The sequence below is a fragment of the Notamacropus eugenii genome, chromosome 6 (assembly GCF_028372415.1).
Source record: "Notamacropus eugenii isolate mMacEug1 chromosome 6, mMacEug1.pri_v2, whole genome shotgun sequence".
Taxonomy (NCBI): Eukaryota; Metazoa; Chordata; class Mammalia; order Diprotodontia; family Macropodidae; genus Notamacropus; species Notamacropus eugenii.
In genome coordinates this window covers 330,910,479-331,186,100 of record NC_092877.1, presented here as the reverse complement: position 1 = coordinate 331,186,100, position 275,622 = coordinate 330,910,479, and the positions used below count along the sequence as shown (strand labels likewise).

At 38.6% G+C, this 275,622-nt stretch overlaps 3 protein-coding genes and 1 long non-coding RNA gene across 8 annotated transcripts; 2 read left to right on the top strand and 2 right to left on the bottom strand.

Moving 5' to 3' along the window:
- The first annotated feature begins 37,934 nt into the window (after positions 1 to 37,934).
- Positions 37,935 to 46,026, top strand: PAQR9 (progestin and adipoQ receptor family member 9). The gene has a single exon (XM_072618211.1). The coding sequence runs from the start codon at positions 37,935 to 37,937 to the stop codon at positions 39,093 to 39,095; it is 1,161 nt and encodes a 386-aa protein (XP_072474312.1). The 3' UTR covers positions 39,096 to 46,026.
- A 59,015-nt stretch (positions 46,027 to 105,041) lies between these two features.
- PCOLCE2 (procollagen C-endopeptidase enhancer 2) lies at positions 105,042 to 188,017 on the top strand. The gene is made up of 9 exons (XM_072618210.1): positions 105,042 to 105,416; positions 106,846 to 106,954; positions 152,204 to 152,459; positions 154,348 to 154,472; positions 169,321 to 169,457; positions 175,557 to 175,711; positions 183,047 to 183,130; positions 184,978 to 185,145; positions 187,456 to 188,017. The coding sequence occupies exons 1-9, from the start codon at positions 105,331 to 105,333 to the stop codon at positions 187,584 to 187,586; spliced, it is 1,251 nt and encodes a 416-aa protein (XP_072474311.1). The 5' UTR covers positions 105,042 to 105,330; the 3' UTR covers positions 187,587 to 188,017.
- Positions 157,067 to 177,165, bottom strand: LOC140509982 (uncharacterized). Its single transcript, XR_011969029.1, has 4 exons — positions 176,956 to 177,165; positions 172,894 to 173,050; positions 167,801 to 167,918; positions 157,067 to 157,427 (listed from the first exon to the last, which is right to left on the bottom strand). It is a non-coding gene; the product is annotated as an uncharacterized lncRNA (long non-coding RNA).
- A 9,324-nt stretch (positions 188,018 to 197,341) lies between the features above and the next one.
- Positions 197,342 to 275,195, bottom strand: TRPC1 (transient receptor potential cation channel subfamily C member 1). 5 transcript variants are annotated; one of them, XM_072618199.1, is made up of 13 exons: positions 273,789 to 275,195; positions 258,141 to 258,295; positions 253,060 to 253,161; positions 249,661 to 249,863; positions 241,983 to 242,114; positions 239,365 to 239,560; positions 230,992 to 231,328; positions 223,917 to 224,056; positions 221,610 to 221,753; positions 205,201 to 205,379; positions 199,828 to 200,029; positions 199,281 to 199,475; positions 197,342 to 198,786 (listed from the first exon to the last, which is right to left on the bottom strand). In XM_072618199.1, exons 1-13 carry the CDS (start codon positions 274,282 to 274,284, stop codon positions 198,559 to 198,561), a joined length of 2,709 nt encoding a protein of 902 aa, XP_072474300.1. In that variant the 5' UTR covers positions 274,285 to 275,195; the 3' UTR covers positions 197,342 to 198,558. The 5 variants fall into 5 exon arrangements, with proteins under 5 accessions (XP_072474300.1, XP_072474301.1, XP_072474302.1 ...); XM_072618200.1 differs by lacking the exon at positions 253,060 to 253,161 and having other exon boundaries at positions 273,789 to 275,194; XM_072618201.1 differs by lacking the exons at positions 253,060 to 253,161; positions 258,141 to 258,295; positions 273,789 to 275,195 and adding an exon at positions 251,135 to 253,041.
- Positions 275,196 to 275,622: the final 427 nt, after the last annotated feature.

The window sequence follows — 275,622 nt, the reverse complement described above, 5'->3', positions numbered from 1 at the left end:
GAAGAAACAGGCAGAATTAGATTGACTACTGGTAATAAAGGCTAACATGTCAATGGCAATTTATACGTAGAAAGCCACATCGTACATTCCATTGAGGTCGTTCCTCACAAAAACCACATGTAGAATGTAGTTCAAGTAATTTGATTCAATTCAGCCAACATTTAATTGACTATTACATTCAAGGACTTGGAATCATATTTAAAATCATAATCACATAGCTTGAGCTCCTGTAAAATGGAGATAATACCACCTACCTCAAAAGGCAACTAAGTGGTACAGTGGATTGGGCACCAGCCCTGGAGTCAGGAAGACCTGAGTTCAAATCCAGCCTTATACTTACTAGCTGTGTGACCCTGCCCAAGTCACTTACCCTGAATTGCCTGTTTTCCTCATCTATAAAGTGAACTGGAGAAGGAAATGGCAAAACGCTCCATTATCTTTACCAAGAAAAGCTGAAATGAGGTCACAGCCAGATACAACTGAAAAACAACTAAACAAAACCTCACAGGGTTGTGTGAGATTATATATGTAATATATCTATGCATAAAATATTGTCGAATGAGATGATAGTAATAGCAGCCAATATTTATATAGCACTTACTATGTGCCATGCACTGTTCTAAGCATGTTATAATTATTATCTTTCAAATCTTAAAGCTTTACATAAGTGCTACATTATATAATCACCTTCCTTGTTATTATTACTTTATAGTGTGATTTACTTAACTCATTCGATCCTCATGATGGCCCAGTGAGTTAGACAATTATTATTATCCCCATTTTTCAGATGAGGAAAATGAAGGTAAAACTGAGATGTGGAGAATCACCCAAGTTTACACAGCTAATTAGTGGCAAGGCCCTTTGATGCTGGTGCAGTACTCTTTTCAGCAGGTAATATTTGCTAAGAAGGAAGGGTCTCAGGTCCTACTCTTGCTGCTGAGTTTGCAATGTAGTCTTCTCTGCCCATAGAAGCTCTCCACTGAAGGCCACTTGTAGCCATAGCTAGCCCAGTCCTCACAGTAATTGTGTGCCTATCCAAACAATGCCCAGCCATCCAAAAAGACTAATCAGGTTCACCACCAAGGCTAGCCTGTCTCCAAGGTGTATAGTATGATATCCTAAGCAACATGAAACCCCACTCCAATGAATAAGGCATCTCCCCTACTTGCTTTGGGACACTGGAAGCTCATTTGACAAGAAAAATAGTTTCATACTATGATTAAAAGGCTTAAGTGTTTGTTTTTTTAACTAACAGACAAACTAAAACTTAATACCATTGAAGGATCATAGTGAATCATTCAGTGAGTTTAAATGGCTGATCCTTTATGGATTTTTAGAGGGAAGTAAGTTTGAAAGAGAGTAGGGCCTGGGCACTTGAAGAAAAGGATGACCCTGGAAGGGAAAAAGGAGGAAGTTGGGAATATAGAAAACCAGCCTCTACTATTGACAGTGTTTCTGAGGACCAAATTTGTTTACCTTCAACTATGTTCATCTAGAAGTCCTCTCAGGAAGTACTTTTTGTCTTTTTTTTTTTTAAAGTTCAGTGGTACACTGTTAGATAATAAGTACCTAAGCAGATATTTGGCTACAAGTCCTTTGATCCATAAATAGAACATGGCTTGAAAGGGTACACCTTATTAAAAAAAGAATAGCTACAGAATAGATTAAATAGATTGTGGGATGCAAAGTGGCATTGGAGATGAAGATAGACTCATGGGAGGAAATCTAGGAGTGGAAAACATTTGTTTGAACGCTAAGTTGTACAAAACAAGCAATATTGTCATAGATGTAAAAGATGAAAGATCTGGACAGAGGAAGAAAATAGACTAGTTTGGGAAAAATCACAAGGTTGACACAGAGACATAATACTGTACTAATGGAGAGCTTCAATTATCTAGACATCTGCTGGAATACTCTTGTCAAAAGCAAAGTAGCTGATAACGTCTTAGTTTGCCTGGATGATAATAGTACTCCTTCAAAGTTAGAGGAAGTCATGAGAAGTACTATTCTGGACCTAATCATGACTTACAAGGAGGAATTGAGTACTGAAAATAAAAAATGATGGGAACCTTGGGAGGAAGGCACCTTAGTATTTTTAATATAGGAGAGGGAATGGAAGAACACTCTGAGATACATCCTAGATATTTGGAGAGCAGATTTTAAGCAGTTCAGAGGAATGTTAGGTAGCATCCTATGGACTAGAATTTCCAAGAGGAAGCCAATCCCCAAAGTATGGAAATCTCTCAAGACAATCTGAAGACAAAAAGAGAAACAATTCTAGTGAAGGGAAAGGGGAATGGGTTATCAAGATACAGATGTGTACCCATAGGGATGTCCATCAACCAACTTATATTTTTGAAAGACATGTCTAGAAGATGGAAAGAAGGGGAGATAAAGGGGCCTCCAAGGACAGGGTCAGAAGCAGAATTGGTCTTGGAATGTTTGACAACAGCCATAACTTAGTTAATGACCCTGTGACAATGAATATCAGATGAGACATAAAATAAGATGCTATCTGCTCTCAAAAGGTATCACCAATGGGATGGAGGAAATCCAGGTCAGAGTTAGGACCAGGAGGGATTCCCTATGGATGATGAAGTCTTCAAAGATGTAATATCATGCTGATTACATCAAGCACCAGAACACTGTAGACTCCTGGAAGAGATTCATCATCGTTCAAAGATGTTTGTCCTGAATATCCACACAGGAAATATCAAGTGGATGAAGAAAGCCTGTGGCGCTTTCCAACAATATGTATTTCTAAGACAAACAGTACAGATTAACAACAAACTGGGCCCACAGTGAAATAAGAAAAGCAAAGCAGGCTGGAATGCTTTAGGAAAATTGAAAAGTTCTTTTACATGATAGCAAAGACTCACTTTTCAATATTAATGTTTTACCATGTTTATATGTGACAGCAAGGCATAAAACAAAACGCCTCCAAAGAATTAAAAAGAAGTATCACAAAGCAAGGCAGTTTATAATTAACAAGGAACACAGAATAAGAATGGGAATAAAGGACAGCAGTAGATCAAACTATAGCAGATAGAGAACCGGCCTCTGGCACATACTCGTGTGATCCTGGGCTTAACCATTTAACCACCCAGTATTCTAAGGCCATGATGACCTGAATAGTTAGAGGGACATTCCTCACCTGGAAGTTCCCTATACTAATTAAATCACAAAGCTTTTACCTATCCCTATATTACCTAGAACATTTTGGGTTTTGACCACAATTGTAATTTCACCGCTGCAGGGAATCTCCTCTACCATCTCAGCAATTGGCACTTTTAAAAGCACCTGGTCAAAGAGACATTTGGTAACTTCCTAGGGTGATATGTCTAGTATGTGTCTGAGGCTAGACTTGAACCCAGTGCTCCTACTGACCCCATCAGAGTCCAATGGCCACTTGTCAGTTCCACTCATCGCTCCTGGTTTTACCCAGAGGTCCACGAAAAATAATCTTTTCTCCATAAGACAGCATGTTAAGTACTTGAAGACAACTGTCATGTTCCCCTTAAATCTTCACTTTCTAGCTAAACATCCCTGGTTCCTTGAACCTTTCTTCATAGGACATGAACTCAAGGCCCTTCATAAATCCTGGTTCCCCTTCTCCAGATGAGCCTGCCTTGCCAATATCCTTAAACTGTGATGACCGTAACTGGATGCTATACTCCAAATGGAGTCTGATCTGTGCAGAAGACAGAAGGATATTCATTCCCTCCTTATTCCTGGAAGCCAAACCTCTCTTCACAAAGCCCAAGATCCCAACATTTTTGACTGCTGCATAATATTGCTCACTCATATTCTGGTTATGGCCAACTAAAACCCCCAAATCATTTTTCAGGTAAGCTACCATCTCCTCATGCTTTCCCCAACTCTGATTTGTAAGGTTGATTTTAAGGTAGATTTTTTTAACCAAAGTATTAAGTTTTTACATTTACCCCTGTTCACTTTTATCTTCATAGTTCAGTACAACATTTTAGCTTTTCAAGAATTTTTTCAATCCTGACTATATTCCAGTGTGTTAACTAAACCTTTCAGTTTTGCATCATCTGAAAATATGATGAGTATGTCACCTATGCCTTTATCCATGTCATTGATAAAAATGTTAAAGAGCACAAGACCAAACCTAGTTCCCTGGGGTGGGCCACTGGAGGTCTCTGACTGAGCTGATGTGACACCAGTAATGATGACTCTTTGAGTTTGGCCATTCTACCATTTCTGAAGCCATTTCACTATTTTATTATCTGATCCATTTCTCTTCCTCATCTGCTCCAAATAGTAGGAAATGCTTTGTCAAATGCCTTGCTAAAGTCCAGGTAAACTACATCTGTATTCCCTTGATTTACTATTTTAGTATATCTGACAAAAAGACAAATGAGAGTAATCTGGCATGACCTGTTCTGGATGAAGCTTACTCTTTGGAACTACCACTAGTTTTTCTAGATGCTCACAGAACATCTCTTTAACGAGGCATTCCAGAATATTCCCAGGAATCAAAGCCCAGCACCCTGACCTAGAGTCTGCAAACTTCTCTCTGTATCTTTTTAAAAAGTGATGACTGGCTCAGTCATCACATCCTCCAGATCTTTCAGGACCTAAGGCCAAGTGACTTAAATTCTTCACCTGGGTACTTACTCATTACCCCCTTATTTAATGTGGGTATCAATTCCCCATTAGCCATTTCTGTTCTTTCAGAAGTACCTATAACACTGAGAATTTTATAAAGTGCTCTCCCCACACAACCCTGAAAGAGAGTCAGTACCCCCATTTTATAAATGAGGAAAAGGAGTCTTTGAGAGGTTGAGTGAAAATGCCCAGATTCATACAGTCCATAGGTAAGCAAACATCAGAGTCAGTATTTGAAGTCTAGGTTCTTTCACTAACTGCATCATTACCCTTATTCTCCTTCACCATTAATGAATTCCCAACTGGTCCAGCTGCCTCACTCAGTGTCTTACATAAGTTTTTTGAATGAGGGGATAAAGGAAGGAATGAATGAATGAATAGGTAAATGCTTCACTGAGCTTTGGTAAAAGCTAGGCCATGCTGCCAGGTGAGCTCTGAAGATGGGATAAATTCTGAATGTTAGGACCTCCCTCCCTAGATTCTTGCCCCTTATGCATTACAGAATATAAAGATGAATCAATAACAAGGATTCCAGGCATCAGGGGGAAGGAAGGGTCATAGCTAAGTCATAAATACAGAAGTAAGTCAACTTAGGAACAGGTTGTCCTTTAGCCTGGGGACATTTTTAATTGAGAGTCCAGTTCAAGCTCCATTAGGAGAAGTAGATGGGAGATGAGTGGGTTAGCTATATTTATCTAGGTCTTTTTTTTCTCCAACTCATTCCTTCACATTTGCAGATGTTCTTCACAATTCTTATATCTGAGAAGTCTATAGCAAGAAATTCCTGGTTGACCTGGGGCAGAGGCTCCTCTTTTTGTGTTATGGACCCTTTACCAGTATGGTAAAGTCTCTGGACTCTAAGATGTTTTTAAATATGTGAAATAGAGTACACCAGAATGCAAAGGAAACCAATTAGTATACTGCAATGTAGTTTTTGAAATTTTTTTGAAAAACAACTTCATTGGCCCTAAGAACCCTTGTTAGATTGTTTCTCATTTTATTCCCATGATGCACTGAGCCACATTATGAAAATTAAGCAAACACACAAAACAGAATACCCAATAGGAACAAAAACTGCACAATGAGTATCCCAATCCCAACCCAGCACCAAGACTGAGTTTGGAGATTTCCTTCTCTCCCCATTGGAAACTGTTCTCCTTAAGTGCCCTGCTACTGTTGGGATTCTCACAGCACTATGGTGTACCCTCCATTGCCACGGGTTGTCCAAATAGGTGGAAGCCTTCTCTAATGCTAAAATCCTGCCCCAGCACTTCCTCCTCTTGCACCCCAATGACTCAGCCCCCTATAATCATTGGGCACCCCACAGCAGGTCTCTCCTTGCCAAGATCACACCTAGGACCCTAACTTCATATACCAAGACTCTTGCCTGGGACCTTACCCAGGAATAGGGCCTCAGGCATTGCATATGACCATGAGAAGAAGCCCCATGAACACGGTAGCCAGGTTCACTATCAGTTTGTATTATCTGCTCTTAAGTGAGTCCTCACTGCTGAGAAGATAGCCTTTTTTTTTTTTTTTAATTCCCTATGTTAGATTGTAAGCTCCCTCAGGGCAGGGACTGTCTTTTTCTTATTTGTATCCCAAGCACCTGGCACAGAGAAGGTGCTTAATAAAAGTTTATTGGCTATTTATTGTCCATCACACTTCTCACCTTCCCCCAGGACCTTATACCACCTCTGCCTTCCTTGTGTGCAGCCTTAGGACCTTACTGATTCCTTTACAGGGAAAAATAGAAGCCATGGTCCCAAGCTTCCTCCCCAACACTCCCAACCATGCTGTGTCAACCTTCACTCTCTTCTTGACACTAGTCTCTGCTTCAGTAGTCCTTCTCCCCAAATTGATGCTTTTGATCTCATTTGTGAGTTAGCCCCTTGGATTACCTCCTCCCCCATCTTCAGTCTCTCCTTCCCCATGTCTACAAACATGCCCAGATCCCTTGAATACTTAAACACACACATTCATCTAACCCATGCTATAGTTCTGTATCTAGCCTTCCTTTCTAGATCTTTGCCTCTACTGCCTTATCACTCCTCTAGTTTCTTAATCCCCTGCAATCAGGCTTTTGTTTTCCCTTCTGCAATTTCTGTCTCTAAGGTTACTAACAATCTCTAATCAAATCTGATGAATTTTTCTCTATCTTCATCCTTAACCCTGTAGAGCACTTCACTCTTTGGAATGTCTTCTCTCCCCCCTTCCCCTTCCTCCTCTACTTTCTCCCTCTTTGGATTTTCCTTCCCTGTTTCCTTTCCTTTCCTACCTGTTTTACCAAACCTCCTCCATCTGCTTCGTAGGTTCATCACCCATCTCCTGACTCCTAACTAGGGGTATCTCCCAAAGCTCTTTCCAGAGACATTTTCTCATTTCTCCTGATACTCTTGAAAATCTCATTAATTCCAAGGAGTTTAATGACCATTTGTATGCAGATAACTCCCAGATTAACTCCCCACCACCAATAGCATCACCAGGTGCCTGTGGGATATTTCAGTTGGGAATCTCAAAACCTAGGGCATCTCAAACTCCTAGCAAGTGCTCCTGACCATAAACTTTAGAGAAAGCATATCAAAAAGAGGGATAGAAGAGAAGAGTCTATTAGTATAAAGGTTTTGATCTAATTGGATGATTCACATGCCAAACCCTACCACCAGCCTACAAAAGCATGGTACCAAGGGGAAAGTAGCAGCTCCTTCTAGGAGATAGCTAGCAAGGCCAGCTGTCCTCTGGTGTTGGGGGAAGGGTACATGTGCTACTGGACGTTTGACTGACAGCACCTGTATTGATGCTCACTACTGAATTTAAGGCATTGGGGTCTCCTGGGGTGTCTCTTGTGAAGGTTGGAAGTTCAATTCCGTGTGGACGGTCTCGGGCGGGTAAAGGTGGGAGCTTCTAAATCTTAGAGTTCTTACGAGGCCCCCCAGGAAAACTGCAGGGAATCGAGAAGGTCAGACCGAGCTAGCTCGGCTAGCTCGGGTATTTCCGCCTCTTCCCGGGAGATACGTGATGGGTGGAGCCTCCCTGCTCTTGAGGCTGTCCCGGATTGGACACACCTGTTGTCTCCTAACAGGCTCGATATTGATATGTAAACTACGCGACAGAGGGCTTAAGTAGGTCCAGGAAAGCCCGAAAAAGCCTCTTGGGCAGAGGGCCACGTGTGAGCTTACTAGGCTCCCCATTTTCCTCTCTCTTCTCTCCCCTCCCCCTCTCTCCTCACTTATACTTCTACTTCCAATCTCTTATTGTAAGATCTTTGCCTCCTTGGGAGATCCCTCTCTCTCTCCCTCCTAAGGAAGAATCCCCTGCACTTGTAACCGAGACCCTGAAATAAAGCTCAACCCTTGTTCGACTCTGGAACGTCCTTTCTCTCATATGCGCACCTGGCGTGGCCAGCCGAAGACCTCAGGAGGTGAGGTAAGAAAGACTCGGGTAGCCCACAGGCCTCTAGGTCTGGCAGTCTCTCATCTAAGCAACTGCTGGACAGGAACTTCTGGAAGATTTGCCTTTGTATTCCCAGCCCCAGCACAATATCTTGCACACAGTAAACACTTAGGTGTTGAATCTTATTGACAGTAATAGAGTATAGGGGAAAGGGTGCTGGACTTGGAGCCAAGTCTGAAGGAGAGATCTGGATTTGAATGTCAGCTCTGACACTTAACTGGCTGGGTCATCTTCCATTTTTGCCTTTCTTTGACTTCACAGTACCTGGCATATTTAGAAAGTGCCCAACCAATGCTTATTGGATGACTGTTCATTGACTGCCTGGCGTTTTGCTCATGTAAAAAATGATTCTGAAAGGCAGTGTGGAGTTGTGTTAGAGTTAGAACCAACAAAGTCAGAGTGCAGGCTCACTTCTGATGTTTAGGAAAAATCACTATGAGCAGGTTGGTAAATTAACTTCTTAGTGCCTTAGGCAAGCCTTTAGAACACATATAATAAGCACTTAAATTACTTTTTTCATTCATTCATATTCAGTCAGAAATGCTTTTGGATCTGTACTAGGAATGGAATTTTCACACCATTAGTTTTGCACATTGAGGAAATCTCAGATCCTTCAAGAACATCAGTCAAACCTATCTCGTAGGATTCTGGTGGGGGGAAACACAGACCAGAACTTACATGATTAAACATGTTATCTCTGCATCCCCAGCCCCAACATGATATTTCGCATTTACCGACATAAATGTCTGTAAAGTGTATTGTTCAACTACTGTTGATGGAACTTGACATTTGCCAAAAGTTGGCTCCATATGTTCACCAGTTTCAGAGAGTACTTTTGTGGAAGTTTTTATAGATAGATCCTTTTTATCATGAGCAAATTCCTTCCTACTCCCAATGTAGAACATTTTAAAGACTGTCCTCCAGGCTGGGACACCCTCCCTCCTCATCTCAGCCTCCTGACTACCCTAGCTTCCTTCTCATATGTTAAAACTCCACCTTCTTCACGAAACCTTTCCAAGTCCTCCTTGACCTTAGTACCTTCCCTCAGAGACTGCCCCCCAGTTCATTCTGCGTATGTCTTGTTTATACATAGATGTTTGCATGTGGTCTGTCCCTGTGAGCTCTCTGAGAACCATCATTGTTTTTTGTTTTTCTTTGTATATTCAGCAGTTAGCATGTAGTAGGCACCTAAGAAGTTTTGATTGATTGAGATCAGTTTTCCATTTGGGCTTTCAGAGCTTTAGCTTGATCACCAAATACACAATTAAGAAAACCACACTTGATCTGTGCTGGCAGTGGGTCAGGAAGCCTCAGAGAGGGCAGCCCTTCTCTTACTGTCCATTTCTCATTTAATGAGCCCTCCGGGGATATCGCTTCTGTCGCCTCCTTCTATTTTAGTCAGCCTTACGGTCTTTCTTCCTGGCTTTGTTTTATGTTGATCAGGATTCCTTATTCTTCTTAAGGAATGCCATGGTAGTTAGTGAAATCACCATGGTGTGTCTATGCCAGCATGGCATTGGTCTTCTTTAATCACTAGAGGGCATACATGACACGTGTCTTGAGTTTCAAAAACTTCCATATTTTATGCTTATTGTATCAAGGTCATGTTCAAGCATTAAAACTTTTTAAGTCTTTTAAAAATAATTATTTTGATTTTATGATAAATGTTGGAACTCAGTTTATTGGTTTATAGGATTTAGAACTGGAAGAAACCTTAAAGAATACAACACCTGCATTTTACGGAAGAGAAAACTGAGGCCCAGGCTGAGCAAGTCAGCTGATCGGTCACATAGATAGTAAATGACTGAAGCTGATATGTTCAGGGTCCTAGGGATGGGGAATCTGTCCTAGGTGAAGGAAGATTTTAGTGCCCAGAGAGGGAGTGTGCAAGGTATTATGCATTTTATCATTGATCCTGGAAGTAATAGGGAGTCATGGGAGGGGGATGACATGGTCAGATCTGTGCTTTTATTAAGATTATTTTGGTAGCTAAGTGGAGGGTGAACTGGAGTGGAGAGAGGCTTGTGGCAAGCAAACCAACTAGCAGACTGTTGGAGTAATTCAGGTGTCAGTTGGTGAGTGCCTATATCAAGGTGGCAGCAATGTTAGGGGATAAAAGGAGTGTATAAGAAATGTTACTCTGAAGGGTAAAATCAATAGACTTTAGCATTAGCTTGGCTATGAAGTGTGAGAGTGAATAGACCGGTCTGACACCTACATTGTGCGGGGTGGGGAGGAGAGGGACTGAGAGGATCCTGGTGCCCTAGATAGACAGTAAAGGATTTGGGGAGAAAGCTTAGTTTTTGACACGTTTAGTTTAAGATGTCTACCTGTCAGCCTGCTAAAAATGTCTACTAGGCAGCTGGAGATGTGAGGGTGGAGGTTGGCTGAGATGTGAGGGCCACATACATAGGTCTGAGACTCAGCAACTTAGAGATAATTGAATTCATGGGAGCTTATGAGCTCACCAAGGGAAATAATATAGAGGGAGAAGAGAAGAAGACACATGACAAACCTTTGGGGGGACACCCCCTGTAAACAGGTATGACCTGGATAAAGATCCAGGAAAGAAGTTTGAGAAGTGGTCAGAGGGGGAGCAAGAGAACCAGGAGAGAGCAGAATTCTGAAAATTTAGAGAAGAGAATATCAAGGAGAAGGGGGTGAAGAGGGTCAGAGGCTGCAGAGAGGTGGAAGAGAATGAGGACTGAGAAAGGCCATTAGATTTGTCAGTTAAGAAACCACTGGTAATTTTGAAAACAGCCATTTCAGATGAATAAAGTCACAAGACAGACTGCAGGAGTTAAGAAGGAAGCAGAGGCACAGATTCCACATGCCTTCTCCACAAAAGAGAGGGGATATCAACTCTCAGGATGGACGGAGCAAGTAAGGAATTTTTGGAGAATGGAAAGACATGGGCAAATTTGTAGACAGTAAGGAAACAGCCACTAGACATGGAGAGACTGAAGATAAGTGAGAGAGTGGGGATGATACAGGGGAAAATCTGCTGGAAAAGACAATGAAATGGAATCACTTTTGCCAGTAGAGAGACTGCCTGAGCAAGAAGAAAGGCCAGCTCTTCATGTGAGTAGAGGGAAGGAGGAGAGAGTTGCAAAAGGCATCTGAGTGATATGAGATGAGAAGGGGAGAAGAGAGAGCTCACAGAGAATGGTCTCAGTGTTTTTAGTGAAGGGTGAGACAAGGGGCCTAGGTAAGAGTGTGGAAGAAGGGGGAAACCATGGGAGATTTGAGGACTGACGAAAAAGTTTAGAAAAGCTACTAGGGAGACTGGTATAGTGAGTTAAGTAGGGAGGTATGAAAGGATTACCTCACCTCAGTGAGGGCAGAATTGAAATTATGTAACATCAACTTATACTAGACCAAGTCAGCATGGTTTCATGATTTTCTTTAGATTTGTTCAGCACTGTACAATGGGAGTAATCCAAGGCTGAAGCCTGGCAGGGCAAGGTCATTAACAGCATAGGTTGGGAAGGGACTTGAGAGAAGAGGAGAGTGTAGAGTCAGACAGATGAGGATAATGTAGAGTTGAACGGTGCAGCATCAGACAGGTATGAGAAGAGTGGGAGAGTGTTACAAAAACCTAGAGAGAAGAGAGTATCAAGATGAAGACCATGACCAGGACAAAGATGCCCTAATATGAGAGCAGGGACTGGGATCCAGGCATTAAACACATTAAGAAAGGAGAGTATCCTAGGAGTTGGCAGATAACAGCTACTAACACCTGACTGGGTGACAGATTTGGACTGAATGAAACTCAGAGGACAGGTAACTGGGAGCGCAGGACTCAAGAGATCAGGCTGGAAAAGCCAGCTAGGGTCAGATAGTCACAGTCCTAGATGGGGTGACTGGGGCTGAGCTCCAGCACCTGCATTCCTTAGCAGATGCTACTTGTCTTTATCACCCACAGTGACACAATGCCTTGCACTTAGTAGGTACTCTGCATTTTCAAAAGCAAAGGGCCGGAGCCCCCAGGGCCCCTACTAAGCTAAGCATCTATTTAGCCGGAAAGATGAATTATAATTCACACCTCTGATTTGCTCATCTCTAGATCTGCCAAGGGTTCTGCACCTAGGGGCTTTGTATCTTGAGGTCTTCACTCACCATCAACTGAATTTGTCTTTAATTTTTTTATTTAGTGCACCTTGTTCCAGGTGCCAAAATTTGCTGCTTTTGGATCTGCTTAGGAGTATGGATCTATGTAGCAGGCAAGGAGAGCTATTTTAACAGGGGAATGACATGAACAGAGCAGACTGAAGATTGATACTGGTGTCCAGTTTGGATTGGAGAGGAGAGAGGCTGGGGGCAGAGAAACCAGGCTTACGATAACAAAGAGCTGCTCTAGATCACTACTGATTAGAGAGATGCAAATCAAAACAATTCTGAGGTACCACATCACACCTACCAGATTGACAAACATGACAGAACAGGAAGATGATAAATGTTGGAGAGGATATGGGAGAGTTGGAACACTAATTCGTTGTTGGTGGAGCTGTGAGCTGATCCAACCATTCTGGAGAGCAATTTGGAACTATGCGCAAAAGGCTACTAAAATTTGCATACCCTTTGACCCAGCAATAGGACTGTATCCCCAAGATATCATAAAAATTGGAAAAGATCCCACATGTACAAAAATATTTATAGCAGCTCTCTTTGTGGTGGTCAAAAATTAGAAATCAGTGGGATGCCCATCAATTGGGGAATGGCTGAATAAATTATGGTATATGAATGTAATGGAATACTATTGTACTATAAGAAATGATGAACAGCAAGACTTCAGAGAGGCCTGGAAAGACTTATATGATCTGATGCTGAGAGAAAGGAGCAGAACCAGGAGAACTTTGTGCACAGCAATGACTACAGTGTGCGAGATTTTCTTCTGGTAGACTTGGAACTTCATTGCAATGCAAGAACTTAAAAAATTCCCAATGGTCTTTTAAGACAAAATGCCTTCCACATCCAGAGAAAGAACTATGGAATTCAGCTGCAGAATGTAGCAGATCATTTTTATGTGTGTGTGTATTATGTTTTGGTTTGTTATATGATTTCTCCCATTCATTTTCATTCTTCTACACAGCATGACTACAGTGAAAATGTATTTAATAGAAATGTATGTTAGAACCTATATAAAATTGTATGCCGTCTCAGGGAGGGAGCAGGGAGGTAGGGGAGAGGGAGGGAAAAAAAATCTAAGTTATATGGTAGTGATTGTAGAACACTGAAAATAAATAAAATTACATTTAAAAAAAAGAACAAAAATTGGGTCAGAAAAAATCTAAAGGCAAACCACTATGTAAAACAGTGATCACAAATGAATCATTTCACAACTGTGTATTAAATGCCTTCTTTGAAGATGCTGTCATAAGTGTGAGACTCTATCCTAGGTAATGGGGCTACAAAGACAAAAATGAAACATGGTCTCTTTCTTCACAGAATTTGCCTTCTGCTTGGAGATATAACAGGCAAATAGATATATAAATGAAAGATGATTTGAGGAGGAAGAGAAAACTTACCCCTAGGGTATCAGAAAAGACTTTCTAGAAAGAGAAGGAAATCCAAAACACACAGAGTATAAAGTTGTTCAAGAGAACTATAGCACAGGACATGTGAGATTGAAACAATTTTGGTGTTGGAAAAAGTAATTTCTGAAAACCCTTTTAAACTAACTTACTGGACTTCTAGTAAGTTGCCACACAGGGAAAAAAAGAGTAGTTATTAAGAAAAGAGGAGGGGGGGAGAATAACCTTAATAGGTTAGTGGAAGGCGAAGAGGCCATGGGAAAGGTCAGTCCTTTAAAAAATAAAATGCAAACCGCAGTGGGATAACAAGGTACCACACAAAGATCAGGTGGAGATTAGAAATTTATCACCCAATAAACAATCAATAAGCATGTACTAAGTTCCTACTAGGAGCCCAGCCCTGTGCTAGGGACTAGAATTACATAGTTCCTACTCAGCATTCTTCCTCTTTAATCAACCAAAAACCAATTTGAGGAGCACATGGAAGCTCCTCCAGATATCCTCGAAAGGAAAAGGAGATGGTCAAGAAAGGAAATGCATCTTTGTTTTGTCTTCATTGAGAAAGACAGCGCAGAGACTTCCACTCCCTAACTGCCTTTGGAAGTCTATGGAATAATCTCTCTCTTAACCTTTATGTAGCAAAATCACAGAATCTAAGAGATGGGAGAGATTTCTAATGGCCACCTCTGCCAACCCATGTTTGAGGAAGAATCCCCTGTACAATGTTCCAGACAAGTAATCAAACAGCCTTTGCTTAAAGACCTCCTGGAAGAGGACAGATGGCCGCCTTCTGAACATCGTTTGTAGACTGGAAGAACTCTGCATTACAGTGGCTTTAGACGATGCTCCAGACCTTTCTAGCTCTGCCCCAGCTGTCTTCTCCCCCTGGAGATGTCCACACCCTGTGGCTCCCTCCTCCGATTGGTGACTTGCTGCTCAACACTTCCGTTTGAGGAAGTGTCCAGACTGGCCATGCTGACTTCTTACCCAACTTGGATACTGACTCTCTGGACTTCTCCGTCTTTTCAGCTCCCTCTTTACTTTCTCCCATTAGAATGTGGGATGGTGAGGGTAGAGATGGTCTTCATTTTTATCTCTTTCTTATTTTTCAGTATCAGAATCTTGCTTAAATTTGGAGTGGCTGTAACTGCGCCCATTTCTTCTCATCTTTATTATTCCTTTTAATGTTGTATATTTATTTGACCTTTGTTTCAACTCAACAATGACTTGACTTTGCACAAATGCCTGATCTTGAAATTACACCCACTTTGAGGAAGAGAAATGTATTAATGCACTATTGGTGGAACTGTGAATTGCTCCAGCCATTCGGGAAGACAGATTAAAATTATGCGAAGAGAGGCACTGAACTCTTCACACAGTTTGACTCAGTGACATCACTGCTAGGCATGTGCCCTAGAAGATCAGAGTACAAGTCAATTTTTACAAAAATGCTTATAGCAGCACTTTTTGTAGTAGCAACAGGAGCTGATGTTCAACAAAGGGTTCTCCTCAATAAGGATGAGTATGTGTGTGTGTGTGGGGGGGAACTGTGGTATGTGGAAAAGGGAATATTATTGTGCCATAAGAAATCAGGAATATGAAGAACTTAGAGAAACTTGGGATGGTGGAGAACTGATGGGCATAAGCAGGGAAATGATAAGCAGGAGGGAAAGATTTCAGAACTCTGACGAACGCACTGACTAACCACCACTTCAGAGGTCTGACTCATTTCCTGCAAGGCTGCACTCCTCTGGACTCTGGACAGGGTGTCCCCTCTCATCCTTTGTGTGTTATTTCCAAATCCTTATACCTAATGAGCTCCTTGAAGGCAAGGATTAGTTTTTCTTTTTTTTCATATTTGTATCCCCAGAGTTTTACATACAGTGCTTGACACACAGTAGGTGCTTAATGAATGCTTAGGCAGCCAAGTGGATAGAGCGCTGAGCCTTTGGTCAGGAAGACTCATCTCCCTGAGTCCAAAGCTGGCCTCAGATACTTAGTAGCTGTATGACCCTGTGCAAGTCACTTAACCCCATTTGCCTCCATTCCTGTGTCTGTAAACTTCAAGCCACTCCAGTATCTTTGCCAAGAAAATCTCAAGTGGTGTCACAAAGAGTTGGACATGACAGATATGATTGAACAGCAAAATGAATGCTTATTGACTGGCTGATGGTGAAACATGCCTCTGAATAGAAAGATGGTAGATTTTAGGGGTATAATGAGGCATATATTTTCAGATATACTCAATATGTTGATATGTTTTTCACGACTGTGCTAATATGTTACAAGGAAAAGGAGAGTCATCAGAAAGTGACAGTCATGTAAAATTTAAAAAAAAACCTTGTTGAACATCACTTCCCTCTAGTTCTTTGCTACTACAAAAAACGCTGCTATATATATTTTTGTATAAATGGATTTTTATCTATCTCTGAACAACTAGCAGTGGTATCACTGGGATATATATACATATGTATCTGTACGCATGTACACATGCACACATACCTATACGTATGTGTGTGTACATACATGTGCAGGCACACATTTTGGTAACTAATTGTTGAACTAAGCCAGTGAATATAATAGAGAGGAGATATATCAGTGCATGAGCTTAACAGCTGTGCACATACCATCAGGCATTCCCCCTCTGTGGGGGAGGAAACTGCCTGCAGACATTTCAGCAGGGAACCTGGCAGAAGGGGCTTACTGGAGATAACTCCCCACTCCCATCATTCTGGAGCAGCAGAGTAGGGATGTGAGTAGCTGTACCAGGAGAGAGACAGCTAGGTCTCCCTCATGAGGTGCCGGTGTATTCTGCAGCACCTTTGAAAGCCCAGGGGTCCCCATCTACGAGTGAGTGGTGTATGTGCCTCCCTGAGGGGTTCATCTAGTTAAATTGAGTATCCCTATGGAGAGAGGTAGCCAGGGATTGATGCTAGTTATGTCTGTTTGGGCTATAAAAATAGCACAAAGATTCACGGCCCTGGCATTCAACACAGAGAATCCACCTGAAAGATACTCCTTGCTCTTCCACTCAGGTGAATATATTTGATTAAGGCATTCCCCTCTTTCCCTAGGGCAGCCACAGAAGAAAGGCTCCTGGGCCTGTGACAGCTGGATTTCAGGAGGAATTATGGCAGTGAAAGGAAGGAGACAGAGAGAACAGAATGACACCAGGGGATAATAGTACGGAAGAAAGGAAAGACTTATCTTCCATGTAGAGCTAGAGAAAAGACTGAAAATGTTTTAGAGAGATAATGAAGGAAGAAAGGTCCCAAGAAATCAGGAAAAGATTGTGGCAAGAGCCTAGGTTCAATTTAGCCTCAAAAAGAAGAAAGGATGCCAGCTGCTTGATAAAGGAGGAGAAGAAATTAATAACATCTCCCATGGAGAGGTAAGAATGGTTTGGACTTACAGAGACTTCCAGAATTTGGAGGAGTTTTTACTCATCAACTAAGGCAAGGAAATATCACATGGTTTTGACGTAGAACAGGACAAAAAGGAGAGCAGGAGAAAAAGGAGAGGAGAGAACACACTAAGAAAAGGGGGACTCAGGGTTCCCCACCTTTACCCGCCCCCCCACCCCATCTCCCCAGAACAGGTACAAAACTGCAACTGGAACAGTGGCACCCTCCATGATGGCCCATTCCAAACCCTAGCCTTCAGGGGGATGGAGGAGACAAAAAGTAGGCCCTGGATTGGTACTTTCTATAAAACTGTCTTTAAAGAAAAGAGATCAAACATTCCTTTTCCTCTCAATTGGGAAAGAAAACATTTTTCAGCTTCTCTGTATTCAGAGGAAATAACAAATGAGGAAAATCATTTATCTAATTGGCATGTCCGCTACAATACTTTTAAGTTTAGACCACAGTCCTCAGGAGACGTTAATAAATTTGGCTGCTTTTTGTTAGAATCTTGTGGCTTTGAGCCTTTTTGTTCTATGGGACTTTTAATGAGCTTGCTCTCTGTGGTCAAGCTTAAAAGCAAGCACCTTATGATTTTGTCCATGAGCTCTCACATGTGAAGATGGCGCTGGGCCTGGGAGCTGCATTCCAAGATATCACAGAGGTGAAGTTGATTAAAAGGACTTCCTTCTCGATGAAGTCATTCTTTCAGAGAATTCCTCTGATAGTCCTCATCTGCTTGGGCTTCTCCAACATGAGGACTTGGGTCTTTACCTAGGTAGGATACTCCGCCACTCAAATGAAACTGTCATCTCATTCAATGACATCAACAAGCATTTATTAAATGCCTGCGATGTCCCTGGTGCTGTCTGAGGTTCCAGCACTTATCACAGTGCCTAGCACATATAATCATGCTTGTTGACTGACTAGCTGACTAACCAGGTGCTGGGGAAACAAAGATAAAATGAAAGTCCCCCAGGGAACTTACACTCCAATAGGAAAAGAAAGTACGCAAAAGAGAGCAAAAAAGGGGTAGTGGTGTGACTGAAGATGTCAAGAAGTTCTAAGGCAGCCTATAACCCAGCGAGATAAGGCCAGATCTGGCCTAATAAAGATGGGGGTGGTTTCAGGGAACTCAGTTTTCTGGTGGGGAAAGAGTGAGTGTGATGGCTCAAGCAGACCTTACAAATTATTTAGCCCAACCCCCTTGTTTTATAGATGAGGAAACTGAGGCTGGTAGAGATTAAGGACTTGCCAAGGTCCCACAAATATTAAATGCCAGCTGGTCTTTAAGCTCAGGTCATGGGATTCCAAGTTTAGCAATCTTTCTATTGCTTTGTAGATCTGTGAAAAGGGTTCATAAGAAGAAGAAAGTCCACATGAGTAGAGTATTGCCGGTGGTCAAATGATTAATTCTGGTCATGCCAGAATGATTTAGCAGCTTTGAGATAAATCCCCAAGTTCCAGGGGAATCATTCTGTGGTCTTATTTACACAGTGAACCTTTCTACCTCAATGTTTTCACAATACAACTGAGACAACAACACTGACCCATTTCAGAAGTTTCTTTTTAAGGGTGACTGAGAACTTAGTCCAGAAGAAAGATATCGAGACAGTTCTGTGTTTGGCTAAGCCTACATGGAGCCCTAAGGATGCTGACAGAGGTCACTGTTGCCTATTAAACATTTTTTCATTGTTAACAATTAAAAGAGGGCTACAAATAGTCTAGATGAAAAAAATGTTTTTAAACTCCTTGAAGGTGGGGACACACTCTTCTGTATTTCTTGGAACTCTCTGATATCTGAGACAGCACTTTCCACAGAACAAATGCCAAAGGAATAGACCATGGGATAAGTACAGGACATTTATCCTAGTATGCAGTGTGCTGTGGATTAGGTGTGGAAGCATCAGGGAATTTATCCATAAAAATGTATAGAGAAAAGCAGCATGGCCTGAGAGGTAGGTTTCAGAGTCAGTAAGAATTGAGCTAAGTCCTTCCTGGTGATCCTGGCAGTGTGACCTTAAGTCATTTAACCTCTCACTGTCCCAAGGCAAGTCACCAAGACAGTGAGTGCTTACAGAGTAAGTGCCCATCTGCATTAACAGAAGGAATTCATTTATTGGAACTCCTTAAACCAATAACATTGCAGATCTAGTAAAAAAAAAAAAGTTGACTATGCCTTCGGGAAATTGTGCAGTTCTCTTAATAACTCTAAGCTAAAAGCCAATCTTTTGCCACCAATATTTGTTTGTTAAATCGGTGTGGCTGAGAGGTGTAGAGTGCCACATTTTCAAAGCATGAAAGCTGTAGGTCCCCCAAAAGGCAGTGAGGAAGATCATGGAGACAAGAGCAGGCTGTAACACATTTCCCAACAAAGAGCTACACAAAAATAATCCAAGTAAAAGCATGTCATCAGAGAGACTCATGACTAATGATAATATTTAATATAAATTTTAGACTTTAATAAGGTTCAAAGTTTGAATTAAGAAGAGCCTGAACCTAATAGTCCCCTTTGTTTAACTTAGAGGATGCCTTTTGATGTCAAGCAAATGGGACTTCCTTACCAGACCCTTCTTCTAGTATCCTAGTGATAAGAGAAAAACACAGATACCTTGGGTTGTAACTTCAGCTTTGTCAACTCTGTTAAGATAAACAACTTCAAAGGCATACTAGGGAAAGAAGATGCCCAGAGCTTGGGATCATAAAACCCAACTGATGCTACTTTGTTTTCAGTGTGTTTATCTAAGAGAACTCCTTTCTCACGGCAAAATGTATATAAGCCAGAAGATTTCTGTACTGGGTAGCCAGAACATTTCTGGCTCCATAATGCATTATGTTACCGTTGTCTTTAATAGGGAATTGATTAATTAATTAATTAAATCATAAAATGTATGCATTTAGCTTGTTGCCTTTTCTTAACAAGTTTTCAGGTCAACACTAGAAAAGAAGGTGGCTTGCTCATGTGAAAGGCACAAGGAATAACTGGCTGTTTGGCATTCTGCTGGCATCTACATAAGGTCCAGAAACTCAGGGGAAAGTCTTTAGCCCTTTGGGAGGAGCCTTTAAGGACATGTGAGGTGAGGCCATGTATATGAGCTGCACAGAATGAGACAGCAAGGATGTCCCACTGAAATGAGCACCCACACTGAGGAGCTATCAATCAATCAACATTTATTAAGTACCTACTATGTTCCTGGAACAGGCTTGCACCACCAGTGGCATGTGGGCTGCATGTGGTGAGTCAAAGGATTTCCTCTGCCTGCAAAAGATCTTTTGTTGTGCTGCAAGTGGCCAAGGCGGCAGGCAGCAGCAGGCCTCAGGTTGTGCAGGCTGAGCCTGCATTGGGCAAAGTACTGGGAATACAAAAGGGGGCAGAAGAAAGTCTCTGCCCTCCAGGCGTTTACAATCTAGTGGGAGAGACAACATGCAAATGTAAACAAAATGAGTGAGGGAAAGGCAGTGATGAATTAAGAGGAATGAGGTAAAGTTTCCTGTAGAAGGTGGGATTTGGTTGGGACTGGAAACCAGGGAGGCAGAGTGTTCCACACAGAAGACAGTCAGAGAAAATGTCCAGAACTGTGAGATAGAATGTCTTCTTCAAGAAACAGCCAGGAAGCTAATGTCAGGGGATCAAAAAGTACGTGTAAGAAGACTGGAAAGGTAGAAGGGAACTAAGTTATGAAGGGCTTTGAATGCCAAACATTTTGTACTTGATCCCAGAGACAAATAGGAAGCCATATTAGTTTATTGAGAAGAGTAGGGGTAGAATGACATGATTAGACCTGGGCTTTTTGGAAAATCCCTTTGTGCTTGAATGGAGAATGGATTGGAGTGGGGAGAGACTTGAGGCAGACCCACCAGAAGACCAAGGTATGGGGGTCCAGATGTGAGATGGCAGTGTCAGAGGAGAGAAGGAGGTGTATTGGAGAGATGATGCAGAAGTAAAATCAGTAGACTTTGACAATAGCTTGGATAAGGGGTAGGAGAGACAGTGAGGAGTCTAGAGTGACTCCTAGGCTTTGAGCCTTAAGGGACTGAGAGGATAGTATTGCCCTTACAGAAATAGGGAAGGTAGGAAAAGGCAGAGTTCAGGAAGAAAGAGACTTAGTCCTATTTTGGACACTCTGAGTTGAAGGTGTCTACTGGACGTCCAGTTCAAGATGTCCGAAAGACAGTTGGACATGTGAGATTGGAGGGCAGCAGAGAGTTCAGGCAGCTGATGAAAGCAATGAGTTTCAGAGCTTGGTGCTGGTCTGCATTGATAGAGGAACGCCTTAAACCAATGAGATCACAGAGCCAAGAGGAATACTATGCTGCCCAGATATTTAAAGTGAAAACCTATGTGTACTGTGTCAACACATGAAAATGAAATAATGCCAAGTAAAAAAGGAAAATGAGTATATATACAAATTAAAACTATGTTAGGAAGGATAAACACTAATAAAGATCAAAAGAGAATTTGCAGTAATAATGTCAATAATTTAGAATACAGTGACTATCATGTACTTTTTTTCCCATAAATTTAATTTTTTTAAAAAGCCGCTCCTATGTTTAGGTCAGGGCAAATACTAACAGGGATGTCTATGTCCTGGTAGAGGTTCTGTCACAGTGAGATTTCTCTGTAGGAATGGGCTACTCCATATGGTGGGATGGGGAAAAGCATTCATTCAAGTCCTCTGTTCCCCAAAACTTACCTCAATCACTGGTTATTTCTTGAACTGATAAATGATCCCTTAGAGTCCTAGAGACCTTATATCTTCAAGTCTCCTATTACAATAAATTATTCCTGGGAAATATCTTACATTAAGCACCTTAGCTATGTTAATTGATAGTCTACTGAGATAGAGCAAAATGCTGGGAAAAACATAGCAGAAAGAAGAATCATCCAGAGGGAATGAAAGGGCCTGGCAGGAGGGTATAAGGGCCATATTATAGTTTTGTTCTCAGTTATTCACAGATGTGCCAAAACAGAGGAGGACCAGGAGATGGTACAGAATCCTAATGTCTTAGGACTAGAAAAGAGAGCAGAAGTCATCTAATTCTAATGTAACCTCTAGTCCAGTGTAGGAATTCCTCCACTGACATTTCTGCCAGATGGTCATCTAGCCTTAACTGGTATATGCTCCCTCTACTTTTCCACCTATTAGAAGCCTCAGCTTCCCTCAAGGCTCAGCTCAAATGCTGCTTTTGGCAGGAAGTCTTTCCTGTTACTCCTTCCCCTTCCTCTAGTGTTTGGTGTTCTCCCCCTCCTCAAACTATCTTGTATTCGCTCATTTATGTATATGTTGTACCCTCCTCTCCCACCCCCAAAGAACATAAGCTTCTTGAGATCAGGGACTGTTTCACTTTTGTCTTTGCGTCTCCAGTGCCTTTACTCATCATGTGCATGTAATAAAAATTTACTAAATTAAATTAGGTAAATGTTGTAGCAAAACTTAACTGGGTTAGAGCAAAGCATCTGATAAACTCATGCCACCATGGCAGATGAGATTAAACCATGCACACTAGATTATACAGTTAAATGCATTCAGAGCTGGTTGAGGCCTCCAGGTTGTACAGTGGATAGTGCTGGGCTTAAAGTCAGGAAAACCTGAGTTCAAATCTTGCCTCTGGCCTTTATATACCATGTGCCAGGCACTGTTAACGCACTAAAGAGACAAAAGGAAGGCAAAAGACCATCCCTCTCCTCAAGGAGCTCATAGTCTAATGGGAGACAATCAAGATACAGACAGGATAAATAGGAAATAATTAACAGAGTGAAGGTGCTAGAATGAAGAGGGGCTGGGGAAGGACTCCTGTAGAAGATGGAATTTCAGCGGGGAACTGAAAAAACTCAAGGAAGCCAGAAGGTAGAGATGAAGAAGCAGAGCATTCCAGACCTGGAGAACAGCCAGAGAAAATGTGCAGAGCCCAGAGATGGAGTGTGAGCAACAGCCAGGAGGCTGGTGTCACCAGATCAAAGAGTGTGGAGTAGGGGTGGGAGGGATACTGGAGGGGGCATAAGAAGACTGGAAAGCTGTAAGGGGCTTTACTGTAATAGGAGACTTTTGAACATTGAAGACCTCTAGGACTCAAAGGAATCAATCAATTCAAGAAACGACCAGCGATTGGGATGTTTGGGTGAACAGAGGGCTTGAACGAATGCTTTTCCCCATCCCACTATACAGAGCAGCCCATTCCTACAGAGAAAACTCACCGTGACAGAACCTTTACCAGGATATAGACATCCCAGTTAGTATTTTGTACTTGAGCCTGGAGGTGATGGGAAGCCACTAGAATTTATTGAGTGGGGGTGGGGTGACTTGGTTGAACTTGAGTGTTAAGGAAATTGCTTTGGTGGCTAAGAAAGCTGGAGTGGAATGGGGAGAAACTTGAGGCAGGCAGACCCACCAGCATCTATTGCAATAGTCCAAGTGTGAGAGGGGGAGGTCCTGCAATAGAAATAGCAGCAGGATCAGAGGAGAGAAGGGGGCATGCTTCAGAGATGCCGCAATGGTGAAATCCACAGTCCCTGGTGACAGCTTAGTTAAGGGGGATGAGAGGGTGGAGTCTGGGATGATGTCTGTCTAGTTGGAAGCCAGGGGTCTGTAAAGACTGGTCTTAATCTCAACATTAACTGGGAGGTTTAGAAGGGGGAAAGATGAGTTCAATTTAGGGCATGTTGAGCTCAAGATGTCTACTGGACCTTCAGTTTGAAGTGTATGGAAGGCAGTGGGAGACATGAGCCTGGAGGTCAGCAGAAAGGAGAAGGCTGGATAGGTAGATTTGAGAATCATCAGCACAGAAATGATAATGAAATCCAGATGAGATCACCAAGTGAAGTACTATAGAGGGAGAAAAGAGCCCAGAGCAAAGACCTGTGGGACACCCATGATTAGCGGCTATGACTTAGATAAGGCTTTAGCAAAGGAAACTGAGGATTGCTCAGACAGATGAGAGGACCAGGACAGACGGGAGGATGATCAACAGTGCCAAAGGCTGCAGAGAGGTCAAGACCAGTAAATGATACTTCCCCTAGAACCCTGCCTTGGAGTGAATACTCAAGTAAACACCCAGATGTGTGCACTGCCAACCTCACTCCAACTTAGGTCTGTGCTTTGGAGACAGATACAACCACCCACAAAGCAACCATGCCTGCAAGTACCAGGAAATGGGCTGGAGATGCTCACTGTCCAGCCTCTCTGGAAATCCAAAGCTTCCCTCAGGAATACATCCTCTTTGGAGCAAAACTCAGGGCTCTACATCCTTCAAAAGAAGAAAGGTACATGCCTGACATTCACAAAATTCAGAGGGGGCTTTGCTTTAGATGTTCAAAAGCAAATCTTTAGGGAGAATGACCTTGGCTAAATTTTCAAAATTCCAGCTATAGGCCAGCAAAAAAAAAAAAAAAGCTCAATTTTTTTTTAAAATTTCTTCAAGGAATTCTGCCTTTGCTGACACTTTCTTCTCCATATTTCAGAGAAGGTGAAAACCGTGGTGGAAGAGCATCTGAAGCAGAGTCCTTTGGGCTTCAGCATGGCTAAAGGATGCTATTAATAGAACAGAATTTAGGAATTCTCTTTGATACAAACTACTTTGTTAGAGATGACCTTTAAAATGACACTTATAGTGCCGTCACCCTTTCCTATCATCAGGTGCTAGGTTATTTGTTGAATCTCTCTTCAGACACCTGTAAATGAACATATATTAAATGTGTGTACATATGTAAACAAAGAAGCAAAAAATGAAAAACTTTCCCAAAAGTTAGGCTATCAAAACTGTAGAGTTGTTTTAGAGATTTGGATATACATATAAAGGTCCTTATTGACTTAGATTTACTGCCTTGACTGGAGCTGCTTATCAGGGATAAGCTCTGAGAGGTAATCGGAGAAAATTCTACATGAACTCTAAATATTGAGTTAATGCTGAATTCCTAAAATTAGTAAGTTTTGTGGGAAGGCATTGATCTATATAATTTGGGGTGCATCTCCAATAGTTTTGTGGTCTTGAGTGGGTTAGCTAGTTGATGCAGTGGATAGTGTTGGAGTTGAGTCCAGAAGCCCTGAGTTCTAATCCTGCCGCAGACATTTAGCTGTGTATTTGGGAAAGTCACATAATCTCTGTCTCTCTCAGCTCAGTTTCTTCATCTGAAATATGGAGATGATGACAGCACTTCTGTCACAGGGTGGATGTGAGGATCAGATGAGATAACATAAAAAGCTGTGCAAACCTAAATGCACTGTTATGGAACTTTTCTGTGCCTCAGTTTCCTCATCTTGTCCTTATGGTATGCCATAAAAAAGGTCTAAGTATACTTACACTACCTGCCTCGTAGGGTTGTTATGAGGATCAAATTAAATCATGTTTGTAGACCCTCTGCAAACTATGAAATGGTATTTCCACATGAGTTATTTATTACTCGTATTATGATTGTTCAGCAGTGATCCACATGAGAGAAAAGACTGGTAGGGCTAACAGGAAATTTTCCTGACTCTCACATGAAGGAGAACTGATATGGAAAGCAGCTTATCCAAGAGCAACCAGAGACATATGCTCACATGACAGCCTGGACCAGGTAAGGCATGTGACACCTAGCCTTAATATTAGTTCAATAACCAGTTCCCAGATAATCATAGACTTTTAATATTAAACACCCAAATATCACATCTTGGAGATAATAAATATTGTGACAGTATAGAATTCAGTGGCTCCAACAACAGGCTATTCTAATTAAAACGAAACCATTATCCACCCAATATGTTTGCTCTAGGTCAATAGTCTCACCACATAATTTAAATGGAGAGATAATAATCAGCTTTTTTCTTCCGTGTGTTAATTGATCATTGCATTCATCCAAATTGTGCTGAGTACACAGAAGATCCAAGTAAGACTGCTTACTTTTCGCCTACATAGTGATCTTGATGGTGCCTTGCTCTTGCAGTGATGGCAGGTTTAATTTTCTTGGAAAGAAGCTGTTATGCACAATTCTGTCTAGACCTAATCAATCACATTCCAGGGTCACCTGAGCCTTCGGATCTCATTTTTCTTGGAAGCCATCTCAGATGCAGTCCTCAGCTACTTCCTCTAGATCAAATTATATGATTTTGCCTATTAAATTTATTGTGCATGTTATTAATTCATAACACATGATTTATTACGTCTTTTGGTTTTCAGGTAAGGAGGGCTACAACAGTTATTTTTCCAGACCAATAGTGACTTCAATGTTCAACAATTTGTTCTTTACAAATAAAAAATAATTCTAATTTCCAAAGTATTTCACACACACATGAATCCACCTTCAGACTTTCCAATATCATGTTTATTGACTACCACATCAAAGTCACTGTGCTCAAAGCATTATGTACCCCCAAATATTATGACTGCTGTTTCTAAAGATAATCCAGATCTTCTAAAACTCCTCAGCTATGAGCAAATAATACCTTGTCAATTATTCCCCCTTCCCCCAAATCGTGGGATGGTTAAGATTCAACTAAGTGCATAGAATTAAGTATTTTAAGGTGTGTTAGAAAACAACAGAATTAGGAACTGCTGCCTTTGGTAACCTTTAAGGTGCTAAGGTACATAGCAATCCTGACATCCCCAAGTTGGGGAGGACCTCTAGCTGAGCTCATGATTCCAGGGGCCTGAGTTAGGAAGAACTAAGTGAAACTAGAGTTTTAGAGAAAGAGAAAGGCTTATGAAAATGCAGGATGAGTTGAAATAGCATGGATAAACTTGGGTTCCCAGTCTACATGAAGGTTCTTAGGAGAATGAACAAAACAGCGAAGGCAGAAAGCAAATGGGAAGACGAGAGCTGGGAATGAGAATGAGTCTCAGAAATGGAAGGTTTAGCTTAGGGAAAATGAGGGAAAAGTTAAAAACCATAACCTGGAGAACAGCTAATCAGGGATTTCCTGTGACCACAGCCCACAGGCTGGCTAGTTAAGGAAGTTAGGTCTTTAACAAGACAATAATTTGGGCCTCACATTCAAGTGAGATGATGCTGAGGTCTTTCCAGAAAAAGATACTTCTACCCTAAGGTATTAGAAAAGAGAGTTTCATATTAGGCTAAGGGCAAAAATGCTTTAGTCCAACAAGAATAGTTATACTCCCCCACACCTCAAAGAGAGGAGCCTGATGATCAATCACAATAACTTCTATTTCTTTGTATGAAGCCAGTATACCCCAGCCCACTCTCCTACAGCCAGCTACAGTTGCCCTTTGGCATTCTTGGAATCTTATCTTCTCTATTGCCACTGGCTAGAGCTTCCACCTCCGTGTGTTCCCTTCCTTATTAAGTGCAGTGACTGCTGTTCCATTTGACCACTTAACATCAATTAGCTTTACAAAGGGACATTTACTTCAAACGTATAGCAAGAACAGAAACATTTCCCTCAGTATCTGAGGGAAAACAGTCTCCTTTACAGCACCATAGTCTCTGGGGAAAAGGTTCAAACATGGCTCAGTCTCAACATTAGTCCAACCCAATTCATATTCAACAATTGCTGTTTGACAAGTCAGCGCAGCTACCACTGGGCTGGGGCACAAAGGTCACTACTGAAGGCCACTTCTTGCTCTTCTAGGTACCAGTGCTGTATGCTGCCAACACCAGACACAGGAAGCCTGGAAACTCACCGTCCATTGACAGAGTGGGAAAGAACAAATGCAGAGATCAAGGGCCAATGCTTATTTCTTAGCTTCGAATGGCCTCGGTGGGGAGAAGGGCCCAAGGCTTCTCCTCTTTTACACTGAGATGCTACAACCAGAGTAAAGCTAGGAGCACAGCTGAAAAGAAGTGACCGAAGAAGTCTAAGCTGAAGCTAAGATACTCTTAATTCTGTGATGCCCACTGAAAAAGGCTCCTGCCAACCACATGATTTGAAGACCATAAGCAGGTATTGAATGTCTGCACGTTTTCAAGTCTCACCAAGACACTTCCATTCCAGCTCATGACGACTCTTGAAAGTAGGCTCCTCTGTGTCTCCATATACAGAGATGCCTTTAGAGGAACTCTGTGCTTGTATATATTACATATATATATATATATATATATATGTGCATATATATATATATATATCACAATATGAAAGGCAGTCATGTGTAAGAAGTACAAGACTTATTCTCTCTGGCTTCGGAAAGCAATGGGTAGAAAATGCATCATCAGGATTGATGTCAAGAAAAACATTCTCAGTTAGCATGATCCCAAAATGGAATGGCCCAACTTAAGAGATAGTGAGTTCTCCCTCAATGGATACTGACTGGCTGACTGGGTTATGTTGTACTAAGAATGTTTTTTCCAGAACAGGCTGGACTAGAAGGTCCCAAACTCCTCTTTCAACTGCAGAACTATTGGATTCTATATGCAAATAATATTAGTACAAATAAGACATATCATCTTACTTGATCCCCAAAATATCCCAGTAAGGCAGTTAGTATAAAGGATATCAGTCACATTTTACAGATGGGAGAACAGAAGCTCAGAAAGATTAGATAATCAGCCTAAGGTCACACAGCTAGTGTCAGAAACAGGATATAACTCTGCATTGTACCACACTGTCTCAAGGGATACTGTCAAACTGAAAAGGACTGTCTGCTTTGATGCTTTAATGACAAGTCAACTTCTAGTGCCTTCTTCCCTTGGGTGGTGATTTCCTATTTATTTTGCCGATAGCACATTGGTACACAGTTGTTTGTATGCTGTTTCTCTCATTAGATTGTGAACTCCTCAAGGCCAGGGGCTGTCTTCTATTTCTCTTCGTATATCCAGTGCTTAGAATAGAGCCTGGCCCATGGCAGCTGCTGAATGTTCCCTGTACTTGCAATATATTTTGACTATAAGTAACTTGGAATTTCTGTACATTAGTGAAGTATTTGTAGTAGTCTACACATGCTGGAATACAATAGACAAGAGGAAAGAAAGTCTGCCAGAGAGGGAAAAAAGTGAGGAAAAATCAAGAACCCAAGAAATATACTTTTTAGGGGAACTATCCCTGGCAGAAAGTTAACCCATCACAAAACAGCTATAGGGACATGGTGGGGAGCTTTCAGTTTTGGGGGAAAGGGTACTGCCTTTGAAGATGCTTACAAAGGCACACGCAGCAAATTAGGATGAGCAAAACAGGACTACATCTCAAGGAGGCAGACAGGTAAGGATAAGAACAGTCTCAGATGAGAATTTCAACTCCCGTTGCTTTGCTGCCAATTCCCAGCCCTCTCTCCACCTGGTCTCAGAATCGAGCATCCCTCCTGGAGGCTTCCCTAGGGGTTGCCATGGTTACATCTGATGCTGCTACAAGCTTCTTCTCCTTGGGAACACTGACTGGGTTGTTGCTTTCCACTCTTATAAAACACAGACCTCTAATTTGGCATCTGGTGACTCCACTCTCTTGGTTAGAGAGTTGTAGCTGCTTCCCAATTACCAAAAGGAAGTACACTGTTATAAACTGCAAAACTCCAGAAGGGGAGGATCAGGATCTAATGTAGTTTTCTTAATACACTGGTCAGTATCCCAGTCTCTGCAACTTAAGATTTGGAATAAATACTTTTATAATAATTTACAAAAGCTTTGTAGACCAGAGTACACTAGGCTTCTTAGGATTTAGTTTTTTAAAAATGGCATGTTTTCTGAGGGTTTTATGAATAAATTCAGCATGCTTATCTAGGAAGCACTAACTTTTGGGGGATTTTTACAAATAATACCCTTCCACTTTACTACTGAAGAAGTAAACATGTATTACCTTACCAATGACTGTATTCATAAGAAAATGGCCCACACCAACCAGGTTATAAATTAAATTGGACCAATTTGTCACAGCTTCCAAATACAGCTGCACTTGGTGATAAGGACTCCAGGGACACAAATATTTAGGGACTCTCTAGGGAATCACAGTAATGTAAACACAACCCCATTTTAGATTTCTGTTTTGATCATACCTTGATTGTGAAGAACTAGCCAAAAAGGACTGCTACGCATCTGCACTAGCTTCCCAAAGTAACATAAGGTGATTTTCTCAGTGAAGGGCTGTGCAGTTAGGTCTTGGTTTACCTTAGGGACACCTTATCTACCAATGTACCATCCAGGGAATGGAAATCAGTCTATGGCTTCTATCTGTTTCATCAGGACCTGCCTAATTGATATGGGAAGGGAGAAAGACACAGTTCTAACTGGCAACTTTTGTAAAAACATAGAGGTTTGAGAAACACATTTTTGTAAGTCAATGGAGGATAAGAAAAGATAATACTGTACAAATGAGGCTCTGGAACAACTGCACAGGAGCTATTCTGTCATCCTTAGAACTACAAAAGACCCAACAGCGGATGTTTCTTCTTTGCTTGGTCTCTGTAAGGTAGAAGAACAACGGTAGTAGAGAGAGCTTATCACCAGAGGGCATCCATGACCATACTGCCACCGTCTATCATTTGTGTTTTCTCAGGGAATGAGTCAGAAGACATAAAAGAGAGAAAGAACTCAGAGACAAAGCTTACACCAAGCAATTTTCCAACTTACCAGAATGCTGTGCAAGAAGTTTCTTTCTATGGTAGTATGCAAAATTTAAAAAAAAAATTCATAAACGGCACACTTGGTTGCAATTGATCTTAGCTCCCAATAAGTGTTTTTCCTTTTTTCTGCAATAAAAGTAATTTTGTTTCATGTGCATTTTCCATCATTTTATTTTGTCCTCCTTGTCTTTAAGTGTTGTTTAAGTGATGTTGATAAATATAGGCTTTATCAAAGGGTGAACATATCCTGAGAGCCCTAACTATGTGGTTGGCCAAGGAGTATTCAAAACAAATGCCCAGCCTCATCTTCTCTTTATATTTGGCAGACTCTGGTTTACTATTGCAAGCCTTAGCAATGCCTGAGTCTTAAATCCCTTTTACAAATTAGCACAGATCTCTAGGTCCAGGGTTCAAAAGAAATTAAATATAGTTTGAAAAGAATAAGGCTGCAGACAATGGAAAACAGAACACAAGACACCAGTAAAACACCTTTCACTGCCTCCCCCCCACAAAGTAAAGCCTTATTAATTAGGAGCACACCAATTTGGCCATGAGGAGAATATCGGCTGAACCTTACCCTTGCACTACTAGGAAGAAAACCATTTGCTAAACCAATTAAGAGTCCAGATTTCAGGAGCATGTTTAAACTAATTAAGAGAATGACTATAATTCAGAACCATTTATCTACCCCAAAAGTGACTGTTAATTACAAATCATTTTGTATATATTCATTAAAGTATGTCCCTTAAGATCCTCTACTAAGCAACACATTGTTAGCCTAGTTCTTGTTACTTACTATATGTATCTGAATATAAAAAAGAGTGACCTACCTGTTAAAACTGTATCTTCTTAAGTGTGAACTTGGTGAAATTTGTCTACAATGTATCTTCAAGCTACTGGAACTTACTTATAAGGCATCTTAAGTCAGCATCATCTCAATCAGGATAGCAATGAACTCATCTCATTCAACAAGCATTTATTAAGTACCTATTATGTGCCAGGCACTGGAGATACAATTTCCTATGATTTTTATTTTTTTTAGGGAGGGGGAGAGTAGGGTCCAGTGCTTCCAGGAAGTCACCTGAAATTTGTAAGCCTTGAAGAGTTACCGCAGAGCAACTGATCCAGGATCACATACATCAGAGGCCAGCTTTGAGCCAAAGCCCAAGAATTCCTGACTCTAAAATATCACAATGCCAATATCGAGAGAAGATTTCATAGCATGACTGACTTTGTTGATGGCTAACATCTCTTGGGCCTTACAAGTTGCCTTGCAATTACTGTTATTTCTATTGATGGCATTACTGTGCTTCCAGTCCCCAAGGCTCAAAACCTGAGTCATCTTTGACTCATTCCTCTCCCCCATCAGTCCAATTAGCTGCCAAGTCCCTACCCATCCAGCCTCTGCAGTCCCTTTCTCCCTACTCTCCCAGCAGCCCCACTAGATTAGGCCCAGAGCACCCCACACCAAGGCTAGCCATGCTTCTGACTGGTCTCTCTGCATTCATTCTCTCTCTCATCCTTCTACAGCTAGCCAAGTAATCTTCAAAGGTTAATTAATTTGTCCTTTATCATCTATCATCTCCTCGCTATTTTCTTTTTACAAAATGTTCTTGCACTTTTTTTCTTGTTCAAATACACAGGTGGGTCAGATCGTGTTCTGGAGTGGTACTGCAGTAGGAGCTGAATAAGCCCAGCACACACTGCCTTCCACTTCTGCATCCAGCTCATCATTCCAATTTGATCACATACTATTTCCCTTCATACCTTCAATTTTCTAGCCAGAGTGATCTACTGGCTGTTCATGAGCATGCTGCATTTATACAAGGTTCCCTCAGAAACACTTACCCAGACCAAGAACTGATCCACAACCAGCTCAAACCAGGAGGGCCAAATGTTAAATTTCACAAGACTTTGGAAAATGGGCAGATGCTACTACAGATCAAGGCTTATTGCTTGGTGGATTGTCTAAACTAAAGAAATGGATAAAATGTTAATAACGCAGTTTAAACTAGAAAGTGCATTTTATGTACACCCCTACCCCCAAGCCAGTTGTTAAACATTGACCAGCACACCACAGCCTCGAGTACCACCACTATCTTCATCAGTAGTGATAATGTTTAATATAAAATTTTGGAATAATCTCTTTGTTCTCTCTGAAGCAAACTCAGAGAGTGCCTCTTCCTATGTCAGCAAAAGCCAGCCAAGGCTGACTCTACATACCTTAAGGAGACCTTTAACCTAAGACACTATATCTTGACATCTTAGGTCATAATTTCTATTGAACATTGTTTACTCTTTCCTGTGTCAGTTATCTGTTTAGGGCAGGAAGCCTGCCACTTACTAGTGGTGGGATTTCCTTCTTTATCACCGAGACATATGTTTACCCAGATGGAATCCCAAGGCCTGACCAACATTACTTTGTTAATTGTCTTGTCTTACTAAATTTATGATTTGTTCAACTAGGAGAGTTCCTTTCTCACGGCAAAATGTATATAAGCCAGAAGATTTCTGCACTGGGTAGCCAGAACATTTCCGGCTCCATAATGCATTATGTAACTGTTTTCTTTATGGGGAATTGATCAATTAATTAATTAAATCATAAAATGTATGCATTTAGCCATGTTGCCTTTTCTTCAACAAGTTTTCAGGTCAAGAGTAGAAATCCTTCTCCTTCAAAAGTCAGCCCAGGAACCCGCTTCATGAAGCCTTCAGTCATCACCTCCAAATCCCTCAGCTCATTCAGATCTTGTTGGTGCCTTAGTCATATTCTAACTTGTAATATCATTTTAATGTCTCTTTTCCTCTATTAGAGAATAAGCTGCTCGAGGGCAAACACCTTCCTTTGTTTTTTTCTGTCACAGTGCCTTACGTAGAGCAGATGCTCAGTAAATGCTCCTTGAATTCTCTTTACTCCCAACTGCCCTTCTTCCTCCTCCATCCCCTAGAGGGTCTAATTCACATTTTTAATCTCTATACTTCTTAAACAGGCCTATTCAATGAATGGGTGTTGCCTCACCCTAAGTGAGTGCCTGCAAAGACCTTGGCCTAAAGGGCTCAAGGTCTCCCAGTGCATCCTGGGTCATCTCCAGTCATCCTGAGGAATATCTGGCCACTGGATTCAGATGGCTCTGGAGGAGAGGTGGGACTGGTGACCTGCACAGCCTTCCCTCACGCAAAACAAAGGCAGGTGCAAGTCATGTCCTCATTTCTCTGATGGCAATGAATGATGAACACAGCTCCCTATAGCAGATGATACAAGACCTAACCAATGGATCACAGGAACTACACTTGAGCTAAGCAGGAGATCAATTTTGTGTAGGGTCTTCAAAGTACTGAACAGGAGTCAGAAAGACGAGTTCAAATCCAATCTCAAACACTTAATAACTGACCCCAGCAAGTCACTTAACCACTCTGTGCCTCAGTTTCCTCAACTATAAAATGGGTATGAAAACAGTACCTACCTTCCAGGACTGCTATGAGAATCAAATGAGGTATCTGTGACATCTCAGCACAGTGGCAGGCACATAGTAGGTGCTTATGTTTACTTCCTTCCTTCCTCCCTACAAAAGCACAGCCACCAAGTTTCATTTACCTCAGTATCTTCCCCATTATATAAACTGGGCGATTTCTATAAATAAGTACTTAATAAATGCTTGTTAAATGAATTAATTTGTTCTTTAGCCAACTTTAATTTGTCCTTTATTACCCATTACCACCTCCACATTTTTGGCTTGCTCTTGTATTTTTTTTGTGGGTCCTCTCATTTCTCCCAGATAGAATGATATGCCACTAATTCATGCCACTTTCTTTAAGACTCCATCTAGAATTCACTGACTTAAAATTTTAAACTTCCTTTAAAATTTTAAATCTTAAATTCCAGGGCAGCAAGGTGGTACAGTGGATGGAGCATTGGCCCTGGAGTCAGAAAGACTTGAGTTCAAATAGACATTTACTAGCTGTGACCCTGGGCAAGTCACTTAACCCTGACCACCTCCAAACCCCACTCCCCCAAACAACAAAATTTTAACTTCCTTTGGCTGAGATCCTGCTCTTTCTGACACCCTCAGCTCTGTCAATCCTAATACCATTCACCCAGACATCCATGATCATAAACCCAGAATTGTTTGTGGCTCCTCCTCCATATCTTCTGCCAAGTCCTGTCAAATTCTACCTCCTAATTATCAACCCCTCCTCACATTCCTAGCTGCCCTCCTTAATAATCTAGGCTTTCATTATTTTGATTGCCATATACTCCAATATAGATCTCTGCACTTCTAGGCTCTACCTAATGGTCTTATACAGTGCAGCCAGGTTGGCCCTAACCAGCCTTGTCTCATGTTACATCTAGTCTTGTTCTCCACATTCCAGCCAAACTGGATTGCTTGCTCTACCCTGAACATGCCCCAGGCTTTCTTACCTGTTACTTTGTTCTGTTACTTTCCTTACAGTTGGAATGCCATCCCCTTGTCCTCATTCCCACTTGCTGAGTTCTTATCTACCCAGCCTTCAAGGTCCAAAGTAAGTGGACTAAAGCTAAGTCCAAAAACAGCCTTCCCTGATTCCTCAAGGGGCAAGTAATTTCTCCCCTATCTGATCTCATAGGCACTCATGTTCTAATTTGCATTTTTCTGGGTTTATGGTTTATATCTTTTATCTCCCCCAAGTTCTCAGAACACTGAATTGCCCATGGTGGACAGTTAGTAAATGTTTATCATGGCAAAACTTCAGGTGACTGTAGTTAACAATAATAACACTGTCTGCAGTTTCATCACTGTGGAGTGTTAATCCCCTGCCAGGGATGGTGAACCCTTTCTAACAGGTCTTTAAGGGTAGGCTTATCTTTGGACAACAGATATCACCTTTCCACCTTTGTAGGACCTGGCACAGTTTAAATTCTGCAGACATAGCTTTTAGGAACCCAAGGTCACCTCCATGCCAAGTGGAAGTTACATCTTTATAAAATACCTTTTACTATATATACCCTCTCCCTGAATTACCATGCCCTCTAAGTCCCAAGGAAATAGAAGCCAAGAGGAGGGCTTTCCAAATTTTAAGGTGTGTGAATGATACTTTTAAGATCCTACTCAAAATTCTTCTCAAAATAGCCTTTTATGGTGTGAGATCAAAGCAAAGAGGGTGGGAAGGAAGGGGGATGGATGTTTATGAGTGCATTCTCTGTCACATTTATTTACACAAGGGGGTCAGAGGGTGCAGGCATTTAAAGTTCAAAAGACCTGGTTTCCCAGTTGTATGTCACTTTTAAGCCTCTATGACCTTTGGGAAGTGACAACCTACCTAGGCTTTAAGTTTTTTCATCTGTAAAATATGAGGGTTGTTTGAAATGACCTGAGGTTAAGCTGCAAACTCAACTTCATCTTTGTCATTTAATGGACCCAATAATCTTTTTCATTTCTAACATTCTGAGTCTATACTAAGAACAAGAGGGAACCAAGCTCCACTTCAATTTTGGTAATTTCAATGACACTGAACCAAAAATCCTTTCTATTTCTAATATTCTCTGAGTCTACATTTTCTAACAAGACTGAACAAAGCTTAATTTCACTTTTGTAATTTCAAGGACACTGGACCTAATAAAGTCCTTCCCCATGGGAGAAGAAGTGAGGCTGGTGACCTGCACAGCCCTCCCTCACTCAAAACAAAGTCAAGTGCCAGTAATGTCATCATTTCTCTGATGGCATGGTCTTCTTGGGCAATCAAGGACTGACACAATCCTGTGAGTAGGCACAGCTGACTGAATGTGGACCCAGCTAGCTGGGTAACTCAACTCCTCCTCTCTTATCTGCCTCTCCCTCCCCTTCCTTCTCCTCTCCAAAGGAAGATAAATTTGGACGGCCAAAAGATGATCAGTTGACTTGAGTTTTACTGGCTCCTCTCCTCTCCTCTGTCCTGTCCAGTCCTTTCCCAAAACCTCAAAGCTACTGCACTCTGAAGCTTGGGAGTCAATGGGATCCTGTCTAAGGACTCCTCTGGACCCCCCCAGCTTTACAGTGACTATCAACAGTAACTGTTGCTGTTTCCCTCCCAGCCTGATGTCTTTCTCTTGCTTGACCTCATTAAAGGGGCCAAGCCCTGGCTCCTTCTTAAACAGGCCTATTCAATGAATGGGCGTTGGGTCACCCTAAGTGAGTGCCTGCAAAGACCTTGGCCTAAAGGGGCCACGGTCTCCCAGTGTATTGTGGGTCATCTCCAGTCATCCTGATGAATATCTGGTCACTGGATTCAGATGGCTCTGGAGGAGAAGTGAGGCTGATGACCTGCACAGCCCTCCCTCACTCAAAACAAAGTCAAGTGCAAGTCATGTCATCATGTCTCTGATGGCATGGTCTTCTTTGGCAACAAAGGAAGAACACAATTCCCTATAGCAGACGATACAAGACCTAACCAAAGGATGACAGGAACGAGGGGAGGGTCTTCATAGTACTGAACGGGATTTAGTACACGACACGCCCTCCAGATGGGGTAAATGCTGCTCGTGCTACCCCAGGGCTCCACCCCACGTTATACCGGCTGAATGGCACAAAGGTGCCTGGATCAATGAGACAGAGGGGGCGAGGGCACCAATGCTTACACCCCCAGATTTATCCGTACTGTAACATGAGCCCGATGAGTGGTCCCTCCCCAAGTCCGTGGGGGTCGTTCCCTCCCCGCCATCTCTAGAATCCTGCCCGCTGCAGGTAACCCGGAGATTTCTGCGGGGCTTTCTCCGGAGCCTTCTCAGCCCCCCTCCCCCTCAGCGCCCCCATCCCCCGTGACCGATGACCCAAACTGTCTCCCTGGAACTCCAGCGTGGCTGTTGGCTTTAGAACCCCCGGCCTGACCCTCGCCACCTCCGGGGGGGCAGAAAGGCCACCGGGCCGCACCCTTTGCCCTCTGCCCATGAATCATTAACGAGCTCCGTCCGGCGAGCGCTTGGGGACCTGGGCTGGGGGGAATCTGAGAAAAGGGAACACTATCTCCAGGGGCGGTGAAACTTTAGCCGGGGAGGCTCCCTCCAGCACCGCCCCCCCCCCCCCCCCCCCGCCCCGCGGCCGCCGCCGCTGCGCTTGCAGTTACCGCTATGCTCAGTCGCAGCGCTGCAGCGGCGGCATCGGCAGCATCGGCGGCATCCCCTGCAGCAGCAGCGGCTGGAGCCGGCGCGGCGCGGCGCCGGGAGCGGGGGCGCCGGGAGCCGGGCCGCCGGGAAGGATGCTGCAGGCGGACCGCGGATAAGCCCCCCGCCCCCGCCCCCCCGGAGCCGCACGCCCGTAGCGGCTCGGGCTGAGCCGCGCCGCCCCGCCGCAGCCCCGACCGCCGGAGCGGGAGCGGGGGGAGGCTCGGCTATTGTCCACCTGCCTCGGCGGCCACGGCCGCGGTGGGCAGGCTCCCGGGCGGGGAGGCCGAGCGGAGGCGGCGCGCCCGCGGGGCAGGCGGCATGCCGCTGCGGCCGCAGCCCGGGGGCGCGGGGACAAAGAGCGCCGCCGCCGCGCTGCCCTCGGCGTCCTCCCCGGCGCTGGCGGGGGCGCCCTCGCCCCCCGCCGCCCGCGCCCGCGCCCCCGCCGCCCGCGCCCCCGCCGGGCCCAAGGCGCTGCTGCGCTGGGACGAGGTGCCCGACGACTTCGTGGAGTGCTTCATCCTGTCGGGCTACCGGCGGCTGCCGTGCACGGCGCAGGAGTGCGTGGCGTCGGTGCTGAGGCCCACCAACGAGACGCTCAACTTCTGGACGCACTTCATCCCGCTGCTGCTGTTCCTCAGCAGGTTCGGCCGCCTCTTCTTCCTCAGCGGCCGCCACGACCTGCCCTTCCACCACCCCTGGCTGCTGCCGCTCTGGTGCTACGCGTCGGGCGTGCTGCTGACCTTGGCCATGAGCTGCACGGCCCACGTGTTCAGCTGCCTGTCGCTGCGCCTGCGGGCCGCCTTCTTCTACCTGGACTACGCCTCTATCAGCTACTACGGCTTCGGCAGCACCGTGGCCTACTACTACTACCTGCTGCCCGGGCTGCGGCTGCTGGACGCCGGCGTCCTGACGCCCTACGTGCAGCAGCGGCTGGGCTGGCACGTGGACTGCGCGCGGCTGCTGGCGGCCTACCGCGCGCTCGTGCTGCCCGTGGCCTTCGTGCTGGCCGTGGCCTGCACCGTGGCGTGCTGCAAGAGCCGCGGTGACTGGTGCGCCTACCCGTTCGCGCTGCGCACCTTCGTGTTCGTCATGCCGCTCAGCATGGCCTGCCCCATCATGCTGGAGAGCTGGCTCTTTGACCTGCGGCGCCGCAACCCCACGCTCTTCGTGCACTTCTACCGCCGCTACCTGTGGCTCGTGGTGGCCGCCTTCTTCAACGTCAGCAAGCTGCCCGAGCGCATCCAGCCGGGCCTCTTCGACATCGTGGGCCACAGCCACCAGCTGTTCCACATCTTCACCTTCCTCAGCATCTACGAGCAGATGCACTACGTGGAGGAGGGCCTGCGCCAGTTCCTCGAGGCGCCGCCCTCCTCGCCCACCTTCCTGGGCACCGTGGGCTACATGATGCTGCTGGTGCTCTGCCTGGTCTTGGTCATCCGGAGGTTCCTCAGCGTGTCGGACCTCTGCAAGGAGGACTGAGGCGGATGGAGAAGGGCGTGCCAGCTGGGCTGGGGAGGCGGCTTGGGGGCTCCTTGGTGCACCTGGTTTGGCTTCCTTTCCTTTGCTGTCTTCCCGGGAGAGGAAGCCCCCAACCCGTGGAAGAGAGGAGAGGATCCCCAGCCCCTCGCCCAAGCCTCTGCATGGCCATCCTGACCCCTGGACTGGGAGGGCAGGAGGGCAGGAGGGAGCCATGTACGTTCATGGCATGGTTCAGGGGAAGAAAGCGCACACACGGAGATGACAGACAACCTGGTGGTCGTTGGGATTTTATCTTGTCTTTAAACGCACAACTTGCTCTTAGGAAAGGGCCAGGGGGCCCCATCCCTTGGACTAGGGTCACCTAAGGAAGGTCAAGGAGGGTCATGATTTAAAAACCCACTTCGGCTTGAACCCTCTTGGGCTCTACAAGAAGTGTCCTCTGTTGAAAAGGAGCCTGATAACTTAAATAACCTTGATGTTTTAACTCGCTAGAAAATGCATGGAAATGTGAACACAAGTTTAATTATTTCAATGTGCTGATGTATTGTTATTTAAATAGTAATATATATATTATATACGTATAATATATATATGCAATGATTATTTCATATGTTTTTTTAATCAACTCGTGTGGAAATATTTTCAGAATAAGCACTTGAAATTTTCTTTCTGGGGAAGTTGGGGGGTGTAATTGTTATTTTGAAATCTCAGTCCCTTTGCATTATATACACTGGAATTGGGTTGGAAGGCAAATTGGAGAGCTGTTGCCTTTTTGTACAGTGTTTTTCTCGAGGACCACATGTATGTGTAATATATATATATATGTATATATATATATATATATGTATATATATATATAGCTGTGAAAATGTGATCCAGGTATGGGAGAAAAGCTAGAGTGGTTAGTAGAAGTCGGAGGTTGGACATCGTCTCATTCATTAGGTTTTGGCTTGGGCCCTCTCTGACAGGGCTACACAATTCCCACCTTGACTACTTTCATCTTGATCCCCCTTAATTCAGTTGCCACTAGAGTAAATGTGCCTTTTGAAGCGATGCCCAAATGGCTGGTCCTCTGACCGTGTGGATCTGTTTGCCTCACTGTAGGAGGAGACCTTGCCTGGGTGGTTATTGCAGATCAAGGTGTAATATTTCATCCATGAAGGAAGGAAGATGGGGCTGGTGGTGATTTTTGAGGTATGAATTGCTTGCTTGGCCTCCTCTTCTGAAATACTCTGCATGGAGAGTTATGCATGCAAATCCAACCAAGATTGCTGGTGCCAACTACCGTTCCTGACTAGCAGCCTTGGGGAAGAACCGATGAGTGTTTCAGACTGATGCAACCCTTTGTTTTACAAATTCTGTAGGGGAAGACATAATTCAATCCCATCAGCTATCATTGAGAAATTTGAGTTCAATTAGGATTTAGCTTTCTGATGGGAAGTCAGTGGCATACTTGCTGGCATCAGAGATTCAGAGCTATAAGGGATAGGCTCTAAATGGGATCAGTCTTAGAAAATTAATAATGGTGCCCTCTTCGGTCATTTGGAAATGAGTTCCTCTACTTGACTTACTCTAACAGTCCAGATTAATCATTTTTGCACTTAAGCACAATCTAGTGGGGCTGTTCAGATGCTTCTCAAAGATCATCTAGGTGACTCGAAATGGGAAAGGTGGGGAGGATATTTGAATTGGAGCATTATTAGGGCATTACAGACATGCACCAAACAGGAAAAGTAGAGAGAGGAATGATTTCTTTGGAACTAGAGAGATGGTGCTTTTAAAAGGGGCTAAAAGTACTACTGTTTTTGAAACAGAGAGGTGTAGCGCAATTCCCTGGAGGAAATAGTATCCCAGTTGATTTTTGTGTGTTTGTTTGCTTATGCAAGTTAAATTTATATGTTTATACTTAATGTGGGATCTTTTACTGGAATTCATTGCGAGGGTATTGATTTGGCACCAGCTCATACTTTGGAAAACTCACGCAGCATGTAAAATAATCTGTACTTCCAAGCTCTGTAGGACAATACCTTTGTATCCAAGGAGCCTGTGGAAATAGCCACTCCTGTATGCAAACTTATTTGTTTATGAATGGTATCTGTCCTGGTATCCCAAAGAATGTAGCTTTGGGGTGCTGAAATTATCCAGTGACCCTGATTTTGAGGGGAGCTGTAGCACTGATTCTGAGCTGTTGGTATATAGATGTCTAAAGGTTGATCCTGCTTTTTTGGGGGCTGGGGGTTTGCACCTGCTAGAAATCATCTCCTTAATTCTCAGAGAACATTTAAACCCAGACACAATTCCCCACAACCCTCTTTCCCTTCCCTCTTTGTCTTTATGATAGAGAGGCCACTTAAGGATAAAATTATACCCATATCATTTTCAAGTGATTAATGTTGCGTGAGCCCTGTAAGATGACACACTTTTCCCTGTGAAAGGTTCAGCTCAAAGTATGTCACTGAGAAAATACTTCTCTCCTACCTTTTCTTCCTTTCCTCCTTCCTCATTTTCCTTCTTGGTTCAAACTCAGACTTTCTGTAATATGTGTAGGGGAAAAGAGATGGTAATCATTCGAAATAGAATGAATGTTTACTAAACTGACTTCATATTACATACACATTAGGTACATTTGAGTTAGAACACCAGTGATGATCCATCAAATTTTTTTTTTACATTATTTACTGAATTTTTTATGGTTTCTGCTAACATAAACTATGGTACACCAGAATCCATCAATATTTACTTACTACCTACATTTGTGGGGGAACTACTGGATAGGACAGAAATAATACCAAAATCAGAAGAGGTTATTTTTCTGAAACAGTTTCTTAGTTGCTCTTTTGCCTTGTCCATCCTTTAAAATAAGTTTATTTTGAAGATTAGTTGTGTCTCCATAGCATCCAACTTTAGTCGTAAAGTGAAGAATAAGAGACAGAACATTAGTCAGTTTTGTAGCTTGTCTGCGTAAATGATTGTAGCAATGGAATGAAGCACATTATATAATTCATTTTATTTTTACTTGTTAGTCCTGAACAGGATGCCATGTCATGGAGCAATGTCACCAAGTCATGACTGGCATGTAAAAATAAATGTGATGTTTTCCATTGGCCACATAACATTTTCTATATATATCCCAGCAAGAGTATATGGTGCTGGCCTGTCCAAAGCTGTGCCTAGAATGTTATTTCCATTCATAAATAGTGCCTGTAAACTGACGATTCATAATGTGTCCTCCATTAAAAAAAAAAAAACTTTAGGCCCCACCAAATCAATATGCTATTTCATGAAAATCTTCTCTAAGATTATAAAATGTTTAAGAAGGATGTTAAATGGAGATGATTTTTGAACTTTTTTCTTTTTAATGTCTTTTTTGCCAGAGGATGTAACATCAAGCAATAATTAATCGCACTTTTCATCTCTATGCTTCTTATGAAGTAGATGGATTAATTTGCACAAAATTTCCAGTAAAAGATAATCCATAGTTATTATCTCAATGTTAGGTTCATACAGCTTGTCTAAGCCCACAGGGCTACTTTCCCAAACTAGTATTTTGAATCTGACAGTTTATGAGTTTCCAATGTGGATTTTATACACCTGTCAAAATACTTAGCTATGATTACTTACTTATTCATCCAGATACCAAGTAGATTTTTTAAAATACTAATTTAGAAGTCAGGGACAGCAAGCGATACATGCATATAACCATGTTAAATAGTTGACTGAAATCCTCCATAAGTAATTGTAGACCGCCCCCTCCCACTTTTAGGATATGCTGCTTTTTTTTATTCATTCAAAAAACATTTAATGAGCATCTACTATGTGCAAGGTCTTGTTTTCATGTAAAATTTCTGGGATCCAACCGTCCTTACTCTTTCACCACCAGTCTCCCCTTTTCACACATTTTTGAGCAGGTTGGTTTGTGGTACTGATGGCCATGAAGAAAACTTTTACTTAACGTAGGGTTAAAACTACGCCCTTAACGGAGGCCCACTTTGGTCAGTTAAACCAGAACGTTTCGTGATGCTGACTAGTGTCAGGAGTGGGGCATCTACTACAGCCTTGTTAACAATTCTGCTTTACCTGAACACTGCAGTTCACTTGGGCCTGCAGACCTCACATTCCCAGGCCAGTGTACATTTTCATGATTAGAGATCTTGGATGATTTCGTTCAAAAATGCAGGGATAAGGCCAAGGCGACAAGCAGACTTTTGAAACTCTGGTCTGAAAAATCCAGAAACCACTCATTTTGGAGATGTGGACAGCACACCTAGCATCATGCAGTTTATACTGATTGTCTAAATTGTGTTAATGTTATTTCAGATATGATTTGTGTCCCCTTTTAACGTTCTTGCCATAGGCAGACTGCCACGGAAAGAAGTCTTGGAAAAAGTCAGTTTTCGTGGGGAATGTGGGGGTAAAAAAAAAGAAAAATAGACTTCCTGAAATTAGAAAGCTGCTTAATAAATAGAATGAGCCTTCGGGCTTCAGATGTGGCCAGTACAACAGAAGGAAGAGCCATGAGCATTTTTGCCTGGATTTTTAAATTTATACCCAGAAAGTCATGTTGCTGCACAGATGAACGCGCAGGACTTCTTGCTACAGCACTGTCCCACCGCAGTCCCCTTCCCCAACCTTCCCCAGTTTGTATTCTACTTGTTGTGACCAGATTTTGTGAGCAAAGTGGGAAATTCAGGGTGCTTCTTTTACCAGTGGACAGCCAAGAAAGCTCACTGAGCTACAAAGAGTGGCGCTATCTGAACTTGGGAGACCAGGATTCTGGGTGCTCTGATTTCCATCTGTTTGCAACAGATAACCAGTAGTTGAGCACATGCAGACTGTAATCACTCAAATCTACTCTCTGGTTTAAATGGAAGGGACAGTGGTTTATTTTGGTTTGTAGAAATGCTTTATCTGATGTGTTCTAATATATCTTCCTCTTTGCAATGCATGAGCCCCCACGGCTATATGTTTTTATAAAATTTCTCTAAGCCATTCCAGGCATGACATTTCTCAAGGATACTTAGATTTCTCGAATGTGTAAAAACACCAAGCCAATTTCTTCATGCCTTATAGCGCCACCCAGCACATGCAATAACCACCCAAGTAGGTGCATGTTGTGTCTTACGGATTACTTTAACTATGTTATTGAGAATGTCCTGCTCTTAGTGGCATATTATCTCATCAAAAGATGGATGACCAGTACTGTAAATAAACTTGTTTCTATAGAACATAGTAATATTCATTTCTCTTTGCAGTCCCCACGTCTACGTAGAAAGAATAATATGTTTTTAATCAGCTAAATGCAAAAAAAAAAATGGATGAAAATAGGGAATTTTTTTTTAAAAAGTATTTTCATTTTATAAAGAAAAATCAAGTTTATAATAGTAATTAGTTTGTGAATAATTCACCTTTGCACACTGGCGAGGCTTAGCTTTTTAAAATGCTCATCTTTGTCCTGGGCATTTAATCACTTTTAACTCATTTGAATGATAATGACCTATGTGGGTCAGTGCTTTTTCTTAAATACTATGTAAACAGTATGTCAGGGAAGGGTAAACTTAAAACAGGGAAAAAAAACGGGGCCAGATTTTGCTCTTTATATGTAGGAAGACCCAAAAGTTTTTTTTTTTTAATTCTGATGGAAAACATTAAGTTTATCCAACAGTCACCACCTCTAGCCAGCCCTCCTTTCTGCCACTCTCTTATTCTTTCTGGAGGTCATTAATAAAATTATTCCAGATAGATAACTGAGTATAAAGTAGAATATCAGTAGAGAGGCACACTCCCATTTTCATGGTGCCTATAGCCACGATTAATGATGTAACCAAGCAAAGCTGACTGGCCAGGTCATCCTACTGGTATTGCTGACTTCTACATTTCTGTAGCTTTCTGTGGTGAAGATGGGAAGTGAGGAGAAGGGGAGTTAGGAAACATCCAGTATGTGTTTTGACTTACCATATTTCAGAGATGGAAGTGATGCTGAAGTTTCATTGCTTGCCTTATTAAGCATGTAGAGGCTCCCTCTCCTGAAAACTGCCCTTCATGGAGGCATTCATTCACATCTGATGGGAAAGCACCAGAAATGCATACCTGTATTCAACTCTGAAGGTAAATCATGATGGGCAGCTCCATGGCTTGGATGATAAGGATTTGGGCCTGTAAAGACCATCTGCCTTATGAGGTTCATTCATTTCTAAACTAGGACTTTAATTAGGATTGCTGTTCTAGATTTTATAACTAAGAATGTACAACCAGCATGTACCCCTTTTTATGGTAAAGGGGATTAGTTGAAGGGCCACTGTTCATTTTTTCTCAGGTGACATACAGGATGGGGGGGGGGGGGTTGGGAGTTGGGAGGGGCCTTTGATAATGACCAAACAATACAGACCTCCATATTTCAGTATTTTTTTTTATAGCACATTTTGATAGTGATTACAAAGGAGGATGAGGGGGGTAAAAGGTTGAGGCAGGCATGAAGAGAAAAATTGATTTTTTTCCCCTGGCTGCTTGCTAGATGACCATAATTTTTCCTGGGGTAACCCCTGACTGTAGCCATCAGTGAATCTAGTAAATTTTGCCCCAAATGGCCATGTTTAACTAGCTGGGAAAGACCTCTCAGGATGTTTGAACTTGTATTCCAAGTGGTCTGTGATGCTGTTCCAAATCAGTGGTGTGGAAAGGCAGAAAGAGCATTAATCAGAACTTTTTTTTTAATGAATTACACGCACCCATCTATAAAGATTGATGCCACTTTGGTCAGTTTTGTGCATGCAAAAACGACAAAATTGTGAGTCATTTCTGGTCCTTTGGCTTGCTTTCATTTTGTGTTCTGAGAAATTTGTTCTTTGTGGTCTTGAATGCTGAAATCTGTTAAAAAAAAACTATGCATTTTTAGCTGAAAGACATGTATGAATAAAGTTGTTTCTAATTATAATATTTAAAGACTTCATGTGTATGCTGCAGTATTCATTCAGGAAAAAAATTATTCAGTTAGCCTGAGATTATCCAGGAATTAATGAGAATCTAACATGAGTAACCACATTCAGAAAGATTCTTCAGAAAATCATTGTTTCAGTTTATAGCGAAGAGGAAGAAATACATGTACTTGGATAATATTAATGACTGCATCATGGAACATAGGATCTTAAATATAGACCTGGAAGAAACCTCAGAGATCATCTAATCCACCACATTTGATAGGTAAGGAAACTGAAGCCCAGACAGGTTAAACAACTTACTAGGATTTGAAATCAGGGCCTTTGACTAATATCCAGGGTTCTTTCCATGTCCTACTCCATTTTAAAAGCTTATCTAGTGGGAAAAATCAGTCTGTGCTAACCCTTAAACTCAGTTAATAAAACATTGCCATGTACTAGGTTTTCCCTTATTTTAAAGGTCCCTAGGACACCAAAGGGTATGGTATCCCCTTTCCCCTTCTTCCAATTGACTTTAGAGCTTAACTACTATTAAATCACTTGGCATACTTCTCATTTCTAAATTTAATTCCAAAGCCTCTAGGTTTCTGTAGGTATGGCTTGTATTTATAGTTGTAAACAGTTGTAAATAATATTCTTTTGTTATGGTGGGAAATAGCAAGGAAAGTAGAAAGGTAAAATTTTAGCCCATGTTGCTTCTCCCCCCTTCCCCACCCCATGCCCCCCCGCCCTGCCAAATTCAAGGGTTTTTTTTTCCTGTGAAAGGGCCCAAGGCAGTCCTGCATGTCCAGTGGTCCTGAGGATAGTGAGAGGAGGCCACAGTGTAATCCATCATGAAGCATAGCTATATAATAATAGAGACTACTGCTTTTTGCATGTCAGAAACTATTTTTCCATGTTAAGGCCCCAGAACAAGCAGATTGGAAATTCAATAAGAACCATTGGTTAGAAAAGCAATTGACGCTCAGGGTGAGGAGTGAATCAATCTTCAATAAATTTCCCCAAGTTATATAACTAGATTAGAGATAGACATGAAACCTATGTGGTATTATGATTCCACCTAACCATCTGAATGGTTTAGGACACCTAGGGAAAAATAATTCTAGCCAAAACATTTCATATATCAACCTACATATACTTTAGAAATTTAATTCTGTTAAGTGTTTGGGCAGGTCCCCTGAGAAATGACCTTCATGATTATTATTGTGTTCTGAGAATTAAGCCTGTGGAATTTCTACCCCATATTGTTTATAGTATTTTCAGTCACCAAATGTTAATCCCTAAGGCAAAATTGGAGAGAGATGAAAATTTTATAATCCACAAATATAGGTTACATCAACATTTATTTTTGGAATCTGCAGATTCCTATCCCTTTAACGTCATGTAAATGGTATTGACTCTAGGAGCCTTTGCTCTACCCAGTCATTTCAGAAAATAAAATTCTCCCCTCTCCTTTCCTATAATAACAATAAACACAGCTAACAATATAGCACTTTCTATGAGAAAGGCACTGCACTAAATGCTTTACAAATATCTCCTTCGATCCTCCTAATAACCCTGGGAGGTAGGTACTTTTATCCCCATTTTACAGATGAGAAAACAGGTAAACAGAGGTTAAGTTTTTGGCTACCACCACATTTTTTTTTTCTATTTCAAAACAGCTACCCAAGTGTTTTTACAGAAGCATGTCTAACCAGAACATGTTTTATTTTCTCATGGAAAATAATGGGTTAAATTGAAGAAGTTGCCATCTACTTGTTTTGACTGGTAGCATAGTAGATAGACCCCTGGGCTTAGGTTCAGAAGATCTGAGTTCAAATCCAGTCTCAGATGCTAGCTGCATGATTGTTTAACCTCTGTCTCAGTTTCCTCATCTATAAAATGGGGATAATGATAATACCTACCCCCCTAGTGTTGTTGTGAAGACCAAATTAGATAATATTTGCAAAGTGCCTGGCACATAGCAAGAGCTATATTAATGTTATCACAAGAATTGCTATAAACTCACATATATTAATATTTGTTATAGCATTAATGTAGCACTAATAATTATAACAAATATTAATATAATATCAATAACACATATTATAATATTTACATAGACCTCACTGCATGCCAGGTGCTTTACAAATATTATCTGATTTATTATTATCGTTATCATTATTATAGGAAAAGGGAGCTAATCAGTACTCTTTCTCATTTTCTAGCTGCTTATCATTGCTCTCTGCTTATATGACTCTCCTTCCTACCTATCTTGAGTTAAGGTTATAGGTTCCCTAGTTCCTTTCTACCCAGCAACAAAAGGGATGAAGCCCTAAACTTATTTGTTGGGGAAAGGTGAAAATAAAACCCAACGTATACAAACATTAGAGTTCAAACATTTGCCAGTTATCTCCATTATCTTATAAGACAGACAGCTTCCTAAATCATGAGAACTCTTGAAGAAGTCAAGAAATTTCGGAAGGAAGGGGATTTTAGGAAGCTTAGATTACTGAATTTGGCATTGTCCTTTGGGAAATGGGACTGGAAAATCTAAAGATTAGTAAAAGCTGCTAAGAGTGGTACCAGGTTCCAGATATTCACATGATGCCCTTCCCCCAGTACCATTTGGAATGAAAACGTGAGGAAAAGAGGGAGCCTCCAGGGAGGAGGAAGACTGGAAAAGTGAATCTGCTACTAGAAATAAGTAAAGAATTAAAATCTTTGATGACCCCAACAGCCTCTTTTCGGGCCTCGGTTCCTTTCTTCAGACTATTATCTTATCCCTATTGATGTATGAATCTGTTCTGACAGCAACCTGTCACTGCCAAAAAGAACCAAAAATAAATGATTTAGGTCATGCACTTATGTTATTCAGTAATGAACCTGGATAGAAAACAAAAGGAAGCTTGTTCATTGGATTTAAAGGAAAAGCTACAGGGTTAGACAATCCTAACACAACTATGGACTGCTTACAACAAGATCATCTTGCTCTTATAAAAAAGAGGATTTGTTTTTTCTACCAACCCTTTGCTGTTTACCACTTCTGCTTTCAAAGTAAAAGAGACAAATTAAATAGCAGGTTCCAGATGTGGTACGCCAAAGCTTTTTAAGCTGGAGTCCATGAACTTGTAAAAAAATACATACATACATGTATATATATATATATATGTACATATATATATACACACACACACACACATATATACATACACATGTACATATGTACATATATAAAACTTTGGTTGCAATATATTTGATTTCCTTTTGTAATCCTGTATATTATATGTTTTTAATATTTCACTTCATGCATCTAAAAACCTTATTCTGAGAAGACACTTAGAGGCCTCACTAGATTTTCACACAAAGGTTAAGAACCCTGGTACTAGGTTGATGGGTATTATGTTAAATACTGGCTTTGCCTGTTTACTTGGTAGTTAAAATTACCACCATGTCTTGCACAAACCAGAGTGTCTCAGTTGATCTTATTCTATAAATTTTAAAAATTAATTTAATTAACATATACTTTTTATCCTGGGTTATCCATAATGCGGGCCAAGGAGGGGCAGGTCAGCTACCTTCACCACTACATTTTTATACTGCTGAAATTTAGTTAAAATCAATATCCCTAGAAGTGTTAAGAAGCCCATATGTATTCTGAGGACTATGCCCTGTTGTGAGGAGGCTCAATAGAGTCATATATGTGGGGGGGGGGGGTGAAAAAAACAAAACCCCCAAAACAAATATCAAGTTCAAATTTCAGTCATCTGCCAGTCCTTTCCATTCTCTAATAAAAACAGCCTCCTAAATCAAAGAACTCTTAAAGAAGTCAAGGAATTTTGAAAGGGAGGGGATTGTAAGAAAACCTAGGTTCTACTGGGCAGCTATGTGGCAAAGTGGATGGAGTGCTGAGCCTGGAGTCAGGAAGTCTCATCGTCCTGAATTCAAATCTGACCTCAGACACTTAGAAGGGTGACCCTGGGTAAGCCACTTAACCCTGTTTACCTCTGTCTCCTCATCTGTAAAATAAGTTGGAGAAAGAAATGGCAAACCTCTCCAGTATCTTTGCCAAGAATACTCCAAACAAGGTCATGAAGAGTCAGACACGTGAACAAAACAAGAAGAAAGATTCTCCTGAGTTTAGGATTGTTCTTAGAGGTTGACTAGACCAACTCTCTCCTTTTACAGATGAGGAAACTGAGACACAAAGAGACTAAATGACTTGCACATGTTGCAGGTAACAGAGCTGGGACTCTAATCCAGGTCCTCTCATTACAAATCTAGCATCCCTTTCAATAAACCATTCTATGTCTCCTTATTTCAGAGTGCTTCAGGTCTTTTTTAAAAAATTTATTTAAAGTTTTCAACATTCACTTCCACAAAATTTTGAGTTTCAAATTTTCTCCCCATCTCTCCCCTCCCTCCACCCCAAAATGCCTTGCATTCTGATTACCCCTTCCACCAATCTGCCCTCCCTTCTAACACCCCTCCCTTCCTTTATCCCTGTCTTCTCTCTTGTCCATAGGGCATGATAAATTTCTATACCCCATTACCTGTATTTCTTATTTCCCAGTTGTATGCAAAAACAATTCTCAACACTTGTTCCTAAAACTTTGAGTTCCAATTTCTCTTCCTTCCTCCCTCCCCACCCATCCCTACTGAGAAGGGAAACAATTCAATATAGTCTATATATATGTAGTTTTGCAAATGACTTCCATAATAGACATGTTGTGTAAGACTAACTATATTTCCCTCCACCCTATCCTGCCCCCCCATTTATTCTATTCTCTCTTTTGATCCTGTCCCTCCCCAAGAGTGTTGACTTCTAATTGCCCCTTTCTCCAATTTGCCCTCCCTTCCATCATCCCCTCCACCCTGCTCATCCCCTTTTCCCCTACTTTCCTGTAGTAGAAGATAGGTTTTCATACCAAATTGAATGTGCATATTATTCCTTCCTTGAGTCAAATGTGATGAGAGTAAGCTTCATTTTTTCCCTCTCACCTCCCACCTTTTATCCTCCATTGGAAAAGCTTTTTCTTGCCTCCTTTATGAGAGATAATTTGCCCTGTTCCATTTCTCCCTTTCAAGAGTTATAAATATTATCTTTCCATGTAGGAATGTAAACAGTTCAACTTCAGTAAGTCCCTTGTGATTTTTCTTTCCTGTTTACCTTTTCATGGTTCTCCTGATTCTCGTGTTTGAAAGTCATATTTTCTTTTCAGCTCTGGTCTTTTCATCAAGAATGCTTGAAAGTCCTCTATTTCATTGAATGATCATTTTTCCCCCTGAAGTATTATACTCAGTTTTGCTAGGTAGGTGATTCTTGGTTTTAGTCCTAGTTCCATTGACTTCTGGAACTGGAGCTTCTCTTAATGGCATCTCATCCTTTCTTAAATAGCCCCCACTACCCCCAGAAATGTTCAGAAAGTGGTGAATATTATCTGATTTGGCTGGAGGGAAATGTGAAATAAGGCGGAACAGGTAGGTTGGAGGCAGGTTGTGGAGGTCCTTGAGTGCCAGCTCTAAGGAATTCAGACTTTGTCCAAGAGGTATGAGAGAAATATGGAAGGTTTGAGAGCAATAACTGTATGACATATTCAGCATATGAACCAAGTAGCAATGTATAGGAATGATCAGAGGAGGCAGAGACTACCATTTGGCAGTGAGAATGAATGAAAGGAAAAGACCATCAGCATTGTCTGTCAAAAGTGTGGTAACTTTTGAACAAGAAACTTCAGTAAAACTGATGGGCACAGAAACAAGATTATAAGGAGTTGAGAACTGAGGAAAATGTCAGATTGGAAGGGTACCTCCCTCTTTCAAAAAATGTCTCAGTGAAAAGGAAAAAAGAGAAGATGGTAAGTTGAGGCTCAGGGAAAGGTTTATTTAGAGAGAGGAGATATCCCAATACTATATTCCTGAAAGGTTCATTTCCCATTGGGGGTTGGTCAACATTATAATAGACTTACCAACACCCTGCCTTCCAAGTTCAGGTTCAAATAAATTGGAGTGGATAGGGATATGGCATATAGTCCTTCCTTGCCATGTCCACCTCACCCCAAAAGGTCTTTCTGCACTGGTACATGCCACCCCAGTACGAAGATTGTGTGGGTCCATGCATTAATGACATGCTAAAGAGTATTGCAGTGCATTTGTGTTTAAGAGCTTTGTCCTGGACAATTGAAAACACCTTAGTCCTTGTACGAGGGAATTGATTCAAGGGTGACTGAGGCAAGTGTGGTGGGAGTTACTTCTCTCTTAAGAAGTATCAGGATTCATTTTCAATTTGTTCCAATGCTGCCTGGTAAAGTAATATCTAAAAATAACCTAACAGAAAGGGTTTCCATTTTCTGCTTGTACTGCTCAGTCAGGATGACAAGTGTAAACAGCTTTATTGCCTGATAGGTAGACAAAAATTAGAAGTATTTGTGTGCATTTTTTTAAAGTTATATCTCAGCTATTTGAAATGAAATCATTAAGTTTATTATAGTTGTAAGAAACGCAGAATGACTGAGAGGTTTCAGAGTCTTTAGGTAAAATTTGTAATTGATGCTGTCTATTATGATCATTTTTATTTAGTAAAATGTATTTCAGATCTTGCCACTTACTTTATAGAACAATTACAGTAATGTGTCAACCCTGCCCTTTACTGGAAAAAAAAACCCAGATGTCTTGAAGAGAATATCTGTCTGTATTGTGGGAAGAATTTCATCACTGATGAGCTGAAAAGGCTTTAAAATACAATTCCAAGGATATACAAAACAGGTCATTGTACGTTCACCGATAATCAAAGAACAACCTCCCCCCTCCCCAATAAATGCCTTATTTCTTCTTGTTTAATGGATAGCTTTACAAAAGTGACATTTTCAATGATCAGTTTTTTAGGCATGTGATTTTTAAGTATCTCTTCCTAATTTTTCAAAGGAAAAAACTGGCAAAACAAGGGTTTTATATATGTATAGACTACGTTTTCATATATACTTTTTAGTTATAGGGATAGAATCTGTGATTTCTCTGGCATAGACAATTCCCAGGTGAAGAAACTCCCCCTACTGATTGAGGTCAGATCCTTCACTATAACTTAGAATCTTAGTTGCTTAGAACAGTGGTATCATTAAAAGGGGGGGAGGGGGAGAAGGGCACTAGGCCATACATAAGGATCCCTGATGGCTGCAAATTGCCTTAGAAAACCACATACATTTATCTATTTATTTTTAAAATTAATACATCAACACATTAAGATCAGATAAGAATTACATTTTCAAGTATTTCAGGTCACTCTTGAAAGTACTGTGGGCAACCACATGAGCACTTTTATCTGGAACTTGCTCAGGGATTCACAATCAGTATGTGTCAGAGGTGGGACTTCCTGCTTTAATTCCAGCTCTCTATGCCAAGATGCCTCCCATGTAGATATATGTCATGTATATGCACATATACATACGTATATATATATACACACAATATACTATATGTATTACAGAGAAAGATAGAGATGGATAATAGGTAATAGAGAGATAGATAATAAAAAGAAGGATAATAGATGAATAGTGAAATAAATAATAGAGTGACCAGTAAGAGAGAGATACATAAGGAAATAGCACAGTATAATGGATAGAGTGCTTGGCTTGGCAGCTGGAATACCTGGCCTCTAGTCCTGTCTCTGACCCTTATAGCCATGTGATCTATCTGAGTTTTGGGCATCTCTCGAAGACTTAATAAGTTATACATGAATTGTATTCTGTATTGGTGCTACACTAATAAAATCACAGATCTTTAACATGCTGATATCTGCATAGATACATTCTGGACGTGAAACACCAAAATTCCCCAAGGAAATGAAGTTGCAGATAATCCAGTTGGCATAGAGAACTCCCAGTGAGGAAACTCCCTCTGTCAATAGATTCACAACTTCTGTGCAAGTGATAGTCTCAGAGATTAGCCCGGGCTCATAAGGCCAATACACATCAAAATGTGACTTGGTCCCAGCTCTTCATGACCCCATGGCTGGCTCTTTGCCCTTGGAACCACACTGCCTCATATATTTGTACATTACGATATGAATCTAGAACAGACAGCAGGATTAAAGTTCCTATTCCTATTCTGATGTAGTCATTGTAACCTCTCCAATACAAACCTAGTTCCTATTGCATGTAATGTCGTGTTAATGATAAGAATATATACACCAATGTGCATACCCTTTGACCCAGCAATATCGCTACTAGGACTATATCCCCAAGAGATCATAAAAATGGGAAAGGGTCCCACATGTACAAAAATATTTATAGCAGAACTCTATGTAGTTGCCAAAAACTGGAAGTCAAGGGGATGTCCATCAATTGGGGAATGGCTGAATAAATTATGGTATATGAATGTAATGGAGTACTATTGTGCCATAAGAAATGATGAACAAGAAGACTTCAGAGAGGCCTGGAAGGACTTATATGACCTGATGTTGAGTGAAAGGAGCAGAACCAGGAGAACTTTATGCACAGCAACAACCACAGTGTGTGAGAGTTTTTTCTGGTAGACTTAGATTTTTGTAATAACACAAGAACTTCTTACAAAAAAAAAAAATCCCAATGGTGGATCTCAAGGCAAAATGCCTTCCACACTCAGAGAGAGAAATATGGAAGTCACTCACATAATGTAGCAGATCATGTTTGTGTATGTGTATGTGTTTGTGTATCATGTTCTGATTTGTTATACGATTTCTTTCATTTATCTTAGTCTGACTACATAGCATGACTATAGTGAAAATATACTCAATAGGAAAGTATATGTAGAATCTATACAGAATTGTATGCAGTCATGGGGAGGGAGGGGGGTAGTGGGGGGTAGGTGGGGGGGATAAAATCGCAATTGTATGGCAGTGACTGTTAAACATTAAAAAATAAAAAAAAATAAAAAAAATAAAAAATAAATAAAAAGCATCTCTTTAAGTTTGGTTCCCCATGAAGATGAAGAAGGAACTGAAAAAATGATAAATACAAACATACAAAGTGATGCTAGGATATGTACTTCAGCAGATTTTCCATTATTGGGATGCATTTATGTGGATCCATTTACTTCTTTGGACACGTTCCACCTTGAGACCAATGACCCTATTCATGAAACAGTTGTTAGAGTTTGGAGTTAGCGTAGTGTAATGGAAAGAGCGCTAGATCTGGAGACAGAAGATATGGATTTGCATTCTGGAAAACAATTTGCAACTATGCCCAAAGAGCTATAAACTCTGCATACCCTTTGATTCAGCAATACTATTATTAGGCTTATATCACAAAGATATCAGAGAAAAAGGAAAAAGACCCATACGTACAAAAATATTTATAGCAAATCTTTTTTGTGGTGCAAAGAATTGGAAATTGAGGGGATATCCATCAATTGGGAAATGGCTGAACAAGTTGTGGCATATAATTGTGATAGAATACTGTTGTGCTATAAGAAATGATCAAGGTTATGGTTTCAGAAAAACCTGGGAAGATACATATAAACTGATGCAAAGTGAAGTGTAAAGAACCAGAACATTGTATACAGTAACAGCAATACTGTAATTGATAATCAGGTGTGAAAGACTTACTCTGATCAGTACAATAATCTAAGGCAATTCCATAGGACTCATGATGAAAAAGGCTATCCACCTCCAGAGAGAGAATTGATGGACTCTGAATACAGACTGAAGTATATTCTTTTCACTATTTTTATTTTTCATGCTTTTTTGTTTGTTGTTTGCCTCATGGCTAACAGGGATATGTGTTTTGCATGACTTCAAATGTATAATGGATGTCATATTTCTTGCCTTCTCAATGGGTAGGAGAGGAGTTGGAGGGAAGGGGAGAATTTTGGAACTCAGAATTTAAAAATGAAAGTAAAAAATTTGAAAATGTAATAAAGTTTAAAAAGAAAAAAAAAGAATATATACACCATCTTAAAGCTGTAATGGAAGGGGTAGGTGGGAGTAATGGACAGAATCACAGAATTTGGGAGTTGGAAGGGACCTCATCATCAGACATCTGGTCCAACACACATCTCCAAGGACCCTCCTCCCTCACTATAACCTAGCCAGCAAGTTCTCATCCAGCCTCTGCTTGAAGGTCTCCAATAAAAGGGTGGGGAGGCTATGACTCCCCTCCCTGAACAGAGACCATTCCACTTTTAGAATCAACCATTTACCCAGTTCCTAAATCACAAGACTGAAAGATTACTTCTGATTATCTTCTATGTAAAACTATTCAATAAATAGGATCTCACTTCTCCTGTAGCCATTCTGCAAATGAACCAATAATAAATTCATACATGGAAACCAAAAACTTTGTGGTAATACAAAGGTCTGGCCTAGGTTACTTAGCTAAAAGCTATGTCTAATATATAGGTGGATTCAAGCAAATAGTTTGGTTTTGGAGGCAGCTGGATGGGACCATGGATAGAGAGCTGTTGAAGTCAGAAAGACCCTGAGTCTAAATCTGACCTTGGACACTTACTAACTCTGCAGCCCTGAGTTACTTAACCTCCTTTGCCTCAGTTTGTTTCCAAAATGGGGATAATAATATCCTCTACCTCCCAGGGTGGTTGTGAGATTAAAATGAGATGATATTTTTAAAATGCTTTACAAACCTTACAACACTAAATAAATACCATTACTCTTATTTGATGAGGAATTCTAGTAGTGGTTAAGGATAGAATGCATTCTAATGGTAAATCATTCTAACGGATAGAATAATTGCCCTTACCTCTCATGAGGGAATAACAAAGGAAAATATTGATTGAAGATCAATCAAAAGGAGAGATGCAGTTAAAAAAAAAAGAAAGAAACTGACCTAGAATCAATCACTGGATTTACTCTACCATGAATTATACCACCTGGTTAAAAACATTAGTAGGGAGATATCTCACTTAATTTTTGCATGTTCCAGAACTAAACCCAGATATTTAAAAGTGAAACATTAATAATTCTACTCTTTGAAGTAAGAGACCTAGAAGGAATAAAGGAGAAGAAGGAAGTCTGATAAAACATCTGTCATTTGAAAAGAACTATTCTCCAGTACCTTTGTCCTGTCATTGTAACATGTAATACCAGTATTATTGAGAAAAGTACCTACTGAGCTGAAAGGATCCATTCTATAAAGCAAAGCACAGATGATATGATTTATTATGAAGGGGAGAATCACATTGAATCATAGTTTCTTGTTGGTGGATAAACCCCCAAAGTTTAAAAGATCTAAATAGAACATTCATGATGCACCCAAGTAATCATATCAACAACTTTTAAAATGAACTGCCTAAGGATAACTGCTAAATTTTACATGGTGTGCATGTTAAGGCTGTGCTATAAAAATCAATAAAATCAATTCCATTCTTTTAAAGATAAGAATTACTCCACAGATTACTCCAATATCACTGTACCTTTCTAGTGGGACATAGATATACTAAAAAAAAATTTTTTCACTTGTCAATTTTTTTTAAATTTTGGTATGTTGTAGTGGCTACTGCTCACTCAACACCCACTATGATCAAAACGCCATGCTTGGCACTGAGAAGACTCAGAGTTGAGATAAAATTTCTAGCAGCTTATAATCTAGTTGGGGGAACAAGAGACTTGTCCAGTTAAAATGCAGATGTAACAGTGATACTGCCCCCACTGCTTGAGGGTCTTGTTTGTTACCTTTCACCCCTGCCCCAGGGTTGCCCAGTACCCTTAAGGGGATCTAGGGTGTCTAAACTCTGCTGTCCATCAGTGATGTTCCTCTGATTATAGGCATATCGATTCTATCTAACCTGTATCTTGATTCCATTTAACCACTTAAAAATTGGATTAACTTTTACAAAGGAATTTTTATATTTACTCTAAAGAAATAGCATGAATAAACCTACAAGCATCCTGCCCCCTCCCCCAACACTTGAAGACACAATCCTACCACCACCACCAACTCCAATTCTGGGGAGACAGAGGGGAAGAGGATTAGAGTCACAGTTTAAGTCAGTTCCTATATAGAACAGTACCAAGTTCTAAATCTAGAGCCTCCCTTGGACTTGAGTGCCAGGCATCTTCTGGCAGCTTTCTTACTGGGCTAGTTGGCTGCACCAGCCTGGAATCTTACCCGCAAGGTCACCATGACTCAAGCTCCTAGTTCCAGTGGGGATTTCACCACCTGCACCTAGAACCAAAAAGGACACACTAAATAAGCAAAACTATTCACAGCATGGGGTAATTGTGGAGAGGTAACCCTTCCCTCATGGAGTGCCCTACCAAACTAGACAAAATATTAACAAAAACTTCCAGAATAAGAGCGGCCCCCACCTGCCTGACCCTCCTTTCCCGCCGCAGCTGGCCAAGACCCTGTCCAGACTGTACCTGCCCGCTGAGATCTCCTTCCCCGAAAGTGTGTACGAGAGCCAGGGGCTGGGCAGCCTCCGGAGCTCGATCACTGTTATCCTGCTGAAGGCCCCCAGGCTCCATACCTTGCCCATCATCCTGGGAAGCAGCGTTGGTGGAGTTCTGCTGCTGGTCAGGATCATCGCCATGCTCTGGAAGTGTGGCTTTTTTAAAAGAAAATACCAGGGTGCTACCTCAAGCAACGCAAGGAAATCCCAGAGATCAGAATACCTGCTCCAGGCAGAGAACTAGGGCCCTGCAGCAGCTGGCTAGCTGGTATTTGGCAGCATCATTAAGATTTAACCCTCACATCAAACCGTGCTTATACTGTGCCTGGCAGCACCACCACTGGCTCTGTATCCCCAAAGAGTTTATTAAAAAAAGGAAAATAAACTACATGTACAAGATGTCTATAGCAGCTCTTTTCTGGTGACAAAGAATTGGAAAGTGAAGGGACGTCGCTCAGTTGGGGAATGGCTGAGCAAGTTGTGGTATATGATAATGAAGGAGTACTTTGTGCAATAAGAAGTGATGAGCAGGATGCTCTCAGAGAAACCTGGAAAGACTCACCTGAGCTGATGCAAAGGGAAGTGAGTAGGACTGGGAGAACCTTGTGCACAGTAACAGCTCCATGGTAGACTGATGATCTGCTGTGAAGGACTCGGCTATTCCCAGCAATGCAGTGATCCAAGACAGTCCCAAAGGGCTGGTGATGAAAAGTGCTATCCTCCTCCAGAGAAAGAACTGACGTCGCCTAAATGAAGATGGAAACAGACTTTTTTACTTTATTTCTGTTTCTTTATAATCTATACTTTCTTTTACAACATGACTAATATGGAAATATGTTTTGCATAACTAACATGTATAACCTATATCAAATTGCCTCCTTAATGAAGGGAGTGGGGAAGGAGGGAGAGAATTTGGAACTCAGAATTTTAAAAACTAATATTGAAAATTGTTTTTACATTTAATTGGAGAAAATAAAATACTAAAAAAAAAAAAAAACTTCCAGAATAACAAGAGAAATGGGGGACAGGGGTGGATATGGGAGGAAAAACCAAGTGCACTACCAGATCTTAAGCTATACCTTAAAAGCTATAATAATTAAAAAACCATTTAACACTGGATCAAAGGTAGAAAACCAGAACAGTCAAAGTAACAAAACAGATTTTTTTTGAAGACCCAGAAGTGTTAGAAAACAAACCAGTGGTCAGTAAAGCCAAGATACTATAGGGTTTAGGTCACTAACATACTTTCTGCCTCAGCTCGCAACCTTCCACCTAAGACATAGGAAACCAAATAATACAGTCTGAAGTCATTTTTCTCTTATAGAAGCTCTTCTCACATGCCTGTTTCTTAAATTCTAGTCTATACAATGCCTGTAAACCCTCCCACCTACTACTAAATGTAATTTAGTGCTGTATGATGGGAGTAAACAATATAATAAATACATGTATTATCCACCAAGTCTCTCCTTAATTAAAAGGCAAGGTGTGTTTACCTAACTCCTCAGTTGCTCGGTAAATCTTTTTCCAAAGCAAAATGACCAGTCCCCATGGGATTCATTTTCTGTTGAGCAAGGCTCTCATGTGAGTTACAGGTTTGTGATATGTGACAAACGACCTCTACAAGGTCCTGTGAGATGAAGCCAATGAAATGACCTCAAATACAAGACTTTTTTTTCTCCTGACCATAAATGTTTCCTCAATCTTTTTATTCCTCATTTATTTTGGGAGGGGGGTGAGAATTTATCTTCCTAGACCTAAAGATTTTAGGAAGGGAATTGCTAAGTTAGAAAGAGTGCAGAAGACATTCAACCTGCAAGGGTTGGTTGAAGAAACTAGAGATGTTTATCCCAGGGAAAAGAGAGGATAGCTGTCTTTAAGTATCTGAAGGACTGACATATAGAAGAAGCATGAAACTGTTCTGTTGGGCCTGTGGGAGGGAGGGGGGCGGTGTTCGCATGCTGAACAAGAAGCAGTGGGTAGAAGTCAAAATGAGGAAAGTCAGGCTTAATGGATGGAAAAGATTTCTAACAATGAGAGATGCCCCTAAGTGGGCTGCCTCAGGAAACAGTGGACCTCCCTGAAGGTATATAAGCAAAGGCTAGATTACTTACCACCTTCATAGTACTGGGGATCCCTCTGCAGTTATTAGTTGGACTCGATGGCCTGAGAGGCCCTTTCCACCTCTGAAATCCCATGAGTCTATGTTTCTTTCATTGAATAAATGGCCAAAGTCAAGGTTACTGTGATACCTTATATTATTAAAACCTTTCTGCCCAGGCCTAGGTATGGCAGTAGACTAGAAAAGAGAGATACCAGCATTGAAAAATGTCTTGAAATGCATTCATAATAATCTTGAACACATTCAAAGTAAATGAAAACTTTCAGTTTTGTCTTTGTATACTCAGAGTCTAGTACAGTGCCTTGAACCTTTTTTACTTGTTATTATAGCTTTATTTTTTTAAATTTATTTATTTAACTTTTAACATTCATTTTCACAAAATTTTGGGTTCCAAATTTTCTCCCCATTTGTCCCCTCCCCCGCCTCAAAACACCGAGCATTCTGATTGCCCCTATCACCAATCTGCCCTGTCTTCTATCATCCCTCCTTTCCCTTGTCCCCATCTTCTCTTTTGTCCTGTAGGGCCAGATAACTTTCTATACCCCATTACCTGTATTTCTTATTTCCTAGTAGCAAGAACAGTACTCAACAGTTGTTCCTATAACTTTGAGTTCCTACTTCTCTTCATCCCTCTCTCCCCACCCATTCTCTTTGGGAAGGCAAGCAATTCAATATAGGTCATATCTGTGTAGTTTTGCAAATTTCTTCCCTAATAGTCATGTTGTGTAAGACTAACTATATTTCCCTCCATCCTATCCTGTCCCCCATTACTTCTATTCTCTCTTTTGATCCTGTCCCTCCCCAAGAATGTTGACTTCAAATTGCTCCATCCTCCCATTGCCCTCCCTTCCATCATCCCCCCCACCCTGCTTATCCCCTTATCCCCCAGTTTCCTGTATTGTAAGATAGGTTTTCATACCAAAATGAGTGTGCATTTTATTCTTTCCTTTAGTGGAATGTGATGAGAGTAAACTTCATGTTTTTCTCTCACCTCCCCTCTTTATCCCTCCACTAATAAGTCTTTTGCTTACCTCTTTTATGAGAGATAATTTGCCCCTTTCCATTTCTCCCTTTCTCCTCCCAATATATTTCTCTCTCACTGCTTGATTTCATTTTTTTAAGATATGATCCCATCCTCTTCAATTCACTCTGTGCACTCTGTCTCTATGTGTGTGTGCGTGTGCATGTGTGTGTGTGTAATCCCACCCAGTACCCAGATACTGAAAAGTTTCAACAGTTACAAATATTGTCTTTCCATGTAGGAATGTAAACAGTTCAACTTTAGTAAGTCCCTTATGACTTCTCTTTGCTGTTTACCTTTTCATGCTTCTCTTCATTCTTGTGTTTGAAGGTCAGATTTTCTTTTCAGCTCTGGTTTTTTCATCAAGAATGCTTGAAAGTCCTCTATTTCACTGAAAGACCATTTTTTCCTCTACCTTTGCTGGGTAGGTGATTCTTGGTTTTAGTCCTAGTTCCTTTGACTTCTGGAATATCATATTCCATGCCCTTCGATCCCTTAATGTGGAAGCTGCTAGATCTTGTGTTATCCTGATTGTATTTCCACAATACTTGAATTGTTTCTTTCTAGCTACTTGCAATATTTTCTCCTTGACCAGGGAACTCTGGAATTTGGCCACAATGTTCCTAGGAGTGTGTCTTTTTGGATCTCTTTCAGAAGGTGATCAGTGGATTCTTTCAATATTTATTTTGCCCCCTGGTTCTAGAATCTCAGGGCAGTTTTCTTTGATAATTTCATGAAAGATGATGTCAAGGCTCTTTTTTTGATCAAGGCTTTCAGGTAGTCCCATAATTTTTAAATTGTCTCTCCTGGATCTATTTTCCAGGTCAGTTGTTTTTCCAATGAGATACTTCACATTATCTTCTATTTTTTCATTCTTTTGGTTTTGTTTTGTGATTTCTTGGTTTCTCATAAAGTCATTAGCCTCCATCTGCTCCATTCTAATTTTGAAAGAACTATTTTCTTCATTGAGCTTTTGGACCTCCTTTCCCATTTGGCTAATTCTGCTTTTGAAAGCATTCTTCTCCTCATTGGCTTTTTGAACCTCTTTTGCCAATTGAGTTAGCCTATTTTTCAAGGTGTTATTTTCTTCAGCATTTTTTGGGGTCTCCTTTAGCAAGGTGTTGACCTGCTTTTCATGCTTTTCTTGTATCTCTCTCATTTCTCTTCCCAGTTTTTCCTCCACCTCTCTAACTTGATTTTCAAAATCCCTTTTGAGCTCTTCCATGGCCTGAGCCCGTTGAATATTTATTCTGGATGTTTGGGATACAGAAGCCTTGACTTCTGTGTCTTTCCCTGATGGTAAACCTTGTTCTTCCTCATTAGAAAGGAAGGGAGGAGATACCTGTTCGCCAAGAAAGTAGCCTTCTATGGTCTTATTTTTTTTCCCTTTTCTGGGCATTTTCCCAGTCAGTGACTTGACTTCTGAGTGTCCTGTCCACACCCACCTCACCTCCAGATCCTCCCAGCCAGAGCTTGGGGTCTGAGATTCAAATGCTGCTTCCCAGCCTCAGGGCTTTGGGTGGGGGCAGGGCTGCTATTCAGTGTGAGATTAAGTTCAGGTGCTCAGGTGGGGGCAGGGCTGCCACTCGGGGCTCATTTCCCTCAAGGAGTTTATGAAGAGACCTTCAACAATAGATCCAAGCTCCTGCCTGCTTTGGGAGCCCCTGTCCACCACTGCCCCGCTACTGCCTCCCAAGGGGGCCTGAGTTATGGGGACACCCCATTCCCCTCTCAACCAGCCAAAGAGACCCTCTCACCAACCTTCGGCACCTGTGGGTAGGGGGACCTGCGCTGCAGCTGGAGATTCTGTCCCGGAAGCCTGCTCGGATCTGCTTCTCTAGGTGCCACGCAGCCAAGCCAGGGTTGGGCTCTGCGCTGGGTCCAGTGTGCAATGGACCTTTCATATCAGGTTTTCAGGTCTCTCTGGAACAGAAATCTCCTCTACTCTGTTTTTCTGTGGCTTCTGCTGCTCCTGAATTTGTTGGGAGTTCTTCTTTACAGGCATTTTGTGAGCTGTGGGTTTTAGAGCTAGCATATGTGTGTCTTTCTACTCCGCCATCTTGGCTCCTCCCTATTATAACTTTATAAGGAACTCCCAGTGTGAAACTTCCTTCCACTCACAAAGGTCAAGCAACTTGTCCAAGACAAGTCTTCGGATACTGTCAGAGTCACTTTCAATGGCCACACAGCCAAAGGCAGTTTTTGAACCTAAATCTTCCTGATTCCAAGACTGACCCCTCTATCTATCACACCATTCAACCTTTAGTCTATATCTATATAGAAATACACATACATTCTAGCAAATACATATATATTTATATAACTATTTATACATATATATTCCTTGCATGTTATAGTCATTTAATAAATGTTTTTCCAATTAAAGAAACCTTATAAAGAAGTAAACTCTGAATTATATGACAGTCAATTTTCTTTTTTTCCCCCGAATTCATTATTTGTTTTCAACAATCACTTCTATAATTCCAAATTTTCTCCCCCTCCTTCCCCAAGAAGGCATGCAATCTTCTATGGACTCTACATATACATTCCTATTAAACATTTTTCCACATTAGCTATGTTGCATAGAAGAATTAAAATGAATGGGAGAAACCATGAGAGAAACCAAACCAAAACATAACACAAGAGAAAATTATCTGCTTCATTCTGTGTTCTAACTCATGGTTCTTTCTCTGGATGTGGATGGCATTTTGCATCGTAAGTCTTTTGGAAATATTTTAGGTCCTTCCATTGCTGTGAAGCACTGAGTCTATCAGAAACAGTCCTTGAATGCTGTGTATAATGTTCTCCTGGTTCTGCTCACTTCACTCAACAGCCAATTTTCTAGTTCCATGATAAAACCATTTAATTACTTTTTTCTCTCACATCAAAAGACCTTGGGATAAACAGTTTTACTGGTTAGCTGAATTCTGTCCATTATTCTTTTGTACATGGACTTAATATAAAGTGCCTATCATTAACCTGAAAAGAAAATTATTTGTAAATAACATTAATAAACTATTTTTCATTCCTGAAATCAGGAGTGTTACCTATACATTTTCACTTCTGAGCTGTTCCTTTATTGGAACAGCTAAGTAGTGCAGTGGATAGAGCACTGAACCTGGAGTCAGGAAGATTCTCTTCCTGAATTCAAATCTGGCCCCAAACACTTACCAGCTGTGTGACCCTGAACAAGTCACTTAACCCTGTTTACCTCAGTTTTTTCATCTATAAAATGAGCTGGAGAAGAAAGTGGCAAACCACTGCAGTATCTTTGTCAAGAAAATCCCAAATGGGGTCATAGAGTCACATGAAAATCCCAAATGGGGTCCCAAAAAACTTCCACTGATGGAATCTCAGAATTGGAAGGGACCTCAAAGATCATCTATTCACACCTACCTAAATGGGAATCCTTTCTACAGCATCCCTGAGAAGTGGTCTGCTAGCCTCTGCTTAGAGACCTTGACTGATGAGAAACCACTTCCTGAGGCACCCATCCCACTTTGGAAAAAACCAACTTGTGTTCATGTTCTGTCTTATCAGCAAAATGTAAGCACCTCGAAGCAAAGACTACCACATCTTTTGCTTTTGTAGTGTCTAGCACATTATAAGTTTTTAATAAATATTTGCCGAAGTAACAGCTCTGTTAAAAGTATTCTTCCTTATATCAAACCCAAGTCTGCCTCCTGTTTTCCATTGTTTCTTGTTCATCCCCCTGAGGCCAAACAGAACTTGAACACTTTCATCCTACAGAATGATCTCGAATTCCTTTAGCATCCTGTGGCTCTCCTCCGATGATTTCCAGATTTTGGGCGGAACCCTGACTAGCCACCTGAATTTGTGAACTACAAAGAAATCTTCTGCTTGGTCTTGGCTTTCTGTTTTTTCTGTCTCAGAGAAGGACTTGGGTCATGTCTTGTCTCCCTATGGAATTGTTCACTGCCATCAATCACCAGGGGCATTTGTTCTTTGGGGAATCTTGCCAACTAAGCAATCCTTTCCCCAAGATCAAGCAAGGGTGGAGACCCTTGCTGCCCCGAAGCTTCTAAGTCTAGATGCGTCAGCTGAAAGCTCAAACTGTGGCATTACAGAAACATCTGGACCTCCTAAGACTTCCAAAGAACCGGCTACACTCTGGGGAGGTTTCATCACCTTTCAGGAAGGAAAGGATTGACTCTGAAAGTCAGCAGAGTCAATTGGCTAGGGATCTGATGACTGCCATTGTATAATCCAGCCTTTGATGTCATTCTCCCTGCATTTCTGGAAACTCTGTCTGGACTTATTTTGTTTGGGCTCTCAACCATACCCCCAGGAACAAAGACCACATCAGAGATTCAGTCAGAACTGTCTTAGCAAAAAGCTGATCCCCTTGCCACCTGGAGACAGCACCAAGAATCACCACAGAACAGTTAGGGAAGGGACACATAGATGCTACCATTGTGTCAGAGGAGTCTAAAGGACCTATCCTAGATTCAAATCCTACCTCCATCACTAGCTGTATGACCCTGAACAAGTCTCCTAGCTCTCATCTTTCTAGCTTTAAGTGTGATTCTCCTTGACTGCCTTCCTGTTCATTATTACACTAGAGTCACTAGATGAGGAACAATCAAGAGACATTTCCAAGCTCCAGGGCTTACATGGGTCTAATTTTCATCTAGGCAGTAGAGGCGCCCAGAGTACTGGCAACTGACACCCTGCAACAGTGGGCACAATGCATCCTGGGCTCCTGGCTCTGTTACTTTTCCACAGCATTATCCCTGACTAAGTTAGTAGCTAGCTCAAGCCATAATTGTGCTAACAGAAGGAAACATACTGTGTTCCAACCTTGCTCTGCCTTGGTGAACCTTGGAGACTGGGGAAAGGAGAAGGATGGTAGATGCCAAGGAGACAGCCTGGTTAGGGGGAGGAGGGAGCACAAGCTCAGGCCCCAGGTATATTTTTATCACATTCATGGCAGAGAAGTTAAGATGTGATATGGTTGTTGTTCAGTCATGTCCAACTCTTCATGACCCCTTTTGGGGTTTTCTGAAACAGAGAAAAGCTCTACAAAATGGAAGAAGCTAGTCATAGTAAAAGATGCTTTTGAGGTATGAAGCACCATCTTGAAGAAATGTGGCAGCCCATCCTCACCCATATTAACCATAATCAGCCCAACCAGTGTGAACATTACTGGACATTACTTTTTTGGAATTTCAAAGAGAAGTTGTCAATTGTTCTCTGTTAACCTGAAGTGGTCTGTAGTAGAATGTCCCCAGAATCTTGGCTTGCCATTGTGCTATTGAATTTCATCAATGACTTTGATAAAGGCATTGATGATATGCTTGAAAAATTTGCAGATCACATAAAGCTGAGCAATGGATGACTAAAGTAGGATACAAAGGCTAGAACACTGGACTGGATCTAATAAGACAAAATTCAATAGGGATAAAGATAAAGTCTTCTACTTGGGTTTAAAGAAATCAAGTTCACAAGTGAACTGTAAGATCAATATGAGTCATCATTTGTGGCCAAAGGGGAAAAAAAGCTAATGGAGTCTTGAGCTGTGCTGTGTGACCCTGAGCAAGTCACTTACCCCTGCTTGCTTCAGTTTCCTCATTTTTAAAATAAGTTGGACAAGGAAATGACACATCATTCCAGCATCTTTGCCAAGAAAACCCCAAATGGAGTCAAGTTCTTCTTTCATTTCTTCATCACAGGAGAAAGGTAGCAGGATAGTGGAAAGAAGGCCAACCTTAAAGTAAGGAAGAACTAACTAGCTTCAAGTGCTGACAAGTGGTTTGTGACCACAGGACAATCGCCTAACCTCTCAATGTTCTAGGCAACTCTCTAAGCCTAGAAATTATGACAGGGTTGCTGAGGAGCTTCCACAAAGGGAATTTCCATGTATAAAGTTCCCCAAAATGCTGAGATCACAAGTTTAGAACCAAGAGAAAGTAGTATTGGCCATCTGGGCAAAAGTAAAATTCACCTTTCTATAGCATATCCCTCATGGTCCAAGGGGCAAACATATTCAAGGAACAGACCTTTGTATCATATCTCAAGTTTTGCCATCTATGATAGCCACAACTAGGTCATGTTACTGCCTTTCATAGAATTCTGTTACAATAACAGAATTCATTTGTTCACTCAAAACATGACCTTTTATACAAACTATGGTTTCCATCCCTTTTTCTTCCTTGTGCCCAAAGTCCTTGTCATGGTAAAAGAGTAAAAAGATACCCAAGCCAACATGTAATGTACTCAGGCTAAAGCCACATACAAATGATTATCACTCTGCACCTGGGGAACCCATAGACACAGAGAATCAAATCTGGCTTTCCTCTTGAAATCTGTGTAGCATAGGCTCTGAGACTCACTCCCTCATCCCCATTTAAACTGGTACATCAGGTTCCCCAGAGGACTGTTCTCTCTAGGGCTCCAGAGATAATCCTGAGGGGTTAGGGTATTTTTAATACTGTTCCCCATGAACCCTGATCTGATGTGTTCACCCCAATATCAATCAACTAGTTAACATCTTCCAAATATCAATTAGTCATTTAACATAAATTAGCTTTTACAAAAAGATATTTACTAAGAAGGTAAAATGGGCAGCTAGGTGGTGTAATGGATAGAGCACCAGGCCTACAGTCAGGAAGACCTGAATTCAAATCTGACCTCAGACACTTACTAGCTGCATGACCCTGCACAAGTCACTTAACCCTGATTGCCTCAGTTTCTTCATCTGTACAATTAGCTGGAGAAGTAAATGGCTCCAGTATCTTTGCCAAGGAAATCCCAAAGGGAGTCACAAAGTTTCAGACGTGATATCTGACATGATACAAAGTATCAAAGTATAATAACATCCTCCAGAGAATACTTTCCCCTCTAGACTCCCACTTGATCCCCCTAGGAAGAGTGGACTAAGATTTAAAGTGGTTGTCATAAAACACCTCCCCTCATTCCCTAATCTGGGGTTATATTGCCTCACCCAAGGAGTCCTTTTCTCCCTTCAAGAAGTCCCTCCCTTCCAGATGTGTCATAGCCAAGAGATAAGTCTCTTGTAATACATGGTATCTCCATGTTGGCCTTCCTGTTCCTTACGTGGCATGACACCCCCATCTTTGTGGCTTTGCACTTCTGCTTGGTAGAATCCCTTCCTTCTTTCAAGATTCAGCTCACTCATTGCCTTCTATACAAGATCTTTCCTGAACCCTAGAACTGTTCATGCCCTCCAACCTGAGATTGCCCTGTATTTTATACTTACTCTTCATGTATTCATATGTGTATATATTGGCCACCGCCATTGAATATAAGCTTCTAGAGAGCAGGGACTGATTCATTCTCTGCTTTGTATTTCCAGAATCTAGCACAGTGTCTGGTAGGTGCTTAACAAATACAGATTGACTGATTCTGACAAGATAACTACTGGATGCATTTTTCATTTTTGAACCTGTTTTGTATAGAACTGTGTCTCATTTGCAACTTCTTTTTCTTCCTGAGTAAAAAAAAAAGAGTCCTATTTACCTTTTGCCTGAGGGACTTTTGTAAGGCATTTCACACAAAATCACACTGAGCTCCTCCATTCCTCTCACTCTGTTTAGTTTCAGGGGTGGGGAACCCGCAGCCTTGAGGCCATACGTGGCATACCTTAGAGATACTGCAGATTCAGTTCCAGATCCCTGCAATAAAGCAAATATTACAATAAAGCAAGCCACATAAATTTTTTGGTTTCTCAGTGTTTATTTGTATTTAAGTTACATTTAATAGTTAACTTATAGTTAAGTTTTATTTGTTATATTTAATACATAGACTATCCTGTAATCTATTAAGTGTGAAATAGTATTATATCTAAAAAACAATGTACATACTTTAATTTAAACTACTTTATAGCTAAAAGAAAATGCCAGTCATCATCCAAGCCTTCAATGAGTCATAATCTTTTGCTGGTAGAAGGTTTTTACCTCGATGTTGACAGCTCCCAATGGCTACTTAAAGTTGGGGTGGCTGAGGCAATTTCTTAAAATAAGACAACCGCGAAGTTTGCCCCATCAATTGATTCTTCTTTCAAGTGAAAAGTTGAACACTTAGAATCCATAGTAGGGTTATTAATTGGCCTAATTTCAATATTGTTGTGTCTCAAGGTATAGGGAGGCTTAAAGAGTCTCAATTCACCTAAGGAGAAAGTGAAAGATGGGGGATTGCCTGGTATGTGGAGCAGTCAGAAAACATAAAACCCTTATTGATTAATTTTACCATCTTATATAGTCCCTGTTCATAGTGACCCAAATAATTACAATTAGTAATATCAAAGATCACTAATCACAGATCACCATAATGGATATAAAAATAATGAAAAAGTTCGAAATATGATCAAAATATGACAGAGATACAATGTGAGCACATGCTGTTGGGAAAAGGACGTGAATAGGCTTGCTTGACCCAGGGTTGCCACAAACTTTCAATTTGTAAAACAAAAGAAAAACAGTATATCTGCAAAGTGCAATAAAACATATGCCTATACTCCAGTTTTGCTTGGACCCAGGCAGACTTCAACAGAATCTGATCACCTCCCTAGTCCTGGACACCGTCTATGCCAAAGAGTTAAGAGATCTTGAGTTCCTAGGAAAAGAACATTGTAGAAACACAAAGATTATGAGTATTTTATTAAGATCCCAAGTGCTCTGTCAGGAAAGGCTCTTGTTTATGAGGCAGTGGTTTGTTCTGTGGTCTCTTAGCGCTTGTTTCTAATCAATTCCCTTTCTCCTACCCTCTACACCTTCTTCTAATTATATTTAATATAATTTGTTGTTGAGACAACACATGCAAGGCTCTTTGAAATCTTGTCTTGCCCTTTTGGGTATCTAGACCTACCTCCTTTTGTTTAATTAACAGGATCATTCATGTCGGAATTTTAATTTTTTGTTTTACAATATTAGCTAAAATACTTGTAGATTTTGGCAGCTTTACTGAACATCCATTGGAACTCAAATCAGTAAGTGGACTAAGTAACTTAGGAATCTGGCAAAAATAACATTCTGTGTGGGCAGATGTCTGTTTACATCATGATCAGTTTATTATTGGCTTTAAAAAAAAGTCAGTGTTTCGAGAGAGTTATCAGCGCAATTTCCAATGACCCTAGCAAGGGAAGGTCCAGTATCTCTGAACGGCAGCTGGGAGACTGGTCTTGGCATCTTGACTTCTCATTAAATCTAGGCATCAATCTAGCCATTTTCATTGGCTCATGTTTCTCTGGGTAACTATTTCAACTTTCCAAAGTCATCTTAAAAACTGATCTTCAAAGGAAGTCAGAGCTCATCAGTGGATCTTAGCCTCAGTGGTCCCCTTCCAATATATGGTGTATATTAACCCCCCTCTAGAAGCTGAGGCCTTAAGTGTTCTTCCTTAAGGGTTTAATAAAGGTTAGTTGACGGGTTGGAGAAGGGAGTGAAGAGAGGGAGGAGTATTTGTAACTGAAAATAAAATTTTTAAAAATTTAAATGCTTAAGAAAACCTAAAGATTCATTGAATTGAATTGGTGGAACAATGCTGGAAAGATGCTAAGGACTGAGAATCTCATCTCTCATATAACAACATGACCAGTGGTCTCCCCTTCTCCATTAGTGTAAAGAAAATCATGTAATCATTTACGAAATACTTGAAAGTCATCTCTGCTATAATGAGTTGTCAGCTATTCTCAAATTGAGAATGCTAGTGCTGATTTATTGGTTCCAACCCATAAAAGCAGGCATTGAATTTATTATCTTCATTTGCCTTATTACTCCTTAGCTTTGAGGAGATATTGAATATTCGCCACATGCTTTATTGTCGTCTTTTTATAGCTCGTTCCTTTCAGCAACTCTCTAAGGAGGTAAAAAGCCTAAAAGAAAGCAAGCCTTTTTTTAAATTTTTTAAGAAGGAGGCTAAAACATATAGAACCTATGTCAAATTGCTTACAAATTGCTACATCAAATTGTTGGAGGGAGGGACGGAGAAAAATTTGGAACTCAAAACTTTTTTAAAAAATGAATGTTAAAATTGTCTTGCTACGTAATTGGGGGAAAATATTATTAAAAAAAAAAAAGGAGACTGAACCTTGTTGATGTGTATGACTTTCTCTGCCACCAAAGCATTTTTCTATGACTCTAAAGAGGCTTTTATCTATTTTGGAGAGTAAACAAACAGCCAGGTCTGGCTAAACTGCCTTTGGCTTAATTATTTGTCTGAAGCTTAGAGATGAACATTTCCTAAGCAGCACGCTTCACTCCATTGTTCAGCTGGCATGTGATTTTTAGTTCGAAAGAAGAGAGGTTTATGAAATAATTCACATGGATTGGAGCTCCTGAATATTGTATACTGTCCTCATTAAAGTCAGACAGGAGAGGATCACAGCTACATAGATAGAAGATGAGTCTTAGGATCAGGAAGGCCTAGGTTTGGGGCTTGCCTCCGAAACACAGTCTCATGTTGGTGGCTCCAGAACAGAAAGGTTGTCTGTCCATTCTCATAGTTGAGACAAGTTCTACTAAACTGAGAAATGTCTAGACCAAAAAATGCCTGAGAACATAAAAATATGTTTTTTAAAGCTGTATTATTTTTTGCTATTGCTTCCCAAAGTCATTTTTCAGGAAAGTAAATCATTTTTTTAAACCATACTTTTAGAAAAATGCTAGCCCCTTTAATTCTTAAAATATATAAATTAAATAACCAAATGTTTATTAAGTATTCACTCTACACAAGGCATTGTATTTACTGTGAACAAACCAAAAAATGTGCACAAGGTAGTATGGTACTATGAAAAGAGCACAAGACATCGAGTTAGAGGACATGAGTTCAAATCCTGATTCAGACCTTACTTTGACTTCCCTGGGCCTCAGTTTCCTCATCTGTAAAATGAGGGAGTGAAAACTTTGAAAGACTTCTGATCTCTGATCAGTGCAGGGACCAGCCAGGAGTCCAGTGAACAGATGCTATCTACCTCCTGAGAGCAAGATGGTGGACTTAGAACTTGTGATAAGATGTGCATTCTTGGATGTGGACAATGTTTTGTTTGATTCTGCATTTTTGTGACAAAGGTTTGTTTTTTTTTCCCATTGGAGATAAAGATAATGGAGGAAGGAAAAATATGTATGTTTCTGTTAATTGGGAAGGGAAGAGAAAAGAAGGGAAAAGGGAAGGAAAGGGAAGAAACATGGCACAGTTGATAGAGCACTGGGCCTGGAATCAGGAAGACATGAGTTCAAAACCAGCTTCAGATATTTACTATGTATGACCTTGATCATTTAACCTGTCTGCCTCAGTACCCTCAACTCTAACATGGGGATAATAACAGTACCTATCCCCCAGGGTTGTTGTGAAGATCAAATGAGGTATTTGTAAAGTACTTAGCACAGAACCTGGCCCTTAAGTACTATATAAAAGTTAGAGAAAGAAGGAAGCAAAGGGGTCTGCCTAGATGATCTCTAAGGTTTCTGCCAGCTCCAGATGCTATGATATCAATTTAAATAACGTAACTTAATGAGCAGTATAGGTACTTGGGCTAGCATATTTTCCTTTCTGGATTGGTTCAGTAACTGGCATTCTCTTCTCTTGCTTGGTGACCACGTGCCTTAAAGTAAATACTCCAGCAGAGATGTCTCAGAAGCATGTGTGTTATAAGTGGCAACTGGAATTCATCTTTCCTAAGGTAGCTGAATTAGCTGGTGCAATGCGTAGTGTCTGCTTTTACTCACAATAAGAATTTCTCTTGCCGTGTACCACTCTGGATCTGTTTTGTTTTAAGAAGTAAAAATGGTGGTAGCTGAAGTTGCTCTAACTCTTCAGAATCTAGTTTTGACTCTGTTCTCCCCCTTTCTGAGACTTGGCTTCTCCATCTGTAAAATGCGGTAATCACCCTCACACTACCTACCTACCTACCTCACTGAGTTGTTGGGATAATGCATCACCTAACTGTAAGCTAGTATAATTAGTAGTATGTACACCTTTTCACCCAGAACTTCAAAACTTTTCACAAGTGCTATCGGGTAGTTGCTTCAAGCATAAGGTTTAAGGACAATTTGCAAGTGAGTGCAAAAGTACAGATGGAAATCTAAGATCTTGAGGCTTTCTTATACTAAATAACATATTTGCAGTTCCTACCTCCCCTACTTTTCATCTTCTAACTTTACTCCCTTATCTTTCATCTAGAACAAGTGTTACTAACCTGGGATCCATCGACCCTGAAAGGGAACATGTATAGATTTCCACAAACCCATGAACTTGGGTGGGAAAAATTACATCTTTATTTCCAATAACCTTTAACTGAAATTGAGCGTTTCCTTCAATTGTGAATGTAGGTGATGAAACATGATTCTGAGGCATACACAGGCTTCATCAAGGTGGCAAAAAGATCTAGACATAAGAAAATTTAAGAACCCTGAGTCAAAAATGTATTAAATTCAACTGATGACTCAGAAGGAGACTCTTGGTGGGGAGGAAGGAAGGAATTAAACTAAACATTTACTATTGCAATTTCTACAGGTACATCTGTGTAGTGGAAAGAGGGGGATTTGGAGTCGGAAGTCCTGGGTTTGAATCCCAGATCCACCTCCCACTACTGGAGATGTCAGGCAAATCTCTCTCTCTAGGTCTCAGTTTCCTCATCTGTAAAGTGATGAGGTAAGATTATATGACCTCGAGCTCTAACAACCAGCATTTATATAGTACCGTAGGGTTGACAAAGTGCCTTATCACGTATGGGATTTTATGGATGTTTCATACATTCTATTTTAACATCATTTGTATTTCGTACACGTTATTTATATATTTGTGTTCATGTATTTCATGTATTTATATTTCTAATTTATTTTGTATATTTATGTTTATATATTTAATATGTTTATATGTTTGTATTTGATAGTTGCCCAAGGTCACACAGCTAGTATCTTAGCTCTAAATTATCTATTTTATTAAAAATTACATATGAGGAAAAGTACTCATAAAACCCCTCCGAGTGAATGATTTCGATGGTATTTGTAAGTTATAAAGAATTTCTCAGCAAACGGAGCCTTCTAAATCCATGCTTTTCATCCAAAACCCAATTCTTCCAGAAGAGGGCAGAGGGGAGAAAACTCACCCTCTTGCTGAACTTGGTGAATTTGCCCTGGTGCAGCTGCTTACAGAGCCCATAAACAATTGAAGTAGGCCCCTTGCAAAGCCCTGCAAGGAGCTTTGTTCTGGACCTGCTGCTTTCAGTGGGGGATGCTGGAGATTGCGGGTCAGCCCCATGGCCCCCTGCAAGGCTACCCCCATGATTGGGGGGAGGATCTCAATATGGGCTCCTCTAACTGGAAAGAATTCTACTCAGCACATAAACGAACACCAGCCTTTCTACTTTCATGCAAACATCCCTGTGCCCCATGGGAAAGAAAACCAAACTAGTAAATGCTCACCTGGTACAGGGCCATGCACATAGTAGGAACTTGATAAATATCGCTTCAACAGTCAATTTCTGAGCTTTAAAGAGAGAATCATATTCTGTCCTTATTGCAAAGGGTTACAACAGGGGTCTGTTTTGTGGTGAGTTTTTTTTTAAATGGAATTTTGTCAGTGTAGGGAAAATACGGTAAGGAAACCCCTTTTCCCAACAACAACTCTGGCAGTTTAGGGTCTTGGAGAGCTGCCCTGGGGCACTTCTGCTTTGTCCTCATTTGTCTGATGCCAAATATGATTTGAGACAGTTTAGCAGGTCATAGAGGGGAACCAGGAGAGAAAATAAGGGCAAGAAAAAGCATCACTATTTTGTCACCAGCAGAATGCAAGATCCTCAGAAAGTAGGAAAGCTGGAAGAGAATTAGGCAGAGAGAGAGCCCAGGAACCCAGAAAGGAAGGTTTGCCCCTGATAAAGCAGGACGCCAACATTGCTCCCATTTGTGCTTGCTGATTGACCCGAGTCTCCCCCTCTGCTTCCCACCAGGGATGAAAGGAAAAGGAGAGAATACACTCCATCGTTCTCCAAACATTTTGATTCCACAGACACCAGAAAAAAGAAAATACTGAACAAGCCCACCCAATGTACGTATATTTCTAAATTATATAGTTCTACTCCTGCACTAATAATTAAGCCCTAAAGTAACCTTATGGAAACTTACCCCCAAATAGAACTTTTTAAAAAGAGTGAATTAAAGATGAAGCAACGTTTGATCCTAGAATAAATTGGACGTTGCTGGAGGTTACTGAGTATGGTGACTCAGCCATACCTGCACTTGAGGGAAGTCACTGTGGCAGTTCTTTGGAGGATGGAGTGGAGAGAGGAAACGCTTTTGATGTTCTTCATAAGCCACCCTTTCTTTGCAGCCCCCACAGCTGCCTCTTCGATTCAGTACTTTATCACTTTACAATAAGCCATTGAGGTACTAAGACTTCTAGATGGATGATTCAGAGTTCCTAGAAAACTCACTGTGTATCAAATAGGAATTATTATTTTCCTTCCTCTGAAACGTTGCTTCTGGCCCACCCTCTGCCTGGAACGTTCTCCTTTCTCCATTTTTACCTATCAAAATGCTACCTCTGAAATATAGTTGAACTGAACTCTTACAAAATGGCCCGTCGATGACCCCTCAGAAGGAATCTCTCCCCTTCTAGATTCAGATGACACGTGTCAGTCAATCAATATAATACATGGTCTTGCATTATAGTTATTTGTATTTTCTCCACTATTAGAACATAAGCTCCCTGAGGGAAGACACCATGTCTTTTCCAGCTCTGCATGTTTCAGGGCATAACACAGGGTTGTACACCTAGTAGGCATTCAATAGTTGTCAAACAATTGAATGACAACTATTTTTAATCTCAATAACAGCTGCTTTGCATGCAAAGATGCAGCTAAATGGCCCAGTGGTTAATCATCATCATAACAACAGCTAGTATTTATAAGGTTTACAATGTGCTTTACAAATATTAACTCATTTATCCTCTTGACAACACAGGGAAGTAGATGTTATTATTATCATCCCCATTTTACAGAAAAAGAAACCAAGGCAGATGGAGTCGTACCCAAGGGTTAAAAGGCAGGACAGTAGTAAATGGGAAAAATGAAGAGAAGACAGGTCTTAGGATCACGTACGTAGAGCTGTAAGGGATGAGAGGTCATCTAGGCCATGTCCCTTGTTGTTATAGTTGAGGAACTTGGGGCCCAGGGAAGTTAAATGACTTACCCCATAGGTATGCTGTTGTTTGATTGTTGCCGGTGCTTTGTTTTCCAAGAGGACCAATGACATCACAGATGATGTCTTGACTTGTGCCATGAATTGGATTGAAGTGAAGCAGAGTTGCACAAAGTCATCAGCCTCACTCTCTTCCAGAGTCATCAAAGTCTCCGTGGCAAGACAAAGGTTAGGATGACTGGGGATGGCCTAGGATGCAGTGGATGACCTTGGCCTCTTTGGTGTCTGACCAAGCTCTAAGGGTTGCACAGCGCCTGCTTCAGTCACCTTCATAGCCATTGGAACAAATTGTTTTCATCCACCCATTCCGCCAGGGAAGTCTTCACATGCTTTGGGTAGACACCCCCTAATTCACCAGTGGGTTTTAGGACTGCTGGTTACCTTCAACCTGGGTTAGCTCGCTGCAGAGATAGTTTACTAGGGTGTGGCTGCTGTGCATGCTACAGTTTCTTAGAGCCACAGGTAAGAGTTGTGTGCCAAGTGGAAGTCAAAGGTGGATGAGCATCCCTGAAAAGAGCTCAACCAGCCTTCACACCAGAGGTGCTAGTCCTCCCAACAAACACCCCCATACACCCAATAGGTCTGACCTATAGAGGCCACCACCAACAAGCTTGAGAGTGTCTGTTGAAGGAGCTGATCACTCCACTGAGAAAGCATCTTTTATCAATGTCTTTATTTGACATTACTGAAGTCCTGACAAAATGCTAGAAAGCAGCATGAAGTAGATAGTAAACATCTATAAGAAGTGGAGATTACAAAGAGCTTCATCCAAACCCTTACATTTCCTTCCTGACCGTTACCTGAGTGGCCTGCGATGGTTGGAACTCACCCAGCTTTTAACAAAGTGTCTGTTTCCTACACAATTTTTGTGTATATGACAAAATTATCTGGGCAGATGATAGTACAGTGAGGTGGACTGCAAACTAGTTCATAAGATTGTAATACAGAGCAGAAGGGACCTCAGGGGTCATCTAGTCCACTCCCCCCCCTCATTTTACAGATGAGGCCTATTGAGGTTAAATGACTTGGCTATGGTCAGGTAGTAAACATTAGAGCTGGAGTTGGACTCCAGAGTAAGTGCTTTTTCCACCACAGTATGCTTCCAGGAATGTTGTTATCATTCAATTGCATCTGACTCTTCTGTTTGTTCAGTTATTTTCAGTTGTGTCTGACTCTTTGTGACCCCTTTGGGGATTTTCTTGGCAGAGATACTGAAGTGGCTCGTCATTTCCTTCTCCAGCTCATTTTACACATGAGGAAACTGAGGCAAACAAGGTCAAGTAACTTGCTAGTAAGCATCTAAGGCCATATTTGAACTCAGGTCTTCCTGCCTCCAGGCTTGGTGCTCTATCAACTGCACCACCTAGTTGCCCAAGCCCAAAAAAGAATCATTCACGTTTTGCTATCAGCTTTGAAGAAGACATCTAGTGGAGTGCTCCTGGGAGCTGTTTTTGACCCTGGACCATTTTTTATCAGTAACTTTGATGTTGTGACAGTGACATTGCCCTATTGATACACATATCACATTTGCATATGACACAGGGCTGGGAGGGATGGCTGACACATTGTATTACAATAAGAATACATAAAGAAAAATTGGACCAAATTTAATGAAATGGAATTAAATATAATTGAAGTAATTAAATTTGGGTTCAAAACACTAGTTTTACAAGTACAAGTTAGGGAAGGCTGAAGAATGTCCAAAGAAGGGTGAAGTACATGCCATTTGAGGATCAGTTGAAGGAACTGGAATTAGAAAAAAGAAGATTAATTTGGAGAAGATTGCAGGGGAGACAGGAAGGAAATAAACATAATTAAGCACTTACTGTATCTTAAACACTTTACAAATATATCTCATTTGGTCCTCATGACAACCTTGCCAAGTAGGTGCTAGTATTATCCCCATGTTACAGTTGAGGAAACTGAGGCAAACAAGGGTTAAGTGACTTGCCCAGGTTCACACAGCTAGTGAGTGTCTCAGACTGAATTTGACCCCAGGCTGAGTGCTTGGTCTGCTGTGCCACCTAGTTGCCTCTAGGAATGAACGAATGAATGAATGAACGAATGAATGAATGCAATAATGATAATAAATTATAATAAAAATTACAGTAAATCAATGTTATATAATTTTATTTACTATTTATTATTTATAAATACAACAATAAATAAAATAATAAATATAATATATAACCACAATAAATAAAAATTATAATAAAAATAGCTAACATTTATATGGCACTTACCGTGTGCTGGGCACTGTGCTAAGTGCTTTGGAATTATTATTTCATGTGATCTTCACAACAATCCTAGGAGGAAGGTGCTATTATTATCCGTATTTTACAGGTCAGGAAACTGAGACAGATAGTGGTTGAGTGACTTGCTCAGGGTCACACAACTAGTACACATCTGAGGCTGGATTTGAACTTGAATCTTCCCAATTCCAAGCCCAATTTTCTATCCACTGCACCACCTAGTATGATAACTATCTCCAAATGTTGGAGGGCTATAGTGTGTAAGAGAGCAATTGAAAGTCTACTTGGTCTTAGGCAAAACCAGAAATAACGGATAGAAGTTTCAGAAGGCAGACTTAGACTTGGCTAAAAAAAATTGTTGTTGTGTTCATCCTTTGTTACCAAAGAAGACCATGCCATCAGAGAAATAATGATATGACTTGCACTTGACTTTGTTTTGAGTGAGGGAGGACTGTGAAGGTCACCAGCCTCACTTTCTCCTCCTGAGCCATCTGGATCCAATGACAAGATATTCATCAGGATGACTGGAGATGGCCCAGGATGCAATGGGAGACCTTGGGCCCTTTAGGCCAAGGCCAATTCTGGTACTCACATAGGGTGAGGTAACGTCCATTCAGTGAATAGGCCTGCTTAAGAAGTAGTTGGGGGACAGCCCCTTTAAAGAGGCAAAGAAAAAGAAAGACATCAGGCTGGGAGGGAAACAGCAACAGTTACTACTGATAATCACCCTTAAACCAGCAGGGTTCAGAAAACAGCCTAAAACAGACTAAAAAAATTAATTTTAGCAAGAGCCTCCCAGAGTAGAATGGATCACCCAAGAAGTAGTAGATTCCCTCTCATTAAAGGACTTCAGGAAGAAACTGGCTGACCCAGAATGATCAAGTGTATTGCAGATAGGATTCTTGTTGACTATGTATTGAACTAATGGCCTCTGAGTTCCCTTTCAGTTCCAACACCTTACAAGATTTTGATTCTGAGGAGCTGGAATATTCCTCTCTGCTCAGGATTCTCAGAACTGAGTCCTTAGGAGAAATAATACTCTTCACTGTTTCATAGAAACATTCTTTTTCAGTGACACAAAAGGAGGCAACCAACTTCTTAGATATTCAAGCTTACAAAAATTATTCTTCTTATTGTGCAATTCTGTTTTCCCTGGCAAAGAACAACAATGCAGAGCAAGTTTCTTACTGCTTGGAATGAAAACCCTGTCCACTTAATTCAATTTAATTCAATGAACATATATAATCTACAAGCCAACAGGAACCCAATGACAAAAAAGGATATTGTCCCTTCCCTCAAGGTGCTTACAATCTAGGAACAGGAAGAACCATACATAAGTGTCTATGATTAGAAAAAAATGATTAGATGTGTCTGAGAAGTCAAATTGAGTTGTTTCTGTAACTTCATCTAAGTCATTAAGCACAACTTACCAACTGTCAAGTGAGCTTCCCCTTCACCTGGCTATGAAACTGGGTTCACTCTTGGGAAACTCGTCTCCATTGACATTAGTCTGGCTCAAGTTTGCCCCTCTATAGACAGTGTCCATGGGCACGCTGGTATTGGGCTAATTTCTAGCTCTCACAAGGGCATCCACAGTTCATCAGTAAGCACTAAGTTCCTAGTAAACACTCAAACTCGTAGCATATTTATTAGAACAGGCAAAGAATAAAAATGAGATTCATCTCTGAGCTCAGAACATATTACCCAACCAAGTACACTACTAATAGATACATTCAGTTCTAGAACTCCCTACCATTCCCACCTATATGACTCATTCTCTTTCCAAAAATCCCTACCTTTGGATCTCATATAGCATTTTGCTCTATATCCACTGATCATGTGTTACATTATCTGTATATGTGCCTTATCCTCCACTAGAATATAAGCTCTGTGAGGAGAGGAACTATGCTTTAGCTAACCAGCACTTAGCCTAGAATGATTCTCACATTAGGTGCTAATAAATAATTGTTGAACTGATATGAATGTGCATAGAGGTAATAATTGAAACCATAGAAGGGGGATGAGATTACCATGAAGGAATATAGGAATGTAACACTGTGCCTGGCACATAGTAGGTGCTTAATAAAAATTGATTGATTCATAATTTGTGAAGGAAAGGGAAGGGAAGCAATGATAAAGCCTGCATATCAAACAATGATAGGTTGCTTCAAGTCCAGAAAGATTAAAAAAGATTTTACAGCCTTGATTCAGATATAAGCCAAATTGGTATTACTGGGAATTTTGCCAAAGAAAGGATTATTATTGGACCTTTATAACCTCAGTCAAAAGTGATAAATTTCAATGTCTTCAATCCACCAAACTGATGTATTTTTAATATGTGTTTTTTAATAATAATAGTTACAAGGGATGAAACAGTTTGTCAGCAAAAAAGCTACAATTAATTAGAAATGATATCACAAAGATGCTTGGTGAATAAGAATGATTAAGTAGTAACTGTCAAAAGAAGGATGAGTAATATTGTTATAAAAATGGGAGGAAAAAGTCCTTTCTAAGATATTACACAAGTGAATTTGTCAAAACAAAATAAAAAAAAAAACACACCCACAGAGCAACACCCAGATTCTCAAGATCTCTGCAGTCTGGACTCCTACAGCCCCACTTGATAGACAGGGCTCTCACCAACATGACCTCCTAACTGCCAAATGTAATATTCTCTTCTTGGTTTTTCCCCTCCTCCCTTCTGGCAACCTTTGACATATTGATCAGCAACTGCCAAGCAGCAGAGCAGGCTGGAGAGAGTGATGAAGGAAGCTGCCTCTGATTGTGACAAATGGATGCTTTCTGACTTCACCTTTAACCTCCCTGATGCACAGTCATTCTTGTATTCATTTCTTTTTGAGTCACTACCACACAACCACAATTCTTCTTCCTCATGTTCACAATTCCTCCCCCTTTACCTTTCTTTCCCCTCTTTTTCTTTCCTCCCTTTTTCTTCCCTTCTCTTTCCTTCTTTTCTTCTTTTTTCTTTCTTTTCCCTTTTCTCTTCCTTTCACTTCTACTTCTTCCTTGATAACTCCCATTCCTATACATGACACTATTTATTTTTAAATTTTAAGAGAACTTAGTATTTTAAAAGGGTTTTATTTTCAGGATTTTGAGACATCTTTTGAGGAATTTATAATAATAATAGCTAGTATTTATATAGCACATTGAAGTTTGCAAAGCCCTTTACAATATTTTATATCTCATTTGTTCACAATAGCCATGAGAGGTAGGTGCTATTATTATGCCCATTTTATATATGAGGAGACTGAGGCAGGTAGTAGTTAGGTGGTTTGTCCAGTTAGTGAGTATCTGAATTCAGATTCGCACTCAATTCTTCCTAGGCAACGTAGCTGCCTGGATTGTCACAAAGTGAGATCACAGAAGAAGCTGTTGTAGAACTGGGCATATCAAGATTATTTCAAATTTCTTTGTAAATTTCTACTACTTGTTCACTTCTATTCGGTGTTGATTTTTATAATTTTTCATTCATTTTGAGCTTAAAGAGAAAAAAAAGACAAAAAAAGAGAACAGTTCCAAGAACACAGCACTTCATAAAATGAGGATTCAATATAAAACCATGAATTTCCATTTTACAGTTTACTAAAAAAACATGTAATAACAAACATGTAAAAACAAGGCATCATTTTCAAAGCTACACGATGTTGATTTTAGATTGACTATCTTACCAAGGAATTTTATACATAATTCACAATATTTCTTTTAGCTTAATAAAAAATCTCAAAGTTGGTTACATCATACTTCTCAAATGAAACATTTCTACTGCATAGAAAGACCTCTTTCCTTAAAACACTTGCTTAATTAAGGCCTCGCTAATGTTTTTGTACTGAGCAGCAACGGGGCTGCCCCTGGCAAGTATGGCAGCTGAGACTTGGAAGGTTTCCCATTATGTCTCTGCCATCTGGAGAGAAAGCAATAGCTAGTATGAGAAAATGACATCGCCCTGGAGGAACAGCGAGAACTGTGGGGCAGTGGCTCATCAATGAGCCTACTCAAAGAACAAGCCAATGGTGTCAAGCAGAAGCTCACCACTCTGATATACTGCCAATTCCCAAGTTAATATCTTTAGGCAAGATCAGAGCACTCAGATAAAACACACATGAGGCTATTTACTAAAAGGTATATTGTGATCACCTTGAAGGTAATTCCAAAAAACAGTTACTTAAAACTTTAGAGATTTTTATCTGCCTATAAAAACCATGTCAGTTCTACCTACATGTCTCAGGCCATCCCTTGTCCTACTTATACATTCTATAGTTTGGTGCAATAGAAAGAACGTTGAACTTGGAGGCACCTAATATTTGTGTGATCTTGGGCAAGTCACTTAACTCCTCTAAGCCTCAGTTTTCTCATTTGTAAAATGGGGATTGTAATATTTGTTCAACCCAATTGACATGAGGAAGGTGTTTTGTAAAATTTAAAGTGTTCACATACCTTCTTCATAGTGGCACTTTTTGTGGTAGCAAAAAATTTGAAGTCAAGTAAATGCCCATAGATTGGAGAAAAACTAATTCTGCAATGAAAAATCATGAGTATGAAAATTTCCGAGAAGACTTGTATGGAAAGACTTATATGAACTGACGCAAAGTGAAATAAGCGAAACCATGCAAACCATATAAAAATGCCCACAACACTGTAATCAGAATGAACAAAAATACTGAAACCAAACACTATGTGTTCATAATGACTAAGCTTGGTCTAGAAAAGATGAAAAAATGTACCTCATCACCTTTCTTTGTTGGAGTAGGAGATCAGATTTGGAACACTGCACATACTCTCAGGTTCAGTTGATGTGTTGGTCTTGCTGAATTATATCTTTTTTATCTTTTTCTTTTCTCTTTATTGCTTCTGAGTAGGATGTGTTTGGAAATGAAGGTGATGTAAAGACAAAGTGCAACAATAAATTAAATTTATTTTAAATTAATTTAAATTTAACTTAACAAAACTTAAGATATGAGAAAATGAACTATTATTAGCAAATGCAAATATCTATAATGCATATAATCAATCAAGAAGTATTTCTTGTGGGCATATTATGTGGTTAGCACTGTGATTGGTATCGTATTGGTAAAAAGGTGTAAGACATTGTCCCTTCCTTCAAGGGGCTTCCAATCTGGTTGAAATATACTAAATGACATAAATCAATAGTAGACAATATAAAACAGCATATTATTAAGTGTAAAATGGTATGACAATATCAATACTAGAGTAATTCATAAAGAAGGGAGCTATAGTGCAACTCAAGCTTCAAGCATAAGACTTCATTTGTGGAAGAAATGATGACATTCCTACATGAGGGGCAGGGTGATGTGAAACTTTGGAGAGAGTAAGGATATTCTTTCACATTATTCCAGATTCTCTTTAGGGAAAAATATGAGAAAAAAGAGTGCAGACCTTGGAATGGAGACATGCAGGGGCAGCTGTGAGTGTTCTCTCTCAAAGTAGGAATAAAGGTCTCCCCTCTCCAAAACTTTCACTTGATGCCCAGATCCTCATTCAGGGGTGGCATTGAAGCATTACTCTTTTCACCAGTGAAGAGAATCTTATACAAATGCTGCGGGCCTGAAACCTAGGTTATAATAGTAGTCAAGGAAAACTTACTGAAGTACCTGGGGTTTGAGCTGGGCCTCAAAGGATGTAGAAAAATGTTATAGGCTAGAAAAAAAATGCTGAGAGTAATCTCAGAGAAAGGAGATACAGCTCTAAGAACCAATGAGGTGTATTTGGAGAACATTAAGGAAATAATTCTAATTCCCCACAGAAATTCCCAAGGAAACGCTACCAAAAGGTATTGGGAGATCATAGAGACTCCAGGCTGTGCAGAAATAGAACAAAGTTTGGGGTTTTTTTTCCAGTCTTCTTCCCTGGTCTAGCCTTTATGATTTGCATAGAACCCAGAAATAAAAGGGAAAGATTGGAAGCAGTTTCCTCACCACATTTTCCCTTGTGTCCTTTTCCATTTGAAAAAGTAAAGCTTTGAAGATGTTTGCCCTGGCCAATGAGGTAGTCTAAGAACCAAGAATTAAAATTTATTTCTGATCATAAGTCATACGACAGTTAAATTCCAGGAGTCAAAGAGACAATGGAAGAAGGAGATGTTCAAAGAGCAGGTGTGACATTATCTTTAGCATCTGTCTCTACCTCCTACGAGAAGGTTGATTGAGAGGACTGACTGAAGGCTGTTACCCTTGCCCACTCAGAAAAAGGCTTATTAATCAAACATCCTCCAGGGGACAGAGACCTAGAATTAGCCCTAATTCTGAAGACTACAGGGGAGGCTCAGCCTTAGGAAGTCTGAAAGAGTTCTAGTCTTGCCCTATAGAAAAGAGGTTTCCTAATCACAGCATCCACAGTATGGGATGATCCTGCAGACCAGTTGGGACAGATATTCCAGGATCAGCATGACAACAGCATCAGAAGATATCAGCAGCTCTGCAACGAGAAAGGCTTCCATTCTCTCCCAGCATGTGCAGGCCCTGGTGATGCATCACCACAATGTTCCTTATCTATGTGTGTCCCATACTTGATTTCCGTGTATGTCCACTCTTTCCACTAGGGCCTTATGTATTTATGGTTTATAGGAGGAATATTTTATTACTATGCCATTTTATCAACTATTTGTTTTTGCTTCGAACTAAGTCCTCTGAGTGACCAATAAAATCTAAATTATTGGTAGGGAATCAGGAGCTGAGATTTAGACTAGGGGATTCTAACCCATAAGGCACCCATAATTTGGAGTTTCAAGGGTGTGGGGATTCCAGAGAGTTGCAAAGGTAATAAAAAAGGAGATGGATTAGCTCTTAAATGGTCTTTAGTTTTCCTTGCTGGATTTCTTTTTAGAATATGAATATAATGAACTTTCAAAGCTGCCTTAAAGCTAGTTTTAATGTGATAACGCAGCATAGTTCAGTGGAAAAAATATGGGATCTGGGGATCTAGAGACTCCCAAAGGTCTGTCTGACTTAAAAGGAAGGTAGGTTTGTGACATAGTGAGATCCACGGATAACAGATGGGCAACCTGAGTGGTACAGGTTTCCCAGCTCATGGCCAGATCTTTCAGAAGATGAGACAGATGAGACTAGACAGACAAAAACTTCACAGGAGAAGGTATACATGAGTTGAAATCTGCAACATTGGTAGGAGGACCCACATCCAAGAGATCAAGTCTTCACTGAAAGGAACAATCACTCCACATCTTGCTTCCCACCATGTTGTATTAAGATGTACTGTGACATTTCCCACCATCCTTTTTATTGTTCAGTAAAAAAAAAAAAAAAAACCTGAATAGGAAATTAAAAGTCAAATAGAGCACTTTTCAAAAAAATGTGAGCTTATCAAGAAATTTTTTAAATGAAATTTAATGAAAGTCTTTGTTGTTTTAAAAAAATTACATACAGATGACTACGCATGTATAACCTATATCAATTTGCTTGCCTTCTCAATGGAGGGAGGGTGGGGAGGGAGGAAAAGAGAGAATTTGGAATTCTAAGTTTTAAAAATGAATGTTAAAAATTGTTTTTACATGTAACTGGAAAAAATAAAATACAGAGAGAGAGAGAGAGAAGAAAAAAAGAAAAGAAACGAATTGGAAACAAAATATATTCCTATCAATTGGGAAATGGCTGAAAAACAAACTCTGGTATACTAATGTAATGGAATATTATTGTGCTCTAAGAAATATTTAATGTGATGAATACAGAGAACAGTGGATTTATGTGAACTGAAGAAGAATGAATTAAACAGAGCCAAGAAAACCATATGCACAGGGACTACAACAACGTCAATGGGGATAACAACCACAAAGAAAATGAAAAGTGAATGTTGTAAAAACACCAAGAATAATCATGGCTGGGACAAAAGAGATATGAGAAGATTCTCCCAAGTGTTTGCAGAGGTGAGAATGTAACAAATATATATGTTGCATATCGCACATATTTTCACATTTTTTCAATGTATTCATTACTTAAGGGTTTTTTCCACTTTCTGTTCTTAAAAATATTTGCTATATGGGATGGCTCTCTGAGAGGAATAAGGAGAGAAATATTGGGGAAATTAGGCTTCAAGAGAACTTATTTTGAAAAATTTTTAAAAAATGCACACAGGATTACTCAATCCTGTATTGAGTATACTCAAATTAAGTATACTCAATTCCTACAACTACTTTGTAGCTTTTGGTCTTATTCAATTCCATCTTGATGGGCAAGGATTTATTTATAATTTAAATGATAAGACTATTATCACCAGTTGTGCACATGGCATTTGATTAAACAAGCTTTTCCAGATGTGTCTTTAAGACACTTAAAGGATTCTGTCAAAGATGATTGATTTTACGTAACATAAAGACAAGCAAGTTTGCTATTAAAACGCATAGGTGCCTTGAAAAGGAAGTCACTGACTGCTTTTTGTTGGAAAGTAAGATGAAAATGTAATTAAAGCTATTTTCTTAAATGTTTACATATACTTTTCTTCAGAATTTAGGTTTTTCTATACATTTTGGAGTTAAGAAAAGTAAAAAATTAAAGTGAGACTGTCTTTGATCCTAATGTCCTGAACTTCTCTTCTAGAAAGTAAGATTAAATCAGGCTATCAGAACTGATAATTTATTAAAATCATATTAACATTAACATAATTAACATTGGTCTAATGCATTGAGGTTTATAAAGCACTGTACACGTTATCTGTTCCTCCCTGTAACACTGTAACATAGTTACTGTAACACAGTAACCATTTTACAAAGGATGCAACTGACTTTGAAAAGTTATAAATCACTTACCTTCTGAGGTAAGGTCTTCTGGCAAGTATGTGTCAGAGTTGAAGCTTGAATTCATAGCTTCCTGACTGTGAGGACCGCTGTCTACCATCTGATAATACCCAACAAGGACAAGTATTTTTAATCTTAGTTTTGCATACGAGGAAGCCGAAGCTCTAGTGAACAAATGAGTAGGGTCTACCTAGGAATGGTCAATGATGAAATTCAAATCCAGGTCACTAATTCTGACACCAGCACACGATTTCCACTCTGCTACAATGAAAGTGACAAACTTCAAGTTTGAGGAAGACCAAGACTTTACATAGATAATAAGTTACTTTGTACCTTCATGTCACAGAAAATAGAAATAAAAATTCAACAGATTAAAAGGGGAGAGAAAATACGAGAATTTACTGAAGTAAAATATACAACTCTTCTTTTTAATGCTTCAGAAATGAAAAACTGCTTAACTATTTATCTTTTAAATGTCTCTTTTCATTCCTTGTAAACATCCTTTTATTCAGGCTATAGAAACTCAGTTTCTTTCAGCTTACTTTCTTTATAGCCTTACAGAATTGGCTTATTGAAAATTTGGGGTAATTAAAAATTAGGGAAGAGAGGAAGTTCCTTTTTCAAGTTTTCTGTGAACTGGGCCTTCTTGGAGAATGAGTGTGTGGTAGAAGATTGAGATATAAGAAAATCTTTAGTAATGTGGCAAGTACTACAAGCTTTTGGTGTCCAATAAGGTAATACAAATTAGAACTTGATTCACATATTTGTAGAGCAGCATAACAGTTTTAACAGAAATCATCAAATGTAGGCAGTACAAATTAATTCTCTTTTATTCACACAAATTGTTTCCACTTAATGTTGAATCACCAGTCAGGTAGTCAGCTGTATCAAAGTCTACACTAAAATTCAGCCTGATGAATAGTGTTTCAAATTCTTGTTTGAAGTATAGAATCCATCTATTTATATCTATCCCTTTACATGGGTCATCATAGCCAAAGCATTCCTCATCTGGTGGTCAACCTGCTTCTATGAGCCTATCAGCACTTAGCTAGCTTATGGATGTACACACACATAGAAACACTATTGTCGTTCATCAGAACTACATCTTTGACAAACATAGCAGGGGATAATACTATTCCAGTACAGTCTCTGATTGGAGGGAACTCTTTTCAGTATAATCTACTGGGAAGCTGAATGAAAATTCTAAAGAGAGAGATTGGAAACAGAAACATTTGAGTATGGTTCCCAAAGAGACAGACCCAGAACCAGGAGCTATAGCCCAGCTATATCCTGCTACAAACTAGTGGGAGACTTTCCCTCATTTTTGTTAGGAAGCAGAGATTACCGGCATCCTCCGAGCTGTGAAACTTTCTGGGTGGTAAGATACCAATATTTCATAGGTCTGGTGCTGAGGTGTAACACCTTTTAGGCTCAGTGTGTTTTAGACTTGATTACTGAGAGAGATGTTCAGGTCCTCTTCACACTTTCCCAGGTTGCTTTAGCTTACTGCTGTTACATCATGGGAATTGCCAGGAGGGTAGATTCACAATCCTTTGGTATTCTATTAGTTTATGGCATTGGGCTAATACACTGACATTAGAAAGAGAACAAGAAGAACTTAAAACCTACTTTTCCCTAGAAGTTTGAGAGATAATAGTATAGGAAATAGGCAGTGAGAATATTCATTGCCAGATTCTGACTGTTGGGTCTATATCTTGTATTCTCTAGTTAAACATGTTTGCATTGTTAAAATATCATAAAATTAATTTTGGTGGAGAGGGAGCTTCCAAGAGGGAAATGGCAGTTGGTATTAGAACAGGTTCTAAGATGAATATGGGTGGCAGTGGGTTCCCTACACACACACACACACACACACACACACACACACACACACACACACACACACACACACACACACACACACTTAGCCTTTTTTTCTCATAAATTTTCTATGGAAGAGACTGGAGAGCACCTTTCTGGGTTGCTTTTGGGTTTTTGGTTTTTCTTAGTATTTTGAGAGTGTGCTTGTCTGGATATGTATCTAGCTGTACCAAAATCTGGGGAATAATTTAGATCGAAATATTTGCATATTACTTATTGGACTTGCAAAGATTATGTAGTTGTGTGCTTTTAGAAAGGAATAATAATGAATCCACTCTAACTCTGGTCATCTGGTATGTAGAGGATTAAAATTTAGTTCTGGGAATCATGTTTTAGGTAGAACCCTAATAAACTGAAGTATATGGATCCAGCATGGTAAAGGCCCTTGAGCTCATGCCTAATAAGAGTTAAGTGAAGGAATTGGGGATATTTTATCTGGTTACCTCATCTTTACAATGTCAATTCAGTATTATATACTGACTAGTTATTAGTCCAATTTTCTCTGATAGAATGTTGACATAGGGTCACCCTACTGAAGTCTGGTCTAGTTTTAGGATTCCCAGGATTGAGATCTGGCAGATACCTTAGAGATTGTTTAATCCATCTCCCTCCTTTTTTTTTCCAGATAAAAAAACTAAGGCCTGTAGAAGTTGCCCAAGGCCAAACACGTAGCAGAGCTTAAGATGCTAAGTCCAGGTCTTCCTATTTCAAATTCAATGTGCTTTTGGCTACACTATGCTTTTTAATTAACCAAATAACGATAAACAATTTTTCTATAATCCAGTTCCTTTGCTTCATTCCCATTTCCCATTTTGGTTTTTGGTCATTTCCGCTTTTTATTTCCTCTCATTGGTTTTTATTGTTTAGGACTCAGGACCTCCTGTAGCTTTTGGTTAACTGAAATCCTCCCTTCTGTTAATATTAACCTCACCTGACCAAAATCTAACTCATGGATTAATAGTTTAAGGGAAGACTTTTGACATTCCCAAGATAAGAAACCAAGTAAGAAGAGAACACAGCATCTTTAAAGCCTCCCCCAAATAGTTTATTTGTGGAAGAATTTCCCTAATGCCAAGACTTCATGAAATGTAAATCCCTTCCTCTAAATTAACCCCTTATGACTTCTTTAAAATGTAGCCTTGTAGTTTTGCAAGTACAGGATGTTGCAAACTCTATTTAATCTGTAACCTGCCTTAGTTTACCTATAGAGTCTGTATAACTAGGTTTGTTTCCTCAAAGGATAGATGAGATTATGATTCTATGACATTTTATGACATTTGTTTATTTTATGACATTGGAAGAAGTATGAGATTATGAATCTCTCTTTTTTTTAACTTTTATGACCTGAAAGAATGTACAAGATTGCAAGATGTAAAAGAATTATTTCTCTGTCCCTCTGACATAAATTTATCTATATGAGACCCTGTTAAAATGCTAATCTAGATTCAGGTTTGTTTATTTACTTTTTTGTCTGATATCTGAACCTATGCTTAAGTATAATTAAACCTGGGGACTCTTTTTAACCTCTATAATTTTTGTGTTGTGGTAGATATATATTTGGCAGACATCATCTACCACATGAATTCAAAAGGGAGATATTTCTGTCATAACAGTCTTTTCTAGAGGTTTTCTATGTCAGGACTCGATAGTAGGGAAAAGCAAAATAAAAACGTTCTGGAAATCCATATATTAAAGCAGTCTTCCAAAAAACCATATTCCTACTTTCAAAGAGTGGGCCTTCTAACCCTTTCCTATAGCTACTTGTAATGGTAATCTCCTCTGATGTTTGTCTGTTGTCTTCAGAGAATCAATGACATTAAGTCTAAGTCTTGAATCGTACCATGAATTGGATATGTGAGGCAGAGTTGCCCAAAGTCATCAGCCTCCCACCCTTTTCCAGAGTCACTGAAGTTCAGCAGTATGACAAAAGTCAGGACGATCACTCTTCATGTGCTGATATAGACATCCCCTTAACTCACCAATGGGTTTATTGTAGAATTGAATTGAATAAATGTGTGCTGAAATCAGTTGAAACACTGAAAGTCTAGCTTTGTGTTTCTCTGTTCTCCTACCTCAGAATTAAATTTGCTATCTCATGAGAACTTTTTTTTTGTCCAGTGCAAACATTTGGTGACTTTGATGTCAGGTTGTAAAATAAAATTGAACATCTGTAGGAATTCTAAGAATTGTTTGCACAGTTGTTTTGATCAGAATATTCAGGTGTATATAAGTTCTATCTGATTATAATGGGTATGTGTGTGTGTGTGTGTGTGTGTGTGTGTGTGTGTGTGTGTGTATACAGAGATTTTATATCAGCACACATTCACATATCTGCACTGGAAAAAAATATTTCCATCATACCATACAATGTAAACTAAGAAGATAAGACAAAATTATGAAACTGGTGAATAGTTCTTCAGGATGCTGCCAAATAGATATGGCACCAATTAACCGTGCAGGCGAAAATGGCTAATTATAGGCAGTGACAGAACTTTTGTACGGAAGTAAAACAAATTTCTGTTGCTGTGCTTTCTTAGTTATAAAATTAGTGCTTACCAGGGAGAGAGGGCATTCTGACCAACAGAGATTGGCAAATTACCCACAATTGAGAAACTTAGTGCTAGGACCATTAGAAGAGCCCCTGGTTTCAGAAACAAGATAAAAGTAAAATCTCAGAGCAACAATATAAGAGAGAATCATCCAAGAGTAAGATTTACATTACTTTTTTTAAAATTGAGAATCAAAACTTGATATGTATCATATTTCAAAACTCATACTTTTTATTTATTTAGAATTTCCTAATAATTTGTACTAGGTTGCGTACAGATTTTATACTTATTTTAGGTGTAAAAGAATTTCAAAACTATTATTAAGAAGATATTTACTTAGGAAAAATAAAGCAATCAAGATTTTAAAATATTTGCATCATTTTTTGTTTTGAAGGTAAGCTATTCAGGAAAAATACTTCAAATTTTTTGACTTATATTGTTGTCTGAGAGGGTTGTGGCTTAGTTTTTCTTTTCTCTTATAAGAACACGTGTATATATGTACACATATAGAAATGGTGAGAATTTTCATTTCAGAGTTTCTTTAAGGAGTTGTTTGGTGGAGTCTTCCCTTTGCCTTCTGGTTCTAAGAGATCTCAGCAGTTTTCTTTTATGATTTCTTGGAATATGGTGCCCAGGCTCTTTTTTTTGGTCATGGCTTTCAGGGAATTCAGCAATTGTTAACTTTTTTCTCTTTAATCTGTTTTCCAGGTGAGTTTTTTTTTTTATTGCTATGAGATACTTTATATTTTTTTCCATTTTCTTTTCTTTTTTTAAAATTCTATTTTATCTTCAGCTCCAAATCCTCTCCCTCCTGTTCCCACTCCCTTATCCATTGAGAAGTCAAGAAAACAAAATCCATTACAAATATGTAGTAATAAAAGAAACAAATTTCCACATTAGCCATGTTTAAAAAAAAAACAAGAAAAAGAAATATAAAAAATTCTTCAATCCGCAGACTGAGTCCATCAGTTCTCTATCTGGAAGTGGATATCATGTTTGATCTTAAGTCCTTTGGAATTGTAGTGGGTCACTGTATTGATCAGTTACTAAGTCTTTCACAGTTGATCATCCTTACAATGTTGCTGTTGCTGTGTACAATGTTCTCGTTCTACTCTCTTCACTTTTTATCAGTTCAGGTAAATCTCAGGTTTTTCTGAAATCATCCTCATCAATTTTTTCTTATACCATCATAGTATCCCATCACAATTGTACGCCACAACTTGCCTAGCCATTCCCCTATTGATAGGCATCTCCTCAATTTCTAATTCTTTGGCACCACAAAAAAAAAAAAGCTGTTGTCAACATTTTTTTGTATATAAAGGTCGTTTTCCTTTTTCTTCAAAGTCTTTGGAATACAGACCTAGTAGTGGTATTTCTGGGTCAAAGAGTATTCACAGTTTTATAGCCCTTGGACATAGTTCCAAATCGCTCTCCAAAATGGTTGGATCAGTTTACAACTCCACCAACACTATATCAGTGTCCCTGTTTTTCCACATCCTGTCCAACATTTGTCATTTTCCTTTTCTATCATGTTAACTAATCTGTGAGGTGGTACCTCAGAGTTGTTTTCATTTGCATTTCTTTATATGACTATTGATAGTATCAATTTCTTCTTCTGAAAACTGTTCATATCCTTTGGTCATTTATCAATAGGGGAATGGCTCTTATTGTTGTTGCTGTTTTAAATCACTTTGGCTCAGTTCTCTATCACATTTGTCAAAAACTTGCTGAAATTTCAACCACCCCAATTTTCTGCTTTCCTTCTCATTTTAACTGCATTGTTTTTGTTTGTGCATACACTTTTAAAATTCAGATAATCAAAATTATTTGTTTTACTTCCCATGATCATCTAAATTTTTGGTTTAGTCATAAACTCTTCCCTTATCCAAAGATCTAACAGGGAAATTTTCCCATGTTCCCCTAATTTGCACATACCCATTTTCACCTTATCTTGGTATATGATGTGATAGGCCATACCTATTTTTGCCAAATTGCTTTCTAATTTTTTTTAGCAGTTTTTGTTAAATACTACATTCTTGTCCCCAACACTTAGATCTTTGGGCTTAGCAAATATTAGTTTACTATGGTCATTTACTACCATATATTGCGTACTTAATCTGTTTCACTGATCTACCACTCTACTTCTTAGTCGGTAACAGGCTATTTTGATCCTTACTGCTTTGTAATCTAGTTTGAAACCTGGTACTTCTAGACTGCCTTCCATAACTTTTTTTTTTCATTGATTCCCTCAATATTCTTGACCTTTTGTTTTTCTAGATGAATTTTGCTATTTTTTTTTCTGTCTCTGTAAAATAATTATTTGGTTGTTTGTCATGGCACTGAATAAGTAAATTAATTTGGGTGGAATTGTCACTTTTATTATACTGACTTGGCCTACCCATGAGTAATTAATATTTCTTTCTGTAATTGTTTAGGTCTGTCTTCACTTCTGTGAAAAGTGTTTAATAATTATATACACATAGTTCCTGAGTTTGTCTTGGCAGATAGACTTCCAAGTATTTTATATTGTCTGCTGTAATTTTAAAAGGAATTTCTCTTTCTATCTCTTCCTGCAGAATTTTGTGGGTAATATATAGAAATACTAATGACTTATGTGGCTTTATTTTGTATTCTGCAACTTTGCTAAAGTTGTTCATTGTTTCAGCTAGTTTTTTAGTGGATTCTCCAGGATTCTCTAATTGTACTATCATATCTTTTGCAAAGAGCGATCATTTTGTTTCCTCATTGAAATTCTTATTTGTTCAATTTGTTCGTCTTGTTTTATTGGTATAGCTAGCATTTCTAATACAGTAATACACAATAGTAATGATAATGGACATTGTTGCTTCATCCCTGAATTTTACTGGGGAGACTTCTAATTCATCTTCACTGCAGATTTGCTTGCTGTTGATTTTAGACAGATACTGCTTATCATTTCAAGAAAGGTTCCACTGATTCCTATGCTTTCTAGTGTTTTTAGTATAAATGGGTATTTATCAAAAACTTTTTCTGCATCTATGAAGATAATCATATGATTTTTGTTGTTTTTGTTATGGATAAGGTCAACTATGAGTGTAGTTATCCTAATACTGAACCAGCTCTATATTCTTGTTATAAATCTCACCTGGGTATAGTATATGATCCCTTTAACATATTGCTTCAATGTCCTTGCTAGTATTTTATTTAAAATTTTTGCATCAAAATTCATTAATGAAATTAGTTTATAGTTTTCTTTCTATATTTTTTCTCTCGCTGGTCTAGATACCAAAACCATATTTGTTTGGGGGCTTTATGTTAGGAGGTGAGGATGTGAGAGTGGAAGTGATTTACTGCTTGCTCTGCCATCTTGGCTTCCAGAAGTTCAGGATTTTTATTTTGGTATTTGGTATTTAACTGAGAATTTTAAATTATGATCTCTGACAAAGCCAAAGCAAAAATTGGCCTAAGTAAAAGAGATAATTATAGGGATAATTATAATTATAGAGATAATTATATACCTTGCTAGTAGGTACCACAGACAATAAAGTGATAACAACACTAAACAGGTGTGAAGTGGATAGAGTACTAGACCTGAAGTTAGGAAGACTCATCTTGCTGAGTTCAATCCTAGCCTCAGATACTTGCTAGTTGGGTGATCCTGGACAAGTCACTTAACCTTGTTTGCCTCAGCTCCTCATCTGTAAAATGAACTGGAGGAAGAAATGCGAACCACTTCAGCATCTTTGCTAAGAAAACCCCAAATGGAGTCACAGAGAGTTGGACATAAATGAAATGACTCAACAATAGTAACAACATTCACATACCAAATGGCAACCTGAATTCTCTTTTTTTAAATTAATTTATTTAGTTTTAGTTTCCACGAGATTTTGAGTTCCAAATTTTCTGCCCATCTGTTCCCTCTCACTGCCCCAAGACATTGTGCATTCTGATTACCTCTTCCCCCAATCTGCCCTCCCTTCTATCACACCCCTTCCTTTCCTTATCCTCATCTCCTCTATTTTCTTGTAGCACACGATAAATTTCTATACCCCATTACCTGTATTTCTTATTTCCCAGTTGCATGTAAAAGCAATTTTTAACATTTGTATTTAAAACTTTGAGTTCCAACTTCTCTCCCTTCCTCCCTTCCCACCCATTCCCACTGAGAAGACAAGTAATTCAATATAGGTTATACATGTGTAGTTATGCAAAAGACTTCCATAGGAGTCATGTTATGAAAGATTTACTATATTTCCCGCCATCCTATCTTGCCCCCCATTTATTCTATTCTCTCTTTTGACCCTTTCCCTCCCCAAGTGTTTACTTCTAATTTTGCCCTTCCTTCCATCAACTCCCCCCACCGTGCTTATCCCCTTCTGCCCTAATTTCCTGTAGTGTAAGATAGATTTTCATACCAAATTGAGAGTGCATGTTATTCCCTCTTGAAGCCAAATGTGATGAGAGTAAGCTTCACTTTTTCCTTCTCACCTCCCTCCTTTTCCCCTCCTTTGAAAAAACTTTTTCTTGCCTCTTTTATGAGAGATAATTTGCCCCATTCCATTTCTCCCTTTCTCCTCCCAATATATTCCTCTCTCACATCTGAATTTTATTTTTTTAGATATCATTCCTTCCTATTCAACTCACCCTGTGCCCTCTCTCAATATGTATATAATCTCTCCAACTACCCAAATACTGAGAAAAGTCTCAAGAGTTACAAATATTATCTTTCCATGTAGGAATGCAAACAGTTCAACTTTAGTAAGTCCCTTAGGATTTCTCTTTCCTGTTTACCTTTTCATACTTTTCTTGATTCTTGTGTTTGAAAGTCAAATTTTCTTTTCAGCCCTGGTCTTTTCATCAAGAATGCTTGAAAGTCCTCTATTTCATTGAATGACCATTTTTTCCCCTGAAGTATTGTATTCAGTTTTGCTGGGTAAGTGATTCTTAGTTTTAATCCTAGTTCCTTTGACTTGTGGAATATCGTGTTCTAAACCCTGATCCCTTAATGGTAGAAGCTGCTAGATCTTCTGTTATCCTCATTTTATTTTCACAATACTCAAATTGCTTCTTTCTGGTAGCTTACAATATTTTCTTCTTGATTTGGGAACTCTGGAATTTGGCTACAATATTCCTAGAAGTTTTTCTTTTTGGATCACTTTCAGGAGGTGATTGGTGATTTCTTTCAATATTTATTTTACCTTCTGGTTCTAGGATATCAGGGCAGTTTTTCTTGATAATTTCATGAAAGATGATATCTAGGGTTTTGGTTTTTTTTGATCATGGCTTTCAGGTACTCCTATAATTTTTAAATTGTCTCTCCTGGATCTATTTTCCAGCTGCTATTTTTTCATTCCTTTGGTTTTGTTTTATAATTTCTTGATTTCTCATAAAGTCATTAGCTTCCATCTACTCCATTCTAATCTTTAAAGAATTATTTTCTTCAGTGAGCTTTTGGGTCTCCTTTTCCATCTGGCCAGTTCTGCCTTTTAGGGCATTCTTTTCCTCATTGACTTCTTGGATCTCTTTTGCCATTTGGGTTAGTCTACTTTTTAAAGTGTCATTTTCTTCAGCATTTTTTTTGCGTTCTCCTTTTTGCATCTCCAAGCTGTTGACTTTTTTATCATGATTTTCTTGCATCACTCTCATTTCTCTGCCCAGTTTTTGTTCTACTTCTCTTACTTGATTTTCAAAATCCTTTTTGAGCTATTCCATGGTCTGAGACCAATTCGTATTTTTCTTGGAGGCTTTTGATGGAGGTGCTTTAACTTTGTTTTCTTCTGTTTGCATGCTTTGGTCCTCCTTGTCACAAAAATCAGATTCTATAATCTGATTCTTTTTCCAGTTTTTGCTCATTTCCCCAGTCATTTACTTGACTTTCAAGCTCTTTGTCAGGGTAGTTCTCTGCTTCCTGTTGGGGAGAGGGGTGTACTGTCAGCCGTTCAATCCCCTCACAATCTGTGGGGGCCTAGAGCTCCAGAAACAGTTGCTGTCTTTGCACCTACTGCTGCTGTGGCTGCTTTGGGTTCCTTCATGCCCTCCCCCCTCAGCTGCCCTGGAGCTGGGGCCAGACCACTCCACTCTCCCACACTGGTCCCACAGGCTTTTTCCACTGACCTTCCAATTTGTCCTCAGCGTTTTAGGTTCCTGAAGTCTGGAAGCTGCCACAGGTGAGAGGGATTCAGACTCCCCAAGGCCTGCTCAGGTCCTGTCTGTGCCAGTGATGGGGTTCAGACTCTGGGAAGCTCCTTGAATTTCCCTTAAATCTTCCCACTTAATCTGGGAATATTCAAATCTGTTGCCCTTGCCCTAGCCTGGCCTTCCATTGTCTGTTACCTCAGGATTGCCTCATCTACTTCCCACCCAAACCCTTCATAGTCTGATATCTCCTGATTGCCTCCAGCTGTTTCCCACCCTGGATTACATCACTAGTTACCCCAATCCCATCAAGATCCTCCTTAGACCCTCCTCCCAGACCACTAGACCATCTCTAGATCTTTCTGTATATAAATTCCATCTCACCTCCATGAAAGCACTCAGATTCAATCCAGTTCACACTTTGTCTAGCTGAGAGTCTATCTGGCCCACTTGTCAATACAAGCATTACAAATGCTTATGCTCCTGAAGAGTCAACCCAATATGGCGAATCTTTAATAAACTTTGTCTTTCCTTGGCTTTAAGAAGGCTTGAGTCAAATTCATTTGAGCAGGACCTGGTGTGTTGGTTTTTTGGTGTCCCCAGCACCCCTGAGCCTCAACATTTTGGTTCCGTGACCTGGAATCGAACCTGGGCTGCAGCATGAAAGCACCAAATCCCAACCACTCCATATCAGCTAATATGGACAGTGTTGCCCCAAGGGTTTTGAGATAACCCTCATTTATTTGACCAGACTTCTGGAAGGGATTTAAAGAACCTGAAACTAGCAGGTAGTAATTTAATTCAGTATGTGGATGATATTCTTGTTTGTAGCCTCACCCAGGCTGCATCTTTGGCTGCTGCCACAGAAACCCTTAATTTGTTGGGCACTTGCAGCTATAGGGTCTCTTTGGACAAAGTCCAGATAGCAGGCCAGTCCATAAAATATCTGGGCCATGAACTCATGCCCACCTCTCTCTCTCTCCTTAACCTCTGAAAGCAAAAGAACTATCCCTGTTGCAACCACTAAGAAACAAGTTCCAGTCTTTTTAGGCATGGCTGGATTTTGTAGACTCAGGATTCCTACTTTTGGTTTTATTGCTAAACCCCTTTATGACCCTACTCGGGGCACTGACTCAGATCAGGCCAAAGCTTTTGAGACTCTGAAAACTAATTTGACCACCACCCCACCACTAGCCCTACCCAGTCTAGGAAAACTTTTCACTCTATATGTTGATGAAAGGAGAAGACAGGCATTGGGAGTCTTAACTTATTCCTTAGCCCCTGACCCTAGGCCAGCTGATGTTTTTATTTACTCAAAATATGCTTTCCTTGTTCTTTACGCCCAGGGAGCAATCTGGAAAGAAAGGGGATATCTGACAGAAAAAAACTCCCCTGTCAAACATGTCCTTCTATGTTTTGGTCTCTCCATAGTCATCTTTAATTCTCTCCAGAGAAACTGTCTTTTATGCCAGGGAAATTGTCTTTTCTTTATACTCCTTTTGTGCTTGTTTGGTCTTTGTCTCACCTCCTTGCCAGGTTTGTCTTTTCCAGAGTGCAGGCCATCAACTTCCAGATGACTGCTCAGGCTACATACCCCTTGAACAGGACCCACTGAGGCAGGGACAGTTCTACACCTCTTGCCAGCAGGAATCAGTTTCAAAAGCTAACACCTTCATCCTTTACCCCAAAAAGAATTTGGGTCCAATCTGTTTGAGGGGGGAATGATGGGGTACAAACTCTTGGAACCTTCTTGAATTCTCCTTGAATCTCCCTCTTAATCTGGCCTTTCATATTTAAATCTGTTGCCCTTGGCCTAGCCTAGCCTTCCATTGGCTGTTACCTCTTGATTGCCCCACCTACTTCCCACCCAAGCCCTGCATTATCTGATACCTCCCAATTGCTTCCAGCTGTTTCCCACCCTGGATTACATCACTAGTTACCCCAATCCCATCAAGATCCTCCTTAGACCCTCCTCCCAGACCACTAGACCACCTCTAGATCTTTCCCAGGGACTTTCTGTATATAAGTTTCATCTCACCTCCATGAAGGTGCTCAGATTCAGTCCAATTCAGACTCTGCCTAGCTGAGATTCTATCTGCCCTGCTTATGAATACAAGCATTATAAATGCTTATGCTCCTGAAGAGTCAACCCAATATGGCAAATCTTTAATAAACTTTGTCTTTCTTTGGCTTTAAGAAGGCTTGAGTCGAATTCATTCAAGCAGGACCTGGCATTTCGGTATTTGGGAGTCCCTAGCACCTCTGAACCTCAGCACCAATGTGACTCATGCTAGACTGTGCCCTGCCCCCAGTGTGGCATGATAGACACTTCCCAGTGACCTTCTAGGCTGTCTTAGGCTGGAGATTTGCTTCACTCTGTCATTCTGTAGGTTCTGCAGCTCCAGAATTAGTTTAGAGCCATTGTTTGCAGGTATTTGACTGGGTTTGGGGACAGAGCTCTAGAAAGTGAGTGTTGTTACTCTGCCATCTTGGCTTTGCCCCCGGGAACCTGAATTCTTAAAGGAAAAGTTAAATGACTTATAGAAGGAAACAGATAGTAAAACTATAATGGGGCACTCAAAATTACCCTCTCAGAACTGGATAAATTTGAAATTAAAGATAATGACAGCCATAACACAATACATTGAAATTTGTAGGATAAAACATTCCTTGAAATAGGATATCTAGGCTCTTTTTTTTTTTTTTTTTTTTTTGCTCATGGCTTTCAGATAGTCCTAGAATTAATAAATTATCTTTCCCTGATCTATTTGCTAGGTGGGGCACAAATAGTCCATATGAATATTTGGAGTGGAGATGTCTCTAAATATGCATATCTCACTTTTCTTTTGAGCTATTATAATTCTGCTCTGCTCATAGGGCACAGAACCTTCTTTGATCCAGGCACACCATGCTAGGCAGTCTTCTTCCAGTGTCTCCCATGTCTCACATTCAATGCTAAAGTTCTTCTGAGAGAGCTTGAGAGTGTCCTTATATTACTCCTGCTGTCTCCATGTGAGCACTTGCCTTTTGGGAGTTCACCATAAAATATTCTTTTAGGCAAACATAATTTTGACATCTGAACAATGTGGCCAGTAGCCAGAGTTGTTCTCTCTACAGCAGTCTGAATGCTTGACAAGTAAGCTTGAGAAAAGACCTTATTGTCTGGTACCATGTTTTGCTAGCTGATCTTCAGAATCTTCCTAGACAATTCAAATGGAAGGAATTCAGTTTCCTGGCATGGCACTGGTATACTATCCAGGTATCAGGGGCATACAACAATGAGGTCAGCACAATGGCTCATAGATCTTCAGTTTGGTAAGTAGTCTAATATGTCTTCTTTCCCATGCTTTCCTTTGGAGTTTCCTGAGCTAGCTCTGACTATGTGTGCATCAGTTTCATCATCTATGTGTACATCGCTGGAACTTATCCATAACATTCAAAATTTTTCCATTTGCTACAACTGATGATTCCATATATGGAATGGTGTGGTGCTGGATGATGGAGAACCTGTGTTTTCTTGCTGCTAATTGTTAGGCCAAAATTAGCACAAGCAACAGAGAATCAATCCATATTTTGTTGGATCTCAGAGGCTGCACTGAGTGCACAATCATCTGTGAACAAAATGTTACATACCAACTCTCCCTTCTCTTTAGTCCTGGCTTGTAGCCTTTTCAAGTTAACTAATTTACTGTCAGGGTGGTAGCTGACCTTGAAGTGTCTAAGGACAGTTTTGAACTCAGGAAAAGGAGTGCCACCTAACTCCCTAAAATCTGGGTGTATTTGTAAGCCTCAGGGGAAGGAACCATTAGATTGGAAAAGCTCAAAGATTAGAGAAAGGATGGGGATGATGGTGGGGACAATCTACAAGAGAAGACAAGAGGAGATATATAGAGAGAGGTTTGTCTTTTTCTAGTAGAAGGGTCACCTCATTATCATATTGGAGTAAAGGTGGAGATAGTAGGAGTTGGTTTCAGAGAAATATGAGATAAGGTAAGGGGGAAGGGAAAGTGACCTCTTGGTAAATGGACTCAATTTTTTCACTCAAAGATAAAGTGAGATCCTCAGTATAAAAGGGTAGGGGGAAGAAATGGGGTGGGAGGATAGAGGAGAAAAGAAAAGATTTGGAACAGATATTATGTTGAGTGGGAAATGGAATAGTAGGATTTCCTTGTTGTACTGAGGACCCAGTTGAGATTAGCTAGCCAAAGGATATAATAGATTTATCATGATTTCATTCTCTCTTCCAATTCTGTTCAGTAGCACTTAAATAGGCAAGAGGTAGGGAGGTGGCAGGATTGATACAGGGTTCCAGGTCAGTCACTTGAGATCTTTAAAGGACAAGGAAGCAAGGAATTTAAGAGTCAAATGGCTTCCCTCAGAGCTTCCACAGGGACTCTTCTCTATACACAATTTCTTCCCTTTTAAAATATATTTTATATAGTATTTGATTTCTTCAAATTCCAGTTTGAACTGAATCATTTTAAAGACAGTTTTTCAAGATATTTAGGGTTTGTAATTTTGGTTAGAGTTGAGCTTCCAAGTAAAATATGTGTAGCTAATAGCTAATATGGGTTTTTGTGAACTGCTCTTAAAAACATGTAGTACTTTTAGGGGTTTTCATATATCCCTTAATAGTAACAAAATGAGCAGTGTTGAAAACATTGAATGACTAGGTACATTTGAAAAAAACATCATCACTAGGAACATAATCTTGTAAGTTAGTATATATGGAAATGTTTGCCGTTGTGTGATATTTATTCTAACTATATATTTTTTCAATACTTGAAAGCAATTTTTATCTTGAATCCAAACTTGTCCTGAAACATTCATTTCAACTGATATAAATTAGCATTTTTACTTGAAAACTAAATGGAAGAATGTTTTCTGTTTATGACTTTAAGCCCTAAGTTTCACTGTTGTTATCTAAAATTATACAATCTCCCTTGAAATGGGTACAAGATAAACAACCAGAAATTTTCCTCATTTAAAAAAATTTTTCGAGTTGCTTAAGGGTGTAAGTTTCAAAATGCAATAAGATTTGCCAAAGTTTGTAATGCATTTTTTTAAAATGTCATGCAGGGTGTGGTTCTTTCAGAAAACTGAATAATTAGTCTTGCTTTTGTTCGTTACTTGTTTCTTCTTTTTTATTTTTTTTAAAAGGTAATACAAACTAAACCCTATTGGGAAAAATCTGGGAATTATCATAGACCCCTTCCTATCCATGCCATCATAAATCAGAATTTTTAGTCTCGAGTCAATTACCTACTTCCATTCTTGCCAGGAATCTCATTTATGTCCTTAACACTTGAGGCTTCAGTATTGGAAATCAATTTTTGATCAAGTATGACTCATAACACTTAAGAAATAACTTTGAAATGTGAGTAATGTAAAGAATGCTACTTCTCCAGATGTTGAAAAAAGAAAGACAATTGCTTATTGCACCAAATCATAATGTCATTAATGACAAACATTGGTAAGTAGCTTTTTCAATAATTCATTTGAATATGAATCCATTAAAAAAAAGACAGAAGAAAAAACCAAGTTGTGACAACCAGTCTCTGTCAGATTGTTTTTCACAGAAGCACTTTGGGCAAAGCCAGGAATGTCTACACGTTTTCACCATCACTTCATCCAGTGAAAGACCTCTTTAATAGAAAAGGGCTCAATTTTAATGTAAAAATGTGACCCCCTCAGGCAAAGGAACATTATTTTAGCAATGTTATATGCTATTCAGGGCCATCCTAAAGAGGGGTTTGGGAATTTTCAGTGTGATCACTGAAACCTTCAATCATTACAAATCAAGGCTTAATTGACTTTTGTTGATTGTCTAGACTTCAGAAAGTGTTAATAATGCAGATTAAATTCCTTCCTCTCTGCCTCCCCTCCGCTCCACCAGCCTGGTTGTTAAACATTTACCAGCACACTCTTGAATTGAGTTGAAAATATTGCTTGATCTCAGCAGAAGTGGAGAAGAAAGTTCAGGGAATGAAGTCATCACCCAACTGGAGACCTGGAGACTGTAGACTAATCATTAATAATGACGACAATAATAACTGGCATTTACAAAGCACTTCAAGTTTTGCAAAATGCTTTACATCCATTATCTCATGTGAGCCTCCCCACAACTCCGATCCCAAGGTTTGATCATTCTGATTTTATCAGCTCCAAAGGCCTTCGAGAGCAATTCACTTAGCTTCTCAGTGGCCTGAAAATGCAATTACAATCCCCACCCAGAAATCATCTGTCACCTCCTTAGTCACAGTCACACACTCACTCACACACACACACACACACACACACACACACATCCCTTTTTAAAATGGAACTATTGAAATGAAACGTTGGCTTAAAGTAACAAACTGTGCAGGATTCAAGCAAAACTGGAGCTTGGATTTTTTCTTTTTCTTCTAGTAGGTGGATATGAGGAGATAGCGATGGAAAATTGAGCCCTTAGCTGGTCAAAGCCAGGAGGTCCAAATACCTTTCTTTAATAAAACGGCATAAAAATACACCTCCCCACCGTTTTCCCCAACTAAAAACCCCACCTTATTAAATTCCCACATATAAACACGCCGTTAGGTAGTGCGCTGCCAAGTTCATCCATCCTCTGGTCTCATTCAGTGGGATTTTCTTTTCCACACCCTCCCTATTCGGAAGTTTGAAACTCAAGAGTGAGAAGAGTTTTGAGTCACGGAGATGGGGAAAGGAGGAGGAGGGTCTGGTTGGGAAAGCAACCTCCTCCTCCTCCTCCTCCTCTTGCTGCTCCTGCCCTGAGAACAAATGGTATATTCATCAGGAACTTCACGCTGCCAGAGAGACTCCTCGAGGGAAATTCGGTGGAGAGTCAGACTACACTACCACCCTCCCTTTAAAAGCCCTCCCTGAGAGCCTGAAAACCTCTGCTCTGTGTACACTTACTAGCCTCCAGGGTGTGAGTGAGAGTAAGCGTGTGCGCGCGCGCGTGTTGTGTGCGCGTGAGCGTGTGTGTGTTGTGAGTGTGTGCGTGTGTGTGTGTTGTGTGTGAACGCCTTGCGTCTCCATCAGCCATGAGAGGCATCTCCTGCATCCGCTCCTGGCTCTGGCTGCTGCTGGCTGCCGCGGCTCAGGTCTCCGGACAGCACCCACAGGAGAGGTAACCAGCCGGGGGCAGTGGGGGCACGTGGGGAGCAGGGGGAGGATGGGGCTCGCTGCCGCTGCCACTGCGGCTTCCACCACTGCTGCTTCCACCACTGAGTGCCTGGTCTCTGGGGCGTAGAGCCAATGCCTCCGCAGCCCCGGACCTCTGCGCCACCGCCTTCCTCACTCTTGTAACTCACTGCGCCTTCTTAGTCTGCTGCCCTAGAACCCCATGCAGCGTCAGCATCCCACGGGACAGCTCTGCTCTCAGCCCCAGGCATCCCTCCCCAACTCCCTCTGGTCCAGCACCGCTTGCTCCAGAGGCTCTCACAACTGTGCGCCCGGCTGATGCTTTCTCTGCCAGCGTTCCCGACCCTCGGCACTCTGGCAAACTTCCTCGAGCCTCAGTTACGGCTCAGAGAGCCACTGGGGATTCTGATGGTTGTGGCACTCCTCTACATTCTGCCCCACTCCTCTTCCCATGCCCCTGTAGCTTCTCTGAGCCCAGTCTCACTTATCCGGTAGCCTCCTCTCACTCCTTCCTACCCTGGGCTACCACCACGCTGGAGTTAGACACTCTTCCTCTCCACCTCTTTTCTGCTGTTGCAAGCAGCTGGTGATATCATTAAACTAAATCCCCTCACCACTCCCGCCGTCCTCCCTCTTACCAGGGGGAAAAAAAATCAACAGGGATTTCCAGATCCATGTAGCCACCTCTCTCTTTAATTTCTTTCTCTTCTGGGAATCTTTGCCCAGTGAGTGGCTTAAGCCCAGGCAAATAACATAAGCTGGACGAGAGAAATTCTGGGCATCATGCTGGGTGGTGAATTCATTTATTCCATGGTCTCAAATCGTATCTGCTCCACTTAGCTAGGGTTGAGAGTCAAGAGTTTTGTCAAATTTTACCTGTAACCCACCTCCACCTCCACCACTATCCTTTCCTCTGTGTAAAATCCTGCTAATAGGAAAACCTCTAAAATAGGAGAGATGGGGAAAATGCATCTGTCAGGTTCTAAGCAACTCTGCCTTTGATCAATTGCTTGCTTTCCTACTCTAAAAACAAACTATTCTTTAGTCCCTCCTTTTTTTCCCCCTTCAATATAAGCGGTAGACGCTGGAATTTTTTTTTTTTTACACCAGGATTTTTAAAATACATAGGTGGAAATGAATCGAACATTCTGAAGGACTTGTTTTTTAAGACTTGTTTGGGAGACTGTATTATTCAGTTGCTTTTCCTAGCATTCCTGCATCGGGCTTCGAACTGACTGAATTGAACTGAATGCCCAGGAGTCAACGCATGTGTGCGTTGTGTAAATTTCCTTGTGTTTATTCTTTTGCATTATGAACATTTTCAAGGCTGGGATTAGTTATTGAATATAGACAATGTTGGTAGCTTGTATTTCCAAGTGAAACTTAACTTTTTGTTGTTGTTTCAATCTTCCCAGACCAGTTTTCACATGTGGTGGCATTCTATCTGGAGAATCTGGACTTATTGGCAGTGAAGGGTTCCCTGGAGTCTACCCTCCAAATAGCAAATGTACTTGGAAAATCACAGTAAGTGTTTTAAATGCTGTATTCTAGTGTTGAAAACAAGGAAGAGCTGCTTTGTTTTCCCTCCAATGCCAGGATCTGTGCTGGGTGGGTAAGGAGGGCAGATACCTGGAATAGTAAAATGCTGAATTGACCTCAATGCTTTGGAAGATTATTAATAGAAATCCTAATGTTCTCTCATCTTAGGGACTAACATATACTATAAAGGATATGTGACAGTGCTTTGTGAATTACCAGATAAAATTTTAAAGTAGAAAGTGTTGCTCAAATCCCATTTCCACATCCCTCAACTTTCTGATACAGTATTAGGAAATGAGAACATCACATTATTGAAAATGGTAACCACATTTTTGGTTTTTTCTACTGTACCATAACCCTTCAAATTCATTCTGTTGACTTTGCTCCAAATAGAGATGAGTGGAAAATAATAATAACTGACATTTATTTATATAATACATTTTATACAGAGGATCTCATTTAATACCTATTGTTTTTGTTGTTGATGATGATGACTTGTGTTCAAATCTTGTCTATGGACCTACTACTATCTATGGACCTTGGGCAAGTCATTTCACTTCCTAGAATCTGTTTCCTCATCTATAAAATAAGGGATGGGACTAGTTGCCCTTTGAGGACTTTTCCGGGTTGTAAATCTGGAACCCATGACCATGAGGAAGTCATATCACCTCTTTGGGCCTCAGTTTACTCATCTATAAATGAGGAACTTGCACTAGATGCCCTCCAAAGTCCTATATAGCACTAAATCCTATAAATAACCCTATAAAGTAGGTGGTATTATTATCCACATTTTACAGATGAGGAAACAGCCTAACAGAGGTTAAGGAATTTATGTAGGCTTATACGGATTGTAAGTGGCTGAGGCAGGATTTGAACCCAGTCAACAGCATTTATTAAGTTCCTACTAAGTGCCAGGAACTGTGCTAAGCTGGGAATACATAAAGGAAAATACTCTGCTCTCAAGGAATCCAAGTCTTACTGATGCCAGCTTAAACATTTTGTCCATTGTGCTACATATCTTCTGTATCAGAGATGAAGGATAGTCCCTCACCTTGGCATCTATGGGAAGAATTTAAAAAAACCTAGTATCCTACTGTTGAAATCATCAGAAAAGGCAAGCTACCAAAAAAAATGGAAGAAGAGACAACCCCACCCTGGTGTGTTCATTTTTTGTTGTTGTTGGTTTTTTAAATTATTCATTGGTTGCCTGTGCCAGGAAAGCACAATGAGTAAAATGTTGAGTCATGATTAGATTCTGGAAAAACAGAGACTGTGGCAATGTAAAAATGTCTTGTCTTTAACATCAGACCAAACACGGGAATTTTTAGTCATTTCTTCTTTTTCTTTGATAGTCAGTGTCTGTTTTTGTTTTGTTTTGTTTTTAGTTGTAGGTTTCATTCTAACAGTTGCCAATATACCTTACTGAGCATTTTCTTCATCCAGTGTAACTTTACTCTCGAAACCAGGCTGAATTCACACTGAACTCAGAACTGTCCCTAAGATGGGAAGACAGGTGCTAGAACTAGGCTTTTCATTTCTATAGAGGCCATTGCCTGAGAAGGCTGCCTGGGCAAGTGCCCTCCTATAAATAAACTTGTCTTTCATCCATTGTGGAGGTTTTACTAGACCTAGATAAATATCCTTTTGTGGTCAATTCTCCAACCTGATAGACTGTAAGAGAGTATACAAGATAGAAATATAGAATACGAAGAAAAGACAATGGTTTCCTGGTATCAGCGTGCCAGAAAATGACTTGGAACCAAGCATGAATTGGAAATGTGATTCTGAGAAAAACTTAAATGATGAAATTTTTATATTTGCCTTGAATTGCTATTATATGTGTTGAATGTTACGAAGTAAGTGACAATAAGTGGATGAGAGAAATTAAATTGTGCTTTGAAGCTTTAGTGTGGTTAATAAAAGAACTCTCCTTTGGAATAATTACAAAAAAAAAAGATCTAGCACCTTCAGGTTTGCAAAGTATCTTACAAACATTTGATCTCATAACGACTCAACATAAGTATTACCATCTCCATTTCTCAGTTGAGAAAATGGAGACTTGAAGATATTTAAGTGATTTGCCCACAATCCTAGAACTAGCAAGTGTCAGAAACAGGATTCCAATCTAGGTCTCTTCTGACTTCAAGAAGAGCTCTTTCTATTATACCACTGCTGTTTCTCTAGAGAAAGGAAGTAGAGTTCAATGTTGCATCACCATCTGAACATGAAAGATTCTGCTGGATAAGACACTGCTTTGGAGAGGTAGCTTTGGGGTGTGGGGGTGGGTGGAATAGACACCCTGCTTTGTAAAGATGGTTCATTACTTTCACAGCCAGTGGGTGAGGTGGCATGGTGCCCTTCCCTCACAGTATGTTTCAGTCTCTGTAACTAGCTCAAAATGTTTTTAAAATATTTCCATTTGCTATTAAAAGAGTCTTTGAAACTTTGCCTACACGGTTATACAAATTACTTGAATAGTAGAATAAATGTAAGAAAAAAGAAAAAGAAAGAAGGGAAAAGGAAGGAACAGAGAGGAAAGGAAAGAAGAAAAGGAAGAAAGGATGCAAGAAAGAAAGGAAGGAAGGAATGGAAAGGAAAAGAAAGAAGAAAGGAAGAAAAAAGAACCGAAGGAAGGTTAACTAAGCACTTACTATGTGCTGAGAACTATGGCTACAGATACAAAAGTAAAGATAGTGTCTGCATTCATGGAGTTTATAGTCTAACAGAGGAACATTCTAACGGGCTAAGAGAGCACATAACTAGTCCAAGGTCACTGAGTGAGTTCTTTGGGAGAGCCAGGACATGAACCCAGATTTTCTGACTCTGAGTCCAACATTCTTTCCACTCCATCTCTCTGTCACTCTAAAATACAGTTGTGGTTTTCACAGTTCAGACAAGGTCAAACTCACTTAGTTAAGAACATTAGGGTGATTGCCAAACAGGAATCCTCTTTCAAAAAATACAGTAGTATTAGAATGCATGAGCCCTGTAGTACAAATAAGTACACAAACTGCTTTTTAGAGGACAAAAAAAGCTTGGAAGTGAGTGTCTGATTTTAGGCAATGAAGTTTGTGCTCTTTCAAAAGGACATCACTTTCATTTCTTGTTATAAAAACAGCTGCTCTGTTCTGAGAATGGCTAGGACAGTCCAGTATATGCTCTTGGTTACCGTTCCAGGCTTGGCAGCACTGAGTCACAGGGGTCCTCTTTGACACTAGCTCACTTGGCTGCCACAGAGGACTCAGCTGGGCAGCTTTCATTTTCTGGATAGTTCTGAGTTGTTTGTAACCCTTCAGTTTGATTCTACAGACATTTATTAAACCCCTAATACGTGCAAAGCACTGTCCTTGGTGCTGTGGATGCAAAAACCAATCCAAATCAGCAACAACAAACAGTCCTTTCCCTTAAGGAACTCACATTCCACTAGAAGGTTACAGTATGTACACAGATAAAGAAACACAAAATAATTGTACACGAGACAGAGCACTAGGGACTAGTGGATTAGGAAAGATTTATTCTGGTAGATGGGCACCTGAGCTTACCTTACCTTGAAGGAAGGTAAGGCACCTAAGAGGAGGAGGTAAGGAGGGAGCGCATACTAGGCTTGTGAGTAAGGCTGTGCAAAAATGGGAAATGAACTGTTGAGTTTAGGGAGCAGCCAAGAGACCTGTTTGACTAAGACACAGAGGTCATGAAGTCTGGAAAGGTAGGATAGAGCAAGAATGCTGTAAATGGCAGGTAGACAAGTTTTTATTGTTTTATCCTGGAAGTAATAGTGAGCCACTGGAGAATTTTTAGCAGTAGAGTAACATGGTCAGACTTATACCCTAGGAAGAGTATTTTGAAGGATTTATTTTTGGGAAGATATCTTGATCAGAGAGGGAAAAGACTGGGCTCAGAGAGACTCATTAAGAAGCTATTACAGCAGTCCAGATGAAAAGTAATGAAGATGAGAATGAAGGAGGTGGCCATGGAAGGGGAGAGAAGGGAGCAGATACAAGATATACTATGGAGGTAGATTTAGTAAGACTTCACAGTTGCTAAGCTATAGGAGGGAACATGAGGGAGAGGGAAGGGTCAAAGCTGACTCCAAGATTGTAAACAAGGGTACATAAAGAGGAGTGAGGATCCATAAGTCAGGTAAGGTCAGATGGGTATCTAGTTTCTCAATATGTTCTCCAGAGCAGCAAATGTGGGGTGGGAGCAGGGTGAAGTCTTTGTCTCCATAACTCCTCTAGATTCTGGGAAAATAGATGGAGTAATAGATTCAGGTATAGCTTCGAGCCTACAGGGACATGAGCTAATTTTGTTTTCCAAGCATTTATGAATGCAGTTGGGAAATGGTAGCAATAACTTGGAGACCTAGAAAATACTGTTCCCACCAGTGCTCCTGCCTCCAAACTCAGCCAAATGCCTGTGTTTACTGCCATTCAGTGATATCACTATAGAGGGACTTAGCAGAAGACTGTATCTTGCAGTTTGGAGACCTCTCTTTCAATTATGGTAATAATAATAACTCATTTACATAGTACTCTAAGGTTTACCAAGTGTTTTCCTTAAACAACGTACAAAATGACTACAGCAGCGTGAAAACAACAGAACTTAGTGTTCTATAATTATGATGACAAAACCCAACCACAAAGCAGAAAAATGTCCTTCCTTCCTCTCTTTACACAGATGGAGAACCATGGGCACCGAGTATTGTCAGACTCTGGTGATAATGTTGCTTGGTTTTGCTGAACTCCTCTCCTCTCTCTTATTTTTTCTTTTTCTTTTTTTTATTCTCTGCTATATGACATGGTTCTCCAAGGGTGAGGGAATAGGTTGGAAATGACGATGGTACAAAAACAAAATATCAATAAAGTTTTTTAAATGGGAAAAAACATACAAAATAGTTTCTTCACAATAGCCATGTGAAGTCACCCATTTTTATAACTCATTGAACAAAGGTTCAGGAAAGCTAGGTGGTGTAGTGAGTGGATAGAGCACTGGGCTTGGAATCAGGAAGATTCATCTTTCTGAGTTCAAATCCACCTCAGATACTTACTAGCTGTGTGACCCTGGGCAAGTCACTTCATGCTGTTTTACCTCAGTTTCCCCATCTGTAAAATGAGCTGGAGAAGGAAATGGCAAACCATTCCAGTGTCTTTGCCAAGAAAACCCCACATGGGTTCATGAAGAGTCTAAAATGACTCAACAACAACCCCAGTGGTTCAGGAAACAATATGGCAGAGTAAGGAGAGGGCTAGTTAACCTTGGAGTCAGGGAGACGCCAGCTCAAGTCCTGTCTCTGAATGCATGATCAGAAACAAATCAATTCGCCTCTCTGACCCCTAGACAATTGCCTAAGGAGTTTTCACAAGGGAAGCTCCCCACACTGATGCAATCAAAGGTCCAGATCAAAATAAACAACAGAAGGACTTGAGCCTCCAAGAAGTTAAGGGATCACATTTCATTTATATTGCAGTTGTTTTTTTTTTTAATAAACTCCAGAATTTTTCTGACCTTCTGAAAAAACCCTTTAGATTTCCTTGAGATGTTGGTAGCCAGAGTTGTTTAATTAGTGATGCTCACAGAGAGTATGCGGGGATAGGACTAGATCGTTCTATCCCCTAGACTTGGATGGCTCTGACTATCCTTAGATATTAAAGATTTACAATGCCAAATCTTTTCCAAAAATGGATTCTCAGAGACTAAAGGGTGCTCTTGAGGGTCAGGAAATATTCCATTGCTTGTACCACCATTATTTTATTGCAGGATCTTGGGCAAATCCTTTCAGATTTGTATGCATTGGTTTTCCCATCTCTAAAGTATTCACTTGTTGTGCACATTGTTAATGGGTAACATAATATTTGCTTTCTTAAATAAGAGGAACAATATGGTTTTTTCTTAAACAGAACTAAGTAACATGAGTAAAATAAGACCTAACTGCTCCATGCTTCTCCAATCAGCACTGTTCAGAATAGACTTGCATGACAGTCAAGTCAGCTGAATTGTGTTTATAGCAACTATGCAAATTAGATTGATTCTGAGGCCTGGAGGCTTCCTATTAAGATGGCAACAGGCAAATAAGAATTTTAATAAGATAGATCACGCAACCTACAACTGAATCAAGTGAGGTTCCTGGAACAGCCATTGATTTTACTATCACTGGTGCAACATTGGCAATAATGACCAAGATGAATAAAAGATTATAGGATTGTGGATTCAGAACTGAAAGGGACCTTAGAGATTTATTCATTCATTTTATAAGCTTTTATTAAGTACCTCTTAGATGCAAGACATCCTGTTAGGTGTTGGGGACACAGAGTCAAAATTTTAAAAAACATCCCCCAAGGATCTTGTATTCTACAGAGGGCATATGCCATTTATGCATATTAAATAGTGTAAGATAATTTGAGGAACAAGAACATTAATAGTTTAGGACAGAAGTCTTTAATGTGGCAACTGTGGACTTTTGTTTAATATTTTAATATTAATAAATTATTCTGTTAATATTAAATTACATTATTAAATTAATAGTAATTTTGTCTAACATTTTGATAGGTATATGTCAATATAATAATTTTCCTTTATGGTCTTATATACTTTATTATATGCGTTTAAATATTGTTCTGAGAAGGGGTCCATAGGCTTTCCCAGACTCCCAAAGGGGTCAATAACAAAAAAAAAAAAAAGGTTAAGAAGCCCTGGCTTAGGGGTCAGGAAAGACTTGAGTCTTGAAGGAAGTAGAGTTCAGGGAAGGAGAATACTTCAGGAATCCCAGACAACCTATGAAAATGCATGGTGGCCAAAAATTATCTGTTCCAACTTCTTCATGTTACAATTGAGGAAAATGAAGCCCTTAGTTACTAAGTGACTTGTCCAAAGTAACACTGGTAACCAGGTGGTAGAAGCAGGATCTGCACTGAGATGCTCTGAATCCAAAGCCAATGCTCATTCTGCTTTTCCCACCCTTTGCAGATATAGACCTGACTCACCAATCAGCTTTAAAAATGAAGTGCCTATGTAAAAGTAGTAACAATGAGTTATAATGGAACATTATTGAAAGTGCTTAGCAGCATTTACATAAAGGCTCATTTACTGTTTCTAGCTTGGTGTGGTTTGAAAGATTTGTAAGTGAATTCTAAAAAAATTTTTTAGTCTAAAACATGACATACAAGGGTTCATCCCCTAAGCATCTCCCACCCCACCCTACACCATTTGACGTAAGTAGTGTGGGAGGGCAGCTTGGTGGTGCAGTGGATAGTGTAGCAGTCCTGGAGTTGGAAAGACCTGAGTTCAAATCCAGCCTCAGATACTCAGTAACTGTGTGACCCTAGGCAAGTCAACTTAACCCTGTTTGCCTCAGTTTCCTCATCCTCATTTCCTCAATGACCTGGAGAAGGAAATGGCAAACCACTGCAGTAGCTTTGCCAAGGAAACTCCAAATGGCATCACAAAGAGTCAGATGTGAATGAATGAAATGCCTGAACCACAACTACAAAGGGTGGGAGGGCCAGAGTCAGAATTTCTTTTCTTTTTTGTCAGAAGAGGAAAAGGAAGGCATGTAGACATTTTCCCCCATATCTAAATGTTCTATGGAGCAAAAAAAAAAAAATGGGCTGAATAATTTCAAAATAAAATATAAATAAAGCAGTAAGGATTTAAGATGGCCAATAACTGGGTCTGACCCTTAGGATGGTGGCTGAGGTAGGAGGAGGAGTGAAGGTTATCAGAGCTATGGAGTTCAGTGAACTGGGAGGCCTGAGTTCTAGAAAAGTGATAATAACATGCTAATGTCACCTCACCAAGAATAAGAACAGCTGGTCATGGAGCCAGGAGAGACACAGGCTTCTGACATTCACCAGCTGTGTGACCCGGGACAAATCAGTTCCTCTCTCTGAGTATCCCATGCCTTATCTACAAAATGTGGATTGTGAGTATTTCACACAGTTGTGAAGAGGAGCAAATGAAGTATTGTGTATGTAAAGGGCTTTGTAATAAAGGACAGATTTTAGAATTATTACAATGTCACACAGTCAGTTCCTTTGGAACCTTATCTTTTTAAAAATTTTTATTTTTAATTTATGCAACAAAACAAGTATTTCTATACCATAGTGTGACAAAAAAAAATATGATTGCATATGAAACTGCAAAGCTACCATGTACAACTTGCTGTTCCTTTAAAATATACAACAAAGCTATCCTGTGATCTTTCTAAAGATGCTTAATTAAACAAATGCCAATTCAAGGCATCTCTGGTCCCTTTGACTCTCCATAGTTGGGTGGTTTTGTGTGTTAAAGCCATCATCCTGATTCTACCACATTGTAACCTGTGGCCTAGATCACTGCAGACAATCTGCAAGGGACTCCTGAGGGTCAGTCTTGAGGACTTTTCAGCAATCATATTTATCGGTTCCCATCTGCCCTATGTTTCCCCAGGAACATCAGAATCTGACAAGTCTCATTAAGTGCCCTTAGTTCCCATATAACTACCCAGACTAACACAATATTAAATCCACAGTTAGCAAGCATGAGGAATAAGTTGTTGGATTTGGAATCAGGAGGATTTTGAATTCAGATCCTGCCTCAGACATTTATCAGCTGTATTATCCTGGTCAGGTCACTAGTTTCCCCATCTTTAAAATGTGGATGCTGTAATAATATCTATTTCATAGGATTGTAGTATCAACTGATACTATATGTAAAGTGCTTTGCAAACCCTAAAATACCATGTAACCATATATAATTATGATATTGTGACAACACAGATTAGGCTTTTTTTTTTCCTCTGAGGATCTGACCACATTAACCAGACCAGAACTGACCTCTAACCTGTAGCCAGAGTCACACAAAGCAGCCCAGAGGTAAGAGAATCAGGACACAGAGATTTAATTTCAAAATGAGAAATGCTTGCAAGCGGAAGTCCTCCTGAGGAAGACAGTTTAACATGCTGGGATGCTGGGGCAAGGCAATGCTTTATGTACACAAATGGACTGGACCATGTCATAATCCTGCTTAGCTGTTCACACGGCAGGCTCATGTATGGAATAACGAAGGCCTCCTGGGTCCTGTGGGAACAGTCTCCAAGTTGATTGTCTCACAGACATAAACAGAACCAGAGTTAGCGTGGTGGGAACAGGAGTACGGTACCTGGTTCATTCACTTAGCTGTTGCAAGAACAGGGCTTGAGATCATGTCCAAAGGTATGATGGATGACTTTCAGGTCCCTGGGAAATAGGGGGGTAGTGAACACCTGGTGCTGATCAAAGCAATATACTTTGCTAGAGGGTGAGATCATCCAGAGTGCAAAGGATTGTTATGCCAAACTCAGGGCACAGCCTGCTTGCTTGGCCTTTCTCTTGGAAAACAGTGTCTCCAAATACCTTGACACCCGCAAACAGTCAAAACAATCCCCCCTCCCTCTCTTCCCTCTCTGGTAGGCTTCTGCCCTTTCCTCAGGAGCTTATCCAGTTCTCCAGATGTATATGACCGCCTTGGGCATGCCACCTAATCCTTTTGCAAGGTGAAAGAACTGGAAAGTGCTAGGGAGTCAGGAGACGCTACAGTTTGTATAACTCACATTACCAGCAAAGGGAACCACCTGAATTGTTCCAGATTTTGGCTCCTTGCTGAGCAGATTCTGCTTCTCTTCACATCTCTGTCTAGTGGAAGTCACTTTTTCCTGGAGTACTAAAGGATTCCTGGAGGGAACTGAGGTGACTGCCTAGTATATAGCTCCTCTCCCCTCTATCTTTGACCTTTCCCAGAAGGAATTCCTGCAGGCTGGGTATGTGAATTTTATCAGCCATGAGGGGTCAGTTCAATGTTACTCCTTGATGCCAAAGCTAATAAATTGAATCAATGCCAAGTCTACGGAGCAATAAAGACCCAGGAAAAGGGAAATTTAAACCCCACCTAGTGAAAAGAGTTCATCATGCCCCTTCTAGGGGTAGTCAGTTGCTTGCCAGAGCAGTAAAGCTGTAACTAGGGAAGGGGACCAGAGATTTCTCCCAGAACTCTGAATTTAAAGGATGCTGACAGTTCTTGTGGTCTTCCCGCAGTGTGGAAGCAACCCAGGTTAGCTTCTAGTTAGCAAGGATAATTAGTGAAATAGGAAGCTAGCCAGTAGGAGACTCGGGTTAGCTCTTCCCCTCCTCCATTGGTTCTCTCTGTCATGGGACAGTGTCTCAACTGAGGGGTCCTTAGCCTGGACACTGAAGTGTTTGCCTCAAGCACAAAAAACTCCCATTTATGCCTCTGTCCGACACTGTCTTGTTCAATTTAAATGGCATTGACATCCATCCAGTCCAGAGTAATACGTACTGGACTGAAAGTGTGCCAGTGTTCCTTTCATCTAGCCATTCACCCTATTCAGTCATTACTGAGCTGATGGTCAAATAAGATCCAGCTTTTGAGTGGTGCCTGAAAGGAGGTGCTTAATAAATACTTATTGACTCATCTTGAAATAAAATCAGCTCTATCTGCTTGCATGAATTCAGCCAGAAACTTGGCTCTTCAGTCACTTGATTAGACCCAAGGGAATAGTAATTGGGTCCAAGCTCACAGTAAGTATTACTCCTTGCTTTCTATGACCACAGTGGAAGAGATAGAGGGAAGGAATGTTGGCCTTCACCACACATTTCCTGGCCACAATAGCACTGGAGAATTTAGAACTATGCAAAGATTGGAATTTCAGTCTTGACTGAGGTTTGGGTTTTTTAAAAAAAAATGCGCAAATATTTTCATTATAAGAACTATTTTTAGAAGCTTAAATAGTGGTCCACACTGCTTGTCCCAACCTCATTAATTAATACCTGATTCAAACACAACTGAACATAATTAGCAGAGAAATTATCTTTGATCCTGGGAATTGTTTATCAGAAAGGGAACAAGGCAACTCCAGCTTTGCTTAAAAAAAAGATTCAGAAATGTGATGGCAATGAGATTGAACTAATTAATATTCATTGTATGTCTGCGCAGTCTGGGCAAATTAAAAGAATTAAAAGATGAGTTAAAGATAATCTAAAAAGAAATAGAAGGTTTTTCTACTGAGGATCCAATTTTGTGTACATGGACTTATGCCTGCTGGCTTTTAAGGAGAGCCTAATGCCTTTTTTTTTCTTAATCTATAAAGAATGGAAGGAATGAAGGAAAGAAAAAACTATTTATTATGCATCCAACTTTATGCCAGGCACTACGCTAAATGCCTTACAAATATTATGTCATTTGATCCTCACAACAACTTTGGAGGTAGGTGCTATTATTATTCCCATTTTACAGATGAGGAAACTGAGGCAGGCAGACAGCTGTTAAGTGACTTGCCTAGGGTTACACAGCTAGTAAGTGTCTGATGCCACATTTGAAGTTGGGGCTTCCTGCCTCCAGACTCAGTGCTCTATCTATTGTACTAAAAAGTTGCCTCCATAATTTAAAAAAGACAAAGTAAGTCATTTTTAAATTGACTCCTTTGTTTGGGCTACTTGTACATTCTATGCTGTGCTCAGGCAGATGTCCAGAAAACCATTCAGTAGGCAGACAGATGGAGAAGGAACTGGCCATAAAATCTCAATAGGTTTCTTGAAGTGAGATTCTCTTTCTGTACTTAATGAAAATGATTTCTAGCATGGGTAGGGCACAGGGTGCCAGGTGTAGGGTTTGATTCTCCTTTCTGTGGCTCATTGGCTGCATGATCCTTGGCAAGACAGTGACTTATATTTGATATATGCCATTGATTTCTCAGATTTGTGGTGAGGATTACAGAGAAAGCCACATCTGTCAAGAGGCAGCCTAGTTCAGTAGGAAGGGGAAAAGATTGAGAGTCAAGGGATGTGGGTTCCAATCTCTCCTCTGCCACTTCCTACCTGAGTGACCCCAGGAGAGTTGCTTACCTTTGGCCTCCTACCAAATCCTCCTGATGAATCTCTTCCACTCAGTCCATCCTTAAGTTACTCATCTTTAAAACCAGTAGGAAGGTGCTCACCTCACCCCCCGAATATCAAGGTTGCCTTCTTGCCTTAAGTATCTCCCCACTCAGTCCATTCAAGTAAGCTGTCAAAGTGATTTTCTCAAAGCACAAGTAGACCATGTCACCACTCCACAAACCCTGATGCCTCCCTATTCCCCGCAGCATCAAACATAAAATCCTCTGTTTGGCATTTCAAGTTCCCCATAACTTGCCCCCTTTCTACCTTTCCATTTTTTCCCCATGTGACTCCTCTTTTCAAATCTTCTGATCTCACTTCAGTGTCCTACCTGTTGTTGTTTGTACACAAATGCTCACCCTCCTCACCTCTGCCCAACAGTTTACCTGGCTTCCTTTGAGACAGAAGGTCTTTGTTTCCAAGTCCTCCCAACTATAAGTCCCATCCTCTCTGTCCATATCTTGTATGTTATCTACATACAGGTTATTTACATGTTACATACATAGTTGTTTACAGATACGTTATTTACATGTTACATACATAGTTATTTACATGTTGCCTCCCCTATTAGACTGGAATGCCTTCTTTGAGGGTAGGAACAGTGTTTTCACCTTTTTTTGTATCCTCAATGCTTAGCATATTGCCTGCCATACGAGCACTTTATTAAATACTAAATGACTGACTGAAGTTCCTGTCCAGTTCTGAAAATATCCATTACTGTTGTCAGTATTCCTACAGTGATACTGAACAAAGATAACTTCCATTAAGTCCAATATTAAAGGCAATAGAAATGAGAAAGGAAGGTGGCGGAGTAGAAAGATACACATATGCTAGCTCCAAACCCACAGCCCATAAAATACCTGTAAAGAAGAATTCCCAACAAATTCTGGAGCAGCAGAAGCCACAGAACAACAGAGCAGAGGAGATTTCTGTTCCAGAGAGCCCTGAAGGACCAAGGCAAAAGGTCCATCGTGCACTAGACCCGGCACAGAGCCCAGCCCTGCCTTGTCTGTGGCACGGAGAGGAGCAGATCCAAGCAGGGTTCAGGGACAGAATCTCCAGCAGCCACACAGGTCCCTCCACCCACGGGCGCTAAAGGTTGGTGAGAGAGTCTTTTTGGTTCGCCAAGAGGGGAGCGGGATGTCCCCATAACTCAGGCCCCCTCGGGAGGCAGCAGCAGAGGCAGCAGTGATCAGGGGCTCCCAAAGCAGGCAGGAGTTTGGATCCATTGTTGAAGGTCTTCTCATAAACCCCCTGAGGGAACTGAGCCCTGAGTGGCAGCCCTGCCCCCACCTGAGCACCTGAATTTAATCTCACACTGAATAGCAGCCACGCCCCTGCCCAAAGCCCTGAGGCTGGGAAGCAGCATTTGAATTTCAGCCCCTAAAAGATGGCTGGGCGAATCTGGAGGTGAGGTGGGTGTGGACAGGATACTCAGAAGTCAAGTCACTGGCTGGGAAAATGCCCAGAAAAGGGAAAAAAAATAAGACCATAGAAGGCTACTTTCTTGGCGAACAGGTATCTCCTCCCTTCCTTTCTAATGAGGAAGAACAAGGCTTACCATCAGGGAAAGACACAGAAGTCAAGGCTTCTGTATCCCAAACATCCAGAATAAATATTCAATGGGCTCAGGCCATTGAAGAGCTCAAAAAGGATTTTGAAAATCAAGTTAGAGAGGTGGAGGAAAAGCTGGGAAGAGAAATGAGACAGATGCAAGAAAAGCATGAAAAGCAGGTCCACACTCTGCTAAAGGAGACCCCAAAAAATGCTGAAGAAAACAACACCTTGAAAAATAGGCTAACTCAATTGGCAAAAGAGGTTCAAAAAGCCAATGAGGAGAAGAATGCTTTCAAAAGCAGAATTAGCCAAGGGAAAGGAGGTTCAAAAGCTCACTGAAGAAAATAGTTCTTTCAAAATTAGAATGGAGCAGATGGAGGCTAATGACTTTATGAGAAACCAAAAAATCACAAAACAAAACCAAAAGAATAAAAAAATGGAAGATAATGTGAAGTATCTCATTGGAAAAACAACTGACCTGGAAAATAGATCCAGGAGAGACAATTTAAAAATTATGGGACTACCTGAAAGCCGTGATCAAAAAAAGAGCCTAGACATCATCTTTCATGAAATTATCAAGGAAAACTGCCCTGAGATTCTAGAACCAGAGGGCAAAATAAGTATTCAAGGAATCCACCGATCACTGCCTGAAAGAGATCCAAAAAGAGAAACTCCTAGGAACATTGTGGCCAAATTCCAGAGTTCCCTGGTCAAGGAGAAAATATTGCAAGCAGCTAGAAAGAAACAATTCAAGTATTGTGGAAATACAATCAGGACAACACAAGATCTAGCAGCTTCTACATTAAGGGATCGAAGGGCATGGAATCTGATATTCCAGAAGTCAAAGGAACTAGGACTAAAACCAAGAATCACCTACCCAGCAAAGGTAGAGGAAAAAATGGTCTTTCAGTGAAATAGAGGACTTTCAAGCATTCTTGATGAAAAGACCAGAGCTGAAAAGAAAATTTGTCTTTCAAACACAAGAATGAAGAGAATCATGAAAAGGTAAACAGCAAAGAGAAGTCATAAGGGACTTACTAAAGTTGAACTGTTTACATTCCTACATGGAAAGAGAATATTTGTAACTCTTGAAACTTTTCAGTATCTGGGTAGTTGGTGGGATTACACACACACACACACACACACACACACACACACACATATACACGCACACACAGAGACAAAGAGCACAGAGTGAATTGAATAGGATGGGGTCATATCTTAAAAAAATGAAATTAAGCAGTGAGAGAGAAATATATTGGGAGGAGAAAGGGAGAAATGGAATGGGGCAAATTATCTCTCATAAAAGAGGCAAGCAAAAGACTTTTTAAGTGGAGGGGAAAAAAGGGGAGGTGAGAGAAAAACATGAAGTTTACTCTCATCACATTCAACTAAAGGAAGGAATAAAAGGCACACTCATTTTGGTATGAAAACTTATCTTACAATATAGGACTGTGGGGGTGAAGGGGATAAGCAGGGTGGGGGGGATGATGGAAGGGAGGGCAATGGGAGGAGGGAGCAATTTGAAGTCAACACTCTTGTGGAGGGACAGGATCAAAAGAGAGAAGAGAAGCAATGGGGGGCAGGATAGGATGGAGGGAAATATAGTTAGTCTTACACAACAAGACTATTAGGGAAGTCATTTGCAAAACTACACAGATATGGCCTATGTTGAATTGCTTGCCTTCCCAAAGGGAAGGGGTAGGGAGGGAGGGATGAAGAGAAATTGGAACTCAAAGTTTTAGGAACAACTGTTGAGTACTGTTCTTGCTACTAGGAAATAAGAAATACAGGTCATGGGGTATAGAAAGTTATCTGGCCCTACAGGACAAAAGAGAAGATAGGGACAAGGGAGGGGAGGGATGATAGAAGAGAGGACAGATTGGTGACAGGGGCAATTAGAATGCTTGGTGTTTTGGGGTGGGGGAAGGGGACAAAGGGGGAGAAAATTTAGAACCCAAAATTTTGTGAAAATGAATGTTAAAAGTCAAATAAATAAATTTTTTAAAAAATTTAAAAAAAAAAGAAATGAGAAAGCATTTAATAGACATTAAAAATTCAGTCACCCAGTACTTAAATACCTAGGGTGTTTAGAGCATCGTTCTAGGCACTGTGCAAAATTTATATGTGACACGTTGTCTCCTTGCATAGAACTTCTAGTACAGAAATGAAAAGAGACAAACCCAGGCAACAAATATACACAATATTAATTCAAATGAATGAATGAAAGCACTTCCCCAGCACATACAAAAACTAAACAATCATTGATCCCAAGAAACTTACATTCTAAAGGGGGAAGACAACATTATTTCTAGGAGAGAGATGGGGGAGAAAGGACACTTTGATCTGGAAAGTTAGAGGGATGGTGAGCGGAACCAATAGGGAATTGATGGACACATACCTTCCAAGAGTAAGCTAGGATAGGTTTGATCATGGTTCCAGAACTGGAAAGTAAGGAGGTGAAAGAAGCTGAGGGGAAGAGACTAGTGTTAGGGTGTAGGGTAAGAATGGGGCTGGTGAGTATAGCTGAGGCTGCTCTGATTAGACCCATGCATAAAGATGAGTTTGGCAATGGTATTGAGGATGGACTGAGTGGAAGAAGTGAATCAGGAACACTTGCTAGGAAGCCAAAGTTCAGGTAGGTCGATGACAAAGGCCTTTACCAAGATGGTAGCTTTAGGAATAAGGAGTAGGTGAAAAATATGAAATTTGTTGTGAAGGTAGAATCATCAAGATTCAGTAATGGTTAGATGTAACAAGTGTCCTGGTCTTCTGGCTTTAAGAGAGGAAGACATACAAGCCTTGGATGTATAGCTCTCTCTATATATGTTAAATCTCTATCTACATTCAGAAAGCTATATATCCAAGGTTTGACTCCCTTCCCATCAAATACCAATTCCACAGTGAACACACATAGAAAGTGACTGAACGACTACAACACAATTAAAGGAGCATTCTAATCTATCCCTCTTCACATAGCAAATCCCAAATGACCAAATTTAATGGCACCAGGGATTTGTGGATTAGCACAGCGCCTAGCACGGAGTTGATGCTATATAAAAACACTTATTCCCTTCCAAGGGACAGGGGCTGCATCTGTGATTTCATTGCGTAGGAAACTTCCTTTCCCAATGCAGTTTGGCACCTTCTCTGCAATGTAGAGGGTTAGAGAATTGCCTAGAACATTGAGCTCAGTGACTTGGCCTGGGTCATCCTCAGGGGCAAAGTCTTATATTCAAGGCCAACTCTCTATCCCTCCGACTCTGCTTCCTCTTTCCTTCAGAGCAATCAATTCTTAAGAATAAAAGCGTAGCTTTTTCCTTTGTTAATTGGTGCAAAGTAGAGGCCCCCAACACCCCAAGCATGTGGTAGGACCCCATATTAATAACCTTTTCATTTCACATCATCCTGTTTGGAAATTAGGGTCATGCTATTGTTGTAAATCATTAAATAAGTGATATATTCTTTACACAATGGAATTTTCCTGCTTCCACTGAGATCATTACACATTCTAATCATTCGGAATTGTGTTCTGAATCAATTGAGTTGAATTTAACAAACGTTTCTTAAATATCTACTCTGTGCAAGGAACTAGGTGAGGCTCCAGGAATATAAAGACAAGAATATGACTGTCCAAGTCTTCGAGAATTTACATTCTGCTGGGGGTTACAACATGATATTCACCAGTAAGTAAGTACAGAGATTATATAAAGTAATAGAAAGTAATTTCAGGAGAGAGAGGTTGATAATAACTGGAGGGATAGGGAAAGACTTCATGGAGAAAGTGCCAAGTCGTGCTTAGAAGAATGTTAGGGGTTCTATCACAGAGTTAGGAAGGGAATGATGATGAAGAACCTTTGTTGAAAAAAGTAATTTTTGGGGGGGGTGTTTTGAAAAAGCTATTTTCTTCAGCACAATAATGAGTAAGAGCCTCCTCTGTGCAGAACACAAAACAAATAATGATTACAAGCATTCGAAACATGATTTAGTGGTGATTTTCTACATGACCACCTACCAGACTCAACCATGTGTCTGGATGAAGATTGTTACTGACTCATTCAGTGTTTTCATCAGTTGCTGCATTGGCTGGTTGTCAACTTGGTACTGCATTCCTAGGGCATTACTTTCCTCCTCAGAATTGCACACTCCAGTTTGTTATATTTTTGTTGACCCAAAACATTTTCTTCAAAAACTTTCACAAGTTGGACATGAATTGCTATGGTGCAAACATTTCAGAACTTGAATTACAGCACATGGATTGTTTGGGGCCCCATGTTGTGAAGAGTGACCATTCCTAACTAACAGGCAGGAATTTAAATTATAACAATAATATGCAGTTATACAACTATAGCTGGTTTACTTGAACAGCATTACTATAAGCCAAACAAAATATTAAATTTTAGTGCTTCCCTGGATCCATTCTCTCATTGATATGGGCACCCTCTCCCTGGGGTAGTCTGAAACTCATCCATGACTTCTCATCCTGGGGGATTCTTATGCATGTATTCCTATGATTTTTCCTTAGAGGACTGAGTCAAAATACTAGAGATTCTTCAATATTTTTTTGGATACCTGTGTAATCCTTTTTTTTAGCTATCCAACTGTTCTCCTTCTCATTCACAACATGACTGACATATATAGCAAAATATTCTACTCCTTACACAATTATGTTCGCAAGATGTCGTGCAGAGTTCTGGCCTTGGAGTCATAAAGTTTTGGGTTCAAATCCAAACTAGGACACTAATGTCATATGTCTCCTGTGTGACCAGGTGAAGTAACTAAGCTTTCTTGAAACTCGGTCAGCTTTTCAAGAGTTCATTACAAAATATAGATGAATTGTAATCTGCCCCCCAAAAAATCCCAGATATTTTATGTATTGGCATCACATGGCAGATGCATAATTTGCTGGTAATTAACTAAGCACATTTACTATTCAATGATCTCTTCCTAGATTTAATATTGTCATCATCTCTTCTAGAGAAGAAATGATATCCAGGCACTGGAAAGAATCACAGAGTCTCAGGGCTGAAAAGGACATCTAGTTCAACCTCTAGAGCATAAGTAAGAGTTTTGCTTCTATCCCAACTTGCTCTGTAATCCACAAGATCATTTAATGTTCCTCCTTATAAAATGAGTTTCCTGATGTTTGCCATGGCATTGCAGGCCAAATATAAACACACATATACACACATGTGTATACACCCAAACACAGCACATATATGTATGTATACATATATACATAAATTTGTTGACCTGTGCCCATATCACAAATCTATTTACTACAATCAACTTGCTATGGTGTTGGTTTTCATTTGGCATCACTGTGAACCAACAAACACAACACTCTGAGATCTGTTGGCTTACCTGATCTAGGATAGAAGACGTAGGAAATATTATCTTCAGATAAGTTATTTTATACATGTGTGTGTTAATTTATATATCTATATGGATATTCACATTTATATATGTGAGGAAGCATTCATATGTGCACACACATATATATGTGTGGTTGTGTGCATGCGTAGTCCAGTTCTGGGCCAATGCTTCCAACTCACATTTAAATGGCAAATTAGGTCCCCAGAAGCTGACTGACTGTTGTTTCCCCCACACCTCTAGGGGCGACGCTGAGGGTTTGTTGTTTCTGTAAGTGCTGCTCACAAGCCCCGATCTGGTATACTCCCCAATATCAGTCAACTGATTGACATAAATAGACATTTAGAAAAAGGCTGTCTGGAATAGTGGTTACAAGACCACCACCCCAAACTGGAGGGTGCACTCTCCTCTTCCATACACACAAGGTCCCTGCTGAGAGTGAGATACAAAAGTAGTGAGACACGCACACACAGGAAGTGTGAGGGGCTGAGCAGTAACCTCTACCCCTGAGAGCACTTCTGATTCTTCTTCAAGTCCCCACAAGGTTCCCTTTAGGACAAGGCAATGTTCCCTTGTTCAGCTGAGCTGGCTCCCTGTGGGGCACAGTGATTCAGCTGATGGGGACATCCACTGTCGAGTTGGGTCCTGCCATGTTGAATCCTCACTCAACTTGGACCCTTCTGCCACCAATTCCCATAGTTGCTGCTACTGACATTGGCTGCTGAGGAGACCATCTCTGAGGGCTTTTACAACTTTTCAGAACTCATGAGCTTGTAATCTGGCCAATTCTGTCTTTAAATACTCATTCATCTAAGATTAGGAAAGAATAAATACAAAAGAAATAGAGGTTCTATGTATTTATGGACATATAAAATCCTGGTGTGGAGATAAAGCAGCCACTGCCCCTCCCCTCACCTGGTATCTCTTGCTTCACTTATTGCCAGGAAGGAAAAAGAAAAAAGGAGCCAAGGAGACAATGGATACTTTTATGAGCAAATTCAGTTTGGCTCCCTCTCTTCTGAATCAATTCTTAATTTTTTTTTCTCTTAACCAACCAGAACACTTATCACCACAAAGCACCAACCCAGTAATCACCAATGGCCTGAAATAGAATTGAACCAGGCAGGGAATGTTATACATATCCTGTATAACCCACCTGGAAGGGTGATTCCAAGTTTACTCTAAGAAAATAAATAGCACATCCACCCAGAAGTGGGAAAATGTAATTAAGGTAGTCAAAAAGAGAATGAGAATGCCACTAAACCTTACTTCCCCATCTTATGCCATAACATTTGGAAGACCTAGAAACTAACTATCAATCACAAAGTTCTTCCTTCATAAAAAAACCTTTCTCGTGCTTTTTAATAACTCAAGCCTTCCTTTTCACATTGTTACAAAGAAGAAGCTTAAAAATAAAGAAGTGCTGAACTTTGCAGAATATTTTATAGGTGTGTGTGTGTGTATGCACACATATGTGTGTATTGGCATAATCATTTATATTTAAGCGTATTTAGTTAAATTTATGTAATATGTTATATAACATCACATCATGGATAATGTTATGTATCATGTATCGCATATCATAGTATAGTATATTGCATTGTTTTATATTATATTATATTATATCATATTGTATTGTATTATATTAGGATTGGGCCCCTCTCACCCTGAGCGTGACAGTGAAAGCTTACGGTGAGCCCAACTGGAGCCTGGCCAATGAACCCAGGCCTCATGAGCATTTTCAGAATGTCCAGCTAATGCAATGATGACATGCACTTTGGAGCATCTGAAGACATTCCGTAACCAGAATGGTTACCCAGTTAACTAGTTTCCTAACTAAGTGGTAAATAGGAGCCTGTTTGATTAGCAACTGTGGCTGTGTAACCAGAACAGGGGTGGTGATGTTTGGGGTACCTTCAAAAGTTACCTTGCCATTCTCTTTGAGTGACTTCTTCCTACTTAATTGGCTTTCTGGAGAAGGAGACTGAAGATGTAGATGAGGGATCGAGAGCTTTTAGGGGTCAGGAGAATGAGCCATTGAAGAGGTCCAGGACCTGAGTTTTTTAACTAGTCTTTGAGGCCCGAGGAACTAGGAGTGACCTTCCTACCACAGCCTAGCAGTAACAGAGAAGCCTTCATCCAACAGCATTGCTGCATTTGGGTGTGAACGTGGTGCCATCAATGCTACATAAGAACTGGGTCTCCAGAGACTTGAGTGGTGTAGGGGAGAGTATTTCCCAAAATTCTTTGAGGAATCAGTAGGAAATACTTTTACTTCTCTTCTTGCTATATCTTTCCTATAAATATCCCTTTGTAATTGGAATGCTAATCATTGGCAGCTAAAAGTGAGGAATACATGCATAACTGGGCCTGGGTTGATGGCAATGGAGAAAAATACCCCTGAACCCTTAAGGATACCCCTAGAAGGGAGGTAGAGTCATTCTTGTTCTGGGAAGGTAAGGTCTAGGTACTTCTTACATTTATATTTAGAAGCATATATGTGTGTGTGTGTGTGTATGTATATGTGTGATTTTATATATATATACACACACACACACACACACATATGTGCATAGTATTATATTTTGACCATTATTTTCATAGAATATTCCACAGCAAAATATTATTACATAAAGGGCCTTTGGAAATTGATTTGTCTGACACTCTTAATTTTACAGATGAGAAAGATAAGCCTCAGAGATCACAAGTGACTTACCTATAGTCACAGGTCTCAGAGTGTCGAGGTAGAATTAGAACTCAGGCCTTCCTAACTTCAAGTTCAATGCTTTATCCACTATGGCAGGCTGCATTAATAAGGTTCAAACTGGAAAATTCCTGAAAATACAACCAATATTTTAAGAAAATAAATTAAATATTTATTCAGAAGTGGACAAAGTAACCAAAAAGGAAACAAAAATGTCTCTAATCCTTATTGCCCCATCTTGGCCCACCACATTAGAAGACTAATTATTCATCACAAAGATTTTCTTTGTAAAAAAGGTCTTTATGTATGTTTTTTCTTCACTCAAGTTTTCCTTTTTTATTATTGTTACAAAGATGAGACTTTTTTAAAAAATGAAATATAGAATTTTGTTGAATTAACAATATCACAGCATACATACCCAATGAAATCTTGAAGTGATTTCAGGCCTTGGATAAAAGTCCTAGAGCAAACCCCCATCTACCTTCATCACCCCACACTCTCACACAGGACTGTTCTATAGGAAGGGATGGTAGCTTCAAGCTGGAGCCTCTACCTCCAATAGTATTACCTCAAGCCCCTACCCCAAGCATCCAAGCACAGAGAGGTAGTTATCATTGAAAGGAAAGAACCTTCTATCTAGAGTCAGATGACCTGGGTTCAAATTCCTACCTATGGAAGGTAGGAAGGTATGGAAGTCTCTACATCATTCTGGACCTTCGGTTTTTTCAGTTATAAAATGAGGAGATCAGACTAGTTGGGTCCTGAAGTCTAGGCCTGCAGACTCTAAGGCCCCTAGGAAGGAACTGTGAGACCCTATAAATCCCATGACCAACTGCATGGAATAAATGGTATTTTCTACAGCACATAAGGAAAGCATTGAAGAAGCAAGACTAGTTTAGAAGGTGAGGTCCTGACCCAAAAGGCAAATACTGATGGGCAGATCAATATAACAAAGCTCTCAGGTCCTCTGCTTAAGGACCCCATGTTGAGTTAGCAGCAGGCCCTAGTGCTCAGTTTTTAAAAATTAAGGGAATTAAATAGGTTCTATTCTCTTATTCTCAGCTCTTCCAAGGTTTCCCACACCTTGACCTAGCTCTAATGAAGTAGCTTCTTCAGGGCCTTCGTAGAATTATTCTCAAGCTCTCTTCCAAAGATGGCCACTGTGAGAGAACAGTGGTGTCACTGGATGCAACGGGGCCTCCATCTCATTCCCCATATTTACCAGCCAGTAATGGTTGCACCATAGCTGGCCTGTCTTTGGAAAGTTCAAAGCCCCACCGTTAACACTAGGAATTTCTTCCTTTCAAAAATGGCCTTTGATAATGCCTTTCCCAAATTCAAACAAGTTGTTCTTTTATCATAGCTTAAAAGAAGGCATTTCTACCAAATGAAATATAGAACTTTGTTGAGTTAATATTATAGTGGGTAAAACCCAGGAAAGCTGGAAGTAATTTAAAGCCTGGATAAAAAGGGATTGAGAGTCCCATTCTCTTCTCACTTCTCCCTTCACTCCCATGGAGTTATTCTTTGGAAGAGTAAAGGAGGTTTTCCACTAAAATATGCATGATAACATTACAGCATATATTTTGGCAGCCCATTTATTATTTTTATCTGTACAACGGTTGTACAAAAGAGCACTGACATTTTTTAAGTGCCCAACTTTTATTTCTGGATGCTGATTTTTGGAAATGGAGTAGATTCAATACTCAGTAACAGTCAGTCCATTGGTCATTGAGCATTTGTTAAGCACTTACTCTGTGGTAAGCACTGAGAATACCAAGGAAGGCCGAAACACCAAGGATAACAACTCTGAGATTCCAGCCTCTGAGAATAGAGAAGCCCACTGTAGGGGGAAATCCAATTCAATTCAGCGGACTTTTAAAAAGCCCTTGTGTATCCACCACATACAATAGACATTTAGGTATGGAGAAAAAGAGTGCCAAACTGGAAATCAAGACTGGGTTTCAAATCCCAGCTCTGACTCCCTTCTAGTTGTGTGTCCATGGACGTGTGACTTATATTTTCTGAGCCTCAGTTTCCTCAACTTTAAAATGGACATAGCATTACTTGAACCACTGACCTCACAGGGTTGAGTCCTGTGATTTCATTATTACAGAGAGTCCCTAATGAAGAAATGACTGTATAAGATTGTGGATTGATTCTGGAAGTCACCATAGATACTACCTAATAAAATCCCTTCATTTTTCAGATGAGAAAACTGAGGTTCAGAGAATTTAAATGACTTGCTCTGAGTGTCATAGAGAGTGTCTTTAAGATGGGATCTGAACCCAGGCTTCCCTGGCTCCAGTTAGCTCTCTGTCTACTACCCCATGCTAGGCAGATGGCCAAGTCTTCAACTTCATCTTAAGAAGTTGCCTAGGACACTGAAATAGGAAGGGATTTGTTAGAGCCACATGGTTCAAATCCAACCTCTGACACTTACTAGCTGAGTGACCCTGGGAAAGTCACTTCACACTGTTTGCCTCAGTTTCCTCCTCTGTAAAATGAGTTGGAGAAGGAAATGGCAAACCACTCTAGTGTCTTTGCTGTGAAAAATGGGATCACAAAAAGTCAGATATGACTGAAAATGACTGAATACAATTGAATAAACAAGGGAGCAACTCTATTCATTGGCTATGCCAACTTCAGAGGTGAATTGGGTGGGAAATTTAAAAAAATGCTCCCAAGGTAATTCTCATGTAGGGGTGACTCAGAGACTGGCTCTCCAGATACCACATCCTGTTGCCTCTGCTGTGAACCTCAAAGCTATACAAATGTGAGTTGTTATTATTACAGGACATTGTGGGAAATGCTCAGGAGAAGACTTACCTCATAACTAACTTTGTAAATTTATTGGGCCTGCTTTCTTTGCCTTTTCTGGTCAGAGTGAAGCATTTATCCTTTAAGGGTTCCAAAGCCCAAGGCCTCGTGCCTCTGAAGAGGTGGTCTTGCTCAGGCGCTCCCTGATTAGGAGAGTAAGCCTTAATCATCTTGAATTGGGAAAGGCTTCGGGGAAGGAAGTGAAACAGGATGGCTCCTTGATGCAGTGAGTGGAGACAAAAGATGAAAAGAATTACAGACTCTTAGATCCAGAAAATACCTTTAAGATTAACTGACTTAAGTCTCCCATTTTTACAAATAGACCTAGAAAGTCAAAATGACTTACTTGAGGTCATAGAGCTGGTAAATGACAAAAGTAGAGCTGGAATCCAGGTCTTGTGACTCCTAATCCCAGGGCTCTTTCTACTTTTCTAGTGGTCTTATCTTCTATGAACAATGTCTCCTTGGCATTATTTCTCTTTGCATTGTCTAGATTTCTTAGTTTTAGAAGGGCCCCCACTCCCACCCATGAGATTATACCCATATTTTCTCTTAAACTTTTGCAACCTGCTTTTTTCTAAAGCTTGGTATGCCTCTGTGGTCTTGACTGGCATTTTCTTCATTTGTATGCTTTAACAGCCCCATTTCTATTTGAATTTGACATCACAAGTTTATAGTACACCTGTACAATGATACAATGACTTCTGTTTTTCCCTCTTTTATCTTTGCTCAAATGTTTCTCAAAGAAATTGAATGTGGTTCCTAAGCTAATAAAATACAGGATTTTGTGACAAATAGGGCATAGACTGATACTATCCTATCAGTCGATATGATAGTAATTCATCATACAGTCCCCTTGTCCTGTTAAACTGATTTATGGAATGATGTTGTATGATACTTTGGTACCAGTTTCTTATTATTACTATCTTTTCCAGTGATTATGTTTAAAGGAAAAATAATGTCTTTTTAGTACTGCTAGATACCACTAATTAGGCTCATTTTTCTTTTCTGGATTATTTTTAAACTTGCTTGTTGTGGACCATTGCTGGACCAGATTTTAATCTTATCGATACACAGTTCATCATAATTCAGAGTTAAGCCATTAGGCACAGAAAGCTGTTGAGAGAGCATGACTATTTGGGAGGAGGTGTTTTTTTTGTTGTTGTTATAGGAAGCTCTCCTTACATTTCAACTGATCTGAAAAGAGCACAGGAAAATTCAGGAGGAAACACAGGAAAGCAAGGCAATTTGATCCGTTATTCAGTAGTTTTCAGGGGTGTCCCACTCTTCATGACTCTATAGCAGGTTTGCTGGAGTGGTTTGCCATTTCCTTCTCCAGCTCATTTTATAGATGAGGAAACTGAGATAAGCAGGGTTAAGGTGACTTGCCCAAGGTCACACAGCTAATAAGTGTCTGACACCAGATTTGAACTCACGAAGATGAGTCTTCTTGACTCCAAGCCCAGCACTCTATCTACTACACTGCCCTCAGGCAGTTTGGTACTTTCATCTTAATGGACACTTTTAAAAATCCATGTAATAAAAGCTCACAATTTCACATAAAAAAAAAATCAGCTGATCTCAACTTATGACAATTCTCTGTCATTAACTGTGACTCATCAGTTACCTGCTCCGATCCTCAGTTTCCTCATCTGTAAAAGAAGGAGCTAAACTGGATAGTCTAGAAGTACCTCCTAATTCTGCTGGTAAATAGGAAATATGGGAGCTTTATTTATATAACAAGAAAGATGATGCTCAAAGTGTCTTTGTCCTCATTTCACCCTTATTAAGGATTCCATTCTAGTGGTATCTGTCTCCCAGGTAGACAATTCCCAGATCTGGAGATCAGGAGTTATTTTTGAATGAATTCAGAGATATCCGAAACCTTCTTATCCATTCCTACTCAAAAGCAGAATTTCTGTTCTGCTTTCAGCTAAACATGAGTTTTAGGAGGCCCACTTGACACAGAGAGTCATTGACACAGAATTTTCTCTCTAGTTAGAATGTTTACCAAACTTACTGTTTTGGAGCTTGGTAGGTTTCAGGGTTTTTGATTCGTTTCAATTTGTAGATTCATTGTTAGTGGGCACCCTCTCGCTTATAGTAGGCATTATATAAATGCATATTCCTTTCATCTCCCCTCTCTCCTATGGTAGGTGAGTCAGGCTTTCAAGTTCTGTATCCATAGCCTTTATCATCTCTTATACCTAAGGCAATTTGCAATACAGTGTAGACAGTAGAGCACTGAACTAAGTCTTGAAGACCTGAGTTTGAGTCTTACCTTAGACACTTAATAGCTGTATGCTCTTAATCAGGTCACTTGAACTAACTTGTTTCCTCATCTGCTATTTGAAGGAGTTACATTCAATGACCTCTAAGATCTGCTCTAGCTTCATATCTGGGATCCTATGACCATCTTTCATTGACTTGTATTTTTGAATCCATAGTGGGAGACTTTTAAAAAATGTTCAAGTAGGTATCATAAAACAAAAAGTTAAATAAGCCATGGAGATGGGGGAAGGAAAAACATGCCTGATCACAAAAGATAAAATTTCTCTTGGAATTTCCCCGTTTTCCTAACTTTCTTTCTCTTACTTCACCATGATAATCCAGATTATTGTTGGAGAGTTCGGTTGAATTTTCTAAAGCCCCTGGGTTCTAGTAGATATTTGGGGGATTGTTTTACACCTGTTTAGACATAATGATTACATGGTGTTGGTGAATGTAAGATTTGATAAATTACAGTGTGTTTTACAGCTCACTCTGTGTATTTCATCTCTTGCTTTGTAGAGGGTTTATTCCCTTACATTTTGTCTCCTGGGGATGACATGAGGGCTTTTATTTCCCTGTGGGTTTGCTGCTGTTGCTTCTTTTTTTAATTTTACAAGCAAAGTTTTGCATACAACAGAATTAAAGGTGAAAAAAATAATTTGGACTCTGTTCTAAGAAGCATTTTTCTTTTCTTTTTTTTTTTTTTGGAGGCAATTAGGGTTAAGTGACTTGCCCAGGGTCACACAACTAAGTAAGTGTCTGAGATCACATTTGAACTCATGTCTTTCTAAGTCCAAGACTGGTGTTCTATCCACTTTGCCACCTAGCTGTTCCCAAGCACTTTTCTTAAGGAAAAAGTTTTGGCTTTAACTTGACTGCTTTGCCTTCATGCCTGGAGGAAAGTATTAACAAGCCTGCCACCAATTGTTTTGTGTCCAGTCACTTAATTTGTGGTTCACTTGTGGGGAAGAGTGGATTCATGCTGTGTTTTGTCCACCTAAGTTTTAGATTTTCTTCAAACCAGTCAATTAGCAATGAACATTTATTAAACGCCTGCTATAATGAGTCAGATGCTGTACTAAGTGGTGCAAAAGCCAATCCCAGCCCTCAAGGAGCTCCCAGCTTGGTGATGACTCATCCTCCCCAAGGCCCCCATTAAAGGTTGAACTGTTGCCTATTTTTTGTTGACCCCTGAGGCACAAGGATTCATTTCAAAGTATGTGAGAGTAAAAGGAGATGTGTTAGGGATGAAAAAGGTTGTATTCTTAGGGGGTTTTGAGGTAAAAGGGGCACCCCAAGGTCTCAATAAACTTTTGGCAAAATGCTATTTAGTGTTAGAGAGGTTATTGCAATTTTTGTTATCCAGGGTATCAGTGTAATTTTAGTCTCTAGTAAGCTTAAGATTACTTAAATTTACTAAAGCTTAAAATTGTACTAAGACTTTTGGGCTACCCTGTTAAGTCACCGTTTGTGAGAGGGCTGCCTACTTTGGTAAGAACCACAAAAAGTGTTAAGCTTATACTGTATCTAAGGCATTATTCTAGGCATGTGAGGGAGAGGGGGCTTAATACATTTAAGGATGGAGTCAATCAATTAATTATCCTGCCCTACTTAAAATAACACAAAATACTCTGACCCTGATATATTTATCAGGAGAGTGCATCTCTATTGAATCTATCAATTAAAAACATTAAACTAATGCACTTTCAGTTACATTCTGTATGTTTTCCTGTAAAGAAGCCATCTAGCTGGGGAGCCAGGTAGGTACTTGAGTATCTGGCAGTTTAGACAAGAGCTCCAGTCAAACCCTACCGAAGGAATCCTTTGGGAAAGGGGAAGTACAACCTCTATCTTTCTTGGAATGATTTCTGATCAGAGGATGACCACTGTGAATTTTGGAGGGTTTGAGGATTTGTACTCATCACAGGTATCCAAGCAGCATCCCAGGGACAGCCATGGCTGGGAACAAAGTCTACACCAAGAACTGAGGACCATCTAGATGAGATGATGAAAGATAAATTCGAGGTTCTACTAGAAGCCAAGCATAAGGTTGTGTTCAATTGTTTCACTTGTGTCCAACTCTTGGTGACCCCATTTGGGGTTTGTTTGGCAAAGATACTAGAGTGGTTTGCCATTTTCTTCTCCAACTCGTTTTACAGATGAGGAAACTGAGGCAAACAGGGTTAAGTAACCTGCCCAGAGTCATCCAGCTGGTAAGTATCTAAGGCCAGATTTGAACTCAGGATCTCCTGTCTCACTTCTACCCACTGAACCACCTACCTGCCCAAACTTAAGGCTGCCCCAGACCTATGGTCCCAAAAGGGCTTCTAGGAGCTGCAAATGACCCCCTTTGCCACATGTGCTCTCTAAGATTTAGCACACTTTCCCTAGACTTTCTGTGTACTGGTGAGAGGATCTACCCCCAGTCTGAAGAGATATTTTGTACCAACTACACCAGCCAAATTAAAAGCTAATTAAATCTAGCTGACTAGTTGATATGAACTAATATCATGGAGTTCATTCATGGAGTGAAGAACACTAGTGAGGACTTGTGAGACGTAGCAATAGACACACACACTCAATTCTTAGGGTCCCCTAGAACCTCAAGGGGAGATGAAGCAGTTGAGCTCGTTGGGGTCTGACCTACAAGTGAGAGTGGAAGCACAGCTCCAGAGGATGTATTATGTGTGTATGTGTGTGTGTGTGTGTGTATGTATGTATGTATGTATGTATGTATACACAATGGGGCAGCTAGCTGGGGCAGTGGATAGAGTTGAGAAGACACATCTTTGTGAGTTCAAATCTAGCCTCCGACACTCACTAGTTGTGTGACCCTGGTCAAGTCACTTAGCTCTGTTTGCCTCAGTTTCCTCATCTGTAAAAAAGAGCTGGATAAGACAATGGCAAACTACTCCACTAACTTTGCCAAGAAGATCCCAAAAGGGGTCATGGAGCATCAGATGCGACTGAAACAACAGAACACCAACCACAAAATGAACAAACACATGCATGCATGCATGTATACACACATATATATTTAGGTATATATTCTCTTTCCTAATTATGTGTAAGCACCTTGAGGGTAGGAACAGTCATTTTTGTCTTTGTATTTCATCTTCTAGTATAGTGCCTGGCACCTAGGAAGCACCTAATAAATTCATTGAATCGTTAAGTGCTTTACAAGTCTTAGCAAAGCTCTCTCTTAATGTGTGCTCCTCTTTCCTTATTGATACTTGACTGTGACTGGCTTGAACCTATATGTTAGCCCATCAGCCCAAGCAAACCCAGGCAATCTGTCTTCCTGTTTTTTCTCTCCGAGTCCAGAGCATATTTTGTACCACTCCTTGCTTTCCTGACTTACCCATGTCTTCTTTTGAAGGTTTTTTATTCCTCTTGCCACTAGCAGACCATTTAAGATCAATGTCACAGGCCCTGAGCACAATGATTCACTGTCTGTTTTCAGGTCTGGTTCCTGCTGAATAAATTGGCCTTTGAGACTTACTGTGGTTTCCCCTAAGCTGGATTATTTCAGTAGTCTGTTCGTTTGACCCTGTTTCTCTAACTTTTAATTCCTCTTGAATGACTAACTCCAGGTATTTTTTAAAAATATTTTCTTTTAAGGACTGAAAAGAAAATTCTGAGGCAAAATGGGGTGCATGACTTTCATTCAGTGACTTGAGAATACAATTCAATTTGTCAAACATTTAGTAAAGCATCGTGCTGAAGGGGAGTGAGGAGGAAGTTCTTATGAGGAAAAAACAAAGCAGGCCTGCCCTCAAGAAGCTTAAAACTTTGGGGAGGGATACAGGCATGTACACTGTGAGGAAATAAAATGTGTAACCAGAGTAAATGCGAGATAATGTAAAGAGCTGAGAACATTAACAGCTTGGGATTGGAGGAAAGAATCTGCAAAGTTCTGATGCAGGAGGTAGTACCTGAGTTGTGTTGATTTAAGGAGGCAGCCGGGGCTTCTGGAGGCTTATGTGAGCTGATATGTACCAGAGATGGGGTTAGGGAGCGAGTGTGTGCCAGGCATGGGGGCTAGTCAGGTCAAAGGCAGAAGATGATGGGTTGCGGCAAGGGAATCTGACTGGACTGGAGAACATGTGAAAGGGAATAATATGAAACAAGGCTGAAGAGGAAGATGGAAACCAGATTGTGGAGGGCTTTTAAATGCCCTCTCCTTCCTCGACTTCATTTTCCTCATCTGCAAAATGAGACCGTTGAACTAGATGGTCCCTGCTAGCTCCAAGGCTGTGGTCCTATCTCTGCTTCAAACACAAAGAAGCCGAGGGTTAACTAGATAAGTAAATATATGTGTGTGTGTGTGTGTGTGTGTGTGTACATCTATATGTGTGTGTTTATACATATATAAAATGTGTGTATCTGTACACATATAGATACATACACATGCAGACATAAATATATATTTACATAAACACATATTTTTATATATTTAGGCAGAAGTTAGGCTCTCTGGCAAATGGTAGATAGACAGATAGATAGACAGATGTTCATACTATACATAGATATATACATATATAGATATAGACATATACATCTATAGCTCTCTGTAAAGTCTGGCAAAGAGCCCCACCTCTGCCTAAACATGTAAATAAATATATGTAATATGTTTATATATTACATGTATAAATGTATATAGTATCATATTTACCATATATAGTAATGTAGTTAATAACACTTTATACATACATGTATATCTACATGTGTGTGTATGTATCTCTATATGACATGTAGAGTTGGACAGAGAGCCCGACCTCTGCCAAAATGTTTGGAATTTTCCTAACTGGGGGCTTGGAGCAATTGTAACAACTTATAATTTTTCACTTAAAACAAATTCTCTAAAGCCAGAAGTGTGGACTTGAAGACATGTCACTGTCTATTGACCCCTGGGCTTATTGCAGCAGGAGCTCACCCTCCCTAGCAACCCCCATCTCTCTAGTGTGAAGAGAGAGGTAGACTAAACTTCTGGAGGACAGGGAACCCTTTCATTATATATAGCTCTTTATATCTCTATCATCTCAAAGCAGACTTTTAATAAATGTTGTTGACTGGTTGATTTTATTATCTATTCTCTCCATACATTATTATTGTCATTTTACAAATGAAGAAACTCAGGCACACAGAGGTTACGTGACTGGCCCAGGGTCACACAGCTACATAAATAACTGAGGCTGAATTTGAATTCAGATTTTCCTGACTTCTCCGACATTTGGTAGCTGTGTACCCTTGGACAAGTCTCAGTTTCCTTTGCCTCAGTTTCCTCCTTCGTAAAATGAGCAAGAGAAGGAAATGGCAAACCACTCCAGTATCTTTGCGAAGAAAACCCCAAAAGGGGTCATGAAGAATTGGACACAACTGAAAAACAACTAAACAGTAACAAGAACAGCTTCCTACTCCAGGGCCAGCACTCTACCCACCATGTCACCTAGCTGCCTATGGACCCCTTCTCAAATTGTTTGTAAATGCATAGGATTATCAAGGAAAACAATTTTATTAAAATAGAGTTATCAAAATACTTTTTAAAAAACAAACCAAGATCACAGACCCCAGGTTAAGAAGCCCCAGTTTTAGCTGGAAGAGATCTAAAAGGCCATTTCATCTAACCCCTTTATTTTACAGAAGATGGTACTGAGGCCCAGAGAGACCAAGTCATTTGTCCAAAATTGCACAGGAAGTTTTAAGTGATGAGGTAGGTTTGAACGTAGGTCCTTTGACTTCAGAGCCATTATTACATGCTGCACTTCCCTAGGAAATCTGTGAGCCTGAGAGAGGTGAAAGAAAAAAACAACCCACAAACCTAGATATTTAAGTTAGGTTCTGAAGCCTGGCTATAGGAAAATATATTCAAATGATTTGTTTGTGGTTTAATTCAGGCCTGTGCTTCCATTGGTACAGGGAACGGACTCCCTCCCTATTGACACTAGGGCATATCAGCAACTACACTGCAATTTACAATCTGAAGATGTTGTTTGGGGCCTCAAGAAGTTAGGGGCCTTGCCCGGGGTTACACTGCCTGTGCGTCAGAGGCAGGGTTTGAACTCAGATCTTCTGTCCACAAGACCACGAATGACTTAATATAAATAAATGCTTTCATCATCTTGAGTCAGCCACATTGTACTAGTTCCAGATGACCTCCTCTTGATGTCATCCCAGAAAGGTCGGATGGTTCCTTTCAGTAGGTAAATAGAATGAATTTAATCTATCCTTATTATATGCTTTCCATTGTCCTGACATGTTACTAAGGAAAATAAGTAGATTTTTAAAAAATCGTAAGCCTATGACATACTTGCACATAATGGCCAACTATAATGAAGAAAATCTAGAAGGAGCATGTGAGAGTCCCATCAGATTCTCCTTGTCTATGTAACAAACTCCAGGTACTTCTCCCTAATATCTCTCCTTGTAAGGACCAAGGAGAGCACTACTAGCCTCTAGGTCACATGAATATTGTGAGCATGTATTATAGTCCCAGCCTAACATAAGATGCTGTGCATGCAATAGGTGTTTAATAAATGCTTATTGCAGGGAGGAAGAGCAAATTAGCAAACTGTAAGTCCTTTATCTTTTTCAGTGCCCAAACAGCTAAACTCTCCCGTATCATATCTGATAGAATGGCTTACTGCTGGTGGTGTCCTGGGAAAAGAGCTGTATTTGGAGTCTGAAGACTTTGGCCCAAGTCCCTTCCTCTGCTAGTTATTACTTGTGTTACCTTGACAAAGTCATCGCTTTTCTTCTTTCAGTTTGGTCATCTGTAATTGAGTTGGTTGGACTAGACCAGAGATGCCTGCAAAACTCCAGAGTAGAGCTGAACCAGGTTAAAATGTAAAGAAATAAAAATATAATGCAACATAGATAATTTTAATTTGTTGTTTTCTAAGTCAATATGTAGCCGACAGCGGTAGACTAGACAGATCTGGAAGGAAACTTGGAAGCCACCTCAACCATTCAACCACTTCATTTTACAGATGAGGAAACTGAAATTCAACTGAGATAAAGTGACTTTCCCAAGGTCACACGCCCACTGTAAGCATTAGGATTTGGCACTCTGTTCAGTAAGCCATGCTGCCTCCTCTAAGATCCCTTCTAGCTCTCGATCTATGATTCTGTCCCCAGGTTGTAAGATCTGTATATTTCAGTGGGGACTGTATTGAACCCAGTGTGGAAATATTCTAACCTGAAGCAGGGAAGACTTTGGCAGGAGGGGAACAGAGACACCAGAGAAAAAAATGAATATAGCAGATTATAGATATACTTTCATACTAACTGACTGTCTGTGAAGCAATCCTATAAGTTTTCATCAGTGAGGGTAGCTTATATGTCAGTTTCCTACATGGATGAAATTACAAATGATAATAACACTTTTGAAATCCTGTTATAATTCATGATTTCCCTTTTGGAGAGACAGGGCCTGCATGATAATAATGACCAGAGCCCCTGTGAAGGTGAGTTCAGCTATAATCAGAACATTTTGTGTTTTGTCAGGCTGTAGGTTAGGATGGAAACCTCTTAGCTACAAGCTGAGGGGAAAAAAAGTGACCTTTTAATTAAGCACAGAATGAGGTTAGAGATTCTAAATTAATAGAACTAAAGTCATTTTTGAGATTAACCAGTTCAATAAATCCATTTTACAGAAGACAAAAGTTGCCCGAGGTCATACAGCTAGTTGGTGGTGGGGCTAGGTCCATTGTGCTAGGTCCTAGGACTGAGATCAATCCCCAGCTTGCTGCAAAGAGAAGATAATGTTTTAAAACAGAATCAAACACTTTTGATCTTATTGTGCATCTCTTTCGATGCATCTTATCACAAGAAAGTGGTCCCTGCCTCTGTATTTCAGGAACTGCCCCTTCAGTCCATGGCTCACACTTTATTGACTGACCCTGTATTATTGCAAGAATAGGAATTTTTCTGCAGTGATTTATAGACACTTGTAAAATGAGGTTGATGCTATGTCACCCATTTATTTCATGGAGGATGCTGCGAGAAAATTGTTTCGTGTCATCCTTGTATCGCAGGAAGAGTATTAGTTTAGGAAGTAAGAGACCTGGATCCTACTCCAGTCTCTGTTGTTTACCTTAACCCACAGAGGGCATCTCTTTGAGCCTTGTTTCTTCAGTTTTGTAGTAGGCCAGATTTTCTTTTGCAGGAGGTTGGGGTTAGGTTACTTGTCCAGGATCACACAGCTAGTAAGTATCAAAAGTCAAATTTGAACTCAGATCCTACTGACTCCAGGACTGATGCTCTATCCACTGCACCACCTATCTGCTCTTAGTAGGCCAGGCTTTTTAAAAGAATATTTATTGTTGGCGAGTGTTTGGATAAGAATTTATAAAGGCCTTACTTAGACTTTGATTTTCTTTCCTCTAGGAATATAGCATGATATTTGCATATAAATGCAATTCTCTGGATTGTATCTAGGTTACATGAAAAGGCAGATGTTGAGCTGTAAGGCTGCTCTGGCTTTTATGTCAGTTATAATGCTAGCATTTAAAAAAATTTTTTTCTCAAAGGTTTATTTGTGCAAGAGGAAAACCTTAGCCCATTAAAGGCATTCAGCTTCAGACATGCTTTTGTAGAGCATAACAAGGGTAAAGCAACGGGGACTTTGTACAGGGCAGCAACATGGATGGGGGTACATAATGGTCTGCTGAGTTATATGACTGCCCTCTTCCTTGTATAGCTGTAGAAGTCAACTCCATCACAATGAGGAGGTATCTGGAATGGAGACAAGTGAAATAAGCCTGGGGCTTTCTTTAAACAGTGCTTTGGGAAAGGCAGATACTATTCAAGAGAGGAGAGTCCCAGAGTGGAAGACTCTATAAGGAACAGTGTCTGGTGTGAATAGAGAGGCAGATGGTGAGGAAGCCAAGTCTAGGTTGAGAAGACATTAGCCATACTTCTAGCTGCATGACTGAAACCCATACCTGGTCAATGCTTGCATCCACTTTGGCTGGAACTACTTCCACTTGTCTAAACTACATCAACTATAGAACAGCTATTTATTTCTTTCACCATGAAAGGAAATACTAAAAGCCCAAAGTCTCATAAGTGTCCATTGACAAATATTTAAAACATAGAACATCAATCCACCACTCCTGTTATCTCCAAGGGACTGAAGCCAACATTCTCAAAGATATTCATGTTCACCTCATATCTGTACTGTCTAAGCTAGTCTAGATCTACTGACAAGCCAGCCCCCAACTTTGACTTGAGACCTGTATCTTCACAACCCTCCTGGTGGCAGTGCTCTTCTCCTCTGAGAAGCTTTACAGGAATCACCTCCTTCTGAGCAGTGACAAGGACAGAAACGGCCAGTTTTCAGAAACAGTGGTCAATGATCTGTATTCAGGGAAAGAAACACAAAACAGAAGCAGCCAGGCACTTGGGGTCCAGTCTTGTGCTCACTGTTCAATGATCTGCACTTAGAAAGGAAACGCTAAGCTGAAAAGGTAGCCAAGGTGAACCTGAAGTTCATCTAGGCAAACACAAGTTCTCATTTCCACAGGCATGTAGTCAGGGTAACTGGTAAGGACCAGGGTTAGGGGTGAACAATTCCATTTAATGTTCTTTGCTGAAAGTTCAAGGGGATGGCAGTGTCCCAACAAAGAGGCAGCCCCAAAATAAACCAGAAGCTGTGTCTTCTCAGTAGGTGACTCTTCCTGGCTCACTTGCCAGTCCTTTTGGCATAGCCCCCAGTCATGTGGATACACAGAGATCAACAAGGAGTTTCTGGTCCCACATGTCCTTCAATAAGAGGTCAGAGCATGCACCCCTCCCCCATGGAACCAAAGCATGCATGCCCAGCTCTATGGAAAGTTCTCAAGTCTAAAGTACTCAGGTCTTCCTGACTCCAGGCCATGAACTCTATCATCTAGGTTCAAAAAGTCAACTTCACATACACATGATAGAGGTGACACAACTAGGGGACATGGCTTAGGCGGGTAGATAGTGCCATAGTGCCCAGATTGCTGGGTGTGGTATCAGGAAGACTCATCTTCCTGAATTCAAATATCACCTCAGGCACTTACTAGCTGTGTGACTCTGGGCAAGTCACTTAACCCTGTTTGCCTCAGTTTCCTCATCTGTAAAATGAACTGGAGAAGGAAATGGCAAACCACTCCAGTATCTTCACCAAGAAAATTCCAAATGCGATCATGAAGTGTCAGATACAACTGAACAACTGAGAGGAAGAAAGTAGGAAAAAGTTTCCTAACCATTGAGAGCAACCCAAAAGGGAAATGAGCCAGGAGCAGAGGGTCTTCCCTCTCTTCACCAGAAGGCTTCATATAAAGGTTAGAAGACACTTAGAACAAGTGTTGTAGAGGGAAATTCCTGTAGCTAAGTGCAATGGAACTGGAATCAAGAAGACCTGAGTTCAAATCCTTCTTTGTATACTTATTTAGCTGTATGACCATGGGCAACTTCCTTCAACTCTCTCAACCTCAGTTTTCTTTTCTGTGAAGTAAGAATAATAATAGCACCTACCCTGCAAGGTAATCTCAAATGAGATAACATACTTAAAGCACTTTTCAAATATTTAAGGTGTTAGAGTCTCCACGCCCCTTCCAACTCTGAGATTCTGTGATTCCATTCAGTTGGGAAAATGATATATTTAACTCCTCAAGCTGCAAGTATCATCAAAGGGGCCTTAAGGTTTGCCATTCCCACAGGAAAACACTCCTCAAAAGAAAGTAAGCTGGACAAATCACATTTGCATTATACCCACATGATCCCATGAACTTAAAAAATTCAGAGTGTGGGCTTAGAAAGTAGTCGTTTACTTCTCCTGGCATGAATCCCAGCATCGAGTAATTTGGCACATTTACATGTGACAACAACTTAGCCCAATCACCACAGGGTGAGTTGAGGACGAGGTTTTAGCCTCAGGCTTTGGCACAAATACAGATTTGGTTGTTAATATGAAAAAAACACAAACAGAGAATTGTTTCTCTACTGAAGCATAATAAATCCTCTAGTAAATACTGATCGAAAACGTTCAGGATTGCATAATTTCCAAATAATACTGTGTTTCTACAACAAATATTAGCATTACAATGTTACAAGTATAAAATCAATTATTTTCAGAAAATATTTCTTTTCTCTTGGGTAAATAATGACTTAGCCACAGAGAACCCTTTTTATCTCTTTTTAAACGAAGTACAACTCATTGGAAATTAAGAGATATCGTTGTCTAATACTTGTGGAATGGTTTGTGGAAAAAAAGCTAGTGAGTTCAGTCTAATTCCCTGCAGAGGATCCATGGCCTGGTGATAACTGCTGTTAGAGTACAGCATCTCCTTGGGGGCCATTTCCCCTACTTGAGTTCCCATTGGCAGGCCATGTCCCCAGTGGGTGGCCACTACTACTCTTTCAGGGTTCGAGGTAATCCTGTTCTGGTACTGTTGATCACAAGCCCCCACCAGTATGTTTCCCATTGATTATCAGGCAGTAGCTTTTATTAACTTTTTTTTAAAGCAAAAGTATTTATGAAGGTGTTATGATAAAAACAGTTGGAATACAACACTCCTGATATAATAACAAAACAAAATAAAAATATTTCTTCTTGGTGTAATAAGAACAGTTGGTTTAAAAAAAGCCAACCTAAAAGTGTGAAGCAAACTCTCTCACAAATATACACAGGGTCCATGAGGAAGGTCGCCACAAACTTAGAGTACAATGTTAGTGAGACACTTGTGAAAATATATGTATGACAAGAATCACTCCCAGCTCGTGGTGCTTTATAGTTTGGCAGTCCTTTTTTGAATCCATCACAGACATTCTTATCTGATCCAAGAGCCACCTCCTTTTAGCTTCTTCCTTCCTCAAGTGGCTGCCTTTCTGCATCTACATTTGTCCATGTTTGTCCTCAGTGAGGCTTCCCTATGTCTCTCTGAAGGGTTAAGGGAATATAAGATCTTACCTCTCCGTTAATAGGCATATGTGACCGCATGTGTTCCCTTTTTCCCTTGGAACAAGGGCTGTGTTCCCAGATCTAAAGCATACAGGTATTTAAATTATGGATGTTTTGCTGCTTTGAACTCCAGCCCAGTTCATAGCTGTGACACATTCAGTGCTGAGTCACGTAGGCTTTCATACCTTTTGGCACTGAGTCACATGGGTTGTGATGCCTTCTGGCTCTGAGCCTATTAGTTGAAAACTATACATACTGGGAGGCTGGTATTTTACTTTGGGGCTCACTCATGGGAAGAATGTTTCTTTGTGATTTAGGCAGATGAGACTCTGGGTAGCTGTTGTTAAGGGCTCCCTCCCATGACTTTGTGAGCTAAGATGCTGATGCTCCCTGTTGTTTATGTATCTATTACTCTGTTTGGACAGTTGAAGCCCTGTCTATTGGATTCTTTCTTGGATACTCACTTCTCTTTATTCATATATCTTTCTCATTGTTTAATTAAAGTAAGATTACTAACCCCTTTGAAGCGGTCTTTCTTTAGAAAAGCAGATTAAAAATCTGTGTTAGCAGTCCTCCTGCGTGCTGGTGTTATTGGCCTAACACCTCCACAGCAGTTGCTAGTAGCATTCCCACTACACTCTCTTCCTGATGAGCTCACTCTTACTGCCACCAAATACTATTACTTCGAGTGGACGCTGCTCCTTTTACCATTCAGCTCCAACTGCCCACAGACTTCAGGATGTAATGAACTCACCAGGTCGCTGGTGAGGCACTCCCATCTCAGAACATTCACTGGCCTAATATCAGGAAAAGATGAACAGAAGGAGACAGAAATAGCCATGTGCTCACTGCCCAGTGGGAGACAGAGCAGGTATTCTCCCATCAGGAGACAGCTCAAAATAGTCCTCATCCCTCAAAGCCCTTGTGGAATTAGAGTAATTTAAGGGTGGGCTGCCCCTTTTGTAGAGCAATTCGGTTCTAATGCAGCAACCCCTGAATCATCAATTATTCCATCCCCTCAGCTAATTAGACAATATTTCATCATCAGACAATATAATGACCCTCATTCACAAATGGCTGGAAACAGGCTCCCCAGAGTTCCATGTGTTGGATTAGAGCCAGGCAAGTAATATCTGTGCATTCTCTGGATCGCCCAGAAGGAAGGGCAAATCTAAGCATGACCTCTCTGTTAAAACAGCTTTTGCTAATAGCATTAGCTGACCCTTAATGCTTACAATTTATACTTTAATTCATGACTTCATAGATGTGGTTATCTCCTTCAGTGGTGCTGACGACAATCCATCCACCCCTTCTCATTCTATGAAATTAATGTCCATGCTTTTCCATAAATCCTCTATAGAGGATTTGTCCAATGCCCTGGAAACCTTCCTCTGCTTCTAATATTTCTGAATATCAGTGTAATTCAAGCTGTCTGCTTGTTATCTCTCATTCTTTTTAAAAACATATTTTATTGATAACATTTGTTTTATATTGTCTATATTTTCAGCTATATTCTTCCCCTTCCCCACTCCCACAGAACCATTCTTTATAATAATACATTTTTAAAAGGAATTTTTTAAGAAGCATAGCAAAACTAACCAACATATCAAAAAGAAATGATTTATACGTAGCGTTGTAATGTTCCCTGACCACCGGCCCCCACCTCTGCAAAGAAGCAAGGAGAGTTATTTTCACATAACTCTTCTTTGAATCTCTCAGTATTGCTATGCAATTGGCCTACTTTCTTTTTCCATCATAAATGTCCTTGATGAGGGCTTTTAAGGTACTTCTTGAACATGCACAAACACATAGGTAAGGTGATTCAGTCAATGTATTCTCTGTAGGTTCATTGCTCTTAGGGTCTTCTGTAATTTTTCTTAATTTTCTATAATTCATAGTCATACAGAGGAGTCACTGAAAGAAAAAAAAAAAGGATTTTTCCTCAGTGAGCAGCCTGGAATCATTGAAGAATGTGTAATTTCCCTAATTTGACCTAATCTAAATTCTTCCTATTCAACTCTGTAATAAAGCCATTGTCCATTTGCAGTGCCTAAGAATGTGTGTGTGTGTGTGTGTGTGTGTGTGTGTGTGTGGTAGCCAGGTGGTGCAGTGGATAGAGCACTGGGCCTGAAATCCAGCCTTATTGACAAGTAATTTTACCCCTTTTACCTCAGTTTCTTCATCTATAAAATAAGCTGGAGAAGGAAATGGCAGACCACTCCAATATTTTTGCCAAGAAAACCCCAAATGGGGTCACAGAGAGTTGGAAATGACTGAAACAACTGAACAAAATATGTGTGAAACTGTATATTTGTATATATATGGTCTAATTTGTTCAAAGGAATGTAAGGTCGTTGAGAGCAGGGACTTTTATTTTTTTCTATGTATACCCAATGTCTGACATATGGAAGGCATTTAATAAATGTTTGTTGTTTGATTGATCATCATAGAAGTAGATTCTGTAGGACCTCAGAGGTCATCCAACCCAAACCCCTCCTCATACTGATGAGGAGTCGGAACTCCGAGAGGTTAAGTAACTTGCCCAAAGTCAGAGAGTTAAGTGGCAGAAGTGGGTTCTGAATCCAGGTCCTCTGACTCTCAATTCATTACTCTTTCCCCCATGCCATGGTTTACCTTTTCCTGTGCTGATCACAATTTGGGCTTATATTTGTACTACTGGGCAGAAAATTGGTATCTTTTTTTCAAAAAACAAAATGACATTACGCTCCAAGAACTGCAAAATTGTTTATACCCTTTAACCCAGTGATCCCACAAGTAGGAAGATACTCTAAGGATATTATTAACAGGGGTAGATATCTTGTCTCTACAAAAATATCCCCAGCAGTATTATCCATAATAGCAAAAAAACCCAGGAAATAACCATGTTCAAAAATTGGAGAAGAGATAAACAGAATGTGGTATGTGATCATATTGATATATTATTGCTGTAAGAAATGATGACTCTGAAATGTACATGGAAATAGAGGAATTCATGAAGTGATTCAGAGTGAAGAAAACAGACCCCAAGCAATAATATTCACAGTGACTATAACTAAGTAAACCAAAATTCAGAAAATTAGTTCAAAAGAGGACACAGCAAGAAAATAACCTTGTTGAGATTAATATAGACCTTTAAAAAAAAAAAAAAGCTCAAACTGTAAATAAGAGAAGTTCATGAGTGCCTCCCAAAGGGGAGAAAGAGATTTCCAGCAACCAGGAGCTGTGAGTTGTTCCATTGCCACATACACTCACTAAACTTGAGCCCTTGTCCTCATGGAATCTGTATGTGCTAGTGACTTTTGGATATATGTTTTGAATCAATTATTTTTATATACTATACGATATATACTATATGTACCTATATACCATTTACTATAAGGTATATACAAGACCACATTCTTTAATAACCCTTACAAAATGCTAATTGAGTCTGGCTGACATTGTTATCACGTAATAATCACAGGGGAGAGCACACCAGTGGGGGCTCATGAGCTATGACATTAGAAAGCCACCACCACCCATAGCTTATCAAGGCTAATTGAGAATCCTGAGGGGACATAATAATTACTCTCTGGGGACTCAAGTGGATACTGAGAGAGTAGCTTCAAAGCATATGTTACATCTGAATCATTGAGCTTGCCTCCAGGTTTCTGTTTTAGAGGTAGATTGTCTAGGGAAGCACCGAGAAGCCTAACAGTTTGGATCTGTGCAGGACATCTTCCATGATGCTAGCTCCCTCCCCAGCTTCACCCCATCAGCAGAACTGAAAGTACCTGGGTAGGGAGCATATATGACAGTTGTATGCCTCACTTAATGTTGCTACACAACAGATCATTGAACAAAGTTGTCTCCATGTTTGCATCTCTCATGGATGATCTTAAAATGTACATGAAAGACCCCTTGTTTAAGAAGAACCTTTAAGGCTGCATTTTGTTCTACTGAGCCAAAGTGTGTGTGTGTGTGTGTGTGTGTGTGTGTGTGTGTGTGTGTGTGTGTGTGTGGTGTGTATGTGTGTGTGTGTGTGTGTGTGCGCACATGCGCTTTAATATACAGGGTGTCCCAAAAGTCTAAGTTCAGTTTTAAGCTTCAAAAGCTTGTTAATTTGAGCTATAGCTTAAATGTATTTATTATATATTTTAATATTTCAATATGGTTAAGTGCTTAAATATCTTTTCTAATATTGAGGTATGTAAACTTATATTTTTAAGTTCTATAAAAGATACACAGGGTGACCTCAAATTCTTAGTGCAATTTTAAGCATTAATAGATTAAGCCAAAAATAAAAGCTTAAATAATTCAGTTTTAAGCTTTAAGAGCATATTTATTTAAGCTATAAGTGAAGGCTTAAATAAATATGCTCTTAAAGCTTCACTAAGACTTTTGGGACATCCTGTATTTCTTTTATTGATGCTTTTTAGTTTTACATCATACTCTGAAATGTTTTTTGATGAAGCAAAAACAATAAACACAGCAGGATCTTAAATATGATGTGTAGTAGAAAATTATCTTGTGAAAGTCTGCTCCTTCCATTCTCGTACTTTCCACTAGGGTACATGTATAAATGCATGCATAGACCATTCTCCTAAAGATTTTAGATTAATCAATCAGCCAGTGTTTTTAAACTCCTACTATGTTCCAGGTGATGAGAATACAAAGACAATCCTTGCCCTCAGGAAGCTTAGATGCTAGCAGGGGAGTCATGATGTCAACATGTCCATCCCTACGTATGGAATAAATGCAAAATAAATACAAAATGGTTTGGGCAGGAGGGCACTAGGCAATTGGAAGCATCAGAAAATGCTTTCTAGACAAAATGTTGCTTGAGCTGCATCTTGAAAAAAGAGAGGGATTCTACAACGTTGGGGAGAGGAGGGAATACACTATATTCCAGGCAGGGGCAGCAACACAAAGGACTTGGAGAAAGAGTTAGGTGTAATGACTAAGTCATAATGAATTCTTATATTCCATATAAACCACATTGTCTGTGATGGATTTCCTTTGCAGATGAAAGAATCCTATCAACATAACATTTTTTTTCCTCAGTCACTACATTTATTTATGGTCAAAGGTATCTTCAGAAGAATCTTCCTAACAAAGAAGATAATAAGGCAAATTCACTTATTTCATTATTTAATAGATCATAAAATTTTGTGACCTGTGTCTGCAGGTAGAAGATAAGCCTGATTTCTTTCATGAGTGCCTCACACCCTGAACCAAAGGCATTTGTAATGTGAGAAGTTTTTACTCTACCCAGTGGGGACCCCATCTGGTGGTTAGTCAGTAAAAATGAATCAACTTAAAACGGACCAAAGCCCCTTTCTTAATTGATTTGAAAATGAAATTTAAAAGGCAGCATAAACTCAGATTGAAAAAGAATTCTGTTGATCAAAGATTATATTGAATGCTAATAATCAGTTTTTCACATGGGGAAAGAACAGAATTTTTTGAATGACAAATCAAAGGGAAAAGGACATGGAGAAAGGCATAGAAGGAATGTATTTTGTGTCTCATTATTGCAGGATTATGGAAGTGTTACTTTCTGAAATGAAATTTTGCATCTCGGTCAAGAGTCACTTCAGCTATCACTGAGTTATTTTGAGCCTTGTGGACAGTTCACCTGAATAATTCAGGTCCCCAAATGGATTAGCTTTGATCTGAAAGCTCACTTTGGTCAAATTATCTTGATAACTGCCAGATGCCCCTTTTGTTTTGTGATCTGGAGACACAACCTGAGGCAATGTGGTGTTGTGTAAATAGCCCTGGCTTTGAAGTCAGAAAGCCTGGGTTGGAGTCCTGACTCCTGTCCTTACTGGCCGTGTGGCTTTAGAAGTCACTACTATGGCCTTCATTTTCTCATCTGTAAAATGGAGAGAACACTTGTTTCACCTACTTCACAAGGTCTGTGAAGGCACCTGTGTTTTGGAAATGGAAACTATTGTTGCATGTTGGGATTTTCCTTTTATTTCATTTAGGATGGAGTGGAGATGAAAAGTCTTTAATAGCCAGTTGGTTAAGCAATTGACCCAACCTCTCACAAGATATCCTAACAGGTGCACTTGGGTGCTGAAGCCTAATCAAAACTTCACTTTACAAACTATGAATCATCAATTAATAAGTGCCTTCACCTACTTTATTTAGAAGAACCTTGAGGAAGAATTTTGTTCTTTAGAGAACATGGAAATGTTGGTCAGTGAAGCACTTAGATTTTCTTAGCAATGAGAAAGCTGTTACCAATTCTGCTTCCTTCTCCTTTGTGAATTCTATATTCCAGCCAACCTGGCCTACTTTTTAATCCATGCACACATTCATTTCCTACCTCCTTGCTTTTGCACAGGCTGCCTTCTACTCCCATGCCTGGAATGCTCTCCCTTCTCACTCACATCCCTTGGAATTCCTTTAGAACTTTCTGCTTCCAAGGCCTTTTCTGATCCTCCCACCACAAACACCTCACTTTGCATTTACTTATCCAAGCGCCTTTGGTCTCCCCTAGGGAAGTTCCAAGGATGCAGGGACTGTTCTTGTGTTATCTTTGGCTCCCCAATCAGGAGTACGTTTCTGGCACAAAAATTCCTCTTTCAGGTTATAGTTGGGAGAAGCTGTTCCTTAATTCAGTGTTCACCCTTTCCTTCTCTCGGAAGCTTACACCCTTAACAAGTCTCTTCTCTCCACAGGTCCCCGAAGGGAAAGTTGTGGTTCTTCACTTCCGGTTCCTAGACTTAGAAAGTGATAATCTGTGTCGCTATGACTTTGTGGATGTGTACAATGGCCACAGCTACGGGCAACGCATCGGTCGCTTCTGTGGGACTTTCAGGCCAGGGGCCCTTGTGTCCGACAGTAACAAGATGCTGGTGCAGATGATCTCAGATGCCAACACAGCTGGGAACGGCTTTGTTGCTATGTTTTCTGCAGCAGAACCAAATGAAAGAGGTATTCTCCACCAATGAAACTGAGAAGCAGCTTCCTGGTCTTTTGGGCAGTACCAACGCTGGCCCTCTGATAGACCTGCATCTTTGCCTCTATGGCAAACTGCTAGTCAAGCAGGTCTTCCTCACCATGAAGAGGTTCCAGAAGCCTTGGGAGGAATCGATTGAGTCCAGTTCGTGAAGAGAATTGTAGCGTAACTGACTTGGATATTATCCTTTTGGGGGGAAAAATGAACTAGGGAGTGGGAACAAAGTGTAGAGAATTGATAGTTTGAGACAGTTTGTTTTGAACTAACAGAATGGTTTGTAAAGAACAGTATTTATTGGCAAAGCAAAATATTCAAGTCTGGGGACCAAGACAGGAATGAGGAAATTAACAAATGATCGTTTGTGTTAAACATCCTTTATGTTTATTTATTTATTTTTAATTTTTTAAATTTTAATTACTTTATTTTATACCTGAATACATGAAAAGAAAAGAAAAAGAAACATAAACTTCAATATTAAAACTTAAGAAAAAACAAACACATTGCCATATGTACAGCAGAACATATGAGAAGATTCAACATATACAACAATAAATTTCTGTTTCAGGAAAGCCTACATAATGAATATTACACATTTTGTTCCGACGGTCCGTCTTTTCTTTGCTTCCTCATAAGCTTTTTCTTGTTCTCTGCTGTACACTTTTTACTTTGTTTTTTTCTCTTTTTTCTTCCCCCCACTCCAAGACTACAATTAAGCCCAGATATCTATCTATGCACATACATGCATACATATATATACACACATACACATATACATACATACACATACAAATATACATATATACACAGATATATACATACACTTACCCATACATATACTTAGATATCTATAATCATACTCATATGTAGACATATCTATTCATACGCATCTATGTAAGACCATACTATACTTATCTGTCCTAATTTTTTAAAATTTACTTTTAAATTCTCTCCCTGTCTTCAGCCTCTCCCTCCATTTACAATTAGTGTCTCATTTTATCCTCAAAACAACCCTGGAAGTTAAGTGCTATTATTATCCCCATTTTGCAGATGATGAAACTGAGACAGCAGGTGCATGACTTGCCCAGGGTCACACGGCTAGTAAATGTCTGAGGCCAGAATTGAATTTAGGTCTTCTTGACTCCAGGCAGAGAGCATTAGCCACTGTACCACTTACCTGTCTAGAGAAAATAATGCTTCTTTCATTTCTTTGTTATTTATTTAATTTTTTCTCAGTGAACAGAAATCTATTTTCTCTCCTTCCATCTTCTGAAAAAAAAAGAAAAAGTAAGCCCTTTTGAAAATCTGGCCAATTCATTTCATTAAAAAATTGAATTAGTGAAAAAATGGCCCCATCTATTTTAAATAAATAAGTGTATCAGAATTCTCTTAATTGTTCAGCGTATGATATCATCTGTTAGTGAATGGCGCACAGTTCTGCTTTGGTCCTGCTTTGCCCTGCTAATTAACATCACTCTTTTCTGTTTAGCCCCCATATGTCCTGTAGACCTCCTCGGGCTCTTGGTGAATCATGAACAAAAGGATGTGACAATTTTGATGGACTTAACCAGTAAAGTTAGCCAAAGAGTGTCAAACCAATGTTTTTGAATGGCAGCCTTCTCTTGATGAACTTGAGTGATCGGGCTAATCACAACCATTAGATAGCATGATGTATGCCAGCATTGCCAGAAGCTCATAAAGAATGGCAAACATTTAGTGAATCTGACACAACAGCCTTTGCCTAAGTTTTATGATCTCACTGTTAGGATGTTCCTAGTTATTTAAATGACTATCTGTTTTGCTTCATCTATATAGTGTATTCTTGGAAATTTATTTAGTTCTGATCTACATTTTTTATGATTATAGGGGACCAATATTGTGGTGGACGATTACAAAGACCTACAGGTTCATTTCAAACACCCAACTGGCCAGATCGGGACTACCCTGCAGGAGTCACTTGTTTATGGCATATCATAGCCCCAAAGAATCAGGTGAGATTCATTTTTCATAATGTAGAATTGAAAAAAGTCTATAAAAATGAAGAGTATTATATTTAAGTTATTACTGAACCACAGAATTTGAAAGTTGGAAGGATTTTAGCAGCCATGTAGTCCAAATCACACATAAAGGAATGCTCACTTCATCAGAAGAGTGGTCATCTGGCCTCTTTTTGAAGATTTCCAAGGATGGGGAATCTACCATCTCTTGAGGCAGCTCATTCCACTTTTGGACAGTTATAATTGTTAGGAAATGTTTCCTAATACTGAGCCTTAATTTATTTCTTAAAAATTTCCAATCATTGTTCTTAGCTCTCCTCTCCTGGGCCAAACAGAAAAAGTGGGACCTCTCCTCTACTTAAGAGCCTTGGAAGAGCACTGGGCCTAGATTCAGGAAAACCTAAGTTCAAATCCAGCTTCAGTCACTTCTTGTTTCAGCAGTTTTTTCTTAAAAGGAAATAAGTGTAGTCTGGAATGACCTGTTTTTGATGAAGCCACAATGCCCTTTTGTAATCACCATTTCCCTTTCTAGAGGTTCATCAACTATCTTTTTAATGATCTGTTCTAAAATTTTCCCAGGAATTAGAATCAAACTTACTCATAGATCTGTTGTTTCTAGACTCTGTTCTCTTCTCTTTTTTTGAAAATTAAGACATTTGCCCTTTTCCAGTCTTGTGGTACTTCTGTTTTTCATGAGCTTTCAATATCTCTGACAATGGTTTGGCATATGCAGTTGTTTCAGCACTCAAAGGGGTAGTTCATCTGAGTCAGGTGACTCAAATTCATCAAGGGGCAATGGACTGCTTTTCTACTGTCTCCTTCTTCTTCTTGAGTATCTATTTTCTCTTAGTCATTTTTGCTCTGCCATTTGAAGCACCAAAGCTATTCTCCACTGCACTGGAAAGTTGTACATGTATACTCCATCCAAATACTCAAATGGTTCTGTGATGCTGCTGATTCTGATGTTTTCTCCAACAAGGCAGAGCACAACCCCATCCATACCTGCTCATCCCATGTGACTCTTGTCCATTTGCCATAGGGCGTCCACCTAAGGAACTTCCTCACCTTCTCTTGACATCCGGAAAATGGATGTGCTACAATAATTCCATTAATTTTCTTGAGATCTCTTTTGAACATTGAAAGGGAAACTTTATGTAAGAGGAAATAAAATTTATATGAGGTAGAGGTACTGCATGTGTCTCACAGGGAAGAAATAAGAAACAATTCTGGGCTCTTCTCCCTTACCCTTTTTCAAGGGAGACTTTAATACCTGCCCGGGAAGGAAATCAAAATGTTAGGGGCTGTGGCTGTTTTGCTTTCTTCAGAAAGCAGGAGTATTGGGATAGAATTATATCTATTTGCTCCTTTAAATCTTGTTAGTGTAAAGGGAATAACATTTTAAGATTCAAGTTAAACTCCTAATAACTATTCATTAATGAGGAAAGGAGGGACCCACATTTTATATCTAAGACTTGGTCCACCTTGCCATCAAATACCAGTTCCACAACAAATGCATATATAACATGGCAAAGATGCCCATTTACTGAACTTGATAGCAAAGCAGAAATCAAAGAGTTTACTTATGAGAATATTTGTTGTTGTTTAGTTGTTTCAGTCATGCCCAGCTCTTTGTGACTCCTTTTATTGGTTTTTTTTTGGCAGGGATACTGGAGTGGTTTGCCATTTCTTTCTCCATCTCATTTTACAGATGAGGAAATTGAGGCAAACAGGGTTAAGTGACTTGCTCAGATAGTAAGTGTCTGAGGTCAGATTTCAACTTGGTCTTCCTGACTCCAGGTCCTGCACTCTGTCCACTATACCACCTAGGCTGCCCTGTGAGAATATATGCCAGACAATACAGATTGAATGATCCCCTCCCTTTGGAAGCAGGGTAACTCAGCTCAACCAAGTAAGAGAATTTCAGATCTTTCCCAAAGGGACATTCCCTGAAATCTCTAGTGTAGCAAGCTGAAAATAAGAACATGATCAAAGTTCTGCTCGTGAGCTTCTTCCCAAAGTCTTTCTCTCCCTTCTTTTGATCTGAAGAAAGGTTGGCATCTCAGATCTTATCTTTCAAAGTCTGAAGATCCCTGGATCCCTCTCCTCTTTTGCTCTTTCTCTGTTCCACCCTCTCATTCAGGTGTGGGGTATTGATCTCCATCAATGAGAAGAGAATCCTATACCAATTGGCTTTGAACCTTGGATTGCATTTGTAACTGAAAGGATTCACAAAACAAATGAGAAGAGGGACTGATTTAATTGGCTTCTATTTGCCTCCTAACAGGACTTATTGCCTCCCAATCAGGATGATTTGGAAGTAAACTAGAGTCATCATACTTCCCATATGCCTTTTCATTGTTCGTTGGGAGATAATCATTGTATGTGTTTGTTTCCATTTGTATGTGTATATAGACTTTTTTTTCACATCCGTGAAGCTAGAGGTTGGATTCTCTAAGGCTTCTTTGGAACATACCATTCAGTGATTCTGATATTCTTTTTAATCTGATCATACATGAAATATAAAGGGTACTACCACAGACACATCTTTCTTCTTGTACTATTCAACCTGGCCCTGTCCAGGACTGGGCTACTAGTGATAGTCCAAAGTTGAGGAGGAAACTAGAAGTTTTCCATGGCAACAGAAAACAAAGCCTGTTTGGGTAAGAGTCAGAGATAAATCTATATGAAGAAAACATAGAAATAATCACTATGATAATAATAACAGCATTTGTGTAGTACTTTGAAGTTAGCAAAACTCTTTACATGTTTACATATCTTATCCTCATAACAATCCGTACTAAATTTTAATCAGAAAGGCCAAAAAGAGAGTTAGAGTCAAAGGGGCTCATTACATGTACTGTACCAAGATGATTGGCAGCTGGGAAGTAGTCAGATCTGAGTGTTGTGGCAGAAACCAAAAAACGAAGGCTAAAGCAAGGGCCAGCACACCTGGAAAGAGAAAAGTCAGTGAGGACAGGTAGCATGGCATCCTAGGAAGAATGCTGAATTTGGAGTCAGAAGGCATGGGATCAAATATTCTCTCTTCTACTTACTACCTATGCGACGTTAGACAATCACTCAGTCTTAATAAGGAAGTTGGACTTGATCTTTAAGATCTTTTTCCATTCTTGGCCCTGTTAATATCACCGTCAAAGTCAGAACTTGTTCAAAAAGCCTGTCAAAATTTGCCATGCGCTCCATGAACTTAGCATACCAGTGGGTGTTTGCCTAACACTCACAGTCAGGGAGACTACAACACACCTCCAAATCCTTCTGAATGGGAGGCAGTGAGTTGTGTTAGGGATGGAGGCAGAAAAATGCCAATTCAATCAGCCTCTTTTGTTTTGTGAAGTCTTTCCAGTTATAAATTTAATTTCCTGTTTTATAAATGTGCCATCTTTCAATATTCAAAATAATTCTTAAGAAAAGCAACGGAAACACAAAACTATGAGAGATTTTTAGTTATCTAGCAGGCAGAACAAATACCATGTTCTCCGTGTCAAAGACTGCCATTCAGAATCATCTTCCTATGGGTAAATTTGAGATGAGATTTTAGTCATCATAACCATTAGTCTCCACTAATGTCCTGTTCCACTGCTTGTAATCTCCTGGACATAACCTTGGGGTTTCAAAATATAAACTCAAGCAAATCTTGAAAAAAGGCATCTATTAAAAATGCTTCAAGTCTGAACCACTCTGGCCTTGGTTGACTGTCCAAGGATTATTCTTGCTAAGTTTAGAAAGGCTTATCACATGGGAGTTGGCCACCTCAGTAATGACATTTTTGACATGGCAATTCATGTGGACAGCCTGAATTACAGAAGTGGTAATCTGCACCAGACAAGAGAGTTCTTACTCCAGAAATAGAATTTGTACCCCAGCAAAAAGTGTTGAAGTATAACCAATAACGATAAATAAGAAGAACAGCTAACAAAGCAACAGCATCCCAAAAGAGCAAACCACATCCTTTTTTTCAAAAAGGAAGAAAGGGAAGCCACATCAGTGTGTGAGACGCCCTGGAGTTCTTTAAAAGCGAATGTGTCTTTCATATACAAGATGCCGTACAAGTTCTATGTAGAAAGATTGATTCCTAACTCCTCAGAGTAAAGAAGGCATAGATTTGTGATACTGCTTAGTTTATTGATTGTTTAAGTTTATGTGCTATCTGAGAATTGGACTATACTTCCATATTTAACATGGAAAAAAGAGTAAAAACATTCTAGTTCCTAAATGTAGAGGCAGACCTACTCTACCTTCAAGTATCTGAAATACACATATTATTTATATGGGGACCTCTGCTATGGTTTAGGGAATTTTTCAAAACTGATCCCTTTGTCACTTTATCAGATATACCTTGGAAATAATATTGGGAAATGTTTCCCAATATTAATCTCAATACTTTCATTCAAGTCAGCATAACATTGATGTTAACCATTGGTTTTCAGGGTTTGATCTGGAGACCCTTGAGACACTTTCAGAAGGTGCAGAAAGTCAAGACTTTTCATAATAATACTAAGACATCATAATTTCTAATATGGTAAATGTCAATAGATAACTCACATAAACAAAAACTCTTTGAGAGGATCCTCAATAATTTTTAAGGGTCTAAACAGATTTCAAAACCAAAAAGTTTGAGAACCAGTATTGTTGATTATGTGAAACAAGAACTTTCTTCATGATCCTGAAATTCATTTTTATTTTAATAACACAATTTGCTTTGTTATTAATGAACACTAAGAATAGATTTTATAATCTATACTACAAGGTTTTACATTTATTATTTTAGTGTTATTATTGAACACTAGAAGTTTTTATAAATTAAACTTATATTTCAGAAAATATAATTTGAGTTATATTTTGAAATCCTTTGAAATTTAATAGATTTAATAGAGTATATTTTACTTTGTTGTAGGTTTAAATACCTTAGGATATTCAGTTTCTGAGCTATTAAATTGGACTCACATTGTATTTCAGAATTCTTTTATTATTCTCTCGATGGCTAAATTCTACTTCTTTTTGTATATTTATATGCACTTTATCCACTTTTATTTTGTTAATGTAATTTTTAGCTAGGATCTCTTGAATTTTTAATCATCAGAGAAGTCTTTGAAATCTCTGGGAACTGTTCAGAAGAGAAATATATAATGGAAAAATTGAGTCTTGAATAATTTAGGGGCACTTTCTCATCCTATGAAATCTCTGGGTTGTTTCCTGTGTTTAGAGTCTCATTGAAAGAAAACCCCCTTTCCTTCTTTCTTTTATCCTTTCTACAGCATTTCTCCTATTCCCTCCACATGAGAATGTGTGACGAATTTCAAGGTCTAAAGATAGAAGCTTAAATTTTAATGGCCTATTATCTTTAATAGAAAACATTATTTTATTCGCAAGTATTGAGAAGTCATTGTGTACAAATAAACTCCAAACATTAATGATATACTTTAAGGCAGTCTTATAAATTAGTCATCTGTCCTCTCCATCCCCTTCTCCCTGCTCCCCAGTCACATCCAAGGGTGGGGCATCAGAGGAATCTGACTGCCTTTTGGTGTAGGACCCTGGGGTGGGGAACCTATGGGCCTAGAGGCCACATGTGACCTTCTAGGTCCTTGGGTGTGGCTTTTTTTGACTGAGTCCAAACTTTACAGAACAAATCCTGTTATCAAGGAGATTCATTCTGTGAAGTTTGGATTCAGTCAAAGGGCTGCACTTGAGGACCTAGAAAGGCATATGTGGACTCAAGGCTGCACATTCCTCTCCCCTGGTAGGTCATTAACAAGGCATCTAGGTGGCAGAGTAGATAGGCCTGGAGTCAGGAAGACCTGAGTTCAAATTTGACCTTAGACACTTACTAGCTGTGTCACCCTGGGCAAGTCACTTAACCCTGCTTGCCTCAGTTTCCTCATCTGTAAAATGAGCTGGAGAAGGAAATGATAAAGCACTCCAGGATCTCTTCCAAGAAAACTCCAAATGTGGTCACAAAGAATGAAGAACAAAAATATGCAAAGATATGCAAAACAAGATAAGAGAACTGAGGTCAGGGAATTCGGTGACCTTTGGTATTCTAAGTCTCAGTTTCTTCATCTGTAAAATAAGGATAATAATAACAGTCAGAGATCTCAAGGATACATGTGGCCTGCAACAGTCCTGAATGGGCCAAAACAGATAAAATGTAATTGGGGACCATTTAACAAAATAACTGACAAAAGCAATAGAAGTGGATAATGCTAATATGTGATTTTCTAAGTCAATATGCAGCTTGCAGGGATCGTTCCACAAAGTTTAGGGGCCCCTGGGTCTGCCTGAGTTTGACACCACTACTTTACACCACCTACTTCTTGGCTTGGGAGGAAAGCATTTTGTAAAGCATAAAGCCTATATGAATGGGAGTTATTTTCATAACACTAAAGTATCCTTTTTTATTCTTTTTGTCAGTTTCAGGAAATACATATGCTGTTCCCCACTCCTTTTGTGTGAGCTGCCAAACTGGAATAAATGCTCCATCATACAGGAGCATATTCCAGTTTTCCGAGTAGGTCAATCAACATTTATTTAGCCCTTACTGTATACCAGGTGCTGTGCTTAACCTCTATAGATACAAAGCAAGGAAGAACACAGTCTTTGCCCTCACGTTCTTATGCGGCAGACAATATGCAAACAATTATGTGCATACTGGATATATATATACAGGGCAAATGGAAAGTAATCTCTAGGGGAAGGGCCCAGAAGGATGGAGGAAAGAAGGAAGAGAAGGGGGGAGACCAGGAAAGACTTCTTGAAGAAAATGTGATGTGAGCTGAATCTTGAAGGAGTCACAATAAAGGAGTCTTAATGAGATCAGAGAGGAATTTTCAGCGGGGGAGTGAGTGTGTATCTAGAGCCTTCACAAGAGATTTGCATAGGAAAGCTAAGTATTCAGAGCGAGAGTGGTTGCCTGGGCTGGATGAGTAGGTTTGATGTGAGAGAGGGAAAACCAAACTGGATGTGCCCTGTTAAATCAAAGTAAGGGGTAGAATAGTGGAAACAGTGACAGGAGTCTTATGGGGCTTACTGTGCAGCTGCTTCTCTGGAGGCGTTGCACAGTAAAAATGAACCGCCATCTTTGATCTGGTTGCTATATCCTAGCCTATCTCATGCTATATACAATATGGAATGAGCTATAAGATCAAATTATGTCTTGTATAACATTTTAAAAAATAGTTTATTATTTTTATTTCTTCAAGTAACAATTTTTTTTATTAATCTGACTCTCTTTATTGCCTCAATTGAGCAAATTAAAAAAATAAGAACCCCTCCCCCCAAAAAGCCCTGCATTGTTGGGGATAACATTCCCACATCAGCCATGTCTGGAAGTGTATGTCTCTTTTTACATATTAAGTTTGTCCCCTCTTTGCCAGGGGGTAAATGTACTGTTTCATCTTCTTTCTTTTGGACTTGTGGTTTATCATGGCACAGCTTTCAAAGCAGTTTTTCTCGGTAATGTTCTTATCACTCTCTAGAATGTTCTATTCTCTTTGCTCTGCATCAGTTCATGGGGATCTTCCCAGAGTCCTCAGAAACTGCCCATTTTATCAGTTTCTTAGCACAATCATATCCCATTATATTAAAACCATGAGTAGCACAGCATTTCTGAGTGCCTCCTACTTTCTGTTTGGAAGGAGGAGTGCCCAAGGAAAGGCTCTGGGTAAATTCAGACACTGGACTTTGTGCAAGATACTATACTGGACACTTTAAGGGATAAAATAATGGATGAGATATAATCCTTGCCCTCCAGATCTCCTACCCCTCACCCCACTACCCCCCACCCCCACACACTGTATTTTCATCAGGTGCAATTCTTCTTGCTGCCTAACCCCATTTCTCTGTGTTCCTTCCACTTCATTTATTTCTGAAGAAACTTGGTCTCTTACAACCTCCCACAGTGACTTCCTAGCATTCGAGTGAGCTTGCATTCCTAATCCATCACATTCGTTCTTTCTCCTTGAAATTGACTCCTGAGCCACTCTCCCTTTTCTCATAACCTGATATTGAGCAGTTTGTACAGAGATGTCCTTTCAGCCCATAGGGGTTACATATAAGCTTAAATAAGTTACAGAAAATACTCTAACTGAATCCAGAATCGATGTTTCCTGAAATACATCCTAGTAAAGTCCTTGCCTTCTACATCGTAAATACTTACCAATTATACATTCCACTTGGATCACATGAGATCATATTTGTAAAGTGCCTAGCACATAGATACCATAGGAATAGGTCCTTATCTCCTCTTTCTTCCCTTCTCTAGAGGATTTCTTGATTGACATCTATAGGTTGCCCTTGGCTATCTCTGCATCAGGTTAGCCCTTCTTTGCCTTACAATGGAAAGCACTTCCCAATCCCATCCTTCCTTTGCCATGGTTTTATTTCATACTTATTATTTGCACAGTCCATTCTCCATATAAGAAGACTGCTTTCACTGGAACTGTTAATGTATGGGCTTCACCGACAGCAGAGCTATGGAAGATTAATTCAGACAAACACAGGTAGGGACAGCATTTGTCTCCAAGAATAACCCACAGATTTCAGAGCTCTGAGCATGTAAATGTATCCAAAAGCTATAAGAGCAACATTCCCATGAAGTTAAATCTCAACTGGTCTGACGCTGATGCCTATTGTCTGGTAAAGGTTCCTTGAACCTTCCTTGGTAGGAATCCTACATTTGTCTCCCTTGACTGCTGCTGCAAAATCCCCTTAATATAATGCAACCTCACTCTGTGAGATCCATCAGCAGCCTCCAAGCTATCCTGCCTTAGAAAAGTCAATGCCTCCCCAATCCATCCACAAAATCTTGTGATAGTCCTCACAACCCTCCTTACTTGATAGGCTCTAATGGAGGGGATGACATCCTCAAGTCAAGCACCTTCGTTCCCCTCCTCAACCCCTTGCCACACTGACATCATAGCACTGAGGAAGAGAGCTTTTGTCCTCACTGTAGTAACTCCTCATTGAGACCAGGCTGGGCTCTAGTTAAAATTCCCACCTCCCTGAACCCCCAATCTTTAACCACTTGGATTAGAATACCAGAGATATTTTTCTCATTGATTGAAAAAGAGTAGATTGGGTCCCGGGCTCAGATCATTCATATCAAAGTACACCTTAGACTATACTCCTACAAAATTTCTAGTGATCAAGATCAGCTGTACTGCAACTAGCAGTGGATAGAGGGCCAGGCCTGGAGTTTAAATCTGGCTTCCTGAGTTTAAATCTGGCTTCAGACACTTAGTAGCTGTGTGACCCTGGACAACTCATTTAACCCTGTTTGTCTCAGTTTGCCCATCTGTAAAATGAACTGGAGAAGGAAATGGCAGATCACTTTAGTATCTTTGCCAAGAAAACTCCAAATGGGGTCAGGAAAAATCAGACAGGACTGAAAATGACTGAACAAAAGCCCAACTATGGGTGACACCATTGATGACAGAGGAGAGCCCCCTGCTGGACCATCTAAGATATGAAAGACCTTTGAAGATAGATTTGAGCAAAAATGGCCACCAGACAGATCAGGTCCCTTAGATAGTTCAGGACTCAGTAATAACAAGAAGTCACATTTCCATAGCACTTTATGGCTTAGGAAACACTTTCTTCACAAACACCTTGTAATAGCAGGTAATGTAATGCTAATGCAGATATTATATCCATTTTCCAGATTGTGAAACAGAGGTTCAGAAGTGGTAAGTGACTTTCTCCAGGTCACAAGCTAGTAACTGTCAGAGCTAGCATACAAATTCAGTTTTCTTCTACTCTTAGTCCAACATTTTTTTCTGCCAGACCACAGCTAACTACTTCAATCCATTCCACGCAGTGAGTCATGACTTAGCTTGGAACAAGGCCACTCTAATGGATCAATTTGTCAAGCAGCTTATAGATTTGATTAAGTATGAACTCACAAGAGGGTAAGTGGATACAACCCTGCCTACTCTGATTAGGTAGTTATCTCACTGTGGATAATAGGTTTTAGACTCCCAGGAACTGTCATGGTACCTCTGTTCCATCCTCTTCCCCAAGTGAGCCTCATTTAGACCCCCATAGATGACCTACAGGGACCAATTCAGTGAGAAAGCATCTGATCCCACAAAATCCCTTTGGAAGGGTCAGGAGGCTGCTGTGCTTGTGCTATGGGTAAGCAGGCCATGACCAGATCATCTACCCTCCTTGGGGATAGGGAAAAAAGCCCACCAGGGCTGGGGGGTGAGTGATGCAAATAGTTCACATGGTGACAAGATCACTAGGTATAGCTGATTTGGACTTTGTTCTTACTAGCGAATCTCAGATTCTTTGTCACATCATTTGGATGCTATTGTTGGACCAAGCAGACTCCAAGGAGATTTTGAACTGTTCATTGGCCTGACTTTGAATTGGGAGGAGTCAACCTTGTATCTCTCCCATAACTATTGCAACTATCAATTGGTGACTTTTCTCCCTAGACACCGTTGCTCAGTGCAACCTTATATAACAACATAACCTAGGAACTGGTACATAGTAGATATTTAATAAATGCTTGCTTGCTTGATAGTCTAGATAACCACTGGGAAACACTCCCCCAGCACCTTACCAGTCTCTTGCTTTCAGTGGTGTTAGGGTGTGGTAACTAGTACAACATGATCTATAGATCATCTTTGGGGCTGTGGGTTTACAATCCAAGCAAATGCTGATCTCCACTCTCTACCATCAAACAAACCAGAACTTTTTAAATATGTGCAGTACTTGGGAACCTAGAATTTAAGAGCCTCATTTAAAATACTGGCATTGGGAGGTAGCTCCATTATTTGGTAAAGTAGGCAGGCTGTGTGATAGATGAGGATGAACACACATCGAAAACCTCTATGTACATGCTTTCTTGTCCCACCTTGTATGTCTGACATAAGAACACTAGCTGACATCAGTATAACACGTCAGAGTTTGCAAAGGTCTCACGTGTGATCCTCATGATAGCCCAGTGAGGTAAATATTATATGGGTTATTATTGTTGTTATTTCCTTCTTATAGATGAAGAAGCTGAAACAGGACTGGTTAAATGGCTTTGTCTGTAATCAACCTTTCAGTAAATATTGGAGAAGGGAACGCACGTTTATGAAGCACTTGCTCTATTTCAGGCCCTGTGCTAAGCACTTAACAAATATTACCCCCTTTGACCCTCACAACCATCATGTGAGGTATGCGCTACTGTGATCTCCATTTTTACAGTTATGGAAACTGAGGCAGACTGTTTCAATGATTTGCTCTCCATCACACAGCTAGTATCTGCATTGAGATCTGAACTCAGATCTTCCCAACTCCAAGGCCAGTACTCTAACCACTGCACCGCTGACCCAATTCAGGCACTGTTCTCCGTTCCCTGCTGCCCCTGAGTACTGCGATCGAGTAACCAGAGCCTTTGTTGTTCCTCTCAGTAACACCCCTTCTCCCAATCCCAGGCATTTTCACTGGCTGTGGCCCATGCCTGGCACTCTCTTCTATTCATCTTTTCCTCCTGGCTTCCTTCAAATTTGAATTAACATTCCCCCCCACCTTCTACAAGAAACCCTTCTCCGTTCTCATTAATCTTAGTGCCTTTAGGTCCAGAACTTTATCTGTTTTGCCACAAAGCTGCCTCTGAAGCTGTTGGCTGAAAGCTTCTAACTCATGTCTCTCCTCATTCCAAATCCTGTACTCTTTCCATTGGATCTTGGTGACTTGTGGTTGGAGCATCCCAAGAGCCCCAGCCCTGAGTCCTGGGGAGGTCTCATTGTAGGGGGAGATGGTATCTGGATGTCACTGCCAGACAGCACAGCTGTGGAGGAGTAACAAAGGCACAGATGGTTGGGAGTTGTACCTGCACATAAGAGCAGCCCTCGGGACACCAAGCATGGAGAATACACAGCCAGACCCTGGCTCTGAGAGCTCCAGACCCAACCCCCATAAAATTGATCTCTATGTGTCCTGTTTCCTGAACTTTCTTGGTCAGAAAACCTGTATTTGTCCTCTCTTCTTTTCTCTTGGAGGAATTTTCTTGGTATAGTTTAGTCCTTAGTGATATTCCCACTTCAGTGTGAGTCACTCTCAAGGTGCCTACAAGACTTCAGTCCCACCTCACTGATTTACAGCAGGTAATACATGATAGTGATATTGCCTGACCATGTCACAATATACCTTCTATAGGCACACTTCAAAAAAAGTGAATGATTTTTTAGCCCTAATCTTTGTAAAAGGACTCAATACAATCTTTAAAATAAAAACAATTTCTCTTCTAGACTAATGTTCACATAAAATTTTGAATTTTGAATTTCAATTTTGAATTTGGATTTGAAACACCACAGGTGTATCCTCAGAGGCATTATGACCTAGTGAATAGAGATAACACTAGAACACTAGACTTGGAGTCAGGAAGACTTGGGTTCAGATCCTGCCTCAGACACTTACCAGATGTGGACAAATTATTTAGCTTCTCTGATCTTCCTCTGTTTCCTCATCTGTAAAATGGGGATCATCATGACACTTATCTCACCTTAAAGAGCTATATGATGAGAACTAACTGTAGTTAGGAAGACTTGAATTCAAATTCTGCCTCAGATACTTACTGTGTGACCCTGGGCAAGTCACTTAAACTCTGCCTCAATCTCTTTATCAGTAAAATGAGAACAAAGACAAGACCTACTTCCCGAGGTTATTGTGACTATCAAATGAGGTAATATTTCTGAAGTGTTTTGCAGACCTTAAAGTGCTTTGTAAATGTTGTCAATCATTCTCGTTAAATTTCGAGTCAGGATCCCCAGTCATTAACTGTTCTTCCCCAGGGAAGCAAATCCTGACAGTCAGTCTTCTCCTGCAAATAACCTTGCAGTCCACTCCTTCCCTCATGCAAGCTGCTTAGGCTATTATCATCAAAGAAGCTGCTCCCTTGGGGCTGCATCATTCATGGTCTTCAAGCAGAGGTCAAGGAGCAATGTTGGGCCAGAGGTCCCAGCTCATATGTGGATTAGACTAGATGACTTCTGAAGTCAATTCAATTTACTTCTCTATATGCTTCCTGAGCACTTAAGTTTGAGGGACCATGTGCCTCATTACTTCTGACCATGCTTTATCCTGAACCCTTGGCTTTGCTTCCCTTGTGCTAAAAACTGACCAATATTCTCTTTGTATCTCCCACCATGTTTTTGAACATTCATGAACGCTACTTCTCTCTCACACACCCACACCATTTCTCAGAACTTCAAACATCCTGGTTTTTCTTTTTGCTACAGACTCATTTTAATGACCATCCTGGCCATAGTAGGGAAATACTATGAGTAGAGTAGATTGGCTAGCCTTCATACCTTACTTCTGATAGCCTTCTATTGACCCACTGGCTTCTTGACTTCTCTCCTAGGATCTGTTAACCCTTGTGGTCCCGGGTACCCTCAGGTAACGATGGAGCAGACTTATTCATTGTCTCTGCAAAAGTCAGAACATGGACCGATAAGCAGAGGTTAGAAGAAGGCAGGGCTCAGCTATGGTGTAAGAAGAACTTGGTAACAATTAGAATTGTACAAAAAATGGAACAGATTCCCTTGCGAGTAGCGCCCTCCTTTGTCACTGGAAGAGATCAAAGAATCACCTTTCACAAAGGCTTCAGCAATTCAAAAAACACTTAGGTGTTTGCTATGTCAAAAGCGCTGTGTGTAGATACTGGGAATTCAGAGATGAATATCAGCATAGTCTCTGCCTTCAAAGAGCCTGGTTGGTTGGTTGTTGACCTTTTATTAGGCTAATAATAGAGGGTGTTCATGTATAAGGCGGCAGCACTGGACTTAACCTCTAAGGTCCTTTCCAGCTCTGTGACCCTGTAATTGTCTATTTCAATACCTCAAGAAGCATTTTCTAGGAGCTACCATGTGCTAGGCACTGTGCTAAACACAAAGAAAGGCAAAAGATGGTCCCCTCCCTTAAGAAACTCAGTCTAATAGGGGATAGAAAACGCATTCATCTACAAACAAGATATATCCGTGAAAAATTGAAAATAATCTCAGAGAGAAGATAGTAAGATTAAGGAGAATGACTTCTTGCATAAAGTGAGATGTTAGGTGAGACTTGAAGGAAGTCAGGTAAGCCAAGAGAAGATGGAGAAGACAGAGTGGCAAATATGGCAAACTGCCAGTGAAAATGGCGCTAGGTGAAAGGAGCAACAAGGAGGCCAGTGTACTTGAATCACAGAGTACTTGGGAGTCTGGGTGGAGGGAAGTAAAAAAGGGTAGAAAGGAGCCAGGGTCTGAAAATAAATTTTAATTCTGGGCTCCCAATCAAAAACATTTTAAATGGTCTCCATGATTTGTTAATTGCAAAATAAACATATAGCCAATTTCAAGGAAAGAACACCATTTATATCTTCTCTGCCCCTCATGCTCACAATGCAAGGGAATGACCTCAATATTTTTATGTGTATGATATATACCTCTAGGGGAAAAGGAAGGTGAGATGGAATTTAATTTGTTCACTAGAATTACATTATTCAGTGAACTAAATAAGACACATGAGGCTAATGTCACACTGAGAAGGCAATGAACACCTGTAGTCTATGTTAAGTGCTGTTGGAACAACAACCTGAAATGATTAAAAATTTAAGAGAATGAATGCAATAAGTTGTTAACCAAATCAAAGAGTTCATGAAATCTAAACAGGTATGACTGAAGGGGAAAAAATCTTAAAGAGGAAGAAAAGGAATTTCAAAAAACATTGTATTTCAGAGAAGTCTCACGCTGAGTCTAGAGACAGGGAGAGGGTGAAATACAAGTTTATTGGAAGCATACAGCGTCCTTCGTATCTGTTAATTTGCTCTAATGCTGTACTTTATATGCAGGTAATAGAGGTCAAGTTTGAGAAGTTTGATGTGGAACAAGATAACTATTGCAGATATGACTATGTGGCTATATTCAATGGGGGAGAAATCAATGATGCTAAAAGAATTGGAAAATATTGTGGAGATAGACCGCCTGCGTAAGTCTTTTAGGTTTATTTTATTGGCTTCTACATGACCTGAAACTCATTTCTTTTTAGGTTGTCCAAATGTATTTTGATTTTCACAAGTTGCTTTTTTTAAAAACATTTGCCAGCCTGTAATAGATAGGCCAGTGGATAGAATCCTGAGTCTGAAATCAGGAAGACTTGAGTTCAAATGTGGCCCCAGACACTTAACTAGCTATGTCTTCCTGGGCAAGTCACTCAACCTGTTTGCCTTAATTTACTGGAGAAGGAAATGGCAAACCAAGAAAACCCAATGGACAGTATGGCCCATGAGTCACAAAGAGTTGAACAGACACAACTGAATGACTAAACAGCAGTAACAATGATTCCAACCTTACTCTTTGAGATCCTTGCCAAAGCTATGCTATCGAAACTTTTAAAAAATTCTAAAAGAATTCTAAGCAGAACAACTTAAATTGAAATATTATAGTGTTTGAAAAACTGGTGTAATGGATAACCAACCACTCTGGGGGCCTAGTCCTCAGACCATGCTTCCCCATTGTGGGGTGCCCTTGTTACATTAGTACATATATTAAGATATTCATGAGTGTGTATATATATATATGTATATGTATATATACATACATGTACATTTATGTATACATACTTATCTGCATATAAATATATTAGTACACAAATATATACATGCACATGTATACATGTAGATTATCAATGTATACATATTTGATTCAGACCATCTCCCCTTCCTTTACAGCAGTTCCCCAATGCCCTCCACAAAGAGTTCATTGAACATGATAGAAACAAAGGAGAGGGATGTTAGCCCGAGTCCGTCTGGCTTCTTGCAGAGCCTCCACATTTCCTATTTTCAGAAAGTGTTTTTGTTGTTTATTTGTGGGGTTTTCTTGTTTTTTGGGTTGGGGTTTTTGGGGGGGAGGAAGAGGAGGGAGTCACATAAATGTTGGAGTCAATCAAACTGGCTGGGCTTTGATTCACTTTGGCCATGAAGACAATTCAGAGCCCCACACTGAACATTTTTTCAGCCCGAACACTGTTGTGCTAACCCTGAAGGCTCAACCCTAAGTTTTATGACTTCCAAATGCATCATTGTAATCAGATTGAGCCTAGGCAAATACTGGCCAGTAGATAATCTTTGTTCAGTCTGCTTTACTGAATAGATCAGACTCCTTTAGAATCAGCACATTAGTGGATTCTCCATGAATATCAATATTGAAGGATTTCAGCATACTTGAAAATAGGAGATGACTCTAAGGAGCTTTTACTCTGAAGTCTTGTTACAGATCTAGTTTACCATAAAAGTCTTCCCTTTATCAATAATTCAAAGGGAAATCAGCCTTGTTTAGATGAACATCTGTGAGCTATTATAGAGGGGGGATTCTTCTACTGGGGAGGGGCTGCACTTGATGGCTTCTAAGGGCCTTTCGAGGCTGAATCTAGAATTCTCCATGTTGTTCTATGGGGTAAGTTTAAATTCTGAACCCTCAATTTAATAATAATACTTTATTTACATAGTACCCTAAGGTTTGCAAAGTACATTACATCTGATTTTATATTCACTACAGTCCTAGGAGGTTGGTGCCAGTAAGATCTCCATTTTATACATGAGTAAATTAAACCTAAGAGGGGTTAAGAGATTTGCTTAGGGTTCCATAACTGGTGAGTGTCTGAGTCAGATTTCAGTGTGGGCCTTCTTGATGCTAAGTCCAATATTCTGTCCTTTGTGTCAGTGAGCTGCTTCTATTTAAACGATAACAAGGCAGAAAAGTGACACAGTGGTCAGGAAGATCTGAGTTCAAATCCAACCTCAAATACTTACTAGCTGTGTGATCCTGGATCTCTGTGTGCTTCAGTATCTTCATCTGTATAATGGGGATAATAACCAGAATGATATGTCTCTTGGGCTTTCCTACAGAGCTGAGTATTTCTCATTCAGACTAGATCTCAGAGTCATGGAGGTCCAAACCAGAGGGTATTATTTTTCTCCACTGACTATTTCTGCTCGCCAGCAAGGCTTCCACAATAGCAAAGGGCCAGCCATGAGGAAAGTTCACCTGGGGGCTTTCCTCATTGGTAAATGTATCAGTAGACATAGCCTTAACTCAAGCCAACGTCAAATGCTCTCTGCCTCTCACATGGGAGCTAGTTGTAATGGGCATTGCAGCATTGATAAGTGAAAAAAAATGACTTCCTGGCCCATGATCCCAATTTGTCGGGGAAGAAAGCCCAAGTCAAAGTCCTACCTTCTTTCTTCCCAACTGCCTGACAATTATGTGCAGGTAGAATCCTTGATCCCCATGGAATATATGCCACTCTGACTAAATCCCCTCTAATTCCAAGACTCAGCAAATAGTAAGGGGAAAAAAAAAGTCTTCCTTGCAGTGATAATTACAATATTCCACAAGAAGTTTCAGCTTCAGCATATTGCCTCTAAAATTATAGTACCAAGAATGAAGCCTGGCCTAGAGAGAGGACAATGAAGGATCATGGTAATTATGCCATCCTGCCTGGGATGCTGGTGAAGAAAGGGCTCCAGGTTTTCATCGCTGTGCATGGCACCTCTTTTCAGCTGTTCTCTCATTTAAACAAAGGAGCTCTATTCAGAATGTTAGGACAGGACTGCGGTTAGGTGTGTGAGGATCAAATAATGTATGTAAAAGCATATTGTAACCATAAAGCACTATGGAGTGATTATTTATTACTACCCCCACATCTGATAACAAAAGCAGGGAGCTGTCACCATCTTCTACAAAACAAAAGCAGGGAGCTGTTGCTCTCCCACAAAACTTTTGTAGTTTAAATTTTCAAAGGAATTGGCATCATGATTTTTTTTTCTTGGCATCACAATTTGTTGTTCAGTCATTTCAGTCTTGTCCAACTCTATGTGATCCCATTTGGGTATTTTCTTGACAAAGAGTGGTTTGCCATTTCCTTCTCCAGCTCATTTTGCAGGTGAGGAAACTGAGGCCACCAGGGATAAGTGACTTACTCAGGGTCACACAGTTAGTAAGTGTCTGAGGCTGGATTTGAACTCAGATAGATGAGTCTTCCTGACTCCAGGTCCACTGCTCTATCCACTTCACCACCTAGCAGCCCATCATCATAATCATAGCTAGCATTTATATAGCACTTAAAGTTGGTAAAGCTCTTTACACATATTATTTCATTTGACTTTCACAACAACCCTGGGAGGCAGTGTTATTATCATCCCCATTTTACAGATGAGGAAACTGAAGTTGAGAGAAGTTAAGCAACTTGCTGAGGGACCACATAGCTAGTAAATGCCTGAAGTTGAATTTGAATTCAAGTCTTCCTGACTCCAAATGTATGGGTGTTCAGGGAGGGCTAGCACCTCTGGTGTAAGAGTTTGCCAAGCCCTTTTCAGGGCTGCTCATCCATCTTTTGGTGTCCACCTGATTCACCTAACTCTCACCTGTGGCTCCAAGAAGCTGTAGTACGTGCAACGGCTACATCCCAGTAAAACTGTCTCAGCAGATGGACTAAACCAGGTTGAGGGTAACTGACAGGTCTCAAACCCATCGATGAGTTAGGGGGGTGTCTACCCCAACCAAGCATGTGAAAACTTCTCCCTGTGGAATTGGAAGATGAGAACAATTTGTTCCAATGACCCTGAAGACAGGTGAAGCTGAGGAGTGCTTAGAGTTTAGTCAGGTATCCACGACGCCAAGGTCATCTGCTACATCTTAGCCAGCACCAGTCATCCTGACTTTTGTCCTGTCACTGGACTTTGATGAATCTGGAAGAGAGAGTGAGGCTGAGGACTTTGTGCAACTCTACCTCACTTAACTCCAATTCAGAAACAAGTCAAGATGTGGTATCACTGGTCCTCTTCGAAAACGAAGGACAAATAATAGAAGACTCTCTCCACAGTACCAATCTAGCTGCCTCTTTTTTATATTTTATTTCTCCATGATGACTTCTGTGAACAGAATTTTATACATACATATGTATTGTGTTCATCCTTCATTGCCAAAGAAGACCATGCCATCAGAGAAATGATGACATGACTTGCACTTGACTTTGTTCTGAGTGAAGGAGAACTGTGCAAGGTCACCAGCCTCACTTCTCCTCCAGAGCTATCAGAGTCCAGTGACCAGATATTCATCAGGATGACTGGAGATGACCCAGGATGCACTGGGAGACCTTGGGCCCTTTAGGCCAAGGTCTTTGCAGGCACTCACTTAGGGTGACCCAACGCCCATTCATTGAATAGGACTGTTTAAGAAGTAGCCAGGGCTTGGCCCCTTTAATGAGGTCAAGCAAGAGAAAGACATCAGGCTGGGAGGGAAACAGCAACAGTTACTGTTGATAATCACTCTAAATCTAGGGGGGGGTCCAGGAGCCTTTGGCAGGGGCCCAAAGGAGTCCCAGTTTCAGATATAAATATACAATATACCATGCCAGTATCTTTGCCAAGAAAATCCCAAACGGGATCATGAGTCAGACATGACTGGAATGACTCAACAACAAAATGTCTATATGTCCATGCATATATTAAATATACATTTATAAACATTTCCTTATTTTTTTTTTACAGGTTCCACCCCACAGTTCAGAAGGAACACTATTTAGTTCAGAGGTGGCAGCACTTTGGCAAATTAGTTAGAGACTGGGACGTCATCAAAACAACCAGTAGTTTAAATATTCCCTCTAAAGTCTTGTTTGTACATGATTCATTTACTCTGTAAGCCCTTTCAATTTCAATCTAGTCATCCCCTGCCAAGTATTCCAAATGCAAAATTAGTAGGACCCAAATTAATAAGGTTTTTCAGTATTTATGCTTATATATTTATCCAACTTATCTGAATATTTCAAGCAACAAGCTATTTGATTTACATGATGCCAAACAGTTGTTTTGATGTATTTTTTCACTGTTAATGGGGGAATATATTGATTCAATTTAATGAACGCTTACTAAATACTTACTATGTGACAGGCACTGTGCTAAGCACTCAAGGAACTTAGAATCTAATGCGGAAAGACTATACACAAAAGGAAGCAGTGTAGGGAGACACAAGGAGGTATCCAGCATGGTGACATGATGTTCCATGGAGTCTAAATCAGAGAGAGCTGCTTATGGAAAAAGGAGAGTTAGCCCCACTGTGCTGATTGTGGGCTGCCATTTTGAATATTTTGGCAGATGACACTAGTCAATTGGGAAGAATGACAATGTTGATGATGATGATTATAATGATGAAAACTGCATTTATATGTTGCGTTAGAGTTTGCAAAGATATTTGCAAACATCTCATATAATTGTCTGGTTAGTTCAGTTTGACTCATTGTGTTTCACAGAAATGATCATATTTAGACTCTTTTGGGATCATGATACCACCTGAATAAACCAATGGCTCTGATGGGATGTGGATTGTTTATATTTACGGTGAGAAAGCTCTCATATCTACTTCTCAGATATCCAACTCTCTATGACCCTTATTTGGGGTTTTCTTGGCAAAGATACTAGAGTAGTTTGTCATTTCCTTCTCCTGCTCATTCTACAGATGAGGAAACTGAGGTAAACAGGGTTAAGTGGCTTGTGCAGGGTCACACAGATAGTAAGTGTCTGAGACTGGATTTGAACTCAAGTCTTCCTGACTCCAAGCCCAGCACTATCCACTATCCACAGCACCACTTAGCTGTCCCTGCACCACCTCTCTTATACTAGGCAATTAACTATCTACCAGGACAGCTTTATAAGATATACAATATAAATTTATATTATTATAATTAAGATATTATGTAAATTATATAAATACAATATAAATTTATATAATATATAAAATTGTAAGGCTATAAATTATTGAGTTTATCTGCACTGAAAGAAAAGGTGTCCTTACTGGAAACTGAAGCCAGTCAGGAGCCCCAGATTAGGATTAAGCTACTTTTTGACTGCCTGTGTCTGGTAATGACTAGAAGTTTGTTGTCTCCAACAATGATATAACAAGGGATAATTGTTTTTACAATTTTATGCAACTCTTTAACTTCTAATGGTGGCTTTCTTTCATTCTGCTTCCAGCACAGACACTACCTAACCCTGAGCTTTCTATAACAGAATGTTTCTTTTTCATCTTCTAGACCCATTGTGTCTGAGCAAAATGAGCTTCTCATTCAATTCTTGTCAGACTTGAGTTTAACTGCTGATGGTTTCATTGGCCACTACAAATTCAGACCAAAAAAGTTACCTACGACCACCATCCCTCCGATTACAACAACAGCTCCGGTGCCTACAAGTAAGTTTCGTGAGGGATTATGGGATTTAATAGAGCAGTAAAAATTCTCTTGGGTTACAAAAAGTTTAAGGAAAAGAATATTCTTACTCAGAGGAAACAATTTCTGTCACTTTAAATGTTTAAAACCAGAGGAGCTGAATGCTTAACACATGGTAAATTTATTGAGCACCTACTATGTGCCAGTCATATAGCAGCTAAGTGGCTCAGTGGACAGAGACCAAGGCCTGGAGTTAGGAGAACCTAAGATCAAATGTGGTCCCAGTGACTTAGTATCTGGGTGACCCTGGACAAGTCACTTAACCTGTTTGCCTTAATCTATTAGAGAAGGAAGTGGCAAACCACTTCCAGACTCTTTGCCAAGAAAACTCCATGGACGATACTTGTGGGCTGTGGTGTACAAGGTCACAAAGACACAACTGAACACCTGAACAATGACAACAGTGCACTAGGCACTGTACTAAGCACTAGGGATACAAAAAGAGGCAAAGGACCTTTCCTGCCCTCAAGGAGCTTCAAATCTAATGGGGGAGACAACAAGAAAACATGAACAAACAGGCTATATACAGGCTAAGAAGGAAATGACTAAAGGAGGGAAGATACTAGATTTAAAAAGGATTGAGAAAGGCTTCCTGTAGAAGATGGGGTTTTAGCTGGACTTAAAGGAAACCAGGGAGAACAGTAGATGGAACAAGAGGGAGAACATTCTAAGGGTGGGGAGGGGCAGTCACTGAAAATGCCCAGAGCTGAGGAATGGAGTGTCTTATTCATGTAATAGCAAGACAACCAGTGTCACTGAATGGAAGAGGGGATGCCTGGGAGCAAAGTATAACAAGACTGGAAAGGTAGGAGGGGGATAGGCTATGAAGGGCTTTGAATGCCCAACAGAGCATTTTATATTTGCTCCTGGAGGTGACAGGGAGCCACTGAGGGTGATGGGGGAAGGTGTGACATGGTCTGACCTACACTTTAGGAAAACTGCTTTGGTGGCTGAACCAGTAGCCATTAATTACAATAGTCTAGGTGTGAGATAATGAGGGCTTGCACCACAGCGATGGCAGAGTCAGAGGAGAAAGGAGGGTCATATTTGAGAGACATTGTAAACGTGAAATCAACAGGCCTCAATAAATGTTTACTAATGAAGAACCATATAGAAGAATAATTGAATCCATTTTCTTAAAGTAAGATGCTAATGAGAAAAGGAAGACTTTGAGTTGATACTCTATGGATTTATTCAAAAATGTTACCTGAGAAAATCACCACCACTATTTGCTTCCACTCAAATCATTCTCCAGTGCTTCCTCAAAGTGTAGAAGTGACTTCAGGTTCTGGTTTTCACAGTGAAGCACAACATCTGCTAGGTCCTATCCATCTTGAAAGGCATTGGGTCTGGGCCCTGAGAATCTGTCATGCACCAACCTGTCAGTTCACAGAGCTTCATCACTAGGAGGATATTTTCAACCTTAGCTGATTGCTACTGTTGTTCAGTCATTTAAGTCATATCTGACTCTTCATGACCAAAGATACTAGAGTGGTTTGCCATTTCTTTTTCCAGCTCATTTTTACAGATGAGGAAACTGAGGCAAACAGAGATTAAGTGACTTGCCCAGAGTCACACAGCTAATAAGTGTTTGAGGCTGAACTTGACCCCAGGTCTTCCTGACTCCAGGTCTGGCACTCTAAATACTTCATCATCTGGCTGCCTCTCAGCTGCTTAAAGACCATTTGCTAAGGTTTAGAGAGGCATTTCAGTCTGCATCAGTGGAGGGAACATGGAAGTCACACACCCTTGAAGTGCAGCTGCCTTGTCTTCTGGCAGTGCTACATCCTTTTTGACACATTGTAGCCACTGGGCTACAACTCCAGCTGACAGCTCCTTTACACACACACACACACACACACACACACACACACACACACACACACACTCACACACACACACACACACGAAATCATATAACTATTTCTAGAACCCATTCATGCAGAATTCCTACATATGGACCCAAATTCTAGCAAATCTGTTCAGTACTATTAGTTCATTATAAGCTTAAATAGTTTTTCCTCAATTTATTCTAAATTTTTATTGTTTTCCAGACATGGAATTCTAATATTTGGGGCTAAGGTGCTAGCTCAAGAGACCTTCACCTTTTGGTGTGTCACAGACCCCTATGGCTGTCTGGTGAAGCCTATGGACTCAGTCTCAGAATAATGTTTTTAAATGCATAAATTAAAATACATAGGACTAGAAAAGAAATCAATTATGTTGAAATAGTGATTGAATTTTTAAAAAACAATTCATGTACCCCAGGTTTAGAACCCCTGCTCTAAGGCATTGATTCCTAATCCTTTGGGAATCTTATGATTCTCAGCTTATTTTGGAAGCCTCATTCAAAAAAAAAATGACATTTTAAAAATTAAAATTAATCAATTAGATAAGAGGTGTGTATTATAATTACTGGCAATGCTGGAGGCACAGTGAGCTTTTATTCCTCTGGAAATCATTTTGTTAGGGTCAAAGCCCACTTCTTGATCATCTCCCCTATCCACTTTACGACAAAAAAAATCTCACTAGAATTTAAAAAAAGATTATTGCTACTATTTTGATAAGGTGTCAACCTGAGATAACCAAAGCAAATGATTCATTCATGCCATTAGAATTACTACATTTATAGCTGTTCCCCACCTTTAGCTATCAGGGAGGTGCCAAGAATGGCCATGGCACTCAGATATCCAGAAAGATGGAGGATATAGACCCAATACACTTTTGGTCACATTCCTATGGGGCAATCAGTGTCATGGGAGAGACAAGAAAAATGCAGCTTGTTTCCTGTTTTCATGAGCTGAAGGCTCACATGGGTCAGTCACTTTCTGAGGACCAACAAATCTATTGAAAGGCTCCTCAACAGAGTCCAGTCTAGCAACTGGGAATACCACCAAGAACCCTTCTTTCTGCTCCTTAAATCTCCCCACCAGGTAACCCATGCTCATATCAGCATAATTCAACCCAGGACCAGACTTTCCCTAGCCATGGTGCTGATCAAGTTATGTACTATTCACTTTCTTACTCACCTAGTCATGTTTCTGACATCTCTGTATTATATTAGCATTGGAAAATCTTAAAACTCATCTGGTCCAACCACTCTAAATATTTTACTAATGAGGGAACTGAGGCACAGAAAAGGTAAGGATATCTTCAGTGAAATGCTGCTGGTTATCCACCTAGTTAAAACAACAAAAGTCTCCTGATTCTCACTCTAGGACTTTTTCTACCATACCTTTTCCCCTACTTCACGTTGGCCCTCCTGTCAATGACATTCAGTAAATCTTCCAAATATGCTGAAAACATCTTCCTAAAAGATCTGGGCAAAACGGACTCATGGATGAGCAAGTCAGTTTTGAAAGTTACTTGTTGAATTTATTATATACTTTTTAAAACAAGGCAAACCATACATAGTAGGGATTTACAATTTCACATACAATCTTCTCCTATGGAAATTTCCACTTTATTTGGTGTTTGTCAAGTTAAAAATAGAAAAATTCAAACTAAAAAAGCAGACACAAACATCCTTTTCATCCCTTCAACTCCAGACTTCTTTCTTTACAAAGCTTTGGGGATTATACTTCAATAGGACTGTGTCTAGGAACTTCTAGGAGTAGTGTGAGCTTGCTGGGGAGGGGAGCTTGATTCTGATTAGACTGGTATGTGTATGGATCTCAAAGGATAGTATATTCATCAAAATAATATCTTTATTAAATACATTATACTGGAGAAGACTTGTGAACAAGGCTATCTTTAGTACAAAGATATTCCTGTGTTGACCTACATAAAACAATTTCAGCAAATAAAGATGAAAGCAACCATGACAATACATTCATATTAGATAGTGTCATTTTTCAGAAAACCAACCTAACCTGCTCAAATGGTAAATATTGTGTGGGAAGGTGATACTACTCAATTCAGGTAGGTAAGCCTTAAATTTTTTTTTCAAAATCAAGTTAAACCAAATCAATAGATAGCTATTGAATCTCTGGTATATGTACTCAGCACTTAGGTAGAAGCTATGGGGAAATATAACAAAGTATAAGATGTAGTTTTGGCCTTCAAAGAAACAACACATAAAAAACACATGCAATCTGAAATAACAAAAGAAGACAAATAACAGTTAATAACAAGCAATAAAAGAGCTGTTAAAAACAACACATGATTAATAACCAAATGAATGGTAGAGAAGATCTGACTTCAAACTGAATTTCATTTGAGTTCTGAAGAATGAAGATTTAGGCAATTGCTCTATAACTTATAAATTCACAGTATTTCTGGGGTACTTGAGAAGTCAAGTGACTATCCAAGGGCTCACCCAGTAAGTGTAATTCCGAGGTAATTCTCAAACTCAGGTCTTCCTTACTTCATGGCAGGTAGGTGGTGAAGTGGCACTGGGTCTGTAGACAGGAAGACTTGAGTGCAAGTCCATCCTCAGACACATACTGGCAGTGTGACCTTAGGCAAGTCACATAACCTCTGTCTGCCTTTGTTTCCTCAACTGTAAACTGAGGATAATAATAGTACTTGCCTTCATAGTGTTGTTGTAAGGATCAAATGAAGATAATATTTGTAAAGTGCCTGGTATTTAGCAGGCACTTAATAAATGCTTGTCTCCTTCCTTTCACAAGTCTTTAAGCTAAAGAAATTGTCAGGATTCCAGGCTTTAATTGAATACCTTAACCTCTTCATAGACACTATTGGAATTCTTATTTACTATGTCTTTTAATCCTAAAAGATCCTAGCCCAGTTTAACAAGAATACAAGATTTCCTGCTCCACTGTATAAAATGCTAGGTCTGGTTATAAAGTCTTGTTCACTAATCCTTAAATAACTATGCTTTAGTTAAGGTGGATTAAATATTTCAGTTTAAATGAGTACATCTAATACACTGTGGGGACACGTGCTTTGCATTCAGATGGTGACTGTATTCACAAGGATCCCTAAGCCTTTCCAAAGCAGCCTCTGTATATCCAACATATACTGAAACAGTGAGATCCTTCTGCAGCAGGAGACCGTCTGAGAGTGAGGCCAGCTGTGATTTTTGGCCACAGACCCTAGATTTGCCCTTTCTAGTAGGGAAAGTATCATTAGTTATATAAATTCTAAGGAGCACTAACAGGTCCTTGATGGGTAAAGTCTTTTCCAATAGCCATCCATGTAGCCATTCTAGAAAGCAATTTGGAACTATACCCCCAAAGTGACTAAAATATGCATATCCTTTGACCCAGAAATATTTAATCCACCACTAGTAGGCCTATTCCTCAGAGACCAAAGAAAGAAAAGGATCTACATGTACAAAAAAGATTTAAAACTGCTCTTTTTGAGTTGGCAAAGAATTGAAAACTAACATTGTGTCCATCAATCTGGGAATGACTGAACAAATGAACAATGATTGAACAAATTATATCATTTGAATGTAATGGAATATTATTGAGCCTTAAAAAATTATGAAGAGTATAGTTTCAGAGGAAGTAGGGGAGATGAGGAGGGAAGTGAGCAGAGCCAAGGGAACATTTGGTTCTATAACAACAATAGATACTATAAAAACAACATTGTGAAAGAATACTTTTGAAAGACATAAAAACTTTGAACAATGATCAACCTTTGAATAATGATCAACCTTGGTGATACCAAAGGACTTAAGGTGATTTTTAAAAACAACAATGCCCAAACAGAAAGGTATTGGACTTAATAGGCAAAATGAGAAACAAGTTTTGGACAGGACTAATGTGGAGAGTTTGTTTTCCTTGACTATCTTTGTTACAAAAGTTTTGCTTTTCTTTTTCCCCCCATTGGGAGAGGAGTGGGTAGGAAGAAAAAAAAAACACTTGATGATGGAAAAATTAAAAATGAAAAAAAAATAAAGACTTTCATGCAACTAAACTGGATGTTTTTTCACTATGGAGAGATTAGGAAATGAATTCATGCTGAAAGAATTAGAATACGTAATTCCTAAAACCTTTGATGTCCCTATAGTAGTTTTTGTAAACCTTCAAAGTACTATGGCAAGTGCTTATGAGTTCTCAAAAGCAATGTCAGAGGAGTTCTGGCAGGTTCTATGGTTGGGGTTGATGACCCCAAGGATCACTAAAAAATCCTATCAGACTAAGAAAGAAAGACTTCAAATGTGGGTCTGAAGATACCCTACACCCTCCATACTGTACCACACCTGCTGAATTGTTGAATATTTTTATGGAGGTGATGATTACACATCCTCCTTTTGTTTACTTTTAAAAAGTGCATTTAATGACTACTTTCCATGTTTCTTCATAGCCTAGTTATATTTGATATTACAGCCTTATTACAGATAATGAAATAAATATATCTACCTTGCTTTATGCAAGAGATAGGCTAGGGAAATAGACTTGTATTTGATTAGCATCTAGGAGGTGTTCCCTTTAACAATATGCATGTCAGAATCTTCCCTACAATTCATATTCTTAGAGAACTCCCTAGAGCACCAAAAAGTTAAGTGACTTGTCCAGCACCACGCAGGTATTCTATATATTCCTTTATCTTTCACATGAGATATATTTATAAAAATTTGTTGGTAAGTCAAATTTAGTGAGCTGTTATTCCAACATTCATGACCAAGTGAATCCTACATTAAAGGCACTAGAGAAAGCTCTGGGCTAGGAAGAAGATAGAAGTTCTGGTCCAGCTGCTCGACTTACCAATCATTTGGCCACAGGCAAACCAAGCCTCATTTTTTTTCATCTGTAAAATGGGAATGAGAATAATCTCTGTAGGTCTATTCAGAGTTGCTGTAAGAATCAAATGAGATGATGTATCTGTTTTTGAAAATTATTAAAAACTACGCAAAATGTGAAGTATTTCTGTTATTTAAAAGTCTTCAACTACCCTTGATACTGACATCTTTAACCTGCCGACTGTTATATTTAGAAGCTGTAACTCTAAGAACAGGTTTTTATACACTTGGCTTTCTTAACGCAGGGTTCATCCTTTTACAAAGTTATTTTAGGAAAGCATTGGTTGAAATAATTAAGAAAACACAGAGAGTCACTTGGATCCTCTTTGATCCTAAGAAATGCAAGTAGCCTATCCAGTTGCCTCAGGACAATTACAGTAACTGCTCATAACAATGAAAAAAAAAGAAGTAATCTCTGTGTACTACTCTTGAATTTCACTTTTGGGGCTTAGTCCTAGCTATGTATGCAGATTGGTGCCCAGGGGAGTAACTGAGAAAGTCAAATCTACCAATTTAGATGCAAATATTAATTATGCTTCCATGCATGCATTTTTAATGAACTATATGACTTTTTTTTTAAATAAAGGTTCAAGACCTACAGTAGCCTTATGTCAACAAAAATGTAGAAGAAGTGGAACTCTGGAGAGCAATTATTGTTCAAGTAACTTTGGTAAGGAAAAAAACACAGCTTTTTCTTTGCAATGGAAGACAGGGAATTGCATGATTATTCTCAAAAGAATTACTGAGAATTTAAATGTAAATGGTCAATAACATAATTCACCTGGAGAGGTATTTGCATGCCACTTTATGTTATTAATATCTCCTTAGAAAAGAGACTATGTTTCTCTTTGGTCTACATTTCAGCTTCCCTTAAATTGGGTCAGAATCTAAACACTAGACAATCTTGTGGTTTGAGACAATGTAAGAACAGATGAATTACTAGGGAATCCAGGGTCTAGGCTTAGAGAGAGGTTTATAGACTAACATTTAATAGCAGAAACTCAAGTTGAAAGCAAATTAGAATCCAGGGAAGACTGAATGGTGGAAGTGGGGTGGAATCTATGAACCACTGGTGGGAAGTGTTTCCTGGGACCTCATTACACTGAACTTCTGGGTGTCAAACACATCACAAAAATAATGTTTTCTGACATATACATGTTAGAACTTTTAGGGCAACAACCCTGCTCTTGGACAGACATCCAGAGCTCTGTGAGCCTCTGGAATGGCAAGCAGTGACAGATAAATGATTTACCATGTGAAATCACTGGATAGTGGTTTTTAAAATGATTTTAACTCCATGATTTTTAGATATTTTAATACTAGCCTTTTTCAAATGTGCATTTGTTGCTAGTCAACATACTGATCACCAACCAAGGACCAATGAAATTCTAGTTATAAGAGAAAGAATAATTGACAATGCAACTTCACTCATGTCATGTCATTTTGTATTGAATTTGCCAGCACCAGGAATGAATGAATGAATAATTCAACAACAGCAGAACTTTCACTGGATTGTTGTACCTTAATCAAGAATTACCACCTTGTCTGGTCAGGACCATCCCACACGTCAAGAAATACAAATTTCACTCCATTCAATTTAGCTATGCCACCATTAAAAAGTAGCTAATTCCAGAACAGAATTTGGTGACCCATGGAAATAAACTGGTATCTTTTATCGATTGAACCAAGAATGGAAAACTTTTCCCCTCGCATTAAGAATCACTAACCCGTGCTAGAAAATGGAGTTAAAAGAATAAAAACAATTCATTTGAGTTAATTTTCCTTATTTTTTGAGAGAGAAATGTGAAACTTTCCATTCGTTAGCTTTTAAAATAAGGAACAAAGAACATACATTTTAAATAAAAATAATAAAAATGAAATACATTTTATTTTTCATTATGAAGGAAAGAACTAATAGGATACTAAAGGATATGGGAACATCATTCAGATGGAAGGGAGAATGAGAAACGTATAAACGGGTGGAAAGATCAAGAGATGTAATGAAAGAGACAAAGATCATGAAGAAAAACGCAGAGGGAAAGACAGACACAAAGAAAGACAGAAATGGACACACCCTCCGAAACACTAAGAAAATCCCCAACAACACAAGCTTTGACATAGCAACACCTCCCTCCTGTGGCCTCTTAAGATATTGTTATTAAGCTGTGGAGTGTTTTCACAACTATAGGCTTAAGTAGGGATGTAAAATTGTTTGGCTAAAATGAAGCCTGGGTCTAGAAACTCCCTATATCTGTAGTAGATAACTGAACAGTTGCTTTAATCTAGTATAAACTTATATTTCTCATACAATCAAATGGTCATTATCTAACAAATGTAATATCCCAATGGATCCCTTTAATTTGTCCACAGTTCGGTAAAATAAAACATTAGGGTTCTATCAGGTTCTTTAGCTTTCCAATATTTACTTCTGAAATAATGAAAAAATATTTCAATATTTTTAGTCCAGCTTACTTGTACTTCCAATTTTCACATTTTAAAAACTGCTTTCTTTTCTAGTGCTAGCTGGTACTGTTATCACAACAATGACAAAGGGTGGAAGCTTGCATGCCACAGTATCAATCATCAATGTATACAAGGAGGGAAACCTGGCAATTCAGCAAGCTGGCAAGAGCATGAGTACCAAGATCACTGTTGTGTGTAAGCAATGTCCTCTCATCAGAAGAGGTGGGTAACGTAGGAAACTTAGCAGATGGTTCCAAAGCAGGTGATGGACAGTCTGAAGTAATGAAATGTAATGTCCCTGAGCCAGCTAGGTGGCACAGGGGGGAGAGTGCTGAACCTGGAGTCAGAAAGACCTGATTTCATACCCAGCTTCTGATACTTAGCTGTGTAAGCTTCACTTTTGTTCACCTCACTTTCCTCATCTGTAAAATGGGGGTAATAATAGAAGATCAAATGAGATAATAGTTGTAAAGAACTTAGCACAATGCCTGGCACCTAGTAAATGCTATATAAATGTTAGCTATTATTAATATTTAGAAAGAGCTTTGCCAACCTCAAAGTTCTCTGTAAGAGCTAGCTGTTACCAGGTATAACAACACCTGCTTCTGATGATTTTAAACATATTTTAGGAGAGTAATAGAACCAGGTTGAACTCCCATAGCACAACAAACTCAAAATGCCCAGATGACTTTTTGATAATATCTGGCAAGTCTCTGATTTATCCTCATACTTGATGTATGGTCAGCCCTTCAATCAACCAATCAATAAGTATTCATTAACATAATGCCAGGAATACAGTAGGTGCTTAATAAATGTTTACTGACAAATACCTACTAGATGCCAGATGCTGAGGGTTAAAGTACAAAAAAAGACACAATATCCATTTGCAAGCAGTCTATATCATAATGGAGGAACCATCAAGTACATACCTAATTATATCCAGCATAAAATAGTTTGGGAAGAACTAGCTGCTGAGGGTTAGGGGAGGAAGGATCAGGAAAGTCTTCATGCAGAAGATGGTGCCTAGGCTGCAGCTTAAAGAGACAGAGGAGGAGGGAGTGCATTCCAGGCAGGGGGAAGGGTCAAATGGGAGATCAAGTGTTCCATGTCAAGAACAATCAGTCAATGAACATTTAAGTGCTTTCTATGTGTCAGGCACTGTGCTAAGCTTTGGGGATATAAACAAAGGCAAAAGATGGCCCCTGTTCTCAAGAAACTCACAGTCTACTAGGGGAGAGGTTAGATCTCAGAGGGCAAAAGAGGGAAAATGTCCAATGAGGCTAGAATGACAAATTGGGGCCAGGTGGAGAGGGGCTTTATAAAACAAAATGAAGAATTATTTTATCTTAGGGGCACTTGATTGAGTAGGGTAGTCACATGGTAAGATCTGTACTAAAGGAAGTAGCAGTGTGGCAGATAAATTGGAGTGGGAATCAGGGAGGTCATTTAGGATGCTGTTGCAACAATTAGGCAAGACATGAACAAAGGACAAGTCACGTCCTGTTCTGGAATCCACATGATGTAGAAAGAAGTCAAGGAAGTCAGCACATTGACTGAGGAGGAAATGAAGGAGTAAGCACAGTTATATGTTTTTACGTTGTTGTTGTTATTGTACATACTGTTCTCCTGGTTCTGCTCATTTCATTCCGCATCAGCTCATATCAGTTTTCCCAGGTGACTATGAAACCACCCTTTCTTGTATTTCTTTTCAAGCTACACACACACACACACACACACACACACACACACACACACACACACACACACCCTTATATATATAGCAATAATTAACACTTATGTAGAGTTTTAAGATTTGCAAATCATTTTCCTTAGAATGACTCTGTGAGGTAAATAATTAACAGAGTATTTAGCAGATGAGATATTTGAGACTAAGGTTAAATGACTTGTCCATAAAATCATAGCTCAAGTCAATCAGTGGCTGCACATCCTGTGCTCCTTCCATAATGCCACGGAGCTGCCTTCTCAATATATCAGCTTATTTTAAATCTGAAAGGAAACTTAAAAATCTAAATGTTGTGGCCTTAGAAATTTTTACAATTCTTGTCTGTTTTTTTCATCTGTCTGTTGTCCATCCTTACAGATGAAATGAAAGGGAGGTCTAAAGTGATTAATGACTTGCCCCTAGCAAACAGATCACTGACGACAGCTCCAGAAACTGAGAGGCAGCAATGGTGGGCATGGATCTGGATCCCACCTTGTTGCCCAGAGGACCCTGGGAAATCACTTAAAACTTTCTTGGTCTTAGTTCCTCATATGTCAAATAAAGGGCTTGGACTAGACAGCTATTAATCTAAATCTAGAGGTACCTATTCAGATAACTCTAAATCTATGGTCCTATATTTATTGATTGAATGGTAAATTCAGCTTTTCAGAGATGATAACTTTAAAACAGATTTTTATTCTGGACAGTGGTAACAGATGACATACAGTAACTACCCAAAATAATTAAATATTGCACTAATGTGTTCAGGAAAAAAAATGCATCTCATAATTTCACTTTTGTACCTGCAGGTCTCAATTATATCATCATGGGTCAGGTAGATGAAGAAGGGCGAGGGAAGATCACACCAAACAGCTTTATCATGAATTTCAAGATGAAGAATCAAAAGATCCTGAATGCCTTGAAAAATAAACAGTGTTAAAGAAGAATGATATCAAATAAAGCTGCATTCCAGTATATCTGCTGAAAGATCTATTTTCATTCAGTAGGAAGAAGAGTCTTTAAAATTAAATACTGAGCATTCCCAAAAGATCAGCTTGATAACACATGGCCTCATTTAACAGTGATGGAAATTATGAGCACAGTCATTGATGCATAGATTCGATTATCAACCTTAAGACAAGTTGCAATAATCACACAAACTGAAGTGTACGAAGTTCTGAAAACTTGGAAGCTATTAATTTATACATCTTGGTTAAAGGAGTTATTTCAGAAATGAATTTTGTGAGGATGTGAAAAGGAAGATTTATAAGTGCAATATTTATAGTGATATGATTTTTAGCTTTTGCTCTGAGTTTTTATATTATTTTCCTGCATTTTTATCTATGCTTAATAAAATATTTTAAAATAAAATGTAGTAGTCATTATGTTTACAGTAAGCGGGGCAAGATAAGAGTAAACACAACACATTTCCTGGAAGGTCAAGTCTTTGTTTGTTGAAATTCATGTTCTTAAAAATTCCATAATTCTATTCCAAATTCCAACATTCTGTTTATTCCAAAATATAAATTCCAACATTCTATTTATTTTTCCAATTGAACCTATGATTTCATTGAAAGTAAGGAAATCCCAGTGTGGAAAGACTGTACCAATATGAATAAGCAAGGATTGTAAAACTTGTGTCTTAAAAGGTTGCCTGGGGCACTGAGATGTTACATGATTGATCCATGAACATGTGGCCTGCGTGAGTCAGAGGGTAAACTTGAATTCAGGTCTTCCCAAATCTGAGGTAATCTTTCTTGCAACTACCTGCACAACACCAGTAGTTCTTAACCTTTCTTTGTGCCATGGATCCCTTTTGGCAGATGAAAACTAAGGCAGAAGATCAAGACTATGGACCCTTTCTCTGAGTAATGTTTTTAAACACATAGAATACACAGGATTACAAAAGAAACCAATTATATTGAAATACAGTTGTCAAAGTTCACAAATGTATGATTAAGAACCCTAAACTGCGCCATACCTTTTCATTCTAGTTCATTCGTGCCACCTGACTGTGCCTGACTTCCTTACATTTTATGGATTTACAGATCACCTAACCTAGCCATCTTTCTCTTCCCTTCCCACCCCATCCACCATTTTACAGAAGTGCCTGAAGCCCAGAGAAAGCAAATGGCAGAACCAGCATTAGAATCCAGGTCTGTCAGGAAAGTGTTCTTTATATGATACATCATCAGTTTGAACTGGATTTGTAAAGTAAGAAAGTAATTAACCTCCTTACAAACAGGTGGAGATATCAGTTAGTCAGTGTGGGGAAACCACTCTACACAATCCATCTCTCACCTAGTAGATACATGAGTCACAGGGAGTTGCCTGAGGTGCATAGAGGGTCAGTTGATTGCCAGGATCATGTCATGCAGAGGCACATTTGAACCCAGGTGTTTCGGACTTCCAAGTCCAGCATTTGGTGTGCGCAGATCATTCAGGATTTCCAAGATGCGATCCAGACATAGTAATTCATAGCCATTCAGACCCTTTACTCTTTTCTGACCATCTCTATTCTAGGCCTTATTCCATCTGTTCTCTCATCTCTGTTTCTAGTGCCAGCCTTGCCCACCTACTTTTCTTTGCAGATTTACTGGTGATTTCCAGTGGTGAGCACGCTTTCAGTTATCTGTTTCTAAACCTAAGAAAAGTCTTGGGTAAAAGTGGTCTCATAAATGGGTGGGAATCAGATATATACTCTGCTAAGGCAGATCTATGTATTTAAAGTGGAGCAGAGGTCCATCATACATGATGCACACACACGAATGTAAGCCTGAATTTGAGCATGCCACTACTGGATGGGTGCTCAGGTGAATGAAGAGTCCCATCTAGAGTTATTAGGAATAGATTAGTCAGCTTCAATAATCATCTATCCTGACCCCCAACTGTCTCTCATTTTCATTTTTCAAACACACACTGTTTCTGATGAACTGGTCCATCCGAATGGAATGAAGTTAGTGAAGACTTCTCAATGCTTAACAAAAGGCTTTTAGTAGATGGTTAGGCCTAAGTTTCAGTTTTCCAGAAATCATATGCCATATGCCATATCAGCATAACACAACTCCCTTGGGTTGCCACATCAACATCTACATCAACATAATGCCTATTGTGTTTAGATTGTGAGTCTGCCTCCCAGCCAATGGGAGTAAAAGGCCAGTGGGGATGGGGTGGGGTGGGATATGCATTAGGGCTATATAATCTCTATTTTTGCCTTCTGTAATGGCCTCACTCTCCTGATTACTTATCAGAGAGGAGATGCCCTTTCTCGAGAGATCGTAATAAAATATTGCTGCTTTGCTTCTACCTTGAGAAGTCTCTGATTTTTATTTGAGTCAGTGGTCTTGGACCCACACAATCTATCAAAAATAATGTTCATGAATCAAATACAATCAAATTCAGTCATAGCCCAAGAGGAGATTATTCAGACTCACTAAAGAAGGATGAGGTACATCTATTGACGCACAAAGGACTTACAAAGAATATAGTGGCTAGTTGTTTGCTCTTGCTCCAACTCAACTAGCTAAAGCTACTAAGGACAGAAAAAAAGAGGAAATGATTTAAACTGTAGCCAAAGAAGGTTTAGGTTAAAGGATTTATTGATAAGATTCTTAAATATCATAATGGTTTTCAAGAGTGAGGGAGTTGAGGGGGAGCCTTGGTAAACCTGGGAAGGTTTGCCTTTGCTTTCTCCTGGTGGGGGATGGACTAAGTTGACTTTCCTAAAGCTAAAATACATACTCTAAAGAATGTATATAGCGGGGGTGGGGAAAACAAGCCTACCTGTCAAATATGTGATTAACTAAGACAGTTCTTTTTTTAAACACACATTTACCTCCTACACAAGCCTGCTGTTATGCCACTTGTACTACTGTTATTTGATTTACATCAGAAATAATGAATCCTGTGAAGATAGTTATTTTTAAAACATGCAACTACCAGAGTTTAAAATTTGCTCTGAAATTCTCTGTGTCAATCATTTTGAGTATCTCTTTCAAATCAGAGTCCTGTAAACATCCACAGCAGCTAGCAAAATCATCAAGTTGCCATACTAATGATGTCACTGTCATGACAAAGTGATTTATTTTTACTCCTAAATATTTATGTCCCAACTGTATAACAAATTCTGTTTCATGGACTGCTTCCAAATCACAGGCAGTGCTAACTGTGGTCAATCAGGCAAGCTTATGTAAAAAGAAGAAAAGTGAAGAAGACCCTGCTTAGGGGGCACTGAGTCTTTAAATGCAGTGCTTTATGTGGAAGAGAAAAGACAAAGCTTGGACAGTAGGAAATAAGCTAATGGGACCCAAAACCCCCCAAATGCTAAAGGTCAAACATGACTGAGATACTTATACAAATGTGTCTACATCTGCTCTATAAATGAAAGCAAAAAAACTGGAAAGAACCTAAATATCCCATGAATTGACTGATTGGTTGGCTAGTGCCTTTTGACCTGTTGCTTTTGAGAATTTCCTGGTAAAGAGAGAGAGGCAAACAGAACTGGACCAGGCCTAAAACGATCAAGTACAGCTATAGGCTGTCCATTTATACTGTTTCTGTTTTGCTGGTGTACTGACCCATCAGGAACACCACTAGGGGGTGGAACTAGCATGTGTTTTAAGTTCCCCGTTCTCTTAGGCATCTCAGACACTGCAGCTTTAACTAATGTAATTATACAACACATGCTCATTGATAATGAATGAATGAGTACTTAAATGCCTACTATGTACCAGGCTAGGTACTGGAGACACAAAGACAAAAAGCAAGCCATCTCTACCCTCAAGAAGCTTGCACACTATTGGGCAAAGGACATGAATGTAACCAATTATGTGCAAAATTTATTCAACATAAATACAAGGTAAATGTTAGAGAAAAAGCCACTAGTGGGGGTGAGGGGAGAGGAGAATCGGGTGGTACTTGAGTAGCAAGGGATTCTAAAAGGTAGAGGTGAAGGAAGGTATTCCAGGCACAGGGAATAATGAGTACAAAGACATGAAGACCAGGTTATGGAGTGTCATATGTAAGGAACAACAAGGCTACATTAGCTGGACCACAGAATGCAGGAAGAATAATGTATAATTAAGTTGGGAAGATATTTGGAAGGAAAGGAGTTTATTTTGGATCCTTGAGGCCAAAGGAATTCTACTAAAGAAAGAAGCTGCATCTGAAGAAAATCTCTTTAGCAGCTGTGAAGAAGATGGCTTGAACTGGGGAAAGATGAGACAGGAGGATCAATGAGGAGGGTTTTCAATAACCCGGGCAAGAAGTGATGAGGGCTTGAACCAGGATGGTTGCCCTTTATTAGAAGGAAGAGATAGGGATAATGAAATGGAAGATTTGACAACTGGTTGGATATGTAGGGTGAAGGAGAATAAGGATTCTTACATAAAGCCAATATTACAGTCTTAGGGGACTAGAAGGATACTGCTACTCTTGACAGAAATAGGCTAGTTATAAAGAGGAGTAGATTTTGGCGGGGGCAAATTTGTTTTAGAGATGTTGGGTATCAGATGCCAATGGGACAAACAATTGGAATATCTAATAGGCAATTATGGATATGTGATGAGAACTCAAAAGAATCCCATAACACAGCAATATATGTATACAAAATATTATAGATGGGATGGTCAACATGTCAGGGCAGGTCTAGGATGAAATTACTGTTTATGCTGAGTAGCAATACACAGGGCATATTTAAGTAACAGAATTCTTCCTCTCCCTTCTTTAGAAGTGTATCTAAGAGGACAGAAATAAGAGCCATGCCACAGTTAATAAAAACTGGTTTTAGGAAAACTCAGTCTTATTGAAAATGACAAATGGGCAGTTATCTAAATAACATTTTAGCAGAATCTCACAACTGGAAGGGACATTGCGGTCCAACCTAGACATCTAAACAACAGTGGACTTTACAACATACCTAATGGGTTATTCAGCAAATAGGGAAAAAAAACCGTTTGAATAATAGGTATTGGAAGAAGCTACAGGGGTAGTTCTTGATAAAGCTGCCACTGACAGCAGTTTGTATGCTTATTACAAAACTGACAAAAGAATTTTTAAGATAATTACATTTTAAGAAACAGAAGACTGAAACCTATTATTTTCCCTCTCTAGATAAATAACCAAACCAATCATTTTAAACAGTATGAGTTTATGAACTGGATTCAATTTTGCAAGTGTTTAAGTATTCTTCTGGAGGTATATGTACAAAGAGAAGCACAACACAGGGTAATTGGAGGAAAGAGAGGACATTAATAACTGGAGGAAGAAGGGAGGTCTTTGTAGAGGAAATGGCAGCTGAGTGAACCCCAGAAGACAAGGATGCTGAGAGGCAAAAATGAGGAGAGCAGGCATTCCAGATGTGAAGGACAGCAGGCATTCCAGATGTGAAGGACAGCACACAGACAGGGGATGGAGATGGAATGTCAGTTTCATGGAACAACCGACTTAGTTTTGAGCAGTTTGGCTACAACAGAGCTTACAGAACAGGAGGAACATATATTTCAGTTTGTGACATTATTCAAGATAATAACAATGCTGATGGGGATGTCAGCTATAAGTACATCAATCAAGCAGTAAGATTTAAGGCATTTTTAAGACAGGTTTTTGGCTCAAAATGTAAAAATTTTAATATGTAATTCATGCTGAATGATCAAATACTATGGGTCAGTAGTGGAGTTGTAGTTGGTTTTGTTTTTTGTTTTTTGTTTTCATTTTTTTAAATTTAACTTTTAACATTCATTTTCACAAAATTTTGGGTTCCAAATTTTCTCCCCTTTTGTCCCCTCCCCCCACCCCAAAACACCGAGCTTTCTAATTGCCCCTATCACCAATCTGTCCTCTCTTCTATCATCCCTCCCTTCCCTTGTCCCCATCTTCTCTTTTGTCCTGTAGGGCCAGATAACTTTCTATACCTCATTACCTGTATTTCTTATTTCTTAGTGGCAAGAACAGTACTCAACAATTGTTCCTAAAACTTTGAGTTCCAACTTCTCTTCATCCCTCCCTCCCCACCCATTCCCTTTGGGAAGGCAAGCAATTCAATATAGGCCATATCTGTGTAGTTTTGCAAATGACTTCTATAATAGTCGTGTTGTGTAAGACTAACTATATTTCCCTCCATCCTATCCTGCCCCCCATTGCTTCTATTCTCTCTTTTGATCCTGTCCCTCCCCAAGAATGTTAACTTCAAATTGCTCCATCCTCCCATTGCCCTCCCTTCCATCATCCCTCCCACACTGCTTATCCCTTTATCCCCCACTTTCCTGTATTGTAAGATAGGTTTTCATACCAAAATGAGTGTGCCTTTTATTCCTTCCTTTAGTGGAATGTGATGAGAGTAAACTTCATGTTTTTCTCTCACCTCCCCTCTTTTTCCTCCACTAAAAAGTCTTTTGCTTGCCTCTTTTATGAGAGATAATTTGCCCCATTCCATTTTTCCCTTTTTCCTCCCTATATATTTCTCTCTAACCACTTAATTTCATTTTTTAAAGATATGATCCCATCCTATTCAATTCACTCTGTGCTGTGTGTGTGTGTGTGTGTGTGTGTGTGTGTGTAATCCCACCAACTACCCAGATACTGAAAAGTTTCAAGAGTTACAAATATTTTCTTTCCATGTAGGAATGTAAACAGTTCAACTTTAGTAAGTCCCTTATGACTTCTCTTTGCTGTTTACCTTTTCATGCTTCTCTTCATTCTTATGTTTGAAAGTCAAATTTTCTTTTCAGCTCTGGTCTTTTCATCAAGAATGCTTGAAAGTCCCTAATTTCATTGAAAGACTATTTTTTCCCCTGAAGTATTATACTCAGTTTTGCTGGGTAGGTGATTCTTGGTTTTAGTCCTAGTTCCTTTGACTTCTGGAATATCATATTCCATGCCCTTCGATCCCTTAATGTAGAAGTTGCTAGATCTTGTGTTATCCTGATTGCATTTCCACAATACTCGAATTGTTTCTTCTAGCTGCTTGCAATATTTTCTCCTTGACCAGGGCACTCTGGAATTTGGCCACAGTGTTCCTAGGAGTTTCTCTTTTTGGATCTCTTTCAGGAGGTGATTGGTGGATTCCTTGAATACTTATTTTGCCCTCTGGTTCTAGAATATCAGGGCAGTTTCCTTGACAAATTCATGAAAGATGATGTCTAGGCTCTTTTTTTGATCATGGCTTTCAGGCAGTCCCACAATTTTTAAATTATCTCTCCTGGATCTATTCTCCAGGTCAGTTGTTTTTCCAATGAGATATTTCACATTATCTTCCATTTTTTCATTCTTTTGGTTTTGTTTTGTGATTTTTTGGTTTCTCATAAAGTCATTAGCCTCCATCTGTTCCATTCTAATTTTGAAAGAACTATTTTCTTCAGTGAGCTTTTGAACCTCCTTTTCCATTTGGCTAGTTCTGCTTTTTAAAGCATTCTTCTCCTCATTGGCTTTTTGAACCTCTTTTGCCAATTGAGTTAGCCTATTTTTTAAGGTGTTATTTTCTTCAGCATTTTTTTGGGTCTCCTTTAGCAAGGTATTGGCCTGCTTTTCATGCTTTTCTTGCATTTCTTTCATTTCTCTTCCTAGTTTTTCCTCCACCTCTCTAACTTGATTTTCAAAATCCTTTTTGAGCTCTTCCATGGCCTGAGCCCATTGAATATTTATTTTGGATGTTTGGGATACAGAAGCCTTGACGTTTATGTCTTTCCCTGATGGTAAGCATTGTTCTTCCTCATCTGAAAGGATGGGAGGAGATATCTGTTCACCAAGAAAGTAACTTTGTATGGTCTTATTTTTTTTCCCCCTTTTCTGGGCATTTTCCCAGCCAGTTACTTGACTTCTGAGTGTCCTCTCCACACCCACCTCACCTCCAGATCCACCCAGCCAGAGCTTGGGGTCTGAGATTCAAATGCTGCTCCCCAGCCTCAGGGCTTTTGGTGGGGGCAGGGCTGCTATTCAGTGTGAGATTAAGTTCAGGTGCTCAGGTGGGGGCAGGGCTGCCACTCAGGGCTCAGTTCCCTCGGGGGTTTATGCAGAGACCTTCAACAATGGATCTGAGCTCCTGCCTGCTTTGGGAGCTCAAGTCCACTGCTGCCTCCACTGCCGCCTCCACTGCTGCCTCTACTGGTGTCTCCTGCCTCCACTGCTGTCTCCTGAGGGGGCCTGAGTTATGGGGACACCCCACTCCCCTCTCGATTAGCCAAAGAGACTCTCTCACTGACCTTTGCTGTCTGTGGGTGGAGGGACCTGCCCTGTAGCTGGAGATTCTGTCCCTGGAGCCTGCTCAGATCTGCTCCTCTCGGTGCTGTGGCCAAGGCAGGGCTGGACCCCGCTCCAGGTGCGTGACAGACCTTTCCTGTCGGTTTTTCAGGTCTCTCTGGAACAGAAATCTCCTCCACTCCATTGTTCTGTGGCTTCTGCTGCTCCAGAATTTGCTGGGAGTTCTTCTTTACAGGTAATTTATGGGCTGTGGATTAGGAGCTAGCATATGTGTATCTTTCTACTCCACCATCTTGGCTCCTCCCCCTGTAGTTGTTTTTAGAGTATGATGTTAATTCATTGTATCAGACACATATAAAGCTAGATACAATTTTTGGAAACTTTTTCCCCAGGAAATAACCACATGAGAAATTGCAGCAAATTACCATTTCAACATTGGAAAAATAATGATTGATGATTCTGTTTAAATAACAGAAAAGTCAATGAGGAGGGAAAGAAGCCCTATCTTATTTTCTTGAGAGAGCAGGTAGAACATATGTCACAATTTAGGGTCTAGAACAGGGATGGGGAACCTTCACCCTAGAGGCCATATGTAGCCCTCTAAGTCTTCAAGTGTGACCCCTTGAATGAATCCAAAATTCACAGAACAAATCACCTTACTAAAAAGATTTATTCTGTAAAACTTGGACTCAGTCAAAAGGCTGTACCCACATGTGGCCTACCCCTGGGACTCTAGAACATCTTAATGTCAAAATTATCCAAATTATTTTGGAAAGGCAGCATAGCATTATGGAAAGATAATTTGACTTGGAGACAGAAAACCTGAATTCAAAGCATGCCTCCATCCCTAATGGGCCATGTGATTTTGGGTAGGCCTCTTAGCTTCTCTAAAGCTGTTTCCTCATCTATTACATTTGTATACCCAGCACTTATCACAGTACCTTGTATATAGTGGGCACTTAATAAATGTTGAATCTGTACAATTGAGATAATACCCATCCTACCTTAAAGATGGTATCAAGAATGCATTTTGTTGATTGTAAAGCACTACATAAACGTCAGGATTTTTTTCAATATTAATTCACATATGTGGTCATATTTCTAGAAGAAAGGATGTCATCAGACTAAGAAATTGCTTAGGAATGCAAGATGATGGGGCTAGGATTTCCATAAAAATAGAAAAGAGCAAGGCAGAATTGAAAAACACACTTTGGGTATGTGTACTGGGTAAGAGGAAGTGGTTCTTAGCCAGAAACCCATTAAAATGCCAACTTTCCAAAACAGAAGGCTAATTTCTGGAATGGATGCCAGACAAATAGCCAGTAGCTATTAGCTGCTTGACCTCAAGATTAGACTGGGGTGAAACATGGCCAGTTTACCTTATGTACTAACTTCATTTTCATATTTAATTTAATCAAGGTATTATCATTTTCATTTAGTTTTATTTCTTTTCTGCTTTTCAAGTACATTTTAATACAACAGATAAACATTATGCCAAAGTATAATCCAAAGTCAAATTTTATTTTTTTCTTACAATGCTATCATTCAAAATATACTCCCATAAGTAATTCATGCACACGCTAGGTGCTCAATAAATATCTTTTTTTAACCATGTATTATTTTTAGAATGAATGAAAATCCTGATGTTAAATCCCAAATGGGATGTGCATAATTTTATAGTAGACAAAATATATAATTTTACAATAAATATTTTATAAGAATTCACCCCAAAGAGGGAGCACTTACAGTTTGATAATTCCATTAAAAAAGGAAAAAGGAAGAAACATATTATACTTAAAACCTCTATTTTATGATCCCTGGATCAATAATGCTTATAGACCTAGGGCTACCTGCACCCTATGTCCATAAGACTAGCTAACATTCAAGTGAGAAGATTATGCTTAACTTCCACTTAACGGAAATCCTACCTTGCATGGCAGGAGTACAACAGATTTTTAAAAAAAAATTATACTCCTTACAAAGCACAAAATAACCAAATATATTATACTCTTCAGCAAAAAACCCCAAACCACTTTTCCATTGTAAGCAGGAAGAATCATATACAAGTAAGCACAGTCATACTTGTGTAAAATATTTTGCTACTTAACACAATAAATGAAAGATAGTTTAAATGTAAAATAAACTTCTGCAATAAATATTGTTGGAAAACAAGATTTTCTTCAATATTCACAGAAACAAAAGTTATATTGTAACCACAAAGAAAACCATTCTAAACCCTTATTTTTGGTTTTGTTTTAAAAGTTCTAGGAGCTTTCCCCAGTTTAAAGAAAAAAGCTGTGGTAGCCCATATAAAGTTGGATTCCTAAAAAGTGAACACTAAACTCAGCTATATCACACTAATTTCTTTACATCCTTAAAACCAATAGTTCTACATTCCATATGTTTCTCTCAGAGTAAAATCAATCAATGTTTACTTTTAAATATTTGATTTAGCTTTTGAACAACAAATGTGGTCACATCTATTCCCCCACTCAAAAAAAGATAAGAAAGCAAAGCAAAACGCTAGAGAATTTTGTCTGCTAAATTGCCCCTACTAAAATCCATGTTCAATGGATTTTTTTAAACTATATACATATTTTATATAACACACAACCTATGAATCTTTGAAGAATGGCATTGACGTTATTTCTACATTCCAACCCACACCTTAATAAATTTAGTTGCAAATTATATAAATATCATGGCCTAGAAATAAGCTAATTTCTTGGGTAAAACATAGCATATTTAGAAGTCCGGAAGCCAAGTAAGTCCCTTATTTCATTTCGGAATTTTGACAGATCTTGGCGTAGTTCATTGAGGTTTTCTACAGTTGCCTGATCGGTGCTTTGCATCTTCTGTCTCATGGAAGTTAAATAACGGTGGACTAAGCAGCACATCACTTTTTGGTAGTTTTCATCTCTTTTTTGTTTCAGGTTTCTCCACTCCTTCAAAATAAAGAATAATATATCTCTACTAACGATGGTTATTTATATATTTGTGCAAACAAGATATATTTAAAGTTTTTTGACAATACTCAAATATACAAATATATAATCCTATAAGTTTAAATACTTCTATCCATAATATTCCTGTAACTACATGAGTCACTTCATACTCTTTCATATTTGTTTATTTCAAACTAATCTGTGGAAGTATGAATAATTAATGTGATATCACTGCAACATGTACTAAATTATTTATTCCAAGAAAAAGTCCTTTCTTCTATGATATAATTTACAGACACTTTATAGCATTTTTTTTTGCAAAAATGTGCTCAGAAAATATAAAAACATTTAACCCCTAATTTGAAATTAAAAATAGGCTTTAAAATACTGAGATTAGCAATTACTTTGCCTTCATGGCATTTTATTAGCTGAGTCTAATTTTTAAATTTAAACGAAACTTTATAGGCCAAACCTAAATTTGCACAATTTCTTACCTTTAAGCTGTTTTGCCGTTTGACCTTGCCCTTTGATGTATGAGAGCAAATCCACTTATTGAGGCTACTTATTAGATAACAAATGGTCTTGGGAGAAGGAATGATATTGAAAGGTGGAGGTAGTGTACATTTGTCATCAAAGTAGCTAAGCCACAATTTAGCACGGGCAAATTTCCATTCTTTGTCCTCATGATTCTGTAATGTAAGGTATATGAAAAATGCTGTTGAAAAATACATATTGAAAATTCCTCTGTGTAGCCTTAAATTATCAATTTCTCTAGATACATTAAAAGATAAAAAATAATTTACCTCATTACCACATACTAATGGTATGGAAATTCAATAGACATCATTTATATTGTAAAAAATTTCTATTAAATGCTAAAATATATACCATTCTAAAATTAATGACTACAATCAAGGCTACAATGATACTATCCTTCATATTTTCTAACTTCATATTTTCCTTTTTTGTTTCCTGACATATTTTCTAGATTTAATATTAACTGAGAAGTACAAAGACGTTTTAGAATAATGGAGCACTTACTGCTATCAGCTGAAAGCTTTTATGAAGCATGGCCACTAACAATTTAGTTAGAACGATAACAACCACGACATTGTATGTACCAACAATGACAGCTCCAACAAAAGACTGCAGTTCTTCACCATAGCTAAATCTTGTGACGAAAATTGCTACATGAGCTAAAGAAAAAATATACCAGAACAGAGCAAAGCAAGTGCCAATGAACCTGAAAAGATAATGACATGTTTTGTTAAACAAAACAGCAAAATAAATAAATCATTTCTATCAAACTATTTAAAGAAAATGTTAATATTCTAAGAATAAATGCTTAATAAATGAAATTTATCCAAATTTTCTTATTCTGGTTTACTTAAACAAACATACTTTGCTTCAAAACAAAAACAAATACATGGAAATTTGGATTTACAACAAGATAAAAGATACCAATAAGTTTATTGTAGAACTCATAATAAATTTTTAATAACAAAGTCTATAGAATGATTTTAAATTATTTTATTGGTAAAATTCAATTTTCAAAAAAATGTATTTATAATGTGAAATCTGGTATGTTACAGAATAAGTTTACACAAGCAGGTCATAATTACCTTAAAAATGCTATATAATTCTAACTATAAGGCTAAATTGTCTTAAAACTTTATGAAACTTTGCATGATTCTGCCAAACTAGATCATCTCTTATTAAGAGATTAATATTTAGAACTCAATTACAACTAGGATTTTCTAATGGCTCTGGTCTAACACTTCATTCCAGGAATTTTCTAAGACATCTATAACTATCATTCACTCTGCCCCTCCACCCTGCAAACCCCAAATATATTAACTAATAGAAACTATATAGTCCTGATTTAATTTCCCTTTTCTTTTCATTAAAAAAAATATTAAGGGTTGATTTTAATCTGAGAACTAAAAATGATGAATTCCTCATAATATATAATATATACACAATTTTTGTGAAGTTTAAGCTAAAAAGATGAAAAATGTAGTGCCTTGAATTCTCTGGTATTTGAACTCACATAATCTATGTTTAAAACATACTAATTTTTCTTTAAAAAAAATCCAGTTTTTTTTAGTCCAAACCAAGCCCTAGGAGATCAGGAATAGGTTGGTTTGAAAGAGATGAAGGGAAAATACAACCAATCTTCAAACCCCTAGTAAGGTCCTTGAGAGCAGGAGTTATTAATTAACTTAAAAACATGTTAATTTTTCTAAGGCAGCTAAGTGATATAGTGGATAGAGTGCTGGGCCTGGATGCAGGAAGACTCATCTTCCTAAGTTCAGATTCAGCCTCAGACACTGTGTGGCCCTGGGCAAGTCACTTGAACCTATTTGCTTAAATTTCCTCATCTGTGAAAAGGAGCTAGAGAAGGAAATGGCAAGTCACCCCAGTATCTTTGTCAAGATAATCCTAAATGGAGTCACAAAGACTTGGATACAACTGAAAACAACCAAATAACAATTTTCTGAAATTATCAGTCATACAATAAGGATTTCTTGAACTCCCACTTAAATACTGAATTATTTCCCAAGGGCGACAAGCAAAAAAATTCAATCCACATTAGCTCAGCTTTTTTGAGGGAGAGGGGAAATGAGAAGATTCATATCATCAGTTCAAACACAGAAGAATGGGAGGGTGGGGAGGCAGAGCCAAGATGGCAGAATAGAAAGATGCACAAACTCTAGCTCTTCCCCCATAGCCCATAAAACACCTGTAAAAAAGGACTCTCAGCAAATTGTAGAGCATGAGAAGCCACAGAATGACAAACTGAAAGAGATTTCCAGCTAAGGATAATCTGGAAAGCCAGCAGGAAAGGTCTATTCCATGGGACACTGAGTGGAGAGGAGCCCAGCCCTCACCACGCAGCACCAGGAGGAAAAGGACTGAAATAGGCCTTTGGGGCAGAATCCCCAGCAGGGAGGGTCTCAGATCTCTCAACCCACAAGTGCCAAAGAAAGCTTTGCAGGTCAGTAAGAGGGCATTCCTAACTGCGTGAGAGGGGAGCAGGGACCCCCCTCAGCACTGGTTCCAGGCAGCGGCGGCAGCAGCAGTGGTGGCAGCAGCTGCAGTGTCCATTTGTGAAGCACCCTGCAAGTCTTTTGCAAAAGACACATATATAGCCTGTATTGAATTGCTTGCCTTCTCAGTGGAGAAAGGAGGGGAGGGAGGAAGAGAGAGAAGTTGGAATTCAAAGTATTAGAAGCGAATGTTGAGAATTGCTATTGCATATAAGTGGGAAGTAAGAAATACAGATAATGGGGCACAGAAATCTATTTTGCCCTATAAGAAAAGAGAGAAGACATGGTTCACAGTTCTGGGTCTCAATCCTAGCACACTAGAGCTTGTGGTCACAGAGGAGTGGGGATTTGGTCACAGTTCCAAGGCAGAAAAGACTGCTTGTGGTTGCTCACAGACCAGCCCAAAGTCTAGAAAACTAGTAAACATACCTCTCCTTAGATCATACTAGCTTGGAAGAATTGAAAGTTTACAAACTGTCAGAACTAGTTCTGAAAACAGCAGCATATAACACCTGAAGCTTGGGACAGTACCTCCTCCATCCTGGGAGCAGAGCCCAACTTTAATATAAAGCTAAAAGTGAAGAAACAGGCTGGAGAAATGAGCAAACAAACAAAAAGATCGTGACTATAGAAAGTTACTATGGTGACAGGGAAACTCAAAACACAAACTCAGAAGAAGACAACAAAGTCAAAACTACTATATCCAAAGAGCCTCAAAGAAAAATGTGAATTGGTCTCAGACCCAAAAATAATTCCTAGCAGAGCTCAGAAAGGATTTTAAAAATCAAATAAGAAAGGTAGAGCAAAAATTGGGAGAGGAAATGACAGTAACAGAAGAAAATCATGAAAAGAGAGTCAACCGCTTGGTAAAGGAGGCACATAAAAAACAGTGAAGAAAATAACACCTTAAAAAACAGAATAGGTCAAATGGTAAAAAGAGGCATAAAAAGGTAATGAAGAGAAGAATGCAATCAAAAGTACCATTGGTCAAATAGAAAAGGAAGTTCATAAGTTCAATAAAGAAAATAAATCTTTAAAAATCAGAATTGGGCAAGTGGCAGTTAATGCCCCATGAGACATCAAGAAACAATAAAACAAAATAAAAAGGAGAAAAAAGAAAGAAACTGTGAAATATTTCATTGAAAAAAACAACTGATACGGAAAATAGATCAAGGAGAGATAATTTAAGAATTACTGGACTACCTGAAAGCCATGATCAAAATAAGAACCTAAATATCATCTTTCAAGAAATTATCAAGGAAATCTACCCTGATATTCTAGAACCAGAGGGTAAAATAGAAATTCAAAGAATCCACCAGTCACCTCCTGAAAGAGATCCTAAGATGAAAATTCTCAGAAATTGATATCCAAATTTCATAACTCCCAGGTCAAGGAGAAAGCAACATGAGTATCCAGAAAGAAACAACTCAAATATCATGGAGCCACAGTGAGGATAACATAAGATTTAGCAGCTTCTATATTAAAAGATCAGAGAACTTGGAATATGATATTCCAAAAAGTAAAAGAGTTAGGATTATAATCAAGAATCATCTACCCAACAAAACTGAGTATAATGCTTCTGGGGCAAAAACAGACATTCAGTGAAACAGTGGACTTTCAAGCAGATCTGATGAAAGGACCAGAGTCAAACAGAAAATTTGACTTTCAAATACAAGACTCAAGAAAAGCATAAAAAAGGTAAACAGGAAAGAAAATGATAAATAAGTCAATAAGGTTAAGCTCTTTACATTCCTATATGAGAAGATGATACTTGTAATTCCTAAGAAGTTTATTATTATTAGGGCAGTCAGAAAGAGTATACACTGACAGAGGGCACAGGTATGAGTTGAATATGATCAAATGATCTCTAAAAAAATAAAATTAAGGGCTAAGAAAGAGGAATGCACTGGGTGAAGGGGAAAGAGAAAGGAAGAATGTGGGTAAATCATCTCACATAAAAGAGGCAGAAAAGAGCTTTACAAGGGAGAGGAAGATGGGGGAGGTAGGAGGAAGTGCTCAAATCTTACTCTCATTAGAATTGGCTCAAAGAGAGAATAACATACACACTCAAGTTGAGTATAGAAATCTATCTTACCCTACAGGAAAGTAGGAAGGGAAAGAGATAAGAAAAGGGGAAGGGAAGATGATAGCAGGGAGAGCAGACTGGTGCAGATGGTTGACAGAAGCATAACACTTTTGAGGATGAACAGGGTGAGAGATTGTAGGATAAATGGGGAAAATAGTAAGAAGAGAAATACAATTAGTAATCATAACTGTGAAAAAAATTTTACAGCAAAAACCTGATAAAAGCCTCCTGTCTTAAATATATAGAGAACTAAGTCAAATTTATAAAAATAAGAGCCATTCCCTAAATGATAATTGGTCAATAGATATGAACAGGCAGTTTTCAGATGAAGCAATCAAAGCTATCTATAATCATGTGCAAAACTGCTCTAAATCACTATTGATTGAAAATGCAAATTCAAACACTCTTTAAGGTACTACCCCTCACCTCTCAGATTGGTGAAAAGAAAAATGACAAATGTTGGAGGTGATATGGGGAAATAGGACCTAATGTACTATTGACAGAGAAGTAAACAGATTCAACCATCCTGTAGAATAATTTGGAACTATGCCCAAAGGGCATAAAACCCTTTGACCCAGCAATACCACTACTAGGTATAAAAAACAAAAAGGGAAAGGACCTCTATGTACAAAAAATACTTGCAGCAGATCTTTCAGTGGTGATAAAGAATTGGAAATTAAAGAGATGCCCATCAATAGAAGAATTGCTGATCAAGTTGTGGCATATGATTGTGATGGAATATTATTGGGAATATTATTATTATCATATGAAAGGATGAGCAGGATGCTCTCAGAAAAAGTTGGAAAGACTAACATGAACATCATGATACAAAGTGAAGTGAGCAGAACCAGGAGCACAGTGTACATAGTAACAATAAAACTGTATGATGATCAGCTATGAACAACTTCACTATTCTCAGCAATAAAATGATCCAAGACAATTCCAAAGGATTTATGATGAAAAATTCTATCCATCACCAGAGAAAGAACTGATGGAGTCCAAACGTAGACACAAGCATACTTTTTTTACTTTATTTTTCTTGGGGTTTTTTGGTCTGCATTTTCTTGTAAAATATGATTAACATGGAAATATGTTTTACAAGACTGCACATGTATAATCTCTATAAAATTCCCTGCCATCTTAGGGAGTGGAGAAGGGAGAGGGAGAAAACTCAGAATTTTTTTTAAAATGAATGTTAAAAATTGTTTTACATGTAATTGGGGAAAAAACAAAATATTAAATAGATGATTAAGAAAAAGAAAAAAGTCAACAACTCACGAATGGAATGTGTCATTGCTTTGCTGTTCACAGAAAATTCCTGCACAGTCCTTCTGTTCTTGAGGAGCTATATAGCCTTTGTCATATAGCTGGGTTAGTCCAATTGTGAAGGAAAACAAGACGAGAAGGAACATTCCAAGAAATTTTCCAAAGTCTTGCAACATTTGTCCCATTGATATCTATGAAATGTATAAAACAGATTTTCAAAACAAAAGCTATTATAAATTATAAACTATTAAATGCTTAGGATGCAGCCCACAAATGATGAGAAGAAATGGCATGACATACAGACTGCTCATCTCTTTCCACATGAGTTGTGTGACATCCAGCAGCCAAAAATACATTCCAGTAAACTTCACTTTGGTTATATCAAATAGATTAAGGGGCAAGCAAATTTTGTGTTTTTGTGATTACCTGCCCTACTTTCCTTGAAACAGAGTCAGTTCTGTAAAAGATAATATTACCACAGGATTCCAGTTTTGCTTAGTTCAAACTGAGCCCTAGGAGATCAGGAATAGGACTGGTTTGCAAATAATGAAGGGAAAATACCCACAACCAATCTTCCAAACCCTAAAAAGTTCCTTGAGGTAGAGGCTGTCTTCTAGATTTGTAACCCTAGCACTTAGTACAGAGATTGGCACACAGTAAATGATTAATAAATGCTATTTAATTTATTATTCATTCAAAATTAGTACATCCCCCTAAATATCAAAAAGCTAAGAAAAGATGAAGTACCCCTTAAGACTAACCCACCCTCACAAACTCACTGTTGTAGGTTTGATCCACTATACAAGAAACAACCAGCATAATAACATTTATACTGCTGACCACAGATCTGATTTAATTGTGATCTAGTCTAAATAGAACTTTTGATAAGATTAAACTGGATACCTGTTATTTGAAATGCATTAATTCTTTCAGGCTAATAAAGGGGCATTTACTAACACATAAGCTCCAACATGTTATATATTCTGTTGGCCCCTCAATTCAACAAGCATTTACTAGGTACCTACTATGTGTCAGACCCTGGGCTAGGAAGTGGGAATAAAAAGACACACACACAAAAATCAAAATAGTTCCTGTCTTACAGAACTTACATTTTCCTGGGTCTGTGAAAAAAACATAAGTAAACACTAAATAATGAGGGAGTAGGAAAGGAGATCCCAATGAGGTAATTAAGTGAAGCAGTGCACAGAGTGCTGGGCCTGGAATCAGTAAGACTCAAATTCAAATCCAGCCTCAAACACTTACTACCTGTGAGACCCTGGGCAAGTCACTTAAAACCTTTATTTGCCTCAACTGTAAAATGGAGATAATAAGAGAATCTCTCTCATAGTAGGTTGTGGTGAGGACCAAATAAGACAATATTTGTAAAGTGCTTAGCACAGAACCTGACAGTAGGTACTACATAAATGTTTATTTCCTCCTTTCTTCCTTCCATTAGTAACTGGTAGGAGCAAGGAATACCTCCTATGCAAGGTAGCACTTGAGGTTCACTTTATTATAAAACTAAGATAATCTCATAAAGCTAATTTTATCATAAATGGGAAGTCTCCATTTTGTGAGTGGGTTATGCCACAAAAGTTCATTTGTAAATAAGTTTGGAATTAAAAATAAATTTTCCTATGAATTCAGCTGCTATAAATGAGTTTGGGGGAGGTTAAGGGGGGGGGATGGTTTCTCTTCACCCACCAGCACAGTTAGTATTACAGGAGGAAGGTGCTGCCTCAAACACATGTATTAAATATGCCAAATGTTATTTTCCGCCAGTAGACTTTAAACTTATACTTACTCTTTTCACAGACTCTTGTGTATAAGGGGAGAATATGTCCCAGGTTTATAGGGTTGATATTTTATAGTTACTGTTTTCTAAATAAATGCCTTTGCTTTGGGCTAACTGACTAGTGGCTGGTTAGTGATGGTAAATTCATAATAGTGAAGGCTTGTGAGCTACAGTTTTAGGAGTGCTAACCTACCTTTGAACATAGGAGCAATCACCCCTTTAGTACCCAATCTAGTAATTTAGTTACCTTGTTTTTAGAGAAAAACTGTTCATAGTTTGAAATACTATCCTCTTTTCTAATCTTTGGATATTGAAATATTTGTGTTTGTTGGTCATTGTTAAGTTTATATTTGAAAATTTAAAATTAAATTAAAAGGGGGAAAATTAGTACAAAGTCAGACTAAAGAACAAAAGTGAGAAAAAGATATGGTATGCATTTAAAATAACTCCATCCTGACCCTGTTTAAACAAATTATGAAACAACTAAATATGGGATGTGGATAGAAGAAACAATGCATACACAATACAGTAATTTTATACAGAAGTTCAAATAATGTAAATCAATTGCCATACGAGGAAACAAAAAAGCCCAAAAGTGCCTTAGAACAAATGCTTGAATTACTTGCTAGGCACAGACACATGGTGACAGCCAAGGACAACATCAGTTTAGAATATAAACTGATTTTTAAAGTCTTATAGAAAATGGAACAGAAAAAGGAGGAAAAGTAAGACCAGTTTATTTTTATTGGAGAGTAAAATTTACATTTAAGGAGAGGTTGACGGGATTCTAAGCAAAGTTATGCAAAGGACATTTAAGGATGAAAATGACTAGCCAATAAAGGAAAAATGGGAAGGATTCCGAAGATTTTTATGAAAAAATCTTTTCACCATAAAGAATACTCGGAACTCTTAACATTACTTCCAGAAGTGCTTATAGAGGAGGTAAAAAAGGCAGTAAAGAGAACAAAAATGAGAAAAGTTGTTGGATTAGACTAAGTGTGCACAGAAGATATCTGTGCTTTAGACAACCCCAGTTGTATCCAAAGTATCCAAAAGAAAGGAAAATCCCAAAGGCATGGGAAAAATCTCAGACCTTATTAATATACATCCCCTCCCCAAAGGTGACTGAGAGATCATCAACTGACCTGTATGTCTACTTTCCCATCTATAGGAAATTTTATAAGAACATTCTACACATGCATCAAAGAGATCCTTGATAAGCATATTAGCAAGGAAGAAGCAGACCTCTGCAAGACATGTTCTACAATTTACGTCAGCTTTACCATAGCACAAGTGACTGAAATATAGTAAGAACACAAGATTTCAACTGTGCTTACTATCTGTTGAGTATAAAAAAATTTGTTTTGATAGATTAAAAAAACTACCTTAAACACTGCTAATAAGGCTTCTCCCACATACATAACAAAATAATGCAGACTGTGAAAGATATGGCAATAAAAATAACTGACAACACCCAGTGATTTTAATATCTGATAGGAAATAAAACATATGTTTGCAGAAAAAATTCAACATTATCATGAGCAAACACTGAATATGTACAACCAGTTGGATTCAGAATTAAATATGATTTGGGTGGATTAACTATGGGAAATTAAAGTGCTCTTTTAATTAGTCCAAACTTCTCCCTGACATTAAGGCCCTTCTTCTTAACACCAGTATTAATGGTGGCTGTGTATGGTTACTAATCAAGAAACATTATTGTCTCTGGTGATCATGTGGAGAAGCAAGCAGTTGAACAGCCCACAGGTTCCATTAATATTTTCATCCTATCAAAAGAAAGTGAGGGAGGTCTCCAGAACATTGAGTTGACTCCCTCTGGTAAACATATGAGAGAATATGGATAAAAACCAAATGAGCAGGTATGGGCAGGTTTGTAATCTGCATTGTTGGTGGGAACATCCACCAACATGATTCATGAAATCATAAATTCATTAGAATTCTCAAATGTTATGAATTGCACCTTGGGTTCTAAGGTCTAATCTACCTTTCCTAATGTCCTTGGTAAATTTAAAGCAGAATAACACGTTAAATTTAGCACAGCAATGTAGTATGGTGGAGAGAGGGGCCTGAAGTCAGGAAAACTCATCTTCCTAAACTCAAATCTGGTCTCAGATCCTTACTAGCTGTGTGACCCTTAGTAGCTGTGTTACTTAAACCTGCTTGTATCAGTTTCCACATCTGTAAAATGAGCTAGAGAAGGAAATGGCAAACCACTTCAGTATCTTTGCCAAGAAAACCCCAAATGGGGTCATGAAGAGTCCGATGCAATTAAAATAACTGAACACATCATGTCAAATAGCGGAAGGTCAATGATCTACCATTTCAATTTGTACTATGTTCTGTGTCCTTTGACCAATCTTCCCAACTCATTTTATTTCCTACATTCAATAGTAAATGCCTCTCTAAATGACTATTGGTTTTGTGTGTGTGTGTGTGTGTGTGTGTGTGTGTGTGTGTGTGTGCGTGTGTGTGGTAAATTATAGCCCATAATAGGAAATGGAAAAAAAAAGAGCCCACACACAAAATATGCATCCAACAGAATTACTGAAAGATAGTATTTCTTGCTATCTCCTATGGGCAATGTTGTAAGTTTTCAGGTCCATGTTTCAAGGTAGGCCTCAACAAGCTGCCTGGGCAACTGTCTGCAGTGTAAGAACACCATGTGAGGCCCAGAAAAACCAAGAAGACTTCTTAACGTTCACTTGAATACACGATGGCATCCTTTTCTGATGCATGTTAAAGTTATCTCCTCTGTTTCTCAGTTCCCAAGATCCTGAGGCTATAACTAGTATGGACAGCGAGGTATTCTTTGTCACCTCTACTTCGAGATATACACTTTGGATTTTCAAACATAACTGGTTGAGAAGGTAAAGGAAGGAGAGAAAAAAGCCTTATTCTATGGATTATGTAAATATATTGGAACTATTTTTCTAAGTATAGAGGCCTGCTTTCATGGCTAAGGTTAGATTCTGAAAAACATTTCCAGATTCCAGAGACTCACTCCTCCATATAAGCGGATCTTATAAAGGGCTTCATGGCAAAACAAAGTATAAAGTTGACATTAAGTTTGTTTATGGTCTGGATTTCTGATTTGACTTTCTCGAGCAAAGTCAGCATACTCAAAATCATGCTATAGCTGAAGGAAACAGTTTAATATTTACTCAAAGATACTGTTCAAAACTTTACATACTGGAGTATCTTACTTCTATGCGATAAATCAGCAGGTATTCTGGTAGATTAGAATAGGCGCAAACAAATCATGGAGAACATAGTACCAATTTTCTACAACAAAATTAAATACATACAACTCTTCAAGAAGTCATGATTTCATTTAAAAATACCTTTTAAGCAGTAAAATCTGCATGGAAAATGCTCCCAACCAAAAGCAAACAGCAGACCTAAAGATTATTCATTTGGGTGAATAAGCAGATAGAAATATTTAATCACTCTATTACCTACAAGGGGAATAATGATAATAAGCATTCATTTAGACCTCTGAAACAATAAAAAAAAATTTTCCCAGGGATTCTGTAAGAAGAATTCTTTGTCACATACAGGTTATACTACATACACTCTGAGGATCCTTTTAATTCTAAGGTCCTATGACTGTACCTAGCTATTTCTCCGGATGACTATCAATTCTACCATGAATTCCTTTTAGTTTGATTATCATAACCAAGAGAGTCAATTTTAAGTACTTCTAGGTAGATTTTGCAACTTTTATTAAAAATGCAACTTTTTATTAAAAAATTTTACACATTTTAGGACAAAAAATTTTTCCTGAACATAGACAACAATGATTCATCATAGTTGTCTTTTAAAACTAATGGTTTTTTTAAAGATAAAATATCTCAAAATTTGAAAGTATTATTTTCTCTTTTTATGGTTGATTTCTGAAACTATATCCATATATTCCTGCTTTTCTAAGTGTTTCTAAATTGTGAATTTTAAGACTGAAAGAGGAAAAAGCTAAAAGGTCATAATTTATAGGCAAACATAAAGGGAATAAAAATGTTTGGGTACATTTACAATGCATGTTCAGACATTATAGACCACTATACAGACTACATGAATTCACAAATAATTAAAGCTGAATCTAAATTGAGTTCCTAAATTCAACATAGGAAAATGTGTGCTCTGATAGTGTTACCTGGTTTCAACTTTCGAACTACTAGGAAGGTATAAAGTTACATTTGTTAAATGAGGGCTCTAGTGAGAGAGTTCAGTGTATTTAGAGCACTCAACTGAAGCTAAGCTAACTAAATAAATATCAGCAGAGGATCAGTTAAGACTGAAGACAGAACAGAGTCTGTTCTAAAAAAAAAATCCTTATGGAATGAAAACTAGACTTTAATCTGTAATTAAGTTGGTGTGAATTGTGGTTCTGATGAGAAAAAACATGTCTGCTCAAAACAATCCTTTGAGTCATTTGGAAAAGTGCATTAACTTCATATTTCTATCCACTTGCTGAACAAATTATCTAATGTAAAAAGCTATTGGAGTTCAATTGTTGCAAGTAAGAAAAATAAATAGAATAGGATCATCACAGGATTATATTTTTTAAATAGATATCCTTCCCAGGAAATGATGATGATAAATATCATGGATATCTTCTTAGAAATTTTATTCTGGATCATTCTCTATTTTTTGGTCCTTCATGTATATAATAAACTGCATATTGCTGCTACTGATTTAAAGCTCTTAGCACACTAAGGGCCAAGGAAAAGCAAATATTTATATTTCAAAACATAGGAAATAAATGTAGTTTTGACATTTAAGCATTATTTGAAGTGACATTCAGAAATAATTTCTAGATCATTGTCCAGGCTCTCTCCTTTTGTCTCCTGCCAAGCTGTTTTTCTCTCTTTCCATAGCTATTACCCTTCCTGTCCTTTTTTCCCTCCCCCAGCCCTCTTTTTTAATTGTTCATAATAAGGAATTTCCTAAATATTTGTTAAGTAAAGATTTGTTTCTATTTTTGGCTAAAATATCAGATAAGTTAAATCTTTTTATTCAAAATAGAAACTTAAATGAAGCCAGCTTTATTTTGCTTTCACTACCTTCTCGGTCAGTTTCTAACCCTCTGGATTTCAAAACCATGCCCTCTCTTCTCCCATCCTGGAACCTCCTTCAGGGCCTCATGGCCCTGAAACACATTATTACTCCACCAGCCTATTCACCATGGAAGAACCCTCCACAAGGTCCATCTTACCTCCTCTTTTCCCATTAGTACGTTCCATCTGGAGCCTCTATTTTGTTAAGGGGGTAGGTCAGCCTGCCTTTATTCTCCACCTGGTTCTACATTCCGGACTTCAAAACAATGACCCCAAGTTACCCTCCCCCCCTTTTCAGCTCCCATTTGTGTACTGCCTTCCTCCATTAGCATGGAAGCTGCTTGAGAATAGGGACTCTTCCTTCCTCCCTCCTTTTCTTCTTCCCTCCCATTCCTTCTTTCATTTTTCTCTCTGAGTCAGAGACTCTCAATACACAGAATGGTTCTTCAAACACAGGCAGCCATCTAGACACATTTCTCCAACTATGGGCAGTTATTTCTCGACTATAATTTATCAAATACCTCCCCATTATTTCCCAATGTAGTCCTTGCACAAAGTTGATTTCCTTTCCATTAAGCTTTGTTTGTTCCCACATCTGTGTACCTTTGAAGCCTACCTTGACTAGAATGCAAATTCTTCCACTCTGCCACTCTAAATCTTATACTTTCTTGAAAGGTCAGTTTAAGATTCACTTCATTCTGACTAACGTGTTCATACCCATTGAACCAGACACTCCATTAATGGGCTTGTTTCCTAAGGAAGCCATTGATAAGAAAAAAGGCTCCATGACACCAAAATATTCATAGCAGCATATTTTGTGATAGCAAAGAACTGGAAACAAAGTAGATAACCATCAATTGGGGAATGACTAAACAAACTGTGGTACATGAAGGCAATGTTTACTACTGTACCATGAGAAATTATGTGCATGATATCAGAGAAGCATGGAGATGATATATACATGAACTGATGCAGAGTGAAGTCAACAGAGCCAAGAAAACAATAAACAGATGACTATAATAATGTAAATTGAAATAATAACTATACACCAAAAATTCAAAAGTGAATGTAACAAAATTACAAAACTTAAGCACAACTCATGAAGAAATAGGAAAGGACACTCCAACCTACCCCTTCATGGAGGTGGGAGATCCACAGGTGTTTCAAATTGCACATATTTTCAGACTTTTTCAATGTATTGATCAGTTGCGTTGATTTTTTTCCTCTCTAAAAAAATATCATTTGTTATATGGGATAGCTCTCTGGGAGGGGGAGAGCAAGGGATATTTGGGATAACTATGATGATGTAAGATATAGAAGTCATCAGTAAAATTTATTTTAAGAAAAGATTCATTTTATCCAAGAAACTATTCATGATTAAAGACAGACCTTTAGCAGCTAGGACTATAATCCCCACTATATATACTTGTGTGTATTATTACCTTGGAATTATTCTCCATTTCACATATGTATGCTTTTTTAAAAAATCTCCATCTGAATGCTAAGTCCCACAAATTCAAAGATCATATCTCTATTTTTGCAAATGCCATAATATAGTCATAGGAACATGAAAATATTAGGTACTTAATAAATGCTTGTTGAATAGATGACTAAATGACAATTGAATTCCACAGCCAGAAGAGAAAGGATCCTAGATAGTCAATAAAAATGACTTTCTAACAAAAAAATGAGCTTCTCAAAATATTTACATGTGAAAATATTTATACATGGTACATAGTTCCTCTCTTGAAAAATCTAGGATAAACAGGATATGATGACTCTAAAATGCACAATGTCACCCACAATGAAAGAGATGCAAAATAAAATAGCTTTGAGGAATTAGCTCACACCAATCAAGTTGGGAGAAATAATGAAAAACACTGAAACCTGCTATGAAAAGGGCTGTGAAGAAACTAGTACATTCATTGAATGGCATTGTAAATTTGTAGAAACCTTTTAGAGAACAGCATGATAATACAAAGTAAAAATTACAAAAATAATCACACCCTTTGACCAAATCGTTCTATTGCTGGGAATATATCCTGAAAGTGTTATCAAAAACAAAAACAAAAAAAAGTAGGCAGACATAGATTAATCTATTAATATATAGATCTACAATTAGATCTATATCTATCTATATGCTAACAGATAAATCTAATCACTTAAAACTGCAAGAATTTTGGGATAGCCTGAATTTTCAAAGATTTTTATAGCAAAATTATATGTAATCACAAAACAAAACAAAACAAATAAAAAAACACCAGTCCACAAAAACAACTATGGTAACCTAAATACCCAACAACAGGAGACTGGTTACATAAATTTTGATATATTAATGTTACAAAATATTATAATGAAATTAAAACAGAGATATGAGGGATAGAAAGAAATCTGAAAAGACCTTTACAAAATAATGCAAAGAGGAAAAAAAGTTGAACCAGAAGAAAAGATTACACACTAAATACAACCATAAAATTGATTTTTTACCAAAGTGAATGAATGGACAAAGATTCCTAACTGGAACTTTGAGGGAGCAATTAAAAAGTTATTATATTATTTGAAATGGAATTAATTTTAATTTTAATAGTTACAAAGTGAGATTAACTATGTGATATTCAATACTATCTTTAATATGTTAATTTCTATTACTAGATGACAATAGGAGCAAAGAAAGTATAATTGTAGGTCTTTCTGAATCTGTCCTTGAACTCATCCGTTCCTAGTAATTTTCAGATTTTTATGGCCATCACACTGAAACACATACTTGGGAATAGTTCATTTTCTTAAATTTTGTATAAACTGCAAGTTATTTACGACCACTGGGTGAATTTTCAAAACAGAAAACCAAGTAAAGAAGTAATTGAAATTTGGGCCATTATTTAAATAGACAATAAAGTAGAAACTAAGCTTTCTCAAATTAGCACAGACTGCAAATTCCATTTAGGTCATCTCTTGAAGAAATGTTATTTGTAGCAGAATCTGTTAGTGTACGAAGACTCACATATTGCTAAGAGTAAAAGAAACAACTATTTACTCAGACTTACCATAGCAAACATTGGGTGTGTCTTTTTTATTTATGATAAAATCAAACCTTATTCCAGAGGCCTTAGTGAAGATTTTCAATAAAAAACATTTTTTTCTTAAAATTGTTTGGTAACTGTCTTTTATCTTATTTTGATTAAGAAGCAGAACTTGATTTGGTGACAGATTTTTCCAAATAATTTTGATTTTGTCCCATTTAACTTAAGAAAATAAAGCAAGTTGCACTGTTAAGATTTAGTATGTGGCAATCTTGAGGCAGCTATTATTTTAAAAATGCTTGATGAGTATTTTTGCAAATAAAGTTGTGATTTAATTTATCTCCTCTTGCCCATCATAAATATATTTTGCTTTTTGAGATTGAATTTTAGGACTTTGCAGAATTTCATTTCGTGTAATAAGTGTTCATCACATACATATTATACTTGTAATCCAGAAGCCTGAAATGTGTATTTGGAAAGTGCTCTATAATTTTTATCAATAAAGATGATTGATAAAATTTTAAAAACATTAATTTCTAAAATTACATATGTACATATATATTTTAAGTAAGACAACATGTACAAAGTACTTAGTACAGTCCTTGACACACAGTACAATACTAAGTAAATGCTTAATCTCCTTTCCTTCCTCTTAAAAAAAAACAGGAAAAAACTAGGAAAATTTTTAAGGAGAAAAATTTGGATAACTAATAATGGCAGGAGAAAAGATCCGTAAAACTGGGAGATGGAATCTGTCATAAAATGAGTGCCCAAGAATGACTTTCTAAGAGGGAATCTAAAATGTGATTGTTACATGTAGGAATTTTCATATTTGTTGGTAAACTGAATAAAATCAAAAGCATATTTTGTAGATATCATTTTAGAAGAATTATCTAATGCCTGACAGAACAAACTGTTTTCATGTGAAAATTTAAAAACAGTCAAATAGACTATATAATAACACAAAGTAAAAAGATAATTTTAATTTATATATCATAAGGAATAGTATTGTAAAAAGAGTTTATAAAACATCTCTTGGATTAGATAAAAAATAAAATGTTATGACAGGAAAAACTCATCTATAAACACACAGAGGGACCATTTGGGAATTCTCTAACTTTTCAAACAATATAAATTTCTGAACATAAGGGGAAAATAGCAGAGAAGAAAAGTTTTCTACAGATTAAATGATGAATATAGGCATTTGAGTATACATAGAAATATCCTGCTTTTTTTTCTGGGAAAGGTCAGGAGAATCAGACCAAATAGCAGAGAAAAAATAAACAGCATATATTTCTATGAAGACCTTGAACAACTCTACTTTTTAAGTTTGGTGGAAACAGGACTTCTTTGTACTTCTTAAAAATAAACTTTTAAAAACCCTATGTCTTTTTGGCTGGTCTGAGATAAACATTTTTGCTATAAATAAAGATATATTTCTATTTACATGAAATTATCGAGGTTCTCTGTTTATCTGTGTTCATGTCACTTTCTCTCAATAAAATATAAGCTCCTTGAGGGTAGAGATTATTTCAGTTTTTTCTTTGTGTCCCCAGCAACCAGGACAGTCCCTGGCACGTAAAAGGCACTTACTAAACAACTTGTTGAATTAATGTTTTCCTGCTCCTTATTTCTTCTGCTTCTACAAAATTCCTCTCCCAAAATTCAAACCAATATTTCCCACATGGCATCCAAAGAATAGCAAGTTTTAGCATCTTTAAGCTTCAAATAGAAAATTTATATGTTTTTGAATAATTAACAAGTATACAAATGCGTATTGATCATCTGTCAATAAATAAATGGTTATAAGAAAAAAATACACCTCCAGACACAGAACACTCTATGGTGAAGAAGACCTAGCAGTGAGTGGGAAAGAAAGTTTGAATAGAGCAATAAGTAAATTGTTTTGTGGGAGTGGGTCATTTTAAGAGATACAAGTGTAACTATTCTAAATGTTACATTAATAGAAGCAGAAGATATGGATCTAATCTAAAAATGAGTCAATTGCAAACTCCTTATCTCATGGTCACAGAAATGCACTTCCAGTTTAGCCTGCATTCTTTTTGACTGCAAAGGGAACAAAGTGAAAAATTGGTTGAGTAAACTCAAATCCATCATTTTTGGAAAAACAGCTATTTAAAAAGCATCTGTGCTAGTGTTTAGCAGTGTCATTCTCACATTTAAAATAATAGTGCTCAATATTCGAGAGACCATTTCCTAGGTCTTTTTAAACTTTGTGAGTACTTGAACTGTCCACACTCTGTTTTCTAATTAAACATTTCATGAAACGTATCCTTTATGCCACTTCAACAACTCAACTAAAACACTTATAACCTACTCCATGCAAAGTACTATGCTAAGTGCTGAGGACGCAAAGAAAAACAAAACAATTTCTGCCTTCAAGAAGCTTACATTCTACTGAGGGGGGTACATAGATAACACATGGTATACACAAAAGAATACAGAGTCATTTCAAGAGGGAAAGATCACAGACAACTGGGGAGATCAGAAAACATTCATGTTGAAAATGGCATCTAAACTGTGGCTTTCAAAGGAGTGATGGTATGGAAGGAAAGGGGGTACATTTCAAACATGAGGGACCATATATGCAAAAGCATAAGTATGGAAGATGGAATGTTAAAGGGAACAGTTAGCAAGTCAGTTTGACTAGGGGAGAAATTTGAAATAAGACTGGCTAAGAATTTTGCATTTTATTCCAGGGGTGAAAGGGAAATATTGACAATTTTTGAGCAGGGGGATGTAAAATAATTAGATCTGTGCCTTCTTGAGTTAACCCTAACTACTCACAAAAGAAAAACCAATTAGATAAAGAATGCCTGTTGTCTAGGTTCTGTCAAACAGTTGGACAACCTCAAGAAATCATCTATGAGTATCTGTATCTTGGACAGATGTTGGAAAGAGACAGTAAGTTGGACCCAAAATTGAACAGGAGGAAGGCAAAGTTCTTTTAATGACCCCATCCATCTTACTGAAACTAAATCCCACCTTTTGACATCTATAAGAAAAAAATAATAGTCATGGAACACTATATTCTGTAAAGAAGAAAATCAATATCAGAGATCCATGTGAATATTAGAGTATTGAAAAACTAGGTATTATGGGTCAGTAGTTATTGACATCCTCTTGAACATCTCTTTTATTCCAGTAATAACATTTTTTTTAACTTTTCCATGTTTCCCTTTAACATTCTCTGTTATTTTTCTAGCACACACAGTGGATAAAATGCTGAGCCTGGAATCATGAAGACTTGAGTTTCAGTCTGGACTCAGATACTTACAGTTGATTGACCCTGGCAAGTCACCTAAACATTGCCCACCTCAATTTCCCCCAAAGTAAAATGGGAATAATAATAGCACTTACCCCCAGGACTGTTGTGAGGATTCAATGAGGTAATATTTGTAAAGTGTTTAGTACAGAGACTGGCACTTAATAAATCTCTTCTTCCTTCTTTCCTTTCTCCCTCCTCACTTTCCTCCCTTCTTTCCTATCATTGAACTAACTGATGAAATATTGCAGCAATGGTTTCAAAACTGTGACATCTTTAGCACATACTCCTATGTATGCTTGATCTTTAACAATGACTTTTCCCAATTTCAATTTCTTAAATCTCTGAGGCTAAACCACCAGGTTTCATTGTCATCATTTCAAACAAAATGATAAAATTATTTTAGAGGACCTCAAAATGTGTTCAAATTTCTTTGTTGGCCTCATACCTAGAATTCTGCTCTAGGTTTCAAAAGAGATAGCATATTCTCTTAAGACGGATGCAGAGCACTAGCCAAAACTGAGATACTCTTTCCCTCAAAAACACACCCGTCTTGATCCTTAAAAAAACCCTCACTTAATCTGATTGACCCCGCTATTATCCCATATCTCTCTTCCCTTTCTCAGGTAAACTCCCTAAGCCATCAATACAAGGTGTGTCTACTTTTCTCTTTCTCACTTCTAAATCCTCTGCAACCTGGCTTTTTATCATTTAACGGAAACTACTCTCTCCAAAGTTCTCAAGGATATCTTATCTGCCAAATCTAAAGGTCATTTCTCAATACTCATACTGCTGTGCAGATGTAAATCTGTACAGCATTTGACATAGCGGATCATCACTTCCTGGATAGTGACTCTTTTCTAGGCTTTTGTGACACTGTTCTCACCTGGTTCTCTTCCTATCCCCTACGTCTCAGCATCTTTTGCTGGACGTTAATTCATGCATACCCAAGAACAATAAGTGTCCCCCAAGTCTCTGGCCTCTGCCCATTTCTCTACACCAGGGATTCTTAAGCTTTTTTGTAACAATGAACCCCTTTGGCAATCTGGGGAAGACTACAGACTCCTCTCGGAATAATGTTTTTAAATGTATAAAATACAAATTATATCAAGATACTGTTATCAAAACATTTCTCACAAACAAGCTCACAAACCCCTTAAGAATCTCTAAGATAAATATTCTCACTTGTTAATCTCAGCAGTTCAATTGCCATTGCTATATAAATAATTCCTAGATCTAGATGCCCAGCCCTAGTTGCTCTCCTGAGCTCCAGTTCTACATCTCCAACTGTTTCTTGGACAACTTGAATTGGATGTCCAACAGGCATCTCAAACTCAATATGTCCCAAATGAAACTCATTATCTTTCCCCAAAGAACCCTTGTGAACTTCCATATGACTATTCAAGGAGCCACCATCCTCCTGGTCACCCAGGCTTACAATGTAGGTATCACCCTTGACTTCTCACTCACATTCACCCACATATCTAATCCACTGCCCTATCCTGCTGTTTCTACTTTCTAAATATCCCTTGTATATGTCCCCTTCTCTCCACTCACACAACCATCATCCTAGGTCAAGCCCTCACCATCTCATGCCTAGACCATTACAATAACCTTCTGGGAAGTCTTTAGCCCCGTATCTCTCTCCACTCCCCATACAGTCTCTACTCAGCTGTCCAAGTGATTCTCCTAAAGCTTAGGTCTGACCATATCACTCCCAATAAACTCCAGTGGCTCCCTATTAATATCAGGATCAAATATAAATTCTTTGGCATTTAAAGCTCTTAATAATCAGGACCCTTCCTACCCTTCCAATCTTCTTACATTTTACTTCTCTCCCAACGCCCATCGTTAACACACTCTACATTCCACCTACATACTGGCCTACTCATTTCCTCATACATGACACTCCATTTCCAATTTCTGTGCCTTTGCACTGACTGTTCCCATTCTAAAATTTTTTTGTCTCTTTATCTCTGCTTCTTAGTTTCCCAGGCTTCCTTTAAGACTACATTTAAAGCCTACCTTCTGCTGGAGGCCTTTCCCAGGCAAAGACTTTCCTTTCTAAGATTACTTTTCATCAAATTCTATATATATCTTTTATATGCCTAGTAATTTTTGAATTTGCATCCATTGTAATATGAATTCCTTGAGGGTAAAAAGAGTGTTTTTATTTGTATATCCTCAGTGATTAATACAGTGCCTGACACACAGTGCTTAATCAATGGGGTTTTTTTCTGATTGATACTGCATTTGTTTTATACTAGAATGAGAGATCAAAGACGTACTGCCTGAACTATATCAGCAAACCAAAGATATTAAAAGAAGAATGCACTGGATAGATTCTCCATGGGAGCTTTATAAGAAAACTTAAAATAATTATCCCACAAGATGAGAAGTCATGGAGGAGTTATAATTGTTATCAAAGCAAGGACTCTCAACACGGATGCACCTGAAGATTTAGTTTAATGAAAATCATTATATGAATTTGGTTTTAAAAATAAATGTAATAAGTTAAATGGAGTTCAGTCACTTAAGAGAATTAAGTGAGCTCTTGCTAGTAAGTTCAAATAGTTGTGAATAATTCCCCATGCTTTTTACTAAAAATGCAACCATTATATATCCAATAATTAATAAGAAAAAGAGAAAAATCACAATACTTTGAAATAATATTTTTTTTCAAATTATTATGAAGTATCATTTAAAATTTTAATCAGGTTCTTAGTCTATTTATTAAGAATGATTGTCACCAATTAACCCTTCCTAGATCAGTGGCCAGCTCTACTTACCGTCTGATATTCATGAACTGATTTATTCATCCTCAGCTTTCTTCTTTTCTCTCCTCCAGGGAAATACATCTTTTCCTAATCTTAATATTCTAATGCTTCAAGCATACAGTAGTAATAGAAAATAATTTCATAATAAGAACTGCCAAATTAAAATTCAGAAAAGAGCTAATATAAATTTATTTATTTGGGCCACATGAAAGGATGTTCTTAATAAAACTTAAATGACTTAAAAGAAAATAACTCCAATCTAACCAGAAATAAGGACAATAGTCACAGACTGTTCAAGGTCTTCATTTCTTAAATACTATGGAAAATATGGGATTCAGCTTTCCCTTCACATGAAAAGTATGTATAACATTATATCAAGGTCATTTAAATGTTCACTTGTTCCAATGGACATTTAATTATAAAATAACACATCTCTTAAATTCTCTTGCAGAAATTTTAATTTTTTACCTGTAATGGCCCCAAGATGGAGCTTGTCGTATACATAAAAAAGAGGCGGAGATAACTCAGTACATTAGCAAAAGCAAAAAGACCTTCTGCCACTAAGGTAGGATGAAACGCGTCCCAATCCTTTCGATCAGCTGAATCATGAAACTGGAGTTAAGAAGAAAAAAAGTGAAAAGCACGGCCCACTATTTTGTTAAACAAAAGCGAACACTTTGACTGTTGAAAGCCAATTCAGAAAGTACAGTATATATATATGTATGGATCCTGGATCAATCTTTCAAAACAGTGCCATATATTGATCAACCATATATTCTTTAACACTAGACAGGTTTTCTGAAGGGTATTTTAGTCACTATAACCTTGGAACACATTACAGAATCACAGTTTTAGTTCTGGAAGGGATGACAAAGGTCATCTAGTATAATACCTCATTTTACAGATGAAGAAACTGAGGTGTCAAAAAGTTATATACCTTGCCCAAGATAGAGCCAAAATTCAAACTTTGATGTTCTGACACCACAATCATAACATTCTTTAATTCCCTGGTGTGTCAGAAATGCCTACTAAATTTCACTTTTTAAAAGGCACCTTAATTCCAGTTCCTAGAATAAATAGCCTAGTTTTAAATTCTACCTGGGATAGTGAATATAATTATAAATAAAAGACAGATTGGTGTCATGAAAAGATTAGTGAAATTGAAGTTAAAAGATCAAGAATCTTTTGATCTGAGTTCTATCTCTGTAGCTAGCTTACCTGGGTAAACAGGTAATACCTTAGCTTCAATACTACCTACCTTATAGGGCTGTGTAGAAAGTTACATAAAATAGCATAATAAAAGCACTTTAGAATATATATAAATATGAGCTATTTTTTAAGCCAAATTTTTATCAATTAAATCACTTAAAATATACTAAGGGAATACGGTGTTTTAAACAATCATAGATCTGGAGCCAAAGGGGACTCGGAGGTCATCCAGACCAATTCCCTCATATTACATAAAAGGAAACAAAAGGCTCATGGGGTCCAATGATTTGCCCAGGGTCAAACAGGTATTAAGTATCAGGAGAAGTGTGAGCCCAGATCCTTTGACTCCAGAAGCAGGGCTCTTTCCATTATACCACGACGATAGTTATCTCTTTTATAAAGCAAATAACCACTTCCAATGTCTCTATCCTAAGCATAAAATGAGATTAACATGGAATGAATTTACTATATTAGATGTTTTTAAGGTCAAACAGTACAAGATACATATTGAATATGAAAGGTAACAGGGCTGATGCCTGCATTCTGTACTTTTATCAATCTTTTAAAATCATAGTTACATCTCTGTTCTTGATCTAGTTCACAAATCTTTCCAAAAAGGTGAGGCATAGATTGAGTACAGGGAGAACAGTGAGTCAGTGCCATCTATAAATTTGTTTAGCTCCTACTGATTTCTTTCTAGGGAGGCAGTGTGGTATAATGGAAAGGGTGTTAGCTTTGGAGTCAAAGGAACAAGGTTCAAATCCTGACTCTTCCATTTATTACCTGTGTGACAATGTTAGATAACAGTTGGTCTAAATTATAAGGTCCTTTCCAGTTCTACATCTGCAGTCCATAGTACTACATACTAGTACTGTTAGTTAGACACACTTGTGGAAGTAGCAATTTTGATGACATTCTCCATTTTCTGAATTGTAAAGGGACGAGGTTAGACCAAATGACCTTGGAGGTTATTTCCAAATCTAATACTCTATGAGTCTATATTCAAAATGACTACTATCATTTTAAGGAGATTGGGAAACCACAGGTTGGACAGAGCTTAAAATTCTAATGTAAAAACATTAGAACGATAGTTATCCATCTCTAACAAGCATATTTTTTTAATAATGAGACTAGAGTTTTATTAAACTGAAATTACATCTTCTTCTAAAAGGAACCTTTTTTCCCCTGTTTAGTGCACCTTTAAGCTACAAAAGGAAATCAGCATTATATATGTGACATGTGCAAAACACATTGTGGAACATTATATTCAGATAAAGGACTCCTGAGTTACTAAGTTTCTGAGATAACACAAATATTTAACACTAACAATTCAGTTTTGAGTTACTTTGTACTCTCCTTGTAAGCATGTTCAGCCCTATATGGGGAATGTGAAACCAACAATCCAGATAGTTTTAAGCTAATGGCCTACTTAGCTTCCATAGATAAACTTGATTACAGACAAGTAAAAGATTTAAACTCCTGTTATTCTGGGGTTACAAATCTAGAAATTTTTGATGTTCCCCAATAAACTTTATTGCGTTTTTAATTGATATAGTGAATAGTCACCTTGTTATGAGCAACAACTTTGAGGGTAAAGGTTGCCAAATAAAGGGAATTCATGACAAAACTGAGTTGATTACGAGATTCTTCTAAAAAGTCTTCCAATCCATCATACCAGAGTCTTTTAACATCTGACCACACCATTCCTAAAAGGGGATGGGGGTGGTGGGGTGGGAAGAAACATCAAAAAATGCACACTTAATTCTACTATATAAGAAGAAAAATACTTAAAGTAGAATAAATGAAATCGTACACTTGGGTCACTGTAGTCTTATAAAAATAAGCGACTTTTTTTTTTTTTTTAGTAAAAAGCAAGTTACCACAATCAGAAAAATATAATCATAATCTATACTGGAGAATGAGATGATGGTGGAAAAATAGTTAAGGAAAACTTGAAATGATGAGCTTTCATGCTTAAAAAGTCTAAATATTGATAACCAGAAATTCTTCCATAAATCAGTTGTAAACAAATATTTTTAAGTACCAAAAATATTAAGATAATTAAAGGAATTTCATGGCATATTCTCTATTTGGATGCTTTTTAGGAGAACACAAAGTAACAAAAACCTGAGTTTTTAAATAAACATGAGAGGAAATCTATTTAAGCCAAGTAGAAAAAACTCTGGCTTTTCTATAACCAAAATAATTCCAATAGAAAAGTACTTTAGAAAAACCCTGCTTGGGTGCATTTTAACTGAAAAATACTTTATTTAATAAAGAAAGAAAAGTTTCAAAACACTTGCACATTCCTGCAACAAAACTTTTTTTAAATTAAAGGTTTACATAAGTTGAGATGCGATCATCCCACTGAAACTAGGATGGCCATTTTCTGAAAATGTTAAACTTAACTATCCAAAAGAAGACATTTATTTTTGATGCAGTAACTGAACCACTTTCCTTTAAACTTGTTTCAAACTTTTCAAGATGTGGAAGACTTCTGTTTTATTTACTATCCTGTCAGGATCTATACATAGGTTTCAGAGAAAAAAAATAAATCTCTTCTCTTTTTCTCCCCTAAGAAATATCTCAAAAGATATCTCTTGAGACAAGAGACACTCAAAAGATAACTCTCATGGAATCCTTCGGCTCTTAAAAATCACTGACGATTATCAAAATAGGTAAATGTTTTTTCTCTGCATGTAGTTTTTTTTTTTAAAGAATTAGTATTTTACCAAATATAACATCTATTTTCTGAAATAAATGCTTCAGTTAGGAAAAACCTATCAGGACAAAAATGATCCTTAAGGAAACCTTTTTTGAGTAAAAAAACTTGGAATCCTTAATTGGTATGGACCTATGTGTTAATAAGGAGGGTAAAAAGTTGAAATAATGCTAACAATTCTCTTCTAGTAGAAATAACATTCAGTAAGAAAACTCCTTCTACAAAATGCAAGTGGACACTAGGCTCTATAACTGAGTGAGTTGCCTGGGTCACAAAAAGCTTAAGTGCCTTGCCCACGCTCATATAGCCTATACATAATATATATATATATATATGTATATATATATACATATATATATATGTGGTCTTGAACCCACATCTTCTGACTCCAAGGTTAGGTCTCTCTACCACTCTAGCACATCGCCATTCAAGTGCTTCTCAGATAGACATAAGTCTAGTCTAACATAGGATATACAATCACAACATACCAAATTGTTATCTATTCAAATTTATTTTTTAAAAATTTAAGGTTGACAAACTAGATAGTTATAATGAAGCAAGAACAGCTAAAGCCTTTATCATTGATTTCTAATTAAATCATATGATTTAAAATTAAAAAACCCAAAGATCATTATTTTCATTCCAACTTTGTTAACCACTCCAACTTAGTTTCCGGGATCTTATTTATAAGATACTCTGAGTAAGGAAACTCCTTCTACCAATGCAGATCAGTAACTGTTTTTCAATTAACAAACTATTAGAGTTTTCTGGAGCAATTAATAATTTAAATCACTTGCCCAGGGTCACAAAGTCAATACATGTCAGATGTAAGTTTCAAATCCAAGTCACTCCAATTCTAAGGTCAGCCTTCTATCCACTACTTCATGCTTGCTCTCTTGATTTTTCATAGGTACAATTTTTTTTAAATGTTCAATTTCTATTAATATATATTAAGAAAAGTACGTTTATCTTAACTTCTGCATACCTGAAGATCAGCATGGATATGATGGCATTTGCAAAATGACAATCCCCTGTCCAATAAAATTTGATAAATTATCTTCACTTAAAGAAAGCTTTTCCACAGTGAGTCCCTGTTATTTTGAGTTACATCATTGAATTGTCAAGATATTCTACTCTGCTCAAATCAAAGCTTTCAGAAGTGATACTTCTTCTAGCAACTATTAATTTCCCTCATATGTCCAGATTAACAAAGAGTTCTTTCTGCATAGTCTAGAAGAAGAAAAAATTAGCAGGAAAAATGACCATAAATCCTCAACTCAATGAACAGAAAAAGTTTAGGCCTTTTGATGTTGGCCATGACTTCATAAGTTCTTTTTGCAAATTATATTCCAATATACAACAAAACATTGCAAGTTAATACAGGTTAACATATCTGCAAAAGCCACTTTCATTTCTTTGGCTTCAAAACAATTTTATATTTGAAAATATATAAGAATTAAAAACAATATGAAAAGTATGTAAATAAAAACCATTTTAAATAGCAAAAGAAAAACATCATATTTAGAATCCAAAATACCACTTTTAGTCCTAACTTGCTAATGCCTACAGAAAAAATTACGGCATGGGGAAAAAAGAGATAAAGTAATTGAAGGAAGATTAGGGGAAAGGCAAAAAAAAAAATTGTATCAGTGTAATCTGTAAATAAAATCTCATTATGTGAGATGAAAATATATGAACTGATGATGCATGTCAGATTTATATAATTAAATAAAGTGCAAGTGCTATAATTTATATATATGGTATCTCAGAAGGGCCATAAAAACTCAGGTATAGCTTATTGAAACAAAAGGCTTCTCTGAGAAGACTGAATGTATCTTCAAAGATTTCTACTAGCTGAGTCAATATTACCAATATTGAGTATTTATAAACTTTTTTTTACTGAGTAATCTTTTTTTAAAGTAATGTTATTGAGAGAATTATTAATACAAATCAGTAAATGAATTGTACAAGTTATCTGAAGAGTAATAGGACTCTTTTACCTAATAAAGAGTATTAAATACCAGAAGAAATGGCATAAATGTTCTTCAACACTTAAACTCCCCTGAGTCGGTAAGACCTGACGATCAAATGAAAAGTTAACCATGTGACATAAAGAAGTCGCATTTTAAGTTCAATTCAATAAACATTTATTAAGAGATATCATATGCAAATTATTGTATTAGAGAGACCTTTTTTTTTTTTTAAAGACAGCTGCTCTCTGGCAGCTATGGCTTACATGGCTTTTGATTTCAATTTCTACTAATCTCAAGTAGTTTTATTGGAAAATTAGCTGAACACAGACAATGATAAAAGCATGCCATTTCTTGAAGCCAGCATTTTGGGTGGATGTAATCTGGCTCCCAACCTCATCAATCAAGTAAAACTGTCCTCTTCAAAGTAACCAATGATCTCTATTAACTGTCAAATCTCACAGTCTTTTCTTCAAAAAAACTCCTCATCTTTCTGGCCTCTCTAGAGTCTTTGAAATCGTTGATCACCTCTTCTTCAGGTTTTCTTGACACTATTCTCTCCTTTGTCTCTGTTTCTTCATCTATGGCATATCCACTAATTGAGAGTATTCTCCAAGGTTCTGTCCTGGGTCTAGCCCTAGTCACTCTCCTACATCTCCAGCTGCTTCTTGGATAACCTGAACTAGAAGTCCACTAGGCAACCTCAACATGTCCAAAATGAAACTCTATCTTTCCCCTAAAAACCCTTCTGAACATCAATATGACTATTCAGGGAAAAACCATCTTCCTACTACTCAGAGCAAATGTTCAAAAACTTTATTGATTATGTGTCTTACAGACTTAGAAAAGTCAAATCTTCCTTTCAAAACAAAAACATTCTTTAAAAAAAATAAACTACTTAAGCTATAATTACAACAGGAGGGAATTACATAAACTGTTCAGGAAAAACCTTTCCTTCTTAGAGCTGTTAAATTCTAGGGTTACAAAAGGTTGATACAAAAGATTCTTCAGTTAATATGGTCACTAAGAAAAACATTATTAATAATATAATATTTCCAAAGAATATTATAAAGAGGAATATGATAGACTCAATTACTCAAAGGTTTTCAGTTTCACATTTCTATGTTCAATCACATTATTCATATAAGTCTCTTCCATTTTTAAAATGTAAATTCCTGGAGAATAGAAGTAATCTCTATTTTTCTATTTGTATCCCCAGGACTCAGTACAGAGCTTTGCACATACCAAATGTGTACAATAAATGCTTTTTCTTCCATTCATTCATAAATGATTACCATAATTATAGCATTATATACGGTGAACAAATATATTTTCACTTTGTTTTCAAAATTTTTAAATGTTATAATGGCAAGAATGCAAAAATATAGAAAATGGAGGAAAACACTTTATGGGAATATTTCACCTTTCTAACCAGATTATAATATTTTCACTTCTAATTTAAAATACTCATTTTGTGTACTGTAAACTTTCCAGATAAAAATGACAATGTTAGCCTTAAGTGGAAAGATGCATAATTGTTTTAAATAATTTTTTAAAGTAATTGTTTCAAATTAATTTAAAATACAAATTAAAATAATGTTAATATTAAAAATGAACCAAGCAGGGTCCCTGAAAAGAGACATACTGATGATTCTCAAATCTACTTATCTAGCTTTACCCTCTCTGCTGACCTCCAGCCTGCCATCTCTAACTGCCTATTAGTTACCTCAAAGTGGATATTTCAAACTCAAAGTGTCTAAATTAAACTCATTATTTTTCTCCCAAGAACCTCCCTCTTCTAAACTCCTGTATTATGATGGCACTACCACCATCCCATTCTCCCAGACTCACAACCTAGAGATCATCCTCTGCTCCATACTATCTCTAGCCTCCTATATTTAATCTGTTCCCAATGCTTATCAATTTAACCTTTGCAAGATCGCTCAAATATGGCCCCTTCTCTCCTCTAACACTGCCAACACTCTGGTGCAGGCTTTCATCTCACATCTGGATTATTGTAACAGCCCACTGGTTGAGTCTACCTGCCTCAGTCCAATCCATCCTCCATCCAACAACCAAAATAATCTGCCCAAAATGTAGATCTGATCCTGTTGCTCCCTTACTCAATAATCTCCAGTGGTTCTCTGTTACCTCCAGGATCAAATTCTCACACTTTATACTGAATACTCTCTGATTCAGTAATGCTGCCCTCCTTGCAGTTTCTCACACAAGACACTCCATCTCTTGTTCCCTATGCCTGAAATGTTTTCAATCATCATCTCTACCTCCTGACTTCTTTCAAGGCCCAGTTAAAATTCCATCTTCTACAGGAAGCCTTTCCTAATTCCTCTTAATTCTAGGGCCTTCCCTCTTTTAATTATTTCCAATTTATCTTGTATCTTTGTACGGTGCCTGGCACACAGTTGATGCTTAGTAAATGCTGACTGACTGAAATATCAGAATATACTTCTCTCCTTTCAGAGATGGAAGACTATGGGTGTGGAATACTACATATAATATTAGGCTTCTTTATGTGCTATGTTTTTCTTCCTCTTTTTAATTCTTGGTTAACAAAAGATATCAATAAAAAAATCAAATTTTAAATAGATTAAAAATATGATTTTTATAAATAATGATAAACAAAAGGTAAATATATTCAAATTGTATATTCACCAACTATACTACACATCTAGATAGTCAAGAAAGAATTAAGTGAAGTATAAATTTTCAAAGTAAATCATGTTCTATATTGAGGAAAAACAAAAACTTTCAAGAGTTCCTTCCCAACATCAGAACAAAGATGAGATAAATTTCAGTACCAAAAATGTGGTACTGTTTGGCTGAAGCCAAAACATACCAAAAAAAATGCCCCAAAACAAAGACACTAAAGTTTCATTAACAGAGTGAAAAAGAGAATGCAACCCTCTAGATAATTTAAAAATCAAGCTGATTTCCCTTCCCACTAATCTGTTAAGTTTATTGTGTTATATATTGTTTTGTAAGCATTACGTTTTTAAAAATACAATTTTACTTTGCTTGTTTTATATGTATAAAAATTTGAAAACATTAAAGAAATTCTATCTACTATTAGTAAAAACCATAATGAAAAATGAGTCAATAAAGCAGGTATTCTTAAACTTTTTTTGTGCCATGGACCCTTTTGCCAGTCTCTAGAAGTCTATAAACCCCTTCTCAGAATAATGTTTGTACATGCACAAAAGAAAACACATAATATTACAATGGCAACTAATTATATTGAAATGCAGTTATTAAAATATTTTAAAATAACTTTATGAACCCCAGGTTAGTAAGCCCTACACTAGAAGTTTACATAATCCTAATTCAAATGTTATTGCTATAAATTATAATGAAAGGAGAGACAGTAAAGGAAGACGTAGCTGAAGAGATTCATTAAAAATGTTCAGGTTCTTTAAAGCTTGCGTTTCATAGGAAATAAAATAATATTTCAAGGAATTCATTATTTCACCAATTCAGAAACTCCTTTCATTGGTGTAGACAGAAATCTTACCACTGGATTTTATCATCCCATACCTCAAATAATTAACTTTAAAATTGTACATGAGCATAAAAGTCATAAAACTTTAACAATGATAAAGCTTCAGGTAGGATTATATTTTCCTCAAGGAAAAAAGTACAACATTTACTTTAAACATGAATATAAGTTCAAAGTTTTAGAGATAAATCCTATAATTCACATATAACACTTTATTCAAGATAAAAGAAGAATTCTACCTTCTCATCTGTCAAATATGAAGACAGATTAGTTATTGGTCCTTTCTGAAGTCATCATCAACTAGTCCCAAAAGAGTTCGGCTCACTCTTTGTTGAAGTTAGAACTCAGATATTTTATAAACAGCATAGAACAAAAGAGGGCTAATGAGTTGGAACAAAATCAAAACAAAACTTTTAAAATCAACTGGATACTTACCAATCAGCCATATAATAAGAAGATAGTCTATCCTTTCAAGGGCTGGCCCCATGGTATTTTTCTTATCCTCATTGTAGACCAGGGAGTATAAGTTAAGCAACAACAAGAAGGTAAAATATGAAGCTCCATGAATAATAAACTTCATAAAAGGTGTGTGGATTATTCGACCAACTTGAGATTTGGGAGCTATCAAATAACAGAGTGACAAAACTGGCCAAAAGATGCCAACCATCAGAACCGTGAATATCTTCTTACAGGTGTGTTTACGCCGGTAACCTGCCATCTGTCCAAACCAAACCGTGTTGAGGAACTGCTGACAGTTAGATTGAGAGACAAACTGAAAACAAAAAACAAAAAAAATAAAATAAAATATCTGAATAATGACTGATAAGCCTAGTATTCAAGTTGCTATTCAAGGTTTTAAAAAGATTAAAAATCAGTATTGCAAAAATTCTTTAGAAAGAAAAGTAAGATTTTTTTTTTATCAGAGCAAAGAAAAAAATTACAATATATGTCTTCTAAAATAATTTTATTGCACTTATTTGGTATGCTAAATGTAGTTGTTTTGAATTGTTTTATAAAATATAAAAAGGTCATAAAACATGGTTTCTGAGAAAAATCGTAAACATTCATTACCTTCCAAATACAGTAATAAGTATCTTAATTTAATGAAACTAATACCACTTGTAAGAAATTCAAATCTTAAATCTTTTATCTAAAAACGTAAATAAGGCATTAATTTTTCAAAATTTTAAGCTAATGTATGCACACTGAAACAAAGTCAAACCCACATTTAATGTAAAATGAAAAAGAAAAGCACTGAAAAACATTCTCCCTAACTGGAGATATAGACAAATTTTCTCTATGAATTATTTGTCTATATCTCCCTAACTGGAGATATAGACAAATTTTCTCTATGAATTATTTCACGGTTTAGAAAAGGTAAGCTTTTCCAATGTATTAAGCCTTCAAAGTGTAATATAACTTAAGCAGCTTGATAACTCTAGATTCATTAGCATGAGACTAAGTCTAAATCCACAAAGTAAAATGGAGTGCTTCGAAATTATTCAGACAACCAGAAATCTAGGTGGCATAATGTATAGACCACTGACCCCATAGTCAGGAGTAATAGTTGCGCGACTCTTTGTAAGTCACTTAACCCCGACTGCCTCCAAAACTAAACTAATTCATTCAGACAACTTTATACATGGAGCAGATTTGTTCTGATACAAAATAATTTAGAGATCATTCTCCATATCCTATTTTCCTGCTGAAGGATGTTACACTACAGAAAAAACAAAATTATTGTTTAGGAAAGAGGTAAACTAGTCAATATGATTGCCATGAACTTATCCAAAGGACACTGTATGAACAAAAAAATCATTCATCACAAGTGCTAATTAGGCACTTAGTTCTATCATTCTTAGTGGCCAAAATGAATTATTTTCTTTCCTTAATAATGGAGTTCCTGAGAGATATGTTCGTTCTCTCTCTCTCTCTCTCTCTCTCTCTCTCTCTCTCTCTCTCTCTCTCTCTCTCTCTTTCTCTCCCAATTTCCAATTTAAAGAAATTGGAATTTCTTCCCTTAAATTCAAGGCAATTAAAGTTTGGATGTTTTCCTATTCCCCTCTGCTATATCCAGCCCATAAATGTAAAAATTAAGCATCTTAAATGGAAAAGTTTAAAAAAAGACTGCTACAACATTTTTCCTTTTTATTTCACTCCAGATATTCTTTTTAAGTTTCAAAAGAACTGTATCACTTATTCTTATTCTGAATCATATCACTGTTAACAACTAAGTATTTCACTGCATCTCAAGGCAGAATGAACAACCAAAACTTTTTAAGCATATTAAAATCTATATTGTTTTAAAGGAAGAAATTTCATTACTTTCTCTGTAACCTTTTAAAATACTTCTTTCCTTTTGAGAAAATCTACTTTTTATCTAGTCTAATTCACTCTTAAGTCCTGTTTTCTCTTGTTTATTCCTCAGTGGAAACATCTCCTTTAAAAACCAAAAAATAACATATATCACCTCCCAACCTCCTCTTCTTTAGGCAGAACTACTGTCTGAGTTCAATTTTCAAACCCAGCCTTTCAATGAATCTATGCATTTCACATACACTATGGGTTATGGAACACAATGTGATCAAAGTTTGTAATATTATGCAAAGAGTGTATAAAAATTCCTACATTTTGCATTTCTGTCAACATACTTCAATATTATCTTTGTTTTTAAAACTACTTCTGAATATTACTACCATATTGTTAGCTTATTGCAACACCAAACCCCTGACTATGTAATTGCTCATAACTAGTAATTCTCAGCTTATATTCATTTTTTTCCACCACAGAGGTAGTATCTTAAACTTGGACTATCTGAACTTACTTTAGTCTTTGTTTTTGACTTGGTGTTTTAGGTAATGACATGGAAAACCATGCATGAAATAGTAAAGGCACAAAAAGGTACACAATGGCAGCAAAAAATAACACATTATTAAACTTTTTACAAATTTAACTTTTGCTACTGTCAATATTTTGCCTTCATCCAACACCTAGAGAGTTAAACTTGTTTCCACTACCAGAGAAATGAATTACACCTAACTATAAACAATATTCACACTATAAATGAAATTGGACTATGTGAAGAAGTCTTTACAGTCACATAATTAATAATAGCTGTAGACAATATAAGATCTCATTTTATTCACTAAGTCAATGGGAATGCATTTATTAACTCAGAAAAATAAAGACTTTAAGGCCCTTTAAAGACAAGGTGTCTCCCAAACTTAGCAAAATCATAAAAGACTTTTTGACAGATGAGACTAAAGAGATAATAAACTACATCAAAGGGAGATATCAAACAAAGAGAGATATGTTCTTAGTGTTTTCACCAAAGCTATCTGCCAAGGTCACGGATGATGTTCTGCATGAAGTCTTCAGAAAACAAATATTCCCGACAAATAGTAAGGTTCAACAAATGCTTCTATATTGAGACACAAAACTAACTGAATCAAGCCCTGGAACACTCTCAAACTCCCTTGGTGAAATGCATGGTAACCTAAAAAAAACTGGTATAACCATTGAAAAATCAAGTGAATGAAAAATATATTTTGCCTAAACTGCCTAAGAAGCTGGACAAGGAGTCTGAGTTAGCAGATCAGTATATGTATATAAGCTTCAACACATTACCAATGAATGCTCTCATGAAAAGCGGAATAAAAGATATTATTTAGGACATGCATATTTAAAAACAAGGTGGGCTGGTCACACAGAAGAAATGACAACATCTGGAGAGCCTGAATATCATGTTGTTGCTCTCCTAGAAGCTAAAAGAAGAAGAGGAAGACCTCTAGAGAGTATTCCACTGATGAAACTAGGGACCCACCAAAGGATAGTATCAGGTGCACAGTGCGCACAGCATCATACCTTAATGGCTTTCTAAAAATCCTCCAATATCACAGACAATTCTCTGGTTACAAAAATCAGAGAATATCTCAAGATGCAACATACTTTTTGTTCCTTCTTAAAAAGTTCTGATTACAAAAAACAGTAAAGCAACTTTTTAACAAGGGTCAGGAAAAGGCAAGTTCTTAAGAAGCCAACATGGCAAAAGAACTGTGACTGGGGCGGAGCCAAGATGGAAGAGTAGAAAGTCACACATACACTGGTTCTTCTCCCACAGCCCATAAAATACCTGTAAAGAAAGACTCTCAACAAATTCTACAGCAGCAAAAGCCACAGAACAACGGAGTGGAGGAGATTTCCAGCCCAGGGTAACCTGAAAGGCTGATGGGAAAGGTCTGTCACACCAGAAGTGGAGCGGAGCCCAGCCCAGTCTTGGCCTCACTGCATGGCACCAGGAGGAGGACCCAAGCAGGCCTTGGGGGTGGAATCCCCAGTGGCAGTAGCAGGGTTTGCAGATCCCTCAACCCACAGGCACCAAATGTCAGTGAGAGGGTTTTCAGCTGGCTAAGAAGGGAGCAGGGTCTTCCCATAGCTCCGGTCTCAGGCAGGCAGCAGCTCCCACAGCAGCCCACATCCATTGTTGAATAGTAAAACCCCTGGGGGAACTGAGAAGTTGATCTTTATCTCACACTGAATTGAGGCCCTGACCCTGCCTAAAGCCCCTGGGAGAATTGAGCAGCTTATTTGAATCTCAGCCACCAGTGCTGGCTTAGTGGAACTGGAGGTCAGGTGGTTGTGGAGAGGAAACTACTACTCACAGATTCTGGGCACAAAAGTTTCTGGTTGCTCCCAGACCAGTGTACCTATTTGATTGTGCCACCTCAGAGGAACTGAGATCTTACAGATCCCCAGAGTATACCCTACTCTTGACAAAGGACCCAAAAGTCAAGTAACTGGTTGGGAAATTGCCCAAAAAAGGGGGAAAAAAATAAGACTATACAATGTTACTTTCTTTGTGAACAGATATCTTCTCCCACCTCCTTCTGGATGAAGAACAATGCTGGGAGGCAGAGCCAAGATGGCATAGTAGAAAGACACACATACGCAGGGTCTCCCCACACAATCCATAAAATACCTGTAGAGAGGGACTCTCAACAAATTTTGGAGCTGCAGAAGAGGAGAACAACAGAGTTGAGGAGATTTCCAGCCCAGGGTGACCTGAAAGGCCCATGGGAAACATCAGTTGCACTGGACGCGGAGTGAAGCCCAGCCCAGCCTTGGCCACACAGCCCGACTCTGCGAGGAGGACACCCTGGGGCTGAATTTCCAGTTGCAGCAGCGTGTCTGCAGATCCCTCAACCCACAGGCACCAAAGGTCAATAACGAGGTTTTTTTCAGGTGGCCAGGAAGGGAGAAGGGCCTTCCCATAGTTCCAACCTCAGGCAGCAGCCCACAGAGGCTACATCAGGCAGGTGGCAGGAATTCCCAAGGCAGCCCCTACAGCAGCCCACATCCATTGTTGGATTGTAAAAACCCCTGGGGGCAATGAGGATCTGAATATTACCTCAGCCCTGGTTAGAGGCCCTGAGGGAGCTGGTTTTTGTCTCACACTGAATGGTGGCCCTGCCCATCCAGCTTATCTGAAAATCAGCCCCCAGCACTGACTTGGTAGAACTGGAGGCCAGGTGGCTGTGGAGAGGAAACTGCTAAGATTCTGGACACAAAAATCTCTCCTACTTCCAGATCAGTGTACACGCTTGATTGTACCACCTTGGAGGAACTGAGATCTTACAGATTCCCAGAATATACCCTACTCTTGCAAAGGACCCAAAAGTCAAGTAACTGGTTGGGAAAATACCCAAAAAAGGGAAAAAAATAAGACCACAGAAGGTTACTTTCTTGGTGAACAGATATCTTCTCCCATCCTTTCAGATGAGGAAGAACAATGCTTACCATCAGGGAAAGACATAAAAGTCAAGGCTTCTGTACCCCAAACATCCTAAATAAATATTCAGTGGTCTCAGGCCATTGAAGAGCTCAAAAAGGATTTTGAAAATCAAGTAAGAGAGGTGGAGGAAAAACTGGGAAGAGAAATGAAAGAGATGCAAGAAAAGCATGAAAAGCAGGTCAACACCTTGCTAAAGGAGACCCAAAAATATGCTGAAGAAAATAACACCTTTAAAAATAGGCTAACTCAATTAGCAAAAGAGGTTCAAAAAGCCAATGAGAAGAAGAATGCTTTAAAAAGCAAAATTAGCCAAATGGAAAAGGAGGTTCAAAAGCTCACTGAAGAAAATAGTTCTTTAAAAATTAGAATGGAACAGATGGAGGTTAATGACTTTATGAGAAACCAAGAAATTATAAAACAAAACCAAAAGAATGAAAAAATGGAAGATAATGTTAAATATCTCATTGGAAAAAAAACTGACCTGGAAAACAGATCCAGAAGAGACAATTTAAAAATTATGGGACTACCCGAAAGCCATGATCAAAAAAAAAAAAAGCCTAGACATCATCTTTCATGAAATTATCAAGGAAAACTGCCTTGATATTCTAGAACCAGAGGGTAAAATAAATATTGAAAGAATCCACTAATCTCCTCCTGAAAGAGATCCAAAAAGAGAAACTTCTAGGAACATTGTAGCCAAACTCCAGAGTTACCAGGTCAAGGAAAAAATATTGCAAGCAGCTAGAAACAATTCAAATATTGTAGAAATACAATAAGGATAACACAGGAACTGGCAGCTTCTACATTAAGGGATCAAAGGGCTTGGAATATGATATTCCAGAATTCAAAGGAACTAGGATTAAAACCAAGAATCACCTACCCAGCAAAACTGAGTATAATACTTCAGGGGGAAAAATGGTCATTCAATGAAAGAGAGGACTTTCAAGCATTCGTGATGAAAAGACCAGAGCTGAAAAGAAAATTTGACTTTCAAACACAAGAATGAAGAGAAGCATGAAAAGGTAAACAGCAAAGAGAAGTCGTAAGGGACTTACCAAAGTTGAACTGTTTACATTCCTACATGGAAAGAAAATATTTGTAACTCTTGAAACTCTTTTCAGTATCTGGGTAGTTGGTGGGATTATACACACACACACACACACACACACATATACAGAGAGAGAGAGAGAGAGAGAGGCAGAGAGCACAGGATGAGCTGAATAGGAAGGGATCATGTCTAAAAAATACAATTAAGGAGTGAGAGAGGAATATATTGGGAGGAGAAAGGGAGAAATGAAATGGGGCAAATTATCTCTCATAAGAGGCAAGAAAAAGACTTTTCAATGGAGGGAAAATGTGGAGAGGTGAGAGAGAAAATGTGAAGCTTACTCTCATCACATTTGGCTCAAGGAAGGAACAAAATGCACACTCATTTTGGTATGAAAATGTATCTTACAATACAGGAAAGTGAGAGAGAAGGGGACAAGCAGGGTGTGGGAGATAATGGAAGGGAGGGCAATGAGAAGAGGGAGCAATTAGAAGTCAACTCTTGGGGAGGGACAAAGTCAAAAGAGAGAAGAGAAGAAATGGGAGGCGGGATAGGATGAAGGAAAATATAGTTAGTCTTATACAACATGACTATTATGGAAGTTATTTGCAAAACTACACATATATATAGCCTATATTGAATTGTTTACCTTCCCAATGGGGATGGGTGGGGAGGGAAGAAGGAAGAGAAGTTGGAACTCAAAGTTTTAGGAACAACTGTTGAATATTGTTCTTGCATACAACTAGGAAATAAGAAATACAGGTAATGGGGTACAGAAACTTCTCTTGCCCTACAGGACAAAAGAGAAGATGGGGAGATAAGGGAAAGGAGGGATGTTAGAAGGGGGTGCAGATTGGTGGTAGGGGGAATTAGAATGCTTGGTGTTTTGGGGTGGGGGGAGGGGAGATATGGGGAGAATATTTAAAACTCAAAATTTTGTGGAAATGAATGTTGAAAACTTAAAATAAATAAAATTTTAAAAAAGAGATGGGGAGGGGAAAGAAGGATAAAGAGAATTTGGAATTCAAAGTTTTTTTTTAAATTAATGTTAAAGAAATTTTTAATATAATGGGGAACTATCTAACAAAAAAAAATAAAAATTTTAAAAGACAAAAAAAAACTGTTTAAAAAAAATGTAATGTTACAAACATTACCACCTTACAAAAAAGCCAAACACAATGTTTCCATTTCTGGAAGTTGCTTCAATAGAGGCATTTTGGATTCTGGTATGATATTATATAACAATTTCCACTGATGCAGAATGACTTACGGGACCAAAATAAAATTAATTTATAAGCATGAAATTTTTATAACTTTTCTTTATCACTTATAAATTACCAATCAACACACTAGTCATTATGCATGTCCAGGTTAAATCCTATTACAAATCCTACGATACAGCCAACCATTTTCACTGAAAAACACTTTTGTATTGAATAAAAGGGTAGGAATCACATTTCCAATTTGTGAGGATTAGAGACAAAGCAGAACTGATATGCAGTTCATCTGAATTACAAAAGTTTTAAAAGTATTTTGATCATAGTAAGAAAAAAAAGGAAGAATCATGTCTACTCCTAAACTTTACACAAACAGGAGTGATTTGAAACTATTGGTAAATTTTTTACGTGAGTTGATTAAATTGCAACAAACAGGGTGCTGAAAAGGATTTCAAAGACATTTTCTACACAACCAAAAATCTATTCAGAGCCAGATTCAATTCAGCTACGCTTTAGTCTTTTACTCACTTTGGGAGCAAATAGTAAATAAGATTTATAAACAAAGAAGGTGATACTTTTTCTTATTTACAGGAAATACTTCAATAAACAAGACATAATGTTACCAGATCAAGACTACATTACTGTAACAATCAACCTGGACGTTAAAGTTTAACACACAGATCTTTTCAATATGACATGATAGGGTTTAATTAAGTCAGTAACAGGTAAATCCTATGCAGCACATGACATACCTCCTTTTGGTTATATTTGATAGCAAGTTTTAAACGACTTAAATTCATTCTTTCTTCCAACAATCCCCGTTTATCCAAAGGCTCATCACTAGATGTATGGTTTAGGATGACTTCCAGCTCCCGAGAATTCCGTGCCTGGGCAAGCAAATCTTTGGCAAACATCTTACATTGTTGAGCTAGTTCTTCATAATCATTCCTACAAAATACAATAGTATATAATAACTACTTTGAAATTATTACGTTACCTTCAAATATACTTTAAAAATTAAAATAGGAACTTGGTACTCATTAATCTTTAAGTCAAATGTGCTGCATGATACTGAGCCAAAGAAGATGTCAGGAAATACCTTCAACATATTATATTCTCATTCTGGACTGTTCCATAAATTCTCATGTAACTGAAGGCTTGGACAACTAATCACATGGGAGAGCACTGCTTTCATGAGGCATTGGAAAAACCATTTTTCATACTTACAGATCAATTTTCACATCCTCCCTCATTACACACTGATTTTCCTAGTTAGCTTGTTTAATTCATGTGGCACAGGATTTATTCTAACAATAGTTCCCTAAATATTAGTATTAAAGAATTCATGCTCTCTGGTACACTAGACAGTACTCTGGATCTCAAGTTGAAGAATTGGGCTCACATCTTTTTCTAATGCTTATCACCTCTGTAACCTCACTTAACTTGTCTGGGGCTCATTTTCTTCGCCTATAAACTGAGACAGCTGGACTGGATGACCTCTAGATGGCCTTTTACCTCTAGATCTATGATCCTATAATTTTAAATAATAAAACATTCTATTTAATTTTTAAGTAGATTTTTCAGGTAATTTACTTATGACTTATGTGGTTTCTAATATTTTTAAATAGCATTTTTAAGTGACTATTAGGGAGGGAAAACCACTTGGCAATGTCTAGTAAATGTCCATCCTCAATTCCCATTATTTTGGTCTTGGGACTCATCTAGGCAAAATTTATAGAGCAAGTATAGTGCTATGTATATTATAAACAATAAATGTGTAAAAATTAGCTATGAAAAATATGTAGTTCTAGTAAATACAATGTAATAATCTTTAGTTTGAGTCAATTTATATTTATATCTAATTTGGAACAAATTTCATAAGAAACTTTATAAATGACAAAATTAATCTGAATCTTTAAAATATTAAGAATAAGGTTTAAAAAGAAATAAACACCAATCCTAGAACTGAGGCCAAACTTCATAGTATCATTTTTTTTCTGCACTTAGTCTAATAATTTTAGCCAGACACAGAAGTCACCTCTACTGAAGTCTTTTCTTAGAGTGGGAAGGTAAAGGAAGAGGAATAACAGAAAGGCCTTCAAATTTATAATCTTGTGCCTTTTAGGAGCTAGCCTCAAAAACCAGATGCTGGGAGAAACTTTCTTTTTGTTGAACACTATCAGTTTTTCCCATTACTACCCATTTGATCCCTGACAAAAACAAGGGAGACAAAACTTTTAGGCACAAGCAATACAGTAGACTAATGCTCAGGAGACTTAACTTATTCCTCTGGGGATAAACAGGATTAAAAGGCCCCAGCAGAAAGCCAAGCCATCTGAAAAGGAGAAAAAAAATGTAGGTGGGGGAATGGGATGTAATCCCTGCATAATGCCAAGTCCATGCATCAAAAAGGTGACAGGACCCCAGCATACGTGTATGAGGTCCAAAACTCAGGAAAAGAAAGGAAAATCCTTTGGCCAGAAGCATTTGTCTTTTGTAAAGGGGCAGGCATACATAATCTCCAAGCTCCTTCATACCTCAGACGAGGCAAGATCTCAGATCAGAATATAAAATATATTACTGAAATTAATGAAATGGCTTGTGCAGATTATGCCAATAGCTCCTACTAATTAGTTGGCTTTCTTTTAAAGCACTTATGAATTGAAGAGATACATAACAAGGGTAGCCCTATGTTTCTGTCTGTCAAAAGTATGTTTGATCACCAAGCTGTCATACGTATATACATCTGGGCTGGTATGTATATTTGTATCCACAATACATATCTGGGTAAAAAAGTTACAAGTTCGAATATCAGGTTCAAAGGAATAAACTCTAGTACACCAACCATAGGTCCCTTAATTATTTAATGATCATTTCTGGGGTTGCAGAGTATTACTGTGGATAAAGTATTGGAGGAGGAATCCAGAGAACTAACTTCCATCCCAACTGTACCATTAACTAACTATCAGGGAAAATGTTTTGCCACTCTGGGCCCCCAATTCCTCACTTCAGGTCTAAAGGATCTCTACAGTCCTTTCCAGCTCTAAGTCTATGATTCAAATCTTAAATAGGATCCATAGAACAAAAATAATCAAGTTGCTACAAAAGCTGTTTGACTTTCTCCCAAAGTAGTCTTTGTTCATTATTACTAATACTATTAAGATCACAGTTAATACAAAATGTCATTTTTATAGGCATTTCCTGATATTTATCAAGATTTTTTTTAAACAGCAATTTATCCAAAGTAATACAAAATTCAAGAATAAATATTCATTACAGAATTACTAACTTATTTAAGCCATATAAAAAGAGTTATTTAATATCAGGTAGGACAAGGCATTAAACAATTTAAAGTTTTTTTCACTGTTACCTGAATTCTACTTCCACAAGACTGAGCTCTTTTAAGTCTGCACTAAGTTCAAATGCTCTTAGAATTGGATCTTCTTCTGTTAACATGATTAGAGCTGGACTGGCTAAGCAACGATAGATATCAAGTCGAAATCTGTGGTTAAAAAAAAATATTACTTGAAATTGTAAATTCTTATTATAAACATGTCTCACCTGGTTATAATTGTAACATAATTTTTTTTCTAAAATTGCACTTAAGGATAATGCAGCATTTACTTTTTTTAAGGCATATGGAATATTTGACCAGTCATCACAATAATTTAAGAGTTTAACATACTTGAATCCGTCCCAAGGAGGTAAAGAAATAAAAAAAATATGTGGTTTTAATACTTAGTTTTCCCTCTAAGTTCAGAACTTTCTTTTGTGAAATCAAGTTTGATCTCAAAGATGTTTACATCCCTTCCTTATTAAAAATAGATCATGTCATCTAATTGATAGCTCAGGTTTAACACAGAATTATTTTGCTCCGTTGCTTCTTCCAAAGCCTGTGTAAATTAAAAAAGGTGAAATAAGATAATTTATTTACCATATTTATATTGACACAGGTATGGCATAACTACAGAGTAGGCCTTGAAGCCAGAAAAATCTGGGTTCAAGTCCTACCTTTGAGACATAGTGGCAGTGCATCCCTGCGGAAGTCCCTTAAATCTTGACACTCTAGGTTACACTCTAAGATTATGTCCTAAAGAGGGTGCCAATCTGCACTGGTAAAGGTAGTTTCCTCATCCAGAAGCTCCTTGTATCAATGAAAGAAAACATTGATCCATTTCTTATCCCTTACCCCTGGTTAAAAAAAAAGTTCCAATTTTGAAAATCTAAAACGCTAGCATATAAAATATTGACACTTAGGGAAAAAAAAATCTTCTGTAGGCTAAATAAAGCTATTGCTTCTACCTTAGATCTTATAAAAGTTATACAAGTTACCAATTTTGAAAAAAATTTGGAATAGAAAATAAAAGATCACAAAAGCCAATTATGAAGTCAGCCTGAATGATCATCACAACTAACAATGTCTTAAATTTGAATTAGTAAAATATTAAGTCCTTTCCAACTTCAAATCTAACAAGATTCTAAGCTGATCTACCAAGTGATTGCTTAAAAAATCTCCAAAGTGCATGTCATAAGACATAAATTCCCTCATGTGTGTATAAAATGTGAAGCATTAAACACAAACTTTTTAGTATTATCAGCCATTTATCTAAAATATGATGAACTAAAAATACAGGATACAGTGACAATACACATGAGGAAAGACACAAACCATTCACAAGGCAAGTATAAGCTGTTCTTTTTTTCTGGATTTACAGAAAAAAATTAAAATGTACTATGTAGGTCTGAAGAAAGGTATACTACCTCAAACTGTTAATCATCTTCATACCATACGTAAACCTTGCTGGTCTCCACAAGCACATGTGGCAGTAGCAAAAGTTTCCTCACCAACTACTTTATATTGAAATACCTTAAGCCCCACAGTCCTGCTGTTCTTAAAGGTAAGAAAGGTAGAACTTTCCTGTTCTAATGCCTATATCTTGGAATTGTATCTTTAAGGGATCTAACTATTAAGTTCATCAACTGTCCCTTTCTCACATCATCATAGGTAGAGATAACTTTGAGAGATAGAGAAGAGAAGATCCCTCAAAACTCCCCCTCCCCAAAGAATTCGCACTTTGTTCCATTAATAGGGCTCTATTTACTATTCAGTCAGTCAATCAATCAATCAATCAAAAAGAACATAAAGACTATGTTAGATGCTCGAGACACAGACAAAAATCAAATAATCCCTGCCATAAAGAAGTTTACTTCCTACTAGGGGAGACAAGACAACATGAACACGTCAGTAAACGTTAACAAGTATATTAACAATGCAAGTGAAGGCACTACAAAGTCATTTCTGGAGATGCAGTGTTGACAGCATGGGATCAGAGAGGGCTTCTTGTAGAAAGTGTGGTCTGAGCTGGACTTTGGAGGTCAAGTGCACATGCCCTGTGTCAAGGAGAGCCTGCACAGAGGCTGGCAATGGTAGATGAGAACAGCATCAAGGCCAGTTTGGCTGGACTGAGTGTGAAGGGGAATATATCATGTCCTACTCACCTCTGTGATATAAAAGAGCTTGTCTGACACACCCATGCTACCCTTTGGCAAAGAGATCAAGAATTTTTGGCTCAGATACTTCCTCAGCTCTCTCAGTCTCCTTACTATGGCAACTCTTTTACATTAAATTTCTCTAAGTTTTAATCAGTTAATGCTTTTATTTTTTTTTCTGTTTCCCTCTTTTAGGAAATGGCATCCTGTCCAAGTGGGTTTGGATTGGAGCCGACATAATTATTCATACTGCACTGGTTGTACTTTTATTCATATCTCCTGACACATGTCACAGTGGGAAGTCAGTACTACCATTTCCAGGTTCTCCCCATCCCATCAATCAGTAACCTCTCCTCCTAGGTTCATCCAACTACATTTATCATCCAATCAAGATTTCAGTAGCTTTTTCTATTGACCTTCAGAATAATCTCCTTCTTTCTTCAATGGGCTCATGCCCTGGCTTATCATCTTTCTTCCACAACTTCTGTCTTCATACTAAGAGACTCCAACGTATCTGTTGATGTGCCCTCAAACACTAACTTCTCAATTCCTCAATTTACTAATTTCCTGTGATCTACTTCTTCATTCTATCTCAGTTGTGTCTAACTCTTTGTGATTCCACAAACCACAGCATGCCTGGCCCTTCTATCTCCACTATCTCCCACAGTCTATAAAAGTACATGTTCATTGTTTCCATGACACTATCTATTTATCTCATTCTCTGTGATCCCCTTTTCCTTTTGTCTTCAATCTTTCCCGACATTAGGGTCTTTTTCAATGAGTCCCGGCTTCTCATTATGTGGCCAAACTATTTAAGCTTCAGTTTCATTATTTGACCTTCCAGTGAATAGACTGAATTAATTTCTTCAAGTATTGACTGACAATCTCCCTGTTGTCAATGGGACTCTCAAAAGTCTTCTCCAGCGCTACAATTTGAAAACATCAATTCTGTAGTGTTCGTCTTTCCTTATAGCCCAACTCTCACAGCCATACATTGCTACTGGAAAAACCATAGCTTTGACTATACAGTCCTTTGTCAGCAAGGTGATATCTCTGCTTTTTAGTATGCTGCCCAAATTTGCCATAGTTTTCTTTCCAAGGAGCAAGTGTCTTTTAATTTCATGGCTGCAGTGCCAGCTACAGCAATCTTTGAGTCCAGAAATAAAAATTCTGACACTTTCTATTTCCTCTCCTTCTATTTGCCAGGAAGTGATGGGATCAGTTGCCAAGATCTTAAGTTTTTTGATGCTAAGCTTCAAGCCAACTTTTACACTCTCCTCTTTCATCTCAACAGATTTCTTAATTCTTCTTCCCTTTCTGCCATCAGAGACTGGCATATCTGAGGTTGTTGATATTTCTCCTGGCAACCTGAATTCTGGGTTTTGATTCATCTGGCTGGCATTTTGCATGATGTACTCTGAATATAAGTTAAATAAATAAAGTGACAATATGTAGCCTTGTCATACTCCTTTTCTAATCTTGAACCAATCAAGTGTTTCGTTTTTTGGTTCTTACTATTCCTCAGGAGACAAGCAAGAAGATTTGGTACTCCCATCTCTTTGAGGACTTGCTACATTTTGTCATATTTTGTGTAGTCAATTAAGCAGAAGTAGATGTTTTTCTGGAACTCCCTTACTTTCTCCATAATCCACCAAATGTTGACAAGTTGGCCTCTAGTTCCTCTCTGCCTCTTTGAAAACTAACCTGCTTTTCTGGTAATTCTCAGTTCCCATACTGCTGAAGCCCAGCTTGCAGAACCTTGCTGACACGTGAAATGAGAGTAATTGTTCAGTAATTTGAACATTCCTTGGCACTGACTTTCTTTAGGGTTGGGATGCAAACTGATCTTTTCCAATCCAATGACCACTGTTGTGTTTTCCAAATGTGCTGGCATACTGAGTGCAGAACTTTAACAGAATCATCTTTTAGGGTTTTTAGTAGCACACCTGGAATTCCGTCACCTCCACCTCCTTATTGTTAGCAATGCTTCCAAAGGCCCACCTGACTTTGTTTCCATGATGTCGGGCTCTAGAACAGTAACCCCACCATTGTGATTATCCATGATCCTAAGATGTCTTATATAGTTCTTTTGTGTATTCTTACCAGCTCTTCTTAATTTCTTCACTTCTGTTAAATTCCTACTATTCTGGTCATTAATCATGCCTATTTTTACATGAAACTTTCCCTTGATATCTCTAATTTTCATGAAGAAATCTTGTTTTTCCCTTTTTATTATTGTTTTCTTCTATTTCTTTGCACTGCTCATTTTGGAAAACCTTAACTCTTGCTGTTCTCTGGCATTCTGCATTTTTATCTCTCCCCTTCTACTTTCCCTTTCATTTTCCTTCTTTCCTCTGGTATTTGTAAAGCCTTATCAGACGGCCATTTGGCTTTCTTGCTCTTCTTTTTCTTTGGAATGTTTTTTGTTGCTGCCTTTTGTACAATACTGCAAACCTTTGCCCATAGTTCTTCAGGCACTCTGTCTACCAGACCTAATCCCTTAAATCCATTCATCACTTCTACTTTATATTCAGCTATCTTAGCTACACACAGAGATGGTCACACTCTTAAACTTACTATGATCCACACGTGTTTCACTTCCACTCTCATAAAACTCCCTTATCTGATAATCATCTTTTATCATTCCATCTTTTTCCTCTGCATTATTGCCCTTAACTCCACTCTTCATACTCCAAATCCTCTGTCCTTCAGTTCTTTCCCAGTCAATGGTCCCTTTTCTGGATCAACACTCCTTTCCCCATCCTAACCTCTTGGTGAACCAGTTCAACTCTAAACTATGCTCTATTAAACTATCCTTGAGTTCTGTGCCTTTTCATTCTATCACCAGTATTGTCCTACCAAGCCCTAACCTTGGATTACTCCAATCATCCACTATCTTTGCTCCAATTCACATGCTACTGAACAAAGGTAAGGAAAATTATGATACTATGACAACTAGGACCACACAGTGGATTGACACATAGTATGTATGCCCCTAAAAATGTTTATCAGTTGACTGACTGATGCTGACTGATGCTACATAATCTCAACTGGGCCCTCACAGCAGCAATATAATCCCTTTATACACTCCTAATCAATTCACTATCACACTCACCAGAGTAGCTTTTCCACAAAACTTTCCAGCCTTTTTCAAAGCTCTTATGGTTCTCCCTTCCTTCATCCTCTCAGCTGAGATCTTTGCTTCATATTTCATTGAAACAGTTGAGGGCATTTCCCAAGAGCTCCCTCTTCTCCCTTCCATCTCATATTGCAACATTCAGATGTCTTTCCATACTATCTCCTGCTTCACCTCTGCCTCACATAAAGAAGTGGCCCTTCTGCTTGCCAAGGATAATTCCTCTCCATACACAAGTGATTCCATGCTGCCTTTTCCAATTTACTGTCCCTCTCTATCATGGCTTCTCTCTCACTAATCTTCAATTTCTCCTTGATTATTGGCTTCTTCCTCATTACCTACAAATATCCCCCTATCTCTCTCATCTTCAAAAAATCCCTCTTTTGGTCCATCTATCCCTACTAATTATTTCCCATATTTCTCCATCCTTTTTTGGCTAAACTCCTTGACAACACCATCTTGCATTCAAAGTCTCTACTTCCTTTCTTCTCACTCTCTTCTTAACTCTGCAGTCTGGCTTCCAACCACATCATTCAACTGAAACTATTGTCTCCAAACTAAACAGTGATCTTCTAACTACCAAATCCAATGGCCTTTTCTCAGTACTTATTCTCCTTGACTTCTGTGAAGTCTTTAACACTATTTAACACTATTCGGGCCTTTAGAGGGTGTCATGGCACATAGTAAGCACTTAAGAAATACTTGTTCATTGGTACATAGTATACTCTCATCTTTATTTTTTCCTCTAGTTTGTTATTTACCTTGTCCTTTGCTCTGAACAACTGATGATCTGACTACATGCAACTGATTCTAAAATGATTACATATGAAACCAATAATCTCCTGTTTATAAAAATAGGATTTCATTTTAAATATTGTCATTAGGTGCTTATCATGTTGAATGCCATATAATTTTTTCTTTAAAATAGTCATGATGTAAACATATGATGCTCATGAGTAGCTGACAAGCGTTAGCCACTTGCATATCTTGATTTCAACTGAACTGTATTTTCCCACATAGCTTCTGCTATTCTTCCTATTTTTGTGCCTATTTTTGCACTCAAGTCACTGAATATCAAAATAAAAGCTTTGGAGAATCTTGTCAAGTTCTTCATAGAATACCTCCATTTCTTCATCCAAAGATCTTTGAATCGCCAAATCTGATGCAATTTTTCTCAATCTTCACTCTTCTTAACCTCTCTGGAGCCTATAATATATACTGAAAAACTCCTTTCTGTCTGGATTTTTTTTTTGACAATGACCTCTCGGTTCTATTCGTGCCTTCCTATTCATTCCTCCTTTTTATCATTCACATCACACCCTAACTATGGTACTCCCCAGGGCTCTGATCTTTTCTATTTTCTCTCGGTATTCTACCACCTAGTTCCCATGGATTTAATTATCATCTCTTTGTCAATGACTCCCAAATTCATATACCTAGCACTAGTCTCTCTCCTGAGCTCCAGTTAAGCCTCAAGTCTCTCCTCTCTAATTCATCTTACATGCAAATTACCAAAGCAATTTTCCTAAAAAGCAGGTATGACCATGTCACTCCCCTACTCAATCAATTGCAACTCCAATGACTTCATATTGCCTCAAGTACCAATTATAAACTCATTTTATAACTTTTTTTGACTGGCTTTTTTACCTTTCTCACATTATTATACATTTCTGCCTTTATCACACTGTATGCTCGATTCTATGGACCATCCAAACTGATCTTCTTGCTTATCTCACACATGATATTCCCATCTTTACTCCTTTGTACCAGGTTCCACATCCCCGGAAAGCACTCCATCTTCACCTTTACCTCTTAACATACTTGATTTACTTGAAAACTTTTCTCAAGCATCACTTCTTGCTTGAAGACTTTCTCACTCCCTTCTAGTTGCTAGTGCCCTACCCCACCAAAAACATTTACCCTGCATTTACCTTGCATATACAGTGCATACACTTATTGACATACATATTGTCTCTCCACACAGAACATATGTTCCTTGAGAGCAAGAGTTGTTCCAGTTTTGTCTTTGTATGCCTAGTATCTAGAGGTACCTGGCACATGGTAAGAACTTTATAAATGTTTGCCAGCTTGTTCATTCATTTAATGTGATACTACCATCAAGGAGATATGGCACATTAAGAATATCAATAACTAAAATCACTTTCGAGATATGGCACATTAAGAATATCAATAACTAAAATCACTTTCAATGATAGTCTAAGAACTATGGCATTGTTAGCACTGACTCCTTTTCTGCCACTAGTTTCCTGCAGAAGTAAAAGGAGCTGCACAAAAATAACTTTTCCAATAAAATAGGAAGAACCACAATAAGAAATATTCAAGTAATTGATTTACTGATACACAATACTATATCACAGCTATCAGGAACCTCATTAGTTAATTAGCACCTTAATTTTCTGACCTGGAATGTCTCAGACTGTCCTTCTTGTTTTTTGCAGAGCATAGTGTACATTCACAGCCCACTGCATGAGGCTTGGGTAAAGATACATCCTGTTTTAAAAGCATTGTAAGAATTTCATAGTTGTTTCGATGAGCAGCTAAAATGACTGGAGCAACATCCATAGTTGTTGAATACTCAGGGTTCTGAATTCGCTCCATTAGTTTCTGAAAGATATTTACATCAATGTTCAGAGGTTATAACTTACATCTTATAAAAAAGTTTTTCCAAGAGACTCAAGTGAGAAATATCTAGAAAAGAAGAAAAGTATCTAGAAATGTAAAGGATACAATAAAGACAGTGAAAGATATTATCAACACCTCTTGTAACCATTTAAGTTTTGTGAAATTCATAGTTAGCTGCTCATTATCATATAACTGAAGTCAAAAACTTAACTTTAATCTGAATGAAATATAATCATGCCAGCAAGAAATTTTCAAAATAGCAAAGAGTTTCATAATTAGGTTTTTAAAGCAAAAAAAGGCAATTTCTCAAAAAGTACTATGAACAATGATTTTTAATACTTCCTATGATTTCATGGGAAAATATACTTCAATGTAGGGATCCTAATATAATAAAGCATATCTAGAGAATTACATAAGAGCTGAAAGAATTCATAACAACTAAATAAATATTTAGGGCTCAATCTCTTCATCTCTAAGATGAGATGAATTAGACTAAATTCATCTCAGACTGAGAAAATTAGACTAAATGACCTTTAATATAACATTAAGCTTTAGATGTTATGATTTTTACTTGTGAAATATGTTTATTGGTGTGTATACCAGTATTACAATGTATTTGTATATATGTAACATATATGGCATATGTTTAAGTATTGTAATATATTAACATATATACATATACTAGTATTATAATAAATTTCTCATGAAATAATGTGAAGTACTTCTCATATAATACTGCCCTGACCAACATCATTTTTAATGACATTATTAATATATTATAACCAAACCCCAAAATAATGTTAACCTATCATTCATTTATAACAACATTATTAAGAACCAATCATCATCCACAACATCTTTTTTTGCTTGTTTTCTTTTTCTGAAATCAATTAACAGTAGGCAAGGTACATTCATATTAAAAAAATCCTTCTCTACAAATTCTTATTTTCTAGGAAAATGTTCTTTACAATTTTAGTGGTATCAAAGCAAATTTAGAAAAAAAGCTACATGAACAAATGGAATAACAAAAATGCATAACATAAATGAATGGGGAAAATGAGATGTTTCTCCAGCTCTGTACTCCAGTCCTAGACATGGTGATACCACAAAACCCATGAGGTAGGGTAGAAGAGGGGGAGGGTTGGCACAACTCTACAGCTCACAATTCTCTACATATATGCCCTGTCATCATCATTTCATTATCTTTCTGTCCTGGTTACACAAAAGCACAAATGCCAGTAGTGCACAGGTACCTGATGACAGCAAGAGAAAGTAAAGATTCGCAGCCAATAGTAGTGTAAGAGTTTAACAAAACAGGTACATTTCCATGCAATGGCAGAATTCTGACAAAGCTCCCTTGGGAACTCTTCCATTCCATTATTAAAAGTAATCCAATTAGCTTCCATTATAAAATCAAAAAGTTACATGACAGAAGGATATCTGTAATCCACACTGGTTTGGTTTTCATATCTTTACTGGCGACAACAGAAAGCGCAGCACACTGTAACACATCACAAAGAAACAGTTTTAATTTGGTTTTAGAAACATGCTGTAAAACTCTCCTGGAGAACACTTTCACCAAAAAAAACCCATCTACCTAAAGGCTCAAGTTTCTTACTTCATACTTTAAAATATGAACTATGTATAACCAGCACTGCACTTGAAGGCCACTTCTCAAAAATACCACTTTCACTAAAGAATGGAAAATCAACAAGTTTCATGGAACTTAAAAAAAGAAAGTACACAAAAATAGTAATCATCTCCTTTCTAGGAGAATCAGAGGCTAGTATATAAACAAATAAACAAAAGAACAAAATATCTTTGCACTAATTCATACACAAGCAGATTAAGGATTTGAACACATTATGCTGAAACTACAATATCTTGTCAGTATTTCTGCCTCTTATTAAATGTCACCTATAACTCAAAGCTGAAAAACAATTTTCAAATAAAAGCTACAAGGAAAGCTTTAATCATCAACTATAGAATTTTTGTATCCATAGTCTAAAACATTTTAGCAATGTTTGACATCATCTACAGATTTTTAAAATCCATACTCTTCATAGAATATGCAGAACTTGAGCTGGGTATTGAAAGAAAAGTTGTAAAAGAAGCAGGGCAGTGCAGGCAGTTAACAGGAGGTTGAGTGGTGGCCTTTGAACACCTGAAGGACTATCAAGTGAAGGAGAGAATAGAGTTCTTGGGAATTGTTCCAAAGAAGAGAACCGGCATCTGTGGATAGAAGTTCTCAGGGAGAAACAGATCAATTTGCTACTTAAGGAATAACAGAATAGGATGCCTTGAAAGTAATGAGCTTTCCATCACTAGAAGTTTTTGAAAAGAGACTGGATGACTACTTTTCACAAATGTTATGGAACGGATTCATTCCAAATCTAACATTATATGATTCTGCTGGAAATAATGGTGACAATACCCCCACTATGTCACAGTCAATAAGCAGATCACTGCAAGCAACAAATGTGGAGCATAAGTTGTGGACAGAAGATTAGGGTCTGGAACCCAGGACTAAGAATACAGAACAGATTACCAAATCAGACTAGGAGCTAGGATATGTGTCATAAAAAAGGGGAAAAAATATTAGGAAGAGTGGGTAGTATAGGCATTTCTGAGCCTATAGTAGGGCTTTATAAGCCCTCACCTTTATAAGCACCATCACTTATAATTTCCACTTAAGCCTGAGATAGAGTTTGTGGCAAGATTCATACTCACTACTTTTTTCAAACTATCCTTAGTGTGAATAGAGATATTTCAGATATCAGAGGTAAAGGATCAGAGTTCTCAGATCATTCATGAAAAACAATCTGTGGATAAGCTGCATGTTCAAGATTTTTTTTTTAATGCAGACTGATACCATGAAACCAATAATTTTGGTACACATCCACAAAATAGAGGGCACCATTCTCAGTCAAAAGGTCAGCTCAGTCACTAAAAGATCTAACCCTGGATGCCTCAAAGCACTAAAGAACAACCTTGAAAGTAGTTTACTTACACTAAGGGAGTTAATTTGCATGGTAAGAGAATCCATTTATTAGAATATGATTCTTCAAGACAAAAAAAGTTTTGAGGAAGAATAAGTAGGGAATAAGCATGGGAGCTACTGTGCTAGGTCAGTTTTGATTTTAAAAATCTAAATTAAAAAATATTTAAGAGTACTAACTACTATACTTGGTCTTGATGATCGTTTTGGTCGATGATTAAGTAGTATATCAACAGCTCCCACTACTTCAGAGTCGATAGCCACCAAAAGTGCATCTGTGGACTTTAAAAAAAAAAGGTTAAAATGAAATTAGAAAATATAAAAAAGGTAAACTATTCCCTAGTAGTTTCAGAACTACAACTAGTTTAACTCTTAATTTTTTAAAACTGTATTACATACAGTAATAAGGAATATAAAAAATTTAAGACCTTACCAATTGTACATATGCTTGCCTTAACTTATTTCTAAGGTCCATGATATGCTATTTCTGTCTTTACTTCAGTTCATGATCTGGTTAAGTAATTGATACTTGACTAATGGGGACTATTCATTGTGAAATTGCATTGATCCACACAGTACTGAAAGTTTTTTTTCAAGATCTTTATTTTTGACCTGGGAACCAAAAGAATCTTAAAAGTCCAATTCTATTGTAAAAGACATTTCCAGGAACTATTACTGGATATAAAGTACTCTCTATTTAGTTTAATAAAAACAATCATTGATGCAGCTTTGAGAATGGAAAAATGGAAAATATATTCTCACCAAGGCAAAAACTCTCTGTTCTTATTGATAAAATGTATATACCTAAGTAAAGTGCTACCAGTATGACAACATGAAACATAAATTACAAAGATTAGATTTCTGGGGTCATCAAAGATAGAAAGAGAGACACGGAAGAACTTGAAAATTGCTGTTTTCCAACTTACTTCCTAATACGTCATTTATTCTTACCTCTAATAAAAACTGAGTAAGAAACTAGTAAAGTCTGGGGCGTTCCAATCACCTGAGGTTCATAGACTATGGGCTATGACAATACAAGGTTAGGTAAATGAAAAGAACATAAGTGATAGGTTCAAGAGGAAAAACCTAAGCACAATAGTAGATTAACCTAACAAAATGTACTACTAATACATAATATCATCATATTTCTTTTGAAAATATAATTTTTAAAAAGTTCACTAGAATGGACAACTGAAAATCAATTACAGTTCTTTCCCTTGAAACTAAGAGAATATCTTTCATGTACTTATAATCACTCCATAAGCTTAGGAAACGCTCAACAAATAAAATGAACTTCTCCTCCATTTCACCTAAGGATTCAAAAGCAAACAACACCTAGACTAACTGAGGCCTTTCCTACAGAAAAGAGTCAAAGCTGATCCACAGAGCAAACTGAACGTGCTTAGATCCCATCCTCCATCCCACTTCACTACAAAAATCCCTGCTTAGTACATCTGGCCTGCTGTTGACCATTCTCACATTTCCTTCTCCCTTCCTGAAACAAAAACCTGCATAAAGCAGAGATTTCCTATTTAATAAAGGAGCGAAAAGGTACTTTGTGGCTATTATTTTATGTTATACAGAGTATCACATGATTGTTCTGATGCTTTACAAACATGGCTTCCTTTTCAATTTCAACAGTTACTACTTTAACAGCTAACCAATGAATACTGATCAAATATAAATAAGGAAAATGAACAACTACAATTACATCCCACTTAACTGGCAATCATGCAACTATATATCTATTAACCTCAACTATCTGGAAGACAGCCATAAATAGAGAAAAAAATAATCAGTTTGTTGGGTTTTTTTAAACACAAAAGAAAATAGCAGTAAAATATTAACCCTATGCATCTTATACCCCCCAAAATGTGGATTCATATTCATTACTGATTGGAAATTGTGTGGATAATTAAGTTCTGATTAAAATTAAGTCCTAACTGCTGCTGACAGATGGACAATGGACCAGATACAAAGATGGGAAGAAAGGCTGCTAGCTGCTGACACAATGAAAAATGAAAATTAAAAGTGAGAAAGGATACATCAGAATGACAGCAGACTGAGGCCACTTAATGAAGGGAGCAACACCTCAATAACTCCAAAAGGATATCATAGTGTTAAAATGCAATAGAGTAGGCTACAAAATATCAATTACTGCATGAAATACAGCACAATAAATGATTATATTTTATAGTTCATAATTATGAACCTGATTCATCAGGGTTGTTTCAAATTTATTTCAAAATAAGCTAATTTCTACAATAATGGAAATATAAGCCTAATCCAAAAGATATATTCTGTTTAAGAAGAAAGACAAATATATAATACATTCTAGAATAGTTTTCATAAGATGGTTAAAAGGTAAAAAGTTCAGATACCTAAGGGAATAAATTTTATTTCTATAGAAAATATACTAGTATCAAATGTTAGATAAATGAAGCATTTCTTTATTAACCACTTTGTAACAAGACATATCTTCATTTATGTAGTTACATCCCCAAGACTACATAAGGATTTAAATATACAGATATACAAAATGCTCCCTCTAACTTTGCAGCAGTCTTCTTCTGATATCTGCTTTTATGTGTACATTCTACTGAAACCACCAAAGCCATCCTCTCCAACTCAGTCTATCTCTACGCTCATTCTTGCGTTCTTTCCCACACAAATATTCTTATTTCAAAGTTCACTTCACTCTTCACCTCTGCTACTAATCTCATTTCTCTCTTCCTTCCCTCTAAAAGTTGCTCTTTTTTAATCTTCTTTCTCAAATTTCTTCCTCTTCATTCCTTCTTCTACCTACCAACATGCCCAGGTTTCCTCTACCTTGAAAAAAGATTTTCCTTAATCCTCCTGCTTTTCTACCTTACTTCCGAGCTTTTCTCTCCTTTTTACTGTCAAATTTCTCACAGGAGTGATCTACACCTGTTGCCTCCTTTTCTTCAACATTCACACATTTCTTAATAACTGACATTTCTGTATTACTTTAAGGATTACAAAGTACTTTTCATACTCCTTAATATGACATCCCTCTTTGACACTAACTATACTCAATGACCTTACTAACAAATCCAGTGGCCGTTTCTTGGTTCTCATTTTCCTTGTCCTCTCTACAACACTTAACAATGTGAAACACCTTTCATTTTATGAAATTCTCTCCTTTGCACAGATGTTTGACTCTCCTCCTACCTCTTGATAACAACTTTTTTTGCATTTTTCTGCTGTTCCATCTTCATTGTTTGGCCTCCCCATACATGGATATTCTCCCCCCAAAGGAGTCCTTAGCTCTCCAGGCTCTCCAGTGAAGATCTCATTCACTTATTCCAGTTCCAAACATCCCTTCCATGTATATGACCCCCACATTTTTCATCACTATCTCTGACCTTTTCTCCAGATCTAGTTCTGCAATCTCTGAATGCCTTGGATATCTCTACTCTGGTATCCTTCTGTTGTCTGAAACTCAAAATACCTAGAACCAAAGTAACATTCCCCCCTCAAAACTGGCCCCCTCCTCTTGATTTTTTTATTTATATTAACAGTCCCATCATTGTCAAAGTCACTCAAGTCCAAAAGCTCCAAGCCATCTTTGACTTCTCTCTCTCCCTCATATGTTCACCAAGCCCTAGAGATTCTTGGTTTATAAAATCTATCACATCTATTCTTTCCTTTAAATTCAAAATACCAACATTGTATTTCAGGACCTTATTACCTCATACTTCAATTATTAACCTATCTTACACAGATTCATCAGATTAATCTTCCTAACATACCACTATTTATCACATTCTCCTGCTCATAAAGCATCAATAGCTTCCAGTGCCTGAAGGATAAAATTGTAAACTCCACGGGATTGTATTTAAGATCTTCTAGAATTTGGCTCCAAATCATCTTTAAAGTACTATTTCCCACTACCGTATAGTTCTCAACAGGTGGGCTTATACACTATCTTACAAGCACAACTCGTTTCTTCTCTCCACACATTTGTCCACTTCACTCTTTTCAAGGTACAATTTGATTTCCATTTCCTTCATGAAACCTTTCTTAACTATCCCAAACCATAATAGTTTCTTCATCATTTAAATTCCTATTCATTTAACATTCAGCAAATGTGCTCTTATATCTACCTCCCTTATGTCTCAAATCATGTCCCTTATTGTATGTCTTTTATTTCTTTTTAAAACCTGTTTATAATAGTGCCTTGAATATCTGTCAGCTGATTAGATGAGTATCTAAGTGTAGTATTATAAACTCACACACATGTGTGTACATAAAAACACATGTGTAATACATACACATATAATTTTTTTCCAGGAAATATCCCAAATAACTAAATTTTCCATACAACTGAATCTCATTCTTTAAAATTTTCTTATTTTTCATATAAACCTTTTCTGAAATCTATTCCCTGTCATTTTAAATGTGTTGTTGCTGTTCATTCTGACTCTGAGGTGATATATAATTTGTCCATAATCATGTAGCTAACATGGTCAAAGGCAAGACTTGAATCCAAGTCTTCCCAAGTCTGAAATTAGTCTTTCATGCACTATGACAAAATGCTTCTCATGTATGTATATATGTATGTGTGTATGTATATATACACATACATACACACACGTGCATATGTTTGCATACACATCACATTATATCATTCTTCCAGGAAAATATACATTTACATGTAAATATACATTCTCATGCCTGTCCTCCTACCTGAGCTGATCTGAAGACAAATGGAAAAGATCAAATTTTCTAGAAAAAGATCATTCACCTTGATCTGTGACCAACCAGATAAGATTTCAGGCAAAAGAAAAGAAAAGAAAGTTTTATAAAAGTTAACATGAGAAAAATGGTCAAAATGGAAACAGTTTCATAAGAACAGTGATAAAATTTGCTATTACAACACTAAAATTGTCTTGGGATAGAGAAAACTTTGTTCTCCTAATTCTAGAGAAACATTTATACTATTCTTGGGAAGAAATATACTATACTTACTAAATATCCTGGTAAAAACACAAAAATAAAATGGAGTCCGTTAGAGATTAATCATGGCATTATGATCATATCATATGTAATACAAATAAGAGAAATTAAAAGGAAACTGGGAGTAGAGAAATCAAGCATAATTTATGCAGTTCCTATGGGAAAAAGCATTTTGTTTTAACATTTATAAAAATGAATCAGAAACTAAGAGAAAGGAAAACTAGAAAACCTAGAATATCTAAGTTATCTCAGTTATTAAATAAAATTATTTAGCCTTTTACCTGACAACCGTAGTCCAAAAGAAGCTGTAGAATATCCAAGTTTTCATTTTCAATTGTTATGGTAACAGCATTCCTCCCAAGCACATCTACGCAATTTATGTTCATGTCACCTGCACTGTTTTCCTCCAAGAGTTTTTTAACCATATAATAGTCACCTAAACAACCATATACAAGCATAATTTAATATCCATGGTATATTAAACAGTGAATGACTGTAAAAACAAATGGAGTTAATTATTTTATGGATTTAATATACTAAAAATGCAAATTCACTGTATTTTTATTTGAGAAAACCCTATTAGAAATGTACCAAGAAAAATCTGAATACTTTCTTGCTCAGAATAAATTACCATCTCATTTTTAAAAAATCTACTGATGCAGACTATACAAAACATAAAAACCAAGAAACTGAAAAGCCCAATTTCAACAGTATAATATATTCATATACAGTAAAAATTTAAAATGACTTTGGAAAGTTGGACTGCATTATTAATGTTTGAAGAATTTAATGCAGTATGACCAAAAGCACATATGTACAGATAAGAAAAGATGGGGGTCCATACAAAGGGAAGTGAAGAATGCAAGAAAAATCAATATAAAATATTAAGAGAACAATATAGTTTTGAAAAACAAGGGAAAAGGGTTAAAAAGCCCAAGGTAAAGAGGTCATCTTTCAAAATTGCTATTATAGGTAGAAAAAAGCTCAGAAAGCACTCAACAGCATAACCCTAATTAGTGACTGTGCTAAAATGCAGTTTTTGAATTAACCAAATATTAGTAATGATAAAGGGAAATACATAATGGTTAGGATACAGGATGATGAGTGTTAATATCTCCGAAGGTCAGCTGAGCCAACAAAGAACCAAATTTGACATAATCTGTCAAGAAAAATATAAACTCTAGATTCCAAAAAAAAAATCTTATAACTATTCTTATACACTTAACATTAACAAAAACAATCAAATGAACATGTAAACCAAAGGCTGACAGTTAAATCAATCTATTATTAACCTTTAATAAGGTTGAATCAAATGAATTAAAAAATAAGCATTGAAAATAAGTTTGCTGTATCTTCACAAACTCGCCTTGAAATTTCATCGTTGGTCTTTTTATCTTTCTTTTACTTACTTTAAATGTGTGTGTTGTGTGTGTGTGTATATACACACACATATGTAAATATATATATAGTCAGTGTGTATACAAGTCTAATTTCACTCTAAAATACCTCACAAAGTTTTTTTCCTATTTCCTTGACATGTTTCACATTTACCTATAGCACAAAAATATTCCACTATGTTATATAACATAATTTATTCAGCCGGTGGTATGCTGCTAAATGTTTAACAAGTAGCTCTCCAAAAAGGCACAAAACATTTTAAAGTTTACTCTGCATTGCTAACAATTTTTCATCACTGTATTAAGCCTAGGCAATCAACAAACTAGTCAATCCAGCTTTGTTTTATAGCTTACTGATTTCCAAAGTGAAAATGCTCACACTTGAAAATTTAAAAATTGGCTCTTGCAAACTCATAAGAACTGGCCAGCTCCATTAGCCATTCTCCATTTTGAATAGCTTCCAGGTTTTTTTTAAATTACAAATAAAACAGCTATGAGCATGCTTTTAGAGATAATATATAGAAATCAAGTTTTTTTCCCCTAATATTCTTGGGATAGAATCCTAGCAATACAGTTCATAGGTAGAAGGGCAAATCAGTTTTTGTTTGTAACTACTTATTTCCTTCTCATAACATTCAACAAAAATATATGATAGTGCCCATTTCTCACAACTCCACCAACATTGGACTTTATCTTTTAAAATACATTTTTGTCATTCTACAGAATAAAGTAGCATCTTAAGATTATCAATTTGCATTCCTGTGATAGGTGAATTTGGGGCATCCTTTCATGTGTTTATTAACAATTTTCATTTCTTCTTTTATAAACTGCCTGGTCCTTTGAACATTGTTCCACTGGGAAAGGTATTTTTATATGTAGTTTTATAGAGGTCAGCTCCTTTTAGATTCTGGGTGTTGGATTTCTGTCCAACACATTTACTACAAATAGTTTCTTTCAATCTTTCCTTTCTCTTAAAGAAATTTTTTTTAGAAAAAAAGCATTACTATCTTTACACCACTTATTTCTGGGGAGGAGGGGGCAGGAATTCTCGTCTTCCTCCAGATCAAATTCTTCCCAGTGACAAAATAAGGCCCCCAAATAAAATATGTAATATATTTTGTTCAAATAATGACCAAACTAGCAGTGCCTTGAGAATGGAGGTATGATTCATTGTCTACATTATCTCCTCTCTCTCTCTTCATTGGTTTTTTCAATTACACAGAATTAACAACCTTCATTTTCATTTACGTTGTAGTTATTGTGCATATTATTCTTTTTACATCATTAACATCGGGCCACATAAATCTTCACATGTTACTCTGAATTCTTCATTTTCATCATTTCATGGCCTACAATAATATTCTATCACATGTGGTTGTGGAATAAATACCAACCATCCATTGGCTAATCAGATTGTTCAAAGTTTTAAATTACATAACAAGCCTGTTAAGAGACAGTTTCTGCAAAACTGGCAGGGAGAAACACTAAACACATATTCCTCTGCTTCAAGTCTAATGGAGGGCAATTTTTTGAAAGCAAAGTACTTAAGACAATTTGGATTCTATAATTCATTTACTGTAGCTTTTTCAGTCATTCCCACTCCATTAAGAAATTGCTTTTTCTTTAGCAAAATCCTTTAATCTTTATATAATCAAGACCATTTATTGTTTCTGCTGATTTCTTCCCTTTGAAAGCTAAAAATATCCCTAAATTATATAATTAAGACAGATATCTTACTCCTTTGATTCAGTATTTTATGAATTTTTTCATATTTAGATTGCTGATTTGGTTACAGTTTTATTGTAGATGACATAAAGTATGCCTCCAAATACTTTTTTCCCAAAGAGCTATCCAATTTTCCAATTTTTAAATGAACAATGATTCTAATCCCCAACAGAAATATTTTCCCTGGTGCTCTCTTTACCATTTTTTCTTATTCTTAACAAATAACTTTCTATCCCATGTGCGTGTAAAACTTTCATATACTAGCTACCTTGAGCCCTCACTCAAGACCTGCCATACCCAAAAGTGTTCTATGTTCCAGGCCTCTTTCTCCATCTCCAATCAAAATGTATGTCACATAGCTAGGAAAGCTTGGAACTAGATGCTAATAATAACAGCTTAGTGTGTTAGTATTCCAAGGAGTCACCTGAATTTTAACAAGGAACCAGGTTTTATTTCAAACCAAATAAATCAAACTCCAATGGAAATTCTTGAAGCATCAACAATATGCCAAAATAAAGACTGGAGTCCTCAAACCCTGTAAATGCCACTGCAAAGGTGGCTTGCTTACTCTACTTACATCTAATACTGTTGCTGAGCCCAGTGATTTAACATACAGATTTCCCAGCAAACAGTTAAGAAAATTACAAAACAAAACAAATTTCTAACCTCCCTAAAATTCAGAGGTTACTTTCCAGGGACTTTTCTCTTTAGAGAGAAAAAAAGTGTCTGGTCTTGTTTTCCCCTCACAGTTACTTCATTAACTGGCTTAACTGCTTTTAAGAAAATTGGAAGGCTTAAGAAGTCTTAAAGAGAGAGCCTGGTTTCCTAAAGAGTACAGTGAGGGCTTTACTGACTATACTTAGCCAAAATGCCTCCCAAATGAACATATTAACTTTACACAAGGTTATAACAGACTTGTAAGGCATTTACAACCAGAGTTCATTTAATTTAACAATTCAGCAAACATTTATTAAACACTTATAATTTATAATCTCCCCTGAAGCTGAACTCCAAAGTTTTATCTTAGACTGCAGGTGACCCTGGTTTCTCTAAGGGTTATGAAGGTAGATCAAAAGCTCTAAGAAGCCCTGCTATGCTAAAAAAAAAAAAAAAAAAAAAAAAAAGCCTTCAAAAGAATGAGACTAAAAATGAATTTTGTATCTGTTATCTAAAAAGTAGACTTCTAAATTCTGAAAAATTCCTCTTCAGAAAGCTAATCATTAGATTTGGGAAAACCTTAGCCCAAATCCCTACTCTGCTATTTACTACTACCTGCACAACCTTGGCCACATCACCCTCCTCTTTAACATCAAGAAATTTAAAGACTAGATCAGCTCTAAAGTCCCATCTAAAACCTACTACCCTAAGTATTTTGTACATGTCACAATACTAGGTATCAAGGGAATTACTTCAATGAATAAGTAATCTCATACTTTAGTTACTCAGTTCCTACATGTCTTCTCATCCTGCATGATCCTGATATTTATAGAAATCCCCCAAAGGGGGCTATCCAATGTATGGAAGACTTCTGGTTTTTGTTTGTTTTTAAATATTTAATGGATAGCAATGTAACATTTGGGCTGTCCCATTTATTATTGCTAACTTTTACTACATGACCAGCCCCTCCCTTTCTTGTCACATAAAGAATTTCAAAGCTACAAAACTACCTTGGAGGTCCATTTAGTCCAAAACATAGGTACACCTTCTACAAGGATCCATTATATACCCTTCCTAAGGAGTTTTGTAGTAGTGTGCCATTGTTAAAAGCGCAATTCCCAAATGCAATCCATCTTGGTCTCTCCCTCCGGTTATGGGGCCAGCCTGCCACCAATTAGATATCCTTTTATTTGATACTGAAATGGCAAACCTGGGTTTTCATGCCTCACCTAATGTTGATACTCAGCAGATAATTCATCAAAGCAATTTCTGTGAACAACCTGACCTATAATCTTGCATACAGGATTTTTACCCTTTGAGAAGCAGAGGCTTAGTTTAAGGCAAACCTTTATAACTGCATTTTCTTCTATCAAGTCAAATGTTTTTTTAAAAACTCAAACAACAGACTCAGCATGATCTTTTATTCACCACACTGCATCAGTATATGACTATGGAGATGACACATTTTAGGAAACTATATGCAAAAGTCAGTCTGTTCCTTTTTCATGTTTTCATCAAGAATACGCTTGATATGTACATAAGACATTTTATAAATTTATAGAAATAGAAAGCAGTGACATGGGCTGTTAGTTCCTGTCACTTAGCTCATATATTTAGAAATGAAAAGGACCTTAGAGGAGGCCAGGTGAAGTTAAGTGATTTGCCAGAAAGGACAGAGTGTCTGTGGGATGATTCAAAGCAGGTCCTTTCTGACTTTTAAATTCAGTACTCCTATCCACTATATTGCTGCCTTGCCTCTCAATCCTACCTGTCCCTATTGATAAAGTACCTTCTATAATTTGTTCCATTATTTTAATTTAATCTTTTAATATCTGTTCAGAAAAATCAATTATGTGCTTCATTTTGGTGATTTTTCATTATTTTCTTCCAATTTATTTTAAACATCTTTTAATTTTTGCTTTCATTTCTCCAATGGTTTCCTTTTCTAAAGTTTTTTTTTTTTAATTTGCTCTTCTAATTTTCTTAACAATGTTATTTCTTATTTAATGTCTTTTTGTTAGGCAACCCTTTTAAGGGTAACTCTTAAGACAGCCAGTAGTTTCTTTTTTCCATCTGTTTTGTTGCTATATTAGATTAGAAGCAGGAAACTAGGTTAAAAAAAATCTTTACAGTAAGTTTCTCTGATACAGGTCTCACTTCTAAATTTTAGAGGAAACTGAGTAAAAAAGTATGTCATTCCCTAATTGATAAACGTCCAAAGGACATGAATAGGCAATTTTCAGAGGAAGAAATCCAAGCTATTAATAAACATACAAAAATACTAAAATCACCAATAATTAGAGAACTTCAAACTAAAATAACTGAGGTACCATTTCATACCCATCAAATTGGCTAAACTAACAAAAAAAGGAAAATGACAAATGCTATAGGGGCTGCAGGAAAACAAATACTTTAATGTACTATGGGTAGAGTTGTAAACTGGTCCAATCATTTTGAAAGCAATTTGGAATTATGCCCCCCAAAACTATTAAACTGTGCATACCTTTTGAACCAGCAATACCACTACTAGGTCTCTATCTCAAAAAGATTTTTATTTTTAAAATTTAATTAATTTACTTGTTTTCAGTTTTCAACAATCACTTCCATAAATTTTAAATTTTCTTCCCCTTCTTCTCCACTCTCTCCCTGAGAAGGCATGCAATCTTATATGGATTCTACACTTACATTCTTATTAAACAAACACATTTTCACATTAGTCATGTTGCACAGAAGAATTAAAACAAATGGGAGAAACCATGAGAAAAACCAAACCAAACCACAACATATCACAAGAGAAAATAGTGGGGCTTCATTCTATGTTCTTATTCCATAGCTCTTTCTTGTGGATGTGGATGGCATTTTGCTTCAAGAGTCCTTTGGGGATGCATTGTTGTGAAAGGTTAAGTCTATCAGAAACTGTCCTCATACATTGTGGCTGTTACTGTGTATATTATCCTCCTGGTTATGCTCATGTCACTCAGCACCAGTTCATATACGTTTTTTCAGGTTTTTCTGAAGTCCAATTGTTCACTATTTCTTACAGCACAATATTATTCCATTACATTCATATACCACAACTTGTTCAGTAATTCCCCAATTGATGGGCATTCCCTCAGTTTCCAGTTCTTGACCACCACAAAAAAGAGTTCCTATAAATATTTTTGTACCTGTGGGACCTTTTCCCATTTTTATGATCTCTTTGGGATACAGCCCTAGAAGTGACATTGCTGGGTCAAAGGGTATGCACATTTTTATAGACCTTTGGGCATAGTTCCCAATTGCTTTCCAAAATGGTTGGATCAACTCGTAGCTCCACTAACAATGAATTAGTGTTCCAACTCTCCCACATCTTCTCCAACATTTATCATCATCATCTTGTCATGTTAGCCAATCTGATAGGTGTGATGTGGTTACTCAGAGTTGTTTTGATTTGCATTTCTCTAATCAATAGTGATTTAGAGAATTTTTTCATATGATTATAGATAACTTTAATTTCTTCCTCTGAAAACTGTCTGTTCATATCCTTTGACCATTTAAGAATTGTGGAATGACTTGTATTCTTGTAAAGTTGACTCAGTTCTTTATATATTTTAGAAATGAGACCTTTATCATAGATACTAGTTTTGTAAAAATTCATCCCCAGATTTCTGCTTCCCTCCTAATCTTGGTTGCATTGGCTTTGTTTGTGTCAAAAAGATTTTAAAAAGAGGAAAAAGATCCTAATGTACAAAAATATTTTTAGTAACAAAGAACTGGAACCTAAAGAAATGTTCATCAAATGGGAAATGGCTGAACAAATTATGTTATATGAATGTAATGAATTTATTATGGAGGCAAAAAATGATGAGATGGCTAAAAAAAAAACCTAGAAAGGCTTAAATGAAGTGATACAAAGTGAAGTGAGCAGAACTATAAGAACAATTTATATGATAACAATATTATAAAGATAACCAACTCTAAGCTTTGGTAACTCTGAATGACACAATGACCAACCATAATTCCTAAAGATTTATAGTGAAATGTACTATCCACTTCTAGATAGAGAGCCAATGGACTCCCAGCACACACTGAAGCATATTTTCTTTTCTCATTTTTTTAAAGACATGGCTAATGTAATAATTTGTTTTGTCTGACTATATATGTTTGCAATGGGTTTTGTTTTTCTTGCCTTCTCAATGGATGGTGGAGGGGAAGAGAAAGGAAGAGAATTCAGAACTGAAAATAAAACAAAAATAAATTTTAAAAAGATAGTCAAGTAAATTTTATGAAAGTATTTATGCTTTAGGTTTCTAGGTAATCAAGTCTTTGGCCTCTTTCATCTCTTGAATATGAATCATATTTTTTAACTTTATTTCTGACGTGTTGCCCCCTTGTTTGCCTTCACATTGAAGTCACAAAGTATATGTTTAGTTTGGATCTTGTCAAATGCTTCATGGAAGCCAGGTGAGGTACTGGTCAGGCAAATAAGAGTCCAAATCTTGCCTCAGACATTTATTTGCTATGTGATTCTGGGCAAGTCACTTACAATCTTTCTGTCTTAATTTCTCAATCTATAAAACTGAGATAACAATAGTACCTATATCACAGAGTCATAGTGAAGATCAAAAGAGAAAATATATTTAAAGTGTTTTGGAAACCTTAAAGATATGTATATATATATATACATATATACATGTATGTGTATACATATATGTAGTATTATTGGTATGATTTTTACTTCTTCATCTATAACGAATAATCACTGAATTTAAAAACTGGAAAGGACCTCAGGAATAATCTAGTCTAATATACATACATATGTATGCATATATATATATATATATATGTATGTATTATACAGAAGGGGTCCCTACTATAACGTACCTGACAAGTGTTCATTGACCCTCTGCTCCAACAACTCCAAAGAGGGGTAAACACCCTCTTACACACATATCATTCAACATATCATCACACATATCCACTCTGAGGCAGCTCTAATTGTTGGGGAAGTTTTTCTTAAGATCATCTAAATTGGCCTCTTTTGAAACATCCAACCATTGTTCCTGGCCCAAATTATTACATTAGCCATGTCTTTAAAAAAAATGAGAAAAGAAAATATGCTTCAGGGTGTGCTGGGAGTCCATTGGCTCTCTATCTAGAAGTGGACAGTAAGTTTCATTTTAAATCTTTTGGAATTGTGGTTGGTCATTGTGTCAAACAGAGTAACTAAGTTTCAGAGTTAGTTATCTTTACAATATTGCTATTGTATAAATTGTTCTCGTAGTTCTGCTCAATTCACTTTGTATCACTTCATATAAGCCTTCCTAGGTTTTTTTTTAAACCGTCTCATCATTTTTTGCCTTCATAATAAATTCATCACATTCATATAACATAATTTGCTCAGCCATTTCCCATGTGATGAACATTCCTTCAGTTTCCAATTCTTCGGGACCAAACAGAACAAATCTAACCTCTCTTCCATTGGAGAGCCCTTCAAATGGTTATCATAAATATCAATTATCATATTATATGGATTTCCCCATCACGTTGCCTTATTCTGGACATTCTTCAGCTAATTAATGCCCTTCTTAAACAACGCACAGCACTACAGATGAGATTTAACTAGACCAGAGTGAAACAGGACCATCACATCTCCCTTTTCCTGCAAGTTATGTTCCTTTTAGAGCAATTCAAGATGACATTAATTTTCTGCATTGCTACTTCACACTACTGACTCATACTGGGCTTTTGGGCCATTAACACTCCTAGACCTTTTATGAGAACAAATGTTAGTGATGCTCCATCATCTTGAACTTGAGTTAATTATTTTACACCCAACTCTTACATTCAGGCCAATGCTATAATCCATCAAGATTCTTACTCTGTTATCCACTATGTTAACTATCCCTCTCTTGCTTTTTGTCATTGACAGATCTGATGAGCTTGCCATTTATGCTTTTATCCATGCCAGATAAAAATATTAAAACAACACAGAGTCAAACAAAAACCTCTGGAGCATTATACTGGAGACCTCTGGCCACAATGACATTGAATCTTTAATAAACTGGTCTTTGAAGGATGATTGGGGAGTTGGGATGATGGATACAGGGAAAATCTACACAGTGCAGGAACAGAAAAAATTAATACAAATCTATTTTTAATAAAGTCAATTAATCTGATCCAGCTACCCAGTCAGTTTTCAATCTATCTCTTCACCTCATCCAAAAGAACAGCATGAGATGTTACCAAAAGTTTGGTTAAAATCTAGGTAAATACATCCAACAGCATTTCCCTCATCAACTAGTTTAAAATCTTGCCCAAAAGAGTAAACTTTGTCTGACCTGACCTATTCTTGATGAAACCAAGTTGTTTCTGTAATCACTGCTTCCCTATCTAGATGTTCAACAACCATCTCTGAAGTGATTCATCGTGGAATTTTCCCAGGAATCAAAGTTAAGTTCACTAGTCTATATTTTTATAAACTGTTCTTTTTTGAAAAGTGGGATATTTTCTCATTCTCCAAATTTGTGGCAACTTTCTCATTTTCTATGATCATTCAACTATTGCTGACAGTGGGTCAGCAATGATATAGTTCTTTCAGGACCAAAGGATGTAGCTTGTTTAGGCCAGATGAGCTTAATTAATTATGGGTAGCTAAGTGCCCCTCTTAATATCTCTTTACTTGTCTTGAGTATCAATTCCCAGGTAGTCAATTTTGTATTGTCATTTCCTAGGTAAAATTCCTAGTGTTCAGTGTTTCTAGTATAAAGCAACAATTTCAGATTATGCACCAATATGTCTTTATTATATGTTTATGACCATTTTGAGTACTGCAAGGTAAGAGGAACAAATGTTTCATTAAACGTGGATTTTTTTGCACTTGAGATGCTATGAAACCACCCTCTTTATGGGCCCCTGAGGAGTACCTGGGAGCTATCTTTCCATTTATTTCTAATTTCTTTTCACTTTTTGGTTTCATTAAAACAAGAATGTTGATACAAATGTGGCTCAGTTTCTCAAGTAGCATGGTTCACTTTGTTCAATAGCTTACTGCTCACTAAGCAAAGATGATATACCAGGATTACCAATGATTAAACTAATGTCTGCAGATATTTTGCATAATTTTATAATTCTTAGAAAAACCTACAACTACTTTATTCTGTATTATGAAAGTATCAAGGAGGTAGTACAACACTGAGGATTGTTTTATTTTTTAATCTGTTTCATTAGGTCAATGTCAGTTACCTGATATTCAACTTTCTTGGTAATGAGATCTTATACATTTAGCTGGGCTGATCTTTGAAAAGCAGACAGTTTTGTCACTAGGTCCAAAGCTTTTTCAGCTTGGTAGAATCAATTAGAGCTTGTACTCTATCAGCATGCCCTTTAAGAAATGCCACATACAATACTGACTGTGCCAAATCTGATAAATAATTATGCAGTAATGGCCACTGTTGGGGGCCACTCTCCAGAGCAATCTAGTCATATCAGTCAAACACTAGCCCAGGGTCATTAAATCAACAATCAGCCAGGGTTTACTAAGTCCTAAGCTCCAGGCACTTGTGCTAAATACTAAGAATACAAAGACAAAAATAAATGTTGGCCAGGGAGCTTACATGCAATTTAGGAAGATAAGTACATTAATAAGTATATGCAAAATATGTACAAAATAAATACAGGGTGATTTTGAAAGGGAGGGCACTAGGAGCTAGAGAGATCAGGACAGCTTTATGTATAATTTATTTATATAAAACATACACTTGTCACCAACTATTTAGAAAAGAGCATTCTTTTACAAGAGCAGAGGATTTTTAAGCTACAAGAGAACACAAAGATCATCTAAAGCAGTCCACTCATTTATTTACCCTCCTGCTTGATGTCTGTTGAACTGTTGCAGATACAGCCGTTAAATCAAGATTCACTGTATGCAACTCTGTATTACTATACTGCCCTCCTAAAATTCTGAAGTCATTAATTTTTCCACCACATTTACCCTTCCACTAAAATAAAATAATGCTGACCCTCAAACTTGTTCCATGCTTTTACTCAAGAAGCTCTAAAATCTACTCTCTGGGTTCTAAATCTCTAGCTCAATTTGGACCTAAATCCCTATTGAAAGTAGTGCTCCTGGGCAAATAATTTTCAGGGATCCCTACATAAGATATACCCACAGAGTTTAGATCCCCTGCCTACATCTTGTGGGAAGCGGCACGGTACATTTCATAGGAACTGGGTCTGAATTCTGACACTGCCACTTATTGTGTGTCCATCTGCTTCTATGGACCTCGATTCCCTCATCTGTAAAATGAGGGATATAATAATGATGCAATATATTATAACAAATAAATAAATAAAACAAATAAATAAATAAAACAGCTATTCTCATTCTTTTTTTTTAAAACTTATGGTTCTACTCTTGTTCTTCATTAACTTAAGTCTGCTCCTCCCTCCACTGGCATCCATATGACCACAGGATATATGGGAGGATAAAGAATAAAGAGAGAATAAACAGGGGTAAAGAGACATTTACTACCCACTTCAAACAAGCAATTTTGTTCCAAGAGTTCTCACCAACAGGGAAAATACATCCAAGGAGAGTTTATTACATTTCGAAAAAATTCTTTAAAAAACAACAACAGCCCAATGCCCTGGACATATTTACTGTGATACTATGAATATCTTGCTTGCTTCTTTATCTTTACTATTTAAATTTAATACAAAGAAACCAAAGTTCATTTTTTCATAAAAATATAGAAAACAAGTTAAACTCCCCCCGAATGTGATTTTATTAGTTTTCCCTAAACAAATGTTCACCTCTGTACTGGAAACAGTACTGTTTTATTTGATGTAGTCATTAGAATTATAGATATTTTTGAGTAGATTTTCACAATTTTTATTTAGTGAGGATCACAATGAAAAAGTTTAACAATATTGATTTAGTACATACAAAGTTCAAAAAGAAAAATTGTATGGCTATATTTCAGTTAATTAAAATTTAGGTATTATAATTGTACAAAATATACTATTTCTCCAAATTAATCCTAAGGACAACTTTAGGGTTTTTTAAATGCATGAAATATGGAAAATCATCTTTGTTATTTCACCTTTTCAAATTTTGATTTTTAAGTTAATCTTTAAGAAGTCATAAGTATTTTTCCATATTCTTCTAAAAGGTAAACAATCTTTACAAAGAGTTTATCAAAATGAAAAATTTAGGAAAAATACTTAAACACCACTCTCTACATAAGCATGTAAACTATAAAACTGTAACTTCTAAACACGCTATTTTTCTTCAGTAAAGGGACAGATCAGATTCTGAAGCAAACCATATATTTAAACCCAATTCAAAATGCATGTGTTAAAATTCATGGTATTTCACTCTAACCAACTACTAATGTTAAGGGAAAAAAAATTATTAATAATGAATTTCCTGCTGCTAGAGGATATCCCCACATAAAAGGCCTTTTTTGGTCTTCTAGGACAAACAAAACAATAAAATAAAAGCAGACTGCTTACTATCACCTGAGATGAGGGAAGAATAAGAAGTTGGTCAATCCTTCCTCTGCCCCCTGCCCAGCCTCCTTGTCACTTTCTTTACTTTCCTTAGCTTGAGAATAAAACAGCTAAATATAGAAGATGCCTAGTTCTTTCCCTGAACCAAAGTGCTTGAGGCCTCAAAGTAAAACCTAAAATGAAAAGTCTCATTAAAAAAATAACCCTTCTAGATCCTTCATCATAAAACATAGGTGTCCTTGAACTAAAGTTTTTATCTTAAACAACAATGAAGTGGTTGAAAGATGAAATGTTAGGAGATTAAAATTACAATAACTTTTTTTTAAAAAACAGAAATGGGGGTTAGTATTTGAAAACTTTAAAAAGATAGTGCCTGAGTCCTAGAATATGACCCAAACTGAAAAGCCCAAATAACTTTTCTCCATTCCAAAATGAAAAGTTAATCAGGGAAAAGAAGCTATGGGAATAAATCAATAGATTTATTATACAGATATGGTATAGAGATTTATTATATAGATATGATTATATAGATATGTATGCACATATTGAATTGCATGTGCATGAAAAAACATTAATTAATGTGAATAAATGTGGCTATAAGGTCAGCTTTCCACTCCCCTTGCATGTATTAAATAATCTTGTACATGGTTCTGAAAAGGCAAAAGCTTTTAAATTATTTAAAATTATTAGCAGCTGTTGTAGCTTCTTGGTTTCAACCGTTTTTTTCCTTCCTTTCTAGTATGACTCTCCGGACCATCTTTATTATCTCAGAGTAGAGAATGCCTTGACAAGAAACTCACTGACCTTCATCCTGTCAGTGTCTCCAGGAGTAAATCCAACCACAAGAGCTTGGCAATAAGGTGAAAGTCAAGAGGACCCCCATCCAGGTAGCAGCATGTACATCCAAGAACACACACAGAGGACCCCAAGGAAAGTGCTACCCAACAGCAGTTGCTAAATATGCAGCTGCAACCTCTCAGAACTGTTCAAGCAACTTTATTTTCATGGGAAGAAAAAAAAGGACGCCACTTACTTACTAGGATCAAATTTTTACATGTATTGCAACCTCTGTAACTAAAGTTTTGGTTCTACTACTTACGTGAGGCCTGTTTTGGAACTTAAAACCTAGGATAATTTTAAGGATAATTAAATTATAATAATTTCTGATAATTTAAATAATTATTAAAATATAATAATTCCTGATAATTTAAGGAACTGACTGAGGGAAGTATGTGCTCTGAAAAATACAGTACTAAATCTGAGAACACAGAAAAGCACATCAGTGCTAATTCAACAATGTAAAGTAATCTACTACAGTTCAAATACCATAATCTTTATGAGGGATAAATGTATTTGATTGTTCTCTGAATTTTTTTTGCCTAATAAAAGGCTCTGCCCACAGCAGATACTGAACTAAGGCTATAAATGAGTAATGTACCTTTTAACAAAAAGAACTTACCTTTCTGTTAGTATATGCTGACAAAAAGCACTCTGCTAAAGAAGATGCAATTATATATTATATATCAATGTAGTTATGAATATATGCCCACATATCATTGTATATACAGTTGTAATAAGTCATGCAAATCAAATCACATTTGCCACTAAGTGGGAATGACTTATTACAGAAATTCATCATTCAATCTTCGCAAAGCAAAAAATTCTTTCATAACGAAATAATACTTAATGACACATATTAGGATAACTATTATATATCAGTGTTGAAAGTTTGGATGCTTCTTTGCCAGATTTCTTAAACTGTATAATAAGTCTAGAAGAATGTAAGTTTCTATTTATTTTCTCTAATATATAAACAACAAAAAAACCCACCCCGCTTTGCAAATATCAAACAACTTCCAACTCTTTTGATAACTTCCATGACTAGAAAATAAGGCAATAACACTTAAATCAACTTTCCAGAAAAAAAAAATTACAGATGTAAACAAAAAACCCAATAAAATCAATTCACTAAGTTTACAGAATGATCTTTTTTTAAGTAGGAGATTGATTACTCATTCAGCCGATTTCTAGCAGCAGGGGCTCGAACACACTTATCCACTGAATTACTCTACTTGCGTTCTATACTTGTTTTAGACACTCTCTTCCTGAACGCTTGAGTAAGAAGCCCTCCTAGGAGAACTATCTCAAGGAGTCGATTAATACGTTAGTTTAAAAAAAAGGCTCCCTCCTGCAAAGCCAGTTAGTTGGGGATCCTGCCTAGAGAAAAGAAACTACTGCCCCAAACCTCTTCTCTTCATCACCCAAGGCTAAGGAGTGTCGGCGGCAGAAGCAGCTTTAGAAGGGGGAAGGAGAGATCTAACTGAACAGTCAGGGGCAGTGTAGCTCGGGGGAAAAAAACGAGGCCCTACAGAGGACCAGGATGCGAATTCGAGTTGTGCCCCTGAAATCCAGGACACCGGCCAAATCAGCGAGGGATCCCCGTCCATCGCTCTCTGGTCTGGACAGCGAGGGGCTGACCTGCTCCTCAGTGCGCCCCGCTTCCCTCCGCGGGACCTGGGACCGAGGGCTCCACAGGGGCCCCGAACGAGCGCAGGGGCTTCCACTTGGGGGACGGCGGCGGTGACCGCCGGGGCCAGTCCCTCTCCCGGGGCCGCGGGCCGGGGGCGGGGTCCCGGCAGGTCCGAGGCCGGCTCTCACCCTTGTCGCAGGCCAGCAGGAAGAGCTTCTCGTCCAGCGTGGTGTCCTCCTTCACGTCCCGCACGTCCTTCAGCGCCAGGAGCTTGCTCGGGGAGGAGGACGCCGACGAGCCTGAGAGGTCCGAGCTCTGGTACAGAGCCGCCATGATGGCGGCCCATGAAGGGGGGGACCCGGGAGGTGGGGAGGGGGACCGAGACCGGGACGGGGACGGGGACGGGGGCGGGGACGGGGGCAGCGAGGGGGGCGGGGACGGAGGGGGGGCTTCCTCCGGCCCCGGCCCCGACCCCCACTCCGCCCCGTGGCTGGAGAGAAGCTGCGAAGCTTCCACGGTCCCCTCGTGGCGCGGCCGCTCCGGAGTCCCCGGCGTCAGCGCGCGAGCCGCGAGAGCTCCACTGACGGGCGACCGTCCCCCGCACCCGCCCGCCGGGGATGGGAAAGCGCATGCGCGGGCCGGGGCCGGGCGCCCCTCCCTCCCCATCCCCATCTCCAGCCCCATCCCCACCCTCTGGGACCGCCCGAGGGAGCGCGGCTCGAGGAACTCGGCGGGGGGCGGCACGCGGCGCGAGGCTCTGGGGAGGAGGGCAGGGAGCCCGGGATGCGGGGAAGGGAGCCGGGGATGCGGGGAGTGGGGTACCGGCGCGCGGAGCCGGGGATGCGGGGAAGGGAGCCGGGGATGCGGGGAAGGGAGCCGGGGACGCAGGGAGAGGAGCACCGGCGCGCGGAGCCGGGGATGCGGGGAAGGGAGCACCGGCGCGCGGAGCGAGGAGAACAGTCCGGGAGGTGGAAGAGGGGCTCGCGGAGAGGGAGGGCAGCAGTAGAGCTAGGGTCCGGGAAGTGGGGGGCAGAGAGCTAGCTCGAGGAACTGGGAGTAAAGGGAAGGGGCCGGGAATGGGGCGCTGGGATCAGGGGAGGGGGCTGGCGGAGCCGCGGGGTGAGGAGGGAGGAAAGGGTAAGAGGAAGAGGGAGCCACACAAGGGGAGGGGGCGGGAAAGGAGCTTAATGGGAAAAGGGGGACCGGGCTACTGGAAAGAGGGGCAGAGGGGTGAGCGCGAGGAGCTGGGGGAGGGGAAAAGGGGGGCAGGGAGGCGCTGGGGGAGTGACCTCGATGGGGGCAGGGAAAGATGAGAGCTGCGAGGGGAGGGGGAGTAGCTTGGCGCAGGGGACAGGGAGAGACTAGAGCGGGGTGGGGGGCGCGGTGCTGGGGAGGTGGGAGAGCGGAGCAGGGAGAGGCGCTGGGGGGAAGGGCAGGGGAAGGACCAGAGCTAGGGCGGCAGGGGCTCAGTGTGGGGTAAGGGGATAGGGAAAGGCGCAAGGACCACGGGAAGGGGAAGGAGGGGAATCGGCGAGGAGCGAGGGACAGGGAGAGACAAGAGCTGGGGCGGCCGGGGGCTCAGTGTGCGGTAAGGGGGTGGGGGGGGCAGGGAGAGACACAATCTGGGGAGGGAGGGAGATCTGAGAGGAGCAGGGGCGGGGAGGTAGGAGAACTGGGGAGGGGGCTGGGAAAGACAAGCTGGGGCGGCGGGGGGGGGTCTATGCGGAGCGAAGGGGGCAGGGCTGCGCGAAAAGCTGGGGGGGTGGCAGGGAGAGGCACGATCCGGGGAGGTAGGGGGTGCCTGGGGCAGTGGCGAGGCTGGCGGAGCGGGATCGGGAGCCGGTGCTGTCGGGCCTCGGGTGCTGCTGTCAGACTCGCTCCTCACGTCATCCTCGGTCTCCCGGGAGCGGCGAGGCCGGACCCGACTTGCAGCTATGGTGGCCGAGGAGGGCACCTCGTATCTTCTCTGCAGACGTTTAAAATGAGAAAACAGCCTCACGGTGGGGCTGAGGGGCGGTGGGA

Bases quoted from the DNA above. Each gene is read 5' to 3' on its own strand.
- TRPC1 (XM_072618199.1), bottom strand. From the start codon at position 274,284: ATGGGGCTGGAGATGGGGATGGGGAGGGAGGGGCGCCCGGCCCCGGCC. The intron at 239,561-241,982 runs GTAACAGTGAAA...TGTATTTTGTAG, and splicing joins CTTGTGGAAGTAGAATTCAG to GAATGATTATGAAGAACTAG. The intron at 198,787-199,280 runs GTAAGAAATTGT...TTTATTTTGAAG, and splicing joins AACGGCAAAACAGCTTAAAG to GAGTGGAGAAACCTGAAACA.
- PCOLCE2 (XM_072618210.1), top strand. From the start codon at position 105,331: ATGAGAGGCATCTCCTGCATCCGCTCCTGGCTCTGGCTGCTGCTGGCT. The intron at 169,458-175,556 runs GTAAGTCTTTTA...TTCATCTTCTAG, and splicing joins TGTGGAGATAGACCGCCTGC to ACCCATTGTGTCTGAGCAAA. The intron at 185,146-187,455 runs GTGGGTAACGTA...TTGTACCTGCAG, and splicing joins ATGTCCTCTCATCAGAAGAG to GTCTCAATTATATCATCATG.
- PAQR9 (XM_072618211.1), top strand. From the start codon at position 37,935: ATGCCGCTGCGGCCGCAGCCCGGGGGCGCGGGGACAAAGAGCGCCGCC.